Below are 286,510 nucleotides of genomic sequence, written 5' to 3' on the forward strand. Positions count from 1 at the left end.
CTTCTGGTGAGTATACTGTAAACATTTCACCCAGTTTTTATTTTCTTCTGTTTGTAAATACAGGAAAACACTGTTTTATTTATGTTTCGCTTAAAATGTATACTAAATAGTTCATGGGAGCTGTTAATGTAGACAAATGAGACACGTGATTATATTTAGAAGGACCAACTGAATTATTCTTTTTCTTTTTTCTCCACACAGATATTGTGAGGTGTTATTTGTTAGCTTGTTAAAGCTACTTGTAGTGTAAGTAAATAGTATGTTTAAATTTTGTTCTAAAATTTATTTTATATCATTGAATACCAGGGGACTTAAAGACAGTATTAAGAGAAAAGCAATATTCTTATTTTGCAAAAGTCAACAGTTCAATTCAATTCAATTCAATTCAGCTTTATTTGTATAGCGCTTTTACAATGTAGATTGTGTCAAAGTAGCTTCACATAAATGGTCATAGTAACTGGAACAGTGTGGTTCAGGTTTTAGTGTTTAAGTTCAGTTCAGTTCAGTTTAGCTCAGTTCAGTGTGATTTAATCATTACTCTTCATCGTTCAAACACTGAAGAGCAAATTCATCGATGCGTAGCTCTACCAATCCTGAACCATGCGAGGCAGTGGCGACAGCGGAGAGGGAAAAAAAACTTCACCTGATGGGAGTGAAGAAAAAAAACCTTGAGAGAACCAGACTCAGTTGGGCACGACCATTTTAATTTCTCCGCTGGCCAAAAGTCTTGTGCAGAACTTCATTCGCCGTGGTTTATGCTGGAGATGGCCTCAATGAAGACTCGTCTGTCCCTGGAGCGTCGCTGGAATCAGACACATGTTCTCCACTCCCCACGACCATCAGCGCAGCAGCAGCTCAGGATATGGCCTGGTCCCGGATATGGAATCCTTGGGATCATCTTGGATCTGGTCTTGGATCTGGTCTTGGATCCAATCAGTGACTCCGCCTAATCTGAGGACCTCGGGATGAGTATCCCCAGGTGAAAATAGAGAATAAAGAGAATAATTAGCGTAGCTGCTGTTCATAGTGTATAAGCAAGATGCAGAAGCCAGTGTGGAACCCGCTAGGTGATGCATTGAGTGTATGCTTTACTAAACAGATAGGTCTTTAATCTAGTTTTGAACTGAGAGAGTGTGTCTGAGCCTCAGACGTTATCAGGAAGGCTATTCCAGAGTGTAGGAGCCATGAAAGAGAAGGCTCGACCTCCTTTACTTGATTTTGCTATTCTAGGTACTACCAGAAGCCCTGAATTTTGAGATCTTAAAGAGTGAGTTGGTTCGTAGCGAGACAGAAGGTTGGTTAGATAAACAGGAGCTAGATTATTTAGAGCTTTATAGGTGAGAAGTAATATTTTAAATTCAATACGAAACTTAACAGGCAGCCAGTGTAAGGAGGATAAAATTGGGGTTATATGATCATATTTTCTAGACCTGGTCAGAACTCTGGCTGCTGCATTTTGTACTAATTGAAGTCTGTTAATAGAGGATGCTGGGCAGCCAGCAAATAGAGCATTACAGTAATCCAGTCTCGAAGTCATAAAAGCATGGACTAGCTTTTCTGCATCTGAGATGGATAGCATGTTACGTAATTTAGCGATATTTCTCAGATGAAAGAAGGCCGTTTTTGTGACATGGGATATATGGTTTTTAAAAGTTAGATTGCTGTCTAATATGACACCCAAATCTTTTATAGTAGAGCTAAAGCTAACTTTGTATCCCTCTAATTGTTAATTGAGTTGCGAGATCTGCTGTGTGCAAGATATAGGCACAATAAGTAATAATTCTGTTTTGTCGGAGTTTAAGAGAAGAAAATTGTTGGTCATCCAGTCTTTGATGTCAGTTAGTTTAGTTTAGAAAGTTCAGACGTCTTGTCAGGTTTAGTTGAAATATATAATTGAGTATCATCTGCATAGCAGTGAAAGCTGATCCCATGTCTTCTAATAATGTCTCCCAGAGGTAGCATGTAAATTGTAAACAGTAAAGGGCCTAAAACTGATCCTTGAGGCACCCCATACTTTACTGGGCAGATTTGTGAAGGCTGTCCATTAAGATTCACAAACTGGTAGCGGTCAGTTAAGTATGACTTAAACCATTGTAGAGCCTGTCCCTGGACACCTGTAGACTTTAAGCGATTTATGAGGATATTGTGGTCAATGGTATCAAATGCCGCACTAAGATCGAGTAAAACTAAAAGCGAGACGTACCCTCGGTCAGCAGCTAAGAGTAAATCGTTGGTTATTTTCACTAAGGCGGTTTCTGTACTGTGGTGAGCCCTGAAACCTGACTGAAACACTTCAAAAATATTGTTCGTCTGCAGAAAAGAGCATAATTGAGTGGAAACAACTTTTTCTAGTATTTTAGACATAAATGGAAGATTTGAAATAGGTCTATAGTTAGCTAAGTTGTTGGTGTCTAGTTGCGGTTTCTTAATAATAGGCTTATTAACAGCTAGCTTGTAAGAGTTTGGAACATGGCCTATAGATAAAGAAGAGTTATTTGCTAATTTAGAGATGGTGTTAAATAAAAATCTAGGATTGTTATGATTATTTTCTATCAGTTTGCGCAGGTGCTCGGTCCTGGCAGATTTTAGAGCCCTCCTATAGCTGGACATACTGTCTTTGTACGCAATTCTAAAGACCTCTAAATTAGTTTTTTTCTATTTACGTTCCAGGGCGCGGGTTGCTGTTTTGAGCGCACGAGTATGACTATTATACCATGGTACAGTTTTAATCTCTCTAGCCTTTTTTAATTTGATGGGTGCCACAGTATTTAGTGTGCTAGTAAAGATGGCATCCATACTGCTGGTTTCTACATCAAGATCATTTGAGTTTGCGGGTGCATTACGAAATAGAGAGAGATCAGGTAAGTTATTGATAAATTCATCTTTAGTTGACGGAACAATAGTTCTACTAGGGCGGAGTATTGGAGCGGGTTTGCTGATTTCAGGTAAACATAGCTTATATAGTAAGAGGTAGTGATCTGTAATATCATCACTTTGTGGTATAATGTCTACGTCAATAACCTCGATTCCATAAGACAGAATTAGATCTAATGTATGCTTTAAGCGATGGGTTGGACCCACAACGTTTTGCTTTATCCCAAGTGAGTGTATTAAATCCATAAAAGCGAGCCCTAATGTATCATTAGCGTCATCTATGTGGATGTTAAAGTCACCTACAATTAGCATTTTATCAGTTTTGACTAGTAAGTCAGAAATAAAATCAGAAAATTCTTTTAGAAATTTGACATAGGGTCCTGGTGGTCTATATATGGTGATTAAAGCGAGAGATAACATAGGTTTTTGTATAGTATCTGGAAGCTGAACATTAAGCAATAATACTTCAAAGGAGCTAAACATAAGTCCGTTTCTCTGTTTAATATTAAGGAAATCACTAAAGATTGATGCAACTCCACTACCACGACCAGTTTGACGAGCCTCATGTTTATATAAGAATCCTGGAGGAGTTGCTTCATTTAAGCTAATATAGTCATTTTGTTTCAGCCAGGTTTCAGTGAGACAGAGTGCATTAAGATTGTTTTCTGTTATTATTTCATTTATGATAAGTGCTTTAGGTGCAAGTGACCTGATGTTTAGGAGACCAAGTTTTACGAAATTTGTATTTTCACTTTCTACTGGTTTTTCTGGTTTGATTCTTACTAGATTTTTTCTGGAGCACACAGTACGTTTATTTCTTAATCTAATAATACGAGGAACAGACACAGTCTCTATAGGATTCGCCAGATATGCGTTACTGATGTTTAAGTGGAGTGAACAAGAGTCTAGGTGGCTATAATGTGAGTTCTGTGAATTTTTACCTGCTAGTCAGATGGTGCGAAGTAATCTGGAGATGTTGTCCGACAGGAGTTCAGCTCCGGCTCGACTGGGGTGCCGGAGCTGAACTCCTGTCAGACTCACAACAGGCACAATGTATATTTTTACAAGAGACACATTCCAGCGCAGAGGACTCAACCTTCTGGAGAAACCAATGGGGTGATACTATACTGTTTAGTCATGGAACTATAGATCTGCTGGCGTAGTCATATGCTTGAATAACTGTCCTGGTAAAGTAGTTAAAGTGAAAGAAGATAAGGATGGACACTGGATTGCTGCAGTTTTGATGATTGAAGGTACTCCACTGATTCTTCTAAATGTTTATGGATATAATGGTCAATATAAAAACAAAATGTTGCTGAATGCATTTCAGAAACTATTAGAGAGTTGAAAACATTTTTCCCAACTGAAAATATGTTGGTGACTTTATTTGTGTCCCTGATGAATGGATGGATAGATTTCCAACAAATATGGTCATTATGAAATGAATGTATTACAAATTTTTGTATTAATACTTCCCTAATAGATGTTTGGAATCATGTTAATCCTGAAATAAGGCAATATTCATGGATTAGACCCAATGGAAATTGTAAATCAAGAATAGATTTTTGGTTGGTAACCCAAGAAATTTTTTAAATATGTTTTGCAAGCTAAAATCTCTGCAGCTCCTACAACTGATCATTGTGTAATTACTGTCACACTGATCCCAGGCTCTGAAAGAACATGTAGGCAAAAATATTGGAACTTTAATGCAAACTTGTTAAAAGAAGAATATTTTTGTGACATGGTTAAAAAAAATCTTATATTCAATTATGACAAATGATGAGATAAAGTGAGAATGTACTCAATTAATTATGGTAAAATATTGTGTAATAAGCAAAAATAATTAGAAAAACAGCTGATAAAAGACATTAATGATTGTTGTAAAAAGGATCTATCATTAGAACCTAATAAAGAGGAAATGATTAGATTACAAACTAAATTAGACGATTTCTACTTAAATAGGGCACAAGGGGCATTTATACGATCTAGAGCAAAATGGATGGAAGTTGGTGTAAAAAACAGCTCTTATTTTAGTAGATTAGAAAAAAGTAGACAGAAATGCAATTACCACCTTAAATCCAATTAATAAAATTGTAACTGATCCAAAATAAATAAGTAATGAGATTTTTAAATTTTATCAAAGCCTATATTCATCATCATTTTCCATGAAAGATTCTGAGAATTTCTTCAAAAATTCTATAATTTTATTCCTAAAATTGATGAAGATTTTAAAATGATATGTGACTCTGATTTAAAAATTGAAGAACTTGATGCTGCTATTAAAAAAATGGCTTTAGGTAAATCACCAGGTCAAGATGGACTTGCAACTAACTTTTATCTTTTTTCTGGAATGATATGAGAGAAATGCTCTTTAAAGCACTAATAGAATGTTTAGAAAGTCATACACTACTAACTACAATGAAACAGGCTATAATTGTTTTAATACCTAAACAAAAAAAGACAACTCTCTTATTGATAATTTAAGACCAATTACTTTACTTAACATTGATTACAAAATATTCACTCATGCATTAGCTAGTAGACTTAAAGGTGGTATAGGTAAAATTATTAGTGATACACAATCTGGGTTTCTTCTAAATCGACTAATACATAATAACATTCGCATGGTGTTAGATTTATTAGACTATTCACATTTGATAGAGGATGATGGTATAATACTATTTCTGGATTTTCTAAAAGCTTTTGATAAACTTGAACACCCTTTTGTTTTTCAGTCTCAACAATATTTTGGGTTTGGGACAAAATTTATTAATATTCTTTCAATGTTGACAATATAACAAATAACAAGTGCTGTTTTACTTCAATCGGGTACTACAAAGAGATTTGATATCAGAAGGGAAATACGACAGGGAGATCCAGTCAGCCCCCTTCTTTCTTACTTGCTGCTGAATTATTAGCACTGTATATTAAAAATAACGACAATATTAAGCCATTAAATGTTCTGAGTAGATCCTTGTTAATTACACAACTAGCTGATGATACAACTTGATTTCTGAAGGACTCTAATCAAATACCGATTGCCTTAAAGTCTATATCATTGTTTTCTAATGCTTCAGGGTTACATTTAAATTTGAAAAAATGTGAGATTCTAATTCTTCACAATAATACATAAAATTCATTGTATAATATCCCAATTAAAAGCTAAATAACATACTTGGAAATAACTATTACAAAAAAATTTAGGGACAGGGAAAATAATAATATTCATACTGTTGTACAGAAAAATAAAAAAAAAACATTAAGTAGCTGGTTACAAAGAAATATTTAATTTTTTGGGAGAATATTATTAACAAAAATGGAAGCAATATCAAGATTAATCTATCCAGCATATTGCTTAGGTGTAACAGAAAGATGTATTAAACAAATTAACAGAGTTCATTATGAGTTTATTTTGGAACAATAAGCAACATTTATTTTGAAAAATGATTTGGTGAAGTTATCAGAGGAAGGGGGGTTGAATGTTATTGATTTTGGCGTTATAAATGGAGTAATGAAGTTAAAATGGTTACAAAGCTTTGTTAAAGATGAACCGTCTTTATGGTTTAGCATCCCTTTTCATATTTTTCAAAGGATGGGAGGAATTTCTTTTTTTCTAAAATGTGATTTTGACTTACTAAAATTGCCATTTAAATTGTCTGGTTTTCATGCAGAAGTGTTACTATATTGGAAGATGTTGTACAAGCACAATTTTACTCCACATAATGTTATCATTTGGAATAACAGGTGTGTTTTTCTACATGACAGGAAATCTTTATTTTTTAAAGACTGGTTTGACAAAGGAATTTGGAATGTAATTCATTTAATGGATGATGATGGTAATATGTTGAGCTATGATCATTTTAAGTTAAAATTCAATTGTAATTGTGCACATAGAGAATTCTCTTTGGTTGTCAAAGCTATTCCTGTAGCTTTGAGAAATTTAGTTAAAGGTATAGTGCAATACTCCTCTGTAATACCTACACTAGTTGATTTGTTTATAAATAATTATTCATTTTGGGATATTAAATGTAACAACAAAGTCTTGAGATCACTACTGACAAAAGAATATTTTCCTCTTCCTGTTAAAAGAAAAGTTTTATCTGAGAGATTTTCTAAAGCGGACACTATTGATATTAGAAAAAGATACCTGTCATTTCCCTTGTTACCTAAAATGAAAGAAGTACATTTCAAAACAATTGATGACATCTATCCATGTAACAAATTTCTTAGAATAAGATTTCATTTAGACAGTAATGTTTGTATTTTTTTGCTTGAAAGATATAGAATCACAGGAACATATTTTTTTATAGTTGTTCCAGTGTCAAATCCTTTTGGGACAGATTGTATAAGTGGTTGATAACTAAAAATGTAACACCTGCGTTTGACTATCACATTGTGAAATTTGGCATTTTTATGAAAAACAAGGAAGTTGAATTTCTATGTAATAATATGTCGATTGTAGCAAAATTTTATGTACACAAATGTAGATTTGTTAAAGTTTCTTCTTGTTTTAAAGCATTTAAAAATGATTTCAATATGTCATATAAATCTATAAAACAAGTAAAAACAAAAGGTGCCTTAAAGCTCTCTAAGCTTTTGTCAACATATATGGACTGACCCCTCTGAATGTAATGTATTTTCTTTTGTATTATTTAAGGTTTATTTTTATGTTATTATTAATTTGTACTGTTTTGTTTATTATATGCTGCTTGGTTATAATGTTATATATGTTTAACAATGGAAGTTGAAAATGCCTGTTTGTTATTTGAAGTTTAAATAAAAAAATAAATTTAAAAAAAAGTTTGTCTAGACAATAGTAAAATACGAGATTGCTAGAATATAAATGTGTCAATGTGGGATTGGATATAAACAATTTAGCAATATACTGTATATAAACATGTAGCCTATCAAAAAATAGAAGTGAAAGTCACTGATGATATTTTAAGCATGAGGATTAAAATATCAGCCATACTTATTAGGGTCGAGTCAAACCATTCATTTATACATTCATTAAAGAATTTACCCATACAAAATGTCAACCTCAACACTACCAGTGAAACATATACACACGCACGCAGTACAATAAAGAATGAATGAATAAAAAGGGAGCAACATTATTATGTCAATAGAAAAAAAAACATGCATCCAAAATCAAAAGAATGCTGAGTTTATACGAAGGACGAAACCGGCAAAAATAAATAAATAAATGAATAAATGCGCAAATAAATAAAAGACAGAGTAAATAAATGCATAAATTCATGCATAAATAAAAAATGAATAAATGCGCAAGTATATAAAGAAATTGGAGAATACATTTACATTTCTGCAAAAATAAAACAAAATAAAAAAAGAATAACTAAATACGCGCATATATACATAAATAAGCATTGAAATCTATAAATTCCTGTATAAATAAAATAATTAATAAATAAATACGCAAATAAATAAATGAGTAAATAAATCCATGAATGCAGGCATAAAATAAATAAATACGCAAATAAACAAATAAATAAATAAATGTCTGCATAAATAAAAATGGATAAAAACGAAAATATATAAATAAATAAGTAAATAAATTCTGCATAAATAAAACAAAGCATAAATAAATAAAAATATAAAAATTAATGCATAAATAAAACTATAAATAAATAAAACAGCTAATATAACAATAAATGAGTAAATAAATCCACAAATTCCTGCATAAATAAAGCAAATAAATATGCAATTTATTTATTTATTGTTTTATTTATGCAGGAATTTACGAATTTATTTATGAACTTATTTATTTATTTGTTTTTACCTATTTTTGTATAGTTTTTGAAGGTTTCGTCTTCTATAGGTTTTTAGTAAAATAGTAAAAAAGTAAAATAGTGAAAAACAAATGTTTTTCAATGATTTTTATTGTTACAACTGTTTATTTTAATTAATTTCGATTTTTAGTTCGTTGTAAAACTGACGCAGAATTCATTTCATTAAGGCGTAACGCTGGTGTTTTACAAGTTTAGCCTGTTTACCGCGCAGCCGCTTGCATACAGGCTATGAGTATGTGTGATCAGTTATTGATTGATTATAAGGCATATACTTTATGCAAAAACAATATGGCACTTTCAAATGGCCACAGAAACGCTCCACAGAAACGGCCCAGCCTGCGTCACATTTAGAATTGAATGTGAATGTTCGAAACGGTGACATCATAGCTAAGAGAATGCGAATGCAACTCTGACTTTGGCATTCTGCGGTTAAACTAGTTGAGCGATGGGTCAACGTAATTGTCGTTGCAAAAAGGCAAACAATGATTTTGAGCGTGTGCACGTTTACCATCACGATGCACCGCCACAGCTCACCAATTTGGTGGAAGCTCATAAACATCCTGTTGGCGTAGGTGAAGATAGTGCGAGTGAGGGGAAAAATAAAAAGAGAAAGGAGGCCAACCGTAAAAAGAAAAGAAGGTTCAAGTTGTGGCGGTGGTTCTCCTGTCTGAGAGCTGCTGAAAAAAATAGTACACTTCAGGTTGATGGAGAGGCTCAGGACACTGGGGCAACTGCAGCACCACCTGAAGTACAACCTTCCTCCTCTTCAGGTGACGGATCTCTACAGCAGGCCATTCATACTGTAGAGCTCAATCTTCAGGAACCTTCAGCCAGTGACCCTGAAGTCTATCCAACAGTAAAGACACATCTTACTGTTCAACCTGATGTCCTCCGTTCTCCAGTTCTGAGCAGCAATACTGCTCAGACTTCATTCAACTGGAACTTTGACATCAGCCAGACTCCATTGCTTAGTCATGACTATTGTGATGGCCTGGCTCTAGCACGCACCACATCAAGGTGGAGCAATGATTTTACTAAGACTTCAGCACACACCATGTCAGATTGGAGCATTGATGTGATCAAAACTCCAACACGCACCACATCAGATTTTAGTACTGACGCTACCCGGACTCCGGTACACAACGTGTCAGTCTGGAGTATTGATGTCACCCAGCCTCCATTTCACTCATCCACTTCTGATTGTTGTAACAATGCCACTGAGATTCCAGTCCCCGATGCTTCCGAGGGGAGTGCCAATTTCCCTCAGATTTCACAGCACACAACGTCAGACTGGAGCATCAATGGTGGTCAAACTCCAGTCTGCACACAGGCCTCTGTTTCAAAACAAATAGAGAATAATGGAAAGATGACAAGTCAGGGTAAGTTGACTGTCCCTTAAACACACCACACACACACACACACACACACACACACACACACACACACACACACACACACACACACACACACACACACACACACACACACACCTGCAATACTATATCAGGCCATTTTAATGTTTCCATTTGTGACCCTGGACCACAAAACCAGTCTTAAGTTATACATTTTTGGCAATAGGTAAAACTAAAGCTTATTTATTCAACATTCAGACCTCATTTTCAAAAAATGTACACTGATTAAGTAAAACATTTTGTCCTGTTTTACACTGGTTGATATTTCATATTACTTAACCTTGGTTTTGTTTTAATAGTCATCAATTCTTGCCACTATCTGATCGATGACATGCTGGGTGAAGGATCCTTTGGAACTGTGTACAAGGGGCGACGTCTACACGATGACTTAAAGGTGCCTTTCATTTTTCTGGATAGGATAAATAGTAACAAATACAATATGTTAGCTGTACAATCATTCTTACATACACTTTGCTTATTTCTTGTTTATTAGGTGGCAGTGAAATTTGTCACAAAGACGGAAGATGTGGAATACATACGTATCGTAAGTGATTTCTCATAAGACAAGCTACTGTTGTCGAAATTTTGTGAAATTATGATTCAATTCATAATCTATAAAATATATATCTATCTAAACATCATAAAAAATGTATTTCCTGTAGTCGGGTCATTCAGAGCCCTTTCCTCTTGAAGTTGCACTTCTCATCCTCGCCCATGGAGTATCCAGCGTTCCAGAAATAATCCAGCTTCTGGACTGGCAGGACCAGGAGGACCATTATATAATGGTGTTGGAATACCCTTCACCCTGTGAGGACCTATATGCTTTCACAGAAAGCTATGGAGGATCCATAAGTGAAGGTTTAGCGCGTGTTGTTATGCAGCAGGCAACTCAAGCTGCATACATGTGCTGCCGCAATGGTGTTCTACATCGCGATATCAAACTTGAAAATCTACTAATCAACAAGGAGACTCATAAAGTCAAATTAATAGACTTTGGGTGTGGAGACCTTCTCAAGAAATTACCCTACGATACATTTGCCGGTATGTATTAACCCTTAAGCTGTGAAAAACGATATTCTGAATTTATAGCAACAAATGCTAATTGATGCAAAAATCTTTTACCTTTAGGCACCCTTGAGTACTGCCCCCCAGAGTTTGAGGAAACGGGTGAATACAATGGGAAGCCGGCAACAGTCTGGTCCCTTGGCATCCTCTTGTTTGTATTGGTGTGTGAGGACTTTCCCAACCCTCAAGAACTGCACATGATCAATGAGAACAACTTCTCCAAAGCTGGCTTGTCCGATGGTAAGCTCTTTATTTCAAAGACTCTTACATGCAACATCAAAGGAGGTGTGAAGTTCAAGGTAAACAGATGTTTCAACTGTTTTTCACAGAATGCTGTCAGTTGATTAGTTGCTGTCTCCAGCAAAAGCCAGAGCAGCGGATTCAATTAAAAGAGATTCTTCTCCACGAATGGTTCAAGGTATGAAGCCTAAGCAGAGTATTTTGGGAGGGTTAATTCAAACACAAGACTATGGATGTTAGCTTAGAGAATATTAGATTTGGATTCACTTTTGATAAACTAATTGCTGTTTTTATTTTAGGACACCAACCTGGAGAACTGAAGAACAGCCACCCTACATGTTATTGTCTTGAGAGGAACGTTTCAGGCTGTTTGAGGCAGGAAATCTTGAGCAGGAGGTGGCTCCTCTCAAAACAAACAATAAAACATATGCATTAATTGAACTCTTGTGAAGAGTATTATTTGACAAAAACAATTCTAGGAGAGCACATATTTACATAGTACTGTGAATCTTGTTTCTGTCATGTATGATAAGTATGCAATGCATTTCTTGTGTCATGCTATTCTTACAGTTAAAAAGATGACTAGAGGCTGCATATTGACACAATAAACGTGTCAAAAAAGTCACCAACACAAAACAGCTGATGATAAACATCATTTTAAGCTGTAAAATGACATCACATTTCCACTCTGAAAATGAATATTTAAAATAACAGACACTTCCCTGCCACATGTATTTGTTCTTCAGACATCTCACCAAGCAATGAGACGTTTAAATGCTGTCTAATAGACTCTAAACGTCTGGCCAAAAGAAGGCTAAATTTGGGTAGGCAGTGCAAATCTATATGGCTACTTGATGACTTGATTTATAGATAATTATTCATTCATTCATTTTCCTTCGGCTTAGTCCCTTTATTAATCAGGGGTTGCCACAGCGGAAAGATCTGCTAACTTATCCAGTATATGTTTTACACAGCAGATGTCCTTCCAGTCACAACCAAGTAAACTCCTATACACTCACATTCACACACATACACTATGGCTAATTTAGACTGTGGCTTCTTCAATTCAGTTTCCCCTACCTGTACTGTGGGGGAAACTGGAGCACCCGGAGGAAACCCACATGAACATAGAGAGAACATGCAAACTCCACAAAGAAACGCCAAGTGACCCAGCTTGGTCCCGCTAGGAAGCCAGCGACCACCTTGCTGTGCAGCAACAGTGCTAACCACTGAGCCTCCATGCCACCTTATAAGCAGTTAGATGTTTTTCAAACACACACAAAAACGTTTGTTTTTTTTCCCTTCGCAAGTTGAATAACTGTGCATAGGTCAATTCAAACATAATACATCTAGATATGTTTATATCATGTTTACAGTTTTTGGACATTAATACTTAAACAATGACAATATGTGGGCTTGAAATTGCAAATTTTAAAAAAAGTTTTAAATTTTTTATTTTCTGTGCAAATACAAAAAAATTAATAAATAAATTTTTAAAAAAATTGTGAAAATGGCAATGCCATGTGAAAGCAAATCCGAGCAGCAAATCCGGATTTCACAATCTCCAGGGCCCGGTTTTTCAAAAGTAATCCACTAGAATTTTGTATAAGGGATTGGATCAAATCTTGAAAATGGGTTTTTCAAAAGAAAAAACGGATTACATAATCGGATTAGATCACGTAATCTAATCTTGGTTTTGATCCGGATAAAACCTTTACTTTGGGTTTTTCAGACCTTTTTTGTAGGATTTGGATCACTTTGATCCAAAAAACCTGGATTAAACTGATCCCATCAGAAGGGTGGATTTAGCGTGGATTTCATGCCTAAAAGGTAATGAAAACTTAAAAAATTTATTAAACAATACTATTTTTGGATCATGCAGTCTCTTAAGAGATATACTATTTATTCATAAGGTTTTAATTTTATTTGTTCATCTGTCAGGCTATAGTGATTATTGGCTTTAACGTATTTAGCCTTTCTGTATAGGCTTCCAGCAAAGTAGAAAGAGTTTGGCCTCATAAAATAATCCCCCAAACAGCTGTCAAAACTGACCAAAAACAATAAATTTTATTCTGTCACTAATTGATATATATATATATATGTATTCATCACAATGGAAAATATTTTTCTTATTAGAACATTTATTAATGATGATAGCAATGATTACAGAATAAACAAAAAATGCAAGAAATGGCAATGACTGATTTTTGAAATCTCTTTCAACAATTGCAAAAAGAGACTGAAAGGGCAGAAGCACAGCTTCGCCTGGCAGAGGAACAACTGACTCTGACCAAACTGCAGCAAACCAAGGTTAGACTTGAGATCCCCCACCTAAAGGATACGCTTCACATCAGATGAGGAAGTCTGAGATTATTGTGGAGTTTTTGACATTAAGTATTTTTTTTTTATTTACATCTATATTTGAAACTTATTATAAATATCCTCAATGTACAGTGTTTGTGTTGTAGGTCTCAGATGAGCGGACTGCTGGAAAAGGATGGGGTGGGCTTTTTCTTGTTTTTCTTATTTATTATTATTATTAATTTAATATTTATTACATTTTCTTAGTTTTCATTTTAAAAAATAATAAATTATATTGACCCCACGCTGGCTATTCTACTTGTCGCTCTTTACATATCTATAGTTCTACATTGTGATTTCCTATCCTGTTTGAGCACTGGTAATCCAGATTTAGTGATCCTGGAAAGTTCCTATCCAGATCAGATTGATCCAATCCAATGTTGCTTTGAAAAACTGGCTCAAAAAGTAAGCTGGATTACCTGATCACGGATCGCAAAAAACAGAATTACTAAATCTGGATCAATTTGATCCGGATTAAACCTTTTGAAAAACCGGGCCCTGGGCCCGGTTTTTCAAAAGTAATCCACTAGGATTTTGGATAAGGGATTGGATCAAATCTTGAAAATGGGTTTTTCAAAAGAAAAAAACGGATTACCTAATCGGATTAGATCACGTAATCCAATCTTGGTTTTGATCCAGATCAAACCTTTAGTTTGGGTTTTTCAGACCTTTTTTTGTAGGATCTGGATCACTTTGATCTAAAAAACCTGGATTAAACTGATCCCATCAGAAGGGTGGATTTAGCGTGGATTTCATGCCTAAAAGGTAATGAAAACTTAAAAATGTATTAAATAAAACTATTTTTGGATCATGCAGTATCTTGCGAGATATACTATTTATTAATAAGGTTTTAATTTTATTTGTTCATCTGTCAGGCTATAGTGATTATAGGCTTTAACGTATTCAGCCTTTCAGTATAGGCCTACAGCAAAGTAGAAAGAGTTTGGCCTCATAAAATAATCCCCCAAACAGCTGTCAAAACTGACCAAAAACAATAAAAAAAATTTGTGTCACTAATTGATATATATATATATATATATATATATATATATATATATATATATATATATATATATATATATATATATATATATATTCATCACAATAGAAAATATTTTTCTTTTTAGAATATTTATGTGTGATGCATGCAATGATTACAGAATAACCAAAAATAAAAATGCAAAGAATGGCAATGACTTTAGATTTCTCTTTCAACAATTGCAAAAAGAGACTGAAAGGGCAGAAGTTCAGCTTCATCTGGCAGAGAACAACTGACTCTGACCAAACTGCAGCAAACCAAGGCCAGACTTGAGATCTGCCTCCTAAAGGCTTTGCTCAACAAGCTGGTCTCTCCACATCAGATGAGGAAGTCTGAAATAATTGTGGAGTTTTTGACATTAAGTCTTTTTTATTTACATTTAAATTTGAAACTTATTATAAATATCCTCAATGTACAATGTTGTAGGTCTCAGATAAGCGGACTGCTGGAAGAGGATGGGGTGGGGTTATTCTTGTTTTTATTATTTATTATTATTATTATGATTATTTTATTATTTATTAAATTTTCTTAGTTTTCATTTCAAATAAAAATAAAGTTATATTGACCCCACACTGGCTATTATTTTTTGCTCTTTACACAGGCCTGTCTATATACATTGTGATTTTGATCTATTTGATCCGGATGAAACCTTTTGAAAAACCGGGCCCAGGGCCCGGTTTTTCAAAAGGTTTAATCCGGATCAAATTGATCCAGATTTAGTGATTCTGTTTTTGCGATCCGTGATCACGTAATCCAGCTTACTTTTTGAGCCAGTTTTTCAAAGCAACATTGGATTGGATCAATCTGATCTGGATAGGAACTTTCCAGGATCACTAAATCTGGATTACCAGTGCTCAAACAGGATAGGAAATCACAATGTAGAACTATAGATATGTAAAGAGCGACAAGTAGAATAGCCAGCGTGGGGTCAATATAATTTTTTTTTTAAATGAAAACTAAGAAAATGTAATAAATATTAAATTAATAATAATAATAAATAAGAAAAACAAGAAAAAGCCCACCCCATCCTTTTCCAGCAGTCCGCTCATCTGAGACCTACAACACAAACACTGTACATTGAGGATATTTATAATAAGTTTCCAATATAGATGTAAATAAAAAAAATACTTAATGTCAAAAACTCCACAATAATCTCAGACTTCCTCATCTGATGTGAAGCGTATCCTTTAGGTGGGGGATCTCAAGTCTGGCTTTGGTTTGCTGCAGTTTGGTCAGAGTCAGTTGTTCCTCTGCCAGGCGAAGCTGTGCTTCTGCCCTTTCAGTCTCTTTTTGCAATTGTTGAAAGAGATTTCAAAAATCAGTCATTGATATTTCTTGCATTTTTTGTTTATTCTGTAATCATTGCTATCATCATTAATAAATATTCTAATAAGAAAAATATTTTCCATTGTGATGAATACATATATATATATATATATATATATATATATATATATATATATATATCAATTAGTGACAGAATAAAATTGATTGTTTTTGGTCAGTTTTGACAGCTGTTTGGGGGATTATTTTATAAGGCCAAACTCTTTCTACTTTGCTGGAGGCCTATACAGAAAGGCTAAATACGTTAAAGCCAATAATCACTATAGCCTGACAGATGAACAAATAAAATTAAAACCTTATTAATAAATAGTATATCTCGTAAGATACTGCATGATCCAAAAATAGTATTGTTTAATAAATTTTTTAAGTTTTCATTACATTTTAGGCATGAAATCCACGCTAAATCTACCCTTCTGATGGGATCAGTTTAATCCATGTTTTTTGGATCACAGTGATCCAGATCCTACAAAAAAGGTCCGACAAACCCAAACTAAAGGTTTGATCCGGATCAAAACCAAGATTGGATTACGTGATCTAATCCAATTATGTAATCCGTTTTTTCTTTTGAAAAACCCATTTTCAAGATTTGATCCAATCCCTTATCCAAAATCCTAGTGGATTACTTTTGAAAAACCGGGCCCAGGGCCCGGGGCCAGGCAAATGTAATAAAGACTTAAAAATTTTATTAAATAATACTATTTTTGGATCACGCAGTATCTTGCGAGATATACTATTTATTCATAAGGTTTTAATTTTATTTGTTTATCCGTCAGGCTATAGTGGTTATTGGCTTTAATGTATTCAGCCTTTCAGTATAGGCCTACAGCAAAATAGAAAGAGTTTGGCCTCATAAAATAATCCCCCAAACAGCTGTCAAAATTTACCAAAAACAATACATTTTATTCTGTCAATAATTGATATATATATATATATTCATCACAATGGAAAATATTTTTCTTTTTAGAATATTTCAAGAGTTCACACTTAGCTGATGATTTACAAAAGCTTGTTTGGCATGCTGTCCATGGAGAGAGCCCGAGCTCAAGGGCTCCTCGAGCCCGGGGCTTCCTCCCGTTGGCAGAGCAAGAGGGGAGCCTGAGCTCGGTGGATCTCAGAACTCCCCTGCCGCTGTAGCTAAGGGAACGCAAGGGATTAGACAAGCTTGATTGTTATGTATGTTGAATGTCTTTGGATGGTGGGAGGAAACGGAGAACCCGGGGAAAACCCACGCGGACACGGGGAGGACATACAAACTCCTCACAGAAACACCCACCGGTCCTGTGGAACCCGGGCCGGCAGTGTTCTTGCTGTGTGGCTCACAGTGCTAACCACTGGGCCGCCGTGCCGCCCAATCACAGGTAAAGAAGGAGAATAGGGGAGGAGGGGGGCTTCTTCCAAACGAAGATAAAGTGAACTGAAAACTGTGGCTATTTATAGTAGCTTAGGGCTCATATGATTGGAAGATAGTGATTAGCAAATGCGAGACTGGCCGTGATAAATCATAAGCACGTGATCCTCTCGAAATTAGTTTATGAATAAACTTCACTTCAAGAGTTCACACTTAGCTGATTATTTACAAAAGCTTGTTTGGCATGCTGTCCCGGGAGAGAGCCCCGAGCTCAAGGGCTCCTCGAGCCCGGGGCTTCCCCCCGTTGGCAGAGCAAGAGGGGAGCCTGAGCTCGGTGGATCTCAGAACTCCCCAAAATGCAGTAATTAATCGCTCGGGACAGCAGCCGCGTATTCAAGGAAAAAAACCCCAAAAAGCAAGGAAAATAGAGCTATATCCGGCTGCTGGATATAATGGAAGGAAAGAAAGTTTAATGCATGGGCATTAAGTAGATAGGATTATGAAGGGTGAAGAGAGGATTCTAGTAGCTCCTGCTGGAGTTAGAGCTTGAAGAAACCCCTGCGGGGGTCATAATTTTCAGGGTTGTGAATAAAAGGGAGAAGAAGGTGGTTTGAAGCAGAGTGTAAAAGAGGACTCTGGGTAACTCCTGCGGGAGTTGGAGCTCTAAGCGACCCCTGCGGGGGTCAGAGCTTGGGGGTAGAGTGTAGATAGGAGGAGATAGGTAGCAGTGAGTGGAAGAGAGTAACTCTTGCGAGAGTTGGAGCTCGGAGCGACCTCTGCGGAGGTCAGAGTTTGGGGGTAGAGTGTAGATAGGAGGAGATAGGTAGCAGTGAGTGGAAGAGAGTAACTCTTGCGAGAGTTGGAGCTCAAAGCGACCTCTGCGGAGGACAGAGCTTGCAGGTAGAGTGCAGATGGGAAGAGATAGGTAGCAGTGAGTGGAAGAGAGGATTTTAGGGTAACTCTTGCGAGAGTTGGAGCTCGGAGCGACCCCTGCGGGGGTCAGAGCTTGAGGGTAGAGTGTAGATAGGAGGAGATAGGTAGCAGTGAGTGGGAGAGAGGATTTTGGGTAACTCTTGCGAGAGTTGGAGCTCGGAGCGACCTCTACGGAGGTCAGAGCTTGGAGGTAGAGTGTAGATAGGAGGAGATAGGTAGCAGTGAGTGGAAGAGAGTAACTCTTGCGAGAGTTGGAGCTCAAAGCGACCTCTGCGGAGGTCAGAGCTTGGGGGTAGAGTGTAGATAAGAGGAGATAGGTAGCAGTGAGTGGAAGAGAGTAACTCTTGCGAGAGTTGGAGCTCGGAGCGACCTCTGCGGAGGTCAGAGCTTGAGGGTAGAGTGCAGATAGGAGGAGATAGGTAGCAGTGAGTGGGAGAGAGGATTTTGAGTAACTCTTGCGAGAGTTGGAGCACAAAGCGACTTCTGCGGAGGTCAGAGCTTGGGGGTAGAGTGTAGATAAGAGGAGATAGGTAGCAGTGAGTGGAAGAGAGTAACTCTTGCGAGAGTTGGAGCTCGGAGCGACCTCTATGGAGGTCAGAGCTTGGAGGTAGAGTGTAGATAGGAGGAGATAGGTAGCAGTGAGTGGAAGAGAGTAACTCTTGCGAGAGTTGGAGCTCAAAGCGACCTCTGCGGAGGTCAGAGCTTGGGGGTAGAGTGTAGATAAGAGGAGATAGGTAGCAGTGAGTGGAAGAGAGTAACTCTTGCGAGAGTTGGAGCTCGGAGCGACCTCTGCGGAGGTCAGAGCTTGAGGGTAGAGTGCAGATAGGAGGAGATAGGTAGCAGTGAGTGGGAGAGAGGATTTTGGGTAACTCTTGCAAGAGTTGGAGCTCGGAGCGACCTCTGCGGAGGTCAGAGCTTGGAGGTAGAGTGTAGATGGGAGGAGATACGTAGCAGTGTGTAGAAGAGAGGGTTCTGGGTAACTCTTGCGAGAGTTGGGGCTCGGAGCGACCCCTGCGGTGGTCAGAGCTAGAGGGTGAGTCAATAAGGAGAAGAGAGGTAGTTGAAGTAGAGTGAAGAAGTTTTAGCTTGAGCAGACCCCTGCAGGGGTTGGAGCTTGGAGACTAGGCGGAAAAGAATAGGTATCAGCATGAAGAAGAAAGGACTATGGCCGAATCCTGCGAGAGTCGGAGCTCAAGGGGGCCCCTTCAAGGGTCTGAAGAGTCAAGACGGGAGAAAAAAGATTGGTAGAGGTAGAGTGTAGAAAAAATTAGTTGGGAGTGGAGTGTAGAGAAGAAAGGAACGAGAGGCTAAAAAGTAGGGTTATAAGGATAAAAGATTTGGAAAAGTTGGAAGAAGGGAACAAGCACAAATATAATACATATGTACAAACGCAGTAAATGCGCAAAGAACATGTGGATACAAATGTTTGCATCTGTAAATAGCTATTGGTGATTGCAGAAGATGCTAACTGCAATGGCCCTTGAGGGAGTCCTTGGCAAACATGTAAGGGTGCCATGGGTGGACAATTGGGCTTCTGCGGGGTTTGGTTTGGATGACTCTTGCGAGAGTCGAGGCTCTGTTAGACATCTTTTTGAGTTGGAGCCGTGTGAGGAGGTGCTTGGGGGTTGGTTAAAGCCTGTTGGGCTTTCTTGAGGTGGTATTTATTGAGGCGTATGTAAGATTTGAAAGCTTCAGAAGACCAGCGACCAAGGGTCTGGATCTGATGGTGTGAGAGCCTGTTAGAGGCTGCTGTAGTGGCTGTGCCAATCCCGAATGAGTGGCTGGAAAAGGGCTCTGGGGGAAAACCTGATAGGCGAAGGATTGTCATTGTCGCTTGTCACTCAATGCGCGTGTTCTGATCAGCTGTGTTGTCGTGCACGTACTCAAGAGCGGTGTTATCGCGCGCCTACTGAAGGGCGGGACCGAGGGTGTTAGGAAGGGCACTTTCTATGCAAGACTAAAAAGGGCATGTGCTCTGCACAGGTTGAGCCCTATGTGTGCACGTGCCTGCCCTGCATCTTATATATATTATCAGCCTGATCTCACGAGAAAACGTAAGTATTTTACGTTTTGCCAGTTTAGTGGCTAATTCGTACGAATTCGTACGAGTTCAGTCGTACGAAATGGTATGATTTTTAAAAGGAGGCGTGGCACCTGACCCCACTCCTAACCCCAACCGTCATTGGGGGATAAGCAAATCGTACTAAATTGTACGAATTAAATCGTACGAATTCATATGAATTAGTCGCTAAATGAAAAAGTTACGAATTGCCGTGAGATTGTGTTGATATTATAGGTAGATACAGACTGGTACAGACTGATGTGACTGGAGTGGGGTGGGGGTGTTTTATTTATACATATATACGCCTTTTTTTTAGGTGAGGGAATGGAAGTTTTGAGTGAGTTCCCCCACTTTTTTCCCTAGGACTTCAATAAGTCAAAGTACAGGTCTAGACTTAATGATGATCCTCTTCAAGCCATACTGAGGGTCTCAACTGCTTCCGCTCTAAAGCCAAATGTGGTTCAGATTTGTGAGAAGAAGCGCTGTCAAGTCTCTGGCAGCAAGAAGTAGGCAAAAGATGCCATGTTCAGAAGAACTGTTCATAATCTTCACTTAATGTTCTATTAATGTTCAGGACACTTCATGTTCAGAAGAAATAATTAAAACTGTTAATAATGACATTTGAGGACTTTTTTTTGTGGAATCCCTTATGCGGTCCAGCCTCACCCAGACTTTGCCTCCTGCGGCCCCCAGGTAAATTGAGTTTGAGACCCCTGGTGTAGATGCATGAAGTAAGGATTTTGAGTGTAATGGGTTGTCTAGCATGGTATGGAATTGTTTGAATGAATTCCATGCTGTGAGGTATGCATTGAGGGTTCACATTGGTCTTTCGGAATGGAAATACAATTGGGGTGGCCATGTTAAGGCAAAGCAGTGTCCTTTGTAGTAGCCACTGTAACCTATTGGAGGGGCAGCGTCTGTGTATAAGTTAATGTCAATAGGGGATGCTATCAAGTCGCTGTAGAAAAAGGAACAGCCGTTCCATTGCTTAAGGAAAGAGATCCATAAGCAGAGTTAATCGCGACTGGGTTTAGAGAGAAAAATTGTTTCTTCTAAGCCATGAACTGTGGTGGATAATTGAAGGAGGTGGGAAATGAAAGGAATGATGCGCATAGCGAAATTTAGATGGCCTAGAATTGGTAGGAGTTCTCGTTGTGTGCACATCTGTTTTTCAAGGAAAATTTGGGATAGAGAAAATATTCGATTGATTTTCTCTTTAGGAAGGGATGCTTGGAATTTATGCGAGTCTAGATTAATACCCAGAAATTCGATTGAAGTACAGGGTCCTTTCTGAGATCAGCGAAAACCTGCTGGGTGATCGCTAGGTGTTTGGCTGGAGGAGATGACGGGGGGGAAATAAGAAAATCGTCTAGAAGGTGAATGAGGTATGGGATTCCGTAAATATTAGACAGAATCCAGCATAAAGCTTCTGACATCATGTCAACTATTTTTTGGGCTGCTTTTGCATCCAAAAAATAAAATTGATTGCGCCAATGAATGCCAAAAAGGTGCTAGAAGTCTGGGTGGATTGGCAGGATTTTAAAGGTAGAGGAAATGTCTACTTTGGCTAGCCAGGTGTTACGACTGGCTATCTTTATGAGAGAGATCGCTTGATCAATGTCGTGGTAGTTAAGCGAATATTCGTCCAATGGGATAGTGCTGTTAATGCTAGGAAAGGAGCAATTGTGTTGGGACGAAAGGTCGACTATAAGGCGTTTTTGCCAGAAAATTTTTGAGTAGCGACACCAATGGGGCTAATGCGCGAGATATTAAATGGAGGAGCCTTGAATGGTTCAATCATGAAGTTGTTGTTGATTTTTTTTTTAATAAGATAATCGACGGTTTCAGGTTCGGAGGTTGCAGACTGCAGGTTAGGACAGATTGGATAAAGTGAAAAATGGAATGTATCCTTTGTGAAGAGGATGTGGAGTGTAATAGGTTGGATGAGGGTCAGCTTCTGGAGCCAGCAGTCATGATCTCTAAAATAGAAAAAACAAAGAGAATCAGAAATTAAATCTTTGCAAAATAATACAAGTATGGCAGACATGAAAATTGTTTTAGTTGATATCCATGCGAGGCATCTTAATAAGGGCATAGGCGGCTGTAAATGGAAGCGCTTTTGTTAATGCATGGTCCGATAGCTTCATTGATACGATGTGCAAGGATGGTAGGGGTGGGTGTTCGTCTCCCCACGGGATGACAGATGGATGGAGAGCTGAGGATATGGCTTGTCTGGTGGTCCTGGAAAACTGGTACCTCTTGAAGACTGAGCATGTGAAGTGATAGTGAAGTTTAAATTTCTATTTATAACAGTCAAGTGGGAAGTTTGTTTCTTTGCCGTTTTCACATCCGACTGACTTGCTATATAATCTTATATGACGCTTTGTAAATCAACACATGAGTCACTGGCGTATTACAATTAGACTTCTGTGCTTGATGGCATAATGTTTTTCAATAGCTTGCTAATATTTACTGGTTGAGTAATAATCTTTTCAGAAGTTAAATGTCTAATGGAATTTATTATTATTATTTTTTTTAATCTTAACTAAATTTACAAGCGTGTCTGGCCTATTCATTCATAAGGTCTTTGCAACAGAGTCAAGAGAGAGGGCGGGACCATCTCCAGTCTTTTAGCTCATTGGATGGTGACGCTTCTCTTTACAGCTATTAGCTTAAGGAGTTTCAGTCAGGCCATGCAAAAGGTGCAAAAAGCCTGGCGGCCATTTTGTTGATTAAATTCAACATTGTTTATGGCTGGAGCTGCTGCTCTGCTGAACACATTCCAGCAAACAATCTGTTAAACGATGGATCGCATGTGTACTGCTAGGAGAAGGTGAGGGTTCAGTTTTATTGCAATAGCTTTGGAGTTTTGGCTTATATCTTGCTGGGAAATAAGGTTGAAGACACAGCAGATGCGTTGTGGAGGCTCTTTGAAGTGGAAGGTTTTGGTGTTGTTGTTTAAGCTGTTGATGAAATTGTTGGAGTTGTAGTTGTTTGAAATGGTAGTAATAGTAGTAGTTGTTGTTGTTGCTGTAGCTTGTATATTGTAGCTTGTAGATTGAAGCTTTTAGATTGTATATTGTAGATAGTAGCTTGAAGCTTGTATAGTTGATGAGCGGAGCAGAGCGTTCTTCCAAACGAAGATCCTGAAGATTGTAGCTTGTTGCTGCACAGCTTCATCTGGCAGAGGAACAACTGACTCTGACCAAACTGCAGCAAACCAAGACCAGACTCGAGATCCGCCTCCTAAAGGCTGCGCTCAGACAAGCTGCTCTCTCTTATTTACATCTATATTTGAAACTTATTATAAATATCCTCAATGTACAGTGTTGTAGGTCTCAGATGAGTGGACTGCTGGAAGAGGATGGGGTGGGGTTTTTCTTGTTTTTATTGTTTATTATTTTATTATTTATAAAATTTTCTTAGTTTTCATTTCAAATAAAAATAAATTTATATTTACCCCGCACTGGCTATTCTACTTGTTGCTCTTTACATAGGCCTATCTATCCATCTACATTGTGATTGAACACTGGTAATCCAGATTTAGTGATCCTGAAAAGTTCCTATCTGGATCAGAATGATCCAATCCAATGTTGCTTTGAAAAACTGGCTCAAAAAGTAAGCTGGATTACGTGATCACGGATTGCAAAAACAGGATACTAAATCTGTATACTAAATCCGGATCAATTTTATCCAGATTAATCCTTTTGAAAAACCGGGCCCAGATGCAAAAAGCTCTCGAGTAAAAAATTTTCAGAGCAAACGTATTTCTGCCGCGTGTCGCGTGCACTGATCCACACGTGAGTCCAATTGCGCTCTTACAGCTGGAAAATTAAAACAAAACCTTCGTTGCAGCACATTATAAAATCACGACCCGTATCTCCAAAACAAATCTTATTCTTTTCCCACTTCTTCTGGCAACCCAACATGGCGTCTATCTGCCGTCTGCCAACACTGTTTCAGGTACAAACAGTCTTGTAAACTAGCTTTCATATTAATGAAGTTGCACGGCATACACAATAAAGCGCTGATTGGTTTGAACCAAGTCTCTCATGAATGAATGCAGCACACTCAGAGACGTCACAAGGTACTCCCAGGTACAGACATAAAGTCTACACACTAGATTACACGCTAAGATCTCATGACTGTGACGCAGCTTCAAAAATTAGTTTCTAACTGGAAGTATAAATTTGCTCGAAATTAGGCGAAAACAAACAATTTTCACTTTTTGGTGAAATATTTGTGTCCTAATAGTGTTTTTAGCAGTGTGGGACACATATACGACCGTCAACTGCTCAAAAAAAGGTGTTTTACTGTTTTGTGAGCCTGTAAGTGCAAGTACTGAAATAATTTTACATTTAGTCATTACTATAACCTTTTAAGCGAATTCTACTTTTTTGTAGACAAAGTTTTATTGGATGAATAACTTTAAGTACAATAGAGTTTTTGTCTGATCCTGCACCTGCTCCCAACCTGACTTACTGTTCAGGCTATGGCATTTTCTTGTGGCTGCAGTTGCAGGACACTTCTGGTGAGTATACTGTAAACATTTCACCCAGTTTTTATTTTCTTCTTTTTGTAAATACAGGAAAACACTGTTTTATTTATGTTTCGCTTAAAATGTATACTAAATAGTTCATGGGAGCTGTTAATGTAGACAAATGAGACACGTGATTATATTTAGAAGGACCAACTGAATTATTCTTTTTCTTTTTTCTCCACACAGATATTGTGAGGTGTTATTTGTTAGCTTGTTAAAGCTACTTGTAGTGTAAGTAAATAGTATGTTTAAATTTAGTTCTAAAATTTTATTTTATATCATTGAATACCAGGGGACTTAAAGACAGTATTAAGAGAAAAGCAATATTCTTATTTTGCAAAAGTCAACAGTTTAATTCAATTCAATTCAATTCAGCTTTATTTGTATAGCGCTTTTACAATGTAGATTGTGTCAAAGCAGCTTCACATAAATGGTTATAGTAACTGGAACAGTGTGGTTCAGGTTTTAGTGTTTAAGTTCAGTTCAGTTCAGTTTAGCTCAGTTCAGTGTGATTTAATCATTACTGAGAGTTCAAACACTGAAGAGCAAATTCATCGATGCGTAGCTCTACCAATCCTGAACCATGCGAGGCAGTGGCGACAGCGGAGAGGGAAAAAAAACTTCACCTGATGGGAGTGAAGAAAAAAAACCTTGAGAGAACCAGACTCAGTTGGGCACGACCATTTTAATTTCTCCGCTGGCCAAAAGTCTTGTGCAGAACTTCATTCGCCGTGGTTTATGCTGGAGATGGCCTCAATGAAGACTCGTCTGTCCCTGGAGCGTCGCTGGAATCAGACACATGTTCTCCACTCCCCACGACCATCAGCGCAGCAGCAGCTCAGGATATGGCCTGGTCCCGGATATGGAATCCTTGGGATCATCTTGGATCTGGTCTTGGATCTGGTCTTGGATCCAATCAGTGACTCCGCCTAATCTGAGGACCTCGGGATGAGTATCCCCAGGTGAAAATAGAGAATAAAGAGAATAATTAGCGTAGCTGCTGTTCATAGTGTATAAGCAAGATGCAGAAGCCAGTGTGGAACCCGCTAGGTGATGCATTGAGTGTATGCTTTACTAAACAGATAGGTCTTTAATCTAGTTTTGAACTGGGAGAGTGTGTCTGAGCCTCGGACGTTATCAGGAAGGCTATTCCAGAGTGTAGGAGCCATGAAAGAGAAGGCTCGACCTCCTTTACTTGATTTTGCTATTCTAGGTACTACCAGAAGCCCTGAATTTTGAGATCTTAAAGAGCGAGTTGGTTCGTAGCGAGACAGAAGGTTGGTTAGATAAACAGGAGCTAGATTATTTAGAGCTTTATAGGTGAGAAGTAATATTTTAAATTCAATACGAAACTTAACAGGCAGCCAGTGTAAGCAGGATAAAATTGGGGTTATATGATCATATTTTCTAGACCTGGTCAGAACTCTGGCTGCTGCATTTTGTACTAATTGAAGTCTGTTAATAGAGGATGCTGGGCAGCCAGCAAATAGAGCATTACAGTAATCCAGTCTCGAAGTCATAAAAGCATGGACTAGCTTTTCTGCATCTGAGATGGATAGCATGTTACGTAATTTAGCGATATTTCTCAGATGAAAGAAGGCAGTTTTTGTGACATGGGATATATGGTTTTTAAAAGTTAGATTGCTGTCTAATATGACACCCAAATCTTTTATAGTAGAGCTAAAGCTAACTTTGTATCCCTCTAATTGTAAATTGAGTTGCGAGATCTGCTGTGTGCAAGATTTAGGCCCAATAAGTAATAATTCTGTTTAAGAGAAGAAAATTGTTGGTCATCCAGTCTTTGATGTCTTTGATACACTCAGTTAGTTTAGAAAGTTCAGACGTCTCGTCAGGTTTAGTTGAAATATATAATTGAGTATCATCTGCATAGCAGTGAAAGCTGATCCCATGTCTTCTAATAATGTCTCCCAGAGGTAGCATGTAAATTGTAAACAGTAAAGGGCCTAAAACTGATCCTTGAGGCACCCCATACTTTACTGGGCAGATTTGTGAAGGCTGTCCATTAAGATTCACAAACTGGTAGCGGTCAGTTAAGTATGACTTAAACCATTGTAGAGCCTGTCCCTGGACACCTGTAGACTTTAAGCGATTTATGAGGATATTGTGGTCAATGGTATCAAATGCCGCACTAAGATCGAGTAAAACTAAAAGCGAGACGTACCCTCGGTCAGCAGCTAAGAGTAAATCGTTGGTTATTTTCACTAAGGCGGTTTCTGTACTGTGGTGAGCCCTGAAACCTGACTGAAACACTTCAAAAATATTGTTCGTCTGCAGAAAAGAGCATAATTGAGTGGAAACAACTTTTTCTAGTATTTTAGACATAAATGGAAGATTTGAAATAGGTCTATAGTTAGCTAAGTTGTTGGTGTCTAGTTGCGGTTTCTTAATAATAGGCTTATTAACAGCTAGCTTGTAAGAGTTTGGAACATGGCCTATAGATAAAGAAGAGTTGATAATGTTAAGAAGAGGTTCTCCTATAGCAGGTAGCAGCTCTTTCAGTAATTTTGTTGGAATTGAGTCCAGCATACACGTACTGTAGCTGGTTTAGAGCTATTTATAATTTTTACTAACTCTTCATGTTCTATGATTTTGAAGCAGTGTAGGTTATTATTATGATTTAATGAAATGTTTACAGGATTTGGAGTATAAGCCGGTGCAGAAAGTTTGGCATCTCCTATTTTCTGTCTAAAGCCTTCTATTTTATTACTGAAAAATTTCATGAAGTCATCACTACTAATTTGCGGTGGAGTAGTTTGTTCCAAGGATGACCAATTATTTGCTAATTTAGAGATGGTGTTAAATAAAAATCTAGGATTGTTATGATTATTTTCTATCAGTTTGCGCAGGTGCTCGGTCCTGGCAGATTTTAGAGCCCTCCTATAGCTGGACATACTGTCTTTGTACGCAATTCTAAAGACCTCTAAATTAGTTTTTTTCCATTTACGTTCCAGGGCGCGGGTTGCTGTTTTGAGCGCACGAGTATGACTATTATACCATGGTACAGTTTTAATCTCTCTAGCCTTTTTTAATTTGATGGGTGCCACAGTATTTAGTGTGCTAGTAAAGATGGCATCCATACTGCTGGTTACTACATCAAGATCATTTGAGTTTGCGGGTGCATTACGAAATAGAGAGAGATCAGGTAAGTTATTTATAAATTCATCTTTAGTTGACGGAACAATAGTTCTACTAGGGCGGAGTATTGGAGCGGGTTTGCTGATTTCAGGTAAACATAGCTTATATAGTAAGAGGTAGTGATCTGTAATATCATCACTTTGTGGTATAATGTCTACGTCAATAACCTCGATTCCATAAGACAGAATTAGATCTAATGTATGCTTTAAGCGATGGGTTGGACCCACAACGTTTTGCTTTATCCCAAGTGAGTGTATTAAATCCATAAAAGCGAGCCCTAATGTATCATTAGCGTCATCTATGTGGATGTTAAAGTCACCTACAATTAGCATTTTATCAGTTTTGACTAGTAAGTCAGAAATAAAATCAGAAAATTCTTTTAGAAATTTGACATAGGGTCCTGGTGGTCTATATATGGTGATTAAAGCGAGAGATAACATAGGTTTTTGTATAGTATCTGGAAGCTGAACATTAAGCAATAATACTTCAAAGGAGCTAAACATAAGTCCGTTTCTCTGTTTAATATTAAGGAAATCACTAAAGATTGATGCAACTCCACTACCACGACCAGTTTGACGAGCCTCATGTTTATATAAGAATCCTGGAGGAGTTGCTTCATTTAAGCTAATATAGTCATTTTGTTTCAGCCAGGTTTCAGTGAGACAGAGTGCATTAAGATTGTTTTCTGTTATTATTTCATTTATGATAAGTGCTTTAGGTGCAAGTGACCTGATGTTTAGGAGACCAAGTTTTACGAAATTTGTATTTTCACTTTCTACTGGTTTTTCTGGTTTGATTCTTACTAGATTTTTTCTGGAGCACACAGTACGTTTATTTCTTAATCTAATAATACGAGGAACAGACACAGTCTCTATAGGATTCGCCAGATATGCGTTACTGATGTTTAAGTGGGGTGAACAAGAGTCTAGGTGGCTATAATGTGAGTTCTGTGAATTTTTACCTGCTAGTCAGATGGTGCGAAGTAATCTGGAGATGTTGTCCGACAGGAGTTCAGCTCCGGCTCGACTGGGGTGCCGGAGCTGAACTCCTGTCAGACTCACAACAGGCACAATGTATATTTTTACAAGAGACACATTCCAATGGGGTGATACTATACTGTTTAGTCATGGAACTATAGATCTGCTGGCGTAGTCATATGCTTGAATAACTGTCCTGGTAAAGTAGTTAAAGTGAAAGAAGATAAGGATGGACACTGGATTGCTGCAGTTTTGATGATTGAAGGTACTCCACTGATTCTTCTAAATGTTTACGGATATAATGGTCAATATAAAAACAAAATATTGCTGAATGCATTTCAGAAACTATTAGAGAGTTGAAAACATTTTTCCCAACTGAAAATATGTTGGTGACTTTATTTGTGTCCCTGATGAATGGATGGATAGATTTCCAACAAATATGGTCATTATGAAATGAATGTATTACAAATTTTTGTATTAATACTTCCCTAATAGACGTTTGGAATCATGTTAACCCTGAAGTAAGGCAATATTCATGGATTAGACCCAATGGAAATTGTAAATCAAGAATAGATTTTTGGTTGGTAACCCAAGAAATTTTTAAATATGTTTTGCAAGCTAAAATCTCTGCAGCTCCTACAACTGATCATTGTGTAATTACTGTCACACTGATCCCAGGCTCTGAAAGAACATGTAGGCAAAAATATTGGAACTTTAATGCAAACTTGTTAAAAGAAGAATATTTTTGTGACATGGTTAAAAAAATCTTATATTCAATTATGACAAATGATGAGATAAAGTGAGAATGTACTCAATTAATTATGGTAAAATATTGTGTAATAAGCAAAAATAATTAGAAAAACAGCCGATAAAAGACATTAATGATTGTTGTAAAAAGGATTTATCATTAGAACCTAATAAAGAGGAAATGATTAGATTACAAACTAAATTAGACGATTTCTACTTAAATAGGGCACAAGGGGCATATATACGATCTAGAGCAAAATGGATGGAAGTTGGTGTAAAAAACAGCTCTTATTTTAGTAGATTAGAAAAAAGTAGACAGAAATGCAATTACCACCTTAAATCTAAATAATAAAATTGTAACTGATCCAAAAGAAATAAGTAATGAGATTTTTAAATTTTATCAAAGCCTATATTCATCATCATTTTCCATGAAAGATTCTGAGAATTTCTTCTAAAATTCTATAATTTTATTCCTAAAATTGATGAAGATTTTAAAATGATATGTGACTCTGATTTAAAAATTGAAGAACTTGATGCTGCTATTAAAAAAATGGCTTTAGGTAAATCACCAGGTCAAGATGGACTTGCAACTAACTTTTATCTTTTTTCTGGAATGATATGAGAGAAATGCTCTTTAAAGCACTAAAAGAATGTTTAGAAAGTCATACACTACTAACTACAATGAAACAGGCTATAATTATTTTAATACCTAAACCAAAAAAGACAACACTCTTATTGATAATTTAAGACCAATTACTTTACTTAACATTGATTACAAAATATTCACTCATGCATTAGCTAGTAGACTTAAAGGTGGTATAGGTAAAATTATTAGTGATACACAATCTGGGTTTCTTCTAAATCGACTAATACATAATAACATTCGCATGGTGTTAGATTTATTAGACTATTCACATTTGATAGAGGATGATGGTATAATACTATTTCTGGATTTTCTAAAAGCTTTTGATAAACTTGAACACCCTTTTGTTTTTCAGTCTCAACAATATTTTGGGTTTGGGACAAAATTTATTAATATTCTTTCAATGTTGACAATATAACAAATAACAAGTGCTGTTTTACTTCAATCGGGTACTACAAAGAGATTTGATATCAGAAGGGGAATACGACAGAGAGATCCAGTCAGCCCACTTCCTTTCTTACTTGCTGCTGAATTATTAGCACTGTATATTAAAAATAACGACAATATTAAGCCATTAAATGTTCTGAGTAGATCCTTGTTAATTACACAACTAGCTGATGATACAACTTGATTTCTGAAGGACTCTAATCAAATACCGATTGCCTTAAAGTCTATATCATTGTTTTCTAATGCTTCAGGGTTACATTTAAATTTGAAAAAATGTGAGATTCTAATTCTTCACAATAATACATAAAATTCATTGTATAATATCCCAATTAAAAGCTAAATAACATACTTGGAAATAACTATTACAAAAAAATTTAGGGACAGGGAAAATAATAATATTCATACTGTTGTACAGAAAAATAAAAAAAACATTAAGTAGCTGGTTACAAAGAAATATTTAATTTTTTGGGAGAATATTATTAACAAAAATGGAAGCAATATCAAGATTAATCTATCCAGCATATTGCTTAGGTGTAACAGAAAGATGTATTAAACAAATTAACAGAGTTCATTATGAGTTTATTTTGGAACAATAAGCAACATCTATTTTGAAAAATGATTTGGTAAAGTTATCAGAGGAAGGGGGGTTGAATGTTATTGATTTTGGCGTTATAAATGGAGTAATAAAGTTAAAATGGTTACAAAGCTTTGTTAAAGATGAACCGTCTTTATGGTTTAGCATCCCTTTTCATATTTTTCAAAGGATGGGAGGAATTTCTTTTTTTCTAAAATGTGATTTTGACTTACTAAAATTGCCATTTAAATTGTCTGGTTTTCATGCAGAAGTGTTACTATATTGGAAGATGTTGTACAAGCACAATTTTACTCCACATAATGTTATCATTTGGAATAACAGGTGTATTCTACATGAGAGGAAATCTTTATTTTTTAAAGAATGGTTTGACAAAGGAATTTGGAATGTAATTCATTTAATGGATGATGATAGTAATATGTTGAGCTATGATCATTTTAAGTTAAAATTCAATTGTAATTGTGCATATAGAGAATTCTCTTTGGTTGTCAAAGCTATTCCTGTAGCTTTGAGGAACTTAGTTAAAGGTATAGTGCAATACTCCTCTGTAATACCTAGTTGATTTGTTTATAAATAATTATTCATTTTTGGATATTAAACGTAACAACAAGGTCTTGAGATCACTACTGACAAAAGAATATTTTCCTCTTCCTGTTAAAAGAAAAGTTTTATCTGAGAGATTTTCTAAAGCGGACACTATTGATATTAGAAAAAGATACCTGTCATTTCCCTTGTTACCTAAAATGAAAGAAGTACATTTCAAAACAATTAATGACATCTATCCATGTAACAAATTTCTTAGAATAAGATTTCATTTAGACAGTAATGCTTGTATTTTTTTGCTTGAAAGATATAGAATCACAGGAACATCTTTTTTATAGTTGTTCCAGTGTCAAATCCTTTTGGGACAGATTGTATTAGTGGTTGATAACTAAAAATGTAACACCTGCGTTTGACTATCACATTGTGAAATTTGGCATTTTTATGAAAAACAAGGAAGTTGAATTTCTATGTAATAATATGTCGATTGTAGCAAAATTTTATGTACACAAATGTAGATTTGTTAAAGTTTCTTCTTGTTTCAAAGCATTTAAAAATGATTTCAATATGTCATATAAATCTATAAAACAAGTAAAAACAAAAGGTGCCTTAAAGCTCTCTAAGCTTTTGTCAACATATATGGACTGACCCCTCTGAATGTAATGTATTTTCTTTTGTATTATTTAAGGTTTATTTTTATGTTATTATTAATTTGTACTGTTTTGTTTATTATATGCTGCTTGGTTATACATGTTTAACAATGGAAGTTGAAAATGCCTGTTTGTTATTTGAAGTTTAAATAAAAAAATAAATTTAAAAAAAAGTTTGTCTAGACAATAGTAAAATACGAGATTGCTAGAATATAAATGTGTCAATGTGGGAATGGATATAAACAATTTAGCAATATATAAACATGTAGCCTATCAAAAAATAGAAGTGAAAGTCACTGATGATATTTTAAGCATGAGGATTAAAATATCAGCCATACTTATTAGGGTCGAGTCAAACCATTCATTTATACATTCATTAAAGAATTTACCCATACAAAATGTCAACCTCAACACTACCAGTGAAACATATACACACGCACGCAGTACAATAAAGAATGAATGAATAAAAAGGGAGCAACATTATTATGTCAATAGAAAAAAAAAGCATGCATCCAAAATCAAAAGAATGCTGAGTTTATACGAAGGACGAAACCGGCAAAAATAAATAAATAAATGAATAAATGCGCAAATAAATAAAAGACAGAGTAAATAAATGCATAAATTCATGCATAAATAAAAATGAATAAATGCGCAAATATATAAAGAAATTGGAGAATACATTTACATTTCTGCAAAAATAAAACAAAATAAAAAAAGAATAACTAAATACGCGCATATATACATAAATAAGCATTGAAATCTATAAATTCCTGTATAAATAAAATAATTAATAAATAAATACGCAAATAAATAAATGAGTAAATAAATCCATGAATGCAGGCATAAAATAAATAAATACGCAAATAAACAAATAAATAAATAAATAAATGTCTGCATAAATAAAAATGGATAAAAACGAAAATATATAAATAAATAAGTAAATAAATTCTGCATAAATAAAACAAAGCATAAATAAATAGGAAAATATAAATTAATGCATAAATAAAACTATAAATAAATAAAAAAGCTAATATAACAATAAATGAGTAAATAAATCCACAAATTCCTGCATAAATAAAGCAAATAAATATGCAATTTATTTATTTATTGTTTTATTTATGCAGGAATTTACGAATTTATTTATGAACTTATTTATTTATTTGTTTTTACCTATTTTTGTATAGTTTTTGAAGGTTTCGTCTTCTATAGGTTTTTAGTAAAATAGTAAAAAAGTAAAATAGTGAAAAACAAATGTTTTTCAATAATTTTTATTGTTACAACTGTTTATTTTAATTAATTTCGATTTTTAGTTCGTTGTAAAACTGACGCAGAATTCATTTCATTAAGGCGTAACGCTGGTGTTTTACAAGTTTAGCCTGTTTACCGCGCAGCCGCTTGCATACAGGCTATGAGTATGTGTGATCAGTTATTGATTGATTATAAGGCATATACTTTATGCAAAAACAATATGGCACTTTCAAATGGCCACAGAAACGCTCCACAGATACGGCCCAGCCTGCGTCACATTTAGAATTGAATGTGAATGTTCGAAACGGTGACATCATAGCTAAGAGAATGCGAATGCAACTCTGACTTTGGCATTCTGCGGTTAAACTAGTTGAGCGATGGGTCAACGTAATTGTCGTTGCAAAAAGGCAAACAATGATTTTGAGCGTGTGCACGTTTACCATCACGATGCACCGCCACAGCTCACCAATTTGGTGGAAGCTCATAAACATCCTGTTGGCGTAGGTGAAGATAGTGCGAGTGAGGGGAAAAATAAAAAGAGAAAGGAGGCCAACCGTAAAAAGAAAAGAAGGTTCAAGTTGTGGCGGTGGTTCTCCTGTCTGAGAGCTGCTGAAAAAAATAGTACACTTCAGGTTGATGGAGAGGCTCAGGACACTGGGGCAACTGCAGCACCACCTGAAGTACAACCTTCTTCCTCTTCAGGTGACGGATCTCTACAGCAGGTCATTCATACTATAGACCTCAATCTTCAGGAACCTTCAGCCAGTGACCCTGAAGTCTATCCAACAGTAAAGAAACATCTTACTGTTCAACCTGATGTCCTCCGTTCTCCAGTTCTGAGCAGCAATACTGCTCAGACTTCATTCGACTGGAACTTTGACATCAGCCAGACTCCATTGCTTAGTCCTGACTATTGTGATGAAGCCGAAAGCTTAGCTCACACCTTATCTGACTGGAGCATTGATTCTGGCCTGGCTCTAGCACGCACCACATCAAGGTGGAGCAATGATTTCACTAAGACTTCAGCACACACCATGTCAGATTGGAGCATTGATAAGATCAAAACACCAACACGCACCACATCAGATTGGAGTACTGACGCTACCCGGACTCCGGTACACAAAGTGTCAGTCTGGAGTATTGATGTCAACCAGCCTCCATTTCACTCATCCACTTCTGATTGTTGTAACAATGCCACTGAGATTCCAGTCCCCGATGCTTCCGAGGGGAGTGCCAATTTCCCTCAGATTTCACAGCACACAATGTCAGACTGGAGCATCAATGGTGGTCAAACTCCAGTCTGCACACAGGCCTCTGTTTCAAAACAAATAGAGAATAATGGAAAGATGACAAGTCAGGGTAAGTTGACTGTCCCTTAAACACACCACACACACACACACACACACACACACACACACACACCTGCAATACTATATCAGGCCATTTTAATGTTTCCATTTGTGACCCTGGACCACAAAACCAGTCTTAAGTTATACATTTTTGGCAATAGGTAAAACTAAAGCTTATTTATTCAACATTCAGACCTCATTTTCAAAAAATGTACACTGATTAAGTAAAACATTTTGTCCTGTTTTACACTGGTTGATATTTCATATTACTTAACCTTGGTTTTGTTTTAATAGTCATCAATTCTTGCCACTATCTGATCGATGACATGCTGGGTGAAGGATCCTTTGGAACTGTGTACAAGGGGCGACGTCTACACGATGACTTAAAGGTGCCTTTCATTTTTCTGGATAGGATAAACAGTAACAAATACAATATGTTAGCTGTACAATCATTCTTACATACACTTTGCTTATTTCTTGTTTATTAGGTGGCAGTGAAATTTGTCACAAAGACGGAAGATGTGGAATACATACGTATCGTAAGTGATTTCTCATAAGACAAGCTACTGTTGTCGAAATTTTGTGAAATTATGATTCAATTCATAATCTATAAAAGATATATCTATCTAAACATCATAAAAAATGTATTTCCTGTAGTCGGGTCATTCAGAGCCCTTTCCTCTTGAAGTTGCACTTCTCATCCTCGCCCATGGAGTATCCAGCGTTCCAGAAATAATCCAGCTTCTGGACTGGCAGGACCAGGAGGACCATTATATAATGGTGTTGGAATACCCTTCACCCTGTGAGGACCTATATGCTTTCACAGAAAGCTATGGAGGATCCATAAGTGAAGGTTTAGCGCGTGTTGTTATGCAGCAGGCAACTCAAGCTGCATACATGTGCTGCCGCAATGGTGTTCTACATCGCGATATCAAACTTGAAAATCTACTAATCAACAAGGAGACTCATAAAATCAAATTAATAGACTTTGGGTGTGGAGACCTTCTCAAGAAATTACCCTACGATACATTTGCCGGTATGTATTAACCCTTAAGCTGTGAAAAACGATATTCTGAATTTATAGCAACAAATGCTAATTGATGCAAAAATCTTTTACCTTTAGGCACCCTTGAGTACTGCCCCCCAGAGTTTGAGGAAACGGGTGAATACAATGGGAAGCCGGCAACAGTCTGGTCCCTTGGCATCCTCTTGTTTGTATTGGTGTGTGAGGACTTTCCCAACCCTCAAGAACTGCACATGATCAATGAGAACAACTTCTCCAAAGCTGGCTTGTCCGATGGTAAGCTCTTTATTTCAAAGACTCTTACATGCAACATCAAAGGAGGTGTGAAGTTCAAGGTAAACAGATGTTTCAACTGTTTTTCACAGAATGCTGTCAGTTGATTAGTTGCTGTCTCCAGCAAAAGCCAGAGCAGCGGATTCAATTAAAAGAGATTCTTCTCCACGAATGGTTCAAGGTATGAAGCCTAAGCAGAGTATTTTGGGAGGGTTAATTCAAACACAAGACTATGGATGTTAGCTTAGAGAATATTAGATTTGGATTCACTTTTGATAAACTAATTGCTGTTTTTATTTTAGGACACCAACCTGGAGAACTGAAGAACAGCCACCCTACATGTTATTGTCTTGAGAGGAACGTTTCAGGCTGTTTGAGGCAGGAAATCTTGAGCAGGAGGTGGCTCCTCTCAAAACAAACAATAAAACATATGCATTAATTGAACTCTTGTGAAGAGTATTATTTGACAAAAACAATTCTAGGAGAGCACATATTTACATAGTACTGTGAATCTTGTTTCTGTCATGTATGATAAGTATGCAATGCATTTCTTGTGTCATGCTATTCTTACAGTTAAAAAGATGACTAGAGGCTGCATATTGACACAATAAACGTGTCAAAAAAGTCACCAACACAAAACAGCTGATGATAAACATCATTTTAAGCTGTAAAATGACATCACATTTCCACTCTGAAAATGAATATTTAAAATAACAGACACTTCCCTGCCACATGTATTTGTTCTTCAGACATCTCACCAAGCAATGAGACGTTCAAATGCTGTCTAATAGACTCTAAACGTCTGGCCAAAAGAAGGCTAAATTTGGGTAGGCAGTGCAAATCTATATGGCTACTTGATGACTTGATTTATAGATAATTATTCATTCATTCATTTTCCTTCGGCTTAGTCCCTTTATTAATCAGGGGTTGCCACAGCGGAAAGATCTGCTAACTTATCCAGTATATGTTTTACACAGCAGATGTCCTTCCAGTCACAACCAAGTAAACTCCTATACACTCACATTCACACACATACACTATGGCTAATTTAGACTGTGGCTTCTTCAATTCAGTTTCCCCTACCTGTACTGTGGGGGAAACTGGAGCACCCGGAGGAAACCCACATGAACATAGAGAGAACATGCAAACTCCACAAAGAAACGCCAAGTGACCCAGCTTGGTCCCGCTAGGAAGCCAGCGACCACCTTGCTGTGCAGCAACAGTGCTAACCACTGAGCCTCCATGCCACCTTATAAGCAGTTAGATGTTTTTCAAACACACACAAAAACGTTTGTTTTTTTCCCTTCGCAAGTTGAATAACTGTGCATAGGTCAATTCAAACATAATACATCTAGATATGTTTATATCATGTTTAGAGTTTTTGGCCATAAATACTTAAACAATGACAATATGTGGGCTTGAAATTGCTAATTTTAAAATTTTGTTCTAAATTTTTTATTTTCTGTGCAAATACAAAAAACATAAATAAATAAATTTAAAAAAAAATTGTGAAAATGGCAATGCCATGTGAAAGCAAATCCGAGCAGCAAATCCGGATTTTACAATCTCCAGGGCCCGGTTTTTCAAAAGTAATCCACTAGGATTTTGGATAAGGGATTGGATCAAATCTTGAAAATGGGTTTTTCAAAAGAAAAATTGGATTACATAATCAGATTAGATCACGTAATCTAATCTTGGTTTTGATTTGGATAGTTTGGGTTTTTCAGACCTTTTTTGTAGGATCTGGATCATTTTGATCCAAAAAACCTGGATTAAACTGATCCCATCAGAAGGGTGGATTTAGCGTGGATTTCATGCCCAAAATGTAATTAAAACGTAAAAAAATGTATTAAATAAAACTATATTGGATCATGCAGAATCTTAGGAGATATACTATTTATTCATAACGTTTTAATTTTATTTGTTCATCTGTCAGGCTATAGTGATTATAGGCTTTAACGTACACTGTTAACCCTTACTGTAGATTATGCAGTAAATAACTGTAAAATAGCCAGTGTTTTGCTGTAATAAAAGGAAACAGTATTTTACAGTAAAAGGAGCAGGATTTGTATGAAATTTTGTAGTGCAAAGAATAAATTACAGTAATTTATTTTATGTACCCATTACAGATAGTTACTGTGATGATAATAAATGGTAAATTACTGCTCAACCATTATTACCCCATGTACTCTGATGCTTTATGTTGCTATATATATATATATATATATATATATATATATATATATTGTATATATATATATATACTGTATATATATATATATATATATATATATATATATATATATATATATATATATATATATATATATATATATATATATATATATATATATAGTTCAGTTTTGGTATGTGTATGGTCAGTATTGAGGAGAAAGTGAGGCAATGCATTGATGATAAGATAAATTTCTCTGCAGCCATCTCTGTGTTTTCTTTGGTTCCTTTTATGTTTTTAACATTGAGTATCAGGAGTCAACCAATGTCAATGTCACAGAGCTAATTAAAAGGTAAAGATATCAACCTATATATTACCTATAGTAATATATATTACTATAGGTTTGGAACAACATGAGGATCAGATTATTATTATTTTTTTTATTTGTTTGCTTTGGATGAAGTTTTTATATTTTTATTGTTTTTATTCAATGATATGTGCATGATTGTGATAAATGTAGGCAATTCCTTTGAAAATATGCTATGTACCAGGGATGTCAAACTCCTGAAAGGCCACAGCCCAGCAGAATTTAGTTCCAGCCCTGCTTCAACACACTACCTTTAGATTTAGTTTGATCAGGTGTGTTTAATTAGTATAACTGCACTGTTACTCTGGCTATTTTACAGTTATTTACTGCACAATCTACAGTGTTTTGCTGTAATAAAAGGAAACATTTATTATTTATTAACACATTATTTTACTGTAAAAGGAGTAGACTTTGTGTGAAATTGTGTAGTGCAAAAAATAAATTACAGTAATTTACTTTATGTACTCATTACAGATAGTAACTGACAATAAATAGCAAATTACTGTTCAACCATTACTGTCCCATCTTCTCTGATGGTTTATGTTGCTATTTATAGAGATGTGCATTTTAAAGGCAGAAATTAATGATTTAGGCATCACCACACACTCCCACGGGCTGTCTGTCTTCTTCTAAACACAAAGGTGTTAGAAAGAGTTTTCAGAAAATGCTGGCCCTTTAAGGGAGCCAGGTGTTTGATTTGTTTACTGCTGAGTGTGCTCTATTCTCTGTCCATCAATTCAGATGTAGAATCTGATATGTATTAGGCTTTAAATAAGAATCTACAACGAGTAAATAAAATGTGTTCAAATGTTTTTGAGGGTTTCTTTAATAAGGCTGTGTTTTAATTTATATTGTTGTTATCTTGAACTGTGTACTTGAAAGCTACATTGTTAGCTAGTTAGCCTCTCCTCATATAACTTCTTACATTACTTTTGTCTAAGTATATGTATTTATTGGATATTGCATACTGCCATAATGTACAGATGCTAACAGTTGTATGTATCTTTCTGGCAACTAAGCCAAAATTAAATTCCATCATCTCTGTAAGGTAACATGTGCACATCATCACAGGGAATCACAAAAACATGATACACATAGCCATCCACACACAAAAGCTCCACTGTCAGGTCACAGGTTGTGAGTTTGTTGCCAAGTATTTTTCAGAGCAGTGTTTCCACCTATGAATTTATATTAGAAACAATAAAAGTTTGTTGTCATGAGATAATTATAACAATAAAAGATTGGATCCTTTGGTTTTTCGATGTTGCCAACTTTATTTTTATTTTTTATAATTATTTTAAACTTTTTATTGAGATTTGACACAGTTTTTAATTATTTAAAACTTTAAAATTTAAAATAATTATGTCGTGTTTTTTGCTGTTCATTTGCTGATCTACCTTCCTGCAGATTCCAGTTGCTATCCATATCAAACACACCTAAACCAATTAATTAGGACCTAAACACCACTTGATAATTACAGGCAGGTGTGTTTGATATGGGTAGCAACTGAAATCTGCAGGAAGGTAGATATCCAGGAACCGGATTGAGCACCCCTGCTATATACCATGGGGGTCAAACTCCAAGTTCCTGGAGAACTGCAGCAGCAGAATTTAGTACCCACCCTGCTTCAACATTACCTGTAGATTTCTAACAAGCCTTAATTAGTTTGATCAGGTGTGTTTAACTAGAGTAACAGCTTAAAGTCCCGGTCACACTGCACTTTTCTCCCAATAGACTTCGATTCATACGCATGTGAGTACTGCAGACCTGGAATAATAGCTCATGCGACAAATTTCATAATTCGCAGCATTGGAAAGTTCAAGCTTGAAGAACGCTGACATGCAAAATCACATCATGTGATTGCTTGATACCAATCAAAGATCAAAACGTGACCTCTCTGGCTTGCTTTTTCAATCTCTAATTATTTTGTTTAATTCCACTTCGCAGTGCAGTATGACAGAATTTCGCATGCTCAAACGTTAATGTGACCGCAGCCTTACTGTGCAGACCTGTAATCTGCAAGACAATAATTATATCTGCTGATTTCTTAATTTTGTTATACTTTTTCTGTTATTTATTTGTTTGGTGCCAAAACAATAAAATAAATTTGTCTGAAAAATGTTATGCCTTTTTTTTAATAACAGCTAAGAATACTGATTAATTTTAGTAACACTACAATAACTATATATTACATACTATTAATGTGTATGCAGTATAATGCTGTGATTTGTAACACTACAATACAGTAATTAACTGTACACAGTTTCCAGTTAGTTACCACTGCTGCTCTATTACAGTAATTAACTGGCAACAAAGTTGCCAGCTACTCACTGTATTGGTTCAGTTACAGTAAATAACTGGCAACACTGTTGCCAGCCACTCACTGTAATGGTTCAGTTACAGTAATTAACTGGCAACACTGTTGCCAGTTACTTACTGTAACTGAACTTTTACAGTGAGTGGCTGGCAACAGTGTTGCCAGTATTCTACTGTAAAATCAACCCGGTAAGGTCTAACAGTGTAGGTTAATTAAGGTAACTAGGCAGGTTAGGGTAATTAGGTAAGTTATTGTAAACGATGGGTTGTTCTGTAGACTATCGAGAAAAAATATAGCTTAAATGGGCTAATAATTTTGTCCCTAAAATGGTGTTTTAAAAAAATTAAAACTGCTTTTATTCTAGCTGAAATAAAACAAATACGACTTTTTCCAGAAGAAAAAATATTATTAAAAAATATTATATATATATATATATATATATATATATATATATATATATATATATATATATATATATATATATCAAATATTATTTTATGTATATATAAAATGAATAAATCATATATATATATATAACAGTAAACTTTGCTAATAAATCATATATAATCTATTTATTAGTGAACTAATACACTATAATAAGAGGCTTTATTTTTAAACTGTGGTATAGTTTAATATACCCTATAGAAAATGTAGTACAATATTGGGTCATTTGATTAAATTAGGCTATTACCACATAAAGAGTTATCACAAGAGATTAATTTGAATATTTGCCATAGTGTTCATTGGTTTAAAAACATGCGCTATAACCAGAAGTGGATTTAGTGATTTTGGGGCCCTAAGCAATTCCAGCCAAGGGGCCCAATATTCTAAAATGCACCTTTTGTATTTTATTTATTTTTTATTATTTTCAGTTTTTTCTTATATCTATCGGTCATCTTTTCTACATTTTTTCTTAATGTAAAATAATACGTGAATCACCAGAAAACTTTTGAAACTAGTTGTTTTTTAGATGCATTTTCAACTAAAAATATTAGGTGAACTTTTTGTTTTAAAATCTAAATCTTTACTGATTTTACTGCTTGACTGGTCCATGATTGAAGGGGGAGGACACATTTCCTCAGATGTGATAATTATGTTCAAATTAAAACTTTTAGACCCTCGCTGTACAAAATATGATTAAATAATATCATTTTAAGGTATTACTTATACTTCTAGGTATTTATCTGGGGGCCCTCAGATTTCCTGGGGCACTTAGCAGCCGCTTACCTTGCTTATTGGTTAAATCCCCTGGCTATAACTAATAACTAAAGGATTTTTCATGGGGCTGTCTATCATTCGAATTGTCTGATAACCTGGGATTCTGACTTTTCTATATCCCTGTGGAATATGGTGTATTTAGCTATATAATCATGTCTTTTTATCTATTCGTCCATCTAACTTCGTCGTTCTGTTTCACAGGTGTTGATACTTATCCAGCTCTAGGGGGCGCAAGAATATAGTTTTTCATACCTTTCAAAAAAATTTTGTGGTCAGTCAAAACGAATTGGTTCTCCCATTAAAACAAAAAATAAAAATAAATAAAAGCATAATGATCATGACATTTCTGTAGCCAGGAATAAAGGGTATGTAACTTCTCAGCTATTAATAGATCATGTGGTTCTTGAACAGCCTATGGGTGAAGCTCACTAGAGAACTGAGGTACGCAGACGGAAAATCTTGCTTGTGAACAAGGCCTAGAGGTTGAAGACACTCAAGTAGGTCATGCCAAAACCATCACTAGTGCTCATACCATTTTATGTCCAAAAAACATACTTATAAAAAGTAAATATTTAGAAACTGTAAAGCATCTCACTTCTGTTGAACACAAAATATTTAGAAAATCCTCAAAAACCTATTGACTTCTATTGTATTATTATTTGTGACAATGGAAGTCAATGGGTCACAGCACTCAATTTTTCAAAATATCAGCTTTTGTTTTTGACAGATTAGATTTAAAATCATATGAGAATACTGTACTATTCCCTCACTTTCTTAAAAAATGCAAGCACCAGTGTCTTTAAAGTGATTTTATTGAAAGCCTCTTTAAAGAAACACACAAAGCAACAACAGAAAGACATTGAAATGACCTGTACAATTAGTGTTCTCAAATCATGCATCCGTTACATTACAATAACACAAGATCAAGATCATAATCAGCTTCATCAATGGCATTAACCTTACGCATTAACAAAAAGATGACTCCTATAAAAATCACATTTAATTCAGTATTTGGGTTCTACATTCTCTCAAACCCAAATTAGACTAAAATTGAACAACAATGGCTATACAATAAAGGCAGCACGTATCATTCACGTCTACGGCACGGGAAAATCATTAATATTAATTATAAAATATTTTCATAAACAAACAAAAACACATCAGACACTGATATATCTGTAGATGTAACCTCCAGTAGGCCTTCATCCTTAGCTTTTTAAACATATTTCTTCTTGCCTGTGCCGTCCTGGTTCCTAGTGGCAACATCTTATAAAATACAAGCCCTATTGCATGAAATGTAGGCCACATAGTATCATAGTGCTAAGCTACCTCTTTAAGAGCAACCACCTTGCATTGTTTCACACCATGGCGAAATCTATTTTCTACTATTACGGATATTAGGGTAAACAAAGACTTGGCTGTTTGCAACAATTTTAGGCAAAGGTAACAACAACATCATGGGGACTAACTGAGCAGCTGAAGGCAACACATGCTTCGGTATTAGATATTTTTGTACAGATGCACCACATGTGGCGCCCTCCACGGGGCAGCACCAGGGATATGTTCAGATCACAAATTATTTCAGACCTGGGACAAACGTTTGAAGACTTTTTTTATATATAAAAAATAAAATGTAGATATAATGAAAATAAGGTTGTTTGTTTACCAAAGCGTTTTTAAGATTAGCATATTTTTTAAATTGTTTTTGATAGTCAGATCTTATGAGAAAACGTAACTATTTTACGTTGTCAGTTTAGTCGCTAATTCGTATGAATTCGTAGTACAGTTGCAGGAAAATCTGCAATTTAAAAAAGGAAGTGTGGCACCCAACCTGGCCCTTAAACCCAACCGTAATTGGGGAATGAGCAAATCATACTAAATTGTACGAATTCATATGAATTAGCCACTATCAAAAAGTTACGAACTGCCGTGAGATTGTGTTGATATACTACATTCTTTTTAAACACCAGCAATGTGATGAGATGAAAGATGGCTATTTGTTTTTTCTGGTCATAAACTGGGTGAAATGTACTGCTAATAAATGTAACTTTTTAGCCAGCCACCCAATCACAGTGAAGGAGGGGCGGGGCAATTACTGCACCAATCAAAATGCTCCAACATTATTGTTATAAGCTGTTCAACAAACATACCATTTGACAAAATAAAAAGAAATCAATTATTATCTAAATTGTGCTACCATTTAATCAAAAACAATTTACGTTAAAAGGAAAAAAAAAACCTACACAGAGAAGTGTTATTAATGATTAAATAGGCTAAAAACGCTTTCGAAAGTCCGAAAAGTAAGACTGAATGCATTGACATTAACGTTTAGAGGTTAGTTATTTAAAAAGGTTACAATACTTCTTTAAAGTAAAACAAATATTTAAATTTCATTTTCGAAAATATGTTGATGGAAAAACAATGCCATATTGTCAAATCACTCTAAGGTTCATTCCTCCCTAAAGGCACAGCTATAGTGTAAAAGTGCTCCATTAAAAGACGGCTGTATAACTACAAGTGGAACTAAATTGTGTTCTATAATTAAATCTTATAATGAGGTTTGCCTTTGTCCTCTGGTGGAGTCTGACATTTTATCATCACTCAATACAACAAAGTTAGCTGCCATAAACTGAAGGTTATCCTGTTTCTTCAGGCCTAATGTGGCAGGTTATAATATTGCTTGCTGGACTGCCCAAAACTTTTTTAATAAGGTGTAAAATAAGAAAGATACACCATGGTGCCAATTCTGATGGTCTGATGACTGTATATGCCCATGCACATTTATAAAAATCATTCGAACAAAGTTATATATGACGCAATTTCATGACTTTGCGAATTTGTCATGTATGACAGTTCATACCGTGCCCATTGTTTATTAAGTTTGTCCAGGTGATTAGTCAGTTTCAGATAGATCGACAAACTGGCTGGTTTAACTGCATAAGCCCCACGAAATTAAGCTGACAGTTCCCAAACTATTTAGATATGTTTTTAGAAATTTGAGAAAAAGTTCCTTTCACATGGTACAAACCATGACCATACGAGCACCAACAATCAACACATGACTTCTCCCAATGGGGAAAAATCTGTTTACCTGCTCACCGCATTAAGTCGCTGAAACTACTTCGCTTTCAGTCAAGTTGAAAATGTTGCATGAAGTTCACCCAAAGTTAAGTATAATTTTTATGTACTGATCCTCATGTATTTCCAAACCTTTTTGTTTTTGAACATATAAAGATACAGGTTTATTGAACAGAAATGCCAAAGCTGCTCTTTTTCATATTGATGAATTGTGAACAAGACTAGTATGCAAATTTTACCTATAGAGATCCCAGTAAAGAATGGAATTGCTTACACTTTTGTCTATTTATAACACAAAGCTGTTAGATATACAGCATACAAGCCAATTATCCTTTCTGCAGTTTTACTGCTCCTATTCACTTCCACTATATGTAAAAGTGCATCATAGAAGTATTTCAAAATGAGTAAATATTGACATTTTTGGAATAACAATTTCTTATCCTTTGAATCAAAACTAGTTCAATACAGTTGAGTAGTAACTGCTAGGGATCCACTTTTATTTTCTTTCTTTATTATTTTCTTTATTAGATACACTTTTATTTATTTTATTTTCTTAAGGAAACCATTTTTGAAACTTGATAGACTAATATTATCAGTTCAATATCAATACTGACACCTCCCAATACTCTACAAAACAAGTTTTATCCCAGGTCTGTGTTTTTTGTCAATTCTAGCACCCAGTTGGAACTGTAGACAACAGGACAAGAACAAGAGCCAACGACATGCAGTCACTGGCAAAATATGCACAATGAACATGGTCCCAGGCTGCATTGTTTTAAAGTGTGGTTGAGGGTTTCATCAACCAAGGCAATCTGTTATATTTGGTAGGTTTGAGACGCACTTAAAATAGAAGTCTCTTTGAAGTCTACCAATCAAGTTCGGAGAGAAATTATCTCAGCCCCAAAAATACAGTAACTATTACATGAAACACAAACTATTGTAGTCAGAAGGCAATAATGAGAAGGTACTTCTCAATCAAGAAAAATGGGAAGTTGAGTATGTGGAAGGTTTAACGTACAGTACCACAATTTAGATGCAGTCCTCAGCATTCAAACTTCAGTTTAGAGTCTCAGCAGACATCTAAATTAAAGCGGAGTTCAAGCAGAAGGAAACAACGGTCTTCAGAATTTTTCAGCTTGGTGCATATAAATACAGTCTCGCCTATGCCGGGATAATATAGTAAGTGCAATGACGACTGGTGTTCTTCATTAGCATGGGAGAAAATTGTTGAGATCAATGCAAGGTTCGGATGCCTAAAATGGGCGTATTGCCACATCAAGTGTTATCTAACAAGTGCGTGAGTGGAAACACAATGTTCACCCACACTGGCTGAACTTCCAAAGCAGGAGTGAAGCATCTTGTGCTGCATGATCCCAATCCAACTCAAAAAAAAAATGTCTTGGTGCAATGTCACAAGGTCAAGAAAGTTGTCGAGATCAACATTTCTTGGGTGGATTCTGAACTTTAAGTCTGACGACATGGGAATGATGGTCTCTACAGGACTGGAGGTGACAAGACAAGGTGCAATTACTGGGGAAAAAAAGAGGGGGAAGAAAACCATGAAGTACCACAAACCATCATAACATCCTGTTTAACAAGTACAGGTCAAGGGAAGCACCCTTGCCTCTAAATAATATCTTAATAGATTTCAATTCAACCAAAAATTCATTTTAATTTCATTAATGGCAACTATTTTAGAGTGTATTAATATCATTATGGCAAGTTTTCAAAGAATTATGTGGGCAGATATTTTTGGTGGAGACTTTTGGGGGAACCATCAATAGGTAGTTGTGGTGGGAGAGTGTGGGTTGTCAGCTTGGCAAGGGGAGGAGGGATCAGAACCTGCTCCCGAATTGCAGAATTCCTTGATGGTGACTGTGAGAAGGTTTGTGGTGACATCAGTCACAACCACATTGGCAGAGCTGGGTGCCATTTCAGGGTGCCAATCGGGGTCTCCCTCTTTTGGAACTCTATTTTTCTCAGGAAATGAGGCAGTAGTTTGGTTACTAACCTGGCAGACCGAAGCTCGACCCACCTGGGTTTGATGACGAAGTTCCTGTTTTCTGCCCCGAGAAGTGGCGGACTTCAGAGATCCCAGGTCTTCATCTTCCTGAGATGATGATGGAGAGGATGAATAGGAGGGTGAAGAAGGAAGGAATGGTGTTGAACTGGATTTTGGGTGAGGCTGGGAGGTATCATGGGAGCGTGATGACTCTGTGGGTGTCAATTTAGCTGAAGATGTAGGGCCTTCTTTTTGAGTTGGTTGTTTCTGAGTTGATGGGGAGCTGCCATTAGACCCACTGGAGTTGGATGGAGAAGGAGTAGGCTGGTACTGAAACCTCTGCGCAGAAGATTGACTACCACACCTGCTTCCACCTCCATGACTGGCTCTAGTGTTGGACCCTTCATTGGCCATAGAGGATGCCCCTCCAGATGGGTTAAGCCCAAAAGGTTGGCCATACATCGGAATACCCAACATCTTCATAGGATGCTGGAACGGCCTGTAAGGCATGTCCCCATGCTTTTTCCCAATGATTCGATTTCGGGATGGGATTTTCGCCCTCCCTGCAAATGACTGTGGTGTCCTTCTACTGGTCATTCCACCATTTTCAGATTTGTCAATGACCTTTAGGTTCAAGATTATGCGCCCTCGTTTAACCTCCCGTGGTTTGACCCTGCGGTTAAGAATGCGGACAGTTTCAGAAAATGGAGAAATGGGGTGACGAGACGAGGATCCTGTGGAGTTGGCCAGAGGGTCAGATCGTGGCAAAGGTCGTCGAGACATCATGTGACAACGATGTATGTCTTTCTTCAATTTATGAGCAGCTGCGAGAGAATGCACTCTAGGGGTTGGAGCGGTAGAGTGGGAAGAGGATGATGAAGGCTGAGGAGTAGCTGAACTTGCAGAGGAGGAAGCAGTGGGAGGCTTTGCAGTGGTGCAAGATAGAGTGCGTCGAGTATATGAGCTCCGAGGTCGATCACCCGACTGAGCCCGTGCCTAGACAGGCAGAAAACAAAGGTAAGTGAAAGAGATTAACTTTGAAATAGAAAGTTTTGAAAAGATCAATCAAAACAAACAAAAAAAAAACTTGTATTAAAAAAAGAAATTCAAAGAAGTTCTCAAACCTTTAGTACAAAATTTTTTGGTTTGGGTCCACGTTTCTTTGGGCCGTAAAGTTCCTGCTCCCGCTCCCTATGAATTGTATAACAGCACCATTTAAGCCAGGGAAAATATGACATCACTTTAGTGTCAAGTCTAAACCATAACAATGCAAATGATAGTCGTAGAAAGCAGCAAAACACAAGACATATTGTTTAAAGAACCATCAGTCTAACTGGCAGCATAAAGCAGCAAAATAAAAAAGAGAAGAAAAATATGTAAACAGTACTTTCCTAGACGTTACGTTGAAAATATGAACTGCTGGAATATATATATATATATATATATATATATATATATATATATATATATATATATATATATATATATATATAGCTTACTAAAAAATAGTTTGGTTCTTTACATTTGTATAACATTATAAAGATATAGAAGGTAAAAGTAAAGTCGAAACTGACACTCACTTTTGCTCAAAGGCTTTTATGAGTCGATCATCCAGGATGTTTTCCTCTGGTTCCCATGTGCTGTGTCTATATTGCGAAACATTGAATCTTTAGAATGCTAATGGCTGTTAAGGAATATCATGATGATAAAGAATATAAGTAGCCTACATGATAACTTCATGCTATAGTTTTAAGGTAGTTTATCATGCAAGAACACACTTGGTTTTTCATCAACCCAAACACTCAAAACACTTTTGTCCTCAATGATAAGGCCTGTTTCACAATGAATGCAAATATGTCAAAAGTCAAATTCACACAGATACTTTTTAATCAGTAAATCTGATTTCACATGACATATGTGACCCTGGACAGAAAACCACTCTTATTTATTTTTATTTGTTTATTTTATTACTCCCAAATGCAAAGGCATCAACATTACAGTTTTTTCATTTATGCCAAAAAAAAGTAATTATTATGTTCCATGAAGACACTTTGTAAATTTCCTACCATAAATATCAATACTAATAAAAAATTAATTTACATTATATAGACAATATTTGGAAAGTGTAACTTTTTAAGTATTTAGAATTTTTTTTAACCGTTCAATGTTTTTAATAGTTTTATCCCAGCCAAATATTGTCCTATTCTAATAAAGTATACATCAGTGGAAAGCTAATTTATTCAGTTTTCAGAAAAGTCATAGGTCTCAATTTCAAAAACAATTCACACCTACGACTGGTTTTGGTCACATATAAAGTTTAAAGCTAAACTTTGGTGTTTAAATTCATTTGTTGCAGTTTATTCTCTATCTGGATGTAAATGTGTGGGACACTTTATTCTCATGACTAGCTTACCAATGGTATTTTTCATATATGTAACATAAAAAAAAAATAATAAAATTTATTTCTTTGCAGAGTTAAAGTCGTTACACACTAATCATGGGCCGGTATAAGTTTCGGACAGTATGACAACCTTCAATAAAAATATCAGTTTCATGTCATCACGGTATTTTGATTAATGGTCTAAAATATATTATTTTTAAATGTCTAGATTTAAAAAAAAAAATTAAAAATTCCCCTTTGAACACAATATATTTTATTTTAAAAAACATTTAAAATATTTTGGAACAGTAAACATGTCCGGCTAAATAATTCAAATGAATCGCAGATTTGTTTACAATTTAAAATGGCATCTTTGGACATCTTTTCTGCTAGAAATACTGTTGTACTAAAAATAATTAAATAAAAAAAAAAAAAGTAAAACAAAAATCTTACATATACTTTAGGAATGGTACAGCAGAAAATCTAAGCGGTTTTAAGACCTTGACTTTTCCAAATCGTGGGATAATGGTTATCGTTCTATGCCTATTACATACTACTGGTAAAAAATGTCCTAAATTAAAACCCTAAACACTGTCTATAACTTACATTTCAAAAAACAAACACAATATACTACAACAACTATATTTCTATTGCAGTTTATATTTTACACTTACTTGAGCGCCCAACCCTTCCATTTTACCAGGTACTCGATATGACCCTGCAGACAGAAACATGATAAAAACATTCTTTATTTAAACAACAATTAAATTAATGTGTGCACAGGAATAATCAACCACCACGTCCATGTAATTTAGCCATTTTTTCCTGATCAGTAAAAGTTGGGTCATTTAAATATAAACTAACACACTGTCACAGCACAACTAGCCCATTAAACCACGTGCCATGACACTTTGCAGTATGTAAACCACACAAATCCTCCTGCATTGTTGAGATCTTTGGTCAGCCAGCATGCATTGATTTTGTCATGGACTCCTGCCAGACACTTTGTCCCTTTTTAGCCTCCTCCTCCTCCTGCCGCTGCTCTTTTAGCGGGGCTGTTGTCAGTTCCCAACACAGCTCAACCCGATTTTACTTCGCAAATCTTAAGCAACACATAAACATCTCACATTTGAGGCGTTATTTCCAATCTGACAATATAAACAAATGCGTTGGCTTGCTAAATCGGGAAACATCTGCAAGTAGGCCTCCCCCCTCTTGTCATTGCTCCGCTTCGCTAGACAAACGAAAGACGACACTCTTTCTGTACTTCACGTCGTAGAAAACAACCCCAGCCTCTTTAGATATTAATCCTCATTACTCACTTTCCTAACGCGGCTTTTTAGAATGGCTTCCGCGGCGAAAACCCGGTCTCCTGCCGCCGACAGCTCCATCTTTTCGGTGCAGACGGTTCTGTCTCGCGGCTCTACACTTTACAAATCTGTGACAGAAACAAACCCCCGCGCAGTCACGTGTTCCGGGGTCAACCAGCCCCGGTAGTCCTGGAAACGAAGAGAAGGGGTAATAAAATGGTAAAACACTTCCTTCCTATTTCATGTATTAATAAAGTATACGTTGGAATACCTTGTTTGAAGGTTTTTCTAGCTGATTCTCATGTATGAATTAATAGTAAGAGATTTAAAGAGTTAAAGTTCATTCAAAAGTGAACTTGCTATTTGTGATATGTATAACCAATGTGCTAATTAGGCTATACATTGACGATGGAGGGGTCAACTTTTTTCGGTAGTGGTTTGGTAATACATGCTTCTGTGAATCAAAATATGTATTTAAGTTACATCTAATTCATGTATATGTTTTTAGTGTTTTGAGGGATATTTAGTGACTATACAATACAAATTATGTGTCTTATTTTTCTTTTTTTAGGCTACATGCAGATATGAACACCTATTTTGCAAAAAACATGTTTAGTGTATTCTTAAGATGTCTATGTGTGCTCTAGAACTGCCAGTTTCAGATTGTTGAATACTATTTTTCCTAGCATTGATTGGCACATTATGCATTCACAAAGGTATAAACCGTTAAAGGGGTTCAAATTTATATTTCTATGATACATTCTTAATGATTAATAGTTAAGGTTTAGATCAGAGAAATCTATTTCTTACTATGAAAGGGCTAACCAATCACACGTAAATTTTTTTTTTGGGGGGGTTGAAGGGGGGGTCAATCCCCCAAAAGCACCCTATAATTCGCACCCTGTTTCTAACATATATTGACATTCTGAATAACTATTGTTGGTAGTTTGGTGTCTTGTTTCCAAAATGTACACTGCAAACTTGACAATGTATTTTACTTTTATTTTATTGATTTTGTATTTGGATGCCATGTTAGAATTGAAAAACGCTTATGGAAATTAACCATGGGCTACTACAAAAAAAAAAAAAAAAAAGGTTAGTGGAGTCGGATAGTTCACCCAGAATTACAATTTTCCCTCAAGTTTACCCAGAATTAATATTTACCCTCAAGTGGTTTAATCACACTTTTCAATATTTTTATTAAATGTTAGTTAATATATTAATATTAATAATAAACTGATAATGAACAATATGTGTAGAGCATTTATTACTTATTATTATGTATTACATAGTAATTACTAGCACAAATGCATTATGTTTTAATTAGACAAACCATAGTTTAACAGCTGTATTTGTGGTAAAAAGAGGCATTTTTTTGAAAGACATCTGCTGTTTATCTCCCCAAAGCCCCCTCTAATTTGCACCCTGTTTCTAACATATTGACATTCTGAATAAATATTGTTGGTAGTTTGGTGTCTTGTACTACAAAAAAAAAAAGGTTAGTGGAGTCGGATAGTTTACCCAGAATTAATATTTACCCTCAAGTGGTTTAATCACACTTTTAAATATTTTCATTAAATGTTAGTTAATATATTAATATTAATAATAAACTAATAATGAACAATATGTGTAGAGCGTTTATTACTTATTATTATGAATTACATAGTAATTATTAATGTTCAGGAGCACAACTAACATCCCCCTCACTTTTAAAGCCAGACCATTTAGAAACAGATGATTAATGATTATGTGAATGTAAACTTTTGGATCTTATTCAGCTGTTACTACACATTTAAAATGTCCACTACGCCCCTGCTAATGTTCATTCATGCTAGTACATATTAACTAACAATGAAGCTAAAGAAACTCCTTTTTTAAAGGTTTGCTAGCTTATTTTTATTTTGTTAAAAAAAAAAAAAACAGTAACTGTTGACTTCCATAGTAGGAAAACATATTTTGGAAGTCGTTACTAGGTTTCCAACAATTTTTAAATAATTAATCATTTGGTGTTCAACAAAAGGAGAAACTCAATCAGGTTTGTGACAAGTGAAGGGTGAGTAAATGCTTACAGAATTTTCAGCTTTGTGTGAACTATCCCTTTAAACCATGGTGAGCACAAATGCATTATGTTTTAATTAGACAAACCATAGTTTAACAGCTGTATTTGTGGTAAAAAGAGGCATTTGTTTGAAAGATATCTGCTGTTTATCTCCCCAAAGCCCCCTCTAATTCGCACCCTGTTTCTAACATATTGACATTCTGAATAAATATTGTTGGTAGTTTGGTGTCTTGTATCCAAAATGTACACTGCATACTTGACAATGTATTTTACTTTTATTTTATTTCTTTTGTATTTGGATGCCATGTTAGAAGTGAAAAACGCTTATGGAAATTAACCATGGGCTACTACAAAAAAAAAAAAAAAAAGGTTTGTGGAGTTGGATAGTTCACCCAGAATTACAATTTACCCTCAAGTGGTTTAATCACACTTTTAAATATTTTTATTAAATGTTAGTTAATATATTAATTTTAATAATAAACTGATAATGAACAATATGTGTAGAGGATTTATTACTTATTATTATGTATTACATAGTAATTACTAATGTTCAGGAGCACAGCTAACATCCACCTCACTTTTAAAGCCAGACCATTTAGAAACAGATGATTAATAATTATATGAACGTAAACTTTTGAATCTTAATCAGCTGTTACTACACTTTTAAAATGTCCACTACGCCCCTGCTAATGTTCATTCATGCTAGTACATATTAACTAACAATAAAGCTAAAGAAACTCCTTTTTAAAGGTTTGCTAGCTTCCTTTTATTTTGTAAAAAAAAAACAGTAACTGTTGACTTCCATAGTAGGAAAACATATTTTGGAAGACGTTACTAGGTTTCCAACAATGTTTAAATAATTAATCATTTGGTGTTCAACAAAAGGAGAAACTCAATCAGGTTTGTGACAAGTGAAGGGTGAGTAAATGCTTACAGAATTTTCAGCTTTGTGTGAACTATCCCTTTAAACCATGGTGAGCACAAATGCATTATGTTTTAATTAAACAAACCATAGTTTAACAGCTGTATTTGTGGTAAAAAGAGGCATTTGTTTGAAAGACATCTGCTGTTTACAATGATCTAATAAACTTTTGTAAAAGATTTGTTGTATGAACAATCGAAATTTCAACCATCTTAGCATATTTTAAACATCTATTTAATTTCCGAAAAGAGATGTCTTACAGACGTAATGTAGATGAGCAAATCCTCAAATAAATACATCTTCCAGATGTAAATACCAACAACAAATATAATTCTGTGTAGTATAAGGGATGGTAATCAATGCACCTAAAAACATGGTTATTATACCCTTGCTATAATAAAATTATGGTTAATCTTCATAAGGGAACTTTAAGAAGTTAAAAAATGCACAAATCCAATTCGTAAATTCAAAACACGATTCAAAAATACACAAATGCAATTCATAAATTTAAACACAATTCAAAAATACACAAATGCAATTTGTAAATTCCAAAAACTATTAAAAAGTACACAACTGGAATTTATAAATTCAAAACACAATTCAAAAGTACACAAATCCACTATGTAAATTTAAAATATGATTTAAAAATATACAAGTTCCATTTATTTGATGATAAAAAATATTTATTTTTACTTGTGAATTCACAAATTTTGTTTACAAAATGACATATTGGATTTTGTAAATGTGTATTGTGCTGACTTTCATTTTCTAAATGTATTACTTTTCATTCTTTTAAATACAATAAATATAAATTTGTAACATTTAAAGCTATGCAAATAGGCCTACATAATATGCATGATGTTTTACAAAGTTTAGATGGAGACGATAACTGTACATTCATTTACTAAACTTTTTTATAAGTTGTTCAAAACCCCCATAACATATGGACATATAAACATTTAAATCTTTATATATTTCTTCATTTTATTTTGTAGTTAAAACCAGTTGTATAAATATATACCTCAAATCTAAAAACAGAAATGAAAAATAAGGCTCTTAACATCTACATTAGTTATCAGAATATCTGAAACCTCTTAAGCTACTTCAGTGTCAATGTTTACACGTCAAAGCTAATCCATAACGTTAATGCCAAACATAACGTTATACTGGTTATTTTTTTTTAGATTTTCTCTTATAAATATAATGTATTTTACATCCAAAAACTGCAAACCATCCCCTTTAAATTAAGAGCTATTTGAATATTACTAAAGTCTAGAAGCTACTCGGTCGCCCAGACCTTATAAATCATTAAACACGGATGAATCCTAAATAAGAGCATTTTCTCGGCTTCAAACGCCTCTTGATCTTCATTTGCCGAGCTTGCAGTTGCGCACTGGATAAACGCATGCTGATTGGCTGTTGTCTCCGCCAGTCAAGCTTACACAAGGTTGGTTGTCATGCAGTGATTGTTGACGTCCTATCAAAAGTCAGCGATTTACTGACTCTGCGAAGCGCTAACAGTATAGGATAATGAAATAGCGATAAAGGTAAGGCATTTAGCAAAGCATACACGACTAAGAAGTTTAATATTTTATAGAGAATTGCTATATAATTGGGGTATCTGCTTTAAAATAGATGTCGACTGTTAGTGTGGCTCTAAATGACAGTCATTTCAAGATGTGTTATTTTCTTATTTGACTATTCGCGAATCTAGTTTTGATTATTGTCATCTGCGTAAGTTAGTGGTTGTAAAAACTTAAAACAGCGAGCTGTCACATAAGTTAATTGTAAGGGACGCTTTCGGTTGCGAGATGATTGTGCACGAGGCTAAAAACAATATCAGACCAGTCATAACGTTACGTTAGATCATTTGCAGTTAACGGAAATGTTGTTGTTTTTGGCAGAAAACTGGGTTTGAGGTTTTTGTCCGTTTTGATCTGGTTTTGTTTTGAATTGGTCTCATTCGAGCAGAAAGTTGTTTTATTTTTATATGTGAAACTCACAGTAATGTCTCACCTAGATCCCTCCCAACCTGACTGACTTCAATACTGATGAACAGACAGGTGAATGTTACTGCATCACTTCATGCATCTTATTTTGGGATATTCTACCAGAACCGTACATTACCTGTCCCTGAAACAAAAACATATATACAGTGAATAAAATATATTTTATCCCAAAAAGGTCTAAATTGGGCTGATGGTTGATTTCTGAGTTGTTCTGTAAAGGTATAGGTCAGTCATTTGGTTTTCAGATTTTTGTTCTTTATTAAAAACACTTTACACTGTACAGACTTGTCCTCAGCCCAATTGAACCTACACCTTTAATAGTTTTATTATGCTAAAAACTGTTAGAGAAAAAAAATACTTCAGATATGGCAAGTTTAAGTTGTCATCATTCACATCAATTGATTAAAACATGAAATTAATTTATTCATTTTCTTGTCGGCTTAGTCCCTTTATTAATCCAGGGTCGCCACAGCGGAATGAACTGCCAACTTATCCAGCACATTTTTTACGTAGCGGATGCCCTTCTTTGGGAAACATCCACACACGCATTCACACACACACTCATACACTACGGACAATTTAGCCTACCCAATTCACCTGTACAGCATGTCTTTGGACTGTGGGGGAAACCGAAGCACCCGGAGGAAACCCACGCGAACGCAGGGAGAACATGCAAACTCCACACAGAAACGCCAACTGAGCCGAGGATCAAACCAGCGACCCTGGACCTTCTTGCTTTAAGGCGACAGCACTACCTACTGCGCCACTGCTTCGCCCCTAAAACATGAAATTATAAATTCTAAAAATAAATACTACAAGTATATAATGCAAATAATTTACAATTGTTCCCATATTAGTCCTGTCACATTTACATTAAGTTTAACATAAAATGCATGCAATACCTGTTTTAGGCAAGCGAAAACGTCCCGCTGTCCCTCGTGAAGCAAATACAGTAGTAACTGGAACTGTAATTCATCGAAATTCGGCTAGGCCTTGCTCCATAATAGAGAAGATTTCTATTGAGCCCAATGTTAAAATGGCTGACTTTGCAGCAGGAAAAAAAAGCTGTTTACAACAAGGTACAAAGAAGGCTTTTGGTTCATATAGCTAATATTACCCTTCATGATAACTGCGAGGGGGGTGAATTCATTCGTTTCATTTATTCACTCATTCATTCTTTATTTTTAGCTTAGTCCCTTTATTAATCTGGGGTCACCACAGTGGAATGAACTGCCAACTTATCCAGCATATGTTTTACACCGTGGATGCCTTTTCAACTGCAACCCATGTCTGGGAAACATTCATTCTCCCTCATTCACACACATGGTCAATTTAGTTTATTCAATTCACTTATTGACCTTATTCTTCAAAGCGAAAGTGTGCTCGTTTTTGCGATTGTTTTAGAACTTTCGATTCAGCTGCCTATGGGAGAAATGTCTAGGAATAATAAATGGCAGAAAACGGTTGAACTACTTGCTCTACAAACAAGTGTTTGCATGACTATACAGACTAATAGAATAATATAATAAGAAAATATCAGTTTGCAACATCAAGCAGCATAACAAGCTGTTTTTAATGTCTAAAAATATATGGAAGTGAATGAGACTTTAAGTCTCGAGCCAAAAAGATTAAAATGGCTGCGCCTGCTCGTATTCAGAAAATAAGGTGAATACTGCCTGTCTTTGGACAGTGAGAGAAACCGAGAAAGTGCTGATAGTGCCAACTGACCGAGCCAGGGCTCGAACCAGCAACCTTCTTGCTTTGTGGCGACAGTGCTGTCAACTGAGCCACATTGTCACCCTGTTTCTTCTTTTGAACAAAAAATAAGATATTTTGAAAATAAAAATGTTGGAAACTGGTATCCATTGACATCCATTATAGGAAAATGTGTACTTTAGGTGTGATCCGGTACAGGTTTCTATTTTTCAAAATATATTATTTTGTGTTCAACAGAAGAAGAAAAAAAAAACTTTAAATGGTTTAAAACAAGTAGAAAGATTATAAATGATAACAGAATTATTTTTTGTGTGAATTGTCCCTTTAAATTACAGAAATAATGTTTTTAAAACATATTTAATGTTTTAAAATATTAAAAGTGAAATATATTTTATATTAAATATATTGGTTTGCACTGAAAAGTAAAATATAGATTCCTAAGATAAATAGTTGAAGTCAGAGTATTTACCCCCCCTGAATTATTAGCCCTGCTGTTTATTTATTTATTTTTTCCCAATGTCTGTTTAACGAAGAGAAGATTTTTTCAACACATTCCTAAACATATTAGTTTTAATAACTCTTTTCTAATAACTGAATTATTTTATCTCTGCCTTGATGACAGTAAATACTACATGACTAGATATTTTTCAAGACACTTCTATACAGCTTAAAGTGACATTTAAAGGCTTAACTAGGTTAATTAGGTTAACTAGGCAGGTTAGGATAATTAGGCAAGTTATTGTATAGCGATGGTTTGTTCTGTAGATTATCAAAAATATATAGCTTAAAGAGGCTACTAGTTTTGACCTTAAAATGTTTTGTAAAAAAATAAAAACTGCTTTTATTCTAGCCAAAATAAAATAAATAAGACTTTCTCCAGAAGAAAAAATTTATATCAGACACACTGTGAAAATTTCCTGGCTCTGTTAAACATCATTAATTCATTTATTCATTTTCTTTTTCGTAAATATACTGGGTTGCGGCTAGAAGGGCATCCACTGCATAAAACATGTGCTAGATAGGTTGGCAGTTTGTTCCGCTGTGGCGACCCCTGATGAATAAAGACACTGAAAAATTACCGAAAAATAAGTACAAGAAATGCATCTTGATGTATCTTTTTCTTGATCCAACTTCTGTTCATCTGCTTTTCATAAGATATCCCACACTCCATTTTATTTATATATATATATATATATATATATATATATATATATATATATATGATCTGATTACTGCTAATGTCACAAAGCAGTCACCCAAATTTTTATTCCTACAAATCAAATGCCGTCTTCCCAGATTTTCTTGGTTGCATCAATTAAAGTGTAAATTTAAAGTGTACAATTTTATATAGTTAAAATTGTTAAAATAAAGTAGCTTTTTTTTGTCAAGTTTTTTTGATGAGGTAGATCATACCTTTCCGTAAGGCTAAGGTCAGGAATCTTAGACGAATGAAGGTTGTTGTTTTTTTCAGTCGGGCTACCAAAATCTATCTACACCGTGCTCATTGTTGGCACAGTGCAGGTAGATTTTGGTAGCCCAACTGGAAAAAAACAATAGCCCTGGGACTTCGGGCTACCAAATTTTGTGAGCCCTAAATTTAATGGCTACCAGAAACGTTGAAAATTCAAAAACCTACTATCAAAACTAAATAATAATTCATGGCTCCTGAAAATACATGAAAAATGACCAATCTGTAGATAACTAAAGTAAATAAAGTAACTATCCCTTCAACCAAGTTAAAAGAGGAAAATGTACCAATTTGAAAAGATTCTCAACCGTAACTGTAAACCTATGCAAATTCATTGGTTAAATGAAAAAACAAAACCATTATCGTTCCACTTTGCATTCTCCATGCAGGTCACCATGCAGTTCCTGGGCCGTATTTTGGACACTGTGAGCTCTGTGTCGAGCCTGTTCTCCAACCCATACCGCGTGAGGGACGTCCAGCTCTCTGACTATAATGGCAAAATATTACACCAGCAGGAGGGTAGACTCGCCCTGTACAGAAACCAGCAGAGCCAGTCATGGGACTGCCTGCTACTCTGTCCTGAATCTCCATCTGTGGCCCTGAGGTGAGTTCCGTAAAATAAGACTGCACAATATTGGGAAAAGCTGACATTGCAATATTTTATTTTTCTACGATACACTTTGTGATATTGAGTCTAATTTCACCAGATGACTCGAATGGCTTTATTTGAAAAAAAAAAAAACAACAACAACATTATTTTAGAGTAATTGGGATCATTTTGTACAACATTTACAGGACATATTATAAACCAATGCATTTGCTATACTCAAAAGCAATATATACATTACTATATCTATATATTTTTCAAGTATCATGCAGCCTTACTTCACAGCCTGTCAAACAGATTTGTTTTAGATCAGCTCTAAAGGAGCATTTGGGAAGCCTTGGCCACAAAGAACCATTGTTTAGCATTAAGTCTTCATCATCTCATCCAGCATGTGGGGTTGAGGAAGGAGTTGAATTTGGTTTTGTTTGTGCTCAGGATGTTCCAGGTGGCCTCAGAGGAGGACGCAATGAACTGGTTTCCTCAATATGCCCTGAAGCTCCGCCCATTTTACGAGATGCTCCGCCCGCCGCTGAAACCCGAGATGCTGCAGCCAATAGTGGACTGCGTGCGGAATCACCCTGATTGGAGCTCGGCTCACATTGCCGTGGACACCGGACTGAGAGACTGCCTCAAACACAACTACATCCTCAGGTCAGACCACACACAGGTCACAGTTCAGAGGTCACATGAGACCTTTTGACACAGTAATAGCGGTAAACAGCTGTAAAAGTCATAAAACCTTTTTATTTATTTATTTTTTTTTTAAATTTTTTTATACTGGTAAAGCATAACTCACTGAAAAGCTTCTGTAATTACCTCAGCTGTAGTCAGTTTGTAAACACGGAAGGGTATCATTTTGTATTTATATATATTTTATATTTTAGGGGAATTTTTCTATTAAAATATAAAAAAATGAAACTATAAATCAATGAAAATAAACTGTAAAACTAAATACTAATAGGTAGATATTAAAATAATATAATAAAATTAATTTAAAGAATTGAAATGAAATAAAATTGTGTATATGGATCTTCAATAGTTTTTTTTAAATAGAAACTTGAAAAGATCAGTTTAAATATAAGCAGGTCAATATGACACACATACAGGGTTATATCTGTTTGTACTATATGTGTTTTTAATTAATGTTATTTTTATTTTATATAAAATAAAAATGCCTGAATCCTAAATAGTGCTTTTATTGTAGAGGCAAAATGTATATAAATATTATAGTTAAATATAAGTTTATAATTATTAAAACTTAATTATGTGATTTGTGTGTATATATATATATATATATATATATATATATATATATATATATATATATATATATATATATATATATATATATATATATATATTCCTTACATTTCTATAGCACTTTCCTCCATCCGCATCCCATCTGAAAGGACTGTAATGGGTCCTTGTTTCTTCCGTGCATTGATATATATCATTTCATTTTGCTTTCCTCCATGTGTATTATATCCATTTTGCGGCAGTCCCGCGGGCCGAGGATAACGGCATGAACCCGAAGTCACAATCAAATCCTGTCCCGCGCCACACTGTAGCAGAGTTTTGTTTGAAATAATTTTTGTCTCAGCGCCTATTTAGCTGTAAGAGCGCGGTGATTTGCATTGGTTTGAATTATTTTCCAATCAAAGGTAATGCAAATACTTTAGGTTATTAAATGCAATGCATGCATCTTCATCACAGTACACACAAATGAGAATAAACCCTGACAAATAAAACAAAAACTAACTTCATGTAACAAATGGAGGAAGATCAAACAGATCTTGTAGAAAGCAGTCTCTTCACTTCTTCTGAATAATAATCATTGGACTTTAGTCTGTTTGATTTTGTGTGTGTCCCACTGCAGTCAGATGAACTCTCGTGACGCTCAGGGTCAAACCCCGCTGCATCTTGCCTGTGAGAGAGGAGACGTGGGCTGTGTGCGAGAGCTCCTGGAAGAATGTCAGGCCCGCACAGACGTCAAGGATAAGAACGGAGAGACGCCAATGCACTGCGCTGCCAAACAAGACTCCGCCCTCATCATAGAGGTGAGAGGTCATCTTTGGGCTCACAGAAAGCCTGCTGAATACATTCAAAGAAAAAATAACATTGCAGCATGGCTTGATGTGAAATTTTTGGTCAAATTTTAAAGGGGTAGTTTACACAAAACTTATTAAGCACTCACTATTTACTCACCCTCAGGTGGTTTCAAATGTTTATGAGTTTCTTCCTTATGTTGAACACAAAAGCAGACATTTTGCTATTGAAAACTGTATCCATTAGATATAAAAATGCTGAGGACGTCAATGGCTTGCAGTTTCCACCAAAATATAAAAAAGAACTACAGCAGGTTTGTGACTATTGAGGTGTGAGTCAATGGCGACAGAATTTTATATTATTGGTAAAATTGATTTAATATGATTTCTTTAATATTATTAGCTTGTGCTAAGCATCATGGCAACATGCTAATTTGTTAGCAAACGTGTTAAAGCAAAAAGCACAACACCAACTGCTAAAACGTGTAAACGGTGACTTTAAAAGTTAGAAACATTCTAATTCGTTTAAAAAATTGAGGCTTGCTAGCAATATGATAATCATGTTAGCGATATGCTAAACAGTTTTTAGAAGCATTTAAATTAATTTGTGCTAGCAACTTGTTAAACATGTTAAGAATGTGCCATGCTTGCAAATGTGTTGACTATAATAGAAACATATTAGCATGTTTAAACATGTTAGTCATGGGTTAATGCTTAGAAACTTGCTTGTTACATGTTGCTGTCATGAATAAACATAAAACCTTAACCATGTTAACAACATATTTTAATACATTGGCTGTTATTTTTAACATGTTATAAACTTGCTAACAGCATGGTAAATATGTTAGAAATATGCTTGGTCATGTTTTATATTAGCAGTGTTGTCATGCTGTGTTCACAGCAGACACGGCGCTCACTCCATTTGCACGTAAATATACACGTGAACATTTTGAGTTTACTCGCTTCATTTTTAATGGCTTTGGATTTTCCAACTTGAGAAATTTGCGAAAAACACTTAAAATGCTGTATATTTACATTGCACAATATATATTTACATTTATATATTTACATTTACAATGCTCTTATTTATATTCATTCGCGCAAATCGAGCCGCAGGATGTCTAATTGCGTCTTTGTATTGACTTTACATGTAAATCACTTGCACTTGACGCTTCATCCACAACTGGTGTGAACGTAGCATAAGAAATCTGCAAGCAACATGTTAATTAATGTTAGCAATGTCTTCTACATCACTATGCTAGTATTATGTTATAAAATAGAGAGTAGGGCTCAACAATAAGCTTTGATATTGCAATGTAAATATATTTGCAATATTCACATTCAAGGATTAGATTATTTATTTAAAATTAAAAGATAAAGATGTCATTAAATGTTATTTTTTAAAATTATTTGTACAATGACGACTATGCTATTTTATGTTTGATTCTTCAATTTCTGTGCTTGAATACTGTTACACTTTGCAGAAAACCATATATTGTTCTATCATATTAATATATGCTTGTAATTTTGTTATATTTATTATATACCAGTGCACTGCAATAAAAAAAAGACTTAATCTTTCCAGTTAAAGTCTAAATTAACAGAATCTTTCCAAAGAGAGCTATTCAAATCATCTGGTAAAATTCATCATATTCACATGGCAATATATATCACAGGAAAACAAAACATTGCAGTGGCAGATCTTTATGATATTGTGCAGCCCTATTAGATAATAAGTATTTTAAGTAGTTTAATTTTACAGCATATTAGTGTTGTTCTAAAAAGTATTTAAAGGTGATAAATCAATCATTAAGGCTCTTAAAAGGTATTAAAAAGTCTTAATCCCGTTTTTACAAAGTCTTAAATTTTGTTCAAGCTTTGTTCAAATTGTTTAACTCCAAAAAAGCAGAATTATATTTATTTTCCTTGATTGGTTCGGGCCAAGCTCCTCTGTCCGGGTGATGTCAAGTAATTTGCGACAAACGCAGAAAGGTGATGTGATGCTCTCCACATGTGGTGAAACCATAGAGCAAAACACACGGTAAAGATGGATAATGCAAGTTTGCATACTTCTGGTTGAAGGAAGTTTAAACAGTGGTTGAAACCTGTCGCTGAAGACAACCACGTAATTTATTCTTTTAAGCTTTGTTACTTCCAAGCTTATCCAAGTTCTGTTGCAGGGTTGTGCTCCATTAATTTATTTAACTACAACTGTTTACTAACTACTGTTTATGAAGTTAAAGGTTTGATACTGATTACAACTTTACGTGGCTATGAGGTATTAAAATATTCTGAGAAGGTCTTTAAAAAATATTTAAAAGGTATTGAAATTTCCTTTAGGATTCCTGCATATACCTTGCTATTACAGTGTATTTCTTATTCGTGAGAAGTATTTATTGTGAATAATAGTCACAATAAATAACTATAAATATTCTGCAGTCATGCAAAAACTCACTGTACTTTATATATATATATATATATATATATATATATATATATATATATATATATATATATATATATATATATATATATATATATATATATATATATATATATGTATGTATGTATATATATATATATATATATATATATATATATATGTATGTATATATATATATATATATATATATATGTATGTATATATATATATATATATATATATATGTATGTATATATATATATATATATATATATATATGTATGTATATATATATATATATATATATATGTATGTATATATATATATATATATATATATGTATGTATGTATATATATATATATATATATGTATGTATGTATATATATATATATATATATATATATATGTATGTATATATATATATATATATATATATATATATATGTATATATATATATATATATATATGTATGTATATATATATATGTATGTATATATATATATATATATATGTATATATATATATATATATGTATGTATATATATATATATATATATATATATATATATATATATATATATATATATGTATATATATATATATATATATATATATATATATATATATATATATATATATATATATATATATATATATATATATATATATATTTTTTTTATTTTTTTTTTATATATAACAAAAATGTACTCGCATAACTGTGTGTTTATAATTGTGTATTTTTCGGTTTGTTGTAGGTGTTGTGTGCACAGTTGTGTGCGGGTGTGAACGAGCTAAACGCCGCCGGTGAAACACCTATGCACATCGCGTGTCGTCTCGGGAGAGTGGAGGTGGTCAAGGGTCTGCTGGGAGGCGGAGCCCGATGTGACATCATGGGAAATAATGGTTTTCCAATCCACGCCGCCATGAAGTTCAGTGAGAAGAGGTACGGAATGAGACTCTTTACTGTTTCAATGGTTAAAACACTGCATTTTATTTGCAGATTGAAATCCAAATCCAAAATAATGGGGGGCTTTTATGGTGCTGATTTTGAAATAGATTGACAAAATTTTCCGCATTCGATTTGGGTGCGAGTTACTGCGGGCAATACATGGCTTGTGGGTTGCGATGCTGGCTCTAATGCCAATACGTTGTACTGTCTATAGTAAACATGCATCCTTACCTGATGGGGGAGGGACACATTGGCAAACTGGTAGTTTTTGCATCTTGTGGGCGCACAAAAGGGTTCTTGGAGCTTAGTATGGTTACAGTTGAACTGCTGAAGCCACATGGAATGTTTTGACAATATTTATAGTTCCTTTTCTGGACATCTCTGGACCCTGGAGGGTCAGATAGCTCTTGGATTTCATCTATCATGAAATTGAAACGAGAGTAAATAATAACAGGTTGTTCATTTTTGAGTATTATTCTTTATATTTTCTCTCCTTTAGTTGTGCTGAAGCCATTTTATCTTCAAGCCCAAATCAGCTTCTGGCAGAGGATCCGGTTTATGGCGGGACACCTCTTCACTGGGCCAAAACTGCAGAGGTCAGGAAAAAAACCTTTACATTTTCTAGTTCAGTGTTAAGTAAATATTGTGTGTTTATTATAATACTGTGCTTACTCTGTTCAGATGAGCCGTCTTCTGCTGGACAGAGGATGTAACGTCAACTACTTGAGCAAGACTGGAGAAAGTCCTTTACACATCCTGACCAAGAGAGGGCGCTTTGAGGCCGCGATGACCCTGCTGACACACGGAGCCGATGCTAATATTAGGGGTCAGGATGGAAACACTGCCCTGCATCTTGCTATGAAGGTATGAAGGAGAAGCTCATAAAGACTGTCAAGATCATGTATATGGATATACAGTTGAAGTCAGAATTATTAGCCCCTCTGTTTATTTCCCCCAAATATTATTTCCCCTGTTTATGTCCCGCTTGGAAATATTTAAAAAATAAAAAGGGGGGGGGCTAATAATTCTGACTTCAACTGTATGTGCACATATATATATATATATATATTGTTAGGGCTGTGAATTAATAAAAAAATTAGCTAATTGATCACACTTTTTGTGATTAATCACAAAAAGTCATATTTATAACAGAAATAAAAACACAGGCATGGAAGTGCCAATTTGAATTTCAAAACAATCAATGCCAAAAACAAACAAAAATGATTTCCATGTTGGGTTCTAAGTGGACTACAAAAACAATCCAAAATACAGGCATTGCAAATATGGGAAACGGAAAATTATAATAATAATATAATAAAGTATTGAATACAAACAATTGTAACATTGTAAAGTTGTACTTGTAAAGATGTATTTGTGCATTGTAATATTGTAAATTTGTATTGCAAGTTGAGAACATTAATTATAAAGTAGAAAAAAAAATTCTACTAGCTTAGTCCTCCTTAGCATTTAGCCAGTTGCTAAGACTAGTCTAGTCTTATGAAGTCTAGTCGGTTAACATTATCATGGAACAATGTGGCCAAGGGGTACATCAAAAGCACGAACCAAAGACTGTAGACTTCTTACAGGGACTTTGGTCACACCATCTCTAAACATTTAATTCTAAACAGCTTTGAGGGATACAGACACCGCAAAGACTATAGAATACATATAGAATGCCTTAAAGAGACTTTAAACATGTCAGCGATGTCAGGCGTTTGCTCTTGTTGCTGGGAAATGCACAAATGTAATGAAAATTTCACACAGTCAAGTTTTGATCATTATTTATTGATAATTTAAGTTTTTATTTAAATTGTAGTATTTTTAAATTATATTCTCTGATTTGATTTTGGTTTAATGTTTTTTCTTAGTTTCGGCTTGTAGCTTCCAGTTAGCTTCAACTAACTGTTTAAGCTTCCAGTTAACTTTATAATGCAACTGAATGCAGTTTTTGAGAATTTCAGTACTTAAGTTGATTTTATTTCAGTGAGACTTTTAGTCAACAAGACTTACTTTAGTTTAAGTTTTTATCTTCTGATTTATATTTTATGTATAATAGTTTTATTAAACAAAAATCAGCTCTTACCACAACAATAAAAAAAAGTTGTCAAAAGTTGTTAAGATTTAAAAACAATAATAGACATTTTTGATGATAATTTCTGTATGTTTTTACACTTTTTTAAAGTATAGTTTCTCATTTGTATTTTAAATTTCTAGTTTCTGTTTTATTTAAAGGTGCATTTTTATTAATTTATCTTGTTTTTACCTTATTTAGGTGTAAAATGTCCATTTTTACCAATTTACCCATGTAAATTGTTAATTAGTTTTTAAGATCAAATGTCATTGTACCTGTACTGCTTTTGTGCTTGGCGTATTATTTGTTTGTTTTAAATTATAAGTTGAGTTTTTACATGTAATATTTTTTAAAGGGGTGGTCTAGAGTGTATTTGTAGAACTTGGTTGTTTATGAGATGCAAAGCAATGTGTGCTCATGCTTCATTTGTAAAAAAAATCACGTTATTTTTTTATATATCTTACTTTGATTATATACAGCTACTCGGCTAACATGAAAACGAAATGTTTCCTAGTTTCTTCGAAAGGCCCACCCTCAAATGGCTCTGATTGGTCAGCTAAAATAATGTGCTGTGATTTGCAGATCAGCTTCACTTCACCAGGAAAACCGTCACACCTCTATTAGCACATGCTTTGGGGCTGTGTAAATGCTGTCAACCAGAGTAGCTGTTAGCTGAATCAGTTTGAGCCTGAATCAGAGTTCATTATTTGAGATGAAGAATGCACAGAAAGCGGCTGCATTGAGAGACACTGCAGTGCTGCTAAAGATTGTGTGTGTTTACAGTGATTTGACTGACAAATATGAATTTGTAGCTAAATTGGTATTAGTGCCAAATAGCATTTCTCATTGTTTACATCCTTGTTTACGTCCTTACTACAAAATACCATTACCGCTAGACACTGTGCATGTAATTGATCTATTTTAACAAAAAAAAAAAAAAATTACTTGCAGGTTGTGGCTCCACAGCTATATCGGTTTTAGGAGTTTTTAGTCGAATCCAGCACTGAATTGGAAGAGATTCTGAAAGTTGTCCTTTGTCAAATGCTAGCTATATCTTTTTTTATAATTCTCTGAAACACAATTTAAATTAAATAGTAAACACTTCTGTCTTTGTGTCGTGTCCTTTGGAAGCTCAAATAAAGAAAGAAGCTCTGTGGAAATAGCAGTGTTTGGACAGCATTTTAGCTTTCTCTGCTATAACATTACAGTGCCTCTAGCCACACCTCTTTGGTGCGCAGGGTGTGTGCATGAGGTGAATGCACGCAACTGAAAGCCCCTGTGATTTCACTAACCCGGATGGATTTTTTTGTAGTCCCCAAACTTTGTTTGCTGTTGGCTTTGCTAAGCTAACTCAGTAAAAGCCAATGTCTCCCTTTAAATTGAAATTGATGTTGTTTATGTTCACACAGCTACATTACATATCAACTATAGTTTAAAACATGATATCATAGTGGACCACCCCTTAAGGGCTCTATTTTGACGATCCATTCTTAAAGTATAAAGCGCAGGGAACAAACGTATTAGGGGCATGTCAGAATCCACTTTTGCTAATATAAGGATGGAAAAATCCACTTTGCGCTGTGGCGCGTGTTCTAAAAGGGTTGAGCTTATTTTCTTAATGAGTTAGGTGTGTTTTGAGGTGTGTTTTGTAAACCAATCAGAGTCTTATCTCTCATTCCTTTTAAGAGTCAGTTGCGTCGCGCCATAGCGCATTTGCTATTTACATGACGACTTTGTAAGTGGAAAAACTGAATGCTTCACTAGAGAGAAAACAGTTAAACAAAGCATCTGAAGCACGAGAATGAGAGAAAAGCCTTCTCATTGTACTTTCGCTTTCGTGGATAGGGAAACCTTATACGCACAGCATCAATTAGCCTATAAATACTTCATTTCCTTTGTTAGTTGTTTCAAAACTATTTCTAAATTCAGTTCTAATTTCCAGCAAACGAATAAATGAACAATAATAATTGTGTGGTTAAAAAACCTAAAAAAAAACGTCAAAGTGAGCGTCAAAAGAATGAGCATCAAAAGTGGCGGATCTGTTCGGCGAAATATCTGACTGCGTGTCACCACATCCATAAGGACTGTTTGGCAAAATATTTGACTGCATGTCACTGCATAACAAACGACTGAAATGATATAACAAGAGAAATCTCCTCTGTGCTGCTGAGAGCGCCTCTCACTAAACAGCGCAGAGCGCAGCATCGATGACGTAAGCGTGCCAAGGCCCAAATGTATGTGAGTGCAGGCCGTCGGGGGAGACGGGAGGGGGGACAAGCGTGCTTTGGCCCGGTTCGAGGCAACTGTACCTAGTGTGAGTACGGCCTAAGAGTGCTTTCACACCTACACTTTTGTTTTGGAACCTGTCTCGTTTGCCCAGTTAGCGCGATTCATTTGGCCTATGTGAATCCATCAATCGCGATAGGATCCGTGCCAAAACAATTGCTCCGAGATCGCTTGAATGAGGTGATCTTGGCTCGATTGAAACAAACTCTGGAGCGGATCGATTGTAGTGAGACAGCGATACGATCCGAGCCTGGTTATATCACAGTGTTTTATGGATATGTAATATGCATACAGCTATACGAAGAGAGAATTATGAGTAGGGCGGGAGGTCATTACAAACATCCCAAGTCTCCTGGAAGTTTCAGGAGTCTCCTGCAAAGCACAGAGACTCCTGAATCCCCGCAAACGAGTGATAATCTCCCAGAAATCGCGCGTCTCCCTCCCGGTCCTTTATACGATGCGCACCTTTCTCACCCCTCCCCACTGCATCCCTCCTCGCTCTTCAGACACGTCGCGCGCACCTTGTCAAACACCACCAAACCATCACCTTCCCTGACAGCTGAGCTCTGCAAAACAAACCATGAAACTCTGACCAATGTGAGGAGAGTTTTGTCATTCGTAACATGTTTTAGCTCTTTTGGTCTGATTAGAAATTTTGCCGTGTGAAAGTGAACTGCACCAAGAGCAAAAAGCAACAATGTAACAATAGTAATCTCTGTTTCGGAACAACTGAATCGATTTACAGGTGTGAAAGCACCCTAAAACCTGCCAGGTGGGCAAATCTAAGCTTGTTTTTAATAAAACAAATATAAATATGGATATAATAAATAATACTGCTAATAATGATAACATTACACATAAGCAAATTGTTATGAATAAACTAAAAAAGCCCCCCGAGATGAAGAAGGCATGAAGGCAGTGATTTTTATGTTTATGTATGCTATAACATAATAATGTTTTGTAATATTTTAATGCTTTATATTTATATCCTACATACATTCTTATTATATCCTATATATATCCTTAATATTTAAATTATTTTTCATAGGTAAAGATATTTGCGTAATGCTCTACATCTTGTGTGTATTAAGCAGTGTGCAAGGGAGGCACAACTAACACCCTCTGCGCTGGACAATAGAGCGGCTTTGTTCTGGTCTATTGAAAAATCTGTTATAGTTTCTCAAAATAGCAACGCGCCAGCAATGCGCCTCAACATGCCTCCCTTTTTAGACCAGAACGCCTATGGGCACACATATGAGGGCAAATGTATTTGCTATTTAAACAGCGTGGCGAAAAATGTTAAAGCGACTCTTGCGTCAAGCTGAAAGTAGCAAACAACAATTGCGTCGCACCTTGCGCCACATTGCACCGGCTGTATGATAGGGCCCTTAATGTTGCTTTAAAGGGGTGGTCCACTATGATCTCATATTTTAAACTTAAGTTGATGTGTAATGTAGCTGTGTGAACATAAGCAGCATCTCTGAATGTAAGATGCTCAAAGTTCAATGCAAAGGGAGACCTTGATTTTTACAGAGTTAGCTTAGCAAAGCCTACAATGAACGAATTTTGGGGACTACAAAAAATACTTCCGCCCCCTGTGAGATCAAAAAAAGTTTGTTATTGCGCATCCCACACTGCGCAGATAAAGGCTGTGGCCAGAGGCGCTGTAACTATACTGCAGAGGGAGAATTGCCATCCTGCTGTTTCCACAGAGCTTCTCTGTTTCTGTTGTTGGGCTTCCAAATGACACGACACAAGCACAGAAGTGCTAACAGTTCAATATTAATTATGTTCCAGAGAACTATAAAATGCACAGCAAGCATGATTTGACAAAACGCAGCTGCCAGAATCTCTCCCAGTTCAGTGCTGGATTCGGCTAAAATCTCCTCAAAGATGGAGCAAGGAGACGCTGTGAACTCTGAGCCACACAACCTGTAAGTGTTTTTATTTGTTAAAATTGAACATGTACAGCGTCTAGCCTTAACGGTGTGTTGTAACAAAGATGTAAACAACGGGAAATTATGTTCATCGCTAATGTCTTAGCTACAAATCCATACTTATCAGTCAAACGGCTGTAAACACACACAAATACACACACACATACATACACGCACTCTTGGCCAGCATGCTCTGTGTGAGATGGCAGTGTGTCTCTTATGTGTGTGCGCGACTGCACTGATTGTCTTCTGACAGCTTTTCCATGCGTTTTGCAACTCAGACAATAAAGTCGCAAAAGATATGTGAACGATTCATGTTACTTACACAGGCACATTCCGAAAATGCGTGAAAGACGTCCTGTAATGCGTTGATTAAAAAAAAAAAAAACAGCAATTGCCAATGCTCTCCCAACTTGAGTGTAACAGCAAAAACAAATCAATCCAGGCTCACACAGGTCTCATCTCACATCTTGTGATTTAATCTGTCACCACAGAAAATAACTTAATCCGAGCATGAGAGAAAAAGAACAATAAATATCTCTCCCGAATGTGTAAATCCGATCACATTCTAACTGACGTTAATCACCTCTCAAATATTTCTTAAATAATAAAAAAAGAAAGTAGTTTTGTCTTGTTTGTCCCCATAGCTGGACAACATGGACCTGATCAAAGCCCTGATGGTGTTTGGAGCTGATGTGGAGGTTCATAACGATGTTGGAGAAACACCAGGCCTCATCGCTGCCAGAACCAGCAAGGGTGAGAGAACGATGTGCTGTCAGCGATGTATATGACAGATTAGACGTGCAGAACAGGCTTTTTCACTTTTCTAGATGCACAGTGTATCAAGTGTGCTGCATGACCGCATTTATTGTGTTTGCACGTCAAAGTAATGTCATTTAACCAGGGTTTGAAATTTCCTGCTAGGTAGTTCATTTGAATGCTAATTTTTAAGGTATCAGTAGGCCCAGACAGAATCTACGGGCATTTTTTGCTATTTCTGTAAAGAATTTAGTTAAAATCTGCAGATTTATGCACAATTATTTTAGGAGTACCTTAACTAAGAACTTAATATATGAAATAAAAATAATACCCCTTTAACTTTTATTTAATGTTTACAATGCAAGTCCAATTAGATCTTCTTATTTGGTTAACCAAGCAAGTTTCTCATGTAACATATCTACTAAAAGACTTGTATTGTAAATAAATCAAATGAACACTTTCATATTAGTCAATAATATTACTAAAATTTATTTAAAAACTAAATGAATATAAATTTACACAAGTAAATAAATAGACTAAATGATGGGCAAAAAATCTGCGGAAATCTGTGGATTTCTGCGCACGCAGATTCCACGTGGGCCTAGGAATCAGCCATTTAGGACTAGTGTTGTCAAAAATATCGATACTTACGATGAGTATCGATACTGGAATATTTAAAAGGAGACAATCGTGTTAATATTGATGCCGGATGTGCTCCCTTTTGCTTAAGAAGATTTTTAGTTTGTGAACAAATGAACAAATAGGAAGGACACAAACAGGCCAATATGCAAGCGTTGCTAATGAGTAGTGCCAAGTAAATGTGCTAATCAGATTCAGATTCAAAATTCTCTTCGATTTTTGATCTCTCTAATACATTTTCAATATTTCCCCTCCTACTTAAATGTTAATTTTCAATTATTCATTAATTTTCTTGTCGGCTTAGTCCCTTTATTAATCTGGGGTCGCCACAGCAGAATGAACCGCCAACTTATCCAGCACGTTTTTAAGCAGTGGAAGTCCTTCCAGCGGCAACCTATCTCTGGGAAACATCCACGCACACACTCATACACTATGGACAATTTAGCCTACCCAATTCACCTGTACCGCACGTCTTTGGAATGTGGGTGGGTGAAACCGGAGCACCTGGAGGAAACTCGTGCGAACGCAGGGAGAACATGCAAACTCCACACAGAAACCCCAACTGAGCTGAGGCTCGAACCAGCAACCTTCTTGCAGTGAGGTGACAGCACTACCTACTGCGCCACTGTGTCGCCTAATTTTCAATTATCCCAAGCTTAATCAATAAATAAAATAATAGAAATAAGTGTATTATTAACTTCTACATCTAATGAAGTAGGAATGGGCGTATAATTTAATAATAATAATAATATATTTTATTTAAATAGCTTTTCAAAAAAACAAAGGTCATTCATTGTACAACGTGTGTGTGTGTCGGTCGGTCGATCGATCGACCAATCGATAGAGTTACAATCAGAATTATTAACCCCTCTTTGAATTTTTTTGTTATTTAAATATTCCCCAAATTATGTTTAACAGAGCAAAGACATTTTCACAGTATGTCTGATAATATATTCATTCATTCATTTTCTTGTCGGCTTAGTCCCTTTATTAATCCGGGGTCGCCCCAGTGGAATGAACTGCCAACTTGTCCAGCAAGTTTTTACGCAGCGGATGCCCTTCCAGCTGCAACCCATCTCTGGGAAACATCCACACACACACATTAACTCACACTCATACACTATGGACAATTTAGCCTACCCAATTCACCTGTACCGCATGTCTTTGGACTGTGGGGAAAACCGGAGCACCCGGAGGAAACCCTTGTGAAGGCAGGGAGAACATGCAAACTCCACACAGAAACACCAGCTGAGCTGAGGTTCGACCCAGCGACCTTCTTGCTGTGAGGTGACTAGAATAAAATGCAGTTTTTAATTTTTTAAAAAGCATTTTAAGGTCAAAATTATTAGCCCATTTTAGCTATATATTTTTTCTGATAGTCTACAGAACAAACCATCGTTATACAATAACTTGCCTAATTTTCCTAACCTGCCTAGTTAACCTAACCTAACCTAGTTAAGCCCTTAAATGTCACTTTAAGCTGTATAGAAGTGTCTTGAAAAATATCTAGTCAAATATTATTTACTGTCACCATGGCAAAGATAAAATAAATCAGTTATTAGAAATGTGTTATTAAAACTATTACGTGTAGAAATGTGTTGAGAAAATCTTCTCTCCGTTAAACAGAAATTTTGGGAAAAAAATAAACCAGGGCTAGTAATTCTGACTTCAACCGTTCACATACATGGTGGATATATATACATGCACACAAAACAACTTCTTAAATATACAAATCTGGATGTGTTTTATCTGTACAGTGCAGTCTTGTCATTCAGGGCATCAGAAACAGTATAAATATAATAATAAATACTAAAATTCTGATATTATCTTACATAATCAGGAAATGTTATTTAATATCATGAGATATATATTAATAAATGATACCCATTATGCCTTATTTTGCTAATGTGAAAGGCTTGTTTGAGTTGGAGGGTCATTATAGCAACCGCGTGTAAAATGATAGTAAATTTACAGATGTATTATTTATGAACAGATACATGTTACCAGCCACAGTCAGTACTGACACACATTTGGCAAGTTGGTGAATGTTAGTTTCAAACCCTGCATCCATCTCACCATTAACAACAGTACATTTTGTCGATACGCAACATCTAGAAATGTGAATTGGTTCACAGTGCAGGTGTGTTAAAAATTCATTTGTCGAATTATTTGTTTTATTTTTGTGCCTTAAATTTATACATTTTAATATTTCAGCAAATCATAAACATTTACATTTTCTAAGTTACATTAGTTTTTTGCTAGATTATGATGAAATTGTTAATGCATTATTAATCTAAAATAAATTGTTTATCTTTTCTGTCAAATGCTTTTTCAAACTTGACATTGAAATATAGAGCTGCATAATATAATGGAAAATGATTGTGATGATAGTATATGTAATGTCCATATTGCAGAGATTTATTTTTTTCGCAAACATTTGTGTGCTGTGTTCATAGGTTGTTTATCCAAATGTGACTAATCTAATTATGGTGCCTTTGCTGTCTTCATCCTTGCTTCTCCAGTAGGTGCTGTTAGCTGAACCTAGAGCTGAAAATAAACATTAAAGATGGGAGACAAAAGAGGGAAAAATATGGAGCCAGATCAGTCTCAAAAATAATACATTCAGAAAATAAAATTCAGCACATAAAATCCAAATGCATAAATCAGCAACAAAATCCAAATTGTCAATTTTCAAACACCCAATTTGTAAATTCACAAGTAAAAATATTTTCACCAAATAAATTGAATTTGCATATTTTTAAATCGCACTTTAAATTTATAAATTGGATTTGTGTATTTTTGAATCGTGTTTTGAATTTCTAAATTGGATTTGTCTACTTTTGAATCGTGTTTTGAATTTACGAGCTGAATTAGTGTATTTTTGAATCGCGTTTAGAATTTACGAGTTAAATCAGTGTATTTTTTAATCGTGTTTTGAATTTACGAGTTGAATTCGTGTATAATTGAATCGTGTTTTGAATTTAGGAATTTGATTTGGGTAATTTTGATTCGTGTTTTGAATTACAAATTCGATTTGTGTATTTTTGAATTTTGCTTTGAATTTACAAGTTGGATTTACTTATTTTGAATCGTGTTTTGAACTTTTGAATTAGATTTGCATACGTTTGAATCCTGTTTTGAATTTATTATTTGGATTTGCATACTTATGAATTGTGTTGTGAATTTAAGAATTAGACTTGCATACTTTTGAATAGTGTTTAAAATTTACAAATTAGATCTGCGTACTTTTGAATCGTGTTTTGAATTCAAGATAGGATTTTGTATGGATTTTGAATGAATTTCATTTTGTAAATGTATTATTTTTTGAGACTGATCTGACTCCATAAAAAGTTACAACAGTCAATACAAATCAGAATTTCCGCCAAAGTTTTCAGCTATTCGTAATGTTTCAAAGTCTAAATGTTTTGTTTGTATTAGATACAATTAGCTGAGAAAATATTTATTATCTGGTTATTTTAGTAGGATATTTACATAAAAAGTGCTGATAAAGTAATGTTTTTTTATAGTTAATTATATTGTAAGTGATATTGTTATTGCAACACTCAGTAACAACATCGCATATTTTTTCCAGTATTGTGCAGCCCTAATTATTATTATTATTTTTTTTTGAGGTCTACAAAACTTACATTGACAGTTTAAATTGTTCATCATCATCATAAGGAGTGGCTCTTTTCTATGAAAAACAGCTGAAGCTGTCTGACAAGTCCTAATGTTTAGATTGGCCGACAAAAGATCATCGCAGCAAACCATTTAATGCCTGCATTTCGTGCATTTAACCATAAGAATGAAATGTCATGTTCTACCCATGCTGTTTTGTTTTCTCATTCATGCATTCAGTCAGCATGTACTCACCTTTTCTTTCTTGTCTTGCGTGTGCATGGTGTGGCATGCGTTTAATCCTGCACTCCGACTGAAGGCTCCAACCGTAAGGTGCTGTTGAACATGCTGTGTAGTGTAGGTGTCGAACGCTGCCATCCTCCATCCCTCAACAGCCCTACTCACAGTCTCAGAAAAGCTCCGCCCCCTGGCATAGGTAAAGCTCCACCCCCAAACAAATGCATATTTCCTGTTGACATTTTTCAGTGCTTTATTGTGTTTCTCAACGCGTTTATACTCAAATGTTTGTCAGCGAAACAAGTGTGACTAGCTAAAGTTTGGATAGCTGTTACCTAAAAAGGCAGTTAGCTACTGCTAACCTGGGGCTGGGTGTTGATACAAATGTCACTATGTTGTTTAATTCTGATTCACAAGCTCTCGGATTTGATTCATGATTCAATTTTGTGAATATAGATTTATTACAAATAAATATTTCTTAAAAAATGGTCAGTGAACAGTTTGGTTCGAGTGCATGTTTGCATTAATACTAGTGCTGGACAAAAATTAATCGTGATTAATTGCATCCAAAATAAATTTTGTTTCAACATGATATTTGCGTGTGTATTATGCATGTTTATTATCTATATGTAATACACATACATTAAAACAAAACTACACAAAACCAACTTGTAACAAAGATATTTATTCATTCATTCATTTTCTTTTCGTCTTGGTCCCTTTATTGATCTGGGGTCACCACGGCAGAATGAACTGCCAACTTATCCAGCACGTTTTACGCAGCGGATGCCCTTCCAACTGCATTTTGTGATTCATTTTGAAAACAGGAGATGAGCTCCTGGTGTAATGCGCCACCTACCAGAAACCGGTTCTTAAAAACTTGTTGAGTAATTTTTTTGGGTAACACACATATTCTTAATGCCTTTGGCAGGATTCAAATGAGCCATTTTAATCTAGATTAAGCTAGATTAATTCCAAGATTACAGTGAGATTAATCTAAATAAAAAATTAAGAATCTATGCCTACCTATATTATTTATACATAATAAATATACATCATACACTCATCTGCCACTTTATTAGGTACACCTGTGAGACTGCTCGTTAAAACAAATTTCTAATCAGCCAATCGCATGACGGCAACTCAATGCATTTAGGCATGTAAACATGGTCCGGAGGTATGCTAAAGAGCTATTCTAAACGCGCAACATGTTAAACCTTGAAACGGATGGGCTACAGCAGCAGAAGACCTCATCGGATGCCACTCCTGTCAGCTAAGAACAGGAAACTGAGGCTACAATTTGCACAGGCTCACTAAAATTAAACAATAGAAAATTGGAAAAACGTTGCCTGATCTGATGAGTCTTAATATCTGTTGTGACATTTGGATGGTAGGGTCAGAATTTTGCGTCAACAACATGAAAGCACTGATCCTGCCTTGTATAAACAGTTCAGGCTGGTGGTGGTGGTGTAATGGTGTGGGGGATATTTTCCTGGCACTCTTTGGGCCCATTAGTACCAATTGAGCATCATGTCAACGCCACAGCCTACCTGAGTATTGTTGCTGACCATGTCCAAACCCTTTATGACCACAGTATACCCATCTTCTGATAGCTACTTCCAGCAGGATAACGCGCGAATCATCTCAGACTGGTTACTTGAACAGGGCAATAAGTTCGCTGTACTCAAATAGGCCTCCACAGTCACCAGGTGGCAATCCAATAGAGCACCTTTATGATGTGGTTGAATGGAAGATTCGCATCATGGATGTGCAGCCGACAGATCTGCAGCAACCGGGTGATGCTGTCATGTCAATATGGACCAAAATCTCTGAGAAATGTTTCCAGTACCTCGTTGAATCTATGTCATGAAGGATTGAGGCAGTTCTAAAAGCAAAAGGGGGTCCAATCAAGTACTAGTAAGGTGTACTTCATAAAATGGCCAGTGAGTGTATGTTATGTCAAAACAAACTTTTATTTTGGATGCGATCAATCTTTGCCCACTATTAATTAAAGTAGAACCTACTTTGTTTTGGATGCATAGGGTAAGTACAGTAGTTATATTATGTCATAAATAACGTAGACATACACATAGAGGTCAATAAATTATTTTAAAAATCTTTTCATCTTAATATTAAGCAGTGTTTTATTAGGCTAATGCAGCTTTAAGACCTTAGGTATGGATAATGTCTCTGAAATGCTTTCACTTTAGATGTGACTGATTGGTTATATGAATACTCAGCAAAATAGGGATTTCCACACATAACCATATGACCATAAGCATTTAGTTTTCCTAAACTGGAATGATACACAACTCATGTATCATTTACAATAAACTGAACTGAAACCATCATTTATAAGTCATACTGCTTAAATATGATGAAAAACATTTGATCATGTTAATCATTTTTGTTTAAACTATCAATAAACTGCTACTAGCTTAGGATGCTAACCTCAAAGCAGAGACCACACAGTATTTCTTAAACATATTTATGTATTTTCATCATATTATTGTTTTTAAAATGTTCACTGAAATATCACAGCAACAGAGTTGACGAGCAATCTAAACATTTTTTTTTTTTACAAATTAATGACAGAGGAATAATGGCATTCTGCAAATCATTGGAAACAGAATCTAGAAAATAATCCAGTGTTGCCAACTATTTCCAATGAAAAGTAGCTAAAGCCTGCCTAAAAAGTAGTAAAATGTTGCCAGATGACATCACTCACTAATTTGCATATCAGTGATGTCATCACGCAGTATCTGGCAAGCTTAAGCCCATCATGTCCTTTGTTTTTTACCATAGTTTTTTTGTGTTTCATATTTTTTATTGTGTTGTATGTTTGTTCCTGACGGTTGTGCAATAAAAAAATAAATAAACAATAAATACACCTCCTGAAAATAAAAGCCAGTCATGTCTCTACTCTCTGAGGCAGTGTGTGTTATATTATATTTAAACATTACATCCAGATGCACAATAAATAGGTTCTTGTCAACGTATTACTTTGGGTGATGACGTCATTGTGTAATCGCAACTCAAAACTACATCTTTATGTAGTATACAAAATAATTAATGTTTTCTCAAATTGACTGGCCATCTCAGCAAAAACATTTGAAATATGTCCATTTAGATTTGCATGAAAAATAGAGTCGACTATTTGTAAAAGTAATACAAACACTTTTTGATAAGAATTTTCTGTGTTTTTAATATAACACTGATAACTAACAAGTACATTCTTTTAAACAATCACAGCTTGTGTGCTTTTTTTAACTTGTTAAATTAACACATTTGTGAAAGTGACAACAATTATAGCACTGTTGGAATGTATTGCTACCTAAATTACCAACAATTATACATGCTAACAAATATCAGTAAATTAACAGTGATGAAAAACAATCTGAGCTAGCAATTTACTCTACTGAGTGAAGCCTACAGCCACTGCTCTTTTGAGTCACTTTTTAAAAATTGCTGAAAGTAGCCAAATGTATGTTAAAAATTGCTAAATTTGTTGCTAAGTGCTTTTTGAAATAAAAGTTGCTAGAGTAGTACGAAAAGTTGCTAAATCTAACATCAAAATTGCTAAGTTGGCAACACTGAAATAATCAATTTACAACTTTTTATAATTGATATTAAATTAGTATCTTTTTAATAAACTATTCCTTGGTTAGAATATTTAGGCTTATATGTTTAATATTTAGAATATTTGTTTCAATTAATCGTTTGTTTTCAATAGCATTTTTCAAAATTTGTAAATTATTTGGTTTTTATTTCTTTTCATTTCTTTGCCTTATCATAATACCAAAGAAATCTGACAATATGATCAAATGCTACATTGTATATGACTAATGTTCTACTCAGAGTCCACTTGATTTTGCTTGAGTTTGGTGTTAGCATGTTACTAAGCTAACAGTGTGATCCACTAATAAGCATGACAAAACAAATATTCAGTTTTGTTATTGTTTGTTATTTAGTTTTTTTAATTAATGAACAATTTTATAAGAACATATAGATAACATTTTTGTCATAAACATTTTATTTAATTGCATTCCGGGGTTGTTTTATGTATTCCTCTGTATTGCTTAAATATTCACTACATGAACATTATCTTCTGTAAATGAATCGGTGATCTAAAAATGAAGTGCTGAGATTTTAATTTTAAGTAGCAAGTTTGTGTCAATCAATAATTATTTAAACTGTTTCATAAATGGGCTATTACTCACTTTATGTAGTATTTTCTGTAGTATTAGGCTGTAGTAAATCAGCCTACAAGCTTTCATAGACAACCTGAAATGTTAAGATTCATTACATGTTTACAAAATTGTTCCATGAACCTTAAAGATATAGTTCACCGAAAAATAAAAATTATCTGTCATTGTTTACTTATTCTTTACTTTACTTTCAAACCTTTGAGTTTCCTTCTTCTGTTGAAAACTGAAGATATTTTGAAACATTTTTGGAAATGTATAACTTTTAGCTATGTTTTCATCCACCTATTTTTATGTGCATTTTGGATATGTGCATAAAAACCATTTGATGGAAATGCCAAGATGTGCATACAATTTGAAAGTGCGCATAAAAAAATGTATGCGCATAACCGAGTAGGATAAACTTTTTATTCGATAAGAAAAGATGCGCTTAAACTGCAATGGAAACACTTTACCCAGCAAATTTTAGCATGCGCATTAAAAAGGTCATGTGATTTTGTTATAAGAGATCATGTGGTGATAAAAATGTGTGTGAATGGACAAACCAGCAGGCTGAGCACATTGTAAAACATCTGAAAGGTTGTTTTGGTCACTCTAAAACGCCTTAACCATTTTAAATTTAGTGTTATTACTGTATATTATTAATGAACTCCAGAATCAAAAGCGTCTGTGCTCCGCGTCTCATGTCTTTTAAACACCACCGCACGTTCACTGCAAGTCAGGATTTCCTTCTGAGGCGCAAGTCAGTTATTAAATGAGGAAAAGATTCACGCAGCTGCTCCTACTACAGCAAGCCTAGTTTTTACTGTTGATATTTAGTGCCAGATAATCAGGAAGTGACTATTTTTTTGGCTTTATTCTCATGTTTTTTATGCGATAATCCAGTTTCGCTCATAAAGTTAATTTGCGTTTTTGGATGGAACCGTAGCTAGTGACTTCAATTGGAATGATTATAGGTTTTCAGCTTTCTTCATAATTTTTTTTGTGTACAACAAAGAAAGAAACCAATAAAGGTCAGGAACCATGTGAGGCAGAGTTAATAGAGGTAAATTTTTATTTTTGGGTGAATTATGCCTTTAAAGGCCACCAAAAATTTATATTTTGGTTCAGTGGCAAATTGCTTCCATTCATTATCTTTTTTTTTGTACGTTAAATATTTAAGACTTTTTTTTGTGCTTTCTCTGCTAGCTGTATTTCTAAACATAATTCTTGTATGCGAAGATGTCTGCATTTCTACAGACTACATTTGAATACCTACAGTAGATACCACAGTTGACCCGGGTTGCCAGTCCTCATATTGAAGGGCCAGTGTCCTGAATTGTTCAGCTCCAACCTTAATTAAACGCCAATAAATCTGAGTTTTCTTGTTAAAAACTTCCTGGCTAGTCCTCGCATTGATCCTGTGGGCAAGCCTGACCACCCGCCGGTGACCTACTCACACCTGCAGTTCTCCACAATGGACGTCTAGCTTCCCCAACCTTCGGCGCCTAGACTGCAGCTCCACACAGGAAGTTTGGCCAGTGGAACAATGGTGGTGCCCAACAGAACCTGGTTTCTCTCTAGGTTTTTTTTTCTCCCTTCACTTCAAGTTGCCCATGGCTTGCTCAGATCGGGTCTTGTGGAGCTGCGCGCCAATGGATTTGCTCTTCGGTGTTTGAACTTTCAGCAGTGAAATTTAAACCACACTGAACTGAACTAAACTTAACCTCAACTCTGAAATCTGGACTTAAGCTGCTTTGACACAATCTACATTTTAAAAGCGCTATATAAATAAACATGAATTGAATTAAATTGAATTGTATGTTGGAGCTGGTTGAAGCTTAAACTCTTCAGGATATTGGTCCTGCAGAACTGGGATTGGACACCCCTGGGCTAATGGGATTTGTCAGCAACAGCCACCATCTTGGAAAGATCAACATTTGGGTTGAACTCATTATGTAACTACTCTCCAGTTGACTATAATTACACCAACATAAGTGCCGCAATGACACAGGACACACTTGAGACAATGGAGAATAGTGTTTCACAGCTAAAAGCTATTACAAAGCATTATGCTTGTTGTCGAATCATCACTTGCATGTGTTCACTGGAGTATCTTGACCTTTCCAATGTGACTGACACACTGGCATATTAAGTAACCCCTGCATCTAGGTATTGCTTATCTATAATAGAATCGACCTGCCTATAATTTGGTTCACTGCTTGCTGCTCACATCCTGCCTATAATTGGTCCACAGGGTTCAATGACATCATGCAAGTGGCAGTAGCTGTAACGGCCATGAGTCGTGGATTCGTAGAGGCTGATGGGCTCAAAACAGGAAGCAAGTATGTCGAGTAAAGGAACCTTTGATCAAAAGAAGCTTATGTAGAATTATTCGCTCACTTGCTTTTCCTTTTCTCAAGAATGGACAGACTGTTGTGTCTTGATGGTGGAGGAATAAAGGGCCTGGTTCTCATCCAGTTGTTGATAGCTCTGGAGAAAGAGGCAGGACGTCCTATAAGGGAACTCTTTGACTGGGTGTCTGGAACCAGTACTGGTGGCATACTAGCCCTTGCGATTGTCCATGGTATTGGATTTGTATATTTGTTTTTAGTTTGTCTGTAAAAATGGCACTGACCTATCGGCATCCAGGACCATCCATTTTATAATTTCAAAATACATTCTTGGTGACTGTATATGTGATATGCATTAGAACAATCACTTCTGCTGTACACTTCAACAGGAAAATCAATGGAGTATCTGCGCTGTCTGTACTTCAGGATGAAGGAACAGGTGTTCAAAGGTTCTCGACCATATGAGTCTGGACCTTTGGAGGAATTTCTGAAGAATGAGTTTGGAGAAAATACCAAGATGACTGATGTCACACACCCAAGGTATGTAAGCTTAAAATTTGAGATAGTAACAAATCCAAACAACACCAGAACACCAAAGCAGTGCCTAAAATATAACTACCTTGCAACAACCAAATACCCCCTTGTAACGCCATCAACCAACTAGAACTCCTTTGCAATGTCTTAGCAATGACTCAAGCAACTGTGTAGCAGCTCAAGTATTTCTTTTTGTGATACATGATTCCATGCAAAGGTTACCTATGTTTAGCAACAACAAGTTGACTCTAGCAAAGTCCTACCAGTCCCCTACTGTTGCTCAAACAGTCACTTAAAAAAAAAAATAGCCACCAACTTTGCATGATTTTCCAACCTACAGCTTTACTTTAGCAGTGGTCTAGTACATCCTAGCAATGTACCACTGTTGCAACCAAATAATGAATGTCCAAGTACTCTATTAACAGCCCAACAGTTGACTAGCAGTGACTAAAAAACGTTTGTAGACAAATCAGCCCTAAAAAAGACACAGAATATCAAATCATGAGGCTGGGCAGCAATGGCCTGTTGAAATTCACAAGAATTTAGTCTTAACCATAAAAATACCTCTGAATTAGCTAAGCAGTAGTCACTGACCTCAGATAATTTTCTAACAAAGACCAAGTACATCCTAGCAATGCCCTACTGTTGCAAACTTCCATTACAAGTCATTAAAAATGTTAAAGCTGTACCTAGGAACACTACTCAAGAACCATGTGTGGACTTTTCAGCCATAACAAAGACACAGAACATTAAACCATAAGGCTGGTCAACTATAGCCTGTTGAAAATACTTTTTTCTGTCTTTTCCCCAAACAAATACCCCGGAACAAGTTAATTGGTGAACTCTTTGTGGCAGAGTCTTCTTCAGGCCATGCAGAAATGATCAGGGTTTTAGCTAAACTCTGCAGGAAAATAGCTGCATTTCCACTGTCGGGCCAGTGCGAGCCAAGGTTTTCATTGGGCTGGGCCAGTCGCCTTGGAGGTTGAGCAGTGAGGATGAAATCATGTCGCCTTTCCACTGTTGGGCTAGTAGCTCACAACGCGTCACGCAAATCCCATCCCCAGAACGTCCCCCAAATCAAACGTCACACAACCCACCCACTTCAGCGGAAATTAGGTAGATAAAGCAAGCCATCGCATCATCACGAAACATGTAAAATGTAGACCACCGAAACAAACAAATGACACATTACTGTACAGCCTTACATTATATGTCTATTACAAATGTCTGTGCGTCCTCATTCATCATATTCATTTACTTGCCTACTGACTGTTGGCATCAAACATCGAGTGGTCTCGCCACTAATGGAGGGACCCAGCGCAGTGAGCGCACCCATCCATAATACAGATGTTACTACTTCAATGTGTTCCTTGTGCCGCCATTCATGCCGCGGCGACAGCGGTACTTGATGCGCCAGCAGCATTTGACCGCTGGGTGGCACTTTAACCACAGATATTCAGCTTTGCCTTTTCACAATGCTAAACAGACTGTTCTGTAGGCGTAACTTACTGTATGTGATGTTATGTGTTCAATTAAAATATAATTTTAATTTAGTTTTTCTGGTAATAGACATGCTCTTACACTATACTATGCTGTAGAAAAGATACATGGTGAGAAGTCAAAAAGCAAATATAAGAATTAAGTTATTAGCCTTCAGTGCCCGATTAAATTGCGTTGGGGTGAAAATAATGTTTTGATTTCTTTGACTATCATGGCAATGTTATAATCTCAAATCTTAAACGTGCGCATATGAAAAACAGCAAAATAATATAGATTATCCTGCCGGTAGAGCACATCACCTCACAGTTGTGAACTTGCGATCACCTCAACTTACATTTAATTTTTTTTTACCTGGTTTATTGTAAACTTATTAAGTGCAAAGAGGATTCGTTTTGGAAAATAGAATTGAAGAAATGAAAGACAACTAAAATGAAAGCACAAACATTCAGTACAAATAATTAGTCTTAAATAAATAAATAAATAAATAAAGCAGTCTTTTAGTACAAATATAGAGAGATGTAGTGTTTGCTATTTTGATAGAACTAAGACTAGACATGTTCATTTATATTTTTAATTTACGTTTTTATTTACATTTTCGTTGTTGATTATATTTACGGTCTCATTTTATGTTTCAATTATAGTACATAATAATAAACGAAAAATGAAAATAAATGAATAATGAAAATAGGACATAAATTAAGTCTGGCAGGTTTATTTTTAATAATTTAGTTTCAGTTCCGTTTTTTGTTTCAAAACGTCAATGTTCTGCTTTAAAGTATAACTGTGGTTTTGTTTTGTTTTTTTACTTAATGGCTCAGTATGTTTTGTATTTTAATTTCATATTCAGTCACCTTGCATATGCGTGTGAAATATAATGCCGCATAACCGCGGAAAAAGAAGAAAAGGCTGTCAGTTAAAGCTAATTAATCAAAATTGGCTATATTAAAATACAGCATTTATGTTAATACAGGCAGAGTGTGAACAAACTAAGGCTAAGATATGTGCTTGCCTTTTAATGCATTTAAAAATATTTGCGTCCTTCTTATAGGCTACAGGCAACTGGTGTATAATAATGTTTTTTTTTTTTTTTTTTTTTGTATGGTAAAGGACAATGCACATTATGTTATTGATGTAAACTTAGGCTAAAACTTACCATTGATAAACGTGACCTACCTCAAGCAGATCACTTAAAGTGTAATAAAAATAATGTTGCCGCAGGACATAAATGAAGTCCCGCAAGTTTATTTTTAATAATTTAGTTTCAGTACTATTAATTTTTTTCTCAAAACGTCAATAGCACCTTCAATAATCTAAACATTAAAGATGGACCGCAAGATGTGTTGAGTGGCTATGTGGTGAAGAACAATGGCAAAGCTAAGTGTGATTATTGTAATAAACTAATAAGTTATAAAGCAGAGTCCTGACCAACAGGACTAAGCATATGCGGTTGGCTCATTCTTCACGAATATAGAATTGAAATTATGGCGCGTTAGGTTCATTGTGCATCCCGCAGGTGCCACCAACAAGGGTTGTGCATTTGAGTTTAACTTTTTGAGCGTTATAAGCAGCTCGTTGTTAGTTTTTATTTAAATATATCGAGCCGAAACTAAGCAGCGCATTCTCTCCGCCTCCTCGTTTATAACCAGCTGGACACGCCACTGAAGCAGGAGAGACACTTCGTCGTTCATAATCTTAGCTGATGTGTCGGAGTCGAAAGAATATATCAAAGAGGAATGTTCTTTTAACAGTCCCGATATGTTCAATCTTTTTTTCCCTGTCATTTCTCTTCAGCAAATTATATTTTTAAAGCTGCTTGATTCTTTTAAAACCGAAAGCAGAGCCCGTCAATTGGTGTTTTTTCATAAGATACTCCTTTATTAATGTTTTATTTTATGAGTGTCTTTAATGTGCTTTTTAATAGTTTTATTTTATTCAAAGCAGCACCTAAAAGCGAATTTATCCTCAAAACGTGGCATGAGAGCGATGCATGTCATGTGTCGCATATTGCCTTTTTTTCTGATCTTTTTGCATAAAGGTTTTAATCAAAAGACAGGTAATTTAATTACTTTCGATGTGCTAAAATATTTGTTAAATAAATGTTATTTCAAAAAAAGCATATGCAATGTGCTCTGACAGGTAAAATCCGATTCTTTCTCTCTTTCAAGTTCAAAGCAAATTTGAATGCCAAAGGATTTTAGATATGCATATACAAGACTATGTAGTATATTAACATCAACAAATTAATAAAATAAGTAGCAAATGAGAAATAAATGACAGACAAGTTGATAAAAACAGACATTATCTCTAATTATCAAAATTGCGAGATTAAAACAGCTGAATATAGGCCTAAATAATCTAGAAAACAACTACTGCGCGCTGATATTTATTCTTCTTTTTTCCGAATAACGAACAATTTCAACCGCGGGGAGATACCGACAGCTTGATTTGCAGTATTTTCTAACATGTTAGAAGCGGGCAGCGGACATCAGCCAGCCGTAGAGACGGGCCGGCACAAAAAAAAACATGGCTGCCGGTGGAGAAGCGGCTGTGCCCTCAGCAGCTGATTGAGACGGAGCTGCATATCCTGAGTGCACTAAATACTCCGAGATCCGGGAGAAATTCTACCCGATAATCCAACACATACAAAACAACTTTGAGTCCCTGTCGAACAGAACCCATCTTACTGGGAGAGTGTGTGTGCTGCTGTGTGTTCACCCAACAATACCCGCTCCTGTCTCCAACACACAAATACTGGAACTCTTTATGTGGACTTACTTTTGATAATAGGCTACTATTAATACCTTTATCCTGTTTAATGTTATCAAAAATCTATTTTTATTTTTATTATTATATTTTTATTTTTTATTCTATTTTTATTTTTATTAATCATTTTTTATTATATGTTATTTTCATATTTGTTTGCACTACTGCCCTTTTTGCACTGTCTTGTTTGTGAGACGCGCACTGCTTTGGCAAAACGAATGTACAGTTACTTGTCATGCCAATAAAGCACCTCAAATGTGAAAATAGCCTAGGCAACAAATAACAAATAGTAGTGTAAATAACAAAAAATGCCCTTTTCATTTTCATACAATAGGCCTATGTGTGGGTTTTGACAATATGTGTTTAATTAAGCTATAAAGATCAGATGAAATGCATAGTGAAATATGAAATAAATGTCTCTTTCTATTTATTATTTAAAAATCAACTCATTTTTGCCCAGAGAAAGAGGCGCGCGGCACTAGCGGACATGGGGTGCTTTTCCAAAAAAAGACGTACAGTAACTTGCAGCTGAACTATGCACAGTTTGGGGAAAAAAAGGATATAGTGATGCATGTCCCCTAAAACCCCTAGTTTCTCTGTCGCAGATCCATCATTTGAATCAGGTTAGTTATAAGTAAAACGCACATAATGATAAAGCACACCATCATCACGAGGGCAATTAAATAGACAACCTAAACATATTTTTAATTGTTTATTTATGTAATGTGAGTTTTTATAACTTTGTTCTTTAAATTATTTATAACTTAGGCTATTCTATCGAGATGACACCATAAAAGGCCTTTAATGCACTGAAATAGGTAATAGGGATACAATGAAAAGCCGATTTCACTATTGACCCTGTTTTTATTCATTGACGGCTTCCCAACGCCGCATTTCTGTTGCGCGAAAAAAAGCTGCTGCAAATAAGAAAATTTATGACAAAACAATTTTAATAGTTTCATAGTAGTAGCTGGTGTGCTTCATCTGCGTGATTCTGATTTGACATTCTTCCGCTAAACTTGCACTGTGTTGATGTGTAAATGGGCTATGATCTTTGCTATTGAGGCTACATCAAGGTGTAAATGAGCTATAGTTCTCTTTGCAACTTTCAATTTCGAGGTGGGGGAAGTGGGAAGAGGCAATTCAAATGTACCATCTCTAAAAAAAAAAGGCCACTTACGCGGCATTTGTGTTTATTATTACCTTATTTTTATTTTATTATTAATAATTTATTCATTCATTCTTCATTCATTTTCTTTTCGGTTTAGTCCCTTTATTAGTCTGTGATCGCCACAGCGGAATGAACCGTCAACTTATCCAGCATATGTTTTACGCAGTGGATGGCAGGAGGGCCAGCTGGGGCTTCGGGACGGAGTGAAAGGAATTTGCCCCGAGTCTGGGAAAGATGGCTTGCCGTAATTACACTAGTTTTCCTATCGCACACATGCACCAAACAAATAAACAAATAAATAAAAAAGGAAAAGAAAACATCTAGACTTATAGGCTGAGGTCTTTTTGCTTATAATCGCCCTTATGTTTCCGTTTTAAATGTAAGGCTGTTGCATAGAATAATACAATTTTAATTTATAAGTGATTTTGCTGCGTCCCCCTTGATGTTTTAATAACGCATAATAATCTACACACCATATTAAAGACACAGCAGGCATAAAGGTTGTGTGTGAGAGACCGAGCAAAAGAGCGCTCTCTTCACAGCTATGTTGATGCTGCTAGCGGCTTCTTTCTTTTTGTTATTTATTTTGCAGATAATACACCATATGAATACAACAGAAAGACATAAAACTTTACAAATTACCTTTTGTAGACTCAAAACAAGTGTCATATCTTGATAAGCCTAAGCCACATTGAAATATAATTTAAAGAATTACATTATCGGATATAATAAAATCGCATTAAATAAACAAACCAATATAAAACAAGCAAAAGCAAGCTATAACAGTTTAGGTAGGCCTATACATAAATAAAACCGTTAAAGCCAAATCAAACTTTTATTTTCAAGATATTTTCTTTTAAAAGATTTTAGATATTTTCTAAAAACAATAAACACCAGAGAAGGTTTAGAATATTATTTATAAAGTATTTGGATATGATGATAATAATCAAATCGTGCAAACAGAGCATTTTTGGGAACACGTTTCAGGTCTCTCCAGTGCATTTGGGCTGAATGTTTGACTGTGTCTAAATGAGGATGTTATAAAATATATTTTCTACCGAGTTATTAACGGATGCACGATGAAAACAGTCGGGGGACGTTCTAGGGGCTGGGTTTGCGTTACGCGCTGCGAGCTATAGGCCGACAGTGGAAATGCGACATGACTTCGGTCTCACGATGCCCATTAACACCTGAAAGACAAGCTTTTGGTTATGAGATGGGGGAAGGGGTATGTCTCCTCCCTCAAGTGTTTTCCACAAACATGGTTACACAAAATCCAAAACTCCCGAGGACGGATGGCGTAACCGTAGCAAAACCTATGCGTTTTAAAACCAAACCGCATATGGGGCCTTATGAAAATGAATGTTTCTATGCACAACAACTTCTGGACTGAACTACTTGTTATTTAAAATATCTCTATTACGCTCTAGCATTCGCCAAAACGAATTTGTACATAAAAACACCTAGCTGAATAGGGTGTTGCCTGCTGAGCCATGACAGCAGCAGACAATTCCGCACGACCATAAAGCCTTCACCCGACAGTTATTTTCTAATATTTACAACGCGAGCCACAACAATAGACATGCCATGCCCATCATCCTTACAGACAACTTCGCTTTAAACTGTATTAAGGTCCCATTTACACTGCACATCAGTTTTATATAAAACGTTAATGATACATATAACAGGCTACATTTTGATGGTGAAATAACCTTTTAAACGATGGCTTTTTATTTCAGTATTCAAACATTAAATAACGAATGCATCAAGTGAAATAACGAATATGCAAAAACACATGTATATAAATATAAAGGACTATTATAATTAGCAAAATGCTGCTCTATTTATCTTTGTATTTTTATAATTTTATTATTGTTGTTTTTAATATTTTGAATTAATTAAAGCTATAGACAAATACTGCTTGACATTTTAGAAAATGTTTTGCGTATACCCAGTACCGAGAACAAACAAACAAAAGCACATGGCTTGTTAATCAATTTAATCAAGCTCTAGCCACGAATAAAATAATAGAATATTTTATTATTTTAATATTTTAGACGACGGGTTAGTAATTATATTATAAATGGTTATGTTCAGATCAATGAAATAATAACTTTAATAATTCTGCTTTGCATTTTTCTATGCATTACTAACATCACTAAACCATACATTTGTTTTATAAGTTAACCAAATATTTGCAGAGATTCAGCAGTTTTTTTTCTGACGCGTTTGCCAGTCATGCCAGTCAGTGAAAAAAAAAGTAACTGTGGCCCCGTTTGCAGGTATTCAGATTCGATTTTATTAATCTGATTCAACTTTTATTATTTACAGGACATAAAAATGCAATTAAAAGTTTCAAATCAATGTGCATTGTCCTTTACCATACAAAAAAAAAAAAAAAAAACATTGTTGTACACCATAGCCTGTAGCCTATAAAATGGCCGCAAATCTTTTTAAATGCATTAAAAAGCAAGCGCATATTAGCCGTACCTTGAGTTTGTTCACACTCTGCCTGTATTAACATGCATGCTGTAATTTAATATAGCTTATTTTGATGAATTAGCTCTAACTGACAGCTTTTTCTTCTTTTTCAGCGGTTATGCTCGCATTATATTTCACACGCATATGCAAGGTGACTGAAATTGAAATTCAAATACAAAACATACTGAGCCATTAAGTTAAAAAAAAAAAAAAAAAAAAACAGTTATAGCTACTTTAAAGGAGAACATTGCCGTTTTGAAAAAAAAAAAACTGAACTGAAACTAAATTATTAAAAAAATAAACCTGCTAGACTTAATTTATGTCTTGCGCAAAAATATTTTTATTATAATCTGCTTAAAATAGGTCAATTTATTTATTTATTTTTACTTTTGATGAAGCTGCATTCAACTTAAGCTCAATGTCGGCAATGTCTTTAAATAAATAATATATCTAGGCCTATTTTCATTATTCATTAATTTTCATTATTCGTTTATTATTATCTACAATTGTTGAGACATAAAATGAGATAGTAAACTATAATCAACAACGAAAATGTAAGTAAAAACAGAAATAAAAACATAAATGAAAATGTCTTGTCTTAGTCCTGTCAAAATAGCAAACACTGAACATCTCTCTATATTTAGGTTAAAAGACTGCTTTATTTATTTATTTATTTATTTATTTATTTATTTATTTATTTATTTATTTAAGACTACTTATTTGTACTGAATGTTTATGCTTTTATTTTAGTTGCAAAAAGATCAGAAATTGATCTCGCACGCGCAGGGAAAAAGGCAATTATGCCACACATGACTTGCATCGCTCTCATGCCAAGTTTTGAGGATAAATTCGCATTTAGATGCTGCTTGAAATGAAATGAAATAAAACTATCAAAAAGCACATTAAAGACTTTAATAAAAAATTAAAACATTCATAAAGGAGTAGGCTATCTTATGGAAAACACCACGGGCTCTGCTTTCGGTTTTAAAAGAATCAAGCAGCTTTAAAAAATATCTAATTTGCTGAAGAGAAATGACACGAAAAAAAATAATAAAAAGATTAAACATATCGGGACTGTTAAAAGAAAATTCCTTTTTGATATATTCTTTCGACTCCGATACATCAGCTAAGATTATGAATGACGGAGTGTCTCTCCTGCTTCAGCAGCGTGTCCCGCTGGTTAAACGATGAGGCGGAGAGAATGCGCTGCTTAGTGAACCTAACGCGTCATTATTTTAATTCTATATTCGTGAAGAATGAGCCAACCGCATATGCTTAGTCCTGTTGGTCGGGACTCTGCTTTATAACTTAGTTTCTTCACATGTTGCCACTCGGCACATCTTGCGCTCCATCTTTAAACAAATGTTTACATTATTGAGGTGCTCTCCGGCGGCGAAGTTTCTGGCAGAGTAGCGAGTGAAAAAATGTGCTTGCAGAAATTGGAATCAAAATTTAAATTATATAACAAGCATCGTATTCTTTCCTCGCCCAGTTTTAATACAAGTTGTGTTTTTTATATTTGTGGCTGTGAAGTTTATTAAGAATATATATATATATATATAGCCTACTTTATTTTTTTTATACTTTAAGTGATCTGCTTGAGGTAGGTCACGTTTATCAATGGTAAGTTTTAGCCTAAGTTTACATCAATAACATAATGTGTTGCCTGTAGCCTAAAGGCCGCAAATGCATTAAAAGGCAAGCGCATATCTTAGCCTTGAGTTTGTTCACACTCTGCCTGTATTAACATAAATGCTGTATTTTAATATAGCTTATTTGATAAATTAGCTCTAACCTTTGACAGCTTTTTCTTCTTTTTCCGCGGTTATGCGGCATTATATTTCACACACATTTGCAAGGTGACTGAATATGAAGTTAAAATACAAAACATACTGAGCCATAAGTAAAAAAAACAAAACAACAGTTATAGCTACTTTAAAGGAGAACATTGACGTTTTGAAAAAAAAAAAAAACTTAACAGAACTGAAACTAAATTATTAAAAATAAACCTGCAAGACTTAATTTATGTCCTGCGGCAAAAATATTTTTATTACACTTTTAGTGATCTGCTTAAGGTAGGTCAATTTATTTTTCTCAGTGTTTCACGTACTGTACGGCAATGTCTTTAAATAAATAATTTATTTAGGCCTATTTTCATTATTCATTTATTTTCATTATTCTTTTATGTACAATTGTTGAGACATAAATGAGATAGTAAAATATAATCAACAACGAAAATGGAAATAAAAACAGAAATAAAACATAAATGAAAATGTCTTGTCTTAGTCCTATCAAAATAGCAAACACTGAACATCTTTCTATATTTAGGCTGCTTTATTTATTTATTTATTTATTTATTTATTTATTTATTAATTAATTAATTTATTTATTTAAGACTACTTATTTGTACTAAATGTTTGTGCTTTCATTTTAGTTGTCTTTTACTTCTTCAATTCTATTTTCCAAAACGAATCCTCTTTGCACTTAAAAAGTTTACAATAAAGCGTGTTAACAAATTTTAAATGATTAATGAAGGAATTATAATGCTTTGACTTATTGTTTAATATCATTTACAAGCACAGTAGCTGTATGGGCTATTTCTGTCCGTTCGCATCCCGTCCCTTTGCGCCCCCTGGCGGCTCATTCACAAACTGCGGTCATACACTAAAAACAGAGCGGCACCTATTTCAAACGGCGGCGGTACCAGCCGCGGCGTTAATAGCCACTTTGAACTCTCACCTACTGTATAAAACCACAGAAATTCTCCGTCAATAACTCTGTAGAAAATGTGTTTTATTATATCCTCATTTAGATAGACGCTGTCAAACATTCAGCCCAAATGCTTATGCTTATAGGCTATATGACACTTAATAGGTGATTGATTCCCTTTTATTTAAGGATGTTGCATATTATTCTGTGATCTTACGGAAAATGTTAAGTATTTCAGCACATAAGAGCAAGTAATAAAATATAGCCTATATTTTGTTACGCTCAGCAGATTTTCACTAATAAAGCTCTATGTGTATTTAAAATTTCATTTTTACATTTTACCAAGTCATATAAAAACATGAACACTTGTTTGAGGACACAGAACACGTTTTGTATTTGCAGTTTTCCCCGATGTGTCTGTAAAGAGGCGCTGCGCAGGACTGGGTGACTGAAAAGATAGCCTAGTTTCTGCTTTCATTCACTCAAAAAATGCTCTGTTTGCACGATTGATTAATTTCATCATATCCAAATACTTTATAAATAATATTTCAAACCTCCTCCGGTGTTTGTTTTTTAAATATCAAAAATCTTTTTTTTTTTTTTTCAGAGAGGCCTTTGTAAAAGGAAAGTTATATGGCTTAAAAACAGTTTGTGTATTGTATATACCTACATTAATATAGCTAGCTTTTGTTTGTTTCATATTGGTTTATTTATTTAGTGTGATTTTATTTTATGCAATATTTATAATTCTTTAAATTATTTCAATATAGCTTAGGCTATTTTATCAAGATATGACACAATTGTTTTGAGCCTACAAAAGTGGACATGAAATTTGTTACATTTTATGTCTTTCTGTTGTATTCATATTGTGTATTATCTCCAAAATAAGTTTAAAAAAAGAAAAAAGCAGCTCGCGGCATCAACAAAGCTGTAAAGGGAGCGCTCGATTGCTCGGTCTCTCACACTGATGACTTTTGAACTTTTAAACTTGACAAAAACTCTTGACAACCTTTACTGTCTGCTGTCTTTACTATGGTGTAAAGATTATTATGCATTATTGAAACATCAAGGAGAACGCAGCAAAGAAAGTCACCTTTAAATTAAAACTTTATTTTTTTTGCCACAGCCTTACATTTAAAAGCGAAACATAAAGGTGATCATACGCAAAATACTCCAGACTATAAGGCTAGATGTTTTCTTAACCTTATTTATTTATTTGTTGTTTATTTGTTTGGCGCATGTACTTGTATGCAATCAGAAAGCTAGTGTCCGCCTCTCCTTTCACTCTGCCTCGAAGCCCCAGTTGTCTCTCTTTGGCCCAAGGTATTCGGCGGGCCGAAAAAGGCCGGTCGCTGGCCGTGAGAAGGCCCCGATTTGGCCCAATTAGGCCCCGGAAGTGACAGTGTAAACGCGACTGGCCTTGGCTTGCCCTGGCTCACTCGCTTTAGGCGCGATAGTGGAAATGCGGCCAATGAATCTCAAGGCCCAGAGTTGCCCAGTGCAGACCTAAAAATAAAAAATAATTTCCTTACAAAGACAAGAGTAAACCCAGTCAAAACCCTTCAGTACCTCCAAATAAATTCCCCAAAACATCTAATTAACATCTCTAAAAAAAACCAGCAACTGTCTGGTAAACAAAGTTTATTGATTCATTTTCTTCAAACATGCCTCCTAAATGCAAGGTCTGCCAGTATTTAGCAGTCATAAGAAGGCCCTAGCAGAAGATTATCCTAGAATCCCCCCAGCAATGTTCTCAAACTACCTAAACCTATCAACTAACCTTAATAAAATAATATTTACAAGCTATGCCCTATCGATGGCCCAATACACCCTAGCAATACTCTACTGTTGGAGTCATCCAGATCTTAATTTATACCCCTATATACCTGCCTAGCAAAATCCATTTATAGAGCTTAATCGACTTTTCAAAACACATAAGCAATGGCTTAGTGGGTCTCCTAACAAAGACCTAATTCATCCAGTCCATGCCCTTCTGTACCTCCAAATAAATTCCCAGAAATGTCCAATTAACATCTCTAAAAACCCAAGCAACTGTCTAGCAAACCATGTTTAGCATTTCGTTTTCTTCAAACATGCCTCCTAAATGCAAAGTCTGCCAGAATTTACCAGCCATAAGAAGACCCTAGCAAAGACCTAAAGTAGATTTCTAAAGCCAGCTAACCTTAATAAAATAATATTTACAAGCTATGCCCTATCAATGGCCCAGTACACCAAAGCAATACTCTTCTATTGCAGTCATCCAGAACTTACTGTAAACCCCCATATACCTGCCTAGCAAAAAAACAATTATAGAGCTTAATCGACCATTCAAAACACATAAGCAATGCCTTAGTGGGTCTCCTAACAAAGACTGGGTCTCCTAACAAAGACACAGTATACCCAGTCAATCCCCTTCTGTACCTTCAAATACATTCCCAGAAATGTCCTATGAACATCTGTAAACACACAAGCAATTGTCTAGCTAGCCAAGTTTAGTGTTAAATTTTCTTCAAACTTGCCTCCTAAGTGCAAAGTCTGCCAGTATTTACAAGCAATAAGAAGACCCTAGCAAAGACCTACAGTAGATTTCTAAAACCAGCTAACCTTAATACAATAATATTTACAAGCTATGGCCCATCAATGGCCCAGTACACCCTCGCAATATTCTAATGTTGCAGTCATCCAGAACTTACTGTAAACCCCCATATACCTGCCTAGCAAAAAACAATTCTAGAGCTTAATCGACAATTCAGAACGTGTAAGCAATGCTTTAGTGACAACTCCCAACAGCACATAAATTCCCTAATTACACATCTGAACTCCTTAAGATGTAGCAGTGAGTTTTGCATTGTCAATCACCACACATATTCTTCAGAAAGAGGCTTGTTTTTAACTCAACTCCCATCTGTTTTTCTGTTTAGAGTAATGGTGACTAGCGTTCTTGCAGACAGACACCCTGGAGAACTGCATCTGTTTCGCAATTACGACCCGCCGGCCCTTCAGAGAGACCCTCCATACAAGTCTACAGCCACATTCCAGCCTCTTACTGTGCCACAAGGTAAATCTCTTTTGATTCTTGGGATGAAGCTGTTGTAATTATCTTTGTGGCACTGAAAAGCAAACTCATGTTCTTCCTCCCGTACTTTATATGAGCATTTTGATACGCTCCTGGATTCTCAGTTATCAAATGCTGCGTGAAGCTTCATTGTCGCTGTTGCAGGGTGGGAGGATGAAGATCTTTTGCTAGTAGGATATACTCGACCTCCCAGAAAGCGTAGGAAGGTGACTGATGAAGGTGTGTGTGAAAGAGAAAATGTGTGTGTGGAATGAAAAGGTCACAGTATGCAAGTGTCCTGGTGTTCACATTGAGCAATCATACCTCATGTTGGATCTAATCGGTCGTTTAGTTTGCTGGAGGCTAATCATCTTTTGCCCTTTTAGGTCTATATTGGGCTCCTGCTCATTCGCATTGTGTTTCTTTCAGAGCAATTAGTTTGGCGTGCTGCTCGCTCCAGTGGAGCTGCTCCCACGTATTTTCGACCAATGGGCCGTTTTCTGGACGGAGGGCTGTTGGCTAATAACCCAACGCTAGATGCCATGACAGAAATACACCAGTACAACAAAGCCCTGAAGGCACAGGTCTGATTACACCAGTTCTGTCACAAGAATTACCTGTTCAAGGCTATGTTTACATGACAGCAATGCAGTCAAAGTTTTATATCTTGCATTTTTAAAAATGTTTTACTCCTATTTGAAAATGTTTTCAAAACAATTCATGTTTACACATATTCTTGAAAAACTGCCAAAAACTTTGTTACATATGCCAAGCCAGGGGATGGCGCTGTCACCTTTTTAGTAAACGGTTTCTGTAGAGAAGTGATGATTAGACACGTCTAATCTCAGTTGTAAGAACAACACAAAATAGCTTGACTTCTAGTTGATAATTTGGGAAAAGTGGCAGAAGGTAGATTTTCCAATGAATCATCTGTTGAACTGCATCCCAATCATCACCTGCATGAACCCAAGATTCTCACTGAAACAGTCAAGTTTGGTGAAGGAAAAATGATGGTTTGGGGTTCAGTATGGGGCATGCGAGAGATCTGCAGAGTGGATGGCAATATCAACAGCCTGAATCAAGACATATAAAGACATTTGTCCTGCTCATTATATTACAAGCCACAGGAGAAGGCAAATTCTTCAGCAGGATAGTTCTCCTTCTCATACTTCAGCCTCCACATCAAAGTTCCTGAAAGCAAAGAAGATCAAGGTGCTCCAGGATTGGCCAGCCCAGTCATCAGACATGAACATTATTGAGCATGTCTGGGGTAAGATGAAGGAAGAGGCATTGAAGATGAACCCAAATAATCTTGATGAACTCTGGAAGACCTGCAAGAAAGCTTTATTTGCCATTCCAGATGACTTTATTAATAAGTTATTTGAGTCATTGCAAAGATGTATGGATGCAGTCCTTCAAGCTCATGGGAGTCATGCACAATATTGATTCTTTTTTTACTGCACCATGACTTTATATGTTATATTCTATACTGTACATCATTTCTATTAAGTCACACGACTTGGGTCTAAACAAAGTCAGACCTTACTGTCCTAATTAAATATCTAAAAATCAAGGCATGATCAAATTTTATTTTGCTAAAATAAGTGTAATCTAGAGGCCTTTGCCTTTTATATAAGCCACTTCTGATAGCAAATGATCAACTAGAAGTCAAGTTATTATTTGTTGTTCATAAAACTTGGATAGGTGACAAGACTTTTGTCAGGTAATGTAGTGACGTAAATCTACACTTTGCTGAAAAAAATCTACTTTGAAATCTTGTTTTCAAAGTTATGAATTTGCAGCCCCCAAAATGTAATTTTTGTGTAAACAAACGCACAAAATTGTTGATTAAATGGGCCCCAAATCTTCCTTTAAGCTTTAAATATTTATTAAAGGGTAAATGGGGTATTGTGATTTGAATGGCTTAATATAACATAAATGTCTCCTAATGAAATATGATGGAGGATTTATCCCTAGGTCCCTCAAATTCCTAGGTCACCTCAACCTCTAATTAGTGTTGGCAGTGGAAACTCAAGCCTTACCAGGGTGACCCATACTGAACTGTACTGTACTGTACTAAACTGTCTTTACTTCTCAGTGGTAATGAGGCACTAGTGAATTTACACAACCAACTTGAACCCAAACAGAGTGTGCGGAGGGAACTTTTTGTCCTTGCGCTAAACAAAATTTCACAAAACGGCAGCAGTTTTTTTGTGTTCCTTTCAATACTAAAATATGTGCTAACATTTCAAAACAGAGTTTTGATAACTTTCCCATTTAAAGCGTGACTCTTCTGTAGTTACGTTGTTTACTAAGGCCAACAGAAAGTGATAAGTTTAATGATCAAGGAACTTTACTGCTGTACCATGGCTGCAGCAGGCACATTGATATTTTGCAGCACCTGAAAACAGACTCCAGCTAGGTAATAGCGCCTACAGCGGCCATGGTACGGCAGCAAAGTCTCTTGATTATTATTAGAATACATGATGCAACTACAGAAAATTCAAGCTTTAAATAGGAAAATATTTTTTAAATTGTCTAACCTGATTCAATGATTTATGCTAAGCTAAGCTAAAAACGCTTCTGCCTGACTGGGAGATCGACTGAATGGATTAAAAAATGTTAAAACTCAACTGTTTAATCCTAGGTGACTAGTAGATGAAACTATTTCCAAAAAAAGTTTTCTTTTATGATGTAGCACAAATTTTTCTGAGTTGAGGAGTTGGGTTAGGTTAGGTTAGGTCAGGTTGAGTTGAGTTATACTTTATGCTTTATGGTCCTTTTTAGGAAAAAAAAACTGTCTCAGCCCATAGATGTCAAGTGTATGTCAGTAAGTAGTGCTTTAAATGTATTGCCATTAAAGGCCTGCCTCCTTTTCTGGCTCCATCAGGGTCGTGATGAAGATGTAACCCAGTTAGGGGTGGTGGTCTCACTGGGTACCGGTAAACCTCCTCAGGTGGCAGTGAACTCGGTGGACGTTTTTAGGCCTTCCAATCCAATAGAGCTGGCCAAGACCTTTGTTGGAGTCAAAGAACTGGGCAAGATGCTTGTGGATTGTGTGAGTTTACAAATACAAGCCTCATAAGACTTCACATTTAAAATAAGTGAAAAAGTATCGCCACTTTTTTGGTGTTGTTTATGATGATGGGTTGTTTTTGTTTGTGACGTCAGTGTACAGACTCAGATGGTTGTGCAGTGGACCGGGCCCGAGCGTGGTGTGAGATGGCTGATATAAACTATCACAGGTCAGTTGTGAAGGACTGATTCACCCTCATTCACATAACCCTGCTTTCAGAATTACTGTACTGTTGAATGTTTCTCATTCATTTTCTTTCTTTAATTTTATTTTCTCTTTTCTTCCACTCATTATTCCTTTTAAATTTGTCCTCCTTCTCAAATTTTCTTTCTTCTTTTATATTTCTTCCTTATTCTTTTTCTTTCTTTCTTTCTTTCTTTCTTTCTTTCTTTCTTTCTTTCTTTCTTTCTTTCTTTCTTTCTTTCTTTCTTTTCATTTTATGCTTCCTTTTAATCTACTTTCTCTTTTACAATTTATTTTTTTCTACCTAGATTTCATTACTTTTTTCTTCCTACCTGTCATTCCCATCCTTACTTTCTTTTTAATTGTATTCCCACTTTTATTCCTTTGTTTTCTCCTGATTTTTATTTGTATTTCTTACCTTTCAATTTCTTCATTCTTTTCTTTGTTTCTTCCTTCTTTATATAATTAATTTTGTCATTTTATTCTTCAATTGTTTTTTCTTTTTCTTTTTTCTTTATTCTTTATTCCTTCTTTATTTCTTTGTCTTTCTTTTTTCAATTAAATTCAATTCAGCTTTATTTGTATAGCGCTTTTACAATGTAGATTGTGTCAAAGCAGCTTCACATAAATGGTCATAGTAACTGGAACAGTGTGGTTCAGGTTTTAGTGTTTAAGTTCAGTTCAGTTTAGCTCAGTTCAGTGTGATTTAATCATTACTGAGAGTTCAAACACTGAAGAGCAAATTCATAGATGCGTAGCTCTACCAATCCTGAACCATGCGAGGCAGTGGCGACAGCGGAGAGGGAAAAAAAAACATCACCTGATGGGAGTGAAGAAAAAAAACCTTGAGAGAACCAGACTCAGTTGGGCACGACCATTTTAAAATCTCCGCTGGCCAAAAGTCTTGTGCAGAGCTTCATTCGCCGTGGTTGAGGCTGGAGATGGCCTCAGCGAAGACTCGTCTGTCCCTGGAGCGTCGCTGGAGTCAGACTCATGTTCTCCACACCCCACGACCATCAGCGCAGCAGCAGCTCAGGATATGGCCTGGTCCCGGATATGTATTCCTTGGGATCATCTCGTCGCTGGTCTTGGATCCAATCAGTGACTCTGCATAATCTGAGGACCTCGGGATGAGTATACCCAGGTGAAAATAGAGAATAAAGAAAGTAATTAGCGTAGCTGCTGTTCATAGTGTATATAAACAAGATGCAGAAGCCTGTGTGGAACCCGCTAGGTGATGCATTGAGTGTATGCTTTACTAAACAGATAGGTCTTTAATCTAGTTTTGAACTGAGAGAGTGTGTCTGAGCCTCGGATGTTATCAGGAAGGCTATTCCAGAGTGTAGGAGCCATGAAAGAGAAGGCTCGACCTCCTTTACTTGATTTTGCTATTCTAGGTACTACCAGAAGCCCTGAGTTTTGAGATCTTAAAGAGCGAGTTGGTTCGTAGCGAGACAGAAGGTTGGTTAGATAAACAGGAGCTAGATTATTTAGAGCTTTATAGGTGAGAAGTAATATTTTAAATTCAATACGAAACTTAACAGGCAGCCAGTGTAAGGAGGATAAAATTGGGGTGATATGATCATATTTTCTAGACCTGGTAAGAACTCTGGCAGCTGCATTTTGTACTAATTGAAGTTTGTTAATAGAGGATGCTGGGCAGCCAGCAAATAGATCCTAAATCCTTCACCTTTCATTTCTTTTTATATCTTATCCTTTTAAATGTATCTTCCCTTTTCCTTTTTTTCACATCTTTCATTTTTTTCTTTCTTCCTTATATTTTATTCACTCATTTATTCCTTTCTTTACTTTTCTCCGTCTTTTCATCTGCCTTTCATTTCCTTTATTCTGTCAGTCCATCCTTTTACTATTAATGTTCATCCATACATTACTACTTCCATACATTTTCTTTCAAGAGTTCCCACTTAGATATGCTTGGCATTTAAAGCAGGTTTGGCATGCTGTCCCGGGAGAGAACCCTGAGCTCGGAGATATTTGAGCCCAGGGCTCCCGCCTGGCCAATAAGCATATCAGGGGATCCGAGATCAAGTAGGTCTCGATAGCTCCCCCTTTAGAAAAAGGGGGGAAAAAGAGGAGATGGGGTGGAAGGGGGGGATTCTTCCAACGAAGATAGAGTGAGCTAAGATCGCTCTGATTGGATTGTTACTGATTACGGATGATTGGCCAGCAGTGCTCAATCATATCACGTGCTCCTCTCGAAATTAGTTTATAAAACTTCACTTATTCTTCTTCCCTATTTCCTTCCTTTTTCCGTATGACTTCCTTTATTTCTTCCCTCATTCTTTTTCTTTTCCATCCTTCCTGTCTTAATTATTTGTCCTTCCTTTCCCTTTATTCCATTTTTTTCCCTGTCCTTTCCTCATTTCCTTCCAACATTTCATTTCCATTGTTCTTCCTTCCATTTACTTTACTTTCCCTCCTGTAATTACCATATATTTATTTTTTCTCTTGTTGTCCTTTTTTAATTTATTGTCTTTTTCCAGTTTCCTTCTTTCCTTCACCTTTCATTTCTTTTTTTCTTCCTTCCTTTCTTTCTTTAGTCCTTCCCTTTTACTTTCAATGTCCACCCATATGATATTTTTTCCTTCCACTCTTTAGCCTTCTTCCTTATTTCTTTTGTTACCCTCTTTCTTTCAGCCTCAGTCTTTTTAATTTCCATCCATCTTTTCTTTAGTTTTTGTCCTTCTTAACTTTCCCTCCATTCCATAATTTTTTCCTGTCCTTTTTTCATTTCCTTCCAACATTTCATTTGCATTGCTCTTCCTTCCGTTGTTCTCCCTTCATTACCTTCCCTTCTTAAATGACCCTTTCTTTCTTTGTTTCTTTCTTTCTTTCTTTCTTTCTTTCTTTCTTTCTTTCTTTCTTTCTTTCTTTCTTTCTTTATTTCTTTTATTTTGCCCTTTTAAATTTAGTTTCCATCCTTCCTTCACATCTTTCATTACTTTTTTTCTTCCTTGCAGTCATTCTCTACCTTATTTTCTGTCTTTCTTTCTTTTTATTCCCTCATTCATTCCTTTCTTTACTTCTCTTCATCTTTTCATTTGTCCTTTATTTCTTTATTTCACTCCTTTCTTTTATTTGTGTCCTTCCTTCCTTTTTCTCAGTTTCATTACTCCTTTTTCCTGCCCGTCACTCATTTCCTTCCAAAATTTAATTTCCATTCTTCTTCCTTCCATTGAGTTGCTTTACCATTACCTTCCTTCTGTTTTTACTGTGTCTTTCTTTTTTTTCTGTCCCTCATACTTTCCATTTCAATTAACTTCTTTCATTTGCACCTTTCAATCAATTAATTCTCTCCTTTTGATTACTTCTACCTTTGACTCGCTTTCATTCTCACGTCGTCTTCTTTTTTTCCTGTGTGTCAGGTTGAGTCCTCAGCTGTCGCAGGAAGTGATGCTGGATGAGGTCAGCGACGCTGTGTTAGTTGACATGCTGTGGGAGACTCAAATGTACCTCTACGAGCACAGAGATGTCATACAAACCCTCTGCCAGCAGCTCCTGCAGCTCTGACATCAGCCATGAAGGTCTAATAAGCAGGAATCTAACACAAACACCGATTCTGTTTACACTTAGTGCGTCTACGTTGTTTTTGTGGCGTTTCATTAATTTAAAAGCAGAATATTTATGAAAGAAGAGAATTATGACACTTTTTTCCTAATATGATTTGTATGTCCGATTCTGAATTGGACCAAGGTTAATGTATGACACGTGAAGGATTCAGAGCGTCATCTTATATGAACTACCACAATACATACATTTAAATATTGCATTACATTACATTACATAATTTAGCATATATTGGCATATATTTTATGCAAAATTTCTCTAATAATATGTTCAATGTCTGCCATTAGCTTTAATCAGGGTGACGTGTTCATAAAATATGTTTTTACTCATTATTTGTCAGCCTACACATCACTTTTGTTCATTTTATCTGACATTTATTGATAAACTGACCTGGAAATTGCGATTGTAACCACTGTGATTTGCATAATAATAAGAAATTGCTTGCGTTTATCATTAATTATGCAAATATTTGAACATTTTCTTGATGACATCTCTGTCTGCTATTTCTATGTCTTTTGATGTCAATTTGAAGCAAAAACCTTGCTTTTTTCTGTCATGAATGAAAGATAAACAAAAAAGGTAACTTTGTGTTATTTTTAATCTCACAAATCAGACGATTCTTCTCAGAATTACAACAAAATTAAATAAAAAAAAAAGTAAATTATTAGTATTATTAAAATTAAGAATTAAGCGACTACCTATAAGCTTGGAACTGCAAAATAAATGTTGGATTTTATGAATAGAGTAAGATGTTTAGGACCCAAATTTTATAGATATAATATCAGAATTGTGAGATTAAAATATTAGGATTCAAATGTTTTGATTTATTCATTAATCTTTTTTTATTTTTTCGTTGTAGCCTTGCATACTTGAATATTTTAATACTGCAGCTGTAGCATCTATATGAAAGTTACTCAGATATTATAGAATATACTGATGTTTTTAACAACATGTATCTGGTCTAACTTGAATACCTCTTTTATTGCTCATTAGCCTTGCTGTATTTTTGTTTGGTTTATTGACTAGCATATTTATCATTTATTTGTCTACAAAAATATCTTCTCACGTGGTAATAACTTGACACTGGAAGTTTTTCTGAGACCAAAGTAAGCATTTATTCACTTTATTCCTATAATGACCTGCTGTTGTGGCACTGATTTAAAAGTGATGTAAATCCTGAAATATTAATAATTATAATAATAAAAAAAGATGATTATTGAAACTTTTTTTTGCATCTACATTTTATCGAACATGCCTGATTTGTTTTTAAATGATAATTTAGCACTTCCACTACAAATGAACTAAAACAATCATTTAAAACAATAAGGTTATGCTATGAATACATTATATTACATACTCTCAAAAATTTGTTTTTTTAGGGACAACTTAATTGTTTTATGTTCAATGCACTTACATTTGTAAAAACTAATGAGTTAACTTAATTATTTCATGATGTCCCAACACAAGTTAATTTTGTGCAACCCAGCATTTCTTTGCAGTGTAAAAGGTACATTTTGTTTTGGGTAATTTTACTCATCAAGATTCTTAATAATAAGCTGCTTAACCATACTTTAATCATGTTATTTTTAGTAAAAGAGTGAATATACAAATAATAACCAGTCTACCAAAAAAAAAAATAAAAATAAAAATAAAAAACATTGTTTCTACATTTTTACTATAATACATTTTAAAAAAAAAAAACACAAATTTAATAAGGGGAAGGATTGTCTTAAGGTTTTGAGTTTATTCATGTTCTGTTGAAAGTAGGGCTCAAAAAGTCCAAATTAGCACAATTTCCTTAAAACAAACAAAATAAATTAACAAATTAATATTGATTATTTTATCATGTTTTTTTAAGAATTTTGTTTTTGACTCAGTTGTGAAAACAAAACAGTATTTATTTTTACATACCTTAATATTGACTAACTAGATATCTTGTTTAAATATTTGGATTAGAAACAAGACAATAACTCTACAGTTTGCAGTGTAGTCCTAAAGTTATTCTTGATACAGATCTGGAAAGTATTCATAGAGCTTCACTTTTTTCACAATTCTTTTGTGGCTTATTCTAAATCTTATTAAATACATTTATTTCCTCAACATTCTACACACAAAACCACATAATGACAACGTGAAAAAAAAGAGTTTTTGAAATTGTTGCAAATGAATTAAAAATTAAAAACCTGAACAATCACATGTACATAAGTATTTACAGCCTTTGCTCAACACTTTGTTAATGCACCTTTGGCAGCAATTACAGCCTCAAGTCATTTTGAATATGATGCCACAATCTTGGCACACGTCTTTGAGAATTTTTGCCCATTACTCTTTGCAGTACCTCTTAAGCTCTTATCAGGTTGGATGGGAAGCGACAGTGTACAGCCATTTTCAGATCTTTCCAGAGATCTTTAATAGGATTTAGGTCTGGGCTCTGGCTGGGCCACTCAAGGACATTCCCCGATGATTTGTGAAGCCATTCCATTAATATTTTGGTGGTGTGCTTTCAGTCTTTGTCCTGCTGGAGTATGAACCGTCGCCTCAGTCTGAGGTCAAGAGCACTCTGAAGCAGGTTTTCATTCAGGATGTCTCTGTATTCATTCATCTTTCCCTCTATCCTGACTAGTTTTTCAGTTCCTGCTGCTGAAAAACATCCCCACAGCATGATGTTGCCACCACCATGCTTCACTGTAGGGATGGTATTAGCCTGGTGATGAGCGGTGCCTGGTTTTCTCCAAATGTAACGCCTGGCATTCACTCCTAAGAGTTCAATTTTAGTCTCATCAGACCAGATAATTTAGTTTCTTATGATCTGAGAGTCCTCCAGATGCCTCCAGATTCCAGGTGGGGAGTGGCTTCTGTCTGGCCACTCTACCATACAGGCCTGATTGCTGGATTGCTGCACAGATGGTTGTCCTCCTGTAAGGTTCTCCTCTCTCCACAGAAGAACACTGGAGGTCAGACTAAGTGACCATCGGGTTATTGATCACCTCCCTAAGACCCCTCTCCTCGATCACTCAGCTTAGATGGCCGGACAGCTCTAGGAAAAGTCCTGGTGGTTCCAAACAGCTTATACTTATGAATGATGGAGGCCACTGTGCTCATTGGAACTGTCAGAGCAGCAGAATTTTTTTCTGTAACATTCCCCCGTCTTGTGTAATGAGACAATCCTGTCTCGGAGGTCTACAGACAATTCCTTTTTCTTCTTGCTTGGTTTGTGCTTTGACATGCACTGTCAACTGTCTTTTCAAATCATGTCTAATCAACTGAATTTACCACAGGTGAACTCCAATTATGCTGCTGAAACATCTCAGGAAGGATCAGTGGAAACAGAATGTACTGACCTTAATTTAGAGCTTCACGGCAAAGGCTGTGAATACTTATGTACATGTAATTTTTCTTACATGTGAGGTTTTATATTTTTTATAAATTTGCAATAATTTCAATGTTCTATTTTTTCACATTGTCATTATGGGGTATTGTGTGTAGAATTTTGAAAAAAAAACTGAACAAAATTAGATACACTTTCAGATTCCTGGCAGTTGGTATTAATCAGTTGGTTTTGCTTCCACATTTTTGTTATGAGATCAGACATATTTCTGCACTTTTATGTTTTATGTTAGAAAATATCCACCATGTGAGATAAAAATTTAGCTTCAATAACAGTACAAGTAAACCTTATTTTGTAATAGCATTTTGAGATTTTCTAAAACACATTAAGTTTGTGAAACTCTTAAAGCAAACCCGTTTGCCATCAGGGGGTTAATTTATGTCTCCTGAAGTGGATCAGTCTGTTTTTGTAACCAAAATATTTTCTATTTAATCTATTGGAAACGCAAATCGCTGACAATGTCAGTCGCACAAAATGTGCATTCGGCCATCACTGCAGTTTATAATTTAAATATTTACAAAAACGCATTGATCCACTTCATAAGACTCGCATTAACCCCCCGGGCGGCATATGTCTCAGTACAATTATAGATTTATCCACTTTTGGAAGATTCAAAAATCACTATCCACACCATTTTACAGCATGGAAGTGCTAGGACAAAAATTTTAACTGATCTTGACTGTGTTCATCTGACATTGAAATTAATATACAGAGAAGATGGCTTGAGGGTAAGTAAATTATGGTTTCATTTTTCATTTGGGGTGAACTATTCCTTTAAAGTTTACAGCTATGTCACACAACCTGCTTTCTCAAATACTCTTCTGATAAAATTATTCCTTGAAGTTAAATACATTGAAATAATTAAATGGCCAGACCAGAGTACTGATATAAACCTAACTAAAAATTTTTGGAAAGTCCTTGGTGAAAAAGTTAAGACTAAGAAACACTACAGCTGGTGAACTGTGAAAGAGACTGAAGAAGAGTGAGCTATACAGTAGTCAACATTTGAAGCGGATCATCACCTTTTATTACAGTTGTACTAAAACTATTGAACAACAGCCATTCTTGTCTTAGGACCATTTTGAAAAACGACTTTGAGACACTTCAAATATTGACCACTATATATACAATGGTAGATCTATTATGTAAATGGATCACATGTTGTGTTCATCCAGTCAAAATCATTTGAAACTTCAATATGCAAGTATGACAATGAATCCAGGGTTTAAGAATGCACAATGGGAAGCATCAGAGTACAAATACTCAGGAGTAATTATGAGCACTGCGAAACTTGTAACATGTAAACCCTGGACTCTGTTACCTGGGGTTTAGAATGACTTAGTTAACTATTTCAAGTGTGAATGCTGGGATATATTGGGTTAACCGTGGAAACGCAGCAGCAACTCTAATTCAGTGGAAAATTAATGATAGTTTACTACTGCATACATGAAAGAATATAGCATATTATTGTAAATACTATAATGTTTTTAAACCATACTATAGTAAACTACAATTTAACCATAGTTTTGTTGCAGTAACTGTAGTTCATCCATGATATCTGATATCTAACCCCAAAAAAAGAAGATTATCACAATGTTCCACTAATAAAGCGATTTAAATTGATTTAAATCTAATTGTCTTAAGGGATCAAGAAATATGTGGTACTGGTATACCTGTCTTTAAATTACAAATGTGAAACATTCTTTCACCTGGTTTTAACCCTTATTGTGTATACAGCTAACCGTATTTGTTAACTTCATTGAGATTGATTACAATTAATTTTATTTCATAAATGTAAAATGTCTGGAATGTTTTGTAAACACTCCAGGGTTTTTTTCAATGACCATAATGCACACAATATACTTACACTAAGGAGAAGATACTGTTGAATATAGTCACTATTTTTGTTTTATGTGCGCTCAAAAGTATTTTCGTAGCTTCTTAATATTATGAAGGCATATGGTCTGCTTTCAGGACGTTTTTCTGTAGTTTTCTGGACTTCTGAACAGTTTCTGTCACTGTAGGATGAGGGAGCTCTCTGATATCACCTAAAATATCCTAATTTATGTTCCAAAGATGAACAAAGGTCTTGGGATTAAAATGACCTGAAGGTAAGCAATTAATAATTTTGCACACATTTTTGTTTCATTTATGGATGAACTAACCTTTTAAATTAACTTTTTCATTTTTGTCATCATTCGCAGTGGTGGAAAGAGTACTGAAAAAGCATACTTTAGTAAAAGTACCCTTACTTGCCTAAAAATGTAGTGTGAGTAGAGTAAAAGTACCTGTTGTAAATATTACTCAAAGTAGGAGTAAAAAGTAGCCCTTTTAAAAGTACTCATGAGTAGTAAGTTTTATGCTGTTAAAAGGTTGATGCATTTACATGTAATTTGTTAATGTGTGTGTAAATGTAACATTTTGTAGTGCATTTAGTTATTGCCCAGCAGGCACACAACATCATACGACGTTAATATTAGGTTAAATTTAGGTTGTGATCAATGTCTAGCTGGGCTTCCAGCTAACTCTATCAAGCCTCTTCAACGGCTCCAGAACGCAGCAGCACGAGTTGTCTTCAATGAACCTAAACGAGCACATGTGACTCCGCTGCTAGTCCGTTTGCACTGGCTGCCAGTTGCTGCTCGCATCAAATTCAAAGCTCTGATGTTTGCCTACAAAGTGACTTCTGGCCTTGCTCCTTCTTATCTGCTCTCACTTCTGCAGATCTATGTGCCCTCCAGAAACTTGCGTTCTGTGAATGAACGTCGCCTCGTGGTTCCATCCCAAAGAGGGAAGAAATCACTATCGCGAACGCTCACGCTCAATCTGCCCAGCTGGTGGAATGAACTCCCTAACTGCATCAGAACAGCAGAGTCACTCGCTATTTTCAAGAAACGACTAAAAACTCAACTATTTAGTCTCCACTTCACTTCCTAATCTGCAATTGCCTCTGAATATCACACTAACTGTACCCAAAAAAAAAAAAAAAAAATTTACTAATACTACTAATACTTTCCTTCTTAGACTTTACAGACCTGAAACTTGCCTATAGCACTTATTCATTGTTGCTCTTAGTTGTGTAAATTGCTTCCTTGTCCTCATTTGTAAGTCGCTTTGGATAAAAGCGTCTGCTAAATGACTAAATGAACTAACAAAATGTAAATGTAGTCAACGTCTAAGGACAACATTATTTTGATGTTCAATAATGACATCAAATGACGTTGATATTTGGTTAATTTTAGGTTGTTAGAAAGTGACCAAAATCCAATGTTGAGCCAACAACTTAAACCAACATCCTATTGTTTTTAAATACTGACATTTATTCATCAGTTATGGCAACCAAAATTCAGTGTCTGATAGATGTCATAGTGGTAATGTTGACACAACAAGCTGTAACATCATTAGACGTTGATATTTGGTTGGTTTTAGGTTGGGCATTGGACATTGACTTTGGGCTGAGATGAGTTCTGATGTAAACCTGATTTTCATTTTCAAACAAAATGCAACGTCTCCACACTGTTAGGGTACAATTTCAATCTGATGGCCAATTGACGTCTTGTGCCTGCTGGTTGTTTAAGGCCATTTAAGTCATCATACAGTAAATATCCATCATCTTCTCATCAGTGACATGCATCTAAACCAGGGGTGCCCATACTCGGTCCTGGAGGGCCGATGTCCTGCAAAGTTTAGTTCCAATCTCAATTAGACGCACCCGGGCTAGCTAATCAATCTCTTACTAGGCTTTCTACAAACATCCGTGCAGGTGTGTTGAGGCAAAGTGGGGCTAAAATCTGCAGGACATCGGCCCTCTAGGACTGTGTTTGGGCATTCCTGATCTAAACAGTCTCTTGGTCAATGCATATAAAGATTTTAAACATCTTCTTGGACACTTAATGCTTCTAAACAGTTTGTTGCAATGTAACGTGCACATGTCTTGAAGTAGTTCATTATGATGCAATTTACCTTCTATGTGTGATTTGATTGTACAGGAATTACAGGACTGATTTTTCTAATTTCCATGAACAAGAAATATTAAAGTAGCGACTGCAGGTTGAAGAAAAGTAGTGAGAGTAAAAGTACAGATACATCACTAAAAATGTACTGAAGGAAAAGTACAAATTTTTAAAACTACTTAGTAAATTACAATTTCTGAGAAAAACTACTCAATTACAGTAACTTGAGTATTTGTAAATAGTTACTTTACACCACTGTCATTCGGACATAAAACAGTTCCTTGAGGCTGAAATTATGAAATGGCCAGACCAGAGTCCTGATGTAAACCTGATTAAAAATCTCTGCTAAAATCCTTGACAAAGTTATGGCTAAGAAACACTACAGTTGGTGATCTGTAAAAAAGACTGAGGAAGAATGATATGTACAGTAGTGAACATTTGAAGCAGATCATCGCCATTTATCAAAGTTTTGCTGAAACAATTGAGCGACAGCCATTCTTGTCTTAGCCATTCTTCCACTTTAAATGTTGACTACTGTATATACCATTATGTAAATCAAACACTTGCTGCTTTTATCCAGTCGAAATCATTTGTAATTATTTTGTAATTAATAACACACACACACACACACACACACACACACATATATATATATATATATATATATATATATATATATATATATATAATATATATATATATATATATATATATATATATATATATATATATATATATATATATATATATATATATATATATATTTTTTTTTTTAAACTAACCCTTTAAATTCTCTTAAAAAAAAAAAAATCCTAAATTTAACGTAAAATAGTTCCGTGAAGCTAAAAACATTGATATAATACAATGGCCAGACCAAAGTCCTGAAGTAAACCTGATTAAAAATCCTTGGTGACAAAATTATCGCTAAGAAATACTACAGTCGGTGATCTGTGAAAGAGATTGAAGAAGAGTGAAATATACAGTAGTCAAAATCATTTGTAAGTATTTTGTAATTAACATAATTTTTGTTTCATTTTTGGATGAACTAACCCTTTAAATTAACTTTTTTTTTTTTCATCATTCGGACATGTGAGTGGTGTAAGTATCTAAAGCGTCACTTCTACATCTGCAGTGAGTCTCCCTTGCCCACCTGTCAGACGGACACCCTTCTCCACGCTCAGTCATGGGACGAGTAAATAATTCAACACTCCATGCGTATCAGATGTGGTCTTCTCTCTCTCTCTTTATTTCGTACTCCCTCTCTCTCGTCCTCTAATAGGCATCAACAAGTCTCTGAAGACATCAGGAGAGTGTGTTATCTGTGTAATAACTGCAGCGTGAAAACTTTCACTATCACAGGTATGTAAAGAACCCTCTTTATCTGTTAGTAATTCTGCAGTTGATCATTGTTGCTAATGTTACATGTGTATATTTCCTCTCAGAAACAGGATGTCTGGAGTGAACAGTGACCTTTTACACAGATCAACTTTGAGTGTTTATAATGTGAGTGTTCTGCCTACAAAAGACTGTAGTGTTTTTGAACTTTACTATAGTAAAATGTGTTATGCTGTATATGTTTTACAAGTCTTTGTTAATTCAATTCAAGGTTACTTGTATAGCGCTGTTCACAATAGTTATTTCTTCAAAGCAGCTTTACAAAAAGTGTACATGATTACATATTAATCAAATTCGCTAAAGTTAAGGTTATTAGTTGCCATAACTTTATTAGGTACTTATACCTTTAATTAATTAGGTACTTAAAGCTTTCAACTTATTGTATAGAAACATAGTTAACCTGCAGTTATATAGTATATGTGATATCGTATATTTGGTACAGAGTATATATACACAATAAAACCTCAAAAGTTAAGGTAACTCAAACCATTTAAGGAAACTGATTGGAATAAAATATTTAAGTTCAGAAACTAATCCTAATGAGTACTGTGAATGTAATTTATTTGAGTAAATGAAGCAGTTTGAGCACAGTAAAATCCAATAAATGAAGGGAACTTAAACCAACTGAGTACTGTAAAACCAAATAAGTTAAGTCAACTCAAACCGTTTGAGGAAACCAATTGCTACAAACCATTTAAGTAAAAAAAAAAAAAAACCTATGTGAGAACTGTGAACTTACTTCGTTTAAGTTGAAGTAACGAGGTATTTAATTGCCTTCAACACTGAGTTCAAAACTCTTTTCAAATAAGTAGTATTAACTTTTCAGTTGATTTTGCGTTAACTAAACTTATTTTATTTGGTAAAATTGACTGATGGGTTTTACAGTGTATGTGTACATGTTCAATGAAGTGTATTTATGCAACAGTATTCTTTATAATTAACTGATAACCCTTAATAAATACTGTAGTTTAGTTTTTACTAGAGTAAACACTGGTGTATTATAGTATAAAAAACTACAGTACTGGGTAAGTTGTTTATATTATTGTAGTATTTTATAGTATAGTAGTAATTATAATGTATTAACATGTCAACTGAAATTACAACTATAGATCTACCACAACAAATTGACTCGTACTTTACTATAGTATGGCTCAAAAACCCTATATTATTTACTATACATTACTATAAAAAAAAATTCATATGTCTGTTCATTATTATTCTGTTTATTATTAATTACAATGCCATATTAATTTTAATTAACGAGAATATACAACCACACATTCTTTATTCAATTATTCAACTATTATTGGTTGAATAAAGTCTTTCATCTGCATGCTATAGTGTGTGGTTATAGATTAGAGTTATATAGATTAAGTAGTATCTTTAAAGGTATGTGTACAATTTTTAACATCATATTAATTACAGTAAAATCTCTGACATTGATTTCAATCATTGAACACATTATGTATACTAATATATATGACGTCAAACCTATTATAGTCTCTTTTTATATGGAATGTTTATTTTATATTGTTTATTACAGCGGTCCCTAATTAATCGTGGGAGTTACGCTCTAAAAAGTAGCCCACAATAGGCGAAATCCGTGAAGTAGTCAGTTTTTTTTTTTTTTTTTTTACAATTATTATGTTTTAAGGCTGTAAAACCCCACCACTACGTTATTTTCTTAAATAGGCATCAACATTTTCACACTTTTTTTCTCGTTTAGACATTCGCATAATTACTATCCACTTTTTGTACGATGGTTAGCTTCTTCCGCTGCTTTTTGGGTGTTACCATGGGTGCCTTTGACGGTGCAAAAAGTTTCGTCATCATTGTGGGGAGCAAATTTGCAATCATACAGTATAGCACTTCAGAGTCACACAGCTAGCAAAGATATCAATTTGGCAAGCTGAACACGTTCTGTACTGTACAGGAGGTACGGCACGGAGGACTTTGATTGACAATGGTCTACAGCCAATCAGGACGCACAACACAATCTGCTAATCAGGACACAGAACACATTACGCTTAAAAAAAAAACATGTCAAATTGCAAAAAAATCTGCAAAACCGCAAAAGGTGAACTGCGTTATGGCGGGGGACCACTGTATACTTAAAAAAATTCATGTCCATTTAAAATATAAATAACAATCATTCTAATATAAAACGGTACTTCTTGCTAAATGTTCCATTATAGTTTATATAAGGGATAAAGTACATCCTGAAGGTTGTTATCGTAGAATAAGGCCCAACCGACTCGTTTATCAGCAGCCTTACGCAACGCAAAACACTGTTGTATAAGACTGATGGCTGTATTTTGCAAAAACAATAGTTTGGATGTACTTTATCCTCCTTCTTACACAGCTTCTTGCGACAAAACCTAAATATTAGACAAAACGTTGTTCTGAGCCATAATACTTTAGTAATTCTTGAATTAAATGCAAAGCTGACAGAAATGAAAATTACTGAAATCAAAAATCAAAGGGGGCCTAATAATAATTCTGACTTCAACTGAGTGTCCTCCATTACATTTACCCTCCTAAACCTCACACCCATCCCGGACGAGCCCCCATATGTAACCCACCAATCCTACTACACTCAGCCTGGTCTAAACTGAGATCGAACCAGCTAATTATTAATATTATTTTTTGCATGGGAGTCAGCTGCTCTAACAAGGAGGCTAAAGTCCTAGTCTGTCGCTAGAACATCTTTATAAGTTAGATGAACGATGTTTACCTGCATAGCACTTCGCTACCTGGCCTCCGTTAGAAACATATTCAGTTAAAGTCAGAATTATTAGCCCCCTTTGATTTTTTTTCCTTTTTAAATATTTGCCAAGTAATGTTTAACAGAGCAAGGACATTTTTAAGGTATGATTGATAAGTCTTATTTGTTTTATTTCGGCTAGAATAAAAGCAGTTTTAATTTTTCAAACACCATTTTGAGGACAAAATTATCTAGTAAAATATTGTTTACTGTCATCATGGCAAAGATAAAATAAATCAGTTATTAGAAATTAGTTATTAAACTATTATTTTTAGAAATAATAGGTAAATAATTCAGGAGGGCTAATAATTCTGACTTTAACTGTATGTATGTAAGTATGTATGCATGTGTGTGTGTGTCTGTGTCTGTGTGTGTGTGTGTATATAAATAAATGTCGCAACTGACTAATAAGATTCAAGTGTTCCAGTTGGCTGTTTAATAATTTGAGATACTAATTAGCTAATGCTAATATTTAAAAGCATCTCAGAGTAAATGTTGACAGTATGATGGTGTTGTTTTGGTTTATTCAGAACCTCATGGATCAGTTTAATCCTGGCTTGCAAAAGCTGGTCACTTTAGGAAACAGCTACATCAAAGCTTTTCAAGGTAAGCATGTTGTGTGTTTTAAAAACAAATGTATGCAAAAGCAATGTTTGATGCATTGAAGTTTTTTTTTTTTTGTCTGTTTTGTTTTGTTTGAGTGTTTTGTTTTGTCTGATATTTATGCTGGTTTATTTTTTTTATTTTTTGTTCAGTTTTTTTTTTTTGTTTTAATTTTTCTTGTAGGTTTGTGGTTTGATTTTTATTTGTTGGGGGGGGGGTGGTTGATCTTTTTTTTCTTCATTTGGTTATATCTAAATTCATTTATTTATATTTCATTATGCTTTGTTTTACATTTCTTTTGTTGTTGTTTTTTGTATAGTAGGAATTTTTGTTTTATATGTGGTTTAGATTTTTTGTGGTTATTTTTTTTTTGTCAGTTTATTTAATTTTTTTTTTGTATGTGCGTGTGAAAAGCGTCTTTAAATATTTTATGTTTACTTTTATTTTCTGTTGCATTTATATTTCTCCAAAATGTTGATTCTTATTGTTATTATTATTGTTAATGTTATTTTTCTAAGGTTTTGAATTTGATTGTTTTGAATTTGATAAAATGCCAAACCTACTGTAAAAAAACTCATCTCAGAACATTTTGTGGTGGTCTATTTATCTAGTAAACACTTCTATACACTAGTAAACACAATCTATACCACCAGGGGCTTATTTTAGCTATTAATAATATCATCATGATCATCAGGGAATGCTAAAAACGCATGAATAAACACTATTTTTCTGTTTTTCTCCTCATCAAAGCGTTGGCTCTGACAAGCGAAGCCTACTTCAGCGCTCTTGCTAAGATGGGCGAACAAGCTCTCAGCACACTATCATCTAGATCACTCGGTAAGAATCCTGTGCGTCTCTAAAGTAGTGCCAGCTGGGCAGATTGTGAAGCAAGATGTCCACTGAGTTTTTAACTCTACTTTCTGGCTGTACTAGCGCATGTTTGTCCTACAGACAATAGATGTTTCAGCGAACAGCATCCAGCGCCAGATGCTTCATCTCCTCTGTCGAAAAACACAAGATTTGGCTGAGAGAAACCTTCAGGTTGATGCCAAAGTTATGAGTTTTAGTTTCAGTCACGAGATAAAGAAACGATGAATGACAGAATACTAGTTTAAGAGGCATAGAACGTTAAATAAGGGTTTAAAAATTACTACCAGCTTATAAACCTGCATGTGACTGGACAAGGGGTGTGTGTGCGCGTGTGTTAAGCATCAGGTGTCCATGTGAGCATTGAGACTTAAATAATTGATGCATGGTCTCATTCTTTCACCCCGTTAAATTCATTGATCCCCTTACTAGCACATTACACTCATCATTACAATGCACATATTAATACATACTTCAAAAATAAAAAAAACTAATAAAAAAAATAGGTGGTATAAAGCTAAATGCTATATCTTGGGTGCTTTTAGAAGAAATTAAATTTTTTTTTAAATAATATAATTAGGTAGTGTTAATTATAAATGTTTTAAATTATAATAAATCAAAAACATATAATTGATATATATTTATAATTGTAAGAAAGATTTATTTTTTGTGGAAGAATTATTACCAGTTAAATCGTGGTAATATTTAATATATTTCTTCAATAAAGTTATTAAAAATGTATATTGTCATTTATTAAAATCTTTAAAAGAAGATTTTTTTTCATAAATGAAAAAATTTTGAAAAAAAAATGAAAGTGACACTGTTGGGAAAAAAAAAAAAAACGATTTTGATCGACTTCGAATGTTGACTACTGTATACCATTATGTAAATGGATCACTTGCTGTGTTCATCCAGTCAAAATCATTTGTAATTATTTTGTAATTAATAACATCATTTTCGTTAAATTTTTGGATCAACTAGCCTTTTAAATTGACATTTTAAAAGGTTAGTTTTTTCGTCATTCAGACATAAAATAGTTCCTTGAAGCTGAAAACATTGAAATAATGAAATGGCCAGACCAGAGACCTGATGTAAACCTGATTAGAAATCTCTGGAAAATCCTTGGTGACAAAGTTATAGCCAAGAAACAATACTGTCGGTGATCTGTGAAAGAGACAGAAGAAGAGTGAGATATACATAAGTCAACATTTGAAGTGGAACATCGCCGTTTATCAAAGTTCTCCTAAAACAATTGAACAGCAGCCATCCTTGTCTTAGGACCATTTTGAAACAATTTGATCCACTTCAAATGTTGACTACTGTATATACCATTATGTAAATGGATCACTTGCTAGGCATTAGGTGTCCATGTGAGCATTGATATTTAAATAATTGATGCATGGTTTCATTATTTAATATATTTATATTTAATAATGAGTAATATTTAATATATTTCTTCAGGAAAGATATAAAAAATTGTACCTTTTTTCAAATAAGATATTTTTCATAAATGTTTCAGTGTTTGTATTTTTGTCACTGAGTTTCTTTCTTAAAACATGCAAAAGTATTTTGGTGCTTTGAAATGACATGAGAGTATAAAACTAATGACTAAATATGTTATTTTCTTTATTGATTCATCCCTTTAATAGTATCTGATTCATTTCTGGTCTCTTAATTAGTTGCGGTTCATTAACCGACACGAGCTACTGAACAAACTCAACAGTCCCGTGATATTCAGACTGTTTACAAAAAGCCACTCTTCCATTTCTGCACTTATTAAATATGTATTGACAATCAATTATTTAATTAATGTATTTTGTTTGCTTGCCAGGCGACGTGTTGATCCAGATATCAGAGACTCAGAGGAAGCTGACGGCTGAGGCAGAGGGAGTGGTGAGTTAAAAGTTCAAGTCTTTCTGGCTAATGGGATTCATAGCATGGCAAGCCATTTTAACATTTAATCTAGCAGTAAACCACGCTAGTGTCTTTTTTATGCACTGCAAAAAATGCTTTTACTCACATACTGTATTGTTGTAGTTTTTGTCTTGTTTCTAGTCTAAATATATACAAATTCCTAAATCAAGAAGCATTTTGTAGACAAGTAAAAATATTGTCTTGATTTCAGTGAGTTTATGCTTTAAACAACATAAATAATCTGCCATTTTTGATTTATGTAAAAATGTTTTCTGTTAGTAAATTAAAATGTTTCTTGATTTAATTTTTTATTTTGGACTAGAAACAAAATCTAGAAATTAGAAACAAAAAGTTTTTTGCTATTTTTTTTTACTCCAACCTATTTTTTAGCTGCAACTAGAATGCAACGATTTACAGATTTTGGTTGTCCGATTATAGTGTGAGGAATAATCACGGTTATCATAATTAATATGCATTTATTAATTTCAAAACTCAACTAGTTTAGAAAATCACTTGAAAGTGTCGGATGTTATCACTTTAAAGTGTTGTTTTTGCTTATGAATTGCTAGATAATATAGCACAAAATAATAAAAAACAAACCGTAGTACATTTCTATCTTTGGACTTAAATTAAGTGGAAAACTAATCCCCAAAATTGGAGGCCTGGCTTGTGGGTCGGCCCTCCCTATATGCGCGTGCAAGCCTCCATTGGAAAAATCATGGTTGCGACAAAGACACAAAATGTGAACGGTTCACTGCTGCTAGGTGCCTCAGCCATAGTTAATCCAGTGTGCGTGTGTATTAGCAAAGACTTAAGAACACACAAGAAATTTCACAAATATGGTTTTGAATGGGGAAGAGTGTAGCGGTCAATATGGCGAATGCAGCCTCACCTACTAGTACAGGAGCCAATCATTGATCGTGTTGTGTTTTTACGACAATTTTTGTGGTCAACAAACGCACTAGAATCTCAGTGAATTCTCACAGACCTAAGAAGTATTTTCACATAAAGCTTGAAATAAGTACTTTAAATGAAAGAATACACTTGAAAACAAAAGTGTTCTGGTTTTATAATCTGTATGAAACGAACGCGAGGGACAGTCTGTCCTGTCAAATGCACATCGCATGACAGCAACTACTTAAATGCCCCACAAACTTAAAAACAAAGAGTCGCTGTTTTTTCTGGAGGAGAATCGCCGCAAGACTAAGTTGTGAATTACTGCAGAAGAGCAGCACGATCAGACGAAGCATTATTCAGAGGATGATAATGTGTAGAAAAGCCATAAATGAGGTTGGTGTCGTGATCTCGCTCTTTTCAAATGCGTATGCAAATTAGTTTGGGCAACCTGAAGGATTTTAATTTAAACGTTGAGAAACAATACTTAAATATTGGTTGTTGCTTAATTTTATTGGTGGTTCTAAATATGTAATGTGGTTGTAAGCTTGGCAAACAGTATTGGGGAATTTAATGTTTCCCTATTCAGACAGAATGCCTGATTTTAGTAAATGGTAACAACAAAGTCCTGCTGTGATTAAGTAAAGTCACACTTTTTATGAAAGTACATCTGAGGTGGTCAGAGGATTATTAGAAGCATTCATATTTTTGAAAGACATCCCCCTTGTTTCTTAAGTATTATATGTATTGTTCCAATAGCATTGTTTTATTCGAAAGTTGTATGAACAGTTCAAATGTTGGAGGCCTTAGTTGGTTTCAACTGAGTAAAATGCATTTTTTGCTTGATAGGAAATGATGCCAAGTCTCTTTATAGAAGTAGGGTCAAGCGTCTTGTTCAATTCCATACCAAAGAGGAATAGCGTTGGTGTGTTGTCCAGTGGAGTTTGCATAGCTTTGGCTGCAAAGTCCTGTACTGCTTTCCAGAATTTTTATGTGGGAAATTCAGAAAATGCTTTTTGTATTCCCAAAAAATGTGCATGATTGATCCTTAATAGATTTTACATCTGTGAAAGACATTTTGCTTAAACAAAGTAGGGTAAGATTATGGTTTTTAAATATTTCTTTATATTGTAACATGGACTTTTGTGTTCAGTGGTTAGTACTGTACTTTCAAACTGCATTTTTAATGCCGCTTTGCAGCGTGTCCTAACTACTACATATTACTCATGCTAAAATTAGTTTTTTAACTTAATCATTTATGACGTCGATGCGCAAAATTTGTATTTAAAAAAGAAAAATAAATTTAAAATGTAAAATTTTTTTTGCCACAAAACATCTGCATAAACTATTATGAAAATGAGAATGAAGATTATGTGTTTTTTTTAGTGTTAAATGCTATTAATGCGAATTTGAATACCATTATGTGACATTTATTGCCTTACTACTGAAAGCAGCATATAGCTCACCTTATATACTGAAAATGAAATAGCTAGCTAACTAGCTCGCTTTTTAAATGAATGTTAGAACAGTGGCTCAGTGCAAGCCAACAACTTCAGTCACTCAGCCTATCTACTTTTAATAATGTAACATTGGTTTAATATGTATTAAAAAGATTGTAACCATTTTGTTGGGTGCCTGAAATTTTGGCGCACAGACAAACTGCTTGTTGTGTCATGTCAAGTGTGTAGTTAGGACACGTTGTAAAAGCTATAAACGTCCCAGCTGAGAAATAAGAGTCAACAACACTCAATGTGATGCTGCGGCATGCAATAAAAGCTGTCTTTTCCATCTTAAAAAAAAATTCCCAAAAGCCATGGGAGCGGATCAAGTGTTTAGCAAGTCTTGAGTCCAATGGAGGAGATGTTTTTGTGTTTATTTTATGGTTAAAGTTGTTAAATGTATGCCAGTTCCTGTCTCTTTCTAACCAGAAAGAGTTTTCTACGTGTTTGAGATACTGCTACAGTAGCATCGCACACATCTCTGGTGTTACTTAAAACACAGCCAAAGAAACTTGACAATAGGTATAAAAACTTCACCGCATATAAGCATTTCGTAAGTGTGATTTCAGAGCAATGCAGAAGTATAAATGCTCACAATAGCTTTGGCTATGTACAAGTCACCCAACAAAAAAGTATAAATTGGGGTCTTGCCCATAGACTGTAAAAAATATGGACGTAGTATCCGTGACGTCACCCATAGGTTTCTGAAGAGCGTAAATTACGCTACAAGTGGGCGTGGCCAACTGGTGCCGTTTTGTTCGCAAGTTATCGCACCGACCAGGGTTAACCAAAAAAGGGCAAAGAGGTGGAGCGTGATCGAAGCTACATATGCCTGCTAGCAGTTTGTTTAGACAGGCTTTTCTTTAGGAGATATGCTTAACACTTTATTTCCTGCAACTCGTTTGTGTTCTGACCACATGTGCTTGGTTGTACACTACTGTATAGCAATAAAGTGGTTAGTCTTTTAAAAACACTGTTGTAATACATTTAGCCCCTAAACACTGTTATTTTGATGTTTTTCTACAGGAGGAAAAAGCAAATTCAATTCAATTCAATTCAATTCAGCTTTATTTGTATAGCGCTTTTACAATGTAGATTGTGTCAAACAGCTTCACATAAATGGTCATAGTAACTGGAGCAGGGTGGTTCAGTTTTTAGTGTTTAAGTTCAGTTCAGTTTAGCTCAGTTCAGTGTGGTTTAAAATCATTATTGAGAGTCCAAAGACTGAAGAGCAAATTCATCGATGCGTAGCTCTACAGATCCTGAACCATGCAAGCCAGAGGCGACAGCGGAGAGGGAAAAAAAAAACTTCACCAATAGGAGAGTAAAGAAAAAAAACCTTGAGAGATCCAGACTCAGTTCGTCACGACCATTTTAATTTTTCCGCTGGACAAAAATCTTGTGCAGAGCTGCAGTCTCAGCGGTGGAGGCTGGAAGCTGGCCTCAGCGAAGATACGTCTGTCCCTGGAGCGTCACTGGAATCAGTCTCATGCTCTCCACTCCCCCATGACCACCAGCGCAGCAGCAGCTCAGGATACGGCCTGGTCCCAGATATGGACACCTTGGGATCATCTCGTCGCTGGTCTTGGGTCCAATCAGTGACTCCGCATAATCTGAGGTCCTTGGGATGAGTATCCCCAGGTGGAAATGAAGAATAAAGAGAATAATAAGCGTAGCTGCTGTTCATAGTGTATATAAACAAGATGCAGAAACTTGTGTGGAAACCCGCTAAGTGATGCCCTGAGTGTATGCTTTACTAAACAGATAGGTCTTTAATCTAGTTTTGTACTGAGAGTGTGTCTGAGCCTCGGATGTTATCAGGAAGGCTATTCCAGAGTTTAGGAGCCATAACTGAGAAGGCTCGACCTCCTTTACTCGACTTTGCTATTCTAGGTACTACCAGAAGCCCTGAGTTTTGAGATCTTAAAGAACGAGTTGGATTGTAGCGAGACAGAAGGTTGGTTAGATAAACAGGAGCTAGATTATTTAGAGCTTTATAGGTGAGAAGTAATATTTTAAACTCAATACGAAACTTAACAGGCAGCCAGTGTAAGGAGGATAAAATTGGGGTGATATAATCATATTTTCTAGACCTGGTCAGAACTCTGGCTGCTGCATTTTGTACTAAATCAAGTTTGTTAATAGAGGATGCTGGGCAGCCAGCAAATAGAGCATTACAGTAATCCAACCTAGAAGTCATAAAAGCATAGACTAGCTTTTCTGCATCAGAAATTGAAAGCATACTTCGTAATTTAGCGATATTTCTCAGATGAAAGAAGGCAGTTTTTGTGACATGGGATATATGATTTTCAAAAGTTAGATTGCTGTCTAATATGACACCCAGATCTTTTATACTAGAGCTAACGCTAACTTTGTATCCCTTTAATTGTAGATTGAGTTGCGAGATCTGCTGTGTTTAGGATTTAGGCCCAATAAGTTATTCTGTTTTGTCTGAGTTTAAGAGAAGAAAATTGTTGAAGGTTGACTTGTGAAGGCTGTCCATTAATATTCACAAACTGGTAACAGTCAGTTAAGTATGACTTAAACCATTGTAGAGCTTGTCCCTGGACACCTGTAGATTTTAAGCGATTTATGAGGATATTGTGGTCAATGGTGTCAAATGCCGCACTAAGATCGTGTAGAACTAATAGCGAGATGCACCCTTGGTCAGCAGCTAAGAGTAAATCATTGGTTATTTTCACTAATGCAGTTTCTGTACTGTGATGAGCTCTGAAACCTGACTGAAACACTTCAAAATTATTGGTTGTCTGCAGAAAAGAGCACAATTGAGTAGAAACAACTTTTTCTAGTATTTTAGACATAAATGGAAGATTTGAAATAGGCCTATAGTTAGCTAAGTTGTTTGGGTCCTGTTGCGGTTTCTTGATAATAGGCTTAATAACAGCTAGCTTGTAACATTTTGGAACATGGCCTATAGATAAAGAAGAGTTGATAATGTTAAGAAGAGTTTCTCCTATAGCAGGTAGCAATTCTTTCAGTAATTTTGTTGGAATTAAGTCCAGCATACTCCAGCAAAATCTCCTATTTTCTGTCTAAAGCCTTCTATTTTATCACTGAAAAAATTCATCACTGAAAATTTTATCACTGAAAAAAGTCATCACTACTAATTTGTGGTGGAATATTTTGTTCCAAGGATGACCAATTATTTGCTAATTTAGCAATAGTGTTAAATAAAAATCTAGGATTGTTTCGATTACTTTTCTATCAGTTTGCGGAGGTGCTCGGCCCTGGCAGATTTTAGAGCCCTCCTATAGCTGGACATACTGTATTTGTACGCAATTCTAAAGACCTCTAAATATTTTTTTTTCCATTTACGCCATTATACCATGGTGTAGTTTTAATCTCTCTAGCCTTTTTTAATTTGATTGGTGACACAGTATTTAGTGTACTAGTAAAGATGGCATCCATACTGCTGGTTACTACATCAAGGTCATTTGAGTTTGCGGGTGCATTACCAAATAGAGAAAGATCAGGTAAGTTATTTATAAATTTATCTTTGGTTGACGGAACGATAGTTCTACTAGGGCGAAATATTGGAGCGGGTTTGCTAATTTTAGGTAAACACAGCTTATATAGTAAGAGGTAGTGGTCTGTAATATCATCACTTTGTGGTATAATGTCTACATTAATGACCTCAATTCCATAAGACAGAATTAGATCTAATGTATGCTTTAAGCGATGGGTTGGACCCACAATGTTTTGCTTTATCCCAAGTGAGTGTAGTAAATCCATAAACGCGAGCCCTAATGTATCGTTAGCGTCATCTATGTGGATGTTAAAGTCACCGACAATTAGTATTTTATCAGTTTTGACTAGTAAGTCAGAAATATAATCAGAAAACTCTTTTAGAAATTTGACATAGGGTCCTGGGGGTCTATATATTGTGATTAAAGCGAGAGATAACATAGGTTTTTGCATAGTATCTGGAAGCTGAACATTAAGCGCTAATACTTTAAAGGAGCTAAACATAAGTCCGTTTCTCTGATTATCATTAAGGAAATCACTAAAGATTGATGCAACTCCACCACCACAACCAGTTTGACGAGCCTCATGTTTATATAAGAATCCTGGAGGAGTTGCTTCATTTAAGCTAATATAGTCTTTTTGTTTCAGCCAGGTTTCAGTGAGACAGAGTGCATTAAGATTGTTATCTGTTATTATTTCATTTATGATAAGTGCTTTAGGTGCTAGTGACCTGATGTTTAGGAGACCGAGCTTTACGAAATTTGTATTTTCACTTTTTAGCGTTTTTTCTGATTTGATTCTTAATAGATTTATTCTGGAGCACACCATACGTTTATTTCTTGATCTAATAATACGAGGAACAGGCACAGTCTCTATGGGGTTAGCCAGATATGCATTACTGATGCTTAAGTGGGACGAACTAGAGTCTATGTGGCTATAATGTGAATTTTGTGAAATTTTACCTACTAGTCAGAAGTAATCTGGAGATGTTATCCGACAGGAGTTCAGCTCCAGCTCGACTGGGGTGCAGGCCGTCAGCACGGAAAAGCCTAGGACGCTCCCAGAAAAGATTCCAGTTTTTACTTCCAAATACTTCAAATATAGTCTGTGTTACGCCCCATTCACACGGGGCTTCAGCATCAACGCTTGACAGAGCAAGTGTCTGAAGTTGAGGCTGACTTGATCGTCATAGCAGCGTCAGCCAATGAAATTCAGTCAGCAATAAGCCACTGTCTGAGATGGTGTATTTGCATACAGTGATCTGATTGGCTGACGCTTCCGTCGATGCTTGAAAAGTTGAGCAAGTTCCAACTTGTGCAGCGAGCAATGCCTCTGACCAGCTATAAGTTTTCTTTCCCTTATTTATTTATTTTTTTGGTGCATGTACTCGTGTGTGTGTGTGTGTGTGTGTGTGTGTGTGTGTGTGTGTGTGTGTGTGTGTGATCGGAAAACTATTGTAATTGCGGAACGCCATCTTTACCAGACTCTGGAAAACTCCACCTCTCCTTTCACTTCCCCCCAAAGTATTTAGGGGGCTGAAAAAGGCTGGCCGCTGGCCCTGAGGAAGCCCCGCTTTGGCCCGATCAGGCCCCGGAAGTCAGTGGAAACGCGACTGGCCCTGGTTCACCCTGGCACCCTCGCTTTAGGTGCGATAGTGGAAATGCAGCTAATGAGTATATCATTGTGACAGAGGCCAGCTAGCAAAGTGCTATGCAGGTAAACCTCTTTAACCTTAAAAAGTGCTCCAGCGACAGACGTTCGGTGCCATGGTCTTTAGCTTCCTTGTTAGAGCAACAGACTTCCAAGCAAAGAATTGCCGGTTTGATCCAATCTCAGACCAAGTTGAGTGCTGTAGGACCGGTGGGTTACACGTGGTGGCTCGTCTGGGATGGGAGTGAGGTTTAGGGGTGTGATTGTGATGGGAGGCCAGCTAGTGAAGTGCTATGCAGATAAACCTCACTTCTATGACATCAAAAGGTGCTCTAGCGACACACGTTGGGTGCCATGATCTTTAGCCTCCTTGTTAGAGCAGCTGACTCCCATGCAAAGAATCGCAAAGTGCTTTACAGTAAAAAAAAAAATCTAAATTAAAATCTAGGTTAAAATCCAAGCTCAAACAACACCAAATGTAAAACCAGACCACCATACTGTTAATTAAAAGCTTGTCAAAAAAAAAAAGTGTCTTAGGTACTAATAGAGTACCTAAAGAATAATCATTAGTAGCTAATGAATTAGTAATAGTACTTGGAAAAGATACAAGTGTCTAAAAATAAGAGCTAGTAGCAGGAAAACAGATACTAGTATGTTATATTGATTAAATGCTAAAGTGGCTTGCCTTACTCGTTGGTCTTCATTACTGTTCCAGTTCCGCTGGTTCCATGTGGAGGTTCTGCAGGCCATGGACAAGAACGTGAAGCTGGATGAGGAATACATTGAGGTGAGTCAAGAAGCTTGTGGTGTGTCTCTGTATATGTATATACTGTGTGTGTATGAGCTAATATGTTCAATATATATATAAAGGGCAGTCGTAGAGTGTATGAACTGGAGGTGAGGAATCAGGCGGCATCGCTGGAGCGTCAGCTGAGACGTGGTGCGTTCAGAGACTCACTGGTAAGACCACGTTTTTGTTCATGTAAACATTTTTATGGTGTCTGATGTTTGTTATGCAAACAAGTCTGTATTCTAAGAAACTAACTATCTGAATGTATCCTAAAAGATTGTAACTTGGCCTTATGATGTTGCTAAGTTAAGATCAAAATACTAAAACAAACCATCAATCTCATTTCAGTTTTGTGGAGTTTGACGTGAGCATCAATTTTAAGATAATAACTCTTAAATAATCTCTGTCTCAGCTGAATTTATTGGTCTGTCATTAGTATAATGCTAATCTAAAAAACTAATGATCTTATTTGAGTCTTGTAGCGTTTGCAGTTAGCATGTTGGTAAGTTGGTCTGAAACTCAGTATTCTCATTTGTTGTTAACTCTGTCATTAGCATATTGTTAGCAAACAAAGTGTAACAATTTAAATGTTCCAGCAAACTTTACCAGTTTTTACCTGTTTAGCATTTGCTAAGACAAATCAAAATTCTGATAAGTCTGACTGTTTTGATTTCAAAACAATTTTATGTAAGTATATTGCTAAGCTAACAATACTTTAAAGCAAACCATTAACAATCTCAATTGATTCAGAACTCAGTATTATCTTTTGTTGTTAACACTGTCATTAACATGTTGTTATAAAACAAAGTCTAACAATTCAAATGTTTTAGTAAGCTTACCAGCCCAGTCTTTTAGCATTTCCTAAGAAACGTCTAATAACTTTGACTGTGTAGATTTCAAAACATTTTGACGTTAGCTTATTGCTAAGCTAACCATACCTTATAGCAAGCCATTAACATTCCTAATTGATTTAGAACTCAGTATTCTTATTTGTTGTCAGCTTTGTCATTGGCATGTTGTTAGCAAACACAATCGAACTATTCAAATGTTCCAGCAAGCATTAGCTGTGTACTCTTTTAGTATTTGCTAAGATAAATCAAAAGTTTAATATGTCTGACTGGTTTGATTTCAAAACAATTTGATGTTAGAATATTGCTTAGCTAGCAATCTCATTTGATTTAGAACTCAATATTCTCATTTGTTGTACGTTCTGTCATTAGCATGTTGTTAGCGAAAAAAAAACGATACAATTGTTCAGCAAACTTTAGCAGTCTGGCCTTCCCAGTATTCCCATTTGATGTCAACCCTGTTGAAAAATCCAGCATAAACCAGCCTAGGCTGGTTGGCTGGTTTTAGCTGGTCGACCAGGCTGGTTTTAGAGGGGTTTTGGCCATTTCCAGGCTGGTTTCCAGCCATTTTCAGCCTGGTCTTAGCTGGTCAGGCTGGAAAATGACCAGCCAAATCAAGCTAAAACCAGCTTGACCAGCCTGGTTTAAGCTAAATATAGCTGGTTTTGGCTGGGCTCCCAGCTTGGCTAGGCTGGTCAAGCAGGTTTTAGCTGGTCATGTCCCAGCCTGACCAGCTAAGACCAGGCTGGAAATGGCTGGAAACCAGCCTGGAAGTGGCTAAAACCCCACTAAAACCAGCCTGGTCAACCAGCTAGGCTGGTTTAAGCTGGATTTTTCAGCACGGAACTCTGTCATTTGCTTGTTGTTAGCGTAGAAAGTCTAACAATTCATATGTTCAAGTAAGCTTTACCAGTGTAGTCTTTTAGCATTTGCTAAGCTAAATCTAAAAAGTCTAATTAGTATATACTTCAGGCTTCCTATTTGTTGTCAGTATTCCCTCAGTATTCCCATTTGTTGTCAACTCTGTCATTAATATGTTGTCAGCAAACAAAATCGAACAATTAAAATTGACCAGTTTAGTTATTTAGCTTTTACAAAGATAAATCAAAAGTCTAATAACTCTGAATGCCTTGATTTCAAAACAATTTGATGTTAGCATATTGCTAAGCTACCAATACTTTATAGCAAACCATTAACAATTTCAATTGATTTAGAACTCAGTACTACTGTTGTCAACGCTGTCATTAGCGAACAAAATTGAACAATTCAAGTCTTCGAGTAAAGTTTACTTGTCTAGTTTTTTTTAGCATTTGTGCTAAGATAAATCTAAAAAGTCTAATAACTCTGACAGTCTAGATTTTAAAACAGTTTGACTTTATTCATATTGCCATAACAATTTCAATTGATTGAGTTTTTTATTAGCTAACATCAAACACTTATTGTTAGTCAAATCTTGCATGGTTCCTGTGTTAATTCTTAAACCTACAGTGGTTTGTAATGAAAAATGACTAGCATTCGTTAATTTTTTTAGTAACAACTGACAGTTTGAAGCAACATAAATAAAACTAGCCTTGGCAGTTTGACAAAGTCGTGATCCACCTTTTGTGCAATGTTGCAACTGCCACTGTGAATGAAGACAGTGGAGCTCTGTAGGTTCTGGAACAATCTCAATACACATGCACTTATGTGTGCGCAGGAGAGCAGCGAGTACATGCAGTACCTGAGGCAGAGTCAGCATGAGATTCTCAAAGAGGAAGAAAGGAGATATCGTTTCTTGGCTGAGAAACATTGCGGACTTACACAGTCACTTCTATACCTTATCAATAAGGTACAGCTGCTTTCCTCTGGGCTTCATTAGCAGTGTGCTCAGTCATATAGATCCTCTTTCCATTCCTTCCAAACCCTATCAGCTCCACTGCTCAAGCATCTTTCCTTGTGTTGACAGACGGGAGTATCTCTCCAGCAGAGAGCAGATGGATGGAAAGAGAAAGTCAGCGAGAGCAGAAGCTCCAGACCTCGAACGCCCACTCCATTAGATCAAGAGGCTCAGGTGACACTGGAAATGATGGGAATGAAGAGCATCCGTATTTCTCTACTTTTCCTCGCTCATTTTTTGACTAAATGCCAGTGCACAGTCGAACAATAGAACAGATGGGTAGCTTTGTGTGGCATAGAGTCACAGATTTAACTTTTTTTTTGTATCACATCTGTCAACTGTGGATTAATTCATGAGCTATGAAATTTAATTTTGCACCGCTTAGTATTGTGAAATGCTGTTTGTGACACATTTTAAGAGGTGCTTTATATTCTGTTAAAAGATTGCTTCTGTAAAGTCATGAAAAAACATTATCATGGACTTTTGCTATCGAAGCAGATGGCAATGGCAAGACTCTAGAACTGAGCAAATTGAGCAAAACTTCATTTATATTTACTCTGCAAATGTGGAATAGAGGTTTGGTAATGCTAAAGCTCAAAAAGTTTGTCTCATATCAGATACATATGCACTATTCCATGCCATTGCATGCCATTTTGTAGGATCAATGGTCACATGATGTTCTTAATAATCGATAAAAAGAAGTGTGTAATGCTAAACACTTTAAAGCTTTGCTCATGTAAAGGAAAGGGAGGAGCTACTAGTTTAGTGATTTATTTATCTAATCTGACTATCGTTGACTGGAACGTTGACAACATTAACTGGAAAACGGTTTAAACGCAAAACGCTGTAAAATGCGCTGTAAAAAAAAAAAAGCATGTAAAATTGTACACATAAAAATCCATGACACTGCGAGACCGCGAAAGGTGAACCGCGTTATAGTGAGGGACTACTTCATTTGACTGAAAACTGAACTTATGTATTGCAACAACTTTAAATAGCTTTCCTGATCGACCACAATTAATCCACGGTCAATTTTTCACCACAAGTTATAACCGATTGACTTCTTTGTATTCTTGATGCTTCAGCACACTCGCTTATCCTAATTGTCTCATGTTAGCATTTTGCTAAACTGTCAACTAATTGCTGTAACAAACTAACATTTGACTCATACACGTACACATATATTCAAACTAAGGCATAGACAGTTCGCAACTGTTTTTAATACCTTTTTTGGCCTACAGGGGTTCATGTGAAATTTATATTTTAATATTTTAATCTTTAATAAATTACTAATAGGAATAGCCCATATCTTTTTAGCTACTTTGTGATGAATTACTTAATAAATTACTTCAGGAAAAATGAACAAATCAAAAAAGTCCTAGTTCGATCGGACAGTTAGGGTTTGGGTAAACTGTAGTTGAACTTGCTGAGCAAAAATTGTTGATAATGACATCGAGATGATCATAATGTGTGATAATGACAGTTATTTTGTATAGCTTCTCAACCATCTACAGCTTTGTGTAGTAAATGTAGAAAATATAATATAATGTTATTATAATATAATATAAATATAAAATATAATTTAAATATAAAATATCATATAAAATACTATAATATAATATAATATAATATTAGTAGTGTGAACCTACACTGGTCACACTGTTTGGTTCGGTTATGATAATCATGCCATCGATGCAGTTCAATTCGATATCTCGGTGCATCACTCTGCATTGACAATGCTTTCCATACACAATTTTCTTTACTGCACAGCAATTATTGCATTAAAATGTGTATATATATATATATATTTATATACTATCTGTAAAACAATTTAGTCCTTTAATACAAAGACATATATGTAAACTTTAAAAACTCAAGTACATACACAGAACAACATGAGCATTTTTAGCTTTGCTCAGTCGCGTAATAGATTTCAATTCGATTAGTCGCCTAGCCCTACTAGCATACCATACTGATGAGGAAATTCACATCACACACTGTACACTAACACCTGCTTATGTGTCTGTTGCAGTTAAAAAGTTCTGTGGGCTCTCTGCTGCAGACTGGAGACCGAGAAATGGACCGCGAACCTCTGGGGAGAGTGCCCTCTAGAGGTCTGGAGACTCAGTAATGCTCATCCCCTAAATTAGTCTGTAAAAAGTTTAGAATTAAGACAATGTTTAGTTTTATACCAAAGTTAACTTTGTTGACAACTTTAGTATCCTAGGGTTCATTCTTCGTAACTAGCTTTAATGGTCTACGATAATTGGACAGATCCTGGATATTTTAATCTCAATAACTGATCTGTGGCTAATTTGGTTCTTCAAACAAGTTTGTGAGTCAGATTGAAATATCTGGATAAACTGATCTAAGGTAGCTGCGATGTTGTGATGAACAGATCTATCGATCTTTGAAAATCATGATCAGCTATTCTGCAATAGGCTGATGGCACAGCAGAGTAATGACATCATCTGAATGATATTCAATTATCCATGTGAGCAAAATTACATAAAATTCATAGTAAATGTTTTTTTTAAATATGATACACAGTAACTTTCCACATTTGTTGTGGGCTGCAGGCTTTACACTTTCATGAGCCAAGAGTATTTAATATTTATTTAGTTTTACTTTTAAAGCTGATTACCTTTAGCTTCTTATAGTAGGCCTATTCAAGTTTCTTAATTATGTGATGTAAGGCATAATTAATAAATTAATTTTGCATCAAAAAATGATTCTGATGTTGGTAAAGGTGTTTGCAATGGTCCCTAAGACCTTGTCTGCATGAACAGACCCTTGCAGGCCCTCCTTTGGGTTTCCGTCAGGTGTTTAAGATTTCTGTCCTTCATTTACTCCTCCTCTTTGCAGCCCCGTCTCCTCTCCCCAGTCGTTCCCGCTCCAGCTCTGTGGGCGAGTCTTTAGGTCTGGGCGGCGGTCGCTCCATGAGGGCCATCGTTTCACATCCCGCTTCATCCAATCCGGTCCTGCTGCCGTTTGCCCGTGGCGACCTGTTGACTGTGCTCATACCAGAACCACGCAATGGTTGGCTGTATGGACGCCATGATCCAAGCCTACGGTGAGAGATTTGGCTATTGTTAGCGAGGTTTCCAGAAATTCTTTAGTCTCATTGTTCTTTATTGTTTTTAGCCAAGGCTGGTTTCCTGCTGCCTACGTGGCATCCACTGAAGACTTTCTACCTGTGGGCTTAAGGTAAAGTTGAGTATGTGAGTTGTGTCTAGTGGTCGACTTCCCAGTATACCTGCCGATGTGATAGAGAAGGCTTTTATTTTGAGAATAACAGTGCGTGAGCTCCTGTTCTTCCTTAGTCTACTGTCTTTGTTTAAAGTCCGCATGAACCAGAATCTGTGACTGTTTTTTTTTTCGTATTGTGATGCAGTTCCATTAGAAACAAAATATTAAATGAGGAAACAGTGGACGTTGCTTGTTTTTTTCTACTGTGAGCTGACTGGATGTTGTAAAGTAGGCATTTCATTCAGAAAGAGCTGGAAATTAAACTAACAGACACCTCCTGCTCACCAATTCTGTTTATTGTCGTAACTGACAGTTGGAGGGGCGTGGTTAAGTATTTTAGCCCCACCCAACACCTCAGACAGACGTAATCTGAGAACTTAACTGAAAACAAACAGGAAGTGCATTTTCAGATTTAATTTTAGATTATAAGGGCAAACATCTCTCGTTTTTCTTAATGATATGCACCAATGTCATAATCTCAAAACTGGCAATAGCCCCTTTCACACATACAGACCTTTCCGGAAAATTGCCGGCAATTTTCCGGAAAGGTTGTATGTGTGAACAGGTCCTTTTTGAAAATACCGGTAAATTCGTTCTGGCTATTTTCCGGAAAGAGAAGTTGTAACATTACCGGCAATTTGCCGGAATGCTGCGCTGTGTGAATGCAGAAGAAAGATTACCGTAATAAGCGCGTGCACGTCTAGAACGTGCTGACGTGAGACGTCTACTTTAGCCAATCACAACAGTCAGACGCATTTACGTCCGCGCGGTTTGTGAGAATAAAAACCTTTGAATATTTTTCCAGACACATTTAGCTGCTAGAAGTTAGTCAGATCACGTTTATATGTTCTTCTTTATGCCAACTGTGTAAATAATCATCGATGAGATGCTTATGATAAGCCGTTGTTTGTTTACCTTCAAGCTTTGCGTGTGCCTGTGAAACAGCCTGTGAGCGCCAGCACACGCACATATTATGAACATCTCGACCTGCGAAAGTGATTCTGCGAAAGTTGTTCACAATACTGATCATCCACAGAGTTTGTAATGTAGTCAAATATTTAAAAATACAAGTGCAGCCGTTTAAAGCTCATTTGTGGTGAATGATGTCAGAATTTACCGGTATTTTGGAATGGATGTGTGAATGATCTTTTCCGGAAAATTTCCGTAACGTCCTCACCTGTGTGAACAGGGCTTTTTTGAATATACCGGTAAAGTCGTTCCGGAAATTTTCCAGATATTTTCCGGTATCACTGTGTGAAAGGGGCTAATGTGAGCTAACAAAATCAATATGGGTAGTTTTGATTTCATACGTACCTCAACTCTGTTTTTATCAAAAGTTTCAGGATTTCAGAATTAGTAAGTGGGTATCTACAGTATCAATCTGTGTGTTTTAATAATTCTTTACATTAAATTGTGCAAATGGCGCTGATAGCCTAGTAGGCAGCGTGTCGACAAATAGCACAAATGAGGGTGTCCGTGTTTGAGTCCTGACTCACAGACCTTTTCCGATTCCATCCCCTACTCTTTTTCTAACTTCATTTCCGACTTCATTTATTTAAGAAATAAAATAAAATAGTGCAATATTATATAGGATATTTTTAGGCTTTTCAAGTTTTAAATAAATTGACCTTGTTTTAGCTGATATTTTACAATTTTATAATGATTGACTTTGGTTGAAAGGTTTTTCTACTTGATGTATCAGAAGAGACTTCTATTTTGACATCGGTGAGAAAACCAATGCATGAGCTCCCGTTCTCCATCTTGATTAGTTTACTATTTCCATTACACAATATTTAGTTACTTTTATAAATATCCTTAGTATTGCAGAATCAAGAAGTTGTTGACTAAGGTATAGATCAATTTGTTTTACAGAATTTTGTCAAATTAAATAGTGTAATACCATATACAGTCAGAATTATTAAACCCACTTTGATTTTGACAAGACAATTTTCACAGTATGTCTGATAATATTTTTTCTTCTAGAGAAAGTCTTATGTGCTTCATTTTGGCTAGAGTAAAAGCTGTTTTAATTTTTTTTTTTATATATTTTATGGTCAAAATTATCAGCCTCTTTAAGCTGTATATATATATATTTTTTCAATAGTCTACAGAACAAACTAAGAGTCATACAATAACTTGTCTATCTACCCTAACCTGCCTAGTTAACCTAATAAACCTAGTTAAGCCTTTAAGTGTCACTTTAATCTAAATAGAAGTGTTTTGAAAAATATCTAGTGAAATATTATTTACTGTCCTCATGGCAAAGATAAAATAAATCAGAGAGAAAATCAAAAGAAATTAGAAATGAGTTATTAAAACTATTGTGTTTTGAAATGTGTTGAAAACAATTATATGTTTATCCAATAAAATTTACCATTTTAAAAAAATGTCTTGGCGAAGCAGTGGTGCAGTAGGTAGTGCTGTCGCCTCACTGCAAGAAGGTCGCTGGGTTGCTGGTTCGAACCTCGGCTCAGTTGGTGTTTCTGTGAGAAGTTTGCATGTTCTCCCTGCCATCACGTGGGTTTCCTTCGGGTGCTCCGGTTTCCCCTACCGTCTAAAGACATGCGGTACAGGTGAATTATGTAGGCTAAATTGTCCGTAGTGTATGAGTGTGTGTGTGTAAATGTGAGTGTGGATGTTTCCCAGAGATGGGTTGCGGCTGGAAGGGCATCCGCTGCGTAAAAACTTGCTGGATAAGTTGGCGGTTCATTCCGCTGTGGCGACCCCAGATTAATAAAGGGACTAAGCCGACAAGAAAATGAATGAATGAATGAAAAAATGTCTTTAAAGGTTCCCTGAGTTCCCAATCTTCGTTTTCATTAATGTACGGTCTCTTTTTAAAATATTTATTATTGGACAATTTTGACATTTTTTTGATGGACACTTTTGACATTTCCAGGTTTCTCTGCAGCAGACGTTGGGTAAATTTAAAGTACAGTGAATGAAAGAGTACAACAATTAATTATTTTACAATCTTATTTCCCGAATAATTATAAATAATAATAATAATAAAAAACTCACCAAAGTTGTTATCAAGCCTTTCAGAAAAGGGAAAAAAGTGTGTGACTGATAACGGCAGCCAGAAGAGAGAACAATGTCAAATTTATTGTCCTGCCACATAGACGCTGCGTTAGAAACACCTTGCATAAGTGCTGGTGTTTTGTAACTTGATGCAAAGATGATATAATACACACACATAAAAATACATACACTTACTGGTCACTTTATTAGGTACACATTACTAGTACTGGGTTGGACCCCCATTTGCCTTTACAAGTGCCTTAATCCTGGCATAGATTCAACAAGGTACTGGGAATATTCCTGAGATATTGGTCCATATTGAAATGATAGCATCATGCAGTTGCTGCAGACTTGTTGGCTGCACATCAATGATGCAAATCTCCTGTTTCATGAAATCGAGACTCATTAGACCAGGCAACGTTTTTCCAATCTTCTATTGTCCAATTTTGATGATCCTGTGTGAATTGTAGCCTCAGTTTCCTGTTCTTAGCTGACAGGAGTGCCACCTGGTGTGGTCTTCTGCTGCTGTAGCCCATCCGCCTTGAGGTTTGACGTGTTGGGCATTCAGAGATGCTCTTCTGCATACCTCGGTTGTAAAGAGTGGTTATTTGAGTTACTGTTGCCTTTTTATCAGCTCAAACCAGTCTGGCCATTTTCCTCTGACCTCTGGCATCAACAAGGCATTTGCATCCACAGAACTGCTGCTCACTGGATATTTTCTCTTTTTCAAAGCATTCTCTGTAAACCCTAGAGGTGGATGTGCGTGAAAATCCCAGTAGATCAGCAGTTTCTGAAATACTCAGACCAGCCCACCATGCCACATTTAAAGTTACTTAAATTTCCTTTCTTCCCCATTCTGATGCTCAGTTTGAGCTGCAGCAGATGGTTTTGACCATGTCTGCATGCCTGAATGCATCAAGTTGCTGACATGTGATTGGCTGATTAGAAATTTGCGTTAACAAGCAATTAGACAGGTGTACCTAATAAAGTGGCCGGTGATTGTATGTTTTTTTTTTATCTTATTACAAAAAACTTTCAAGGATTTAAGATGCTAATGACTGTTAAACATGCCATTACAGTCTTGTGAAAACATTACACAATCAAGGCTTCATATCTTGTTTCTAATGTATCAACACTCGCCGTTAAAAAAAACAAAAGCAAAATCAGTCGACCACTAGTTATACCTACATCTAAATGAATACATTTTTATGTTAATGTGTTTGATTTGTCTGTAGTATTTCACACCGAAGCCACAGCATGAACAACCTCCTGGAGCCGACCAGCCAATCAGAATCCGACACCCAGACCTACAGTGAAGTTTCTTCTCCAGTGGTCTCCATGCGCCGTGCGTCGGCAGACGTTCGCTCAGTATCTCCCCTCCCCGAAAAGAAGACAGAGTCCAACAACGAGCTCAAGAGCGGCCAGAAAGTCTTCCACGAGATTCCTGCTCCAGCCACACAGCTGCGCCGTGGCTCGGCCGATGTTCGCTCGATATCTCCTCTCCCTGACAGGAGGGCGGAGTCTCATTTTGAGAGCAAAGTGGAGCTCAAAAATTACAACGAACTTCCACCTCCAGCTCCACCCCTTCCAAACTCTCCTCTGCCTGAGCGAAAGACTGACTTAACCTCAGAGGTGAGCATTTGTGTTTTTAATTTTACTTTTAGTCTAGACCAGGGGTGTCTAAACTCTGGAGAGTTTTGCTCCAACCCTAATTAAACACACCTGAACCAGCTCATCAAGCTCTTACTAGATTTACTAAGTATAAACTTCCAAGCAGGTGTGTTAAAGCAAGTTAAAGCTAAATTCAGCAGGACACCAGCCCTCCAGAACCGAGTTTGGACACCCCGTCTTGTCTTTATCTTAAGCTGACATTTTTTAAAATTAGTTTTAGTCATGTTCAGACTCTTTTTAGTCTAGTCGTGTTTTAATCAACTAAAGTCTGAGCATTTTTGTCTTATTTTGCTCAGAATCATCCATGACAATTTTCGTCTATTTTCAGTTGAGGAAAACGGATGTCATTTAGTCAATTTTGTTTTAGTCAATTTAAGTTATAATCAATGAAAATTGTATATCGTATTGCAATTCTCTTTAACCCAGACAATATAATTTAAGTACCTAGTAGTAATGACACAACCGACATTTTCTTTCATTTTCTAATGTTTAAGGCTAACGTTAAGACAGATTAACCACAGCCTCATGAGTTAGCATGAGTTTTCTAAAACAGAAGTTTTGTTATGTTACTTACCTTAAGGCTAACATTACGTTATGTCACATACCTTAAGGCTAACGTTACAGTTTGTTACTTACCTTAAGGCTAACATTACGTTATGTCACATACCTTAAGGCTAACGTTACGTTTAGTTACTTACCTTAAGGCTAACATTAAAATGAGACAAATTAACCATTGCCTCATGAGTTAGCATGAGTTTTCTAAAACTGAAGTTTTGTTATGTTACTTTCCTTAAGGCTAACATCACGTTATGTTACTTACCTAAAGGCTAACATTAAAATGAGACAGATTAAAAAACAGCCTCATGAGTTAGCATGGGTTTTCTAAAATAGAAGTTACGTTAAATTACCTTAAGGCTAACGTAACGTTATGTTACTTACCTTAAGGCTAACATTAAAATGAGACAGATTAACCACAGCCTCATGAGTTAGCATGGGTTTTCTAAAATAGAAGTTACGTTAAATTACCTTTAAGCTAACGTTACGTTATGTTACTTACCTTAAGGCTAACGTTACAATATGCTACTTACCTTAAGGCTAACGTTGAAATGAGACAGATTAACCCTAGCCTCATGAATTAGCATGACTTTTCTAAAATAGAAGTTTTGTTATGTTACCTACCTTAAGGCTAATGTTACGTTATGTTACATACCTTAAGGCTAACGTTACGTTATGTTACTTACCTTAAGGCTAATGTTAAAATGAGACAGATTAACCATAGCCTCATGAGTTAGCATGAGTTTTCTAAAATAGAAGTTTTGTTATGTTACTTTCCTTAAGGATAACTTTACGTTATGTTACTTACCTTAAGGCTAACGTTACGTTATGTTACTTAACTAAAGGCTAACGTTAAATTGAGACAGATTAACCATTGCCTGTTGAATTAGCATGAGTTTTCTAAAATAGAAGTTTTGTTATTTTACTTACCTTAAGGATAACTTTACGTTATGTCACATACCTTAAGGCTAACGTTAAAATGAGACAGATTAACCATAGCCTCATGAATTAGCATGAGTTTTCTAAAAAAGAAGTCACGTTTTGTTACTTGACTTACCTCAATTTTATTATGGAATGCCTTGAGAGTTGGAGCTAAACTCATTAGAACACCAGCCCTCCAGAAACAAGTTTGGACACCCCTGGACTAGTCTTTATCTGAAGCTGACATTATTTTATTTGTTTTAGTCATGTCAGACTCTTTTTAGTCTAGTTAGGTTTTAGACTAGAGCATTTTTATCTTTTTTTTTGTCAGAATCTTCCATGACTATTTTCGCCTAGTTTTAGTCGATAAATTTGATGTAATTTAGTCTACTTTTAGCCAATGAAAATTTTATTTTAGCCTCTTTTTCGTATTGGAATTCTCTTTAACCAAGTCAATATAATTTAAGTACCTAGAAGTAATGACAAAACCTACATTTTCTTTTAGACAAACCCATAGATACACACACGCTGGTCGTTTTCAGCTCCTGTGGCTAAAGTTTAAGGCTAACGTTAACATGAGACAGATTAACCACAGCCTCATGAGTTGGCGTGAGTTTTCTAAAATAGAAAGTTAGGTTACGTTACTTGATTTACCTCAGTTTCACTATGGAATCCCTTGAGATAGCTCTTGTTCGTGGTGTTTTTTCCTGCAATTTTGAGGCTGCGATATAATAAATATTAATATTTAATTTTGTCTCATTTTAGTCAATGAAAATCGCAATATTAATTTAGTTAGTCATCGTCACATGACCAGCATTTTTGTTGCATCTCATTTCGTCATGTGATAAAGGTTGATGAAGAAATTTTATATTTAACTACTTTATAATATAATATAATATAATATAATATAATATAATATAATATAATATAATATAATATATTCTATATTTTCCCAGAGATGGGTTGCGGCTAAAAGGGCATCCGCTGCGTAACTTGCTGGATAAGTTGGTGGTTCATTCCGCTGTGGCGACCCCGGATTAATAAAGGGACTAGGCGGACGAGAAAATGAAATTAAATATATTCTATATTTAATTACTTCATACATCATTGACAAAAGCAACACTTGTTTGGTGCTGTTTACATTAGCGCTTTTTTTGTTTTAAAGTTTTGTTTTGATTACAGCTGGAGTCTACACTCCGACATTCTTCGATCCAAGAAAACAGAATATTTTGAAAATACTAAAGATCCTGTTTTAGTTTGGAAATGATGGTGTTCTGTTTGAATATGGTCAGACTGAAAGGCATATTTTTGGAGGCGGTGTTATCCATAATCACTCTCTGATTGGTCATCTAGACCGTTGAGTATTGTTTCCTGATTTGTCAAGCCCCTCTCACATGACCATTACACTAAAAGTAGACTACAAGACGGATGCTTATCATGTTTTATGCATTTTAGGCTGTATGTGGACAGAAATGTTTTTTTGTAAAACACTATAAAAACGTCTGGATGTTTTAAATAAAGTCTAGACAAGGAGCGTTTTCATTGTAAACACCATTTAAAAACAAAACTGCACTAGTCTAGCGTAAATGCCACTTTAGACCTAATGTACTGTCAGTAAAAATTTGCTTTTATAATATCGCAAAACTTTATCATAACTGAAGCTTTTGGTGAGGTTTCAGCCATATTTTGTGTAAATGAAACCTGTTTTATTTCTACAGAGGCCAAGTACCCAAGGACAACCACCAGAGCACCCTCTTTTTCCCAGGTATGACACATCATAGAGTTGTAGAACGTTCATGAATTGCGTTGGAGAAGTTTTATGAGAATACCTATGAATTTAGAGACAAATAGTTAAAGATAATTGATCGTAAAGTTCTTTAAGGCACAATATGTGCACTTTTTTTTTTAAACATCCAAAAATATAATTGTTTTCTTCAAAATATTAAAAAACATATATTTTGCTGACTTGTTATCCAAATGTTTTGAAGAATGTTCAAATCTAGAAAAATTAGCAATTTTTTCTAGTAACACACAGACTGTGTCAAACACCCTCAATTTATGTTTTTTAAAATATAAAACAGGGAAACACCAAAGATGCTTTAATATGTTGTGTATTTTACTAGAAGGGCTGAGCAGCATTATAGTCTGATCACAAGCTAAAGAACTTGAAGCGGTGGACTGTGGCCAAATAAAAGCTCTGCTGCTTACGTGCTGTCACATTTGTTTTGCTTTTGTTTCGGTTTGTTGACTTTCAGCCTTACTTTGCATCATATTATCATAAAAATAAGTGTTAAATACTTTACCTCATCCATTACATGCTTGCTACAGGGGTCCTGTTGGACAGTGGTCCTCAACCTGTTTGTCCTTGAGGATGTCCTAGGATGCTAGGCGACCATCAACTGTTTTTAGAGGATGACAAGCTGACAACACATTGCTCTCACTCTCATACAAGTTTTATTTATGGTGAAAATTAAAAAGCACTGCAGTGTTTGTGTGTTCTGTGTTTGTCTGAGATAATTAGTCTACGAAAATGTGTATATTCCATACAAGCTGAAGCTGATTAGTCAATTCTAGTCACGTGACTCGCGGTGCCCTCACGGGATACATTTAACTGTGTGCGTCTGGAAAGTGCGAGCGCTTCACGTTGCTTGTTTTTGATTGTGCAAACCTTCATTGGAAACAACAAACTTGTGCAAACTCTAGAAAAGACACACTATGCAAATGGCCCCTAAAATGCTACAGTTACTTGCTATCTTTATCAATTGGCCTTCTTCCACAGCCATGTTGCATTCACCTGATTTGTTGACAAATGGGTTGTGGATCCATTCCTCGGCAGTTCGTGGGTTTTTCACTGGGCCTTTTCCCCTTAGCAAAGAAACTTTCCAAGCACGTCTGTTTCTTACTCATTTTGCTGCTTGTGGGTTCAATTTGGGAGCTCAGATGTAACTGAGAGAATACTGTCATTTTTCAAAATAAAAGATTTTTCCAAAATAAAAGATTGTTCAGACGGATAATAAATAAAACAGAAAAAATAAATGATTTCTTGTGTGACTCGATACCAATTCCTCCATGAACTGGTACCGGTTTGCAGCCCGGTGGTTGAGGACCACTATTGTAGGATGTAATGAAGAGCACACAACCCCTATGACTCCACACTCAGTCACTGCGTCATCAAACTACACTTTTGTTTGTTGTGAATACACACCCTCTAGTGGAGAAAACGATATATTATGCCTTTAAATCTCTCTTTTTCTTTCTTTTATATTGTCTAGAGGATCTAATCCATTTGCCACAGTGAAGCTTCGTCCCACTGTCACTAATGACAGATCCGCTCCACGAATCCAGTGAAGTAATCGATGTGGGGAAAGTCATCACCTGCACTCTGACTGGTTCAGAGTCCGCATCAAATATCAAACACAGTTTGCTGATCATTATAAAATGAAAGTAAAAAAAAAAAAGATTTTTAAACTTACAGGCACTTTTTTAACTAGTGTAGTATTTACTTTGAAGAGCTAGTGCATTAGTATCTACCATTTTTTTTTTCTGGAAGTGTTTTTAAAATAGATTTTTCACATAAAAAATAAAAATTTTCTGTACCTTAATTTTTAAAAAAACATTACAAGCCACGAACCAAACAAATCAGCTATAGGCAGAAGTATCTGAAACTCAGACAAAAGTACAAGCTACAATATAAGAGAAGAAATATGAGAGAAATATACTATTTAACTTCAACCCCAAAGCGAAAAAGGGCAGTATGGAAAATGCAAATAAAAGAAGTTGTGATTTTGAAATTTACTTTGACTTTTATTTCACTGCAGACACTACAGCAAACATTATTTAATGTTTAGTGTTTCTTGTTATTATGATTTTATTTTTTTTTTTTAAATAAACAAGTATACCAGTTTTAGGAAACTAGCACTTTTGTGATGACACCGTTTATGCATATTTCAACAAGACAATGAAAAAAACACAATCTGCACACATTACAAAGTCCTGACTGCAAAGGAAGAGGATACAGGTACTTGACTGGCCTGTCTGCAGTCCCGACCTGTCTCTAATAAAAAATATGTGGTGCATTTTGAAGCGCAAAGTGCAACAATGAAGACTCCGTACTGTTGCTCACCTTCAGACTTGTTTACAGGAAGAATGGGACAAAACTCCACCTGAAACACTTCATCACTTGGTGTCTTCAGTCCCTAAATGTCTTTTTAAGTGTTGTGAAAAGAAATGGCTACATTACAAAGTAGTAAATGCTTTATTGTTGCAACATTTTTAAAAATGTGTTTCAAGAACCTAAGAGTACATGTTTAAATAATGTTTGTTCAATTGTCTGCAATGAAACAGGTTAAAGTAAATTTAGATATCACTTAGTTCTTTTTTTCTGTGCGTTTTTCAGACTGTCCTAAATTTTTCTAATTTGGGGTTTTATTATTATTTATTAGACATTGTCGAGTGCCTCTATAAAAAACTTTGATTCAAGTTTATTGCAAATATTTGAATCTCTATGTAAACCTTCATAGAGTATAATTATGGGAGTAGGGGGACCTAAAGATCTATTTTAGCGCACTTTATTTTCTATGACTTTCTGATTGGTGGAATTTCTGTGCAGCATCATGGGTAATGTAGTTTTTTTGTGCACAATTTTTCTCACCATTAATAACGATTGTTTTTTAAACTGATACAACATCATATACAGTTAAACACCGCTTACAACAGATTTAAGTAATTTTTTTTTATTTACTCTTTGTAGAAAATAAATATATTTAAATTTTGGAACTGGTGCACTATATAGCATCATTTAACCTCACTGTGTTATGTACATTTTGGACTTACTAAGATCTTTTTTTAGACTAATATTCATTATCTAATATTCATAATAATTTTAAGTTCAAAATGTTTTCTGAATGTCTAATTTTCTTGTGTCTGATGAATATGTTTGTTTTTATGCGTGTCTGAATGTTGTGTAACAGATATTGTAATCTGTATGTGTTTTGTTTATAGGTTTAGCGCAAAAACGTTTTCGTGTTTGTGTTGTTTAGCAAAATCATTTATTATAAAAAAGAGGATATTGTTTGCAATTGTGACTTTTATGGTTGGCTTTATTTCTTCTTAGTATTATTATTCTTATATTCAATTAATTTGTGTGAAAAAAATACATTGACCTTTGCATAACCATATCAGTGCAATTGTTTTTTATTATTATTTACGTTTTTGAGTGATTTACTGTAAAGACTTTTTTATTTTAGAACGTGTTCATTTATTTATTTTTTGTTAAATAATACAAAATTAATATATTAACAGCTGCTGGAGTCAGGAGGCATTAAAAAAATGAAAAATCACAGTGTTTTGTTTCCTCAACACATCGCTTTATTGTATCTCTCTTAAATATTTGAATCTCTCGTTTCATCTCATCCTCTTCATGTATTCATCGTGTTCGGTGGCTCTATCACAAGAGAGGAGCGAAAAAAGGGAAGGGATGACAGATGGAGCAAGATAAGAAGAAGAAAGGAGCATAAAAAGAAAGAGAAAAATGACAAGAAAAGTAGAAATGAAGGTCAAAGCTGTGGGGAAATCTCCAGGTTTTCATGAGATGTGGTTGGCTAACTAAAATGTACAGAATTTTTAAATATAGATATGTTTAAAAAAGGAAAAAGGTAAATAAATAAACATGAGGCGGTTCTGCTCCTGGGTTGGATGTGTAGAGACGTACACTAAGATTGGCTGTAGGTATTCACAGGAGAGTAGTGGTGTAAAGGGTTGCCAAATATTGACGATTTACTCGTGCACCAGAGCTTCAAATTCTGAAAGAAAATGGCAGGTGACTAGATTAGACAATATTGTTTATCGCACCGGAACTAGTTCTTTACTGTAAAAAGTGATTGGACCCATTGCAACTTGGGAAAGGTTAACTTATTTTTTAAGTTTTATATTCTAATATTAATAAGATTACTTATTGTACACAAAGTTTATTTAATAATTTTGCAACAATGGGTTTACTCACATTTTAGAATCAACTAATCACTTTAAAAGCAAAGTTTACCATAGTTTTACCTACAGACCATATATGAATGTCCAAGAAATAAATATAAATAAATTTATATACATTGAAATACAGTGGGGAAAATAAGTCATGAACACGTCACCATTTGTCTCAGAAAACATATTTTTAAAGCTGCCATTTACTTAAGATTTTCTCCGGATGTTGATAACAACCAAACAAATCCATATATGCAAAGAAAACAAAACTAATTAGTTAATAAATTAAGTTATGTGTAATTAAATGAAATGATGCAGGGAAATAGAATTGAACACATGAAGAAAGGGAGGTTTAAGGCAATGAAAGCTCAGACAGCAGCTGAGATCTCTAAGCAGTTCTTCAGCAACCATCTGCTCTTCCTTATTCTAAATTAATATTAGTTTCTTCAGTCCAACATCTACATTAACAGGAGGATGAAGATGAAACCATAGTGGAAAAATCAGCAAGACAATGATCCAAAACACAGCCAAGGAATCTCTCAAATACTTTCAGAGAAAATAAATCAAGCTGTGGAATGGTCCAGCCATTCCCCTGATCTGAATCCTTTAGAAAATACAAACTAAAGATCAGATTTGATTGATGAGACCCACAGAACCATCAAGATTTTTGGTGAATACCTTCTGCGAGATTTTAGCTGCTGTCTGGTCTTTCGCTGTCTTTCTGCACCTTCATTTCTTCGTGTGTTCAATGCTTTTTTCCTGTCATTCCTTTTTATTACATAAAACTTAAATTGTAAACTGATTAGTTGTTTTCTTTTCATATATGGATTTATTTGGTTGTCATCAACATCTGATGAAAATTTCAAGCCAACAGCACCTTTAGAAATATGTTTTTTTCTGAGAAAATTGTGACGTGTTAAATACTTATTTCCCCACTGTGTATATATATATACCCCCCCCCCCCCCCCCCACTAGTTCTTAGTTTCTTTTTATGGTTAATGTTTCTTTAAGAGTGCTGATTTTCCTACCATCTATGCCAATTTTTCCATCTCCATCCTTATCAGCAGCAGCGAGGAATGCTTTGGTCTCCTTATCGGTAAGATCTCTGCCATCTGCAGAAAAGCCCTTCAGCACAAACCTGTCCAAGAGAAGGGGGGTAAACTTTAATCTGGCAACCTGGGTCAGAAGTTCAACACAACAGTGAGTGAAAATGATAATGTAATTGACCCTTCCCTAAGCACCGCCCTACTTAGTTACTGTTGCTACGCCTATCAAGCTTTCAAGCTTTTCAAGCTTTCCGATAAAGCCAGGCAAAAAAGAACTGCAGTATGCATTGCAGGAGTATATTCATGACATAATAGGCGACTGATTATAGAATAATTTAATTAAAATTAAAGCTAGGTTAGCCTAGCCGCCTCATACGCTGACCATTCAGCAGCTTAGTTCATGCACAGCAGGAGAGGTCAAATTTAGAAATAATCTTATAATAACTAATTAAACCGTGATTTTTCTATTTTAGCCAAAAAGCCTAATGAACTAATTGTTGTGCAATGAAATCAAGCGTTACTAACCAGCAAGGAAACACGCATGGACAGTGCTTCTACATTAATCATTCATAGAAAGAGCAGCTAAAAAGGGGAAATTGATGGACTTGCAACATTGCAATATCCTAATATTAGCATCATTGACCCATAACAATATACAGTAAGTTACCTATTTCTGTCAGTATGTGTGTGTGCTCTTTATAAATTTATGAAAAACAGCTGCCGATTAAGTGTATTGATCGCAAATGCTCAGATTGTAGGGATGTAACGGTATCAGAATTTCACGGTACGGTAATACCTCGGTATGAATGTCACGGTACGGTATTTATTGAATCATTTACAGGAAAAACAAAACTTATGAAAATACTCCAAAAAAGTGCCAAAAGTGTCAATGACATACAAATTAGCCATCTATCTGTAAGCTTTGAAACAGGAACTTCAATTTTAATAACTAAAAAATATTAAACCATGTAAAAAAATAAAGTTTCAATTTAGTATTGTTGAAAACTCATCACATTCAACATTTAATCACTCACTCACTTAGATAGAGATGGCTTTTAAGGAAAATTATCATATAAATATAATCTGGTAAAAGCTGGTATCTCTGGGTATTTACAATGTCCCCTGCAACAGAAAAAAACCCTCTCATTTGGGACTGAGGTTTCTGGGACAGGGATATGACTTGGCCCAGGTTGACAGCAGTGGGTAACGTTGTGCATTGTCTTTCCCCCACTTGAGAGGACAAACCATGAGTGAGGTAGAGGTCTCTTTGCAGTACAAGTCAATGTCTGCATCAATCTGAACAGTGTGCTGTGTTTCTGCAGTCCCCATGACTGTTATTAGTCGTATTCCCCAACTTGCAGGCACGTCCACACATAGGGCTCATCCTGTGCAGTGCACATGCCCTTTTTAGTCTTGGATAGAAAATGCCACCGCGACGCGACACACCCTCCGTCCCGCCCTTCAGTAGGCGCGCGACAACACCGCTTTTGAGTATGCGCGCTCAACCCCCCTCCCTGCTTTACAGTGCGCGCGCAACAACACAGCTGATCAGAACGCGCGCAACAACACCGCTATTCAGTACGCGCGCGACAACACCGCTGTTCAGTACGCACGTGGCGACAACACCCGCTTTAGGTTCGATCATTTCCAGCTCTTTTTCATCCCCGCTTCTAGCAGCACACTCCATTTCCGCATTACTGGATCTGTAGCGACAACAGACCGCAAAGGATGATGGCCACGCCTGGGCTGATGGGAATTGTAGTTTTCGCTACCTCCCATTCGCTTCATTCGCCTGTGCAAATTTTCTCAGAAGACCTAAAGTTTTATCGAGTCATGCGACTACGGTAATATCGAAAAAAAAATTGCTATTGCGGTATGACGGTATTTACAATACCGTTACATCCCTATCAGATTGTGATCATATCTTGGTTTTGTTCTGTTGATTTGTAATTTCAAATATTCCTAGCTTGAAACAGATGGAAATATGAAGTTCAGTAAAGTTAGCAGCAGATTCGTATTTGCCGGATCAATAACTCATGTCATTATGTCCTATTCGCTTTTAGTATGTTGTAGTACGTTAGTCATGGTGAAGGCTTAAAGGGAGCAGTGCTCATTATATCGAGCTTTAAAAAAAAAAGGAAAAAAACAGCTGGGAAACATAACCTGCTTTGTATTTTTGTAGGAAACACAGTTTAGATCTGTTTAGGGTAAGATGTGTGTGGGTTATTGCCATCTGTCACTGAATGTGTCAGGGATATCGAAAACAAAACCAACCTAACTCCGCCCCTCACACAGCTTGATCCCTCTTGGATTTTGTTTTTTAAAAGGGAAAAAAATTCACTATGCTGTCCAAACTTTAAGGATACCGGGTGTGAAATTTGCACAATCCATATGCACAGGGTTTTGGCTTGTTTACCTTGCTCGAAAGCTTGACAGAGCCCGTCTGCGCAGCTACGATTGCTAAGCCACGATTGGTGGGTGGCGGTTTTTTAGTGTGGCTTAGCGAAGGGTCAATTTCGAAGGCCCACTCAAACCAACAATTATAATTAAGTCAAATTTAAGCTAAAGGTAGGTTTACGTAATTTCCTATTTACATAGATTCCTATTTTCACAAATCTGCGATGAAAGAAAATGCTGTAACGTTCTTTGTAAAAAAACACCATGAACAGTCAAAATGCCTGAACATTATTGAGTTTTAAGTTTTCAAAATGATCTTGTTTAAGCTAAAGTTGCATTTTTTTCTTTGTAACTTTAAATGCTAATCTGATTTAAATACGAGCTGAATTCTGATTGGCTGTCAAAGTTTGCATTGTTCTACTTGAAAAGATTAAGAATATAGTGGTTTTCATTTCTGCAACAGTCCACAGCGTGAACAGCCCCTGTTGCCAACTATTTTCACCAAAAAGGTGCTAAGCTCTGCCCAAAAAGTCGCTAGATTATGTCATACATCAATTGGCATATTACTGACGTCCTCACGTTCTACCATTTGTGTTTGTTTCACAGCCTATGGTCAATAAAGGGGTATTTATATTTGCACTACGCTTTATATAAGAATGTCAATTTAACTAAATGTATTGCTGTTTGAATACAGTATATCTGAATAGATGTGTTTTAAATTTACAGTAATCTCTCAGACGTAATGAACTCAGACAAGTTCTGAAAGTGTCATTAAAATATCTGTGATTGTGAGCAAGAAAAGAATAAAAGGTCAAATTAAATCGTTAAAATAAAGGAGAAGCAGATCGGTTTGACTGTACAAGGGAAATACCTTCACACTGCCTTTGCTAAATCATTTGTTGTCGGACTAAAAATGGCATGTGCACTGCACAGGTTGAGCCCTATGTGTGCACATGCCTGGTCGGTACCAGAGCTGATCTGCTCTCAGGCTGCAGGTGGGAGAGGCTACTGTACGAGGACTGGGCCGCCTGTCAGTGCTCTGAGGTGGGGGAGGGGCTGGCGTCATCACCCGCAGCTTGCTAAGAAGAGTAGGGCTGGTACAGTATGGACAAATGACAATCTTTAAAAATCTCATGTAACACAAAAGTCACTAGATTTGTTGCTAGTCGCTTTTCTGAAAATTTGTCCCTAGCGGTTCTGAAAAGTCGCCAAATGTAGCGACAAAATTGCTAAGTTGGCAACACTGAATAGCACTACCCAGCAAAAAAAAAAAAACATTTAAAAAACATTTCGCTAACATTCCTATTACGCAGTAAAAACTATTTCAGGATTTCTGCAGGTTTCACAAAGTTAAATTTAAGATTTTTGGTAATACTTTATAATAACTACAGTACACACTATGAACCATTTATTAAGTATTAGCATCTAGTGAATTCATTATCTGTTAAGCATTAACTATACATTAATAAACATCAGTAAGCAGTTTATAACTGCAGCTACAAATGCTCTATTCTTGACTTACAACCACATTTATATTGTGCTTAATAATTGTACTTTCATGAATTGTTAATTACTTATTGTATCAAATAAATATTATCATTACAAAATTTTCCAAGAAGAATATATAAACAATGCAGTTTTATAGCATTATTACAAACCACACAACTTTGAGGATAGTTTACGCAAAAAATTCATCATTTACTCATACTTCACTCGCTCAAAAAATATTGCTGCTTGTTTAAACATTTAAAATTAGTTAAAATTACAACTCTTGAGATTTACAACGTAATTGTTTTATGTTCAATCCACTTCAATTTAAAAACTTAATTGATTTGTGTTGGGACAACATGAATTAATTGTTTGTGTGAACTTTACAATTTTTTTTTACAGTGCTTGATCCAAGCTTGTTTGAGATTTTACTTCTGTTGAACACAAAAGAAGATATTTTGAATAATGTTGACAACCAGTAACTATTAACTTATATAGTATTTATTTTATACGTTCGTAAGTTTGGCCAGAGAGAAAAAATAGCTGTGCCCAACTGAGTCTGCTTTCTCTCAACGATTATTCCCTACACTTTTGTCAATTGGTGAAGTTTGTTTCACGCCACTGATTTGCCTGGGTTGGGACTTGTGGAGCTGCACATCGATGGATCTGCTCTTAAGTGGTTGGACATTTAGCAATGAAAATTGAACCACACTGAACTAAACTAAACTGAACTTCAACTTTGAAAACTGGACTGACACGGTTTCAATTTACTAGAACTTCTACAGTATGTTAAGCTGCTTTGACAGAATCTACATTTTAAAAGCGCTATAGAAAAAAAGATGAATTAAATTGAAGTCAATGGTTAGGGGTTTCAAAGATTCTTCAAAGGAGAACCACCTGAAGATGAGTAAACAATGAGTACATTTAAATTTTTGAGTGAACCTACCTTTAATACTACTGGCAGAATGTTTGTTTATAACTCTAGAAACAACTCTAGTTTGTGATAGTTTGTTTAATCGTTTATTTCGGCTCCTTGCAATATTCTAAATCTATATCTGGAGGTTAAGACCACTAACCCACTCTAAATTTCCCCCTGCACTGTTTAGTAATTTAAGCGCTTGCCTTAATGAGATATCCTTTTAAAATATCATAAGGGAGTTGCATTACAAAATAGGTCTGCACTGAAGTGCTCCCTGTGGAATTCTAGTCTTTCTCTCAATCTGGCAACCCGGCACTTCCCTGCTGTTGGCCAATGATGGACAGTCGTGTACTGATAATGAGTAATAGGGCGGCAAGGCTCCTGCCAGAAGAGATATATGGAGTAAATCAATGCAAACGGGAATCGTTCGCGGTCCCTCTGCGTCCTTGAGGCCAACAGGAGACAGTAATAAAGGCAGAACGAGACACCAGCTCTGAAGACCAGCCAAACGACACACGGATAAAATAAGTTTATGGCTCCTGCACAAATCAGAGGAAGCTGGCATGGTGTGAATAGTACTAAAATGATCCTTAATTAAAAAGTACAGTCACTGAGTGAAAAGTCTACTCAATTACAGGAAGTACCAGGCTGAAAATATACTGAAAATATAAGTTTTCGTTTAAAGGGAACCTATTATGCAAAAATCACTTTTATGAGAGGTTTTAAGCCCAGTTGTGTGGCAACAGTGTGAATTTATCCAGCCTTTAATGGTAAAAATTAATTAATTACATTTTTTTATAATCACACTTGATAAAAACAGTCTGCAGAAACACTTTGATTGACATTCTCTGTTTGTACGTGTCATCAGAGGGGGAAAGCTCTCTCCCTCATTAGCATAGAAAGCCCTGAGTGAGAAGCAGCTGTCCGCCATTAGAATTTTAACTTGCTGAAGCTAATGTCAGCAACCTAAAGGCTCCTACACACCGGGACGCTTTTCGTTTGCGTTTATCGTCAGCGTTTTACGAGATGCTTTTCAGTATTCAAACCTAAATGCTTTTCACTGGCGACAAGCTGAAGAGTAAGCAAAATCACTCTTTTGACGTTAGATGGCGCTACACAACTTTAAGCTTCTGACATCCACTTATAACACAGAAGAAGAGGAGGAGAGGAAGTTCACACGTTTATTGTTAAAGTTACTGGTGACTCGAACAAGCATGGATGGTTTAAGCAGCAGCTTCAGCTCTAGCGATGAAGAAATGATTATTCAGCAGTGCAATAAGCAGCTCCACGTTCAATCGCCTTTGGGCATCTTCTTCAATGTGCGCTCGCATTGACAGTTTAGCACTTGAGCGCCTCCAAGTCCTGTTTACTGTGACTTCAGCAGCTCCATGCACGTGAACAAAAGTGCCGATCTGATTGGTGGAGAAGATTTTCACGTGGCGTGTCAAAACAAAAAAACGAGCATGAGGCGTTTTTTTTTTTCAAAATGATGCTTTTGCGCCTGCCCTTTTGCGCGTTGGTGTGCACGATCACATTGACGCCTGTTTTTTTAGTCGTGATGGCGTTAAGCGTCGACGGAAAATGCGGTGAGCATTGGCCTTAAGAGTCACAAAACTGTTTAAACTGCTTATAAAAGTGATTTTGCTGTAATAGGTCCCCTTTAAATTGTACTAGAGTATTAAAAAAGTAAAGATTTCCAAGTAAAAATAAACGCAGAGGACGACATTAGCCAAGGGGGGTTAGAGTGGTTTAAAAGTCCCACCCCCCACAGACAAAAGTCCAGAGTTTGTTCCATACATGGGCTCATTTGTCCTATTTTGAATGTTATGCCATCATAAATAGTGAAAATAATTAATTGAAAAAGGCTTTAAGACCAAGCGGAATCCTCTGTTGGCTGTCGCTTTGGTATAACTCCAGTTTAGGCTAATGCAAACAATACAAAATAATTTTTAAGTCCAACATCCAGCTGTGCAAGAAAACATAAAATCTAACGTAAGTGAAGTCATCCTTGGCTACTGTGGTGTTGTTAAATAGACAAAACATTTTACAAGTAACTTTGGCTGCATTTACACTGCAGATCTTGATGATCAATTCCGATTTTGTGACTATATCTGTTTTTTTTTTTTTGCTGAACTACAACATCTTTTAAAATTGACTCGTATCCAATTGTCAGCCTTTACACAACATTGCAAAGATGCAATGACCAGGGGAAAAAAAGATTTTTAACAATCGCTATGATCGTGCCTGTATTTAATGTGTTTACATGGTTTAATTTTAATTTTTTTATTTTTGACACGTTGCTTTACTATAGGTTATGACAAAAAAAGTTTTAATTTCACCATCTTCTTTTTATCTAGGACTGTTTAAACCAGTAGGCATCTTAATGTAATGTCCTTGGCGTGATTTATGCACGTGAGGTATGGCACAGTTTTATATTAGTTTACATAGGTTACGTGGCGGATGTTACTCTCTCTCTCTCTCTTGTTAACATGCTCAAATAATTGTGCTATATGACAATATAAAAGTGTATTTAGTCCTCATGTATGAGATTGAGGGCCCTACCATACACCGGGCACAATGTGGCGCAAGCAATTGTTGTTTGCTAGATTCAGTTTGGCGCAAGAGTCGTTTTGACGTTTTGCGCCACGCTGTTTAAATAGCAAATGCATTTGCGCTCATTTGTGTGCCCATAGGAGTTCTGGTCTAAAAAGAAAGGCGTGTGGAGGTGCATTGCTGGAGCGTTGCTATTTTGAGAAACTATAAAGTCCAGCGCAGAGCGCGATAGTTGTGCGCCTCGCTTACACACTGCTTAAAACTCACAAGATGTAGAGCAATACGCAAATATCTTTACAAATTAAAAAGAATTAAAATATTAAGGATATATATATATATATATATATATATATATATATATATATATATATATATATATATAGGATATAATAAGGTGATATACGATATAAATATAAAGGATTAAAATATTACAAAACATTATTTTCTAGCCTAAATAAATATAAAAACCATACATTCATGCCTTCTTCATCTCGGGAGGTTTTTTTTAGTTCATTCATAACAATTTGCTTTTGTATAATGTTATTATTATTAGCAGCATTATTTATTATATCCATATTTATATTTGTTTTATTAAAAACGAGCTTAGATTTGCCCACCTGTCAGGTTTTAGACTATATGGGGCACTGCATGTGTTTTAGGATATAACTCAGTTTTTTGACCACACTTCGTTATTATTCATTTCACTGGAATCGTTATTATTGTTCATTTATTTGTTTGCTGGAAATTAGAACTGAATTTAGAAATAGTTTTCAAACAAATCTTTGCGCTTAACAAACAAAATTAATTATTTATAGGCTAATTGATGTCTGTGTACAAGGTTTCACTCCCTCATTCTCGCGCTGCAGATGCTCTGTTTAACTGTTTTCTTGCTAGTGTAGCGTTCAGTTTTTCCACTTACAAAGTCCGTCATGTAAATAGCAAATGCGCTATGGCGCGATTCAACTGACTCTTAAAAGGAATGGGAGATGAGACTCTGATTGGTTTATTCTCAAAACACACCTATAACTCATTAAGAGAATAAGCTCAACCCTTTTAGACCATGCGCCACAGCGCTTTGCACTTTGCGCATTGGATCGTCAAAATAGAGCCCTTAATGTTTGCTGACTCTGCTGATGTCTAAAATTCTGAAATGCGTCAGACTTGTCATCATTCACTATGATTTTAAATTATGAGCAACTCGCATTGACAGGTGAAAATCCAATCTACCTGCTCATACTGCAGACATGAGGGCACAGATCCGATATATATATATATATATATATATATATATGATTAATTCCCACGTATGAACAAGGTCTGATTCTGATATTCAGAGTACATCGGAATCCATGTAATTTTTTTTCTGCTTATATGTACATGGGCCATATCTGGTCTGTGCCACATGAGAGAAAAAAAATTGAGTCACTAAAACCATGCAGTGTAAATAAGGCCTTTTATTCCAAATCTTGGACCTTATTCTTAAAAACAAAAAAGGACCAATAAAAAGTTTTAAAGCACCAAAATCAGCCCATATCTGAACAACAATTTTGCTGTTGTTGTTATCCATGAATTTTTAAAATTGACAAGGGAGGCTAAAAAAATATATATATTATCTATTATTAGTTTGATGTTTCAATTTTTTTATCATTCGAATGGCCAAATTCTGACTGAACTGTGGCAAGTTTGTTATTTGCATAATAAATGACAATAGGCCTCAGACTTCGTCAGACAGGACAGATTTATTTATTTTTTCTTTTCTAATGATATTATGATGTAATAAATTAGTATTTTAAAAATAAGTCTTTTCATGTTTCTTTATTTTATATCTTTAGGAAATACTTTAGGTACATCAAAAAGTGGGGTTTTGATGACCATCCGACAAGCTAATTCAGCTAAAAATAGGGCTTAAAATGTCACTAAATGCAGTATTTAACTTTTAGAGAAAAAAGAACCACCCCTTTCACCAGGCTGGCTACAGGCCAGTAAATCCTACTCTAATGTGAAGTTAAGAAAAACAAAAAAAACAGAAAGTATTTCGTCAGACAGACACAATAAGTTTGGATAAAGGCATACACTAAAATACATTTTAATAAGGTCAAAAACATCTATCAATAGCAGACAACAATTAAAACAAGACAAACATAAATTCTGATATTCTGATGATATATCACTTTAATTTGAAGCTTTTAGATTTTGTAGCTAATTTGTATGATTTTTACAATCTCATTAAAAATTTTTATGATTTTCTCATCTATTTAGTTTAGGGATGCAGTTTGGGGTCAACACACTGTATAAAAAAAACTCCATTTAAAAACTAAACTTCTGTACAAATGAAATCCTATGAATTAGCCTATTTTCTGACAGTAGCCTACATAAAATAGTTATGTTTCCTCATGAGATTGGGCTGGATTTTCAGTTTTTTAAAAGCTGTATACTTTATAATAGTCAATATACACTACCTGACAAAAGTCTTGTTGCCTATCCAAATTTTAGGAACAACAAAGAATAACTTGAATTAGTTGATCTTTTGGTATCAGAAGTGGCTTATATGAAAAGCCTCTAGATTACGCTTATTTTACCGAAATAACATACCTTGGTTTTTAATTATTTAAAAAGGATTGTAAGGACTGACTTTGCTTGTCTTGTCACTTAATAGAAAATTTGGTCCCACTTTATATTAAGTGGCCTTAACTAATTGTACTTACACAGGAGTTAATAGTTTGTTACAATGTACTTATTGTGTAAATACATGTATCTACTGTGAACATGATTGATTAAATACATGTATGTAATTACATCTGTAATAAACTTTTGTAATTACATTTGTAAATACACTGTTGACCATCCCTTACACCTTAACCCACCCTTAAACCTACCCATACCACCAAACCTGTCCATAACCCAACCTCTATCTTAACTCAAAAGCACCACAAGTGTTCTCAAAAACATTATAAACACAGTAAGTACATTGTATTTATTTTTTGATGTAAATACATAGTAGTTAAGGACACTTAATATAAAGTGGGACCGAAAATTTTGCTTGTCTTGTCACTTAATAGAAAATCAGCCAAAGGGAAGGCAAATTCAGCAAGATTACGCTCCTCATACTTTAGCCTCAAAATCAAAGTTCCTGAAAGTAAAGAAAGACAAGGTGCTCCAGAATTAGCCCAGTCACCAGACATGAACATTATTGAGCATGTCTGTAGTTAGATGAAGGAGGAGGTATTGAAGATGAATCCAAATAATCTTGATAAAATCTGGAAGTCCTGCAAGAATGCTTTCTTTACCATTCCAGATGACTTTATTTAGTTTAGTTTAGTTATTTGAGTCATTTCAGTCCTCTAAGCTCGTGGGAGTCATACACAATATTCACTTTTTTTCACTGCACATGACTTTGTATTCTATACTGTACATTATTCCTGTTAAGTGACAAGACTTTTGACAAAGTCAGACCTTACTGTCATAGTTAAATATTTAAAAATCAAGGCAAGATCAAATTTTATTTTGGTAAAATAAGTGTAATCTAGAGGCCTTTGCCTTTTATATAAGGCACTTCTGATAACAAATGATCAACTAGAAGTCAAGTTATTAGTTGTTGTTCCTAAAACTTGGATAGGCGACAAGTAGTGTACAAATTGTAAATCCAGAGAGAATTTGTAACAATGAAAGCAATGCTGTGAAAACACACACACAAACACACACACACACACACAAACACACACACACACACACACACACACACACACACACACACACACACACACACACACACACACACACACACACACTGGTTCTTAAATGTTAAGCACACATTGGATTGTCTATTTATGATGTGCGTAAGATGTAACAAAATCAAATGCAAAAATGCTATTTTTAAACAAAAATAAACACTTATTAGTTGAAATCAAATTTAAAGGAGTAAAAATTTGTCAAATTTTCAGAAATGTTTGAATTGTAACTAAATAAAATCTTAATTTATTCCTCAAGTACTGCAATCAAATCAAATTATTTAAAAAAATCTAAATAAAAAATATGAAATAATATAAAGAAGCAACGTCTCTCACTTAAGCTCTTCCTCCTCGATGAAGCCGCTGGCGTCCACATCCAGAGCTTTGAAGACCAACTTCACGTTGTCAGCAGACAGAGCCTTCAGTCCCACCACATCGAAGAACTTCTTGTGGTCGAAACTGTCAGCAGCTGTTTAATAGAAACACACTTCAGCTGATAGCATTAGCTAAAGAGCACGGTTTACCACAGAAAACCACCAGTTCCACTCAGTTTCTTAACCAATATGTCTTAATCCATATAAGGAAAACAATAATTAATCTCTTTAAAATGTTGCGTATAGTTAGATTTGAAGTTAGGTCCATTATATATTAACATACAATTTTATTTTAATAAAGCAAAATTAAACTAAAGTTAAGTTTTTTTATAAGCTAATTTCGAGAGGATCACATGCTTATGATCGCTTGCGGCTGGACCCGCATTATTCCATTTATGATTCACCAATCAGACAATTCCTGAGCCACTATAAATACTCTAAGTTCTATATAACAACCATCTTCATTTTGAACGAACCCTTTCCACCCCTACTCCTCCTTTCCTAGATGAATGGGACGGTGGCTCAGTGGTAAGCACTGTTGCTTCACAGCAAGAATGTCACTGGTTCTAATTCTTACCAAGCCAGCCAAAATTTCTGTGCATAGTTAACACATTCTCCCCTTGCTCTTGTGGGTTTCCCCCGGGTTCCCTGGTTTCCTCCCACCGTCCAAAATCATGCAACTTTAGTTAACTGACTCATCCAAATCGCCACCATAGACATGCTCCTAGTAAGTAGTTATCTCTTAAGAGCAATCACTATCTGTTCATTAGTTACTACAGCAGGGGAGTTCTCGAGATCTACTTAGCTCAAACTCCCCTCTCGCCTTGCAAACGGGAGGGAACCCTGGGCTCCTGGGCCCTGGCCTCTCTCCCGGGACAGCATGCCAAACAAGCTTTATAATCAATCATCAGCAAAGTGTGAATTCCCCCCATTTTTAGCTCAGGTTAACTATTGTAAGTGTATTTTAATCTCCATATTTGCATTACCAATTTCTGTATGTTTTACTAAACTCACCTTTGAATTGATCAAGGGCTTTCTTGATATCGTCATCTTTCAAAAGGTTTTTCATGGCCATCTTGACAGCTTGAAGATTAAAAAAGAAAAAGAGAGCAAGAGATGATATATTAGGTGCTAATAACTGATATAAACGTAATGCGCCAAATATGTGTTTGTGAATCAACACTACAAAATTTCCCAAAAGGCTTTGAGCAGCACAGGACCCAGTCTGAAGACATAAAAAGGTATTTAGTCTTTTTTCTGTTTGTAGTAAAATGCTAGAAAAAAATCCAATCTAATTCATTGCATTATGAGTTTCAATACATGCATGTCAAAAACAGCACACAATGCACTTGTAGTGCAATTGTAGTCTTAAATATAACAAAGGAAGTAGGTTGTGTTTATTTTTATAACCAGGGATTGTACACTCATGTCTCTAATCCTGTGCTAATTTTATTGTGTTGTCTATGTGTTTATCTATTTAGTTTAGTCACGTCTTTTGCCACTAAAATGACTAGCCTTGCCTTTATCAAGAGTTGTTTGCATAGCAATGTGCTAAAAACTGAAATGTTATTAAAATTTAAGAATAATAAGACAACAATGTTATTTTATACCTGTTCACATGGCTTTGCATAAATTACAAAATTCTGTGTTTTGCATGCCAGGGCAGTAATGGGCGATGATATTTTTATAGTTATGCAGTTCATCATTGTTTTGGGTACCAGGTACTCGCTCATGACCATAGACTGAATACATAATAGACATGTACTCTTTGTTTTCAAAAAGTGACATTTGTATTGTTTACACAAAAATGACGTAGGTATCATTTTTCAAAACCACACGCTTCAAACATGTTTAAAAAATATGCTTTTTCAATTCCCCCACGCCCCCATAAATGTGCTTAAATAAACCATCAAAATGCATTAAAATAAATTGGTGTTGCTCGAGAAAATCTTACATGTGGATTACATTTTGCTACAAAGCTTTAGATTTACTCAATATGTAAGTCTCCAAAACCTGAACTATGGTTTATCACAAATACGTAGATGAACAAAACTGTTCTTGTCGTGATTTCAAGTTTCATGTTTAGCAATTTTGATACTTTTAAAACTTAAATTGAAATCGCAAACTGCTTTTTCCAGTAGTATCTACAAGGGGCGCTAAAGTGGCGTAATTCACCTTGGCGTTCACTTCAAAGTTTAATTAATTGAATCATACCAGTCAACCCTCCCATTTTTCCCGGGATTATCCTGTATTTTACAATTCAATCCTGATTTGATCTTGTAAAGGTATTTACCGGTATTTTCAATCTTTCTATGAAGGGTGGCAATAAACATAAAAACAAAACTGCCAATATGCTAACCATACCACCGAACCACCAGGGGGTGCCCCTTGCTTTTAAATGTGATTCTGTTCTGTTCTTTCATTTTATTTAGACATGAAAACAACGGCAGGATTCCCGTCCTTTCAATTACAGGCGCCATCACCACTCCTATGCAATCCTCAAAACAGTTTGTTCATGTATCGGTGTGTTAATGTAGTAAGAAATAGATTTCAAACAGATTCTGTACTCGTGATTTGAAAAAAAAAATGTGGACACTCTGGGTTGGGATATCCCTTATTTTTATATTCTCATGTTGCATTTGTGCTATTTTAGAACAGTCTGATAATCCCAAATTGGGTTGATGAATTGAAATGGCAAATAACCTACTGTAGATACTGTAAATCTAAATACTGTAAGAGGGTTCGAACTCAATATATCAAACCTGATAAAGTATCAGCAAAATGATTAATATAACTCATAGGGTTGTGACGGTATGAATTTTTTACGGTATGATAATCGTCTAAAACAATACCACGGTTTGACGGTTTCGCGGTATACGGTATGTTACAAATGTTACAAAATAATAGAACAGTGAAGCAAATTAGATTTTTTCCAAATAATTTATTTTCAGTTACTATAAACAACACCACTTACAATGAACAAATAAAAAAATAAGAAAATAATAAATAATGTGTCAAAGTCCAAATAAAGTCCAAATAAACATGGTGCAAATCCTCAGTAAAAAATAGATATAAATATTTATTATACTATAAATAGTTACATAACGAAACTAGATTCAATATGGAACATCCTTAGGTTTTATGTGCCAGCATGGATATGGTTGTCTGGATATGGATTTGGATATGGTTGTCTGCAATGTCTTTTGAAAACAGCAAGAGCAGCAGTTCGTCTTTGCTGTGTCACTGTTTTGTCATGTTTCTGTGCTGCTGTGCATGCAAAAGTACTTAGTATGAGAATTATTTCATGCAAAACTTTTTTTTGCGTTTTATTTAGCCGCGCATAAATGTATGCCTATCTCTCATTCCGTGTTGTTCAAAAAGCTCATTGTTGGTCCACAAACAAAAGCGAAACCTATGCTTATTGGTTGTGATATAGCGAGTTTGAACCAATCTGGGCATGGAGGAGGGACAATGCATCAATGTATCATGTCTGGTTTGTCCGGAGACACAGTGACGAACGTTTCTTTGTCAAATCAGCGTTGTCGAATTTTGATGATGTAACCGCACTGATTCCGGAGCCTCTGAAAGTCTGCGAATGTTATGTGATACAGCACTGGAAAGCTGAGATTCTCTTATTTATGCCAATCTTTGAATTGTATGAATCGGATCAGCGGATCAAAAGTTACTAAACATTTAAGAGCAATACTTTTTTTTAGCCGTGGGCGGCTGTCTCGGTCTTTAAGGGTTAAAACCGTTGATTTGCAATTGTTCATGGTATGATAATCGTGCACGTTCAAATCGTGGTAGACCGTCATACCGGTATATTGTTACAACCCTAATAACTCATTACCACAAATGTTGCCAAGAAACTGATTCTCAAGTGCCAGTTTTTACTCAATTGGCAAATGGCAGTTACTATCCAAAGGTACTGATGTTGAACGAAATCCTCCTCTTGCTGTATCAGCTTACTATAAGATCCATTAGTGTCCAAGCTCAGGCAACTGCTGCAAGGAACACAAACCAACAATGAGATCTGCTGCCAAGAGAACAGATTCGATTGCTCTCATCTCAGCCTCTTCTGATTGCAAGAGTTCCTGTCGCCCGTAAATAACTTTACAGCATTCGTATGCTGCAAAGGTGGCATGCGCACAGGCATGACAGCTGTGTATGTGTTTGTATGTTTGTCTATTTAAGTTGAGGTATGTTTCATCCAAGTGTGTTGGGATGGGCTGAAAGGCCTTCAGATAAGAATGTGTTTGCCCCCTTGAGAAACTCTATCCTTCTGTAGTTCGGATACTATATATGTGCGTGAGGGAGTGAGATCACAGATTATAAAGTGAAGTGACATTTGAGGTCTCCCTTGTAATGCTAAGACAGACATCTGGCTGATTTACCTCACTTCACATATCAGGGACCAGCATTTAAAACCAGATGTTAAACTTTTCAAGTCAATAGAAAAAAGAGTAAATCCTGCTGAAATCACAAGAAATTACTTATTGCTATAGAAATTTGTTAGCTCGCTAATGCTAGCACAACAAACGTGGAGAATTCAAATGTTAAAATATATGTCATGACAGATGAGAAGGTGTTTCTTCCACTTACAGCAGGTGTTCACAGGCACCATGCAACTATTTACACAGCTGCTGCAATAGCTTCGCCAAAGAAAACTACTTGGACAAATATATATAAACCAATCAATCAATGTTTTCATGCATGCTAACAGTTAAGTTTAAGGATTTCTGACAAACAATTTCAATGTATACTACAAAAGTGCTGAGGCTTGATTTAGGGTTACACCAAAGAAACCTTCTGGAGAATTCTAAGAAGCTGTTTAAGGAACCTGCAAAACCCACAGTGTCCTTCTGGGGAATCTTAAGGCACCTTTGTGTAAAGGTTAATTCCTTGAGGAACATAAAAAACCTTATAAATTCCTTCTGGAAGTCCTCAAGACAGCTTTAAATGTTGGTAAGTTATTTTAGGAACCTAAAAAGCCCCACAATTTTCTTCTGAAAATCACTGTTGTTCTGTATGATGGTTCTTTGAGGAATTTAAACAATTACAATTTACTTCAAGAAGTTCCAACGACATTTAACTGAGATATACAATGAAGTTCCTGAAGAAGAAAACTAGGATATTTGAGTCACTTTCAAAAGGTGTCCAGAGGTTTTCCAGAGTCTTTAGCTACTGTGTAGATCTGGGGAAGTCCTTAAGTTACCTCAAATATCTTCTACTGTTTAGATGTTGCTTTTGGTTACATCTTAACCCATGCATAGTACCCCATTAGAAAATAAAGGCTTTTGCTGAAGTAAACAGACTAATCATCTCCTGTGATTAGAGCTTTAAAAATGATTTTAAAAATCTTAAAACAAATGGTTTGCCAAGATACCAGCCTGCAATCAAATTTCAGAAAACGCAGTATAATCTCAAGTATTTTTCACTGGAATCTTCCAAAGTGAATTTCATTCATGAAGCAAATTCTTTGAGAAAACTGATTCAGACCCCGAGATTTTGTCCTCACCTGTGTGAAGGGAAAGCTGGCGGGAGGAGAGACTTGGAGAGAGAGAGAACCAGAGGTGAGAGATGGGGATCTACTCGGCGTCTTATATACTCTGGCTTACTCTATGTCTATTTCAGGATAGACTGGGTCATAACGCAACACGCAAGAGAATGAAGGATTGTGTGTGTGTGTGTGTGTGAGACAGAGAGAGATCACTTTCTTGGTGGCACTAACAAATCTAATGCTACTATTAATATTCAGGTCCCATTTGAGTTGTTGTGTCCTCTCTGTAATCCGTCTACTTCTCTCGCTTTGGCTTCTAAAGCATCGTTCCAAAGCCTAATCAACTCCCTTGCTCTCTTTATGCTGACTGGAATGGGAAATGGTGACTCATTTGAAACACCCCTACCAGGCAACTCCACATGATACAGGAGACTCAAGAGTTGATTCCAGTAAAACAATTTTTCCCATTTACAGGATTTTAGTAAAGACTTCTTTACTAACAGTGAAGAACTTACTAACAGTTTAGATTGTTTGGCTGGCGGCGTGCAGGAATTACATTTATTACTGAGCCAATCTTACATGCTATTTCAGAGCGATTATTCAGAGTAGCATGGTAATCAGTATAGGAAGGCTGTCATTGTTCAAAAATGAACCAATGTAAATATAAAAGCATCTTCAGCTCAGTAAAGCAGGCTAGGCGGAATAGCGCTATTTACTGATGTTTTGTTGTTAAATTAAATAAAAATCTACATTATCGATGCTGTCAAAGGTCCTTCATAAACTGAAAATAGTCACATCAATCTTTCGCCAGGAGATTTCAGTGGCTGAACAACACGTCTGTGCATATAACTCATTCGTAACGCAACACAATCTAACATAAACTTAGTCTGACTAAAATAGTTTTAAAACAGAATATCACCTGTCAAACAGTAACACTTTAGCTATGGTGTCATCCTTCCTCCAGTGCAAAATTAACTCCAATATTGATTCAGGACTTTCAAAAGTTTCAATTAAGCATTTGATTTCACCACGTCTGTGATTGTCTCGAGAACGCACGGCGCTCATGCAGGCTGGCACGCGCGAACGGTGGATCTGCGTGAACAGATGCGCAGAAGTCAGAATCTACACTGGCTAACAGACAGTTTCAGCAATTTATCAGAATTATGGGAGATGTCGGCCCGACAATATTTAATTGGAAGAATTTTTTTTAGTTTTATGCCTTACCCAGAATATAAAAATAAATACAAACACATTTAGATCATTTACTGTAATCAGTAATATTGGACTTTAGAGAGACTTTCACCTACTGCACCTTTAATGCAAAAAAAACAATAAATAAAAAAAATAAATTATATATATATATATATATATATATATATATATATATTTTTTTTTTTTTTTTTCCTCAAATCTTCAAAAGAAACCTCGAGGACTTCACATCAGGTAGCTCTTTTGGATTTCTAAAGATGTTGCAAGTGTAAATTTCCCCTGCTCAGTCAGACTCGGCTCTAAATTGTTCATCTTCGGATGTGGAGTCGGGAACAAAGTTACAAAAAAAGTTGTGAACTCTGCCAGCCGAAATGACGCAAACCTCTGCCAAGATCGCAATGATGTTACATTTACAGCGCACACTCAATCGAACTAGCAGACAGGTCGAGGATAAACCAGGCTTAACAGACTGATGCAGAATGATGGCAAATGGCACAAATTTAATTGTTTGCCAATTGTTCTTTGCAGTGTAGAATTAGAATACCTCTCAAATTAGAATTGCATTTATGGTATCCAAATGTTCATAAGATCAGAAAAAAAAAAATAAATTAAACGTTCTTACATTTGGGTGAATTTAGTTTACTAGCGTGTCATGAAGTGACTGTCAATTGTATTATTTTCAGTAGGCATCTTGCGACTTTCTGAGTCTAATTGAACATGCCTTGAAAAATATCACCAGGCACTTGCCGCCGCCATTTAAATCCTGGTGTTGAAATATCCTTGTCCGAGATTTACGGTGATTGAGCCATGCGCCCCCATCCAAAAAGTCCTGGGATGGGTTTCACTCGTACTTAACGCATACTTAAGACAGCTGACGAAAGACAGGGAGAACCTCCTTACACATGTTTACACACAACACCAGTGCATGGTGCGTATACTTAGCCCTGTGTGATCCCCCGTAATGTGACACTGTATTAATCAGAGCATCTATATCAAACCAGCTGGGTTTCAGATGTCCCTCGTCCTATTAATCTCATTCTATAGCTATTCTAGCAGTCCTCCTTCCACTTCTTGGTCTTGTTACAAATAAATCACCAGTCACACAAAGCTTTCCAAGATTCCTTAGTATGTACTTGTGTTGTAACCAATCTATATGTCTCTGTCACTCTTTCTTTTTCATAGCGGGACTAAATTTATTGGCCAAGGTTGAAGGCCGAGTCCGTTTTCACAGTGTGTGGCAGTGTCACAGGTCTCTGGATATATGGTGTGATAATAGGAGCCTCTGTGTTGGCGTTATATATACGAGCAGGTGTTCTTGAGTTTACTTTTTTATTATTGGATATATTTTATGTATTGTGACTTTTGTTAGTCACAGTGTAGCCTGTCACATCGAGATAAATGTGAATGACTGTATGTGCTTGTCAACTCTCAGCAGTTTCTCTTTGGCACCCTGGAAAGTGGCACTCAATCCTGTCAGCTCAACTAACTGATGTGAAATGCTTACTGCACAAGCACCCACACACACATATGCTAACAGCACATTGATTTTCACTCTTCTCCAGTGCAGTCTGTATTTATATGTTTTTGCAATTATATGTACTTATATATAGTTAACTTTATTAGGTGCAGCTTGCTAGTACTGGGTTGGACCATCTTCTGCCTTCAGAAATGACTTACTGTAAATCTTTGTGGCATTGACTCAACAAAAATATGCAAAAGAAACTTATTTCAGCTGTTTTCCTGCTGGAAGTAGCTCATAAAATGTGTACACTGTGGTCTGAAAGCAATGGACAAGGTCAGCTAAAATAGGCTGTGTCATAACTGATGATCAGTTTGTACTAAATGGCCAAAAATTTACCAAGAAAATCTCCCCCACAACCTGGCAACTTTTTTTCTGATCATCTTCTACAGCAGTGGTCCTCAAACCCTGGGCTGCGGACCGGTACCGGTTCGTAGATCAATTGGGGTGGGCCATACAAGAAATCATTCATTATTTACATTTTATTTATTATCTGAGTCTGAACAATCTTTTATTTTGAAAAATTTACATTTTTCCACAAAAAAATATTTTTTTTTTAAATATTTTGACAAATCTTAATTTTTCAAAATAAAATCTTTCTGAAAAATATTCATATTCTCTCAGTTACATCTTAGTCACTTGAGTGCCTAAATTTAACCCACAAACTAGCAAAATTAGCAAGAAACCAGCATGGAAAGTTTCTTTGTGAAGGGGAAAAGGCCCAGTGAAGGACCCACAAACTACCAAGGAATGCATCTTCAACCCATTTGTCAACAAATCAGGTGAATTCAGCTTGTCTGTGCATAAAGAAGATCAATGGCTGGGATTGAAAATATTGGCGGCCGTTCACATATTGCATCTTTTTCATGCACAATTTTGTTATTTCCAATGGAGGCGCAGGCTTTGTGCACTCCAAATATGCATGCAAGTGGTGCGACTCACCGTCCAGTTACACTCAGTTAAAAATGTTTTCAGAATGCTGTGAGCATACGGTGAGTCACGTCAAGAATTGACCGATCAGCTTATTTTGTATGGAATATACACATTTTCTCTATGAATAAAACTTGTATCAATGTTGCAGTAATGTTTTGCCAGCTTGTCATCATCCGAGAAAATGTTTGATGGTCACCTAGCAATCTAGCCTCTCAGAAATAAAGGTGTCACTGGTGTGGTACCTTCTCAAAAGATACAAACTTGTATCTTAAAGGTCCATATTAATACCTCAATTGTACATATTAGTACCTAAAAAGTACAAAAGTGTTCCTCTTAAAATGTTTAGGTACTAATATAACTTTTGAGGTACTAATATGGACTTTTTAGGTACAAATGTGTACCTTTTGAAAAGTTACAGAAACCCCCGTTACAGCTCGCATACCTTTATTTCTGAGAGTGTACGCACACCACACAAAGCCCCGGTAAACTTGTGAAGCGTTGACAGGTCTGCGGTGACAAAAAGGTTGGAGACAACTGTTCTACAAAATTTACACTGGTTTCTTCAGCTGTAATTGATCTGCTTCAAAGTTAGTGTGTTATACACAACAATTGGTTGTACCTATGGTTATTCGAGTTACTGTTGTCTTTCTATCAGCTTGACCACTGTGAACATTCTTTCCCTGACATCAACAAGGCATTTTCAACCTCAGATCTGCAGCTTCTTTAGACCATTTTTTGGAAACCTTTAAGTCATACTGTGTGACAATCCCCAATATATCAGCAGTTTCTGAAATACTCAGACCAGCCCATCTTGCACCAACAACCATTCTAACTTGAAAGTCAGTTAAATCACCTTTTTTCCCATTAAGATGATTAGTTTGAATCTTCTTGTCCAAGTCTGCATACCTATATGCACCTAGTTGCTGCTGTGTAGCCTAATGTAATGGACTGACAGTACTGTGTACTTTCTTTAATAAGTGAAAAGTGTCTGTGCGATCACTTTGACATTCTTTTTTTATTGTTAAAGAAATTGATACTCTTATATATGTTCTGATGTTCTAAATAGGACTAACCAAGTGGAGCCCTGACGAGTCAAAAATCTGTCTTCTTCTCAGGGTTTCCCTTTTAACACAGCACTTCCCATCTGTCAGAAATCGAAGTATTGTACTGTAGCTTGATCCTGCCCACATGACTAATCCAGTGTCTCTCTCTCTCTCTCTCTGACAGCCACGCACACTCTCTGTCTGTACTGTTTGACCCTCTGTTCTCTCACCATGCAAGGGTGTTTCACTATTTCTAACAGCCCTATTATATTACCCTGCCTCAGCAATACTCACACACAGGGTTGGCTGTGGAAGAGAAAAACGAAGACTGAAGGAAAGACAGAGAGACAGGAATAGAAAGAAAATGGATCCACAAATGGACTGTCCTTCTGCTAATAAATAAGGAGTGATGAGAGGAGTGAGAAGCCAGGTTGGTTGGAGAAGGGCTATTGGTCAGGGGCTACTTAAAGTGGTTTGTTCAGTTTTGCATTTCACTGTAGCACATTTCCATTATTTTCTATTTATTGAGTGTAATCCTTTTTGTTGAGCTACTACTAGGATTTGTTTCAGGGTGTTCCTGGAGATCAACCCTCCTGCAGACTTTATCTCCAACTCTGAACAAGCACAACTGAAACAACTAAGAAGGATCTGAAGGAGCACTTTGTAATTAAAGACAGGCATGTTTGATCAAGGTTGAAGCTGAACTTTGCAGGAAGGTAGATCTCCAGGAACAGACTTGAGCAACCCTGGTCTAAAGAAATAAATGGTGGGTACAATAACAAGAACCCTAAGTGCAAACCCTCCTAGCATCAGTCACTAATGTACCTCTTAAATCTAGGTTAGTGATGCTTACCCGCACAGATTTTACTAGCTTTCCTCCATTGCACTTACACTTCAGACCTAGACTTCATACCTGTTTGGGTCACAGTACCAATGTGACCCCTCTAGTTCTACTTAAACCACTCTAAATTCCAACTGGCATAGGAAGAATGGATGATAATAAGAACATGCAGTTTTTAGGATCAGTCTTTAGTGTGCCTATTGAGGCCAGCGTAGTGAGGTTTACCAGCAGTTTTTACTAGCTGGTCTCCAAAACATCTTACCCATCTGCGTCATAGCACCATTGGTTCTACTCGGACCCCTTCAAACAGGATTTAAGCTGACATGTAAAGTGGGGACTCTATCCAGTACACTAAAAACTTCATGGGTTTCCCAACACTGATTGTAGCTTGAAGCTTATCTCTGTTACTCTCCCATCCGGGTCACGGCACCAATGTACCCTCATTTATTCTGCTCAGACCACTCCAAAGAGGATTTAAAATGGCATGGGAGGCAAGGATGGCAATAAGAATGCTGAAGACTTGATCATAAAGCATCTAGCATCAATCTCAGAGTGTCTGTTGAAGTCAGGAGAGCGGGTTTTACTTGCTGGCCTTAAACTCCTGCTTGCTGGCTTCCAGTACACAAACTTATAGGATGGATACGTTAGACTGTTCTGCACACATTTCATGCATGACACAGCTTTCTAAAAGCATGTCAAGACCTTGTATTTTTTTGTAATTTTTGTTCTTTTGAATTGTGTCTCACGTTTGACTAAAAACATTTTTTGTGTAAATGTTCCCTTACACCTCAGTTACAAACACATGAGCAACAAGAAGTTAAACCACCCGATTTTCTTCTTATTACTGATGTGTATCTCTTCATTCTGTATTATCTTGATTAAAATTAGCTCAACAATGTTGCTATTTTCTGAGTTCTGGTTTCAACTAAGGGGCCTTTCCGATCCCACCCCCTTTCTCTCTCCAACGTTGCTTTTTGTCATCATACTTTCCTGTCGAAATTAAACCTATTTTTAATTGACATAAGCTGAACAGGCATGAATAATAATAGACACAATTGGTTGATCTGTGGAACGCTCTTGATGGATCACCCGTCATTCATTCAATCATTTTCCTTCGGCTTATTCCCTGTATTCATCAAGAGTCGTCAAGCGGAATGAACCGCCAACTTATCCAGCATATGTTTTACCAGCGGATGCCTTTCCAGTTGCAACTCAGGATTGGGAAACCTCCATACACACTCATCCACACACATACTGTACACTACAGCCAATTTAGTTTATTTAATTCACCTTCGTATAGCACATGTCTTTGGATTGTGGGGGAAACAGGAGCACCTGAATGAAACCCACGTGAACACGAGGAAAACATGCAAACTACACACAGAAATGCCAGCTGACCCAGCCATGACTTGAACCAGCGACCTTCTTGATGTGAGGTGACAGTACTATCGACCCTGGGTCAGCATTATTTATGCAAATTTTTTTACTAACATTTGCAAACAAAAGGATGTAAAACACGATTTGATTTTATCCAATTTATTATTGGCCCCTTTATTGACTTTAAACAGAAACAGCAACGCGTTGCGGCATGACATCACTTTGTTGCAGAGATGCTATTGGTTAAATGCCGGCAAAGAAAAACACAGAAGCAGCTTGAACTGGAAAGTGCGAGTATGTCTCGGGTCGAAATTGTCAATCAATTAAAAAAACTATATATATTTACAGCCTTGCTGAATACACATCAAGGTTATCATAGTTAACAAAAACTAACGAAAAAACGAAAACTAAAATGTTAAATAATTGTCGTTAACTGAAATAAAAATAAAAACGAGTTTTTTCAAAAACTAGAACTGAAACTCTATTGTGTACAAACAAAACTAACTGAAACTAACTAAAATTATTGCAAAAACCTCCTTCGTTTTCGTATTTGTAAATGTATTTAATGCATAATCTTACTGTAAGCCTTTTAGAAGTAAATATAATCTGCGCTGCAGGTGTTTGTGTTTGACCCCTTCGCACCTCTGTGTCTCCTGCTGCCATTGGCCAGATCGAGCCGGTTCTCCTCTAGTCATCCTCTCTGTTGCTCCCGCGACAAAAACTAGTGTACATGACAGCAGCACGGTGACAGCATTAAATACAGAGACTTAAAACTTTTAGTTTAACACATTTGTGCCCAATAATGGGTTTTATTTCTGTATCGTGATCGCGAACAAATCTTTTTAACCGGATCTTTTTAGTGAACCGGTTGAACTAGTTCACCAAATCGAACTGAATCGTTTGAAACCATCATTTGATTAGCGACTCCAGTAAGCACTTATCCACCAACTACTTACTTTATAAGAAGCCAATCCACTTGTTAAGTGTGACATAACGCGAAGCGGCTTCCTGATCCAAGCGCTCTATTCAACTGAATAGGGAGACTAATGAAATGGTAATAATAAACTTTTACAAAGCGATTTAATGCTTTTGAAAATCACGATCGCAGTATATATGACCATGCCTAATATCCGATGGTCAGAAAGTGATAAATTTTTTTATAAATTGTTAAATTTTTGGTATTTGTTATGCAGCAAGCCCAGAGATGGTTGTGTACACTATGATTTTATATAAAATTAGCTTTAATGTGTGATAGGAATAAAACGTGATCATAAATGAATGATTTCTCCACTCAAATGAATGGCGGCTTGGACCCGGAAACAGTATTACATACGTCACAAACACGTCACCACTTAACAAGCAGATACCCCCCTCTGACTCTAAATAATCCAATATATACTCTCATTCAGTTATTAGAACAGTAACGTCACGTTGAGAAGCGGTGAACCGATAATACTGCGCATGCGTGATTCAGTGAACCAAACACAAACAGTACAGCGTGCTGTGTGACTGAACTGAACTTGTGACAACAGCAGCACGGGTAAACCGAGGGCTTAAATGAAAGGATATGGTGAAAAACTTTAGTTGATTTCATTACAGACAATGGTAATGGAATTTAAATAAGTGAATCATGATTCAGTTGGGTTTACAGTTAGTAAAACTTTACTGTAAGACATTTTTCAGATCATGGTGTTTTAACTGACTGAAATTACTTTTGCTGACTACATGTTGAGTCCTAACATCAGCGTTAGAAATCTGAATTTCCCATCACCAGGCCCGGATTAATAATTCAGAGGCCCCTGGGCACAATGTCTTGTAGGCCCCCTATAGCAACACCCCATAGTTGAATTTAAAATAATATTAATATAATTTTTGTTAAATAAAATTTATCTATAATGTATTGCCCACATTTTAAATAAATGATATACACTACATATATTTCTAGTCTACAAAGATTTAACTTATTTTTAAAGCAGTTAAAACATACTTTGAAAAAAAAAATATGACTAGGGGAATTTAATGGATTTTAATATACTTGTTCAAGTTCACTGGAGCAGTACTAAAAATTTATATTTAAAGGTATTTTTAACGTATAACTACAAACTTATGATCCACATGATTTGGATAACACCTCTCAAATCCAGTTCTAGGAATCGGATAATACACACATAATACACACACTTATTATATATGATGATAGTGTTTATGTGTTCTCTGAAAACATGTTTCAAAAAATGTATGACTGAGTTTTTACTAAACAATATTTATTCAGTTGATTTTGAATCTTGCACCAAACAAATATCCACATTTGGAAAAAAAACTAAAACTAATACTGAAACTAATAAAAACTAAACTAAAACTAAGACATTTTTTAAATATAGAAACTAATAAAAACTAGGATATCTGCCTCTAAAACTATTTAAACTAACTGAATTTAAAGACAAAAGGTCAAAACGAAATTGAAACTAAAACTAATGAAATATCCAAAATTATTAAAACCTTAATACACATTTATACTAACATGCAATGCATACATAAGGCATTCTGACCATATTTCAAGCACCTCATGAAGTGAACAATTGTCTTCTGACCCACCTCTTAATACAAGCACATAATGCTGTCTGTGAAACAATCCTTGGACTCAAAGAAGACGTCAGTTAAATCTTTACACTCTCATCACATTTTGTGAGAACATATGTGTGAGCAGTAAACCCAGGCATGTGTGTAACCTGTAGGTTTAGTTGTCAGAGTGTGGCAACAAATGGCCTTGAATTGAGATCATGACACAGTCGCTATTTCTCGCTGAAGTAGCAATGTGAAACCTCACATACACAATCCCTGGAACTGAAAGGAAAAAACAAAACATCACAGCTGCCACGACCTTGAACTTAATGTTGTGCCTATGTGTACGTATATGTTTGCAATGCTGTAAGGTTCACCCTCTTGGATTAAAACTGCCAGGACATTGTTGACATTCCCAGGCTTAAGGGACTTTAGAAGTACATTTACAGAATACTAGGTGTGGTGATAGTAATATGTACAGATCAGCAAATATAGAGTTTAATACACAATCCAGTAACAAGGCTCAAAGCTGTGTTATATTCATATACATTTTTATGTTTTATTTGTCTGCTATATGCCAGAGAACATGTTAAGTATTTTATATTAGGATTTGTAAATTGTCTGTTCTGTTTGCTGCCACCTGGTGGCCAATTATTATCATTATTCCTTCCCAAACTTTTGGCTGATATTTTTGTAGACGACATTTAAGCCAAAAAATTATACTTCTCCTGCATATATGTTTATTCATTCTTTTTCTTTTCGGCTTATTCCCTTTATTTAACAGGGGTCGCCAGAGCCGAATGAACCGCCAACTTATTCAGCATATGTTTTACACAAGGGATGCTCTTCCAGCTGCAACCCACCACTGTGAAACATCCATACACCCTCATTCACAAACATACACTACAGACAATTTAGCTTACACAATTCACCTATAGTGCATGTCTTTGGACCTGTATGGTAAACTGGAGCACCAGGAGGAAACCAGCACAGGGAGAACATCCAAACTCCACACAGAAACGCCAACTGACCCAGCCGAGGCTCGAACCAGTGACCTTCTTTTTGTGAGGCGACAGCACTACCTATTGTGCCACTGCGTCGCCGCATACTAATAAATAAGTTAAAAATTAAAAATAAATAAATAGTGAGACTGATTTTTGAAAGAGGGAAAAAAGAGGAAATATAGGTTGAATCCAATAAGATTGCATATAGCTAGGACAGTTTCTTAAAAAATGCTCTGTGCTATAAGATAAAATGGATCAGATGCTATTCTGTATTAGCAGATCTGAATTAGGGTTGGGCGATGTGGCCCAATTTGGCACAATGGCACCCCAGAAAATGTTCTAAGGGGTGGCCAAGTAAGGCCACACCAAATCTTGGGGTGGCACACTAAAAAATTAGGAATTGTGTATATATTGTGAATAATGAGTAATGTTATGTGTGTGTATATATATATATATATATATATATATATATATATATATATATATATATATATATATATATATATATATATATATATATATATATATATATATATATATAATTTTTTTTCTGGTAAATGAAATAATGAAGTTTTAATTAATTCCATTAAATACTCTTAAAATATTACATTTATTCCTTGAAATAATTCAGCAAGTACAAGTGCAAACCAAATAAAAATCAATATTTAGTCTAAAAACACCTTTCAGGTAAGTTATTTTTCTCATACATTTATTGTACAATATACAGTATATGCCATGTCTAAAATTCATGAAGATTAATGAATTAATTAATAAAACAAACAAATGAACAAACTGAACAAAAGACATTACTACACACACACACACACACACACACACACACACACACACGCACACACGCACACACACACACACACACACACACACAAATACATGTGCATATTATACAAATCCTAATACTATTATTTATCCATCAGGCACAATATATTACTACATGTTCTTCTTTTGATGTACCTTTTTGCTAAATACACCCAGTAAATCATTCATTAAGTCAACTAGCAAAATAATGGAGTTGCTAAATAAACTAGAATCTACAGCTGACTTCAAAATGTATCTATTTATTTATTTTATTTGGATTTATGGTTTTCAATAAGATAAAACAAACCAAAAAATTAATTAAAAAAATAATCATTTCTTAATAAAAATCTCAGTGAATCAGCTTTGTCAGTAGTGCTGATCAAATCACAATAATTTAGAGCCTGCATTTTATTAATTAATTTATTTATTTATTAAAATATTGTGAATTTATGCAAGTACATTTAAATTAATAATATCACCAACTACATCATATCGGGGCACCCCTGATTTGGCATTGTACAATTTCTAATGTAAAACATTGCGATGGATGATGGCATCGTCGTCGTAGGCAGCGATAAATTACTTATTTATGAATAATTCATTCATAACGAATTAATTATTTGTGGCCTACTGTTTCAACTACCTGACCTGCATGGTTTTTGTTTTACCCTTAACCAAATCCTAAATAAAAAAACATAAGTTACACACAAATTACCACCTGTCAACCATTTTTTTCCGCTGCAGTCTGGCAGGAATAGGAAGAGTGATCTGTGTCATAATAATGGCATCGACAAACTTGGTTGGTAAAAAAGCTGCACAACCAACAGCAACCAACCAACAGTATCTGAAGTTTTTACTAAAATTACTAAGTACAAGCGTGAAAGCGAAAGACTAATGCAGTGTACTGACGCTGTGACAGGTGACCTGACAGATTCAAAAGACTGAAGAGTCGTTAGACAGAGACAAGATGAATTAAATATCATGTTTAACAACTACACTGAGACGCGATCCAGCGGTACATCCTTAATATATTGTCTAACATGCACTGCTCTTTGGGCTGACTGCTGGAGCTCATATGCTGCAACGCACAACAGAGTGTTTGTGTGTGTGTGTGGTCACGTGAAGTGAGTTTTCAGCAGTATATTGTGGAAGGGGGCTTTTTTAGAAATGCTAGGTGAAATGCCAGTGTGGACGTGGATCATTTTGTTCTAAAATGCTATTTCAAAACTAAGACGTATTAGTGTAAAGGGGGCATAAGGAATATTTTTTGCGAGTGGGTTGCTGTTGCGATGGGGGCGGGGGGAATGGACGACCCAACCCTAATCTAAATTACCAAAAAACATCTCAAAATGCATGGCTTGGATGCAAAAACTAAAACCTAATCCTCCTTTTATAAAACAGAAGTACCTTTTGAAAGCAATATGTGAACAAAACTGACAGTGTAAGGTCATATTGATGATTGTGAAAATTCACAGAAAGTAAGGACCATGGGAATACTACAAAGACGTCAAAAGATATATTGCCATATTTTTTCTGTGATATTGGCTCAACCAATACCAAATGTTGTGGGCATGGATTTCTGTTTGCCTGACCAATGACAGAACAGAAAGGAGGGTTCCAGTATTTTTTAAACTTCATTTCAAAAGTTCACACTTAGCTGATGATTGATTATAAAGCTTATTTGGCATGCTCTCCCGGGAGAGAGCCCTGAGCTCATAAGATCCTCGAGCCCGGGGCTCCCTCCTGTTGCAAGGCGAGAGGGGAGTTTGAGTTCAGGTAGATCTCGAGAACTCCCTTGTCATGGTGTCTGAAAAGCAGATAGTAGTTGCTCTTTAAAGAGATAAGTACTTGGTAGGAGCATGTCTTATGCTGCGTTCACACCGGATGCGTCACGCGCGTCAAGCGCGAGTGATTTACATGTTAAGTCAATGCAAACGCGCGAATAGACATGCTGCGTCGCGATACGCGCAAATGACGCGAATGGCGCGGTGCAAATAGCGTGATACGCGCAAGGCGAAATGAGCGTTTGACGCACTTAATGAGCGTTTCGCGCAAATCTCTCAAGTTCGAAAATCTAAACTTCAGCGGACATTCGCACCGCGTTAGCCAATCAGAAGCTTGCTCTTGTGGGGGCGTGATTGTGACGTAGAACCTGTTGATGGTGTCCCGGGGAAAATCCTCCAGGCGACACCGACAGCAAGTCATCAAACTCGGCTTGGCTCAGTCAGAGGCACCACTGAAAGTCTCTGTCATTCAGGTTCAGTTTCTGGAGGAGTTTATGAGCTCACAGAGCTGGATGCATCTCTGAAAGCATGCAGTGGACTCAGACAGGGCTGGCCCGTGGCATAGGCAGTATAGGCAAATGCTAATGGCGCTGTACATCCAGGGGGCGCCAGAAATGAGCGGGGGTAAGTTGGTTTTGTTTTCAATATTCCTGACACACATTCAGTGATAGATGGCAATAACTCAAAAACCTCTTACCCTAAAAAGATCTAAAGTGTGTTTCCTACAAAAAGACAAAGCTGGTTATGTTTCACAGCTGTCTTTTTTTTTTCGCTCAATATTACGAGCACTGCTCCTTTTAGCCTGGGATATGCGTTAAGCCGGGAGAGCTGAGCTCGCGCGGAATGGAGCTCTCCGTAAGGGACCATCGGAAAAGTGCTTCTTTTTTTTTTTTTTTTTGCTCTATTCTGCTTGTTTTATTTTAAACACAACTAATTTTCTCTTAAATGAGCACAACAGTTACTAAAGTAGTCGAATGCTTTATTCATTCATTCATTATAGATCTGTGCATTCTTACATTAACACCTCTGTTATCAAACAAAACACAATGAGAGATTCATTTGCTGCTCTTCACTAAATAGCAAATACAATTAAAAGTTAAATAGATTTTATAGCTTTATTTAATTTCTGTATAGGCCATTGATTTTAATAGGTTAAACCTTTTATTTTATTGTCAATATTTTCTATTGTTTGCTATGTATTCTATCATTTGAAGCTATTTGTTGTCCCATATTTTAACATCCCAACGTTGATAGATGACATAACATTGCTAATCATTATATAGCTATAGTGCTATCTGTTATAATGTTATGGAAGGGCACAGATGTTTTGGAAAATAGTAATATTAATGTAACTACCCCATCATTCCTTCCTTAAGCAAATGTGTAAATATTAGATCTATTCAGCAATAATGTTAATTGCATTGGCATATTTATCTGACATTTTCCTAGCTTGTAGTAGTCGATCAAAAAGCTGTTTAGTTTCTTTTGACTTCACACTAGCAGTGGAATTTACTGCGATGTGACAGGGCGCCACCTGAAATCTTGCCTAGGGCGCCAAATTGGTTAGGGCCGGGCCTGGACTCAGACAGGACCCTAAACGTATCGACGATGTTTTTCAGTCTCCATAAAGCACATTAACACTGTTATTTTCTTAATAAAATCCATGTTAGCCATTTAGCTATGAAGCTAGAGTCACCGGGCAGACAGAAGCCCTGCCCATCATGCGAATCCGCGTCTTTTCTGAAGTGAATTTGACACGCGATTGAAGCGGATTTGACGCGCAAATGAAGCAGGGGTTGACGCACGAATGAAGCGAGTAAACTCAAATGTTCATGCGGCTATTTACGCGCAAATATCGCAATTTATCCGCGTGTACCGCGTCTGGTGTGAACACAGCATAAGGTGTTGATTTGGGTTAGTCAATAAACTTATTTTGCATATTTTTGGACGGGTGAGGGAAACCAGGGGACCCGGAGGAAACCCATGTGAGCACAAGGAGAACGTACAAGCTCCACACAGAAACGTCAGGTGGTTTGGTAAAGAATGGAACCAAAGACGTTCTTGCTGTAAGGCAACAGTCCAACGCACAGGGGCCAAGGTGCAACCCATCTAGGAAGAAGGAAGAGTAGGGGTGGAAGGGGGGATTCTTCAAAACCAAGATAGCTGTGATATGTAACCTAGAGCATTTATAGTAGCTTAGGAATACTCTGATTGGTGCACTGTAAACTGGTTAATGCGGGTCCAGCCGCAAGCAATCATGAGCATGTGATCCTCTCGAAATTAGATCATGAATAATCTTCACTTACTACCTTAGTCTTATGTAGATATATTTTTTCACTACTGTTTTGAAAGTGAACCCCATGAAAGGAGTGAATACATTAAGGATGTATTTACATGTACTAAAAACTAAAATGTTCTTGCCTTGTGTGTTTTTTTAAACCAGTATACACTTTATATACACTTGGAGCAGCAAACATATAAAGTCCAGCATTGCTGTTTTAGTTGTCAAGACTGAACAAGAGCAAGTACAGTACTGCAAAGGGGCCCCGTGTGATAGGGGGTCCTCAAAAATTGAGGTTGTTCATTTCTGCAATGTTCTTGAAGGACAACTGATGATTGTTCAATTTGAACTAATGACCAATAAAACTAGATATAATCCCATTTGCTGTGCAGGACTATGCACATGCATGAGGTCACATTTTAAACAAATTCCTGTTTCTGTATAATGTATGTAAACTCTAATGTCATTTTCAAAAACATTCATCCAGACATCTAATGTTACATCAATAATCTGTCTCACCTGTTGACAGCTTGAATTTCTCTCATACTGCAGCATTTATCTGGCCACTGAACTGAAACAGAAAATGACTGTACTGAAAGATACACAACACATTAAAAACAGGTTTTTTGCCACTTTTATAATCTAAAAATAGAATTACTAAAAGTACATGCCTTCCTTTCATTTTCATTAGCAGATAAAGTTTAAATGGGCGCTCTCTTGGTCGTCGAGTCACGTTTTATTACTGTGCGTCGAGTAAAAAAAAATTTGGAAACTAGAAATTTCGAGCCTCTTCAATGTTGGTTCCAAACTGTGTAAAGTACTCTTGCTAACTCGTCGTCCGGGACTCTTTCAGTTCCTCTTTGGTTGTCGTGCAACAGCAACTGTAAACCCGCCTCAGTAAAACACTAACAGCTTCACTTCCACTTTATCAAACATTCTCTCCGTCTGCCTCCGCCTGCGAGCGCCTGACTCCCGCAACATCCAGCATGTCTCTCCCGCAACAGCTGCGCGACGAAAGGTGAGAGAAATTGTGTTTTCATTTATGGTTACTCATGAATAATATTCATATAGCGTTAGAGATCCCCGCTCTCCAGTGGAGTCATTCTGGGGAGTAAGTTAGCTAACGTTAGTGTTTACCTTTTAGCTGAACTTTAGCTAGCCTGCTCTATATTTATTAGGTTACTATTGCACTGTATTCCAGTATATACTATGGAACATCATCCAGAGTACTGTCAAGTGTACTAGAGTGATTACTAAACTAGATAAGGCTAGTTCACCTTTTTTTTTTTTTTAAGTTTTTTCAGTGTTCAGTAGGCAAGTTAATTAGTTTCACAATGGTGATCATGAAATAAATAAGGACAATAATGTTTATTTTATTAGTTGTTTGTTTTTAACCCATGCCTGCTCTACCAAATGGTTGACCATATTTTGACTGTTTTAAATAATAAAAAAAACATCAACAACAAACAATTACACTTGATGTTGGTTTTATTGTAAAAAAACAAAAACAAAAAAAAAACAGCAGCAACAAAACATGTTAAATGAGAATCTGAAATATTTGATGGCATACTTCAAAAAAAAAAGTTTTGATATATATATATATATATATATATATATATATATATATATATATATATATATATATATATATATATATATATATATATATTATTTTGATTATGCTTTTAATTAAATTGGTCTTACACTTATTATTATTATTATTATTATTATTATTATTATTATTACACAGATTTTCACATTTTTCATAGTGTATTAACTCTGGTTCTTTTACCATAAACCGACTTATCAACCATTTGGTTGGTTGATATTTTAGAAATTGTGTTATGTGTCGCCGCAATAGCCTGTGGTTGGCACACATATGGAGTTAAAATCCCGGCTCAAGGACATTTCCCAACCCTTCCACTTTACTTCCTGTCTAATTACTGTCTCATCTAATAAAGTCCAAAAAATAAAAATAAATGATGGGATGTGTTGGAAAAAATAATGCATTTAGTGTGTTACTAGCGCATTTGAAAACTATTTTCTTGGTGGGGCAGTTAAAGAGCTAATGAATACCTTTTCTTAAGGAAACTTCTAATGCAATACCCTTGAAACATACCACATCTTTGTTTTTTTTTGCCCTCCCCCAGTTTTTAAACAAAATAAAAGTTTTGATAATTTTTTGAAATATAATGTGTAAGTGTGGAGCATCTTTCAACATCTGCCAACAATAATGAATTATAGGTTTAAACTTTACCTCATTTCTCACAGTTTTGAACTGTGTTAAAAGCTTATGGCTGATACATTAAAATGTATCAGTTTTTCCATCTTACAATCAAAGTTTATGTATTTTATTAATGTTTTTTTAATAAATTTTTTTTTCATGAATGTAGACAACCTATAGGTTGAACAATTTGAGCAATCTTTTAGTTATATGTAACGGAGGCCAGCTAGTAAATGCTGTGCAGATAAACCTCACTCCTCTGACCTCTAAAGGTGCTCTGGCATTAGCTGCTAGAGGCCATGGTCTTTAGCTTCCTTGGTAGAGCAACCAACTCTGATGCGGAAGGTTGCTGGTTTGATATCAGCTTGGAGCAAATTGGGTGGTGTAGAACCCGGCGGGGTTACATATACATTACATTCACTTCCTTTCACTGGAGTTGATGGTGGTAATTCTCAGATTACAGAGAAGTTTCTTTCTGTGTTTCAGAAGTTTTGGTTTGGTTAATTTTTTACAATAAGATTGAATTATTATATAAAATAATAATTCTTTCGAGCCACCTTGAGGGCAACACGGCAGCTCAGTGGTTAGCACTGTCGCCTCACACCAAGACGGTCGTTGGTTGGAGTCCCAGGAGGGTCAGTTGGCATTTCTATATGGAATTCGCATATTCTCCCCGTGTTTACATGGGTTTCCTCCAGGTCCTCCGGTTTGCCCCACAGTCCAGAGACATGCGCTATAGGTGAATTGGAAGAACTAAATTAGCTGTAGTGATGAATGTTTGTGGATGCAGGAGTGTATTGGTGTTTCCCAGTAATGGGTTGCAGTTGGAAGAGCGTCCGCTATGTAAAACATATGCTGGATAAGCTTGCAGTTTATTCCGCTGTGATGACCCCTGATGAATAAAGGGACTAAGCTGAAGGAAAATTAATGAATTGGTCCAAATTGACTCGGAATATGAAAATAGTACATATTTTAAAGGTTAACAAAATTGCCATACAGATATTTACAATAACAACAATGATATAAAAAGTAGAAATTATAATAATTCTTCAACAAAAATGTAAACTATGTTACACACACAAACACACACATTTAATTTTAGTCCTGTTTGTAAGTATAACTCAAATCTTTTACTCAAAATTGTATTGAATAAAAGCATACTTGGAAAACATTTATTCTGTGGTAATAAAATTGTGTCATATTTGTTCATGCTACAGTGATTTTGACCAGCTTCCAGACAACATCCCAGTCACCGCAACTATTGCTGATATCGAGGAGAAGAAAGGTTTCATTGTTTACTTTGTGAGTTTCCCTAGACCTGAACCCCCTGCACTTCAGCTTTCCTCCAGTCTTTTCTTTAATAATCTTTTGGTCTTATAGTCTGACAGTTACCTGTGGCTTATGTTTAACCAAAAGCATACACCTAAAACAAGATGTTCAAAGATAATCATAAAATACTTATGTTAAGAACACACATTCTTGCATCATTTTTGTTATTTATTTATATTTGTGCCAGATTAATATCTTAAGCTGTTTTGTCAGTGAGTTTTTAACCTTCACAGCAAAATGTAAGTAAAAATTGTAAAAATCTAGATTTTTTGTCTTGTTTCTTAAAACACAGGAAAAAATGTTTTGTTTTCAGAATGAAAATGTATAATTAAACGTGTTTAACCTAAAAAAAAGCCTGAAAAATAAGTGTAATAATCTCATTTCAAACTAAAAACAATATTATTTTACTAAGGCCCTGTTTAAACTGCCAGATAAATGTGACCCAATTTAGATTTTTTGCTCATATGTGACAGATGGGAACTGTTCTATTCCTGTGTAAACAAGAAAAAAAAATGCATTGCATTCAGATATTCAGAGATTGGTTTCAGGCCTCCTTCATATGTGGAAATAAATCAGATATAAATCACATATATGACAATGCGACTATCATGTAAACAGGTAGATCGGATTTATTGAGGCATTCCGTTTTGCACGTCATTAAACTTGCGACAATGTGGTACTCTTCCCTGGTTTAATGACATAGAAGGAAGAGCATGTGTGGAGATGCCGACGCAGTAAACAACAAAAACAGAGAAAACATGGAGGAGGAACGTGGTCAGTGGTAAACTGTAGGCGCAAGCTGCGATGACAGCCCTTTCCCTCCTCATCCGCCTTAAAATCATTTTAAAGTTGGGCGAACTTCGCATATTTTGCAGAGCTAAAAGCAAGACAATTTCTTCCTGTGTGGCTAGTGTGACGCAGATGCTAGAACCCGTCTTTACGTATACACGACGTTGTAAATTGTATGGCAAGTGTAAGCACATGAATCAAACAGGTGTAAACAGACAAAAAAATCTAATATAGGCAACAAATCAGAAGTGGGCATTTAAAGCTAGATTTAAGACACATCTCTTTGCATTAGCATACACATAAAACACAAATGCTGTTAAAATTCAAATCCTGTCAAGGATTGTTGGTCTGCATTATTTAGGGCAACGGGAGCAGGGAACAGTTCCTAAAAGACATAGTTTGCGCTTATGTTAGTCTTTTTTTAATTAATCCAGAGGTTTCTATAATCCTGGATCAGGCCGTATCCTGAGCAGCTGCTGTGGTGGTCTTGGGGGAGTGGAGAGCATGAAATGGTCATGCACAACTGAGCCTGGTTTTACTCGAGATTTTTTAATTCTTCGCCAATTGTTGAAGTTTTTTCCTCGCTGCTGTCGCCACTGGACTGCTTGGTTCGGGACCTGTAGAGCTGCGCATCGATGGATTTGCTCTTCAGTGTTTAAACTGCCAGCAGTGAATATTAAACCACACAGAACTAAACCGAACTGAACCTCAACACTGAAAACTTGACTGACACCGTTTCAATTTACTATGGTATTCTATGTGAAGCTGCTTTGACACAGTCTGCATTGTAAAGCGCTATAGAAATAAAGATGAACTGAATTGGAAAAAAATAAAATCAAGACCTGACAGTGTTAACGTGACCTTAGTTACCCACTGGTAGATAATTTAACTTGTAATGTAATGTGTATTGATATAGTCTCTCCACACCACCACCATTGTGCAGCATCCACTTGGATGATGCCACAGCAGCCACAGGACAACAGCGCGAGTGTGCTCTCCACACACTTACTATAGGTGGAGTGGAGAGATAGTGATAGAGCCAATTAGGTGGATCGGGATGATTGGGAGGCCATGATGGTAAGGGCAAATGGAGGGAATTTGGCCGAGACACTGGGGTTACACCTTAACTCTCTAAGCAGCGCCATAGAATTTATAATGACCACAGAAAGTCAGGACTCCCATCCTGGTACTGACCAGGCTCAGCCCTGCATGCTTCAGTAACCGGTCTTAGGCTGCTTGGTGATATGTTTTGATGAAAAAAATTACTCGATTTTGACAACTTATTTCTGAAAACAAAACAATATTTTTTACTTTTGAAATGCTACTTGATTAAATTTTTACAAGATATCAGGACTAGAAACATGACAAAAACTCTTAAGTACATTGCAGTGTTCTCTCTCTACTACACACCAAAAAAATTGACTTGGTTATTGTTTATCACCTTCTTGCAGAGTTTCGTGATTGAGGTAAAGACCAAAGGCAACAGTAAATACTTAATCTACAGAAGGTATCGAGAGTTCTTTGCTCTGCACCAGAGTTTGGAGCTCAAGTACACAGCTGAAGCCCAGTCGGGATACTACAACTGCCAGCTACCAACCCTGCCAGGTCAGCTAATGCACAGACTCAAATAAATCACAGTGTTGTAGAAAAATCTAGATTCAGAAGCACAAGAAACATACAAACAGCAGCTAAATATGGCTGTCACGATTACCATAATGCATAATCCCATTCAGAGGAAGAGCCATAGACCAAATCTGAATTTAACTATTAATAAACTCAGGTACGGAAAATGAAAGATTTATTAAACATAAAAGTCTGCATAAAACGCACATTGCTGAGACTTTTGTTAATTTGACTATTTTAAATTTCATTTGGTTCCTTTTACAACATCGATGTTCTAATGTAATTCAAATATAGTCTGTTAAATAGACTTGAGCGCTCATTTAAAATGCTGGGGTAAAATTAATTTTCAGATATTAAAGCCATGGTGGGGAAAAGGGAATATAACTCACTGCTTCTTGCTTCAATCAGGCAGTGAAGATCATGGATTTTTAAAGAAAACTGACCTTAAATGCATTGATTTTGTAAAGGCATACGGTTCACCGGAAGCAATTGAACTGGGTTATTTAAAATTATAAGTCCTTTTGCATATACCATATTGAAATGGAAAATGAAGTTGGGGGCAAGGCTTTCTTTTTGCAAGTTATTCCCTCTTAGCAAACTAATGATAAAAGGGTCTTGGTTAAGAATAGATAGTGAAGCCATCAACTGAAGAACTGCCACTCCAAATGCTAAAGCAAATGGACTTTGATTAAAGATTACCAAAACAAACTGTTAACTTGCACAGATTAAGGACCAATCGCAATTCCTCTCCTTAGCCCTTCTCCTTAACCCTACCCCTCGTTTTGTGCGTTAACGTGAAGAGGTAGGGGTGTTCCAATTCTCTTTAGCTTGAAGGCGTAAGGCTAAGGCAGGGATGTTCAAACTCTGTCCTGGTGGGCCAGTGTCCTAGAGTTTAGCTCCAACCCTAATCAAACACACCTGAAGCAGCTAATCAGGCTACTAGAAACTTTCTGGCAGGTGTGTTGAAGCAAGTTGGAGCTAAGCTTAGCAGGACACTGGCTCATCAGGACCGAGTTTGGACATCCCTGGGCTAAAGGGGAGCTAGATACCCCTTCAATCAGAGATTTTTCAGGACCACTCTCGAAACTAAGGGGCTAAGAAAATTTCCCAGAATACACCAGCCACAACGGCAGCATAGCTGCTGCAACCGGAAGGAGATAAGGAAGTAAGGAATTTTTACAAAAAACAAGCATATGTTTTAATACATTCATAACCGTATTCATGTTTTACCATCATGCATGATTTCGCTATCTATAATCCACAATAGTAACTCCTGTATAGTAGTCCCACAACATTCAGTTACTCGATGACACTGGAATACCTTGTCAGAAAGGTCCAGTGGTCTTTTTACAGTGTCTGGTATAATGTTAATGTTGTTTTTTGTGTATTTACATAGATGAATATGGCCACAGTGTAAATATACAGTATAGTTACAAGCTTATTGCCACATTATATCAGTATGATAACATGATTTAAATACCAAAAAATAACACAACTTTAATAACTACAGCAGTTGCGATCGTCGATCTCATATGGAGTAAGAGATTGCGATGACATATGATGACATGTGAGGGTGTTGTAGTGCTGTCCCATTTCTTAGGGGTACATTTTGAAGCCCTTCCCCTTCACACTCTGTTTCAAGGGTATGGGTACAAAAATTTAATTGGTATTGGGCCTTAGTGTTTACCTAAATAAGGTGTACTAGCAAAATAAACATTGTCAATTTTGATTACAAACTGGCTTTCAAGAGCTGAACAACCCCCAGTGTGCTTCAAGGAAAATCAGACACCAAACAAGAGCCTTGAAGGCTCACTTTTAGTTTCTATAGCCTTCTTACAATGTTGCTACATACCATGACATACCTATTTTATATTGTTGGTATCGACAGTCGCTGTGTCAGATTATGCTTTTTGTCTAGATAAAATTTTGATGTGTCATGGGTACCAAATATGCCAGAATATTGACCTTAATCTTCAATGCGGAAGTGCCCTCGTTTTTGCGATTATTTTAAAACTTTCTATTCAGTTGACTATAGGAGAAATGGCTACGAATAATAAACGGCAGAAATGGTTAAACTGCTTTCTCTACAAACAAGTGTGTTTATAGCTATCCATGAAAAGTATAATAATGTAATAAGAAAATATCTGTTTGCAACATCAAGCAGCATACCAAGCTGTTTATAACGTCTAAAAATTAATGGAAGTGAATGAGAGCGGAAGTCTTGACCCAAAAAGATTTCAATGATTGCACCTGCAACTATTGTGTGTACGTAAAGAGAATAATATTGATACATTGCTTTGCGATCAATCATCAGGTGACATTTACAATGACAATTGCTGCATCCCACAGATGGCAGTTTTCCTCATATAGTATTTATGTGTGTTTTCTGAATGAATAATAGATTAATATAATATAGATAGATAATTCTGCAACCTTTCTAGCAATAGCTGTAAACAAAGCAGCTCTGCATTCACAAACACTAATGTTACCTAAACTAAAATGACAACAAAACGTTCAGTAGTCAGACGTTTACCTTAAAAGGTATATTCATATTAAATTTATGCATAATTTGTGTAGTTTGCAAAAAAATCCTGGTAAAATCAGAAACATATCATGTTCTTTAAATCTGAAAGAGGCTTTAAAAAGAGGTGTTGAATTCTGTCCAGCCTCTTACAGCTTGCTCCAACATATCTGCCTGGACATTCATACTGTAGCAATCCTGAAGATCTTGATAAGCTGGTTTAGGTGTGTTTGCTTAAGGTTGATGCTAAGCTCTACATAAGGGATGGGCAACTTTGGCCTTGGAGGGTCACTGTCCTTTTGACTTTAGCTGCAACCCTAATCAAATAAACATGCCTGTTGCTTTCTAGTGATCTTAGACGTTTATTAGCTTGTTAATATGTGTTTGATAAGAGTTGGAGTAAAACTCTGCAGGACAGCTGCCCTTGAGGACCAAAGTTGCCCATCCTTTCTCTATGAGAGCATTTTTAATTACTGTTCCTCCAGATCAGATTTGCTTGTGTCTGTGTCTGGTGCATCTTGATTGTCGTTAGGTCTGGCATTATAATAACTGAGATCTTACAATGTGACATAGGATTATGTTCAGAAAGTCTGAGAAGCAACAATTTTTAAAGGATTATTAAAAATTGAGCTGGGCTTAAGATATAAAGATACAAAAGCTGTTACTGGGGCAGTACTTTTACTAAAAGTTGTACTTTTTATATGCTGTTCCAATATGGATTCTTTAGGTGCAAACAGTTACAGTATGTTTCTAGAGAATTATTTGTGAAAATGAAAACATTATTTATGTAAGATGGAAGCAGAAGGGCCCTGGGACTTAAGATGCATTCAATCCATAAACTAATGGTCACAAAGTTAAAGATGTGTTACAGGGAACTCAAAGTTTGATGAAAATCTCCTCACAAATGTTGGTGTAGAGAATCCTGAGACAGATGTTCAAAAAACAATGACAAAACAGCTCCTAGAGCAGGGACGTGCAGACTTGGTCCTGGAGGGCCGGTGTCCTGCAAAGTTTAGTTCCAACCCTAATCAGACACACCTGGGATAGCTAATCAAGCTCTTACTAGGCATTCTAGAAACATCCTTGCAGGTGTGTTGAAGCAAGTTGGAGCTAAAATAAGGACACCGGCCCTCCAGAATCAAGTCTGGACACCCCTGTCGTAGAGAATCTGCTTCGAGATGCAGTAGTCACTGCTTTACAGATTGTAACTGAAACCAAATTAAACACTTAAATCTAAGATTTTTGGGATTACCATTATATCCCAAACTTGGTCCTGGAGGACCGGTGTCCTGCAGAGTTTAGCTCCAACTCCAATAAAACACACCTGAACCAGCTAATCAAGCTCTGGCTAGGTCAGGCTTGCCCAAACTCGCTCCTAGTGGGCCGGGTTCCTGCACATTTAAGTCCAACCCTAATTTAACATACCAGAACCAGCTTATCAAGCTCTTTCTAGGTATACTAAAACTTCCAGGCAGGTGTGTTAAAGGAAGTCGGAGACAAACTATGCAGGACACCGGCCCACCAGGACTGAGTTTGGACACCCCTGGTCTAAGTGTACTAGAAACTTCTAGGCAGGTATGTTAAAGGAAGCTGGAGCTAAACTATGCAGGACAGCGGCTGTCCATAACCTAGATAAACAAAGCAATTGTCGGAATGGAATAAAAGTACTAAAAATACAATATCCAGTATCACTTCTTTCTGGACCCTTTAGACTTAACCACAATACCTTCTACTGTCTTACATCTGATCATAATCAGTTACTGTATATGGCAATTATCTCTAATAACGTTGCTTTAGAGTCAGAGTTCACTCCTTAGGTGGACTTTGTCATTCGAGTGTTCATAGTATTTCCTACAAAGTTACTGATTTACCGAGAGTTTTCATATTGAAAAGGAGAAAAGCAGAGAAAGAAGCATCCTCACACAAAAGTTTTGCACATAAAAAGAAGCCTGCTTGGTGGTTTCCTGACACCCCACAGCATCATAAGTGGGGAGAAAGGGGGCCAGACCTCATAGGCATAAAAGGCTTGGTGGGACCCACAGTGAAATGATCACAAGGGGACATCCACCCCAAATCCCCCAGATTCTTAGCAATGCCACTAGAACCCAACATCATCAACTACTACATACTGGACTAAACACCAAACCCATTGAAGTAGAAGCAGCATCGACTCTGTCAGGTAGTGTTGTCATGATACTGGAATTTTGGTACCAATTGGTACTGAATTGTTAAAAAAAATGTATTTCCTGCTAAAAATTTTTTTTAAATAAGTAATAATTAGTTAATTTAATAATTAATTTTTTAATAGCAATAAGATAAGATAGTGGAGGACACACAGTATTGGGAGCAGAGAGAGGGGAAGAATCAAAATAAAACCTCGAGCCAGCAATTGAACTCATGTCGCCGTGAGCACTATGGTGTTATATGTCAACGCACTTAACCACTAGGCTACTTGCGCTTTATTTTGATGGTCCATTTGAGTAATAGTAGAGTGTCCACTTAATATCTGTTGATACAGTCATTCAACAGACATTAAACTGACTATAAGAAACTTTGCAAGTACATGTCAACATACACCAACCTTTACCCAATGCCTAACCCCAACCTAACAGTCTACTTATGATCTAATGAGAATTAGTTGGTAGGTAACTTAAATTTAACAAATAGACCATTAAAATAAAGTGTGACCACATTTTTTGCTAATATTTAGCCACAGGTATCAATCTCAGTTCCACAGGTCTGCACAGTTTAGTTCCAACCCCAATTAAACACACCTGATAAAACTAATTGAGTCCTTCAGGCCTGTTTGAAACCTACAGGTAAGTGTTTTGGACCACGGTTGCAAACTAACTAGTGGCCCTCTAGGAACTGAATTTGACATCACTGATTTAAACGTTTCAAAGCAGCATTGACTAGCTGGTCTGTTTATTAGCATGATACAGTATACGAGCGATTTGCTGATGGATTGACTGATCATCGTGGCTTTGAAATGCTCCCGTGGTATGTATCTGTGTTCACACTTGGTAAATGGTGGTGGCCTTCACGACCAATCATAGTCATTTCTGTTGAGCATGTAAACACAATTGACTCTCCAAAAGACTGATGAAAACGGTCTGTAGTGAGACTTTAAATTGTGAATTGTAGCTCTGATATGGACATAAGGCTTATAAATGACTAAAAAACTGCTGCGGGTGAAGTTTAGTGATCGCAAGTGCTCAGATTGTGATCACATCTTGGTTTTGTTCTGTTGATATGTAATTTTAAATATTGGTAGCTTGAAACAGATGGAAATATGATTGCTATTAGTATGACTACTATGGCGAGGGCTTAAATGGAGCAGTGCCCCTCACAGAGCTTGATCCACGCTGGCATTTCTCTAATTGGGTTTTAGGTTTTGGAAAGGGAAAACAATTTCACCACCCCGTCCAAACTTTTAGAAACTGGTGTCAGAATTGCACAATCCATATGCACCCCGATTTGATTAGTTGTCCCCGCTCGTAAGCTTGACAGGCCTCCTTCGCGTATTAGCTATGGTTGCTAAGCCAAGATTGGTGTGTGGCGGTTTTTCGGGTGTGGCTTCGCGAAGAGTCGATTGCCAATCAGGAGTGTTAAGGTGCCAATCAGGAGTGTTACTCAAATGTTATTTGGAAATTGGGGTTTTTAAAATTCCAGTACCAAAAGGTACTGAATTTCCAGTATCTTGACAACACATCAGTGTAGTAGTGTTATCTACTTTGTTTCATTCACTAGTCTCTAATGTCTTTACCTCTTCTCTGATCACTTTTTGATCAGCCTTATGCTTCAGCTCTCTTGCTGAGTCTCTCTTTGTCTTACGTCCTTTTTTCCTGCCTGTCTCTTCTTTGTCTTTGACCAAACAAGAATGTGCATAATTGAATTCAGCAGAAAGGAGAGGTCGTTCTTTGGCACACTACCCACAGTTTCATTAAGGTCACCTAAAAACTGCAAGCCGACAGGGTTCAGTCTCTCTGTGACTTTCCACAGACGATTCCTGCTAGCTAAACATTGAACCCAGTGGAGTCGAGTTAATGAGTTAAAAGCCCAATTATATTTCATATTAGCCCTGGATGTTACTGCGTTCATGACAATTGATTGGCTAAGCCAGCGAGTAATATGATTATGCAATATTATGCAGTGGTAAGATAATTGGAAGTTTATATGAGGACGTTCTGCTCTGATGTGGTATAAAGAGACGTCTCTGAGCTTAGCTAATATTTCACTGATGCTTATTTAATGCAGATTTATAATGGGGTATTAGAAAAGATAGACAGCTTAAGAGACATCAATGGAAATTAGAATGAGATTTATTTGAGATGAAAGGGAATTATTGCGTAGCTATTCAAATGGTTTAAAAGTTGATGCAATCCAGCTTGGACGACTTAATCCTCCTTAGTTTTTTCTTCTTCTCCCAGTTGAATTTTAGAAAGTGGTTTTGAGAACAGCCCTTCTGGTCCTAATAACCGACCTCTCGTCATTGTCTAACACATGTGTTATTAACATTTCCGTTGGGTGAAATCAGAAATAGGAATGATGAAAGAAATTTAGCGTAATATTTGGGCATGGATTACGCTAAGTGCTAATTAGCGCTAGCAGTAAAGCGATTCGGAATCGCCCTTTAGCTAGCTTTTGATTGTTTAGCTCGCAAACTAATTTGTTTTGAGACATAAATAGTTGTTTGTTTGTTTCGCCACAGGTAAGGTATTTATGGGAAACAAAAAAGAGATCGCAGAGAGCAGAATCCCGGAGCTTAACAGTTACATGAAGGTGAGTCAGTCTTGAAATTTGAAAGGCTTCAGTCGCATCAATGTCATGCTGTTTTGGTGGGAGTTGTGTTTGGTAATTGTTGCATTTTATTTGGGGGGTGTAATCTTTGCAATGCAAACACTGTTGAGTTACCAAGAAAAAAAAAATTTCCCTTTTATGGTACTTCTCTTTTTTCTGACCATCTGTCACACTTCTGATTTGATCGGAGGGTGTTTCAGTGTTCTGTGAAATCCATAGAAATCCCCACCAAAGTGTCATTTCCCACATACTGTAGCAATCTTATACATGGAAGTATATGCAAATTACACATATAAAATGAATGTCAACATGTCCAAATTTAATTTAAATAATATAAAAAATTAGCCCTTGAATCTGTTTGGCTTTTTTATTTTATTATTTTTATCATGATTATTATTTTAGTTTTTTAATTTGATTGGCTAATAGCAATATTCTGCAAATAACAGCACTCGTCCAGCCTTTTAACCCTTCACCCTTGTGTATTACTCCGCCCACATACAGTGACAAGCAGAGGACACTCTACAGTTTGACAAATATTGCAGCTCGTGACAAACTAACTGAACAGCCCTGCCCTAGAGGATAAAAACGGCATAATTATTAAACAGGTAAATGACATTCTAAGTTGATCTCTCTCTTTTGTATGTTGTAGTGCTGTATTTATACCATATAATTGTAGTTTATTGAGTGTGAGATGGGACTCGCATATGAGGAATGTATCTGAAATGATGACAAAACAGGTGATTTTGCTTACATTTTAAGATTATACAGCTGAATGGCATGAAATGCAATCTAGAGAGATTTCCTAGTATTTCTCTGTTGCAATCAAGAGATCACGATAACTAACCCAGAAAAAGCCAGAGCAAAGCAAATACCACCAGATTACTATGGTATAAATACAGCACTACAACATACAAAAGAGAGAGATCGACTTAGAATGTCATTTACCTGTTTTATAATGATATGACCAGCTGTAGTTTGAAACTTACGTTGAAAAATGCTGTTTTTCTCAATTAAGGACTTATTATGCGGCCTCTGCTGCCATCTTGTGGTGGATCAACAACTGTCTTTGCTCTGCTCAGTATGACCAGCTGATGGTCCCAAACGTGCTGAATCTTGGAAATCAGAATATTTAAAATATTCACTGTCCTGATGAACAAACTGCATAGCTGCAATCTAAACAACTACATTCTTGACTAAAAAAGCCTCAAAAGTACATTATGTTGTCCAACAGCTGCAATATTTGTTAATCTGTAGTCTTCTGCTTGCCACTCGTGTGAACGGAGTAATACACAAGAGTGAAGAGGCTGCACGAGTGCTGGTGTTACTTTAATATGCTAGTACTTTAAAATAACTTGGTTAACTAGGCAAGTTACGGTAATTAGGCTAATGATATTGACCTTAAAAAAACTGCTTTTATTCTAGCCAAAATAAAACATATAGACTTTCTCAAGAAAAAGAAAAATTGTCGTAAATATTTTCATTTTTAAATATTTCATTTTTTTTCTATCTCCTTTAGCGGTTGCTTTGTCTGCCTACTTGGGTGCTCTTGGATGATCTGATACGAATGTTTTTCTACCAGACTGAGTCCGACAGCCAACAAGTCCCCCGGGCCCTGCGCCGCCTGCGGCCCCCCACACGCAAAGTGTAGGAGCCTTCCCACAATCCCTTACTTCTCCTTCCAACACCACTGCATACTTTACTGGATTCTGCTGTGCTACTCTCTTTTTACTGCCAGCTCTGTGGAGTTATCATTTACTGTACACCTAGTGATACTACTAAGCAGTGTTTTTTCCACAAAACACCACTTACTCTCTGCCTACTGACATGTGATTATGAAATTCGATAATATTAACACACATTAATACTTAAGGCCTGTACCATGAAGTCAGATTAGCCAGTTCAGTTTCAGGTAAGTTCACTCAAAAATATTTTTGCTGTTTGTTCAAATCACTTATTTGAAAAAACACGATTCTTGAGGGTTTTTTGGGACAACTTAATTGTTTTATGTTCGATCAACATAACATTGTAAAAACATTCAGTTACCTTAATTAATTTGCGAAGTGATGACATGAGATTGTGTGGGACCCAGCATTTTTACAGTGTTTGCACCAATTCTGGGTTTTAGGTACAGTACCATGAGCGTAGCCAACATAGACTCATTCTGAAAACGTAGCCCTATATACTTCACGAATCACGAATTATGTATGGCTGCATTTCGCCTTTAAAACGAACATTATGGGGCGGTATGACTCTTTTCGCTCTACCAACTGACCATGAACCTCCGTATGGATGGCTTTTCCACTGTTAGCAGTTTGTCCAGTAGCTTGCCACGTATTTCGGTGGACTTAAGACGGAGAGAGAAGTTGACCACGATGACAAGGTTCAGGTTCGTCAAAGAAAGGTTCCAAAAATCGGGTAAGACAAAAACAGAATCCAAAAAATAAAATGGACAAGTAAATAACAGAGTGAGAATGTGGTAAAATCTGAAAACATGGTAAAAATCTAGGGGCTTTTCTTTTTCTAGCTTACTTTTCAAAACACTATTGGTTGTGTTTAGGGAGATGGGTGGTCCCTGGTTATATGGTGTTTCTTAAAACACTATCGATTGGGTTTAGGAAAGGGGGTGAGTGAGTGAATCAGACGGTTGGTCATTGGTCAGTCAGTCGACAACGGCCTCTGGTGGATTTGCAGAAACAAAAACTGCAAACAAACGTACCTCCCAGGGCGTATTTGGCGCTCTCCAAAAAAGTATGCAGAGATACGTTTTCAGAATGAGCCTGGGTTGAAGGTAGCTCAGCTCAGATGCTTCATAATGTCATGGCAACAAAGACTGATTAAAGTCGAGCTGCATTCAAGATACCTAAAACCCCAGATTGGTGCAAACTAAACTGAAACATAACTGTCTAGCCAGCAAATCCAGATTCAAGGTACAGGTTCAAGGTGGAAACCAAACCTACAGTAATAGTTATGTTGCTATACAGTAGTTTACTTGTGGGTTATTTCTCGCCTCACGCAAAATTAAATTGTTGTACTGTATGTATTAAATAATACATATTTAATGTCGCAGCCTCTTGCGATTAGCCAATCGCAATGCGATTGCGATTCAATTAAATGCACAGCTGTAATATATGCAGTATAACACACTTTACTATATAATGGTTGAATATTTAACATTTTCTTAACTTTAAACTATGGCAAATATAGTTAAAAACCAAATGATAAGTTCTAAGTTGTTTTGAAAGAAATATCAAAGACAAAATTGGTATTTAAAGCAATCTCTTAACCATGAAAGCGGAACTTCTGACCATAGAAATTCAGCTGTTGGTTTTATCAGCCTTCTACTTTTTCAAAAACGGAGACAAAATGTAGAAGCCGCTTCTTCTGTTGTTCATCTGAAGTTCACAATGCTCTCTCTTTTCTCTTACTAGAAAAACTGTGAAGCCCAAAACAGACCTTCTCTCCGCGCCCAGAGCAGAGGTACATCAGCGTTTCCTTGGAAACACTTTCAGTAACAGCCTACACTCCGCATACTACACATACTTACATACTCGTGTGCAGGCACCACACGAAGCGCTGACATTTGGTCAGGAGGTTAGAGTATTACACAACACACACACGCTAACTTTTGTTGCAAAACTCTCACATGTTGTCAGAGGATTATGACAGAGCTCTTGTTTATGGGATTGGTAATGCTCCCTAATTGCTCCTATCTACTGTATGATGATTTGTGAAGTCTTTTTATAGAAAATATTGATAATTATTAGCAATATTGTGTATTTACGGGTGTCATTTGGTTTGGTATGCATGGATGTCCAGCAGCATTGGTATGCATGGATATCCAACAAATACAGTGTTGTTTTAAGCACCGCATGCATGTTTGGAAATTAATTTGAGATATTATTATAGTATATAATAATGTACTATTATATTATTACTGATATTACTATTATTATTACTAGCTAGTATTACATATCTGCATTTTAATGAAACAATATTGATTCTTAAAAGGCAAGATCAATCTTTTTTTCCAGGGGTTCCCAGTTTTTTAGATTAGTTCGATCTTGGGATTTAAAAGGCTGTATCGATTTGTTATCGATTTAAGTTTTTTTTTTTTTTTTACAAAAATGTGTTAATTAAGCCGTCATCTCATGTTCAGTCAGCCACAGTGCTCCAAATACCAATTAACCTACCTAAATTGTTGCTAGGTGTTGGTTCCTTCAGAAAACTTTAATTGATATTTGAGGCTTTCTGGCTTAAAAAAGACCCTAAAAATATCACCCTAAAATGTACCCTAAAAATATCAAAACAGATCATTTAACTTACTTTAACAGTTTAATTTGAGAACAATTCTGTATTCACAAACCCAGCGTGAAGGATTTTTTCATAAATCACAGCGATCTAGCTCACAGGTTCAGCTGATTATCTTTATTATTAATATAGTATAAAATCAAAAATCATAGTATTTTGGTGCGCTTACAGTACATTTGTGTCCTTTTGAAGCTTGAAAATCCTATATATTGCAGATATCTACTTTAAAGTTCTTCAGAAGGAAGTCAGTCACTACATAATTGAGACAGCATTAGTGACATTTAAATTTTACATTTTGGGTAAACGGGGTGGGATGGTGGCTCACTGGTTAGCATTGTCGCGTCACAGCAAGAAAGACGCTGGTTCAAGTCCTGGCTGCGTCAGTTGGCATTTCTGTGTTGAGTTTGCATTTTCTCCCCGTGTTGGAGTGGGTTTCTTTCAGATGCTCCAGTTTCCCCACAATCCAAAGACATGCGCTATTGGTGAATTAAATAAGTTAAATTGGCCTAGTGTATGTGTGTGTGTAAATGAGAGTTTGTATGGGTGTTTCCCAGTACTAGGTTGTGGCTGGAAGGGCATCCGCTGCGTAAATCATATGCCAGAAAAGTTGGTGGTTCATTCCACTGTGGCGACCTCTGATAAATCAGACTAAGCTGAAGGAAAATAAATGAATGATGGGACCATCCTTTTAAACAGATACCAAAAAAGATTGCTATGAATAAAGAAATTGGAACAGGGCGGAAACCATTAATGGGGCAAAAATCTGACCCAGAAACAGCGACACACATGCACACAAATCTCTATCAGTGTCTCTATGAGAGTAATGTTACAGAGACGGAATCTGTCACAAGATGAGCAATCAAAACCACTCAGCTTCAGTGTCATAGTGTCAGGAAAGCAGATTTTGACACTTCCTCCAGAAACTGTGTGGTGTTTGCCGATATGCAGGGGAGTTTTGGGTGGTTGCCAAGGCTTGCTGTGTGGTTGCCAGGGTGTTCGGAGTGATTTGAGTGGACTGCCGTGCAGTTGCTAAGGTCTTCTGGGTAGTTGCTAAGGTGTTGTGGGTGGTTGGTTGCTGGCCCAAGTCAAAAGATCTCACCATCGAGTGTCTTTCTACTCTCGAAATACGGCTCAGGTCTTTTCGTCAATCGTAATTATTAGTTTGAAGTTGTGTAGAAAAGTAATGGTTAGGGCAATTTGCGTACAATGAGATATAATTAGGGCCTGGGCACCCTCTTGGAATTCCCCTTCATATTGTTTTCCTTCATGGATAGCTATAGACTTTCAACAAAGTTCACCCAAGTTATATTTCAAGTAAATAAAATCTGTATACACAAGGGGTGTGCATGGACAAAATAATCATATTGCAATTTTTCTTTGGAACAAATTTTGCAATTGCTATATTATTGCTAATTATTATTATTTTGGCAACTGTTTTTGCTTTTTTAAACAAGCTACATACATACATTCTATACAGTATGTACTCAGTGCTTCTTTTAAACCTTCAGATATATTTTTCTCCACTGTGATCTTCTTGGAAGAATGCTGTTTGAAAACATTGACTTTTCATTTCAAAGTAGTCATCAATAAAGTGAACCGTTAAACTCATGTACAGCTCCATCGTTCTGCCGGACCACAATCTGTATCTGTGGTCATGGCGAAGTATTTCAGCTGCTTGAGCTTGTGTTCAACGCCCGCCTTAACATTTCTTGTACATTTCAGGAATAGCAAATTGTGTGAAATGAGTGTGAGATAGCAGCTGGTATCTTTTGTCATGTGTTAGTATTAGTCTTTGGGAGCCATCTTTACAGACGATGTGCGCAGGCGTCATATCTTTGCATGTTTGATTGCGTCTGTAATGTCTTTGTGTGGTTTTGATTTTATAAAACACAGTGTTTGCAAATGCTTGAACAGTGGAAAGTTGTTCAGTCTGTTCTGGCTGGCTTTTGTTTGTTTCGATTGACTTTGCGGACATGCATTGATCGTATATTGTTCCGTCTTGTTGGAATAGTAATTTCACAAGTCTTTAAATTACCTTGCTCTGACACATCCTCTCCTGAATCCAAAATACTCCCAAACGACTGACGTTGGATTTTTCTTCGGCACTAAACCATTTTTATTTTGACCTGCATCAATATTTTATGTTCTTTCCTCCCGCTCGCCTATTCGGTTCTCCTGCTCAACTTCATTGTGCGAGGAGTGAGCTGGTTAACATCCTTGTCCTGCTTAGCTGTAATTGCCCGTTGAGTTTGGTCAGCTCTGATGGGTTAACATATTAAAATCATGCGCAAAAGAACGTATTATGGATAAAAAATCGAAATAAATTAATAAATAAAATTGCAGGCTTATGCGGTTTAGAAATCGCATGTGCTTAAATCGCTATTTTTTGTGATTGCGAATAATTGCACAGTATGGAAGTTTTTTTCCTAACAAAATAACTGGTATTGCGGAGTCGGTTTAAGGATTTTGTTCACCATTTTGTGATGTCAGCTTCAGGATTTGATTCACCATTTGCGGAGTCGTTTGAGCATTTAATTCACCACTTGCAGAGTCAGTTTGAGGATTTGATTCATTATAATCAAAAAACCATACAGGACAACTTTTATTGAATGTTTTCTCTTAACTCTCTTTCTTCCACCTTCCCCTCAGCCTTTCCTCTTACTCCTTGTCTTAATATATTCTCTGCTTTTTTTCCACTTTATCCCTCCATTTCTCCTTTAATCTCTTTTATAAGTTCACCTATCAGTCTCGCTTCCTTCTTTCGCTTTCTCACTCCATCCCTTAAGGCATCTGTTCCTCTTTGTCCTGTGGAGTACTTGCACTCCCTCATTCCAAATTTCGGTCTCTGTGTCTCCAAGTGCTTTAAAACCAGATCACTGTTTTATCATTCTGCTCGCACCAGAGCAGCGACCACAAAGAAACCACATAAAATGTGATTTATATCCTACGCCCATTTGTAAGTAAGGGCAGAAAGGTGAACGAAAGCCAATGTGTGTGTGAGAGTTGCAGTTTAATGGGCAGTAATTTAAAATAAGCTGAATTAAATTACATCAAGCCTGCAAAGTGATACTATTGTAAATAAATCAGAAATATTCAACAATACTTTTAATATGAGTGTGTATGGGGGTTTTGCAGTACTGGGTTGTGGCTGGAAAGGCAAAAAAATATGCCAGAATTGTTGGTGGTTCATTCCACTGTGGCAACCTCTGAAATAGAAACTATAAGCTCAAGGAAAACTAATGAATGTGATAATTTATTGGATAAAGGACAGAGTCTCTGGAAGTTTTTTGAAGTGCAAGTGGTTGAAAAGCATTAAGTATTAATCATTTCTGTGTAAACTATTTTCTCCATATTATTTAAAGTTAGGTTGTTAAACAGTCACATAAGATCAAGTTGTTACATTTCTGAATCTCACTATAGGATTTAATAAAATATGACCTTCATCAGGTTAGGAAATTTTGACTATCATCACCCAAATTATAACATGTCATTTTTTCTAATGAGATCATGCTGATTGTGTCAGGGTTATGTTTCCGCTGTGTTTAGTTTCTGTGTATTTTGTTCTGTCTCTTTACTTATTGACTAGTTAGTTTCTATAGCCGCTAATTAGTTCACACCTCTTCTGTTTTTCCAGGATAAGTTCCTCGGCACTTTTTTCTTTAGTTTCTTGTCCAGTAATTATTATTAGTATGTCATGTTTACTCCAGTATATTTCCTTTCGGATTTATTGTTAAAATATGTTTTATTGTACTCCTTTGTAATGCACTTATATTATATACAGAGGAGCTCATTATGGACTGATATCAGTTGATCAATTGTTCAAACTTGCTTAGGAAGTAGCTCAGTTTTCACATGAAATCAGGTTGAATGGTTTTGTTAAGCCTACACTGTAAAAAAACAACAACAACTTAATTTTACAGAAAAAAACTCTGAATTTTTTACAGTAATTTTTTGTCATTTCACATTATATTCAAAACTTAGTAAAATGACAACCAATCTCTCTAAATTAACCATTTGACTTTCATTTTAGGTACTTTATTATTAAAGACAAGTTACCGACATTTTTGTTTTTTATACAGGGAAATTACAGTATTATTTATACAGTATTTTTTCTGTTATTTTAAATTATATTCAAAAGTTCGTAAAAATTACAAACATTATCTGTAAATTAACGGCTTGACTGTTGTTTTATGTACTAGATAAGTGATGACAAATTACAGCATTATCTGTTTTATACAATAAAATTGACATATTATTTACAGTGTTTTTTCCTGTTTTTTAAGTACATTTAAAATTACGTAAAATTAAAGTAATAAATTGTAATTACTTGCTCTGTAAAAAAAAAAAAATGTAAAAAAAAGGTCAAATGACTGGCAGCAATGGCTGCCAAACAAAAACCATTAAATTAAGGTAAAAATTCTTTGGTGAAATAAAGTGCAAAAAATTATAAATCTACAGATATTGTCATTAAAATGTTTACAGAGAAACACTGTTATTTTACAGACTTTACCTAGATTATTACTATCAAATCCATTAAATAAAGTAACACATTAAGAGCGCTTACATACACCTGTTCCAGATTCCGCTGATTGCACACACACAGTCGGAGGACTGTTATGAACTGATTACATGCACTTTAAAAGCAGCACAGACGCACGCATCAATTGCTTAGTCTTGTTATACTGCTACTGTGAACATTATGACGCGTTTCTCTTCTTTTGTTTTGTTTCTTAATTTTTTATGCTGTTTGCTGCCAGGACTGATCATTTGCTTGTTAATTGACCATGACTCTGGATTCCCTGCATACATCTGTTTGCAGTTTGCCCCTGTGTTGACTGTTGCTTACCTGACCATATCTGTGTAATAAACCTGCATTTGAATCTGCACTTCTTTGTCAGGGTCCCCTTCACGTTACAGTTCCATTTCAAATAAGATTTGGAACTGAATCATTTCATACAACTTAAACCTCTACATGTTTTAAAGTAATACTATTCAATAAAATGTAATGTTATAGTTGTGAGAATTGTAATCAGTTGTATCTCGTTTGATGTTTTTTCCAAACTTTTTTGATCCAAAAAAAAAAATGTTAAATTACGACCAAGAGCATGTCTTGGCATTTTATTAAAGGCGTTTAATTGTTAAAAAAAAAAATAACATTGTTTTCTCTTGAAGTCACTTTATTGATGGTGTTCGATCATAATAATCTAGGAAAAGTCTGTATAATAACAGTGTTTCTCTGTAAAACTCTTATCGTGTTACTTTATTAAATGGATTTGATCATAATAATCTAGGTAAAGTCTGTAAAATAACAGTGTTTTTTCTGTAAATATTTTAATGAAAATATCTGTGGATTTATTATTTTTTTGCACTTTATTTAAACAAAGAAATTTTACCGAAATTTTATGGTTTTTGTTTGGCAGCCGTAGCTGCCAGTCATTTGACCTTTTTTTTACGGTTTTTTTTTTACAGTGTAGTTCACACTACATGATTTTGAACATCAGCGGATCACTGTGCCGTTCACACCACGCAACACTACGTAATTGATCACACACTACATGATCTGATAACAACTGGTTCCCTAAAAGCTCTGTCAAGCTTAAGTACAGCCAATAGCTATTTTTTCATCCAAAGATGTAAATTAACTTTATGCGCAAAACTATATTATTGCATAAAAGACAAGCGAAGGAAGCACCTTTTCCTTCCAACGAGTCAAAGCTAACAAAATCGTCACTTCCTGATTAACTTGCATCAAATATCAATTGTAAAAATGGAATTGGCTGCAGTAAGAGAAGCTGCGTCAATCTTTTTTTTTTATTTTTTTATTTAACAAATGACTTGCGTCACAGAAGGCAATCCTATAACACGCAGTTAACGCGTGGTGGCGTTTGAAGGCGTGAAACGAGGAGCACAGACGCTGTTGATTCTGGAGGTCATTTATAATATAGGAAGACTATGTAATAACACTTATAACAAAATCACATGACCTTTGTTAATGGTGTTAGGTGTTTCCATCGAAATTTATCCGCATCTTTTTTTATCAAATAAAAATGTTATCCTACTTAGTTATACACATATGTTTTTTTATGCACAATTTTTAGTTTATGTGCATTTTGGCATTTCCGTCAACTGTTTTTTATTGCGCATATCCTAAATGTGCATAAAAATAGGTGGATGGAAACATAGCTAATGAATGTTGAGGGAGGAGCCGCCAGAAAAAGCTGAATACTTGTGTGCTGATAACATCACTGACAGAGTTTAACGAACTTTACTAACTTCTCTGAAAGCTTTTTTTTTTTTTTTATAATTATTTTTTAGGGGTTTTTACCTTTATTAATAGGACAGTGGAGATATAGAGACAGGAAAGTGTGGGGAGCAGAGATAGGGGAAGGATCAGCAAAGGACCTCAAGACAGGAATCGAACTCGGGTCGCTGCGAGCACCTCGGTGCTATGTGTCGACGCACTAACCACTAGGCTATTGGCGCCGACTTCTCTGAAAGCTTTTAAGGGAGTGTTTACAAAACATCGTCAATCAGCTGATGTGTCAGCAGATCACTCATGACAAGATTTAAGTGGATAGATGTGGCTTTAACTCGAGGGGCCATATCATACACCTGGCGTTATAAAGTGCAAGACGTGTTTGCTCCGACTTATTGCTATTTTCAGACCAGCGCAACCTTAATTTTCCACCAGTTTTCCACCATGTTGTATAAATAGCAAATTCATTTGCACCACGTTGTAGTCTCATGGGTGTTCCGGTCTAGAAAAGAGTTTTGTGGAACTAAAATCTCACAGCAATTCGTAACTTTTTGATTTAGTGGCTAAATCATATGAATTCGTACGATTTTTTGTACGATATGCTCATCACCCAATGCCGTTTGGGGTTCGGGGTAGGGTTGGGTGCTAGCCTCCTTTTTAAAACTGTATATTTTTGTACGACTGAACTCAAACACATTAGTACGACTTAGCCACTAAACTGACAAAACGTAAAATACTTTTGTTTCCTCGTGAGATCAGGCTGAAATAGACTGTACAAAAGACCAGCTGAAAGCAGGTCTAGCGCAGAGTGAGTCAGTTTTGCGCCTCACTTACACATTGCTTAACACACAGGATGTACAGCAATACGCAAATGTCTTGACAAATTAAAAACGAATTAAAGGATTAAAATGGTACAGAAACCACCGCCTCCATGCCTTCTTCATTTCAGAGGGCTTTTTTCAGTTTATTCATGACAACTTGCTTTTGTATAATGTTATTATTTTTAGTAGTAGTTTTTATTATATGCAAATTTATATTTGTTTTAATAAAAACAAGCTTAGATTTGTCCACCTGTCAAGTTTTGGACTATGTGGGGCATACGAATAGGACGTTTGTTTGGATATAACTCAGTTGTTTAATCAAACTTCGTTATTATTGTCCATTTATTAGTTTGCTGGAAATTAGAACTGAATTTAGAAATATTTTCTAAACAAATGTTTGCGCTTAACAAACGAAAATATGTAGGCTAATAGACGTCTTTGCATGCAACTCGTTTCCTTATCAACGAATGAAAGAAAAAGAAAGTGAAGGTAATGCCCGATTGGAGGAGGATCATTCTTAGCCTCGTGCTGCAGATGGTCTGTTTAACTGTTTTCTCTGTAGTGAAGTTTTAATGAAATAAAAACTAAAACTAATAAAAAAATCAAACTATTATAACCTTGCCGCCAACCACCGGATGCCCTTCCAGCTGCAACCCAACACTGGGAAAGTAATTTTGAATCTCTGCACGATTTACTATGAAATTGTAGTTTTGTAGATTTCTACATTTAACTGTTAATCCACAATCACTCAAAGCTCCATTAGTTCTGCCAAAAGGTTATATTCTGTAACACGTTTCGACCTTGACACACTTCCTACACACACCAGCCTGTCTTTTATTGTCTCCTCTAAACATTTCTCCTGTGACATCTCATCCTGATGTGGATGGATGTAGCAGCTACGTTGATAAATCTCAAACAGTGCTGGACATTTGTCTTCATATGCTCATGTAAGGACACACATGATTCAAAGCACGCAGCTCCACGTGGACATCAGACCCTTATTCTGGTGTGTTTGTGTGGCTGAAAGTGACAGATTACACTTCTTATAACACCATATAGAACAAAAAAGGATCTGGAAAGCAAGACTGGGAGAGATAGATATGTGGGTGGTGTTGTCGCTTAGCGGTTAAATATCCGAGAAAGCTTGCAGGTTCGAACTTCACAAGGGGTGATTCATGAGCTGTCCCTATTGCAGACATTTTTATTTAGGAGATTTCACCCGAAGATGAAGATTCTGTCATCATTTTTGCACCCTTGTCATTTCAGTTCTTTCTTCAGGAGCAAGATGTTCATGCACACAAAACATACAGAGACCATAGAACTTTTTGCCACAAATGGTCTTCTGAAACCAGATTAGATGCGAGAAGATAGCAGATGAGCATCACATGAGCTTCATCACATTTGACACATATGGAACAAGTGGTTTCAAAATGGTCTTGTGAGCACATTTTTTCATATCAAAATGATGTAACATCACACGTTTCATGTGTGTTTCATATTTGTTCTATGTTTAAAGCTTATGTGATGTTTAATATGGTTTTGCTGTGGGAGGAGTGGTGTAAAAAATGCAACTATGATTGAATATTTAATGCAAAAGTTAAATTTGAGAGCAGAGTTGGGGTATAAAAGGGAACATTTCAGGAATCAGCATACTTGGAAAATACCACAGGTCATGTAAACTACATTAGTGGGACTCACGAGCAGCAAGAACATTTTTCAAAATATATATATTTTTTGCATTTTATGGAATGAGATGAGGTTGAGTAAATTTACAAAATGTAACTTTTTTTCAGGCACATCTGAACCTTGTGGAAAACACACACTGTTCATATTGAGTACATACCTTATGAAAAAGAGCAGCATGAACATTTTTCAAAATATCCCTCCCTCCATTTCATTTCATGATTGAAATAAGATTGAGTTAATTAACAAAATGTCATTTTTTTCTGGCTCGACTGAACCTGTGAAAAACAACACACAGGTCATGCTGAATACTTAATTTATGAAAAAGTGCAGCATGAACATTTTTCTAAATTTCTTTTTTGCATTTCATGAATAGCATGAGGTTGAGTAAATTAACCAAATTTAACTTTTCAAAGGCACAACTGAACCTGTGGGAAATGCCACACAGGTCATTTTGAGCACATACTTTATGAAAAAGAGCAGCATGAACATTTTTCAAAATATCTTTTTTTTTTTTGCATTTCATGGAATGAGATAAGGTTGACTGAATTAACAAAATATAACTTTTCTAAGGCACAACTGAACCTGTGGAAAACACCACACAGGTCATATTGAGTACATGCTTTATGAAAAAGAGCAGCATGAACATTTTTCAAAATATCTTTTTTTTTTGCATTTCTGGGAACAAGATGAGGTTGAGTAATTTCCCCCACAGTCCAAAGACATGCTCTAAAGGTGAATTAATCAACTAAATTGGCTGTAGTGTACGTGTGTGATTGAGTATATATGGATGTTTCTCAGTACTGGGTTGCAGCATGAAGGGCATCGGCTGTGTAAATAATATGCTGGATAAATTGGCGGTTTATTCCGCTGTGGTGACCCCTGATGAAAAGAGTCTAAGGGACTAAGCTGAAGGAAACGAAATGAATAAATAAACTTTTCTTAGGCACAACTAAACCTGTGGAAAATACCACAAAGGTCATGTTGAGTACATACTTATGAAAAAGAGCAGCATGAACATTTTTCAAAATATCTTCTTTTTTTTGCATTTAATGAAATGAGATGAGGTTGAATGCATATCACCAAATGCTCTAAGTAGGATACAACCAATTCCTGAGACATGTGGGAAGCTTGATTGAAAATCAAAGCCTTTTCTTTCCACTGTATCACTGTAAGGACTTCAGACAATAGAAGAAAGCCATTATGGAGAGATTGGAGATACTGTTTCAGTGAATCTCTTTTTTTCCATTAGAGTCCATCTGAGAGAAGATATTTTAAGCATTATATAGTCATGCATAAAGACATTTTAAGGGTTATAATCACAATCACACTCGCGCACTATTGTACTTTCACAGTTATTTTCATAGTCTGTTTCTTAAAGGACAACGATTTCACACCTGATCTTGGCGCGAAAGTCCCAGACTTCTTGGTTTGGATAGTTACTTGTGTTATAAAAGAGAGGTGTCTGTTGGCTTTAGCATACTTTTGGTAGATTCAATCCAGTTTTCCTTTTAGTATTTTGTCCAATTATAAGCATTGATAGGCAGGTTAATAGATGACAGCCCTCCATGGTTAAACTCCTCTGTCATGTGTCATGGCCCCAGAGAGTGATCTCGTCTCTTTATATCCTGCTCTGATCCCCCAGTTGAGAAGAGCCAAAGTGGGTCACTCATTTAAGTAGGAGAAAAAAAAACTGCTTCTTCTCCTCCCTTTTGGCCGGCCACGTGCTAATGAGCTCATTTCAGAGGTCATTGACTTCTTAATTGAAATCGGAGTGCTTTGTGACCCCCAGAGTCATGCTATAATTAGATATATGTTCTCTGACTTCTTGATCCCGTGTGGAAATAACTCCCCGAATGTGACCAAACGGTAAGACCTCTAAGTGAAAAAGCTGCTAGAGCCATATGATTGTTTGAGAAATGTTTTGTTTGTTTGCATACTTTACATTCCACTATAGTTGACAGTTTGAACCAACATTTACAGTAGCTTCAGTCTTCAAACTTCTTTTAGGACTTTTTTTTAGCTGGTTTGTTCTCGACCTACTTCAATATCGAGTGCAGCTCAAGCCCTGAGGTCTTCATTTTCGCTTAATTTGTAGGTTCTGTTATTACGGCGACTTGTCTGAAAAGCACACGTTATAATAGTCTTGACATTTTAGATTATTCAATTAAACTTCTTGGTTTTTTCATCTTTGTTGATCCTAGAACAACATTCCAATCAAGTTTAATATATATGTTTTAGGTTCTGTTAAGTTTAAGCTTATAGTTAGGATTATGAGTTTGTACATCATTTTCTTCCAGTTATTAATCCTCTCTGATTTTGGTAATAATACATCGTTAGGTTTAGGGATCACATGGATGTTCTAGGATCAACATACACTACCTGACAAAAGTCTTGTCGACAATCCCAGTTGTATGAGCAACAAATAATAACTTGTTTTTTAGTTGATCATTTGGAAAAGGGGCAGATGGTAGATGTTTCTGATGAATCATCTGTTAAACTGCTTCCCAATCATCACAAATACTGCAGAAGACCTATTGGAACCCACATGGACCCAAGATTCACTCAGAAATCAGTCAAGTTTGGAAAAGTCATGGTCCATATCAAAGATCCAAAAATCAAAGAGGGTCAAGGTGCTCAGGGTTTGGCCAGCCAAATCACCATATATGAACATTATTGAGCATGTCTGGGGTAAGATGAAAGAGGAGGCATTAAAGACGAATACAAAGTATCTTGATGAACTCTGTGAGTCCTGGGAGTCTTGTTAAGTGACAATACTTTGGTCTAAGCAAAGTCAGACCTTACAGCCCTAATTAAATAATTAAAAATCATATTTTATTTTGGTAAATTAAGCATAATCTAGAGGCCTTTCCCCTTCATATAAGCCAATTCTAATGCCAACTGATCAACTAGAAGTATTTGTTGTTCCTAAAACTAGATCACAAGACTTTTGTCAGGTAGTGTAGATGTGGATCGCATTCTACTTGGAAAAATCACACTCAACAGGTGACTATATAAGTCAGAATTGATAAGATATAAATGAATAATTACATAGTGATGCAATAAATACAGTAAGCACTCATATCATTATAAATTATTATTATAAATGCGTATTGGCCTGATAAGAACATACATAATTCTGATTTATACTTGAATGGCTGCTGAATACTTGATTCTGATTGGCTGGTGAATATTCTAAACACACAATTTCGACGGCATTGCAGTTCCATACCACTATGCTGAATCATTTCAGTGATTTCACAGCCACAACAGTCATAAATCAAATCAAAACTAAACTGAATGGTTTGGATGAGATGCGTAAGAAACTAGACCTACAGACAGGAGCAGTATGAAGACAAAAACCTGACAAATGTCTGAAATACAAGATCTGTGTCTTTAGGTGTGGTAACCATAGTATGCTCATATAAATGTATAGTGTAATCAGACTCCCTTCTATCGAATTATTTGAAATATTTCAATGAACCATCATTATTATTTCCACATTAATCGCTTCTGCCATTTAGAGTTTTGTAATTTGTAAGTGGATTTGAGAAAAGAAAGAACTACCTTGCAAAAATGCTTTTCTTACTGTACATTCTACTGATTTTTTTTTTTTGTCTTGTTTCTAGTCAAAATATCTAAAAAAGTATCGAAGGAAGCATTTTCTTTGCAAGCAAAACACAATGTTTTGTTTTCAGCAATAATATGCTAATATTAGGTGAGTATTTCCTTCAAACAAGCAAAATAATCTGCCAATGGGGTAAGAAACATATTCTTGTTTTTCCTTTTGACATAAGATTATTTTTCTTACCCATTTGACTGACACTTCATTTTGTGATAATATTTCTTAAAACAAGACAATATGTTTTGCTTGTATAGATAATCCTTCTTGATTTAAGAATTTGTAGATATTTGGATTAGAAACAAGACAAAAAAATCTAAGTAAGAAAAGTGTTTTTGCTGTTTAAAGACATTTCATTTAGACGTATTAGGTTTTCTTATGTTTTCTTCATTATTTACGTTCTTTGTTAAGATTTTATTCTGAAAAGTTCACATCAAGATTTGTATATATCCATCTAAATATGTTAATTTCTTCCAAATTTAGAGAATCATCTGTTATTGGTTGCTGGTATTTTATTATTGATGCATCCCTACAATAATAACAAAGTATGTAAACGAATGCAGAAAGTAAGGCCAATCAGTATTCTGTATGCAAATGTTGCTGTTGCAACATTTATTTTTAAACGTGGAATATTCTATAATATAAGTGAAATTTTTGTTTAAGGTTCTCTAAGGAATAATTCTCCCAAAGAATGACAATTTTAACTGCGTTTGGACTAGGGCTGGGCCGATAAACATTATTATATCAAATCAAGATAAAATTTATGTCAATAACATTGACAAGCTATGCACTTTTTTACTCTATGTTGATCCAAGAGCACGGGCAAGGCAGTGGCGCGGCCTCACAGCAAGAAGGTCGCTGGGTCGAACCTCGGCTCAGTTGGTGTTTCTGTGTGGAGTTTGCATATTCTCCCTGCCTTCGCATGGGTTTGCTCAGGCTTCCCCCACAGTCCAAAGACATGCAGTACAGGTGAATTGGGTAGGCTTAATTGTCCTTAGTGTATGAGTGTGTGTGTGGATGTTTCCCAGAGATGGGTTGTGGCTGGAAGGGCATCCGCTGCGTAAAAACTTACTGGATAAGTTGGCGGTTCATTCCCCTGTGGCGACCCTGGATTTATAAAGGGACTAAGCCGACAAGAAAATGAATGAATGATCCAAGAGCCAATCACACAGCAGAAATGTGCAACAATGAGAATTTAAAAGTGTGTCAATATAAGAGATGTACCGAATTGTCGACCACAAAAAAATTTTATCCCTCTAATTTTTGTGGTTTCAGTCATTGTTGGGGTGCTCTTTGAAATCTGGAAGCAGATATATATTGTTGTTGTTCAATATGGAAAAAAAATGTCGAGATTGCATTATTGTCATATCACACAGCCCTTGTATGGACTCTATTGACTTCTATTGTATGACCAAACAATTGTGAGCCACATCACAAATAAATAAAATGGGTTTGAAAAACATGTGGCTGTGTAAATAATTTTTGAGTGAGCTTTCTCTAGCTAAACCCTAATGCTAAAACGGAAACTAACAGCCATTAACATCCATATATGGAAAAGATGCTAAGGAAGTCAATAGCCCCTTTCACACATGCAGACCTTTTCTGAGAAAATTACAGACAATTTTCCGGAAAGGTCTGTATGTTTGAACAGGCACTTTTTGAAGATACTGTTAAATTTGTTCAGGCAATTTTCGGGAAAGAGAAGTTCAGAAGCAGCAAAATGCTGCTCTGTGTGAACGCAGAGAGAAATTTCAGGAAAGAGCGCGCTAACGATTAGAACACGCTGACGCGAGACATCTACTCCAGCCAATGAGAACATTTAGACGTATTCACATCCGCGCAGTTTATGAAAATAAAAGCTTTTGAATATTTTTCCAGAAACATTTAGTTGCTAGATGTTAGTCAGATAATGTTTCTGTTTTTTCTTAATGCCAACTGTGTAAAAAAAAAAAATATTAATAAAATGCTTATGATAAACCGCTGTTTGTTTAATTTCAAGCTCTGCTTCAGTTGCTTGACGCGTGTGCACGTGAAGTGCAGGATTGCTCCGGTGAGCGCCAGCACACACACATATGTACATCTTGACATGTTAAAGTGTTCCTCCATGTTTTCAGCGAAGTTGTTCACAATACTTGTCCATCCACAGAAATTGTAATGTAGTCAAATGTGTTTGCGTTTCTACCCTTGGATGTCTCTGGGACAAGCTGCATGAATGCTAACGTTAAAGCTTTAGATATAAAGGTGAACCCATCAAGAAACACCCGACCCCTTATATGTTAACAAATACAAGTACAGCCGTTAAGAGGTCATTTCTGATTAATGATGTCAGAATTTTCTGTATTTTAGAATGTGTGAATAGTCTTTTCCAGAAAAATTCCAGAACGTCCTCGTCTGTGTGAACAATGCTTTTTGAACGTACCGATCGTTCCAGTGATTTTCCGGATATTTACCACTATCACTGTAAAAGGGGATAAAGGCTATCGGTTTCCAGTACTCTTCAAAATATCTTCCTATTTGTTCAACAGAAGTAAGAAGCTTTAACGGGTTTACCACAAGTGAAGCACTCAAATATTATTTTTGATGCTTGTTCAAACTACAAACTACAAGCTACATTATTTAAAATAAGCTGAAACAACACAAGTCTTAAGATTTTATTTAAACAACTTAATTTTAATGGTAAATCCACTTGAATTGGTTAAATGTGTTAAGTGATTAAGTTAACTTAGTCGATTTGTGTTGAGACAACATGAATTAATTGTATTGAATGATATGTGTGATTTGTGCTCTTTGTTCAAACTACTTATTTAAAATGAGCTGAAACGAAACAATTCTTGAGATTTCATTGGGACAGCCTACACTAAAAAAAATTATTCAGAGATGATTCCTTGGATTTACTCAATTTGTTACGTTAAGTGGTTGTAAACAATTTATTTGTGTTGAATTTAAGTAAACAAATTAAGTTGAACATTATAAAACTTAATTTGTTTGTTTAAATTCAACACAAATAAATTGTTTGCAACAGTTCCGCATGCAACACTTTTTTCAGTGTAATTTTTTATGTTCAATCCACATAAATTGGTTAAAAGAGTTAAGTTAACTTAATCGATTGGCGTTGAGACAACATGAATGAACTGTGTCGAACCCAAAAATTTTTACAGTGTGGTTTTTGCTGCTTGTTCAAAATACTTATTCAAAATGAGCTAAAACAACACAATTCTTAATAGATTTTAGGGACAACTTAATTATTTTATGTTCAATCCACTTAAATCTGTTAATTTCACTTAATCGATTTGTCCTGAGACCACATTTTTTACAACGAGGCTGCGTACATGATAACTGATGTTTCAGTTTTGGACGAACTATCAAAATGGCTTGTGCAGCTAAGGGTAACATTATCTACACCTTTTAAATGTAGCTTTGTATGTTCAGTAGTTCAGATGCAGAGGAAAAAAAAATCAATGAAAAGGATATTAGTTTCAATACAAAGCTGCCTAGTAAGGCACTGCAGCGATGCTAAAGCTACAGAGAACCTTTCTCAGCGCTAGGCTAATTAGCACATATATTACATTGGGAAAACTAAGGGAAAGGAAATTGCTTTGTCAAATTTCCACATAGCAGTGGCACAATTCTCACACATTTCCAAGACCTGTTTAATATCCAGTGTTGTTTAACCGTGTAATAAAAAGACAAGAGACAAGGCGCAAAAGAAAACGTTAGCCCAATATGAGGTGTTGTTTTGCTGTTAGCTCTTGATATTGGTCCGACGGCATGCAGTTTGTTGGTTATAACAAGCTTGTTTTACTAGTTTTGTGGGGTTGTCACAATTTCAATATGTAGCGTCCTCTTTTCTAGGAAATATCATACTAGATTTTTTGCAGCTTAAAATATAGCCTCATTTTAGGGTGGCTAAAGAAGCCAATTATTATACCCAGTTACTCTCCTGCACTATATAACAAAGTTAACCCACACAACTGACCCAGAAGCCATTTTTAGGGTTTCACAGCAGCAGCGGGCCTGAAATAGTTTCTTCATCTGATGTTACTGAGCCTGCGCTGATACTTGCTCTGTTCGCATGACTTTGTGGAGAATTTCACATCGCGTTTTGGCACAAATTGTATCTTTCTGTTCAGATGCTGCCTACGAGCGTGCACGGACACACACACACACACACACACACACACACACACACACACACACACATGCGTGCTTACACTTAAAGCAACTGCCAAGATGTAATTAGCTGCTAACATCTAACACGTCTCACCTACACACTCCTACTCATGCAAACAAACCAAGCGACCCACAGCTCAGCAGATTTACAACATTATTTAAACATACAGAGATAGCGTGAGAACAGATGCCCACTCATGCCCATCACACACACACACACACACACACACACACACACACATGAACACATGCATGTGTGTGTTTAGCGTACGGTTACACACAGCAGAAACACCAGCCCACTATATACCCTACGATCAATGATGTAGTGAGCTGCATCAGCTTGCATGTTTAAGTTTGTGTAAAATTACTTTTTTTTAAATAAATATTTATAATAGATTGACATAACATTGAAATGCTGTCATTTTATAGTTTTATTTTATTACTTGATGTCTCTAATGTGTCTATTTTGTCAAAAAAAATCGTTGAAACTATATGTGAAAGAAAGTTGATTCTTGAAGAAATTGTGTTTGAGATCTTGGTTTCTTTTGATTGCGGTACGCTTAAGGACTGATAATGTATGTTCTTTTGCAGCGGCTTTTCAATTATTTTTTCATTTAGTATCTTTAATATCACTTTCACACACATCAATGACTTTTGAATTGAGTTTTTTTTAGTTTTGCTTTCTTTCTTTTGATGTTTTGCTCACTTTATGTTTTATTTTCTAAAAGACGGACGACAGACAGATAGATAGATATGAAGTTTAAAAGATGGATGGATGGAGGAATGGATGGATGCACGGACAGATGTATATTAAGTTTGATAGATAGATAGATAGATAGATAGATAGATAGATAGATAGATAGATAGATAGATAGATAGATAGATAGATAGATAGATAGATAGATAGATAGATAGATAGATAGATAGATAGATATGAAAACAGATAGATGGATGGATGGATGGATGGATGGATGGATGGATAGGTGGATGGATGGATGGATGGATGGATGGATGGATGGATGGATGGATGGATGGATGGATGGATGGTTGGATGGATGGATCGATGGATGGACGGACGATGGATGGATGGATGTATATGAAGTTTACTAGATAGATAGATAGATAGATAGATAGATAGATAGATAGATAGATAGATAGATAGATAGATAGATAGATAGATAGATAGATATGAAAACAAATAGATGGATGGATTGATGGATGGATGGATGGATGGATGGATGGATGGATGGATGGATGGATGGATGGATGGATGGATGGATGGATGGATCGATGGATGGATGGATCGATGGATGGATGGATGTATATGAAGTTTACTAGATAGATAGATAGATAGATAGATAGATAGATAGATAGATAGATAGATAGATAGATAGATAGATAGATAGATAGATAGATAGATAGATAGATAGATAGATAGATAGATAGATATGAAAACAGATAGATGGATGGATGGATGGATGGTTGGATGGATAGATGGGTGGATGGATGGATGGATGGATGGATGGATGGATGGATGGATGGATGGATGGTTGGATGGATGGGTGGATGGATCGATGGATCGATGGATGGACGGACGATGGATGGATGGATGTATATGAAGTTTACTAGATAGATAGACAGACAGATAGATAGATAGATAGATAGATAGATAGATAGATAGATAGATAGATAGATAGATAGATAGATAGATAGATAGATAGATAGATAGATAGATAGATAGATAGATAGATAGATAGATAGATAGATATGAAAACAAATAGATGGATGGATTGATGGATGGATGGATGGATGGATGGATGGATGGATGGATGGATGGATGGATGGATGGATGGATCGATGGATGGATGGATGTATATGAAGTTTACTAGATAGATAGATAGATAGATAGATAGATAGATAGATAGATAGATAGATAGATAGATAGATAGATAGATAGATAGATAGATAGATAGATAGATAGATATGAAAACAGATAGATGGATGGATGGATGGATGGTTGGATGGATAGATGGGTGGATGGATGGATGGATGGATGGATGGATGGATGGATGGATGGTTGGATGGATGGGTGGATGGATCGATGGATCGATGGATGGACGGACGATGGATGGATGGATGTATATGAAGTTTACTAGATAGATAGACAGACAGATAGATAGATAGATAGATAGATAGATAGATAGATAGATAGATAGATAGATAGATAGATAGATAGATAGATAGATAGATAGATAGATAGATATGAAAACAGATGGATGGATGAATGGATGCATGGATGGATGGATGGTTGGATGGATGGGTGGGTGGATGGATGGATGGATGGATGGATGGATGGATGGATGGATGGATGGACGGACGATGGATGGATGGATGGATGGATGGGTATGAAGTTTACTAGATAAGATAGATAGATAGATAGATAGATAGATAGATAGATAGATAGATAGATAGATAGATAGATCTGTGATTAATCTATAATATTTAAGTGTAATCTCAAAAAGCATTTAAATTAGATATGCTGTTTTTTATAAATACCACAGTAATACCATTGTATGTTTCATACAATAATGTAATAGTACATGCATAAAGTACCTTGTTTCATAGTACATGTAAACCTGTGCTCTTCTTTAGCCACAAAATACAAAAATGATTTTGCAATTGCACAACATGCTACTAAAATCTGATGTCAAAAGAAAAGAAAAAAAGCGAACAATTCAGCATTCCACTCTGCGCTTTGGAAGTGTTAAAAGGAAAACAAAACTACAATAGAAACAATGATCGCTCTCATTTCTTATGAAGAGCAGCATCACTCCAGAATCCCTCTTATTGTCTTTTTCTCAGTTTCCTCCCATTCATTCACTCTCTTCAAAGTTTTCAAAGAACCAGGATCTCTTACCGGCAGCTCGGTCTCACTCAGGATGTCTTTCTCTCTCTTTCCCTCCGTTGGTGTGTGTGTGTCTCCTGCTTGCGTGTCCTCGCTCTTTGTGTGTGTGTTAGGCGGTGTTTGACTTCAGCGGCAGCGGACGCCTGGAGCTCAGTCTGAAGGCTGGAGATGTGATCTTCCTCCTGCGGAGAGTCAATGCAGACTGGCTGGAGGTGAGAGACGGATAACAGGACAGAGGCAGAGAGAAAGGTAGAAGAGGATAGGTAGGAAGGAGGACAGCAGAGAGAGAGAGAGAGAGGAGGGTTTGTAAGAGAAAAAAGGGAGGGAGAGAGTAAAAGGATGGAGTAGCGTGATCTCATTAACGTTTGGAGGTATCTGTAAGTGTGATTGTAGCTTTTAAGATGATGACTTGCTACGCCGCTAACTATGTTTCCATCCACCTGTTTTTAAGCACATTTTGGAATATCATATGCTTAATGGAAATGATGAGATCCTCATACGGTACATTTTGAAAATGCACTTTAAAAAATTGTATGTGCACAATTGAGCAGGGTAAACTTTTATCAGATAAGAACAAACGGTCATTAAACTATGATGGAAACACATTTAGGGTACTATCATACGTTTGTTGCTTTTTTCAGACCCACGCAACCCTAATTTTCCCGCTTTGCACCACATTGCTTAAATAGCAAATCCATTTGCGCCACTTTGTGGAGAGGGTGCTCGCTGCAGAGCCATTTGAGGAGAGCTGAGCTCCAGCGAGGGGGAGCATGAGCTGTCGCTCCTCCTCCTGTAAGCTGTTTTAATGCGTACACCAACCCCACCCCTAACCCTACCCCCAGTGACATCACTCGTAGAAGAAGTGCAAAAAAGGTGGAGCTCAAGCTTAAGCTCCCCCTCGCTGGAGCTCAGCTCTCCTCAAATGGAGAGAGCACCACTTGACTTTGTGGAGTCATGGGTGTTGTCTTCTCACGTAAATCCACCAGAGGCCACTGTCGACCGACTGACTTTCTGCTGACCAACTGACTGGTACCCCACCCTCCCCATTCCCTAAACCCAACCAATACCATTTTAAAAAGCAACAATTGATCCACCTAAACCACTAAACCCAACCTCAGTTTTTTATTTTTACATGATTTTAACCTTATTTTATTTTTCCATGATTTCTCTTTTTTTTTTTTATTTTACGTGATCATTTATTTAAAAACAATTTTACCCTTATTTTTGTGCAATTTCACGCTTTTTTATTTTTACATGATTTTACAATTTTTTTAGTTTTACATGATTTCACTTTTTTTTATTTTTACACAATTTCACGCTTTTTTTATTTTTACACGATTTCACTCTTATTTTATTTTTACATGATTACACGCTTATTTTTAGACGATTTCACACTTATTTTATTTTCATGTGATTTCATGCTTATTTTATTTTTACAAGATTTCAAGCTTTATTTATTTTTACATGGTTTTACGATTATTTTATATTTTACATGATTTCATTTTTTTTATATTTTTACACGATTTCACACTTATTTTTTATGCAATTTCATGCATTTTTATTTTTGAACGATTTCACGGTTATTTTATTTTATTTTTCTGTCTATCGTCATAAATAATTATTGTGCATCATAAGATGTGGTAGGGGTAGGGTGTGTTTAAATTTTTCTTTTTGAAATATCTTACTTATTTTTCTACTGTGCTTGAGTATATAAATAACTTGTGACCTTGAAATTCAGAAAAATAAATTACAACAAAATACTTTCACAACCGATTTCATTAGAATAAGCAATATGTTGAAAATCTAAAATTAAGTTTTGATGTAGATGCAGAGAGTAAATAACAGGATGAGAACATGGTTAGATCTAAAAAAATAAAAAGTAGGTAAAAGAAAAGTAAAAATCTGTTTTTTTTTCTGCTTTTAAAAACAATGTCAGTTGGGTTTAGAAAAGGGGGTGGGTGGGGACATCGGCTTGTTAGTCAGTCAGTCGCCAGCAGCATCTGGTGGATTTAGGGAAAAACAGCAGGCGTGAATAGCACCCCCAAGAGAAATTTGAGTTCTAAAAAACGTACACATAGACCTCTGGTGGATTTGCTAAAAACTGCAAAAGAACATACCTCTTGGGATGTATTTCACACTCTCTAGTAATGTATACAGGGGTAAGTATCTATAATGAGCCTGGATTGTGTGTTAGAGTACAGAAGTCGCCCTGAGAAGGAAGAAGAGGCTAAATGTAAGGACAAAACTGAATGATGAAGGGAGAACTGAAAAATGATGACATTAAAAAAAGTAAAGGAGAAGAGGTAAAAGACATTTGTATTGGAGTGGGACACTGAGATTGAGCAGATCTGATCTGAACTCACACAGATTGCTTTTATTTTTTTCAGGCCAAGACAGTAAAGGAGAAGGATTTGACCTGAATTGAATTGCAAAGGGAGAGAGAGAGAGAATTGGATATTGCATAGACATGCAATGGACCCTCAAATAACATTATCAAGATGAGGGAGGGTGAAAGAGAAAGATCAAGTTGTAATTTTGTAGTTCATTGCCATCTAAACTCCTTTTTTTGCTTGAATGCATCTAATGTGTCTGAAGATCTGAGGCATAGTGGTCATTATCCGTCTCACTTCTGGGAACAGTAAAACCCCTGCCGCCCTAATCTGTCAACCACTCTCATCAGATCAGATCTACCCTGCACAGACAGACAGACAGACAGACAGACAGACAGACAGACAGACAGACAGACAGACAGATAGATAGATAGATAGATAGATAGATAGATAGATAGATAGATAGATAGATAGATAGATAGATAGATAGATAGATAGATAGATAGATACAGACAGACAGACAGACAGACAGACAGACAGAGAGACGGACGGACGGACGGACGGACGGACGGACCGACGGACGGACGGAGAGACGGACGGACGGACGGACGGACGGACGGACGGACGGACGGACGGACGGACAGACAGACAGACAGACAGACAGACAGACAGACAGACAGACAGACAGACAGACAGATAGATAGATAGATAGATAGATAGATAGATAGATAGATAGATAGATAGATAGATAGATAGACCAACAGACATATAGACATATAGCTAACATGCAGAGAGACTGATGGACAAACATTGAGAGAGATAGACAGAAAGCAAAGAGATGGATGGAAAGACAGACAGAGTGACCAACAGACAGACAGAAACCAGACAAACAAATGGACTGAGAGACAAACAGATGGATGGGCGGACAGAGAGAGAGAGAGAGAGAGAGAGACAGACAGAAAGTAGACAGACAGATAGACTTACAGAAAGCAGACAGACGGACAGAGAGAGACAGACAGAAAGCAGACGACAGAGAGACAGACAGACAGATGGACAGACAGACAAAAAGATAGACGGACAAGGAGGGAGAAAGATAGACAAACAGACAGAAGGACAGACAGAAAGATAGACAGACAGAGAGAAAGCAGACAGACAGTCTGATGGCAAACGGATGGACTTAGAGATAGATGAACAGACAGCGAGAAAGAGAGACAGACAAACAGAGAGAGATAGAAAGAGAACCAAAGACAGATTGACGGACAGATCTCCTCATCTTTTCCTGCTGGTGTTCCCTCTGTAGGGCACAGTGAGGGACAGAACTGGCATCTTCCCTGAGTCGTTTGTGAAGATTATTAAAGCGCTTCCAGAGAACGAGTCTGATGAAGAGGGCGGAGCTTCCAGGAACAGCAGTCGAGCTCAGGGGTCATACAGCTGTCTTCACTGTTACTTTCTGCAGCCAGAGGGCATCGAGACCAGGTCACACTCACACACACAGACTACGGCTGCACAATGTAACGTTTAAGCATTGACATCGCAATGTGATCATTTGCAATAGTCATATTCCACCATTCGGGCATACCTTTTTTTTACCATTTGTAACTTTACTAGTGGGCGACGCAGTGGTTCAGTAGATAGTGCTGTCGCCTCATAGCAAGAAGGTCGCTGGTTCGAGTCTCGGCTGGGTCAGTTGGCATTTCTGTGTGGAGTTAGCATGTTCTCCCTGCGTTCCCGTGGGTTTCCCTTCGGGTGCTCCAGTTTCCCCCACTGTCCAAAGACATGCGGTACAGGTGAATTGGATTAGATAAATTGTCTGCAATGTATGTATGAGTGTGAATGAATGTGTATGAATGTTTCCCAGAGATGGGTTGCAGCTGGAAGGCCATCCACTGCGTAAAACATGTGCTGAATAAGTTGGCGGTTCATTCTGGTGTGGTGACCCCGGATTAATAAAGGGACTATGCCGAAAAGAATATGAATGTATGAACTTCACTAGTGATTAATTCTGCAGTATTATTTTACATTTAATTATTGAATTACGGTACCTAAATCATGTTAGATCCTCAGAAATCAATCACAAAACACACACACACACAGGCTCGCTAACATACAGTATATATACAAATATACAACATTGTTTAAGAGTGTTGGCATCTAGTTTATATGTTACATTTCGGTGTATTTAAGTTTTTCTACAGACACAATCTATAAAGTGTGAAAAAAGAAACACTTAAAGGTGTATTTAATAAGTTTTTTTTTTAATTAGACTAAAATAAAACACTTCATAAAAAGCCAAAAAAGCCCAAAATTTCAAGTGAATGAAAAAAATGTTTTGGCCTACTGTGTCCACCTTAAACAAATACACACCAGTACTACAACACTCTGGCAGTCACTCTACTCTACTAATTTATTTGTTTTATTTTGGCTAGAATAAAAGCAGTTTTTAATTAAAAAAAAAACATTTTAGGGACACAATTATTAGCCCCTTTAAGCTATGTATTTTTTTTTTAGATAGTGTACAGAACAAACCATCAATATACAATAACTTGCCTAGTTAACCTAATTAACCTAGTTAAGCCTTTAAATGTCACTTTCAGCTGTATAGAAGTGTCTTAAAAATATCTAGTAAAACATTATCTACTGTCATCATGGCAGAGATAAAATAAATCAGTTATTACAAATGAGTTATTAAAACTATTATGTTCAGAAATGTGTTGAAAAAATCTCCCCATTATACAGAATTTGGGAAAAAAATAAAAAGGGGGTGAATTATTCTGGCTTCAACTGTATATTAATTTTGCTGCTTGTTCAAACTACTTAATTAAAATGAGCTAATTCAATTTTCCTAAATTTGCAAAAAAAAAACACAGAACAATTAAGTCAGCTTAATTGATTTGTGTTGGGACAACATGAAGGAATTGTGTGGTTTTGAATAGGACGTTTCTCAGTTAATGTAAAGGTTTTACGATTATTGTCTGTTGTAGGGACATTTGTGTTCAGGAGGATCTCTCTATCCAGCCGTCATATGAAGATCTGCTGTCCAGAATGAGGTACTGTTATCTTGTCCGGTTCAAAAGGTCATCTTTTTTTCTCTCTTTTTTGGAGGTATTTACTGCTATATTGTCTCTTAAAAGGGCAACATGGTGGCTAGCACTGTTGCCTCTGTGTCAACTGTTGCCTCTGTAGCAAGAAGGTCACTGGTTTAAGTTTGCACTGGGCCATGTTCTTCCCTTGCTGGAGTGGATTTCCTTCAGGTGCTCCAGTTTCCCACACAGTCCTTAGACATGCCCTACAGTTAGATTGATCGACAATTAGATTAGATTGACAGACAGACAGACAGACAGACAGACAGACAGACAGACAGACAGACAGACAGACAGACAGACAGACAGACAGACAGACAGACAGACAGACAGACAGACAGATAGATAGATAGATAGATAGATAGATAGATAGATAGATAGATAGATAGATAGATAGATAGATAGATAGATAGATAGATAGATAGATAGATGTTAGATTGACGGATAGATCGACAGTTAGATCGACAGACAGACAGACATAATACAGTATAATAAACAAATAAATGACTGAAGCATATATTGCACAAACTAACCAAAAAGTTATAATTCGCTCACTGGCTACAACAGCAAGCATAATAGTTCACAACATGTGATTATATATGAGTACACACATGCTGATCTCTAGTTTCAATTCTCTTATAATTCTTCTGAGCTTATTTTAATAGCATATGCTGTTCCAAAATGAGACACGCTGTCATCATTTACTGCAGTATAAAAACAGATGTGACATGTAAACACCTCACGATTTCTTCAAAAGCAAAAAAATGGATTCATGCTAACTTCAAAACAACTTGAGTGAGAAATCATTAGATGTCTTAACAGCAGATGTTCTTCTTTTTGTCCTTTTATTCTCTCTGGAAACATCGCGTGGTCTGCAAAACAATATCTCGAGGACCACGTGTTGAGCAGAGCCAGATTAATGTTTAATAATAAAGCTCATTTGCATGATGTTGAATATGCATCTGTTATTGGAGTGCTGCAAGCACCGTGCTGAATAATTAGCATATAGGTCACATGACTGGCGACAAATTGCATTACACTAATTATATTTGCACTTGTTATGACCTCTAAACTACTGTACAATTTTTTTTCCTTGAATTCCCTCTGTCGAGCCCTCAGGGATGTCTTTCATGTGGAAGGTATTGCTCTGAATACAGAAAGCAACCTAATATGGATATTCGACATATAAGAGACATGAGAGCAACAACAAAAGTCATTGTAGCCTGTTATTACATGAAAAAAGTAAGAAATATCAGACGTAACCTCTCTATTGCAAGAAAAAAGTCAGAACTGTGAGATGTACTGTAACATCTAAATTAAAAGAAAACATCAGAAATGTGAGTTTAAATTACCTCTTTCCCTGCCAGCTTTTTAAAAAGTAGTTGCCAGCCACTGCCAGCATTTTCGAAGATTTTTTAACCTAAATTTAACAGCCCTAGAAATCGACTAGCTAGACATATACACTCACTGGCCACTTTATTAGGTACACCTTACTAGTGCTGGGTTGGACCCAATTTTGCTTTCAGAACTGCCTTAATTCTTCATGGCAGAGATTTAACAAGGTAATGGAAATATTCCATATGGACATGATAGTGTCACGCGGTTGCTGCAGATTTGTCGGCTGCACATCCATAATGCATATCTCCCATTCCATCACATCCCAAAGGTGCTCTATTGGATTGAGCTCTGGTGACTGTGAAGGTCATTTTAGTACAGTGAATTCATTGTCATGTTCCAGAAACCAGTCTGAGATGATTTGCGCTTTATAACATGGCACATTATCCTGCTGGAGGTAGCCATCAGAAGATGGGTACACTGTGGTCATAAAGGGATGGACATGGTCAGCAGCAATACTCAGGTAGGCTGTGGTGTTGACACGATGCTCAATTGGTACTAATGGGCCCAAAGTGTGCCAAGAAAATATCCCACATACCATTATACCACCACCACCAGCCTGAACCATTGATACAAGGCAGTCTTCTGCTGCTGTAACCCATCCGCCTCAAGGTTGGAAAAGTTGCGCATTTAGAGATGCGATGCTCTTCTGCAAAGAAAATGAATGATGTTGCAAGAAAAAAAAAAATGAAATTGTAAAGTTAAAATTGGAAGATCAACATTTACTGAGATGTAACATCAGAATTACAAGAAAAAAAGTCCAAAAAGTTGGAACATTAGAAGGTAGAACCTCTGAATTACAAGAAAAATTATGACATGTAGCTTCTAAATAAAAAAAAAGTCAATTGTGTTAAATACACATCTGTTGTTTGAGTGGTGAAAAATTGAAACGACTGGTGACAAATGGCAACACACATGTTATATTTGCACTTGTTATGACCTCCAAACTGTGCAAATTGTTTTCCTCTTTCCCTCAGGGACGTCTTTCATGTGGACGATATTGCTTTGAACTACCGAGATGCCGAGGGTGACCTGATACGGATATTAGACGATGAAGACGTCGTTCTCATGGTGCAAGAGAGTAAACGCATGGAGTCAAAGGTCAAACGACCCGTCATTCAGTTTCCCTGGGAGCTGCTGGTCACGCATGCCAAAGATCTGACCGTCTACAACACCGAGTATTAACATAGACATGCTTTTATGAGTCTCTTTGTATGGTCCTTGTCATTCCAAAGTCACTAGACATTTGTTTATTTTTTGTGGTTTTCAAATTGAAAACGTGTTTGGTTATTACAACCCCAAATCAGGAAAAGTTGGGACAGTAAGGAAAATGCAAATAAAAAAGAAAGTAGTAATTTCTAAATTTACTTTGATTCGTATTTCATTGCAGACAATAAAGTAAACAATTTTTAATGAGTTCCTCATGATTTTTATATTAATTTTTAAAATAAACACGTACTCCAGTTTTGTTTTTGAAAGACATTTCAAAAAAGTTGTAACAGTAAAGCATTTGCCACTTTGTACTATTTTTCATTCCTTTTCTCAACACTTAATGAAGTTTAGGGACCGAAGACACCAAGTAATAAAGTGTTTAAGGTGTAATTTTGTCCCATTCTTCCTGCTAACAGGTCTTAATGCACCACATATTCTCTATCGCAGACAGGTCGGGACTATAGACAGGCCAGTCAAGTACCTGTATCCTCTTCCATTGCAGCCAGGACTTTATAATGTGTGCAGAATGTGGTTTTGCATTGTCTTGTTGAAATATGCATGGGTGTCCCTGGAAAAGTAGGCAGCATATTGTGCTCCAAAATCTCTTTTCAGCATGAAGCCTGGTTTATACTCGACGCTTCAACTTGCTTGAGTGCACACAGGAAATGTGATGTCATCGTGGAGTTTGCAGATGTTTGCTTTGGGTGCACGCGACATGATTTCTGAGAATTTAAAACAATTGAAATTGTTTGATGAATTTAAAACAATTTAATAGTTGCAAAACTATAATGAAGTCACAAATGTATTTATTTGATAACTGGGAAGGAATATTTGGCCCTATCGGTTTACAATATACTGATGGCCTGTTTTTCTAGGCTTTATTGGTGATAATGTTCAGGAATGTTGGACCATTATTGCCTTTTTAGCATAAGTATTGGACAGAAACTAGCCAGACAGTAATGTGTGAACTGTGGAGCGGGCTAAATCTAAATATAAAAATGTATTTTATTTTGTAAGTGTACTTTTTTTTTGCTTTTATTCTTGGCATAATAAAATATATTTGTATAGCAACCCATATTCTCTTGTCATTAATATTTTAATAAACTTTAAGCGATAAAACTGTCTGAGATATGAACAAAAGCAAGTGATGCATCAAAGTTTGATTAAAAAAAACCTTTTTAATCAAAAATTAAATGAAAAAAAAGAACCTTCCTTCTCTGTTTATCCGTCTGACTTTATGGTGTTTTTTTTTTTGACCACCCCCTGTCGTTTTAGAGAATATCACAACAGCAAATGCGGCAAGTATAAAAGCCTCTTCCGTTTCATGAGGTGCGCGTGCAGCCGTTCCTTTTGGCGCCGTTCCTTTTGACGCTTGCTGGCTGACCACTTATCTCCGTGTGGAGGGCTTTCCTGCCGCAACCAGTTTGTCCAGCTAGCTCGTCGTGTATGTCGGTGAACTTGAGGCGCAGAGAGGAGTTGACCTTGACGACAACGACCAGGCTTCGAGTAATAGAGATTTCGGGAAGAGTAGTTCCAGAAATCAGGGAAGACAAAAACCAAAAGATAAAATGAACGATTGAACAACAGGGTGAGAATGTGGAGAAATCCAAAAATGTGGTAAAAATCAGTCACTGATATTTCTTTTTCTAGACGGCTTTTGTAAACTGTCGGCTGGGTTTAGGGAAGTAAGCGGGCGGGCAGGTCAATCAGTAAAATTAGTTAGGTTTAGGGAAAGAGGAGGGTGGATTGGTCGATTGGCCGGTCACCCAGTCAATCAGTGGGTCGACAGGGGTCTCTGGTGGGTTCACGCGAGAACAGCGTAGGCGCAAACAGCACTCGGCATTTGAGATGCAAAAATAGCACTCACAGTGGACTCTTGCGGATTCGCAAAAAAAAAAACTGCAAAAATACATATATCCCGGGATGTATTTCGTGGCCTCCAGAAACTTCCGTGGGACTACGTTTACAGAATGAGCCTGGGATGGGCATTTGTGGATGTAACTACGTATTGTAGTAGTTGACAAAGGTTTGCCAAAGTAGGCCTGAGCTCATGTGGTGATATCACTTATAGATAAAAGAGGATTGTTGGTGCAGTCACAATATTTCAGCTTAGACTTGAGCCCTTGTTTTTTATGCAGTGAAATTTCTTAAGATTCCTTGAATCTTTTAATTGTCATGCACTGAAGGTGAAATTGCTTCTAAAAGTTTGAATAATTTTCTCACAAATTAGAAACTAGCAATCCTCTGCTTGCTCCTAAAGAATTTAATGTCTGCAATGTAAAGTCAAAGTAAATTTAGAAATCACTACTTTCTTTTATAATTTACGTTTTCCATGATGTCCCATGTCTTTTTATGATTTGACTGTTGTAAATAATTAGTCCATCTGAAAATGTACAATTCTGTCGTTGTTTACTCAAGCTTGAACAGCAAAGTTAGTGGGAATGATTTCACGTACAAAGAGTTCACCAACAGAAGCCTTTTTTCTCTATGACATAATGTAAAATTTGGTAACAGAATTTTTGTCCCACTTTTTATTTATAACTACAATATACAGTTGAAGTCAGAATTATTAGCCCCCCTTTAATTTTTTTTCTTTTTCAAATATTTTGCAAAATGATGTTTAAAACAGAGCAATAACATTTTCACAGTATGTCTGATAATATATATATATATATATATATATATATATATATATATATATATATATATATATATATATATATATATATATATATATATATATATATATATATGTTTTATTTTGGCTAACTAAAAGCAGTTCCAATATTTTTAAACACCATTTTAAGGTCAAAATAATTAGCTCCTTTAAGCTAATTTTTTTGACAGTCTACAGAACAAACCATCATTAAACAATAACTTGTGTAATTACCATAAACTGTCTCGTTAACCTAATTAACCTAGTTATGCCTTTAAATCTCACTTTAAGCTGTATAGAAGTGTCTTCAAAAATATCTAGTGAAATATTGTTTACTGTCATCATGATAACGATAAAAATAGTCAGTTATTAGAAATGAATTATTAAAACTATTATGAGTGGAAATGTGTTGAAAAAATATTATCTCCGTTAAACAGAAATTGGGGAAAATTTAAACAGGGGGGGGCTAATAATTCTGATCCAACTGTACATAAATAAAAAAAAAGTCAGAATTGTGCAATGTTATGTCTGAATTACAAGAAAAAACATCAGAATTGCAAGATGTAAACCTTGAAATACAAACAATCTATGTAATCTCTGTAATTATACAATTCAAAACAAGTCGAAATTGCAAATCTGAATTACAAGAAAAACATCTGAATTCTAAGAGGCCAACTTGGAATTAGAAAAAAAAAGATGTAATTTAAATTTTAAAGTTTAAAAAAAATTAATTGCAACATATACAACATTTAAAATTACAAGAGAAAAGGTCAAAAATGATAAATTTGCATTTACCTTTATTCTGCTGCCGAAACAATTAATACCGTAATTCATAACTCACTGAAGAATACCAGTAGTATTTAACTAGTAGTAATATCAATAGTTTTTTAAATTTACAAAACAAACCAAAAATTAACTTAGATGACTTGGAATGAAGCATACACATTACAGTATATGAATTATTAACATTTGATGAGTTTTTTTTTATATTACTTGTGTTTATTTTTACTTTATGGATAACTCAAGCAGAAGGTGGATATAAAGGAGAGTAATTAATGACTAAATTAATTAATGGGTATCTAATTCTTCCACACAACCAGTATTTCACAGTGGAATCCACTACTAGATATATCAAATATTATTTTAGTTGAAAAAATAGATTTTTTTTTTCCACATTTCAATTTTCGTGTTAAAGTGTTTTCCCAGAGATGGGTTGCAGCTGGAAGGGCAATTGCTGCGTAAAAACTAGCTGGATAAGTTGGCGGTTCATTCCGCTGTGGCAACCCCAAATTAATAAATGGACTAAGCCGACAAGAAAATGAATGAATGAATGAATGGTTGAAGTGTTGGTTCAGTTTCCTATTTCAATTCCTATCTTCACACAAATCAAGCATGAGTCAGTTCACTTGATGTGTGCCACATCTTGACTTTAGAGGCGCATGATATATATATATATATATATATATATATATATATATATATATATATATATATATATATATATATATATAAACCCACCGGTCCTACTGCTTCCAACCCACTCTGAGCTGGGATCATGAGCTATGGGAGTCGGTTGCTCTAACAAGGACCAAAGACCATGACCATGGTTGCTAGAGCACCTTTGGAGGTCAGAGGAGTCAGGTTTACCTGCATAGCACTTTGCTAGCTAGCCACCAATCCGCTTGTTAAGTGTGACGTCAAGCGATGCTGCTTCCGGGTCCAAGCGCTCCATTCAACTGACTGGGGAGACTCATGAAATGGCAATAATAAACATTTACAAAGCGAATAAATACTTTCGAAAATCACGATCGCAATATATATGTCCATGCCTAATATCTGATGGCCAGAAAATGATTCATTTTATTATAAATTGTTAATTTTTTGGTATTTGTTATGTAGCAAACCCAGAGATTGTTGTGTACACTATGACTTTATATAAAATTAACTTTAATGTGTGATAGGAATAAAACATGATCATAAACGAATGATTTCTCCACTCAAATGAATGGCGGCTTGGACCCATTACACACACACATACATACAGTACATACATACATACATATATATATATATATATATATATATATATATATATATATATATATATATATATATATATATCAGTGCGGGATTTTTTCCAGCTGTGGTGGCAGGCCTTTTACACAGATCTTCCAACTAACTTGTATGGTTATTTTAATGACAGATGTTGTGAACACAGTATTACAAGTCGAGATAGCATTCATGTAGTATGAGCATGCAAATCTCTTTGCTTGCACGTCGATTTCCTCTGCACAAAACATTTCATGCTCTCAAATATACACTGCTCAAGCACAGATTTTCTTATCCACACTCAAATAAATGCTAAGAAAGTGTGATTTAGTGTGTTTATGTAACAAGTTAGTCTCCAGGATTTTTTAGATTTGCTAGGAATATTTTTGAATGTCTCTAATATACATACAGAAAGGCATTGATGGCCCTGAAGTAAAGTAAAACATCCATAAACTTCAGCAAGATGAAGTCATTGTATGCAGAATAGACCGTTATCTATAAATAAAACATAATTATGGAAACTGTGTTCATCAAAACTGCAAGCCACATTGTGTTTGCTGCCCTCACGCATCGCACAGCCCTGTCAGTCAGCATGTAACCTCAAGGGTTAAACATTTAGCACACAGCACTACTACGATAACAGAAAAGTTCTAATTCACTTACATTTTGGTGTGATTATAACCCACTATAAAAAACAGCAACAACTGCAGGTTTTGAATGAGAAACTAATGAATCTGTGGCGGGAATGAATTTTGGTGTGGCACCACGCAATGGAAGAATGAATGTAGCGCAAATGTGTAATATTTCTTATACAATGTATTGTTTTAGATGACCAAAATGTCAATAAAAATCACTTTGTTGTTGAATTTTAAACATCAGAAGTCGACAAAGCAGAGATAAAAGTCCTGTGATGCAATTCATAACCGTAAAATAAAACAACAACAGAAAAACCAAAAAAACCTGTAAATCACAAAAAATGGAAACTTAATTAACGGATTTTTTTTACAGTGCAGTTGTAGAATGGAGACTTTTATCTATTGGCTGTTGATTAGATAAAGGCAGATCTGAATAAGAGAAGTGTGCCACTGCCCCACCGAGTTTAGCTTCAACCCTAATTAACAACCAAACCAGGTAAATAAGTTCTTTAGATTAACAACAACATAAAAAAAAAAAAAAAAAAAAAAAACTCAGAGGAGATGTGTTAGGGCTAAATTCTGCAGAACAACTGACTTTTAGGAGCAGCTTGGACACCCCTGTTACCTAGTACAAAATCATAGTTGTGTGACGCTGATTTTCACCTGACAGAATCCTCAGAGGGACCACTTACCCTTTTTACCAGAAGAAAAATCAGCAATGCTCAGACTGTAGATGCCCGTCTGCGTTTTTCCTCACTGTAAGAGCTGTAAGCTCTTTTCCTTGGATGTTCGGGATTTTCTGGAATGGGATATGTCTTTAAATTCTATTTTAAGAAGTAATTAGGGAAATTTGGCATACAAATGGATGGCTAATGAGTTCTTTTTCCATGCAACAACTCGGAATATACATGAACCGCTCATGGCAACAACCGCTACAGAGGCAGAGGGCAGGCAAGAGATTTTGCATGGTGATCCTTAATGCATCGTGTCCTTGTGTTCCTCAGGGAGTGTGATGTGAATTAATGGTGAATTTTAACCTTGTACTGGCAGCTTAATGACCCACTTCTTCCACGTTCAGAAAGATACCTTCCCAATCCCACAAGTTCTGTTGGAACCACCCAAAAAGCCTCACAAGAGACCTGTAGTCTGAAGGTTAAAATGGATGATAGTTATTGCCTCAAGCCAGATTCGATGTCATCTAAACGAAGGGCAAAACCTCATTTGCTACATTTTCTCCAAAGTGACTCCAAGATGACTCCTGCGTTGTGTATATTTATTTAGTGTACATTTAACTTATCTAAAAGAATACAAATAAGTATAAAGAAACTGATTGAGTACAGAAATTCACAGCAAACTCTTAGCTGCTGTTTCCACAGTGACCACCAGAGGGAACTATAGGATTACTATATCTAGTGAGATTTTGGATGACCAGGATGTTTCCCTGGAAGGCCACGGTCCTGCAGAGTTTAGCACAGACTCTAATTAAATACACTTGATCCAAGTAATTAAGATGGTCAGGATTGCTAGAAACCTCAAGACAAGTCTTTTGGGGCAGATGTGAACATTGGCCCTTTAAAAGCACTGGACTTTAATAAACCATTTTAGTGATGGTACTCTCATTGAAATTTTGATGTACCTAGTGTTCCAGCCACAGTTTAGTCCTTTATCTGAATATTTTGAAAATATTTTAAGCTATTTAGAGGCCCTTTGGAAGTTTGCTGAGACACCCTGCATGGTTTTAGACAACTGAGATTTAGAGGTGATCTAAAGTATGTCTCAAATTGTAATTAGCAAGTTTCTAATTAATACTTTGATGTACTTTTTTCTGAAGATCTTTGCTAACCGCTAAGATTGTGCTGCCATTCAAAAAGTAGGTAGCATATGTCGTCATTGAGATTTGCTATCTACTTTTTAAATGGGAGGTATGTAGCACAATCAGAATGTGATGGGCAATAGGCAGAATGTGATACCAGCATAATTTTGGTGTGAAGTTATGTAACATGAGTTTGTTATATCACCCAAACCCTAATCCCAACCATAGAACCATACAAATATACCGCTGGTGGCATAATATGATAGACGGATTGAGGCGGATGGGTTACAGCAGCAGAAGACCACAACGGCTGCCACCCCAGTCAGCTAAGAACAGGAAACCAAGGCTTACAATTCACACAGGTTCACCAAAATTGGACAATAGAAGATTGGAAAAACGTTGTCTGGTCAGATGAGTCTTGTTTTCTGCTGCGACATTCAGGTGTAGGGTCAGAATTTGCCATCAACAACATGAAAGCATCGATCTATCATGCCTTGTATCAACGGTTCAGGCTGGTGGTGTAATGATGTGGGGGATATTATCTTGGCAAACTTTAGGCCCATTAGTATCAATTGAGCATTGTGTCAACATCACAGCCTACCTGAGTATTGTTGCTGACCATGTCCATCCCTTTATGACCACAGTGTACCCATCTTTGGATGGCTACCTTCAGAAAGATAACATGCCATGTCATAAAGCGTGAATCATCTCAGACTGGTTTCTTTAACGTGACAATGAGTTCACTTTGCTCAAATGGCCTCCACAGTCACCAGAGCTCAATCCAATAGAGCACCTTTGGGTTGTGGTGGAACGGGAGATTTTATATCATGGACGTGCAGCTGACAAATGTATTATATATGGATGTGCAGCAACTTGGTAATGCTATCATGTCAATATTGATCAAAGTCTATAAAGAACATTTCCAGTACCACAAAGGATAAAGGCAGTTCTGAAGGCAAAAGTGGGTCCAACCCGGTACTTAAGGTGTACCAAGTAGAGTGGCCAGTAAGTGTACTTTATTCCTGTAGTTGACTTTGTAACTTTAGCTCAACTGACAGAACTAGAATTGGCATGGTTTTAAGCTTGATTCCTATGAATAACACTCTTTTGATTTCTAAATCTGCCAACGTTAAGAGAACCTTTTCGGTTGTTACCCCTCAGGCCGTTTTTTCATTGTGTGTTTTCTCAATGACTGTAAACGCGTGCAGCAAACAGCTGTTTGACTCTTAAGAATGAGTAATTACCATTTGCTCTCTTATTTCGAGATGTTATGTGCATGTGCGTGTGTTTCTGCAGGCAAGGAAGATCTGCTTGTCAAAGAAAACAGCTGTCATTTGAGCAACGGAGCGACTGCATGAAAAACAGAGGTAGAGAGATAAGGAGGTATGGAGATGTATGCCGTCATGCTCTTTAAAACTAAATGACAGAATGGAGATTCACTTTCAAAACTAGCTTGTGTTCAATCAAAGCAACCTTTCATGTGAGTCGCCTAATCTGATGGATGGATATCTTGCTATCCTCCACACCTGGTTGCGGGACGCAGGCCAAAACACACACTTTCCACACTCAGTCAGATGTCGCATGTAAGTTTTTCCCCAACATACCTTGTCTGTAAACAGCAGTGCAGAAGTTATGTGTCAAAGTTCCCTCTTGTTCATCCTTCATATCTTGCTTGTTCTGAAAAAGCTGTGTTTGCCACGGCCCCCTCAGGATTTATGGTCCGCCTCTCCACACCTTCACTCATCCCTCATTCCTTTCCTCCATCAGATGCATCCTCTTCACAACCATTTAACTTCCTACAGTTACACTTTCACCTTCTCATGCACCTCTTCTTCTTTAATCTCTGTCTCTTGATCTCCCGAAGTCTCGACCCTTATCGTACCTTCCTTTAATTTCCACTCACCCCCTATATACCTCTCACGACCTGACAGTCACAACTGCCACTTGAACTCTACTACCACCATGATCCCATCTGTTTTGCCCTCTCCCAACTTTACTTTTGCCATCATATTCCCATCATTTCCCCCTCAACCACCATTTATTTATCTTTTCCCCCATTTCTATCTTTGTTCCGTGACTTACTGTATGTCGATATGTCATGAAAAACGAAATTTTCACAATGTAAATATCTCACCCGCCAAACATAATTTCATTAAAAGACTCTGGCTGGGAATGATTTTAGTTATAAGAACTCTATTTGTGGGAACTAAATTAGCTCATATTCTAGAAGCTTTTATATACTTACTTACCCATAGGGCCATTTATATCCAGATATTTAGCCACACCATATTGGTGTTTCGTAATATCTTGTTTTTACGAGGTAAGTTGTTAGCCCATCGCTCAACCCCAAGACCAGGACATAAACACATAAACTAGGGACAATTTAGCTTACACAATTCACCTACATCACATATCTTTGGACTGTGGGGGAAACTGGAGCAATACCCCAGAAACAAAGGGAGTACGTGCAAACTCCACACAGAAATGACAACTGATAGGCCACCTCTTCCAGCTCTAGTATGTGGAGAGATTTTCGCTGGGGGAATCTTACCAGATACGTTATAACCCCCAAGTTAACATGCATACAAACAAGGGAGAAGGACAGGGGACAGTGCTGGAGGAAATAAGGAGAAGACTTAGCAAACCACTTTCACATATTTTGCCAGCCATTTAGTCATACTGGCAGGACATAATGCGAGCAATACGAAACATTTTTGATGATGTGGACCTTTCTATTACAACAAATTACCTGTGAAATATTGCAGCCAACTTATCAGTAAAAGACAAGTATTTATTAAAAGTACTTTGAGCAACCAGTTAGAAAACTGTGACTCGAACGTGGCTACAACTATAAACCCCTACAAAATCTGAATGGTTGGATATCATATCTAATGTTTAAAATATGGAGAGGATGACTTTTTCTTTAAACCTACAAAGGGACAAATATCTGCAATATTGGGAGAAATGGATTGTAGTTATGTCTTTACACAGTGCAATCTGATTCCTTTATGTATTTGTTAATGCGACATGTGAGAAAATATGTGACCAGTCAACTGTTCATTTAGGTTCGTATGTGTTATAGTATTATTTTTTTTTATCTGTTATTTGTATTTCCCCCCCTTGTTTCTTCCTTAAAAAAAAAGTAAATAAAAAAGAAAAATAAATGACAACTGATTCAGCCGGGGCTCAAAACATTGACCCTTTTGCTGTGAGGCGACAGCGCTACCCACTGCGCTACTATGTCACCAGCTTTTACATACAGTTCCTTAAAAATATTGTCCTAACTATCAACTTTTTAGTGTTCGCACCACAGGAACTAGAAACCATTTTTAGTTCTAGGTGTGGTATTTGTGGGAACTACATTAGCTTGTACTACATAACAGGATCTAATATAGCACAATATATAGCTAACTGGGTAAATGCTACCACATGAACAGGGTTTCCGTCGAGTCTTACAAAAAAAAAAGACCATTTCCTTGAATTAAGGCCTTAAATCATTAAGTCTTAAATTCATATGATAATAGCACTATTTTTTGTGAGAAATTGTTTTATCGCATTTTAAATTAAAGTGAAGCTCAGTTGTAATTTCTACAGTAAGGCAAGGCAAGGCAAGGCAAGTTTATTTATATAGCACATTTCATACACAATGGCAATTCAAAGTGCTTTACATAAACAAGAATAAAAGAAACAAGTAAAATAAAAATAAAAACAAATAATAAAAATGCGTAAAAACAAAACAAAACATAAAAACAGGTAAAATGTGATATAAAAGAATGAAGAAGAAGAGAAAAACATGATAGTGCAATCTGTCGGACGCAGCACAGTGCTCATTCAGTAAAGGCACAGCTAAACAGATGTGTTTTCAGTCTTGATTTGAATGTGCCTAATGTTGGAGCACATCTGATCATTTCTGGAAGCTGATTCCAGCAGTGAGGGGCTTAGTGGCTGAAAGCTGATTCACCCTGCTTTGACTGAACTCTTGGAACTTCTAGTTTATTTGATCCTAAAGATCTGAGTGATCTGTTAGGTTTGTATTCAGTGAGCATATCTGTAATGTATTTAGGTCCTAGGCCATTTAGTGATTTATAGACCAGTAATAATACTTTAAAATCTATTCTGAATGTAACTGGGAGCCAGTGTAGAGACCTGAGGACAGGTGTGATGTGCTCTGATTTTCTGGTTCCGGTTAGAATTCTGGCTGCAGCGTTCTGGATGAGCTGCAACTGTCTGACTGTCTTTTTAGGAAGACCAGTGAGGAGTCCATTACAGTAATCCACCCTGCTGCTGATAAAAGCATGAACAAGTTTTTCTAAATCTTCACTAGAAACAAAGCATCTGATTCTTGCTATGTTTTTGAGATGATAGTATGCTGATTTACTGACTGCTTTGACATGACTATTGAAACTCAGATCTGACTCCAGAGTCACACCAAGATTCTTGAACTTATTTTTTGTCGTTTGACCTTTAGTGCCAAGGTACACATTTACCTTGAGAACCTCATCTCTGTTTCCAAACACAATCATTTCAGTTTTCTTTTTGTTTAACTGAAGAAAGTTTTGGCACATCCAATTGCTCATTTAATCAATGCATTGGCAGAGGGTGTCAATGGGGCTGTAGTCATTAGGCAGTAAGGCTAGGTAGATCTGAGTGTCATCAGCATAGCTGTGGTAGGAGATTTGGTTCTTTCTCATTATTTGGCTTAGAGGGAGCATGTAAAGGTTGAACAGGAGAGGTGCCAGAATCAAGCCTTGTGGGACTCCACACGTCATGGGTGTCCACCTCGACCTATGGTCACCTATACTGACATGGTAACCTCTACCTTCAAGGTAAGATCTAAACCATTTGAGGACCGTGCCAGACAGCCCAACCCAGTTTTCCAGCCTATCCAGAAGTATGCTGTGATCGACAGTGTCAAATGCAGCACTGAGATCCAACAATACCAGCACTGTTATTTTACCTGAATCTGTATTTAGGCGTATATCATTGATTATCTTTATAAGAGCGCTCTCTGTACTGTGATGTGCTCTGAAACCAGATTGAAAATTGTCTAAACACCCCCTGAAGTTTAAGAACTTGTTAACCTGGTTAAAAACAACTTTTCCAATGATTAAGGATCATCATTGTCATCATCGGTGCCTTCAGTGTTCTTGAGAATGCGTGCTTAACAATGAGCGGTATTAGGCTACTGTTTCCTTCAGGGATGTGATTGTGCCTTCTATAGAAATTTCCATTATTTTTAAATGCTTGTTAGATGCACTGTGCATAATGGTAACAATGGTAACGTGAAAGTCTTAAAACGTACACATCAAGAAGACTTTTACTTCTGCACGAATCTAGCGTTGGTGTGTGGAGACTGATTTAAATTAGAGACTTGCTGCAATTTTTATTATATTCATTTAAAGAGGCCATATACTGCATTAGTTCAATTGTTAAATTTATCTCTGATTCCTACATGGATGGTATACGGCTTATCTAAGTTAAAAAAAAAAACTCCATAAAATACAGCTACAATCAGAAGGTCCATATATTTGGATTGGTCGTAAATATTAATGATCAGATTCTAAATGTAGAATCTGTAATTTGTGCATTTTGTTTTGGAACATGTCTCATTTGATTGTTGCTCAGTAATAGAGTGGAGGAACTATGACGTCAATTTGTATGTAAAAACGCAGAAGCGAGTTAGCATTTTAGCAGTTCTGGTTCCCTCATCTCAAAGTCTAAAGGTTTTTTCTATGGGATTTAGGTTAAATCACTTAAATAAGGTTTGTGGCAAACAAACTCAAGATACTTTCATCATCACACTCTTGATTTTTAAATCGGTTATGCTTCTTTAAAAGGACGGTTGATATCAGGTTGCTTTGTATGGGACTAAAGGCGTTGTCGGAGACATTATGCTTCATTGAGCTGATCTGGTCTGGAGCTCAGCTCGCTTGTGTTGAGCATTTGGATTTGTCTGTGATTTAAGTATTTTCATGCATAGTATTTTATAGTGTGTAGTATTTTTTTAAGTTGTGAATTCATATTGTGTGTAGGTAATTCCTTCAATTGTAAAGACTGTCAAGACAGATTAGTTTGTTGATCCTTTATTTTAATTAAATTATATTATAAATATACTGCTTACCTGTGCAGCCTGTCTCTTTCCTGCTCTCAGTAATGCAAATGTGTAAAAAATATAGACATAAAACTGTTATTTTTAATGTGATCTATAGATTTTTCATTGGGTTTTTTCTTCATCTGAACACATTTAACTCTGTCATAACTGAAATATTTACACTCCTTAAAATGTATAGCATATGTGACTGTATGGACTGCTTTTCGTTGTACTCTGTGACATAAAATTAATTGGTAACACTTTATAATAACTACAAACTATAAATCATTTACTAAGCATTAGCATCTAGTGAATTCATCATTTGTTAAGCATTTACTCTACATTAATAAACGTTAGTAAGCAGTTTATAACTGCAGCTACAAATGCTGCATTCTTGACTTATAAGCACCTATATAATGTGCTTAATAATTGTATTTTCATACATAGTTAATGATTTATTTTTCGTTACTAAATTAAGTATCGCATTTGTACAAACCATTTGTATTTAAGAGTAGTTGAGGGTTTTTAGAAAAATTCTGAATGAGTTAGTAAATGATTAATAAATTATTGAAATCAACATTTATATGTCTTATTATTCAGGCATATACTAATAGTTAACTACTATGTTAATAAATGCTTTATTAACTCAACTTCATGCAGTTTTGTGACCTTATCTAAAGTGAGAACTATTCATGCTTTATAAATCCTTAATAAATGACATTTAAAGGCTCAGAATCAAATGAACAATAATCTTTGCAATCTTATCTAAAAAGTAAAATTACTGTAAAGTTTAAACATTGCCAAAATAACATTGCCAGGTGTTTCAAAATTTGACATAAAGCAGGATAACACAACAACAATATAATAATTTAACAATATATTAAGATGCAATGTTTAAACTCTACAGTGATTTTAGATAAGGTTGCAGATTTATTTTTCATTTGAAGTACAGTTTCATTTGAATAATGTAGTTTATGACATTTTTCCTGTTTGGAATTTAACTGAGCCTTTATTTGTCATTTATAAGGGATTTATAAAGCATGAATAGTCCTCACTTTAGATTAGGTCACAAAACTGCATGAAGTTGAGTTAATAAAGCATTTATTAACATACATAGTAACCATTAATATATGCCTGAATAATAAGACATATAAATGTTGATTTCAATAGTTTAATAATCATTTACTAACTCATTCTTAATGATTCTAAAAACCCTCAACTACTCTTAAATACAAATGGTTTGTAAATAATTCAATACTTGCTTAAGTAATAAAAAAAAAATCATTAACATAGTATGAAAGTACAATTATTAAGCACATTATAAATATGTTTGTAAGTCAAGAATAGAGCATTTGTAGCTGCAGTTATAAACTACTTACTAACGCTTATTAATGTAGAGTAAATGCTTAACAGAAAATGAATTCACTATTTGCTAATGCTTAATAAATGATTTATAGTGTGTAGTTATTATAAAATGTTACCAATAGGGATGTAACGGTATTGTAAATACCGTCATACCGCAATATTATTTTTTTTCGATATTACCGTAGTCGCATGACTGGGTAAAACTATAGGTCTTCTGAGAAAATTTGCTCAGGCGAATGAAGCGAACGGGAGGTACCGGAAACTACAATTCCCATCAGCCCAGGCTTGGCCATAATCCCTTGCGGTCTGTTGTCGCTACAGATCCAGTAATGCGGAAATGGAGTGTGCTGCTAGAAGCGGGGATGAAAAAGAGCTGGAAAACCCTAAAGCGGGTGTTGTCGCCGCGCGCGTATTGAATAGTGGTGTTGTCGCGCGAGTTCTTATCAGCTGTGTTGTCGCGCGAGTTCTTATCAGCTGTGTTGTCGCGCGCGTACTGTAAAGCGGGGACGGAGGGTATGTCGCGCCGCGGGGGCACTTTTGATCATTTTGGAAGGGAACTTTCTATCCAAGACTAGGTTGAGCCCTGTGTGTGCACGTGCCTGCAAGTTGGGGAATAGGACTAATAATCAGTCATGGGGACTGCAGAAACACAGCACACTGTTCAGATTGATGCAGACATGAGATCTCTATCTCACTTATGGTTTGTCCTCTCAAGTGGGGGAAGACAATGCACAACGTTACCCACTGCTGTCAACCTGGGCCAAGTCATATCTCTCTGTCCCAGAAACCTCAGTCCCAAATGAGAGGGTTTTTTTCTGTTGCAGGGGACATTGTAAATACCCAGAGATACCAGCTTTTACCAGATTATATTTATATGATAATTTTCCTTTAAACCCATCTCTATCTAAGTGAGTGAGTGATTAAATGTTGAATGTGATGAGTTTTCAACAATACTAAATTGAAACTTAATTTTTTTACATGGTCTAATATTTTTTTGTTATTAAAATTGAAGTTCCTGTTTCAAAGCTTACAGATAGATGACTAATTTGTATGTCATTGACACTTTTGGCACTTTTTTGGAGTATTTTCATAAGTTTTGTTTTTTCCTGTAAATGATTCAATAAATACCGTACCGTGACATTCATACCGAGGTATTACCGTACCGTGAAATTCTGATACCGTTACATCCCTAGTTACCAATTATTTTTGAATGTTTTTTTCTATTCGTGGTGAAACTAGCAGGCATTTGATAGACTTGTTCCTCATTCCACACTCCTCACTCGTCTGTTAAGGTAAGCAGGCTGTGTGCACGCGTGCGATACACTTATTTAAATATTTCTGATGATAATACTTTGTAGGCACATTTATGCATACAGTTTTAAAACTTTTACAACAACCGTAAAGCAAAACAAAATGTATTTCCCAAGTAAAAACGATCCAAAAGGCATGTAGGTCTATGTATTTTTGCGTATTTATTTGTAGATAATTTGTCAGTAGCAGGGTGGTGCTGATCTCACAGATGTGCGCCCTGAAGGCACTGTAGTCCATTTATAGCCTAATGTTAGCTTTTTTAATTCTTGGGTTTTCATTTAAGATCCATAAGTGCTAAAAGTTGTATTTTCTTGTGAGGATTGTCCGGCTGGACATAACATGTAAGTGTAATGAACAGTGCTTGAACACAGAGCTTATTATTCGCAATCTTCAAAAAGCCTATGGGAAGATCCTATAGGGATTTGTTTGAGGAAACCAGTTTTATGCTAGCAGCTGATTAGCTTACAAGGTGACGTCATAGTTCCTCCACTCTTTGCATAATAAAGAATATGGGTCTTCAGTTTTCAAAATAAAAGTCCCGTACACACAGTAAGCTAAATAAAAATAAATAATACTTAAAATTTCACTAAGGGAGGAAAATGTTTATTGTCGTCTTACTAGGAAATGTGGCTTATCAAACGCAGCCTGAGGCATGCATATTAATGATCTCAAAATGTGTTTCTGATGACGGGGCTGCTCGTCAGGTCTGGATGAATGACCTAAAGTACCTGCAAATGATGTGAGTGTAAGATCTAGCTTGGCTTTTTCTAGCAAATCTTTAAAGCCTGAATAAAACTGATATCATTTGCATATTTAAACATTAAAGGTACAGTAGCAAAAGTGTAATTTATTTTTAAACAAAGGGTATTAAGTGGTCATAAATCTGAATAACTCCCTAGCAAATAAAAAAAGAATAACAATCTAACATTGTACCTTGGTGGGCAAAATGGTGCAAAAGTGTAGCACATGACCTTTTAAACTCTCCGAAATTAGATTTTCTCCTCTCTCATGCTCCATCTCTTCTTCTCCCTCTTTTTTTGGCCATCAGAAGAAAAGATAAAAGCTTAGTATAAGCACCCCTTTAGCGATACATTCCTCCATGCTTTATCTTTCTGATGTCTGTCTCTCTTTCTCCATCTGCAGGTCTGCCATTCACAAGCAGTATGTGCAAGAGTCTTTTACAAGGAAGAAGAAAGAGAAAAGAGCCGCTTTCTTCTCACTACTCACTGTTGTGTGTGTGAGTGTAGGTTTGTGGGAGGTTGGATCCCTTTATGAACTGTGCTGAGACCTGTCATAGGCCTTGAACACCACTAAATTTGGCTGATGGCCAAATCCAAGCATGCAGCGACAGTCAGAAGATCCTCTGATGTACTTTTTTGGGCCTCTGTTCAACTCATTTTGCATTCCTTGTGCTGTTTTATGAGAACTCTTTTTTTAAAAAGTGATGACTGGTTGACATCAGGGTGAAATATTTGCAACTGCCATATACCATAATATATGTGGTTGTCACACTCTTACTAGTGTTTTTAGTGTATTAAAATGCAGTTGGAAAGGTGATCTCAATATTATTAGTACAGTTTTGTATGTTTTCTACCTGCTTAGCAAAATATCTCCGGCCCTGGTCTGGCCCACACAATTAGCTATTGTTGGCCCACATGCCGCAGTGAATTACGGTACATGACTGGACCAAGTCTGGCTTTCAGAAAAGGGCTAACCATGGACCATATCTGGGCCAAGTCTCAGCCAAGTTAATGACCAAAAACTGAGCCTGAACTGGGCCAGATATGTTGGTGTGTCACGACTGCAATGAAACTGATAAACCCATGAATCATTGCGCATTAGGTGTGCTATGGCTGTGCCTTTTCTAGAAGCGACCTGATTGGTAGAATTTTTTTCTTTATTTAAAAATTATAAAATGTATTTTAAATGTGGGTCAAGAATGGCCAAACTTACATGGCCCACATATCCATTATTAACATCTAGGCCAAATACTACATTTTATATCTTGCCAAGGTATTCTGTATGCCAGTGTCGGATGAATGCCTGCTGTGCCAGAATTCTTTGCTACCTAGGTAGGGTATATGACTGGTTGTCATTATATGGTTTATGAACAGTCTACAAGTCAAAGCAAAACTTCTAGAATTCTTTTAACTTTTTTATATGCTAGAAAGTTCCAGTTGGTTCCTAAGTAGTTCTAAGTGAATTTCAAATTATTGAGTAGAATTGCACACTCTCTCCACTTCATATGCACCAGACACTTTGTTATCGACATGCCCATGTTTTTAGAAAACATTGTACAATTTTGAGTGTGCTCCACAGTAGGCTTGACAAACCAACTGCCAATGGCACATTCTTTTCCGTATGCTCAGATGAAGAAGAAAAAAAATAAGAATAATTATAACTCAGGCTGGTTTAAGCTGTTTGTTTCAGCAGGTTTTAGCTGGTTGATCAGCCTGGTCTTAGAGGGGTTTTGGCCATTGCAGGCAGGCTTCCAGCCATTTCCAGCTTGGTCTTAACTGGTCAGGCTGAAAAATGACCAGCTTAAACCACCTTGGCCAGCCTGGATTAAGCTGGACATAGCTGGTCTTGGCTGGGCTGCCAGCCTGACTAGACTGGTCAAGCTGGTTTTAGCTGGTCATCTCCCACCCTGACCAGCTTGAGACTTGGCAAAGCAATTTTATACTGGATCTCTCTGATGATTTGAAGTGCTGTATTTATCCTCACTTGTAGGTTGCTTTGAATAAAATAGTTTACTAAATGAATAAATGTAATCTAATGGGTTACACATGGTTGCCAAGGTTATGTTTGGTTGCTAAGGTGTTCTTTGCATGCTATTCTGCAAGTACTAGGGTGTTAAGGTTTTTTGCAAGGTAGCTTGGGGGTTAAGACACCTTTCCACTGGACACAACATTTAGACACGACTTTCAGAATTTGCCCCCTTGTGGAGGTCGCAAAGAATTTTCAGTTCTGACGTGCACTATGGGAGAGAAGCTGTTCTCGCAGTGTCCGAAATAAAAAGAGTGCAAAAGCAAGATCCATTATTCACTGTGCTTTCACCATGATTGAATGAATGAATAAATACTTGAAACTCATAGACCACTAAAACATATTAGAGACAACATAAAAAAATATATTTTTATTACTTTATTACATACATTTATGAATAGAAATGTTTTTATTATATATATATATATATATATATATATATATATATATATATATATATATATATATATATATATATATATATATATATATATATATATATACTTTTTCTGAGATTAAAAAACGACTGGAATACATCACATCCGGTTGGCCTGTCGCATACGGTCTAGTCGCAGAAGTTCAAGTATTTCAACAGATCTGCAGCTCAATTTGGATCCAAATTTTTCACATACGGAGATGATCGGAACTCTATGCAGCTCCCGGACTACTCTTCGGTCTGTCGCTTGTCATTTGTCATGTGCAGTGGAAAGGAGGCTTTAGGAGGCTTTCACTTATTTCACGTGGACGCCGTTTTAAAAAATGAAAACGAGGCTGTGGTGGGAAGAAACCTGGAAGTATAGGATTAGTACTGTAAACATTGCAACAACATTCTGTGCACTACAAACTTCCAGCTGTTGCCACGATTTTAAAATGCAGAAATGATGTAAACTTTAATATTATTCAGTTCAGTTTATTTTAAACAATTAAAAGCATAATAGGCATCACTCAAAATCAAAATCTCTTTAAGAGTAATACACTTTGGTGTCCTTCTAGGCTTCAGTTTAAAGCACCAGGTAAACACCATAGGGACACCTAGGGACAGGTGAGCGATAAAACAATGCAGTCATCTGTAGCACACCCTTGTGTTGTTTGTAATTGTGTTGTTGCGGTACTGAAATTTCCCACTAACATTTAAGCACCGCTTAACAAGTTTTTAAATGCCGCTGATTTGCCATAGATTGCCATTACTGTGATTAGCCTGAAGGTCATCAGTTCAGCACACTTCATCAGGTGCAAACACAGATACACAGACACTGGATCGTTTTAAAGCTGCGAAGATCAGTCAAGTCGTCAGCGGATCACTCGTCTGTGTTTGCACTCGGTAAACATCGGTGAATTACTCAAGTTCATCAACTTGAGTTTGATGAATGGCATCTAAAACTTAAGTTTGGAAAAGAAAACCTTAGCCATTTCACTTGATGTAGCAAAAAAATGAGGTCTGATATCCTTTTTTATTTTCACTATCCATTAAGAACGGTCCTTCGGATCACTTGGATGGTAGTGAAATAATAAGTTTGTGTCACTTTCTCTTCACTGACAAGATATGCAGTCAGGTACACAATGTTCCTGTGTGACTCCAGGCGATACTTCCAGGTTTTCTTCCCACCGCAGCCTCGATTTCGCTTTTTAAATGGCCGCCACGTAAAATCAGTCTATGGGGAGACATGGGCTGTTTCTCAATTCCAAGAATGCAGAGAACGGACTTGCATTCTTGTAGAGATCCGTCTTGCTAGGTGTCCTCGGAAGAACGATGTCGGGAGACGGCGAGAACAGAGAACGCATGCTGTGAGAAATAAGATTCTGCGTTCTTCCTGATGGTCTCATGACCTTCACGTGTTTTCAATGAAAATTTATTTAAACATCACAGAATTCATACAATGATTGATTGTTTTTCCCCTTTTCAAAATATATACTATAATTAAAACATTTTAAATGTATGTTGCACAATATAAATAAAACATATTTTAATAGGAATTTCAGCAAACAAACACCCCTAATGTGTTTATTCCTTTATTAAGAGATACATGGTAATGTTTATATTCCCTGTTACATTTAGGGAAACTCCTAAGGTAAATAAGTGGTATCTCTGAACTTTAATAATAGATCTATATAAAATGCTGCACTTCCCACCTCCAGTTGCAATGACTTCTGGGACTTCTAGAGCGAGATCAGTGCTCAAGTCTGCATCGGTGCGTTCTCGATATCAAGATCACATCCGGGAAGTTTCACGCGTCCTCTGTTCTTGCGGTCTTGAGTATTGGAACTGACCTTTGGCAGCAGATGATGACGTAACACGAGGGCGCAAGACCGCTGAAGATTGCATATTGAGAAACAGCCATGGTGTTTTTGCCAATATGTTGCTAAGGTGCTATTTGTGTTTTTAGCATGTTAGTATGCAGTTGCTTGGGTGTTCAGGGTGTAAAGTATCATTACACCTCTTTATCATTTTTAAAAAAAGTAACAATTAACAGCACGTCCACTCCACAAACTTTGTATTTTTAGATGTTATTCATATCAGTACAAGTTAGCATTAGCAATTAGCATTGGTTTGATATCGCCACTAAAGCTTTAAAAGCTGCCTTTGTAAACATGTTGATGTAGTTTTTATCTGAGGTTCTTGTTAATGGTTGTTGTTTTCATTGTTGTTGCGCTTGTAGCTAAATTTGAGGATGGACTCTCCTTGTAGCTTCTAGCGGTGCTCAGTGCTAAAGTTAGGGTGTGCATGCAGTATTCATGAATGCTCGCTCTCCATCATGGTGATGGACTACAGCTCTTTATATAGCTGCAGAACGACTGATGAGGGTCGTCTGCTGCTCCGAGACCTCCTCACTGTGACTGTGTTCGTGCCATTCATCATGTAAATGGCTCCATTTGCCAAGGAAAGACACAATTAGCCAGGAGACTAATGACTTAATGATCTCCCTGGCTAGTGTTATCATGATGTCAGACGCTCCACAAAATCTTATGAGTTAAATGTGCTGCTTCATTAATAGGCGTTTAAGAGGGTTGCTATAACGTTGCTATGTGGTTGTAGGGATATGGTACATATAACTAACAAGTCACTTTGCATACAGCAAATAAGTAAATGTAAATAAATGTAAGTTCAAATGTATTGTTACATGGTTGCTAGGGTTTTCAAGATGGCTGCCTGGGTTTTGTTTTGTTTTCAGCATGTTGCTATTGCGTTTCTATGTAAAGTGGAGAGATTGCCAGGGCATTTTAATCTGGTTTCTAAAATTTTGTTCTAAATTTGGGTGTTCTAAATTTTTTGTGTCCTGATGGTTAGTTGCCAATGTTTTGATATGCAAGGAAATTTGTCACAGTATGTCTGATAATATTTTTTCTTCTGGAAAAAATCTTATTTGTTTTATTTTGGCTATAATAAAAGAAGTTATACATTTTTTAAGACCAATTTAAGGACAAAATTATTAGCCCCTTTCAGCTAAATTTTTTCGATAGTCTACAGAACAAACCATCGTTATACAATAACTTGCCTAATTACCCTAACCTGCCTTGTTAACCTAATTAACATAGTTAAGCCTTTAATTGTCACTTTAAGCTGTATAGAAGTGTCTTGAAAAATATCTAGAAAAATATTTACTGTCATCATGGCAAAGGTAAAAATAAATCAGTTATTAGAAATGAGTTATTAAACCTATTATGTTTAGAAATGTGTTGAAAAAAATCTCTCCATTAAACAGAAATTGGAGAGAAAAAAAATAAACGGGGGCAAATAATTCAGGGGGGCTAATAATTCTGACTACAACTGTATGTTCTGAGTGACTTTGAGCACATAACTGTTTCTAGAGTGTTCTGTGATGGGTGTTTACTGTATGGTTGCGTGTTAGCATTTTTAGCTTCTTTGGTGATGTCGACCAATTTGGCATCGTACAATGTCAAATGTGAAAAGTCTAACGTCCAATGGACAATGACATCGTCATCATAGGCATTGGAAAATTATTTATGAATAATTAATTCATAACAACTTAATTATTTGTAGCCTACCATTTTAACTACCTGACCTGCATGGTTTTTATTTTACCCATAATCAAATCATAAATATATAAAGATAACTTACACAAAAGTTACCACCTGTCAATCACTTTTTTCTGTACGACACTGACATGAATAGGGAGAGTGATCTGTGACGTTATAATGGCGTCAACAAACTTGGTTGCTTAAAAAGCTGCACGACCAACAGGAACCAACCAACAGTATCTGAAGTTTTCGCTAAAATATACACGTGTGAAAGCGAAAGATTGAAGCAGTGTACTGGCGCTATGACACGTTACCTGACAGATTCAAAAGACCCAAGAGTCGTTAGATAGAGACAAGATTAAATAAACATCATGTTTAACAACCACAGTGAGACGCGAACCACCGGTACATCCTTGATAAACTGTCTGACGTGCACTGCTCTCTGGGGTTTTGTGCTCGAAACACCTGCTGAATGCTTGGAGCTTAGACATATATGCTAGAGCGCATGACAGAGTGTCTGTCTGTGTGTGTGTGGTCACATTATAGTGTGGACAGAGGGCTGTTTAGAAATGCCAGTGTGGACGTGGATCATTTTCGTTCTAAAATGACATTTTTATACTAAGACGTATTAGTCTAAACGGGGCCTAAGTTTGTATTTTTGTGAGAGGGTTGGTGCTGTGATGGGGGCGGGGTGGAAGATTTCGATGCCGGCTCAGCATCGTGATGTCTTTTGGCCATCGGTCTATTGACCCAACCCTAATGTTGTGATGGTTTTGTTGCAATGAGATTGCTATGCAGATATGTTTTTCACACATTACTGTGTGGTTTCTGGCTTGTTTTGGGATGTTGCCAAAGCTTTTATTATTGTGTTGCTGTGCAGTTTTATGTGGTCGGTTGTCAGGGTGTTGTCATATAGCTATGTTCAAGGTGGTTTGAAAACAGATTTTAATTTGCTATGGATTTTGCTGTTTTGGTGCAGTGCAGGGATACGATTCTACGATTATCAGTGTGTTCTATCAAACACTCTAAAATACAAAAGACATGCCACTCGTATAGTTTTGAATGGGGAAAAAAGTGTAACGGGGAACATGGCGAATTAATCCCCGCCTACGAGTACATGAGCCAATCAGCGATCGCTATAGATTGACGTTTCTCCGGTGAAGGGGCTCGGACTGTATTTTCATGACAGTTTTTTGTGTTCAACAAACACCCTGGAATCTCAGTGAATACTTGTTTCACATACATAAGACGGATATCCACATAAAGCTTGAAATCTGTACTTTTAAATGAACAAACTACACTTGAACTACACTTTGGTTTTGTAATCTGTATGAAAGGAACATGAGGTACAGTCCATCCTGTCAAACACACATCACCACAAACTTATAAACAAACAGTCACTGTCATTTCTGGAGGAGATTTATAATCAAGATCAAGTTGTGAATTAATTCAGAAGACCAGCGCAATCTGATGATCCTCATTCAGAGGATGATAATGTGTAGAACGGCCATGAGGTTGGTGACGTGATCTCTTTTCTTTTGAGTGTGCATTAGCTTGGACAACCTGAAAATATGCATTTTGTTTGATTTGTACGTTTCGAAACAAAACTCAAGAGACAGCTGTTGTATAATTTTACTGGTGATTCCTAATATGTAATGTAATCATAAGCTTGTCAAACAGTTTTGGAGAATTAGATGTTTCCCCATTCAGACAGAATGCCCAAGCGGCGTTTCAAAGATAGCCACCAAGCATATACCTTATTATACTGATACCTTCTTTGCAACAAAGTAAAGTCATGCCGCACACATCGCTGTTTCTGTTTGAAGTAGAGAAAGAGGTTTAACTCTGTGCCACGGCATAACTTTAGATGAGTTAAAAAATTATGAGAATATATTTTCGAGTACTGATCAGGAGGTAATGTCCAATTCTGATCGTGTGAAACTGCGCAATCTGGCTCGATTTCTAATCACGTGTTCGGATCTGGACATTCCTAATTTTTTATACACTAGGTTTCTAGGTTGTGTTTTTAGATCGTTAATATGCAGTTTCTATGTTGTGATGGATTGGGCAAAAATACATCGAAATGTGTTTTGAATTACAATTTTTCTCAGTCGCTTTGGTGCGTTTCTCACAACACCAGTGCATTTCTGCGCAACAGTTAATGCATTTCTCAAAACAATTAGTAAACTGCAAAACCTAGCTGATAACCTGCAAAAGCGTGCACATGCTCAAAATGGATAGTTCATTCCTCAAAAGCAAGTACTCATGTCAATCAAAGTGTCAGTATCATCAAAATGAAAAGTCCTGACACCATTGTTTATGAACAAGATAATCAAATGGCTTAGTCATGTTTTAATTATGACAGTTTACTTTGGACATTTTTTCAATGCATAAAAAAATCAGATGTTGGTGACACTTCCTGAAAATGCTCAAGACAGCGCTATATACTGTTTGCACATCCATTTGAAAACTACAGTAAAGTTAGACATCACTGCATTTAGTGAGGTAACTGAGTACAAGACACTGAATATGTATGTTTCACATGTTTACTGCATTTGCTCTTTGCAATTCTAATTTACTCACAGCATTGTGCAAAAGAATAAACACACCCTTATTTACAACAAACATGAACTCCCTTTGGGTTCAACTGTGCACAACTGTAAACAATATTGCAGTACATATTGGAACTGAACCTACAACATACACAGGTCTGTAACTCATTTTTAAAATTGTTAAATTTTAAAGACATTTTCAGGAAATTAAAGATTTAAATTTGTTTTACAAAATTTTCTTGACAGATTTTGACAACTAGTTCAACATTTTTGTATGTAATGACTCAGCTAATAAAATAAGGACTATTAGTTTTATATGGAATGACCATTCAGCATTTACAAGTTTAGTTCATTTTGACTGACATGACATAAGCAAATGATAATGTTATAAACAGCAGAGAGTTGTATGAAAGCAATTGATGCATGTCCAAAAGCATCTGCAATGTGTTGGAAAGAATGAGAAACTGCTACTAGGATGTGTACAAATGACTAATTGTATAGAGAAATGCATTACCTGTTGTGCAAATGTAAATATTGTTGTGAGAAATGCACCAAAGCGACTGAGAAAAACTGTAAAATACCTAAATTGGAAGTATATATTATGAGGAGCATGCCATTTCTTTTCAAACCTTCCATCAACTGGACTCTTTGTTCTCTTCATTTACCATTACACTGATTGTTGATTAATTAAACAATATTAGATGGCTACAGCTTTTCTCTGCCCAATAAGTCAGGGATTCCCAAACTTTTTTGCCCGTGACTTTTTTACTCGTAATCCCCAATATACTCTGAGGTGGTTATAAATACAGAAACTTTGCACGCAATGGCGCACACACATTAATAGACACAAGTCTATTCTTCGTTTGATTTTTTTTAATTGTATTTGAGTGCTGTAAATAAGCCAGAAAGTTTAACCTGGTGTTATAAAATCAATCTGCTGCATATGGCGCTATTACTGTGTCTTTAATGTAATGTAGTTACCCCCGGGGTCACAATCCAACAGAACCAGTAACTAAAAGCTACTATAGTAATTATATAGTAGTAACTATAAACGACTATTTTTTCTCTTCAGTAGGTTATGGACAAATTATGGTAATTCTTATAGTTTAATAAAAATAAATAGATTTTTGGAAATCACCTGGCGACCCCCCTTTATTGTCCCGCGACCCCTGGGGGGGTCCAGAACCACTTCAATAAGTCATAAACAAAATCGGATATACTGTACTGTATGTAGCCAGTTAACATATCAAATATACAAATCACTGTGATATCCCAGGTAAAGGTAACATATTAAAAGAGCAGAATGCCAGTTATGTTTACACCACATAAAGCCTATTGTATCTTTATCACTAAATATCCGAAGATATGGTAAACTCTTAGACTTTCGCAACACAGCAGTTGACTCTGATAGGACATGTAAAACATTGGGCTACATTTAATTCCTTTTGGGTGCATTTTGAGTTCTCGTTGGACTGATTATTTTTTCTTGGACCTGGCAACCCTGTGGTTGGTTCCCAATATGTTGCTATAAAACTGTTGCATACTATGGGTTGCTTTCAGCACATTATTATGAGCTCTCTAGGCTGTTCTATGGTTGCCAAAATGTTTAAAGCATCTCAGCTTGTTGCTATACAGCTTCTATGCTGTGATGGTTTCTCTGTGTTCTTTTTAGCATCTCTCTAGCTGTTAAAAGTGTCTAGATGTTATTTCTAACATGCTGATCTGCAGTTGCTTGGTTTACCAGTTTTTCATTTTTAGCAGTCACAGCCAGTGTGTTTATCACATGCTATGCAGTTGCCAGGGTGTTCTGGCCACACAATATTGTGAAGAATGTATCAGTACTTTAGCAACCTACTGCACAAATGGTTGGACAAAAGTTGGACAAAGGTTATTGTTAACATTAAGCATGAATATTAGATTGGTGATACTTGTACAAGATAAACCCAGATAATTCTCAAAAAGTTTTTAAAATAGGTACTATTACACAAACAACCTAAAGTCTTTTTGATTTGGGTGCCTTTAGCAAAACTTGCGATGAAGTGTGGGATGAAAAGGTGAAATTAATGAGGAGGGAACAGATGCTCAGATGGAGGTTTTCTAAGTAAATAACATCACTCACAGTACTCAGAAGAGAGAGATATAGAGATCAGAGGCTTATGCAAGTCCACAGAGATTTGCTCTCCATTAAAATGAGCAGAAATGCATGGTGTGTGTGTGTGGCAAGACAAACTCAGGTCAACTTCATTAAAAAGATTTACCATGACATCATTTCTTCATTACGCTGATGATCTAACTGCATTAACAGAAATCCAGAGAGGGGTTATTATAATGAACAACGTATGCTAATACTCTGTTAATGAAATGCAAATGCAAGGTTTAGATTACAATATTATTGGTTCACATTGATATATGTGTGTTTGTCTAAACTACCACAAAATAATTTATAGATAATTACATTTCATTACAATTGAAATGGTTCACGTGGGTTTCTTGCGGGTACTCCGTTTTCCCCCACAAGAAGAAAAGAAATGCAGTGTAGGTGAACTGGGAAAGCTAAGTTGTCCGTAGTGTATGGTTGTATGGATGTTCCCCAGTGATGGGTTGCACCCAGAAGGGCATCCGCTGTGTAAAACATATGCTGGATAAGTTGGCAGTTCATTCAGCTGTGGTGAACCCAGATTAATAAAGAGACTAAGCCGAAAAAAAATAAATAAATGACTATAATTGAAATGTATGATTATTTTGCATTTCTGCACATTATACACTTTATAAATTATACACAAAAAATGCTGGGTTGAAAAATAACCCAACCCCAACCTAGGTGCTGAGTAACTATGATACAGAACCCACGTTAGGTCGTTTTGACCCAAGTGCTTGATTTACTCATTTAACCCATAATGCTGCGTTGTTTATTTAACCCAACCAGTTGGCTAGGATAACCAAGTTGCTGAGTTAAACATGGCTTAAACATTGGGTTATTCGTTTTCTCATCCTTTCCAACCTTTATTTCCTTTTCTTTTCAGCTTAGTCCCTTTATTTATTAGATGTCGCCACAGCAGAATGAACCGCCAACTTATCCAGTATATGTGTTATTGTGGAATTGTGGGGGAAACCAGAGTAGAGATCTGCGCGGGACTAAATTTTTAATCCCGCAACTGCCAGGTTTTAGTCCGAACCTGACTGCTCACACTTATATTCAGCAGTTGTTGTCCCGCTGCCCGACTCGCTCCGTTTTCAACCCGTTGCACCTGTTCCCTCACATACACACACATAGACAGCACCAAGCGCTCTCTCTCATTCACACACACACACACACACACACACATAGACAGCAACAAACAAGCTAAACAGCATCATGCTCTTCCATTCACACACATACATACGCCTGCTCGCTCGCACGGTAGTCGGGAGCGATATTGTCAGACCGCCCGCTCCCGTTCAAATGACACCAGTTATCGCCTGAAGGAAACCCACGCAAACATGGGGAGAACATGCAAACTCCACACAGAAACGTCAACTGACCCAGCCAAGGCTCGAACCAGCGATCTTCTTCCTGTGAGGCAACAGCACTACCGACTGTGCCACCGCATCGCCTGGTAAACATTTACATGGTTAATTTTAGTTTACTTTGTAATTCTGCTTGTTGCAAGCTCCGTGACTGTCTGACGTCGTGATGAATCCAGAAAGTTCCATAAAAAATAAATAAACTGGTTGGGACAAACTAACCCAACTCAGGTGAGAAAACCACTTACTGCACTTTCAGTTGGGATGACCAAGCAAGGGCAACCCAACAGTGTGGTTGCTGTACCCCAGACACCCAGCTGTTGTAACCCTGCACAATTAACTAAAAAATGTGTTGACAGAATTAACCCAGCATTTTTTAAATGGAATGGATATTACTAATATTATGTCAATGATATGCATCAAATTATACAATTTAGACAATATACATATTAATAGTTATTACACTTTAAGAAATACTGGGTTATTTAAACCCAATTAGGGAAAATATGGACCAACCCAAACATTGGGTTCAATTTGGTCCTGTAAATTTTATTAAAAAACTGCCCAGAGGCAGCACAGTGAAGCAATGGGTAGCACAATCGCCTCACAGCAAGAAGTTTACTGGTTCGAGCCCCGACTGGGTCAGCTGGCGTTTCTGTGTGGAGTTTGCATGTTCTCCCTGTGTTTGCATGGGTTTCTTCAGGGAAGAAAGACATGTGGTTTTGGTGAATTGGTTAAGTTTAAAAATTGTCAGGAATGTGTGTATGAATGTTTTCCAATGATGGGTTGCAGCTAGAAGGGCATCCGCTGTGAAAAACATATATTGAATAAGTTGGTGGTACATTCCGCTGTGGGTACCCCAGATTAATAAAGGGACTAAGCCGAAAAGAAAATAAATGAATGAATTTAAGTCAGTTGGTTTAGTTCGTATTACACCCAGATCTGGATTGAAATACAACAGCATTGTTTACAGTATAATATTAAAAGATCAATACTATTAAAATCCGTTAAAAATGTTACAGTTTATGACTAAATAAACTGAGGATATAATTTAATATAATATATAAATGTAAAAAATTGATTTAGCTAAATTATTGTGTTAATCGACAGTCTTTAAGCAAGACTAATTCTTTATATATATGATGTTTATCATATTATAACGTCACATGTGTTTGTTTTTATCCTTTAGTTTACAAGTGTGTGTGTGTCTACACACCGAAACAATACTGGAATGTGAGGAACGCAGCTTGCACTTCCTGTGTTTTCATCTTGTCGCTAGGTACCATTTCCTTTCCAGGAAACGGAAAACACGGGACTCGGTCACAAAATATCACACACAGACACACATATATGCATTGACTCACATTCACACACACGCACACGCACACACACCAAAACATGTTTTATGGCAGGTTGTGGCACTGTGACCCTCACTGGTACAAACGGGGTCACCAATAAGTGTTTTTCATGTTTTGGTCGAACACCCGAACATTCTCCAAACGTCTGCGTTCACATCCTTCATGCTCACTCATGAAAAATGCCTTTGTCTTGTGCTGGAGGGGATGGAGAAAAGGGAAGCAGATATTTTCATGAGCACGATGTTCCTGTTTTTCTAAAAGTTGGAGTAAATATGTAGCTGACTATAGTGTGTGTGTGCGTGTTAAACAGTAGCACCTGTGTTCTTGCGTAACTCTCTCCTCCAAGCGCTTCAGTGTTGTCGTTATTGTTTCCACTGTCTTGTTGTGTCTTTCACAAGGCTGATGCCATTTCAGTGTGATCATGTCTTCAAGTCTGGGCTCACAATCAACAGCTCTGAAATGTTTAGTCACCACTCATAGATTGTTGGTTGCTTAACGATTGGGAGTCTTCATGCACCTTAATGTCTATCTATCTGTCTATCTGTCTGTCTGTCTGTCTGTCTGTCTGTTGCTAAATAAATTATTAGTGTAAATAAACAGTAGGGCTTTTCCTATAGGTTTCCTATATAAATATATGCAGTAATGACTTTCAAATGGGTTATAAGCAGGGTGTGAATTACAAGAGTGAGAGGGTGGGGGGTTGGGGTGTGTGGGATAGACCCTCCCATTTAATGCTTTATCCCCCTAAAGGATGTCAATTTTTAAGGGATTAACCCTTTAAAATGGAGAAAAAGTTCACCTTATAATAATAATGTTAATAATCTAAAAAAATGCGTTCACCAGTCTGTAACTGACAGATTTAGAGCACCGACAGACATTAAATGTGTTCACTAGACTTTATATGTTTCTTCATATAGCCTAAAATAAAGTAACATTAGATGCATAGTTTGTATATTTGGACCTGAAATAGAAAATCAGATGATACTATAGGTCAGAATACACTAAATATTTCTCAAAACACTGAAAACCTAAATAGGTTTTCGTTTTTTAAATAAATACATAAATGACAGAAGCTACAGTAACATAACCGAGAAAGTTGACCCCCTTGATCGTCAAAGTGTAATTCGTACACTGGATACAAGTAATTGTGTTTCATTTACTCATTCATTCATTTTCTTGTCGGCTTAGTTCCCTTATCAATCCGGGGTCACCAGGGATGCCCTTCCAGCCACAACCCATCTTTGCGAAACATCCACACACACATTCACACACACACTCATACACTACGGACAATTTGGCCTACCCAATTCAACTGTACCGCATGTCTTTGGACTGTGGGGGAAACCGGAGCACCCGTAGGAAACCCACGCAAAGACAGGGAGAACATGCAAAATCCACACAGAAACGCCAACTGAGCCAAGGTTCGAACCAGCGACCCAGCCACTGCCTCGCCCAATTGTGTTGAATAGATGAGGTAAATATGTGACCTTGAACTAAAAAAACAGGTAAAAAGTATCATATTTGTTGAATTATGATGTATACATCAACTGAATAAATAGGTTTCCATTGATGTATGGATTGTTATGATGGGACAATTTTCGACTGAGATGCCATTATTTTAAAATCTGGAATATGTGGGTTAAGTAAGTAAGAGAAAATCTCCTGTTGTCCAAATTAAGTTCTTTAATAATCAAAAAATTACATTTTTATATGGAAATTGATTAAATGTTTTAATGGAAGATGATCTTAATATTATAATGATTTTGGCATAAAAGAAAAAATGTGATGTTTTGTCTTTTTCTATACATGTGCAACTTAAAGGGATAGTTCACCAAAAAAGTATTCTGTTTTCATTTTGGCCCAATCCCAATTCTATTTTTGTACCCCTACCCCTTGCCCTTCCCCTTGAAAAAAGAGCTGTTGTTGTGGCTGGTGTATTCTGGGAAATTTTCTTAACCCTTTGTTTCAAGTGTGGTTAAAAACAAATCTCAGTTTCAAGGGCTATCTATACCTTCCCCTTAGCCCTACGCTTTTAAGCTAAAGAGAAATGGGACACCAAACAAGGGGGTTGGGGTAAGGGTTAGAATTGGGATTGGGCCTTACTCACCCTTCAATGGTTAAAAACCTGTTTGAGTTCCTTTATTCTGTTTAACACAAACAAAGATATCTTAAAGAAAGCTAAAAACTTAATTAATAGTTGGTAATCCTACAATGTAAGTAAATGGTGTTCAGCTTTCTTCTTTTCTTTTTCTTTTGTTCAACAGAAGAAATAAACAAAAAGGTTTACAACCACCTGAGGGTGAATAAATACTGATAAGATTTTCATTTTTTGGTGAACTATCCCTTTAAGATTGGTTTTGTGGCCCAGAGTAACACAATATGTCATTAATTTGGTTCTCAGATTTCTGTTCTTTATTAAAAACACTTTTTAGTACAAACTCTGTCATTTGTTATGCTAAAAACTGTTATTTAGGGGAAAAAACTTCAGAAATAGCAAGTTTAAGTTGTTATCAGTAAAACATGAAATTAGTATAAATACTACAAATATATAATACAAATATATTTATAATTGTCTGCATGTTTCTGTCAGTCCTGTCACATTTCCATTAAATTGAACATAAAATACGTGCAATACACCTTTAAGACTATGACTTGGAAGTAACATCATTGGATGGAGGAGAAGCTGGGAGTGATCAAGGATGCGTCCTGTCATTAAATTGTATGATTTTATGCTTGTTTCTATATGATTTTTTGAGGACGACAAGCTTAAGTCAGGCCCTGTCAAGTTTTTTTATAAGTGAAAATGTACGTTTCTGGTAGAATGTCCCATATATGGAATTAAAAATGCAATTTTGTCTAAATAATCAAATTTTCTGCTGTAAATCATAAGGTAACCCACAATAGACAAATTAAAATCAGCAAACATTTTATAGGGTAGTTTTCCTTCACTCCTGGGGCCTCATGTATCAACGCAGCATACGCACAAAAACTTTGCGTACACCAGGTTTCACGCCCACGTTTGGATTTACTAACGATGAAATGAACATGAGAATGCTAGTTGGTCTACGCCAACTCATGCCTGGCGTATGTGCGTTTCTTGTGTGTGTTCGTTTTATTTCCATTGGTGTCTCCTAGAGGCTATTAAATTGTGTTAAATTGCACACTACAACATATATTTGAGCCGCGCAATGGCAGCTGTATGGGACAAGATCATTTGCATGTCTAGCAGGTATATAAGGTTTCCATACCATACAGTTTACCAGCCTAACATCAAAGTGCAACTTGCAGCGACATTTAGCAACGCACATTGCTATAAAGGCGCCATCTGAAGATGAATTTGCATACATTTATCAGAAACATTTCCATAAGTCAGAACCATGTTCCTCGTGATGAAGAGTAGGCAAAATCTGATATGTAATGGGGAAAAAAGAAGAATGAGTTCATCAGATGCTGGATTTGAACCAGGTTCATGAATGACAGTGTCAAAACATGTTGCCATGCGCTTTACAAGCTACACCCTTTGCACTACTAACGTTCTCCCTCTTTAGCTTTGTTGTCTCTGCCGATCAAACGGGCGGAAACCACTCAACTAACTCATTCCAACGACAAACTTGCAAATAACACAGTTTTTCTCCGGTCTACCTTCGATAGGAGCACCTCCAATTCACATTCTGTTTAAAGTTTCTCTTTTTGCTTGCTTTTGCCATTGCTTCTTCGTTTGGTTTTGCCAAAGTAGAGTCATTAACATATTCATATGGAGGAGGAGGCAGGGAGGGGTTTTGCGCTCGTGCATGTGAGCTCAGTTTCACGTTAATTCGGATGTACAAAGAGAATATGCATGGGATTCGGCGTATGCAGTGTTTCATACATCTGAATTTTTTACTCAAACTATTTTTTACTTGTGTTGAATTCACACTAAAACACTGCGTACGAACAAAGCTGTAAATGTGCATACGCAGTGTTTTAGTATAAATTCAACACAAGTCTTTGTACATGAGGCCCCTGATCTTTCCTTTGGCGTGACCTTTACTTGCCCTATTGGATGAAAATGACCGTGTGTAAAACGCATCCAACACCCTTTGTCTGGTGTTTACAGGTTGTTTATATATGGCTGTGCTGTAATAAATGTGTTGTGGAGCAGACACATCATTAGTCAGCTCTACTGAGTCACTGGTCTGTGGACAACAGCCTGATGAAGCACTCACACAGCCACACACACACACACAACCCAGAAATATCCTATCACGATCAAATGGGAACAAGGGAAATGATGAAGAAAGGGTCTAGTAACCCAACGAGATGACAGGAGAGTGAATTAAAGCCCAACGTTGCAGCTAACAGGAACTAGCGCTGACAGCTCAGGATTAAACAGAGTTGTGCTGAGGGAATTTGGGAGACAAAACGCAAACCCAGAGACACGCCGAGCGAAGGAGTGCGAGAGAAGGTCGGAGGTCAAGGATCCAATTAACACGAGCCTCTCAGCGCAGCGACGGGTTAAAATATCTCAAACCATCAGCGCATTTTAACACCAGACACCTCTATGGCAACCGCAATCTAAATAAAACAACAGCCGAGGACCGGAGGGACAACACCACGTTTCACAATTCACATTTCGAAAGACTTTCACAGGCCTTTTTTAAGGAGACGTTCCGCTTTTTTTTTTTGGCAGCTTGCAGATCATTTGTTGACTGCGTGATGCATGGGGCTTCTCCTTTGTTTTCTGTTGAAGGTTTGGAGGGCAGGATGGAAGGAAGAGTGGAGGCAGCTGATGTCTTATTAACTTCTCCAAACTGAAATGAGAAGGAAATGGAGGTGGACTTTCGACTACACAAGCACATTGTAAAATTGGACACAGATGATTTTTATTTGGGGAGGGGGGGGGGGGGGTAGTGTTAAAGTGTCCTTAATGCTAGGATGTAGTTGCTAAAACTAACTGTAAAAAAATATGGACGTAGTATCCGTGACGTCACCCATAGGTTTCTGAAGAGCGCAAATTAAGCTACAAGTGGGTCAACTGTTGCCTATTTTTTCGCAAGTCATCGCGCCGACCCGGGGTAACCAAAAAAAGGGGCGAAGAGGTGGAGCGTGAGCAGACCTACAGATGCCTGCTAGGCTTTTCCTTGGGAGATACGCTTAATACTTTATTACCTGCAACTCGTTTGTGTTCTAACCAAATGTGTTCGGTTGTACACTTTATTATTAAAGAGTTTAAACTTTTAAAAACACTGTTGTAACACATTGAGCCACTAAGCAGTGTTCTTGTGACATTTTTTTACAGGAGGAAAACGCTAATTATTGCATTCAAATGTAATCTGTGTAAGTAAATGCAAGGCTATTTCTGAAATCAAGAAATAACACTATGACAACGTTTCAGATGACTGTTCTATAGCCTACAGCTAATCAATCTGTCAGATTCTGGAGTGCATTCAACGAAAGAAAAATGGCTAATTAGCTGTGGCCACGCCCTTAATTATGCAGACTAAATTAAACTTACTATAAATGAAACAGATGAGATATAAAGAAATGCATCCCCTCACAGTTGTCATAAAGAGTAATATTAGCAATATGAACCAAAATCATTTTTTACCAGACTGTAAACACAGTTTTTTTCGGCTGTAAAGTTGGACATTTTAACAGTGGGCTCAATAGAAATGTGCTCTATTATGGAGCCAGGCCTAGAGGAATTTTGATGAATTGCAATTTCAGTTTTTTTGCGTATTTGCTTCACACAGAAATGGCAACTGGCTCAGACGGGACTTGAACCAGCGATCCAGTGCTAATCACTGAGCCGCCACCCAATTCTGCAATCCGTACCTAAAATAAAACACAAAAAACCCAACTAATTATTAAGACTTTGAATTAAGTTGAAAGGAATCTGAAACTGATAATATGCCTAATAATAACACGTTAACTTAAAAAAAACTCCCTATATATTTAGTCTCAAATAAAGTTTTTCATTAAAAAGTTTTAAAATAAAGTTTTTCTGTTTTAATATTTTTTTTTATATACTATTTTTAAACAGCCATCCAAAGTACTCTATTCTCATTGGTCAATCGTGAGCTTCTAAGGTATGTTATTCCAAGATAACAACTGCTGAATTGGTTTACAAAGGTTCTCCGAAAATTCGTTAGGCTGCCGATAAGCCTGTCAAGTATTTTTCTGCATTAACATCTGCCAGGATGCACTTTATACCTTATTTATTATTAAGTCCAGACAGAATTTATGCAGAGAGATCTAGAAATATATTAAATAAAAATATATTAACTAAAAATGAATGTTTTTAACTTTTATTTGATGTTTACAATACAAATCCAATTAGATCTGCGTATTTGGTAAACATAGCAAGTCTCTCATAAAATACATCTACTAAAGACAGAAAATATTACTTTACAAACTGTATTGTAAATAAGTCATACGAACATTTGCATATTAATCAATATTAATTGCTGAAATTAATTAAAAAAACTAAATGAATATTGTTAATGACTTTGATATGTTTATGTTATTGTGTCTATATTCTACAATATGTTTATATCGATTTTATTGTATATACATTTTTTTCTTCTTCTTTGTTATGTATATTTGATATTTACGGTATTTAATTAAATTTGTGTAACGGTAGTGCTCAGTGTGAAAAGGAAGTTTTTTATTTTGAATTGATTACTATTACGGATATAAACGGATACAAGGAAAGGGATCGACATGATAACGGCGTCCCAGCTGTGCAGTCTGCAACGGCCTAAAGCAGGGGTCATCAATCTCGGTCCTGGAGGGCCGGTGTCCCTGCAGGATTTAGCTCCAGCATGCCTCAACACACCTGCCTGGATGTTTCAAGTATACCTAGTGAGACCTTGATTAGCTTGTCCAGGTGTGTTTGATTAGGGTTGGAGCTAAAATCTGCAGGACACCGGCCCTCCAGGAACAAGTTTGGTCACCCCTGGCCTAAAGGTTTAGCTTCTGCTTTGATTGGAGAGCAAGCTCTTACTGTGTCGGGTGTTGGTGGATTCGACTTTTTCAAAGACTTGTGTGAATGTTGCACTCAAATAAATCATGGGAAAACACCAGTGAAAGAGTCAATCCTTTATTGAACCAGGGAGCTAAAAATATAAATTTACACACATTTACACAGTAAATGAAAAGACTTAACAATGGGCTAAAAATCAGCAGAAATCTGCGAATTTCTGTGCATGCAGATTTCATGGGCCTACTTATTATATAGCTATTATTGTATAGCAATATTATATAGGAATGTTTTGCTAAACAGCAGTGAAAACTTTTGTTTTACATTTTAACGGTCACCTCACCTCACATAAATCTTTAAAGATACTGTTATGCTTTTATTTGTAGAAATAAAGGTTCTCTTTTCTTGATAAAGCAGGCAATATTTAGATGCTATATTGCATTTCACAGCTCAACAAATGCTGATCTGTTCATTTGGAAAATCTGAATCAAGTTCTTCTTCTGTGAAAAACTACAACCTTCCAGAAACTCCATGCATGGCCACTCCTAAAAAAATAATTGAAAAAATCTTAAATCTAAGGCTGCAATAGCCAATACATAAACCTACCCACATCTATCATCATAAAAAGCTTAGCCAGATACAACTGGTTAAATGCTGCCCATTCGCAATAGTTTTCTGAGGACATATAAAACATTAGCTTAAGATATTCTGGTCTCTAAATATGGTTCCAAAGTCCTTCATTTTATTCTGAATTTACCAAGAAATACGTGTACTAAAAATTATATTTTTCTTCAAACACTTGTAGCCTGGTTTACAGCTAGCTTTAGCACATAGCTAACTGCTACTTATTTTCAAGAATAAAAATAAGCCTATATATTTAGATAACAACTTAGAAGTTAGTTTAGTGTGCAGTAGCATTAGGGGTTTTATGCATGCTTATCTTTTCTTGGTGTGTTGCAAAAACTGTGGCTAAAAGCGTGATTCGAACGAGGTAGCGTGTATTAAAACAGAAATTGCTAAGTGTTCATAGTTTCATTCAGCGTTTTTCTTGACAGTAGTGTGTGAATGATTGTGACATCCAGTAAACTGAACTACTTGTGAGAAAGAAAAGGGAAACGTCAGGAAAAATGCCATCCACACCCAAACACTTATACACTTGCACTCACACACAGAATTTCAAGACTGCTTTGAACACATGCACAGCGTGCGAGGAAATGTCAGCGAGTGTGAGCGATTGAAGAGTGAGATAAGCATGTGTTAGCAGGTGTTAAGACAGCTCTGCGTGCGTGTGTGTGTGTGTGTGTGTGTGTGTGTGTGTGTGTGTGTGTGTGTGAGAGAGAGAGAGAGTTGTAGGTTTTATTGGCCAACAAATTTAAAAAGGATACTCACAACTACTGACTTGTGAGGACATTATAACAGCTATTATTTAAAAAATTAGTTTAGATCCAGGTTAGCTACACAAAAAAGTTTAACCATGGCATTAATAAGCAGACGAATGGCGATATGCTGCCTGAAAAAAAACATAATCACTACCCGTTTACAAAAACTAATGACCAGTTGACCAGTCAATCTTCACAAGAACAAATCAATGAAGCCTAAATAGAGTAACAAAAAATTTTGTAAACACTTAAAAACTCAGTTAGTTTTATGTCATACAATACTATATACATGCTAATGCATTTGAATTGATTTTATTTATTTATTTTCTATCAAAAATATACATGAAATATCATTAACAAAAAAATACATTTCAACATGGTCAAAAATGAAGTGGGATGAAGCACAAGCTTATTATTTTCCCACCCCATTACCACATACTTCATCCGTCTATTAAACTTATTTCTTCTTTTATTCATATCTTTTTTACATGAGACATGCTAATATGTTTACAAATTTTGTGCCAAGAATATCAATCAATGTCAACGTTTATGGGTTAAATGTATTTGTTAAATTGGTATGCCATGTTACTTTTGCCTATAAGTAGCCCTCGCTGTGGATTTGTGGGTCTGTGTTTGTATATTCAGTGCTGTCAGTCATAATGAAACACGTAGCCTACCTCACAGCGGATGCTTGTTTGCGTGGGGTCATGATCTCTCTCACTCTCTCTCTCTTTCTCTCTCTCACACGCACACACACATACATCGACAGTCGTGGTGCAGTCGACAGGTCTCTGACTCTTTTTGGGTGGGCCATCCTCGACGCAACGCTTTCTGAGAGGAAGAGAAATTCAAACCAACGGAGACAGGCTGACAATATTGATACAGTACAACTATGGAGCTAGATCAGTCTCAAAAATAACACATTTATAAAATATTAATCAGCACAATTCACATTTACAATCCAATTTGTCTATTTCTAAACAGACATTTTGTGAATTTACTAGTAAAAGTCATAATTATTTTCACCAAATTAATTGAATTTGTATATTTTTAAATCGTGTTTTGAATTTACTAATTGCATTTGTATAGTTTTGAATCATGTTTTGAATTCACGAATTGGATTTGTGTATTTTTTAAATGTGTTTTTAATTTATGAATTGGATTTTTTTAACTTTTGAATCGTGTTTTAAATTTACGAATTGGATATGTGTAATATTGAATCATGTTTTAAATTTACCAATTGGGTTGGCGTATTTTTGAATCACGTTTTGAATCTATGAATTGGATTTGTGTATTTTTAAATCATGTTTTGAATTTACCAATTGGATGTGTGTATTTTTGAATCATGTTTTAAATTTATAAATTGGATTTGTGTATTATCAAAGAGCTTAGAATGACCAAGAGGCGACACTTAATAGAACGTTCCATTGCAACAGTAGCGCCCATCAACAGCCCCAGATTTCGCCATTTTGGAGTGAAAGTGATCGGCCGTCCATTGGATCTCATTACTGTTGCGATGGCAAGCAGCTGCTTTGTTTTTTATTTATTTATTCAAAAAGTGCATTAAAGTTGAGATACAACCTGAAACACTCGATCTACAGTACTTTCCTATGGCACTTAACTTTAAAATAAGAGTGAAAGTAGAATGCCACGCTTCTCCATAGACATGTTTGTATACAGTGAGTCAAGCTGTAGGCTATATGTGTCAGATTTCTTGTCTGGGGTGCATTAGTCACACACAGAGATTAGGTCATGCCATTAAACCGATTAAAGAGTTACTGTTCAGATTAACTATCAGATTGAACACTGGGATGAATTCTGTGATCATGGAGTGCAATTGAAACTGAAGGACTTTAAAGGGATGGTTCACCCACAAATAAAAATTTACTCACTATCACTCTCAAGTGATTTCAAACCTTTGTGTGTTTCTTTCTTCTGTTGAACACAAAGTAGATATTTTATTTTGAAGAAAGCAGAACCTGTAACCTTCAACTTTCATAGTTGGAAAAACCAAGTCAAGTGTAATACAAGTCAATAGTTTTCGGCTTTCTTCAAAATATTTACTTTTGCATTCAACAGAAGAATCTCCGACAGGTTTGGAGCAAGTACTATAGGGTGAGTAAATGATGACAGAATTTTCATTTTTGGGTGAGTTTTTGCTTTAAAAACAGGTGTAAATTTTATTTCTGGTTTTAATGTATAAACGTCTTTTATTTTCTGCTGTATTAGGTCTACTCATGCATTGCAAATCCTGATATACTGTTTTAGATTAGCCATCGATTGATAAGCACTCTAGTGTACAGTATTAGTTTGTATAATGTAAATTCAGACCTTTTACTAAACACTTTAACTTTTTGTCACTCCAAAACATATACATGTACACCAAATGTACATTTTAGCAATTGCAAAGATAGTACAGGCAAAAAGATGCAGTTGGCCGGTTTTGATATTGTGGGTTGTTTCATAATGTGCAGTTTGAGACTAGAAGACAGAAAACATGGAACTTAAATGTGTGTATTTCATTGCACTTTGTTTATTTACGTCTTTAGACTTCAAAATTAGTTATTTTTTTTCTCCTCTTCACAGCATTTAAATATAAAAGACCTAGCAGTTGTATATGTATATTCTGGATGATTTTACAAAAAGCATTGCTTATATAATGTTTCCTGGATTTCTTTATGTACCCAGCAGGCACACAACATCATGGGATGTTAATAGTAGGTTAGATTTAGGGCCTACTCACAATATGCTATCCGAAACGTGCCCAGGAACCGTTTCCCGGATTGTATGCGAAGTGTGAGTGCGCTGACCCGCCCTGGACCAGTTGGAAGAGGTGGGCCTTAGCGCGGTTCACTTGGGCTTTGGTGCGGTACGCTTGTATTGTGAGTGCAAAACGGGCCAAAGCCTGAAACTGAAAGCGAGACGTGACTTTAAGGGACTGTTTCATATGGATTTATTAATCATTCTTACTGCTCAGTGAACGCAAACTGCCGTAGTTTATTAAAGACGCAAACTCCTCACTGCATGACAGCTGCGCGCCTTCAACAGACCTCCTCATTTCTGCAGCACGAGAGCTTTATGATTGTTTATAAGTGCCAAAAGTGGCGGATCTGTTCGCCAAAATATCTGACTGCGTGTCACTGCATCCCTAAGGACTGTTTGGCGAAATATTTGACTGCATGTCACTCCATATCAAACGACTGAAACGATATAACTAGAGAAATCTCCACTGTGCTGCTGAGTGAGAGCGCTCCTCACTGAACAGCGCAGCACTGATGACGTAAGTGTGCCCAGGCCCGATTGTAGTGTGAGTGCGGGTTGTGGGGGGGGATTTGGGAGGGGGGACAAGCATGCTTTGGCCCGGTTCGAGGCAACTGTACCTAGTGTGAGTACGGCCTTAGGTCATGACTTTAGGTGACCAAAATTCAATGTCTAGCCAGCGTCTAAGAACAACAATATTTTAAGGTCCAATAATGACATCAAATGATTTTGATATTTGGTTGATTTTAAGATGTGTTGAAATGTGACCAAAATCCAGCATCAAGCCAACATCTTAAATGTCATATTGAGATCAAATGCTGACTTTTATTCGTCAGGTATAGCAACCAAAATCCAACATCTTATAAACGTCCTAGTGGTAGCGTCCATACAACGTCAAGCTGACATTGATATTTGATTAATTTTAGGTTGTATTGGAAAGTGACCAAACTCCAATGTTGAGCCAACATCTTTACACCTTTCATGCATGGTGTCAACATTTGTGGACAGTTAATTTAACTTAATTTAAGGTTCATTAATCATGGTAATTTTCTCCAAACCACTTGAGGGTAGTGTCAGTAGACTGTTTTGTCACAGTGTCTACTCTCTTGCATTCCAGTTATCCTTTGCTTAATGACATCATTAATCCAAGATGGTTGACAGTGATGGGCGTGTGCTAAATGCTTCAGGCATATCGGTGAAAAACGTATATTCAAGGAGGTCAATTGAGGTAAAAAAAATATCATTATGTACAGTAAAGTATGATGAATATGTTAATAATTTGTAAAATAAAATTTAGAGTAAAATGTAGTTTTCATTCACCAAAAACCAACTGTCCATGGATGTAGACGCCATGCACCACAGGAGTCAGATTGCATAAAGTGCTTTTTTCTGTAACCTGCTAGTATATCTATTCTATTTTTTCAAAGATGTTATAAATTGTCTCATATTGTAATAAAACTAATTTAACAAATATATTAACATAAATAGTCATTCAAATTGATATATTACAGTATTAAATGCCAATTACACATTTATATGGAAACACATTTGCATTTTGCTTTCTAAACTGGGAAAGAATAGGTCGAGAAGTCAGTACAGAATAACTGACACTTCGCTAAGCCCCGCCCTCCTTAATTACTGTTGCTTCACCTGTCAAACTTTCATGCCTGCAACGTCTATTACAACGTGTATGCACCGGTGTCAGACAGACAGATTTTTTTTTACAATTTAAAATGGCATCTTTTCTGCTGGAGATATTGTTGTCCTAAAAAAACAAAGAAAGAAAAGAAACTTCAATAAAAAAAATACCTTAGTAAACGGTTTTGCAGAAAATGTTGACGGTTTTAAAACCTTAACTTTTACAAACCACGGTATACCTTAAAAACGGTTATCGTCCTATGCCTAGACAGCAGTGATGAGTATGTGCCAGAAAATAGCATACCAATACTGCAAAAGTTTCTGTATATATATATAACCACTGTCATTATTGTTCCTACATTGTGTTTTATTGTTATTATATTGTACTATTATGGTTTTCAATAAATGAGCTGATATGAATAGAATAACAGGCCATTAAAAAACACAATATTCCATAATGTCAGCTATGTCTTTATGTCACATTTTACACCATTGCTGCATGGTGTCCACGTATGTGGTCAGATAATTTTTAAATAAAACAAAATTTTGTAAAAATGAAAATGGATTTCAATTTTAGTGTCATAATAAAGCTATAAAAATATTAATAAAAAAATCCAGATAATTTTTTCATAATTCATGCATGAAAGGGTTAAATCAATATCATATTGACTTAAAATACTGACATTTATTCAGTATGGCGGTATGGCGACCAAAATCCAATGTCTGATAGACGTCATAGTGGTAACATCCACACAACGTCAAACTGTAACATCATTAAATGTTGATATTTGGTTAACTTTAGGTTGGATGTTGGACATTGACATCGGCCTGACGTTGGGTTCTGACATCAACCCGATTTTCATTTTCAAACTAAATGCAACGTCCCCCTGACATTGGAGTACAACATCAATCTGAAGTCATGTTGACGTCCTGTGCCTGCTGGATAACATTAAAAACATAGTGAATGATGTACAGAATTAGTTATGGAGTGATAAAACGAGAACAAGTCTAAATAAGAAGTCTAATAAGTGTACTAAAATCAACAATTACCAGATATTCTAGGAGTATTTTTAACATTCATGAGGGACAATTTTTATAATTACCCTAATTACTGTGTCTGTCTTACATTTTAAGGTAAACATTTGAATGCTGATACTTGTTTAAGTTGTTTCAGTCAAATCAGAATACTTGTCAATGTTTTGTCAATTACAGATAGAGTATGTTATATGTTAGTAACACATAAACTTACAAAAACTCACATATTATTACTGAAGCTGTCAAATGAATATTGTTCTTACTTTGTAACAGCTGCACTGTTGATCATGATGAGGATTCATAAATTCAGTCAGTGACCATGTGCACTTAACAAAACTTTGCCTGATATTTTCCAGTGCCTTTATAAGCATAATAGAAGTTTGTTACTGGTTATAAAGCTTCCCTATGAATAAAGTAATGAGAAAACTCATAAAATGTGCGAAAAAAAGACTATTAATTTTTCAATTCTTAAGCGGTTGAAAAAAAGGAGTAGTGACTTTAATTTTGGACATGAGTGGTCATTTTTATTTTTGCAGGATTGTCGAATTTCCGCCCTTATCTTTCTGCTAATGTCAGTCTGTGTCCCATGTGTACACTCTGGGCATCTGTCCCTTTAAGAGTATGTCCTTACACAGAGCTGCTAAATCTGGCACAGGTTCGTGTGTAGCGTTACCAGCTCTGCGCGATCTGACGGTGATTATGACACTCAGACATTAGGCCTTATTCCACCCATGCATTATCGGCCCCATCTGAATCAGCAGTGCCAGCCAAAACACACACAGCACACAAATGTATAAATAATGCACACACAATTTCGTAGCCAAAACACACTTCAAGCGGCCCGGGAACACATACTGAGTTGTTTCAACACTAACTGTTACAGGCCAACCGAGAAAAATGTGCACAAAATCTTAGTAGACATTTCAGTAAGATTTATTGGCGCTACATACAGCAGTAATTTCTTGATAGATACCAGGAGCTATTCTTAAAGAAAGCCTGAGTGTTCTTCCCTCATAAATTATGTAGGAAGTGTAATGTACCAGAATGGAGACAGATATGTATGCTAATTTTCTAAAGCATTAAATCTTTTGGATATTTGGTTAGCATTAGCATCAATAGAAACATGAATTAGGCTACTGGAAATAGTTTCAGGTACACTGTAAAACCCAACAGACAACTTTATCAAATGAACTGAGTGTAGTTAACTCAAAATTGATTGAAAGTTAATTCTACTCATTTGAAAATGTTGAAGGCAATGAGTTAATTAAAAACCTCATTACTATAGCTTAAATGGAGTAAGTTCACAGTACTCATTTAGATTCGTTTTGGAACTTAAATGTTTTGTTGCAATTGGTTTCCTCAAATGGTTTGAGTTAACTTAACTTTTTGGGTTTTACAGTCTATTAATCTGAGCTATCTACTGCACACACATTGCTATAAAGACATCTGAAGATGAATTTGCATGCGTGAAACAGAAACATTTCCATTCAATAAATGTGCAAATAAAATATGATGCACAAACTTATTAATGATTCCTACTTGTCTTTCTCGTGATAGATAGTTGGCAAAATCTGATATGTCGCGGGGGAAAAAGAAGAAAGAGTTCATAAGACGCTGGATCTGAACCGAGTTCATGCTCGAACGGATCAAAACATGTTGACATGCGTTTTACGAGCTGCGCCACTGAGACTGTTAAGGGTACTGCAACATTTTACACCTATAAACCACACTATTTCTTTTCTAATTCACTCAGTGCAATGTTCAGACCCAACTGTGTTAACCGCATCAGCTAAACTCTCCCAATCTATTTTTTTCTTTTGTAGTTAATTCCGGAGAACAAACTTGCAAATAACACCGCTTTTCTCCGGTCTACCTCCGAAAGGAGCACCTACAATTCACATTCTGTTGAAAGTTTCTCTTTTTGCTTGCTTTTGCCATTGCTTTTTCGTTGGGTTTTGCCAAAGTAGAGTCATTTGCATATTAATACGGGGGAGAAGGCAGGGAGGGGTTTTGTGTTCGTGCATGTTGCGCTCAGTTTCACGTTCATTCAGATGTACAAAAGAATATGCGTGAGATTCGGCGTACGCAGTGTTTCATACATATGAATTTTTTTCTGTGTACGCACATTTACAGGTTTGTGCGTACGCAATGTTTTAGTATGATTTCCACGCAAGTCTTCGTACATGAGGCCCCTGGTCCAGAAAGTAACAGGTTGGGTGGGTGGAGCAAATAAGCAACACCTGTGCCACTCGTGGCTCATTAGTCCCACAGGTGCTCCTAAAGGATAAAAGGCGGAGTGATGAGGTGGAGGGCAGAACACAGTCTTGAGGGTATTCCTAGGCGGCGACAGGCGATGGGGGTAAACATTATGTGGGTGTGATGAGAGCCATGGGAAAGTAATGAGGCAAGTGGACCAAATGTGTTTTAGTGACACCTGAACTATGCACTGGTCTTGGGTCCTACAGGTAACCATAAAGGTGAAAGAAGGAATAATGCAAAAGGACCAAGCTTGACATATTTTTGTTGCTATATTGATTGAGGCAGATGTCTGTGATTGCCACTTAAGGGTGCTTTCACACCTAGACTTTTATTTCAGAACCTGGTGCGTTTCCCCAGTTAACGTGATTCGTTTGGCATATGTAAAACATCTGGCAATCGCGCTCTAATCTGCACCAAAACAATCGGGCTGAGATCACCTGAAAAAAGGTGGTCTTGGCTCGATTGAAACAAACTCTGGAGTGTATCCATTGTAGTGAAAAAGCAATATGATCCGAACCAGGTTATGTGTATTATGGATATGTAATTGGCATATATACAGTTGAAGTCAGAATTATTAGCCCCCCTGACTTATTAGCTCCCCTGTTTATTTTTTCCCCAAATTTCTGTTTAATGGAGGGAAGATTGTTTTAGCACATTTCTAAGCATAATAGTTTTACAAACCTATTTCTAATAACTGATTTATTATATCTTTTTCATGATGACAGTAAATAATATTTTACTTGATTTTTTCAAGACACTTCTGTACAGCTTAAAGTGACATTTAAAGGCTTAACTAGTTTAATAATGTGAACTAAGCAGGTTAGGGTAAATAGTCAAGTTATTGTATAACGATGGTTTGTACTGTAGACTATTGAAAAAAATAGCTTAAAGAGGCTATTAATTTTGTCCCAAAATTGTTTTAAAAAAAAATTAAAACTGCTTTTATTCTAGCCGAAGTAAAAAAATAAGACTTTCTCCAGAAGAAAAAATATTATCAGACATTCTGTGAAAATTTCCTTGCTCTGTTAAACATAATTTGGGAAATTAAAAAAAAAAAAAATCAAAAGGGGGCTAATAATTCTGACTTCAACTAAATATATATATTTAGTAAATGTATATATTATATATATATTTAATAAATATATATATTGCCAAAATGCTAACCGTTTAGCATATTATCTTTGGACGGCGGGGAGGGACTGTAATTCAAAGCCACACCCCCTGAAATCGCGAGCGCGCGCACCGCGTCACAACAGCAGACAGACAACCCACTAGTTCATGTCATTCGCCAGTTAGTTAGTACCAGCGCCATGCAGGAATTACATTAATTACTTTGCCACACTTACATGCTATTTCAGAGCGAATATTCAGAGTAGCATGGTTAACAGCATAGGAAGGCTGTCATTGTTTAAAAATGACCTAATATGAATATAAAAGCAACTTCTGCTCAATAAAGCAGTTAGGCGGAATAGCGCTATTTACTGATGTTTTGTTGTTAAACTAAATATAAATCTACATTATAGATGCTGTCAAAGGACCTTATGAAACTGAGAATAATCACATCAATTTCAGTGGCTGAACAACGTCTGTGCATATAAGTCATTCATAACAAAACACAATATAACATAAGCTTAGCCTAAGTTTTAAAACAACATTAACTGTCTAACAGTGATACTTCAGCCATGATGTCGTCCTTCCTCCAGCGTGCTAAAGTAACTCCAATACTGAATCAGGTTATTAAAAGATTCAATTCAGCATTTGATTTCTCCCGGTCCGTCTCGTGACAGCGCGGCCGCTTTAAGGGTGAATTATACTCGCGCCTGGCTTTACAGTAATCGGTCCGAGCTCGTCTGTCCTTCGGCGCCTCTGGCTCCGACTCGACATCGGCGAGCAGCCCGCAGCTCGCTCGCACGCATGCGTTTGTGATGCAGACGGGCACGCGCTAATGGCAGATCTGCGTGGACACATGCGCAGATGTCCGAATCTACATATGCTGACTGACAATCTGACCTGCTTATTGGAATTATGGGAGATGTCGGTCCGACTCTATTTAATCGGATTAATATTTTTTAGTTTTATGCTTTACCCAGAATATAAAAATACATATAAATACATTTAGATCATTTACTGTAATCATAACTATTGGACTGTGAAGAGACTTTCAACCAGCACAACAAAAAATGTTTCTGAAGACAATCACCTACTGCACCTTTAACTATTAACCAGAGCTGTTTATTCGTTAGGACAATTTACCGAACTGTAGTCTTGGTTTATCTGTTATTTCTCTCTACAATGCAAAGCCTGTAATGCATAATTCTAGCCAATGGCTATGTGTGAGAAAGTCTTCCCTCTGATTTATATTTGGTGACGATGTTTGTAGGTGTCACTATTCAAAATTAAAGCCAGCTTTTTGCTTATGTCTTATTGCTCATCGTCATCAATTAAAATAAGGACGCATGACAGCTGAGTGGGACTATAAACCCTGAAAATAAACCCTGAAACTGAACAATGTGATGAGAGTTTACTAGCATATAACTTGTTTTAGCCATTTTGGTCCGTTTAGAGACTTTGCTGCGTGAAAGCGAACCACACCAAGAACAAAGAGCAACATTGTAGCAATTTTAATCCCTGTTTTGGAACAAAACAATTCATCTACAGGTGTGAAAACACCCTAAGTCGTTTTGATGTGTGAGAGCTCTTTGGGACCCAAACCTGACAAATGTCTTAAAATACAGCATCTAAATGATGTATTTAGCTGTGATAACCATAGTATAAGTGTAATAATTGAACACACCTCGGGTTAAATTTTCTAATTATTTAACGACAAGTCATATTATTGTCTCAGCGTTTCCTAGTTCTTGCCACTATCTCTAAAAACTGAACCTTGTTAACTTGTTTTGTTCTAGCTGCTGAGAAGCTTTTGCACTGCAAGAAGATTTTTAGAAAGCAGGGATTGAACAGAATCTCAGACCATAAATGGTGCTAAAAGAGCTTGCCAGAGGAATGGATAGACTCAACACCATTTACTAAACAGCCTCTTTAGCCACAAAGAGAAGCAGGTAGAATAGGGAAACAGGTGGCTCACTGTCTGCCACCCATAGTTATAGGAGCCATTGGGTCAGTAAAAAAGCATCAACAAAAAAGGCATCCAGTGCTGCAACAAGGCACTATGAGTAAGGGGAGATGGTTGTGCATTTAGTTTACTCAATTAAAAATGTTTAATTTTTCTCTTACTGCCCAAATTCCTGCAGGGTCGTCACTGCCAAGATGAGGTTGAGAAGGTGCTCCTTCCTGTCTAAGAGGCTTGCAATGTAATGTAATGTGGATTTATTTAGCGCATTTATCATGCATGGCCATACACCTAAAGTGCTTCACAATCATGAGGGTGGGGGGTCATGGTGGAGTAGAAAGACAGTGATAGAGCCAATCCTGTGAATGGGGATGATTGAAAGGCCATGATCGGTAAGGGCAGATGGAAGGAATTTGGCCAAGGTACCGGGGATACACCCTACTCTTTACGAGAAGGCTTGTGGAAGCGTGACCCTTGCTTACTTTACAACTTCATCATTTTGCCACTCACACACCTCCAAAGCAGGATCTCCACCAGACCAGCCCCTTCCAACACCCCCACCCCTCTCTCTCACTACTTGCCTTGGATTCACCCCTTTCGGCAGCCTCTTCTCTGAAGTCCCACTTATAGACCTCCAGAGGGGCCCCCCACCTTATTGCCTTCAGCCTTGCGGTAGTATGAGGGTGTATGATGAGTGAAATGGGCTTTGAGCTCTGGGAGAGGAGTGATGCAGGTGGAGCAAATATTATTGACTGACACCTGCACCACATACAAACCTCAAATCCCACACACACCCCTGAAAGATTAAAGACAAGGGTGGACCAGGCCTGGGACATTTTATGTTGCTATTATGGTTTTTTGGGCAGTTATTTGTGAGAGGCGGCTACTCACTTTCATTTTGTTATTTGTTTATTTTATGATTAAATATTGTCCCTAATGTTTGGCAGGTGGACACTGACGCTTGTTCTTAACACTGAACCTAGTTGTGCCACTGAGGGAATCTGGAGTGCTGGGTCAAGGGAGTGGAAGGCTAACTCTCTGGCTTTCATAGACAATAGATGACAGAGAGTGCCACCCCCCCCCCCCAAATTCTTTCAAGGTTGTCACTGCCAAGATGCGGTCGAGAAGGTACTCGTTCCTGTCTCAGAGGCTTGTGGATTACCCTTGTTTACTTTCCAACTTCATGATTTTAGGCCAAAGCCTGCTGGTGTCCTTTAATCACCTCCAAAGTAGGACCCCCACCAGACCACCCTCCTCTGAGTTGGGCAGTTAGTTGAGTAAGTCAGGAGTACCAGGAGTTGGGGGAGTAAAAACCATTCACAAAGGGGTATCCAGTAACGCTATGACCCCATTCACATGGCAACAGATTTAGGTGAATTGGCACAAATATACTTTCAGGCTTTTGTTAATATGCCATTGTTGGTACAGAGTGGAAAAATCTGAAAACACTGCCATTCGCACTTTTTTTTTTTAAACATTCATGTCACAGTACCACATGTCCAGAAGCAAGAAAAAAACTCAAATTTAAACCAATAGAAACAACAATGGCAGATTAGCCTGTAAGTAGGAGTCATTCAGATGGTTAAACGGTGAATGACGGTGTGATCAAGCAAGTTGACCTTTGTTTTTGTTTGTTTGTTTGCTCTCTCCCATCTCTCACCTTTATCCCTTCACATCTGTCCATCTCCTTTCTCCTGACTCTACTGTCTTTTGTCCCAGGATCAGCATAGATCTGTGTAGTAGAGTGGACTCTTGAGGTCACTACCTGGCTCGTGAGGAGTGATGGAGGTATATGTGAACCCTTTATCTCTCCTGATGAGATAGGCTAAAAAGGCTAAAAGCTGTGGGACAAAAGCAAGGCAGGTGGAGTAAATATCAATGAGCACCTGCACTACACACCAGTCTAAAGACCCATATACAGTAGGAGTTTCAGGTAGATAAAAGGAATGGGGCAAAAAAGATCAGCTTACCTGCCAACATGTCTCTGAAAACCCAGGAGACCGGGGGAGAAGGTGTTCGGGGTTGAGGTTGAGAACAGGATACAGAGGGTTTTGGGCGGCCGCTTCGGGTACGGTATCAAATTTGGCAACCCAGGGGTGTTAAGTTTACAGACTGTACCAAAAAGGGAGGTGGGTGAAATTACGGGAGTTTTTTTTAGGAAGAAATAGTTTTTTAGGAAGAAATAAAAACGGGATGTTTGTGGGAGACTGGTCTGAAATAGGGGATACTCCCATGAAAAAAGGAGCGTTGGCAGGTGTACTTACCAGTTGATTATTGATATATGATCTACTGTAGTTAGTAATTTGACTGCTATATTTTATTATGTGGTTCTGTCACGATCATGTAGATAGAAAATGCCAAACGTCGCTGACGAGCTCTCTTAGAAATTGTAAATATTTAAAAATAGGCACTATTTGTGCAAATAAACTGCGTAATTGCAATCTAAACAACTATATTCTCGCCTAAAAAAGCCTCAAAATTATATTTTGTTGTCTAGTAACAGCAGTAATATTTGTCAGACTGTAGTGTCTGCTTGTTGCTGGCTGTTTGTGGGCGGAGTAATACGCAAAGGATAAAGAGGCTGTATGGGTGCTGATTTTACTTAAATATATCATGGCTATCAGCCAGTCAGATTCGAGATCCAGACAGAACTGTTGTATATATATATATATATATATATATATATATATATATATATATATATATATATATATATATATATATATATATATATATATATATATATATATATATATATTACATGTGTACTGTGTTTTTTATTCAAATATAAATAACCATTAATAAAGAACTATTAAGCAGTTATAAAGAACCATTTATATTTATAAATATTATCTTGGATGTAACTTACAACATGGATTACTTACAACAAAGTAATGATGTAAGTAATTACAACGTAATGATACAGTAATTGCACACAAGATAAAAGTTTGTAATTATATCTCAGATGTAATTATAATGTTATAACAATGTAATGGAAGTGTCATTACATCCATAATAAAAGTTTTTAATTACATGTGTACTGTGTATATTTATTAAAAATACACAAATACTGTACTTGAAATATTCAAAAGCAAGCATAAGTATTTCTTGAATGTAAATACAATGTAAAAGCAATCTATTTAGAATGTAACAACATAGTAATTACAATGTAATAACACAGTAATTGCACATTTTATGTGTACTATGTATATTTACGTATACAACTATAAATAACCAAATACTTTACATGCAATATACAATGAAATATTCACACACACACACACACACACACACACACACACACACACACACACACACACACACACACACACACACACACACACACACACACACACACACACATACACACACATGTAACAATTCTGTATATATATATATATATATATATATATATATATATATATATATATATATATATATATATATATATATATATATATATATCAGTAGGAAAAATGTTAACTGACAAAACACAGTTGATGCAAATTCTTAATAAGAAGAGTTAACAACTCCTGCTGTACTTTCTGCTTATTTATCTAAAGTAATTACAACACATGTTGTGCTGATTAAAGTCACTTAAATGTACTTAATATGTCATTATTACAACTTTTTGTTCTTAAACAGGAACGTCCCAGGTGGTCTTGAATGCAGAATTAGATACATAGATGCATAAATTATTAGAATTTTGATTTTAGTTTAAGAGCTGTGTCTGTTTTTTTCATAATTCTCAATCATGTTCATGTTTGGTGACTGGGAGGGCCAATCCTAGAGCACCATGACCTTGGAACGTTGATGTGGAGGCTAAAGTATGAGGAGCAGTGCTATGCTGCTGAAGAATTTGCCCTGTCCGGTGGTTTGTAATGTAATCGGCAGAACAAATGTCTTGATACCTTAGCCTGTTGATGTTGCCATCCACTCGGCAGATCTCTCGCACGCCCCCATACTGAATGTAACCCCAAACCATGATTTTTCCTTCACCAAACTTGACTGATTTCTGTGAGAATCTTGAGTCCATACAGGTTGCAATAAGTCTTCTGCAGTATTTGTGATGACTGGGATTCAGTTCAACAGATAATTCATCCGAAAAATGTACCTTCTGTTACTTGAAGGTACCAAGAAGTTAAGTTACTATTTGTTGCTCTTACAACTGGGATTGACGACAAGACTTTTGTCAGGTAGTGTACATTGGTAAACCACGTTTTACTCTAGGACAGCTTTGCAGTATATTACTGTATTTTAAAGTCGCATTCTGAAATTTACTGTATATTTTACAATAATATACAAACAATTCTGTAAACACATATACAGCAAGATAAATGGTGCTGTAAATAGTATTTTGGATGTAACTGATACACAGTAAGTTACTGTAGAGTCTAAAGGGAATTGTTAACAGTGTAAAGGAATTTAAAACATATCAAATGTTTACTTACCTTTCAATGACCCCTAAACTCATTCTAGAGCACATTTGACCTCCTCTTTACCTTCCTCTTGTATAAATGCTCCACGCTGACGCGCTTGTGGTCAGATTCGCTCTTTATATTGGATGAACACACACTTGTCGATTGGCAGAGGTGTGCAGTAGTTGTTTAAGCAGTGTAGATGGATGGTGGCTTGACCGGGGCAGGAGAGATGGGGCCAGGTGGAGCCCAGGTGTGAGTGAGTTCAGTGAGGGTGAGCTAGAGAGTGTGCCAGGGGTCAGCTGGAGCTCTCACATCACGCTAACACAACAAAACCACATCATGCATCACAACACACACACAGATGGAAATGCATGCAGTGTGGTAGTGTTTATTGCCATCCTCCCTCAAGTTTCAACCTTTTCTCTTAGGGTTGAATGAGTTGCACACTTGAAAAGATCCTTGATAATGACCATTTTTATTTGGTTTGTCTATCTTAGGAAGAATTAATCACTTTGTTGGGTGCTTTCTAAATTTTCATTTTTGGGTGTAATTTACGCTGGCCGAGAGAGCTTAACTAGCTGCAATTTAAGAAAGGTCTTCATCTGTTTGACATCACATGTGCTGAAAATCGTCACAACGCAAACACATTTTTAAAAACGTGCTGCATTTCCTCACAACGCAAACTATTAATAAAATGTGCTGAATTTTCTCACAAAGCAAACAATTTATGAAAACATGCTGCATTTTCTCACAATACAACGGAATTGTCTCAAGGAGAACTTAAAATGTGATGAACAGCTATTTAGGTTATGGTTATTTAGGCCAATTAATACTAAAGACACGAGAATCTGGATATTAAAATAAACAAACATCCATTACATTTTAGGGTCCCCTTAAAACATTTCCATTGTGTTCCATTCTTTTTGTGTTGTGAGAAAATGTAGCGTGTTTTCGTAAAATTGTTTGTGTTGGAAGAAAATGCAGTGTGTTTTTGGAAATTGTTTGTGGTGTGAGAAAATGCAGTGTGTTTTCGGAAATTGTTTGTGTTGTGAGAAAATGCAGCGTGTTTTTGTAAGTTGTTTGTGTTGTGAGAAAATGCAGCACGTTTTCGTAAATTGTTTGCGTAGTGAGAAAACGCTGTGTGTTTTTGTAAATTGTTTGAGTTGTGAGAAAAAGCAGCACGTTTTCGTAAATTGTTTGCGTAGTGAGAAAACGCTGTGTGTTTTTGTAAATTGTTTGAGTTGTGAGAAAAAGCAGCATGTTTTCGTAAATTGTTTGTGTTGGGAGAAAATGCAGTGTGTTTTCGTAAGTTGTTTGTGTTGGGAGAAAATGCAGTGTGTTTTTGTAAATTGTTTGTGTTGTGAGAAAATGCAGTGCATTTTATTAATTGTTTGCATTGTGAGATAATGCAGCAAAATTAAAAAAAAAAAATTGTGTTGTGAGGATTTGCAGCACGTGTGCTGTCAAACTGATGAAGATCTTTTCTTAATTTGCTAGTTTTATTTTTTTTGTAATTGCATGTGTTTTCTTAAATAACAGCATGTTAAGCTCTCTTGACAACCGTAGTGATTTATGTGTGGTCAACATGGGTTTCCCTAAACACTTGAACTAAATTTGCAGCACTAGTAGTCTATAATCAGAACGAATAAAGTCAGTAACAATGGAAAAGCTAAAAGAAGAATCAAAATAAGTATTCACTTTTGTTTTGAAATACATTTAGGGCCCTATCATACACCCGGCGCAATGTGGCAGTATTAGCGGTATTATTTAATATATCCATATTTATATTTGTTTTATTAAAAACAAGCTTAGATTTGCCCACCTGTCAGGTTTTAGACCAAATGGGGCAGAGCATGTATATTTGGATATAACTCAGGGTTTTATAACTACAAAGTCGTCATGTAAATAGCAAATGCGCTTATGGCGCGACGCAACTGGCTCTTAAAGGGAATAGGAGATGAGACTCTGATTGGTTTAATCTCAAAACACACTTAAAACTCATTAAGAAAATAAGCTCAACCCTTTTAGATCATGCGCCACGGCGCAAAGCAGATTTTTCCGTCCTTATATTAGCAAAAGTGGATTCTGACACGCCCTTAAAGCTTTGCGCCCTGCGCTTCACACTTTGCAAATGGACCGTCAAAATAGAGGCCGAAGTTTTCCTGTTTTTATTTGTTTATTTTTGAGTTTTTTTTATTTTATTAGTGACAGAAGCTCTGTTAGAAACTCTAATGACATGCTTATAATACAGACAGATATATAATTTTGGGATTATAATTATAAGATAAAAAAATATATAATTTTATATCAATAAATCACATCATTTCACAATTGTACCTTTTACTCTGTAATTATAGTTTGTTTTGCTATAGTGAGTTTGTTTTATAATTGTCAATTTTGATATTTTATGCCATAATTTTTACTTTTTCAATTCTGATTTTGACTGTCACATGATTATTACCTAATATGTCCTTATAAAAAAGTTAGAATTATTACTTTATCTCACAATGGTAATTTATTTTCATTTTAATTCTTTGTTATTATTTCTGCCTTTTGAAAATGATGACTTTATGATTAGTTTTTGTGTACTACAACATATTTTACATTAAAATTAAGAATGATGAATTATTGCCAATTTTGATATGTTTATTTTAACATTTTATGTCCTACTTTAATTATTATTTTAACAATTATGACTTCATTTCACAATTAAAATGTTATGTCCTATTAATTCATAATTTTATAATTGTGATTTCCTGTGTCTGTCTTGACTTTTTTTGTCATTGTTTAGATTATTTTTTAATTCATGACTTTTTTTTATAATTAAATTTTTGGTGTGTGTGAGTTATAATGCTAAACATTTTACACTGATTGATTAAGTTTATTCAATTCTTGGGCAATTCTGATTTGTTTATTTCGACATTTAATGTCATTTTATATCTTAATCATCATTTACTATCTCATAATTTCCACTAAATAATTTGAGAACATCTCATAATTAAAATATTATGTCATAAATTCTACCTTTTATGTCACAATTTAATCTTTTTGTAATGATTTTACTTCATCAAACAAGTAAACAATTCAATGCTAATCCTGCACCATTACTTCAGAAACATGCTAAAATCAAGCAGTCTTTGAAAGTAAGTAGACCAGCATGACTAGTTTCCATGAAGAGCTCTACAAGTGTCGGTCTCTTTTTAAAGTACTCCCCTTACACTTAGCATCCCCCCTTACAACCTAGTAACGCAACTCATCAGTTTCACAAGCTTCAGATTTTACCGTAGTAAATGTTTAACCGTCTTGCTTATAACTTTGGGGCTCCGCCATTAACCTGCATCTACAAATTACCTCAGTGTCTATTTTTCTTTAAACCCGAAACTCATCTCAGACCATCTCTGGACAAGGCAGACCCTATTTCAGGGCCCCCAGACAGACACATACCTCCCACTTTGAGGTTACGGGGCACTTGTGAAAAGTAGACCGAGCTAAGATTTACCACTCCCTGCATGTCATTCGTTTTCTACTCCCTGGCTTCACTGTTAGACCTGCTGCCTGCTTTTCTGTTTGCTTTTGTCTGCGTAACATTTATCAGTTCATCTGCTGCCGGCTGGTGCTCTCATATCTGTTACACCACCTGATCCCCCTGTGCGCACTCCTCCATCTGTGACCACCAGTGTCAGTCGCACACACACACAAATCACGGCTGTAATGTGACCACCACACGCTACACGCTTTCAGAGACTCATGTTGTGCACAATCAGCCATATTTAGACTCACACGAACACATGAACACAACTTCATTAAGACGCTGGCACTTTAGGTTTTTCAAACAACGTTAGCATGCACATTGCTATGTTGTTGTAGCCTGTTTTTCACTTTTTGTATTGTCAAATTGCATTCAATATAAATATAATTTTGCACATGTTTCTTCAAAACTTTATGATGCAGCTACATTGAAAATGTTGTCCATTTCCAAGATGAAAACAACAGCACATCGGAAAGGTTATGATGCTTAAAATTCAAGACAAAGGAGGATATTTTCTCTCAGAATTAGCTTTTTAAGCCCTACTAAAAACTGGTACACTCTCACATTATTTTAGGTAGAAAATATGAACCTTTAAGGTACAACATGGACCCCTTAGGAACTAGTTTATAACTTTAAGGAACCAGTATGGACCCTTTAGGTGAGTGGTCTCAAACTTAATTCCTGGAGGGCCACAGGTCTGCACAGTTTTCTCCAACCACCTCCAACTCACCCCAGCTTAATAATCTCTAGTAGTCTTGAAGACCTTGATTAGTTGGATCAGCTGTGTTTGAATAGGGTTGGAGCAAAACTGTGCAGAGCCGTGGCCCTCCGGGAATCCAGTTTGAGACCTATGCTTTAGGTACAAATATGTATTCTTTTAAGCAGGGATGTCAAACTCAGTTCCTGGAGGGCCACTACCCTGCACAGTGTAGTTCCAACTCTGCTCCAACAAACTTAAGCTGCGGTCACACTGGAGTTTGTGTGTGCAAAATTCTGTCGGACGGCGCTGTAAGAAGGGGCAGGATTTAAAAAAGCGAGCGATTGCTCCATGTTTTAAATTTCTGTCCAGAAAGGTCATGTTTTGATCCTCGATTGGTCTCACGCAGTCAAGTGATGTGATTTCGCAGGTCAGAGTTCACCAAGATTGAACTTCGCACTGCAGCGAACTTTGAAACCTAACGCATGGCCCTGCGTTTCTGGTCTCACACATTAGTGTGCGTATGAATGGAAGTTAATGGGAAGAAAAGTCAAGTGTGACCGTAACTTTACTTGATGGTTTCAAACAAACCTGAAGGACTCAATCAGTTTAATCAGATGTGTTTAATTAGAGGTACAACTAAACTGACACCTGTTTACCTGACAGTTTGACACCTGTGCTTTAAAGGAACAGTCTATACTTTTTAATTTTTGGAAATAGGCTTATTTTGCAACTCACCTAGAGTTAAACAGTTCAGTTTTACCATTTTTTATCCATTCAGCTAATCTCCAGATCTTGTGTGAGCAGGGGGTGAAGCAGTGGCGCAGTGGGTAGTGATGTCGCCTCACAGCAAGAGGGTCTCTGGGTCGCTGGTTCGAGCCTCGGCTCAGTTGGCGTTTCTATGTGGAGTTTGCATGTTCTTCCGTCGGTTTTGTGTGGGTTTCCTCCGGGTGCTCCGGTTTCCCCCACAGTCCAAAGATATGCAGTACAGGTGAATTGGGTAGGCTAAATTGTCCGTAGTGTATGATTGTGTGTGTGTGTGTGTGTGTGAAAGTGTGTGTGGATGTTTCCCAGAGATGGGAAAGGGCTGGAAGGGCATTCGCTGCGTAAAACCTTGCTGGATAAGTTGGCGATTCATTCCGCTGTGGCAACCCCAGATTAATAAAGGGACTAAGCCGACAAGAAAATAAATTAATTAGAGCAGGGGTGGCCAACCCTGTTCCTGGAGAACTACCTTCCTGCAGATTTCAGTTGCAACCCATATCAAACACACCTGCCTGTAATTATCAAGTGCCGTTTAGGTCCTAGTTAATTGGTTTAGGGGTGTTTGATCAGGATTGGAGCTGAACTACAGCAATGTAGATCTCCAGAGCAGAGTTGAGCAACCCTGGATTAGACCATTAGTATCTCGCTGAAAGCTTTCAAAAAAAGCATATTAGATTATTTTTCTATTCTTAATTATGTTGTGTACTAAAGGCTGATTTACACTTCTGCACTGAGCATACGTAATTGGTCCAATGCAACTTTTGCATAAAACATGCTTTCTTGCATGAAAATGTTAACTGAAAATCTAAAGTTTTTTAATCAAATTCATTTAACAATGGAAGATCAAGTTGCATGTGGTGTGGCGTTGCACAACTTAATTATCCTATGTGTCCATAGGTCTGAAATATGTCAGCAATGCTCTGCAGTATTTTCGCATGAGATTCCTGCTTTAAAAAAAAAAAAAAAAAAAAAAATATATATATATATATATATATATATATATATATATATATATATATATATATATATATATATATATATATATATATTAATCCACATCAATGTATGTACCTGTAAGAAAAAATTGTAAATAAGTGGAAATCTGGTGACCGCAACTGTCGGAACCAAAATTCACAGTCACTGTGCACTCTGGACTCCAGAGATGTGCAGATCAGCTGAAATGACAGCCAAATCCGCTGCTTCATACTAATCATCCACCTGCACATATACTTTTATCTGATATATATATATATATATATATATATATATATATATATATATATATATATATATATATATATATATATATATATATATATATATATATCCGCACCTGACCCGCATCTGATTGTCACTTTAATAATTCTAATTCTTTGTTTTGGGCATTATAATAGGTCATTGTGGATATAGCAGATTCAGTGAGCTAATCTGCACATCTCTGATTGTAAAATAATAGTCTACGTTAATCGTTAACGTTTTTAAATGAATATTTATTTATTAAAATAAAAGTTTATTTTTGGATAACATTTTCTTCATTTTCAAATACAGAAAGTAAAAATGAGACATGTTAGCTTTTACAGATACAAGAACAAGATAACAAAAAGGGTGCCACTTCAGCCTAAACCACAGCTATGTTGTGTTTACTTGGCCTTTCTTTGCACTGTGCAAAAACAGAATATCATTTACTGTGCCTAAATTCGGGCCATTCCACCTCGCTTCCAAAATGCGGCCAGCTGCAGAATTAGCATTCTCTTTCACTGCTTGTTGTAGAAATGAACAAGATTCTTCTCAAGGCGCTGCCAACGTGTAAATAAGCGATCTTGTGTCTCCCAGAATGATTGCAGATTTTCCTCTGATGAATTAGAGATTTGATGAATGGATTTCATCCATTATTTTGGGCGTCTCATCTTCCCATTCTGCAAATCCCACTCTTTGCTTTTTAGTTGGTCCACTGCCATGTCCCGCTACATCCACCCGTGACCCAATCGCAATTAATCAAAATGTATATTTTTTATTACCCAACTCGCCTGACCCGTGGATTATATGCAGCGCTCGCGGATATAGCTGCCATCTGCGCATCACTACTGGACTCCTCTCAAGCCGTGGACTTCCACATTTCGATTGCTTGTCGCCGAAATGCCTCACAGATCATAACCATAAAGTTGACTTGCTTTCTACTGTCCTCGACGCCCATACCAGCGCGGACACGCTGCGTCACTCTTCGCCTCTCATCACCGCTAGCTCCGATTAAAAATTAATGACTTCCGGCTACTTTAACGCTTTCGCTGCTTTTGGTGTGAACTCACAGTTTTGATTAAAGTTGTTTCATGTCCGCCAGTTCCCACCTCCTTATTAGCCAGTTTAAGCTACTTGTACATTATTAAGGCAGCATTCAGAAAAAACCCCCGCGAAAAACCTTGACACAGAGGAACATAAAAACATACTACCAGCTAGTATCAGTGTTGCCATCTTAATGACTTTGTTGCTATATTTAGCGACTTTTCAGTCCCTCTTAGCTTCAAATTTTCAAAAAAATTCAATCTAGAGACTTTTTATGGTGTTACTGGAGATTTTTAATAGATTCTCATCTGTTGGCCCATCCCCCACCTCAAGGCACTCACAGGCAGCCCAGTACCACACAGCCATCTCTTAGACAAACCAATTTGCTTCTCTTTTCTTTTAAATTTAACAATTTTATTTGACCGTTTGTTCTTTTTTTGTTCACAATCACAGAGATTTGAGTGACAGTTTCTGAATTTGTGTGAGTTTATTATGTCTGAGAGATCACTGTAAATTCACTATACATCTATACTGATTTACTGTAGTCAAATAACAATAAATATAATTAAATTGACATGCGTATGTAAAGCGTAGTGCAAATATAAATACCCCTTTGTTAGCCATAGTCTGTTAAACAAACAGAAACTGCTGGACATTATGACGTCGGTAAAATGCAAACTGACGCATGATGTAATCTAGCAACATTTAGCAACTTTTCGAACAGAGCTTAGCGCCTTTTCATTGAAAATAGTTGGCAACACTGGTTAACATTTACAAAGCAACACAAACAGCATGCAGTAGCATAAATGCATAAATACATGGAAGGCATGCGCTGACGCAGAAGTATAAATCAGCCTTAAGACTGAAGGTAAATGAAAAGTTGCTATTTTCTAGGCTGAAATGGCTAGTCTTGTTTTGTCTTGTTTACTGTTGGTTACTAGTTTATCAATACTACAGTCAACCACTCTAATGTTGCGTTCACACCAGACTCGGAGGAAGAGTCAAGCACGAGT

The 286,510-nt window shown here is 36.2% G+C and overlaps 7 protein-coding genes and 2 long non-coding RNA genes across 33 annotated transcripts; 5 read left to right on the forward strand and 4 right to left on the reverse strand.

The window, feature by feature from the left end:
* The first annotated feature begins 8,688 nt into the window (after positions 1-8,688).
* On the forward strand, positions 8,689-11,842 carry pimr211 (Pim proto-oncogene, serine/threonine kinase, related 211). Its single transcript, XM_087304534.1, has 7 exons — positions 8,689-10,063; positions 10,396-10,490; positions 10,590-10,640; positions 10,759-11,137; positions 11,225-11,401; positions 11,491-11,579; positions 11,701-11,842. The coding sequence occupies exons 1-7, from the start codon at positions 9,130-9,132 to the stop codon at positions 11,719-11,721; spliced, it is 1,746 nt and encodes a 581-aa protein (XP_087160660.1). The 5' UTR covers positions 8,689-9,129; the 3' UTR covers positions 11,722-11,842.
* Positions 11,843-31,566: 19,724 nt separating this feature from the next.
* pimr100 (Pim proto-oncogene, serine/threonine kinase, related 100) lies at positions 31,567-37,118 on the forward strand. Its single transcript, XM_087304526.1, has 7 exons — positions 31,567-35,387; positions 35,672-35,766; positions 35,866-35,916; positions 36,035-36,413; positions 36,501-36,677; positions 36,767-36,855; positions 36,977-37,118. Exons 1-7 carry the CDS (start codon positions 34,406-34,408, stop codon positions 36,995-36,997), a joined length of 1,794 nt encoding a protein of 597 aa, XP_087160652.1. The 5' UTR covers positions 31,567-34,405; the 3' UTR covers positions 36,998-37,118.
* A 6,425-nt stretch (positions 37,119-43,543) lies between these two features.
* cbx6a (chromobox homolog 6a) lies at positions 43,544-51,649 on the reverse strand. Of its 7 annotated transcripts, none has more exons than XR_015521365.1 (7): positions 51,532-51,649; positions 50,884-50,927; positions 49,410-49,475; positions 48,954-49,020; positions 48,167-48,825; positions 47,863-48,077; positions 43,544-47,357 (listed from the first exon to the last, which is right to left on the reverse strand). XR_015521365.1 is itself a non-coding variant. In XM_087303279.1 (6 exons), the coding sequence occupies exons 1-6, from the start codon at positions 51,598-51,600 to the stop codon at positions 47,355-47,357; spliced, it is 1,212 nt and encodes a 403-aa protein (XP_087159405.1). In that variant the 5' UTR covers positions 51,601-51,649; the 3' UTR covers positions 43,544-47,354.
* Positions 51,650-56,008: 4,359 nt separating this feature from the next.
* pla2g6 (phospholipase A2, group VI (cytosolic, calcium-independent)) lies at positions 56,009-106,085 on the forward strand. 14 transcript variants are annotated; one of them, XR_015521130.1, is made up of 19 exons: positions 56,009-56,047; positions 56,521-56,563; positions 60,083-60,297; positions 60,736-60,951; positions 62,177-62,357; positions 65,525-65,712; positions 66,218-66,314; positions 66,400-66,582; positions 72,660-72,768; positions 77,348-77,464; positions 83,707-83,794; positions 83,873-84,036; positions 84,193-84,343; positions 97,883-98,019; positions 98,115-98,256; positions 98,446-98,600; positions 100,907-101,074; positions 101,188-101,261; positions 104,662-105,682. XR_015521130.1 is itself a non-coding variant. In XM_087302541.1 (19 exons), exons 2-19 carry the CDS (start codon positions 56,552-56,554, stop codon positions 104,804-104,806), a joined length of 2,475 nt encoding a protein of 824 aa, XP_087158667.1. In that variant the 5' UTR covers positions 56,009-56,047; positions 56,521-56,551; the 3' UTR covers positions 104,807-106,085.
* LOC147838587 (uncharacterized) lies at positions 74,223-80,162 on the reverse strand. The gene is made up of 3 exons (XR_015522241.1): positions 75,221-80,162; positions 74,703-74,824; positions 74,223-74,387 (listed from the first exon to the last, which is right to left on the reverse strand). It is a non-coding gene; the product is annotated as an uncharacterized LOC147838587 (long non-coding RNA).
* A 4,175-nt stretch (positions 106,086-110,260) lies between the features above and the next one.
* baiap2l2b (BAR/IMD domain containing adaptor protein 2 like 2b) lies at positions 110,261-145,817 on the forward strand. Of its 2 annotated transcripts, XM_087303059.1 has the most exons (16): positions 110,261-110,362; positions 113,337-113,563; positions 113,647-113,707; positions 116,894-116,969; positions 117,717-117,803; positions 119,665-119,726; positions 127,992-128,063; positions 128,147-128,236; positions 130,611-130,742; positions 130,860-130,964; positions 132,823-132,904; positions 133,656-133,863; positions 133,935-133,997; positions 138,296-138,692; positions 141,926-141,972; positions 143,480-145,817. In XM_087303059.1, the coding sequence occupies exons 3-16, from the start codon at positions 113,654-113,656 to the stop codon at positions 143,553-143,555; spliced, it is 1,551 nt and encodes a 516-aa protein (XP_087159185.1). In that variant the 5' UTR covers positions 110,261-110,362; positions 113,337-113,563; positions 113,647-113,653; the 3' UTR covers positions 143,556-145,817. The 2 variants fall into 2 exon arrangements, with proteins under 2 accessions (XP_087159185.1, NP_001074273.1); NM_001080804.1 differs by lacking the exons at positions 110,261-110,362; positions 113,337-113,563 and having other exon boundaries at positions 113,654-113,707; positions 143,480-143,555.
* Positions 121,778-128,042, reverse strand: LOC148679506 (uncharacterized). 2 transcript variants are annotated; one of them, XR_015945676.1, is made up of 3 exons: positions 127,967-128,036; positions 126,589-126,675; positions 121,778-123,761 (listed from the first exon to the last, which is right to left on the reverse strand). It is a non-coding gene; the product is annotated as an uncharacterized LOC148679506 (long non-coding RNA). The 2 variants fall into 2 exon arrangements; XR_015945677.1 differs by having other exon boundaries at positions 123,194-126,683; positions 127,967-128,042.
* Positions 145,552-216,898, reverse strand: pvalb7 (parvalbumin 7). 4 transcript variants are annotated; one of them, XM_087302512.1, is made up of 6 exons: positions 180,229-180,805; positions 180,077-180,128; positions 159,703-159,771; positions 158,651-158,783; positions 147,212-147,321; positions 145,552-146,008 (listed from the first exon to the last, which is right to left on the reverse strand). In XM_087302512.1, the coding sequence occupies exons 3-6, from the start codon at positions 159,761-159,763 to the stop codon at positions 145,983-145,985; spliced, it is 330 nt and encodes a 109-aa protein (XP_087158638.1). In that variant the 5' UTR covers positions 159,764-159,771; positions 180,077-180,128; positions 180,229-180,805; the 3' UTR covers positions 145,552-145,982.
* On the forward strand, positions 180,492-225,696 carry ncf4 (neutrophil cytosolic factor 4). Its single transcript, NM_205711.2, is given in 10 exon segments — positions 180,492-180,575; positions 182,999-183,083; positions 185,351-185,504; positions 192,755-192,825; positions 194,360-194,487; positions 196,272-196,320; positions 216,722-216,820; positions 220,239-220,414; positions 221,920-221,985; positions 224,391-225,696. Coding segments are annotated over 10 exon segments (1,068 nt in total). The 5' UTR covers positions 180,492-180,543; the 3' UTR covers positions 224,599-225,696.
* The last annotated feature ends 60,814 nt before the right edge of the window (positions 225,697-286,510 follow it).

The sequence above is a fragment of the Danio rerio genome, chromosome 22 (assembly GCF_052040795.2).
Source record: "Danio rerio strain M-AB ecotype USA chromosome 22, GRCz13ab, whole genome shotgun sequence".
In the NCBI taxonomy this organism is placed as follows: Eukaryota; Metazoa; Chordata; class Actinopteri; order Cypriniformes; family Danionidae; genus Danio; species Danio rerio.

Bases quoted from the DNA above. Each gene is read 5' to 3' on its own strand.
- pimr211 (XM_087304534.1), top strand. From the start codon at position 9,130: ATGGGTCAACGTAATTGTCGTTGCAAAAAGGCAAACAATGATTTTGAG. The intron at 10,491-10,589 runs GTGCCTTTCATT...CTTGTTTATTAG, and splicing joins GTCTACACGATGACTTAAAG to GTGGCAGTGAAATTTGTCAC. The intron at 11,138-11,224 runs GTATGTATTAAC...TTTTACCTTTAG, and splicing joins ACCCTACGATACATTTGCCG to GCACCCTTGAGTACTGCCCC.
- pimr100 (XM_087304526.1), top strand. From the start codon at position 34,406: ATGGGTCAACGTAATTGTCGTTGCAAAAAGGCAAACAATGATTTTGAG. The intron at 35,767-35,865 runs GTGCCTTTCATT...CTTGTTTATTAG, and splicing joins GTCTACACGATGACTTAAAG to GTGGCAGTGAAATTTGTCAC. The intron at 35,917-36,034 runs GTAAGTGATTTC...TATTTCCTGTAG, and splicing joins ATGTGGAATACATACGTATC to TCGGGTCATTCAGAGCCCTT.
- cbx6a (XM_087303278.1), bottom strand. From the start codon at position 51,600: ATGGAGCTGTCGGCGGCAGGAGACCGGGTTTTCGCCGCGGAAGCCATT. The intron at 49,476-50,883 runs GTAAGTGTAAAA...TTCGCAATATAG, and splicing joins TGGAAGGGTTGGGCGCTCAA to ACACAGCACATGGGAACCAG. The intron at 48,826-48,953 runs GTTTGAGAACTT...CTGCCTGTCTAG, and splicing joins CAAAAAATTTTGTACTAAAG to GCACGGGCTCAGTCGGGTGA.
- pla2g6 (XM_087302541.1), top strand. The intron at 98,020-98,181 runs GTAAATCTCTTT...TCGCTGTTGCAG, and splicing joins GCCTCTTACTGTGCCACAAG to GGTGGGAGGATGAAGATCTT. The intron at 101,262-104,661 runs GTCAGTTGTGAA...CCTGTGTGTCAG, and splicing joins GCTGATATAAACTATCACAG to GTTGAGTCCTCAGCTGTCGC.
- baiap2l2b (XM_087303059.1), top strand. From the start codon at position 113,654: ATGTCTGGAGTGAACAGTGACCTTTTACACAGATCAACTTTGAGTGTT. The intron at 128,237-130,610 runs GTAAGACCACGT...ATGTGTGCGCAG, and splicing joins GTGCGTTCAGAGACTCACTG to GAGAGCAGCGAGTACATGCA. The intron at 130,743-130,859 runs GTACAGCTGCTT...TTGTGTTGACAG, and splicing joins TTCTATACCTTATCAATAAG to ACGGGAGTATCTCTCCAGCA.
- pvalb7 (XM_087302512.1), bottom strand. From the start codon at position 159,763: ATGGCCATGAAAAACCTTTTGAAAGATGACGATATCAAGAAAGCCCTT. The intron at 147,322-158,650 runs GTGAGAGACGTT...TCTCTTGGACAG, and splicing joins ATCGAGGAGGAAGAGCTTAA to GTTTGTGCTGAAGGGCTTTT. The intron at 146,009-147,211 runs GTAGGAAAATCA...ATTTTCTTTCAG, and splicing joins TGGAAAAATTGGCATAGATG to AATTTGAAGCTCTGGTGCAC.